At 45.8% G+C, this 273,582-nt stretch overlaps 2 protein-coding genes across 2 annotated transcripts; both read left to right on the top strand.

The window, feature by feature from the left end:
• The first annotated feature begins 43,638 nt into the window (after positions 1–43,638).
• Positions 43,639–190,690, top strand: LOC135316455 (solute carrier family 12 member 2-like). The gene is made up of 27 exons (XM_064469903.1): positions 43,639–44,244; positions 93,503–93,622; positions 97,559–97,634; positions 98,323–98,418; positions 100,348–100,487; positions 101,352–101,462; positions 106,755–106,863; positions 107,357–107,484; positions 107,572–107,656; positions 116,181–116,329; positions 138,251–138,358; positions 139,548–139,671; positions 141,052–141,153; positions 142,469–142,624; positions 143,361–143,460; positions 150,126–150,237; positions 152,838–152,978; positions 153,196–153,302; positions 164,979–165,058; positions 178,643–178,759; positions 179,454–179,495; positions 181,096–181,218; positions 181,401–181,512; positions 183,243–183,329; positions 188,584–188,719; positions 189,600–189,667; positions 190,550–190,690. Exons 1-27 carry the CDS (start codon positions 43,639–43,641, stop codon positions 190,683–190,685), a joined length of 3,471 nt encoding a protein of 1,156 aa, XP_064325973.1. The 3' UTR covers positions 190,686–190,690.
• A 21,882-nt stretch (positions 190,691–212,572) lies between these two features.
• On the top strand, positions 212,573–215,267 carry LOC135316357 (adenosine 5'-monophosphoramidase HINT1-like). Its single transcript, XM_064469558.1, is given in 4 exon segments — positions 212,573–212,883; positions 212,885–212,914; positions 214,015–214,119; positions 214,958–215,267. Coding segments are annotated over 4 exon segments (450 nt in total). The 5' UTR covers positions 212,573–212,733; the 3' UTR covers positions 215,123–215,267.
• Positions 215,268–273,582: the final 58,315 nt, after the last annotated feature.

The raw sequence follows: 273,582 nt of genomic DNA, 5'->3' as shown, positions 1-273,582 counted from the left end.
TACTGAGCCCTGGAGAACACCGCTCATGACCGGCCGCCAAGTGGATTTAGTTCCATTCACCACAACTCTCTGGGCTTGGCCATCCAGCCAGTTTTTTTTACCCAGTGAAGAGTACATCTGTCGAAGCCATGAGCCACCAGCTTCTCTAGGAGGATGCTGTGGGAGACAGTGCCAAAGGCTTTACTAAAGTCCAGGTAGACAACGTCCACAGCCTTTCCCTCATCCAATAGGTGGGTCACCCTGTCATAGAAGGAGATCATGTTGGTCAGGCAGGACCTGCCTTTCATGAACCCATGCTGATCCCCTGGTTGTCCTGCACTTGCCTGGTGAGCTCACTCAAGACGTATCGCTCCATAACCTTCTGTGGTACCGAGGTCAGGCTGACAGGCCTGTAGGTCCCCGGATCCTCCTTCTTGCCCTTCTTGTAGATGGGCGCCACATTGGCAAGCCTCCAGTTGTCCTGTTAACCAGGACTGCTGACAAATGATGGAGAGTGGCTTGGCGAGCTCCTCCACCAGCTCCCTCACTACTCTCGGGTGGATCCCACCTGGCCCCATAGACTTGTGAGCATCCAGGTGGCTCAGCAGGTCATAAACTCCTTCCTCCTGGATTATGGGGGGTTTATTCTGCCATCCATCCCTGCCTTCCAGCTCAGGGGGCTGAATACCCTGGGGATAACTGGTCTGATGGTTAAAGATTGAGGCAAAGAAGGCATTTAGTACCTCAGCATTTTCCTCATCCTCAGTTGCAATGTTCCCCTCTGTGTCCAATAGAGGATGGAGATTCTCTTTGGTTCTCTTTTTGTTGTTGATATATTTGTAAAAACATTTTTTTTTATCCCTTACAACAGTGGCCCGGTTGAGTTCTAGCTGGACTTTTGCTTGCCTAATTTTCTCTCTGCAAGACCTAACAAGATCTCTGTACTCTTCTTGTGTTGCCTGCTCCTTCTTCCTAAAGCGGTAGACTTTCCTTTTTCTCCTGAGTGCCAGCAAAAGCTCCCTGTTCAGCCAGGCTTGTTGTCTTCCCCAGTAGTCCATCTTGTGGCACTTGGGGACAGCCTGCTCCTGCACCTGCAAGGCTCCCTTCTTGAAGAGTGCCCAGCCTTCCTGGACTCCTCTGCCCTTCAGGACTTCCTCCCAAGGGACTCTCCCAAACAGTGCCCTCAACAGGCCAAAGTCTGCCCTCCAGAAGTCCATGGTAGTGGTTCTGCTGACCCCCCTTCTTACTTCACCAAGAACTGAAAACTCAATCATATCATGGTCACTAAGCCCAAGACAGCCTCCGACCACCACATTTCCCACCTGTCCTTCTCTGTCTTTGAACAGCAGGTCAAGCGAGGCACCTCCCCTCATAGGCTCACTTACCAGCTGTGTGAGGAAGTTATCTTCCACACACTCCAGGAACCTCCTAGACTGTTTCTTCTCTGCTGTGTTGCATTTCCAGCAGACATCTGGTAAATTGAAGTCCCCCACTAGAACAAGGGCGCCCAACTGTGATACTTCTGCCACCTGCTTGTAGAACACTTCATCTACCTCCTCATCCTGGTTGGGTGGTCTGTAACAGACTCCCAGCAGGATATCTGCCTTGTTGGCCTTCCCCCTCATCCTTAATCCATAAGCACTTGAACTTATCAGCACAATCGCTAAGCTCTATACAATTGTAGCACTCCCTAACACCCCACTGCCTCTCCTTCCTTGCCTATCCCTTCTGAAGAGCTTATAGCCATCCAGTGCAGCACTCCAGTCATGAAGGTCATCCCACCATGTCTCTGTGATGGCGACTAAGTCATAGCTATCCCTCTGCCCAATGGCTTCGAGCTCCTCCTGTTTGTTGCCCATGCTGCGTGCATTGGTGTAGATGCACTTGAGCTGGGCTATCAGTTTCACCCCCAACCCTGGCACACCACCCCTAGGCTCCTCTTTAGTGGGCCTGGCTATACCCCCTTCCCCCACCCTTCAAACCTAGTTTAAAGCCCTCTCGATGAGCCCTGCCAACTCATGAGAAAGAATCCTTTTCCCCCTTTGAGATAGGTGAACTCCATCTGCCGCCAGCTGGCCTGGTGCCATGTAAATTTCCCCATGATCAAAAAAACCCCAAATTCTACCAATGGCACCAGCCTCTGAGCCATGAGTTAATCAGGTGAATTTTCCTGTTCCTTTCAGTATTCTTCTTCCCTGCCACTGACGGGACTGAGGAAAACACTACCTGTGCTCTCAATTGTTTGACCAGTCACACTGGGGTGACTGGTCAATAGCGGGTAGTAATCAGAGGGTTACCCAGACCCTCTGGACACCCAGAAAGAGGGACAACCAGAAACACACTCCTAGAGAGAAGGACACCCACACACAGACACGCAGGCACCAGAACACCTACACACAGACACACAGAGGGAGGGACACCCACACAGACAGGGAGTCCTGGTTTCAGCTGGGGTAGAGTTAATTTTCTTCATAGTATCTAGTATGGGGCTATGCTTTGGATTTGTGCTGGAAACAGCGGTGATAATGTGGAGGTGTTTTAGTTGTTGCTAAGTAGCACTTACACTGGTCAAGGAATTTTTCAGCTCCCCATGCTCTGCTGGGTGTACAAGAAACTGGGAGGGGGCACAGCCGGGGCAGCTGACCCCAACTGACCAAAGGGATATTCCATACCATATGATGTCATGCTCAGTATATAAAGCTGGGGGAAGAAGAAGGAAGGGGGGACATTTTGAGTAATGGCATTTGTCTTCCCAAGTAACCGTTATGCTTGATGGAGCCCTGCTTTCCTGGAGACGGCTGAACGCCTGCCTGCCCATGGGAAGGAGTGAATGAATTCCTTGTTTTGCTTTGCTTCCACGCGCAGCTTTTGCTTTACCTGTTAAACTGTCTTTATCTCAAACCATGACTTTCCTGACTTTTACTCTTCCGATTCTTTCCCCACCCTACCAGGGGGGAGTGAGCAAGCGGCTGCATGGTGCTTGCTTGCTGACTGGGGCTAAACCATGACAGTCCATTTTTGGCACCCAATGTGGGGCACGAAAGGTTTGAGATAACGACAGATGTGATTGAAATGTGATAGATGGGATTTATAGAGGTTATTGCTGTTTAGCAATAACATGGTTTAGCCCCACTCAGCAAGCAAGCACCATGCAGCTGCTTGCTCACTTCCCCCCTGGTGGGATGGGGAAAGTGGGTTGAGATAAAGACAGTTTAATAGGTTTAATAGAACAGAGGTGTTAAGAGAAGGAGGCAGAAGAACAGGGAGGGGCATGCCCAAGCACAGAGAGAGAGACAGAGGAGGGGGAGGTCCAGGAACAGGGGGGAAGGGAGGAAAGAAGATTGAGGCAAAGAGGAGACCCAAAAAAAGAAGAGAAGGAGGCAGAGGAGAGGAAAGCCTAGAAAAGACAGGGAGGCAGAGAAGGGAAGGCTGAGAAAAAGAGGATGAGGCAAGGGAAGGGGCACACCCAGGAAATGAGAATGAGGAAGAGAACAGTCACGCCCTATATAGGAGGGAAAGTTGAGGCAGAAGAGGAGCATGCTCACAAAAAGAGGACAGGGCAGAGGGAGGGCACACTCAAAAAATGAGGATGAGGCCTAGGAAAGAAAGAGAAGCAAAGGAATGTGAGGCAGAGAAAAGAAAGGCCCAGAAAAAGAGAGGAAGGCAGAGGAGGGGCAAGGCCCAGGAACAGGATGGGGAGGCACATAAGGGCAAGACTCAGAAAAAGAAATCGAGGCAGAGGAGGGAGCATGCCCAAGAAATGAGGATTAGGAAGAGAAGAGGCATGCCCAGGAAAAGAGAATAAGGCAGATGAGGGGGAAGCCCAGGAAAAGAGGGTGAGGTAGAGGAGGGACGAGACGGGTGGGGCTGGGTAAAGAGAGCAAGACAGAGGAGGAGGAGACCAAGGCAAAGAGGGTGAAGATGAGGAGGGCGAGGCCCAGGCAACAAAGATGCAGCCCCCACAAAAAAGACGAAGGCAAAGAGTGGGAAAGTGAGGCAGAAGAGGACGAAGCCCAGGAGAAGAGGAAGAGGCAGAAGAGGAAGAGGCCCAGGTAAGGAGAGAGAGTTAGAGGAGAAGGGGCCCAGGCAAAGAGGGCGAAGCAGAGGAGGCAAAGGCCCAGAGAAAGAGGCAGAGGAGGGGGAGACCCTAGAAAAGAGAGGGGAGCAGAGGAGAGGGAGGCCCAGGAAGAGAAGGCAAGGCAGAGAAGGGGCATGCCCAAGAAAATAAGGGGAGGCAAAGAAGGGGCATACCCAGGAAAAGAGGCCCAGGAAAGGAGGGGCAAGGCCCAGGAGAGGAGGAGGGCAAGGTATGTGAAAAGAGGGCGAGACAGAGGAGAACCTCAGGAAAGGAGGCCAAGACGGGGAAGAGAAGGGCGAGGTGAGGCCCAAGAAAGGAGGGCGAGGCCAAGGCGAGGCAAAGCTCAAGGAAAGGAAGGCGAGGTGGGGTAGAGGCAAGGCCCAAGGACCTGTGAGCAGGGCAAGCTGAGGCCTGAGAGGCTTAGGGCGTGCTGGGAGAGGAGCAAGGCCTGAGGACCTCTAGGGCATGCTGGCGAGGCCTAAAGAGCCAGGGGCAAGGAGCCAGGGGAGGCGAAGCCAAAGCAGCCGGGGGTCAGGCGAAGGCCCAGAGAGCGCGAGATGACAGTGAAGGAACAGGGGAAAAGGTGAGGGTGAGGGCCAAGGAGACTGGGGCAAGGACCAAGCTGGGCAGGGGCCAAGTAAAGGAGGATGATGATGAGGTGAGGCCACAGGAACAAGGGGAAAGGCAAGGCCCAAAGAGTGCAGGACAAGGGCCAAGGAACCGGGTATGGGGTTAGGAGAGAGCCAAGGAGACAGGAGTGGGGAGAGGTGGGGCAAGGAAAGAGCAAGGCACGGCCCAAGGAGCCGGGGGCAAGGCTAGAGTCAGGCAAGGGCACATGAGCTAAGCTAGGGGCATGGCAAGGGCCACGGAGAAGAGGCAGAGGGTGAGGCGAGGCCAGGCCCAAAAGGCCTGGGGGTAAGGTGAGGGCAAGGTGAGGCAAGGGTGAGTCAAGGATGAGCCTTGTCCTGAGGGCGGCGCAGCAAGGAGAGAATGAGGTGAGGAGAGGGCAGGGAGGTGAGAGTGAGGTGAGGGCAACCCTTGGATGGAGGGCAGCGAGGGGAAGGCAAGAAGAGGGCGAGACAAGGGCAAGCCTTGTCCCGTGGGCAGCGGGACGAGGGCGAGCCTTGACCCATGGGCATTGGGGCGAGGGCGAGGCAGGGTGAGCTTCGTTCCATGGGTGGCGGGGCGAGGGCGCGGCAAAGGCGTGCCTCGCCCAAGGGCAGTGGGGCGAGGTGAGGGCAAGCCTCGTCCCGCAGGGGGCGGGGCAAGGGCGAGGTGAGGTCAAGCCCCATCCTGCGGGTGGCAGGGTGAGGGCAAGGCGAGGGCGAGCATCATCCCGCAGGCGGCGAGGAGAGGGTGAGGCAAGGGCGAGCCTCGACCCATGGGCATTGGGGTGAGGGCGAGGCAGGGGCGAGCTTCATTCCACGGATGGCAGGGCAAGGGCGAGGCAAAGGCGAGCCTCGCCCGAGGGCGGCGGGTTGAGGGCGAGCCTCGTCCTGCAGGGGGTGGGGCAAGGGCGAGGTGAGGTCAAGCCCCCTCCTGCGGGCGGCGAGGCGAGGGCAAGCCCCCTCCCGCGGGCAGCATGGCGAGGGCAAGGCGAGGGTGAGCATCATCCCGCGGGCAGTGAGGCGAGGGCGAGGCAAGGGTGAGCCTCGTCCCGAGGGCGGCGGGTTGAGGGTGAGGCGAGGGCGAGCCTCGTCCCGAGGGCGGCAGGGTGAGGGTGAGCCTCGTCCCGTGGGGGGCGAGCCTGGGGCGAGCCTTGGACCGCGGGTGGCGAAGCAAGAGCAAAGCAAGATGGGCAAGGCTGGAGGCCCAAGGAGAGGCAGAACAGGCAAGGCCAAACGGAGATGGGCAAGGGAAGTCCCATGGCCAAAGCAAGGGCAAAGGGCAGACAGGCGAGGTGGCAGGCAAGGCAAGGCCTGAGGTGAGGCCCAGGGGGAGGCCCAAGGCCAAAGTGAGGTGAGACAGGCAAGCCAGCGGGCAAGGCAAGATGGGCATGGCTCGAGGACAGGCAAGGTCTAAGTTGAGGAGGCCGGGGAGAGGCCACTCAATTTATACACCATAATCCAGAACTCGTAACCACAAGACCTAGAAGCCCACTTATGCAGGTAGCTCTAGTGGAGAAAATTTACATCCTTGCAAGTGCACACATAATATGAAGGGACGATAGCCAGCAAGAGTTTCAGTTATTTGGTCTAGCCATTGTAGAGAAAAAGTAAAGCTGCATGAAAACAAACAGTGGCTTCTCTGTCTTAGGGGTTTTTTTTCCTTTGTGGTTTTGTTTTCCGATTTGGGTTTTTAAAATATAATGCATATGGATAATACTGTATTCAACCCCCCCTTCCGTTTTCCAATGTTTTATAGCCTATATCCTTTGCAAGAGGAGTGTTTTAGTAGAACTTTTACACTGTTTCTGGAATTTAGTTTCATGCCACCTCTGACTGTCATCCAAAATTAGATGGTTTCATAAAAAACCATTTTGTATACTTCAAAATAGTTATGTGACCAAATTCTGCATTTATTTTATCCAGTAGTGGAACTCAACTAGAATTAGATAAAAGCTCAGGCTACAGAGCCCAAATAATTTCCTGAAGTTACTCTTTTACCCACTCACAGCCATTGTGACACTGAACAGAGGAATGCCTGAAGCCTGCAAGGACCTGCGCTTCATTTGCAATAACTGCAACAGGAACTAAAGACGGTCTTCCCATGCAAGCCTGCTACCATCCTGCTGAGTGCAATTCTAAACCTTCCGCCCACAGCTCTTCACGTCATCTAAGCTTTCCATAGGTAAACTGTATTATGGATCATCCATTTGTTGTCCAGCAAGTGCATTCAAAACCACATCTGCCTAAGCACTAAATACAAATCAATTCTTTGCTGTAAGAACTGAATGCAACACAAAGTGTACAGGAGTGATAGAATACTACTCACTACTCTTCAATCTTTTTTAAGTATAACATCAGTTCTTATAAAAATCTCACAAAATCCTTACTGTTAAAGATGATACTGTGACCACTATGTAACACCATTTTAAAAAAGCCAATACATTTCCTAGGAAATTTCAAGTTAAAAAAAAAAACAGCCAACAAACCCAAGAAAGAAGTTACTGACAGAGATCTCCTATAATTACTATGCCTCACTATTAAGAATGAATACATCTATCCCTGTCATCCCTGAATGATGACATTCAATTATCTAAACAGAGCAAGCTGCAATACCACCACTAACCTAAGCAGCTTGCTCAGGAGAAGAGTAAATATACCAGCTGCATACAAATACCCAAAGGTGTTTTGCTTTTTTTAAACATAGTTACCTTGCTGTTCTACATACTAGCTTGAGTGTACCCCTGAACTATTCCAGATTAACCTTGTATTTATGGAGATAGACATTTTTAACCAATTTTTTGTTGTTAATATGCATTTCAAAAAAAAAAAAAAAAGCACAAACCCCATTAAATTAATTTAAGAGAACATTTCATACCTGGAAATTGTTCATCAGCCCGTACTGACACCCTGTCTGGCAGGATGAGAAATCATAGTTTAATTTGCAAGCTGCAGTAGTACAGTTTGTCAGCTCAGTGACAATGGTGTTATTAACATTCCCTGTAGCATCTCGAACAACACAGGAACCTAGAGCAGACCCAATCACAAGAATAAGCATTAACAGACTGAACCTGCACTTAGGAAGGACATGTGTCTAGCTTAATTCCCTTTTTAGGTAAGCATATTCTCACAGAGCAACATTACGATAAGGCATTTATGTTTTTAATAAGTTTCAGTCTTAAGCACTTCTTCACCGTGAAGAACAAACACAAGCAAGCTAACTATCTGCTTTCTTGTTTGAGAAGAGCCTAAGTTTTAGAGAAGCCAGAGTCCAATAAATAACAAAAAGGAAAAACCTAGCACAGAGGAAAGCTACAAATCACTTGAACGGCAAAAGTTTAATAGCTCATTTTTAGTTCAATCTTTGAATCATGACTTTCCCATAGCACTTTATTTGAAGTTAGTATTAAGCACCATCACGTGATTGTTAGTGTGGGTGTTGGGCTTGATTTTTAAAAAAAAATTATTTTTTTTTTTTTTTTACTAATTTTTTTGTGCACTTTTCCTAGTGGAGTGCAGTTTTGTAGTGATACGTACATACGTATATAGATAGGTGTACACAATTTTGCAACTGTTTATTTTCCTAGAAGATTAAGTGTGATGATTCCACAGTAAAAAAATTTCCAGGTATAGTGACAAAAAAGGTTTGCCTGACAGATATAAATCAAGCAAGGACGTTAACGTTCCTAGATTATCTAATGAATAGTTTTCCTGGAATTTCCTCCTTTCCCTCTAATAATAGAGATATATAAAATAGAATAGCATAGAACACCATAGAACAGAATAGACTATTTCAGTTGGAAGGGACCTAAAATGATCATCCAGTCCAACTGCCTGACCAAGTCAGGGCTGACCAAAAGTTCAAGCATGTTATTAAGGGCATTGTCCAAATGCCTCTTAAACACTGACAGGCATGGGACATCGGCCACCTCTCTAGGAAGCCTGTTCCAGTGTTTGTCCACCCTCTCGGTAAAGAAGTGCTTCCTAACGTCCAGTCTAAACCTCTCCTGACGCAGCTTTGAACCATTCCCACGCGTCTTGTCACTGGATACCAGGCAGAAGAGATCAGCACCTCCCTCTCCACTTCCCCTCCTCAGGAAGCCGTAGAGAGCAATGAGGTCACCCCTCAGCCTCCTTTTCTCCAAACTGGACAAGCCCAAAGTCCTTAGCCCCGCTCCCCATAGGACATTCCTTCCAGCCCTTCCACTGGCTTTGTTGCCCTCCTCTGGACACATTCAAGGACCTTCACAGCCTTCTTAAATTGTGGGGCCCAGAACTGCACTCAATACTCAAGGTGAGGCCACACCAGCGCTGAATACAGCAGGCTCATCATCTCTTTTGACCAGCTGGTTATATTGTGTTTAATGCACCCCAGGACGCGTTCTGCCCTCTTGGCTGCCAGGGCACACTGCTGACTCCTATCGAGCCTGCTGTCGGCCAGCACCCCCAGATCCCTTTCTGCAGGGCTGCTCTCCAGCCACTCCTCTCCCAAACTATACTTGTGCCCAGTGTTACTCCATCCCAGGTGCAGGATCAGGCATTTGAACTTGTTAAATTTCATCCCATTAATCATTGCCCAATGCTCCAATACATCTAGATCCCTCTGCAAGGCCTCTTGTCCCTCGAGTGAGTCAACAGCACCTCCCAGTTTGGTATCGTCACCAAACTTGCTAATGGTGCATTCGACTCCTGCATTCAGATCGTTGATAAATATATTGAACAGGACTGGCCCTAGAACTGAACCCTGAGGAACGCCGCTGGTGACCGGTCGCCAGCCAGATGTAGCCCCATTCACTACAACCCTTTGAGCTCTGCCCTTCAGCCAGTTCTTCACCCAGCACACCGTGAACCTGCTCATCCCACAGCTGGACAACTTGTCCAGAAGGATGCTGTGAGGGACAGTATCAAAAGCCTTACTAAAATCCAGAAAAACTACATCCACTGCCTTCCCTTCATCCACTAGGTGGGTGACCTTATCATAGAAGGATATCAAATTGGTTAAACAGGACTTTCCCTTTGTGAACCCATGTTGTCTGTGCCTGAGGATCGCATTATTCTTTAAATGCCTTTTTGTAGTACCCAGTATGATCTTCTCCATAGTTTTTCCGGGTACTGAGGTTAGACTAATAGGTCTGTAGTTCCCTGGGTCTTCCCTCTCGCCCTTCTTGTAAATTGGAATAACATTGGCTAGCTTCCAGCCAGCAGGGACCTCCCCAGACTCCCAAGACCTTTGGTAGATGATCGAGAGGGGTCCTGCCATAACATCCACTAGCTGCTTCAGTACTCTGCGATGAATCCCATCAGGCCCCACAGACTTGCGAACATTCAGCTGATACAGCTCGTCCCTTACAATTTCAGAGTCCACAAATGGAAATTCACCGTTCCCACACTCGTGGTCCTCTGACTCAAGGGACCAGGCAGCCCAAGGTCTATCAGTATTATTAAAGACTGAGGCAAAAAATGCAGTGAATGCCTCCACTTTGTCTTCATCCCTATTAGTCAGGTGACCATCTTCAACAAGTATCGGTCCAATGTTTTCTTTAGATCTCTTCTTGCTATTAACATACTTAAAAAGCCCTTGTTATCTGACACAACACCGGCCAGTTTCAACTCTAGTTGAGCTTTGGCCTTTCGTGTCTTCTCCCTGCATATACGAACCACAGCTCTGTAATCTTCCTGCGAAGCCCGACCTTGCTTCCAGAGATCATACCATTTCTTTTTCCTCTTGAGCTCCATGAGGACGTCCCTGTTCAGCCAAGCTGGTCTTCTGCCCCGCTTGCTTGACTTTCGACACAGTGGACTTGCCTGCTTCTAAAAGGTGGTTCTTAAAGACTGACCAGCACTCGTGGACTCTTAAGCCCTCAAAAGCAGATTCCCAGGGGACTCTGCTAAGTAGCTCCTTGAATAGCTTAGAGTTTGCTCTCCTGAAGTCCAGGGTAGCAACTCTGCTGTCCTTTCTTCTCATTATGCTGAAAGTTTCAAACTCAACCATTTCATGATCACTGTGGCCAAGACAGCCACCTACCATCACGTTGTCCAAAAAGCAGATTCGTTGCCCGGTGTGCAATGAGTCAATAATCACACACTCAGGAGAGACATCGCTTATTTATTTCAGGGTTGCGCAAGCCTGGGTGCTCGGTGGTTTCCCACAAATCAAGCACCCCGGGTCAAAATTGCAGTAGGTATTTATACACTTAAATGTGTTAGTAACATGTAATATTCGCACCCCCCAGCTAGTCATTGGTTAGCTTCTTTCTCACTTCATCTTAAAGGTACAGCTCCTTTTAAATTTACTACGCATGCTCAGAGGGTAAGGGGCTTATTTGAGTAGGGGGCTTTCTGACCTATGGGCGTGATTTTTAGTATTATAACGAGGATAGTTCTTACCAAGTTGGCAACATACATAAAACATCCTGATTAGTTGTCCTCCTTAAGGTCTAATTGCCCTGGGATGTCCTTGGTTAAAGGATACTGACTTCGTACTTTATCACCCAGCTGAGGCGGGAGCTTTCCCTTTTATCAGTCTCTCAGTCTCTCAGTCCTTCTCCAAGGATACTGAATGTCTGTTCTTCTAATCAGAGATAATTAAGTGCCCTTTACTTATTAGCTTAACATATACGAAGAACATCTTGGCCTAATACAATGTTAGCTAAGTTTCTTCAACAATCACATCCCCCACGATTCCTTCTCTATTCACAGGTCCCTTCCAACCCCAACCATTCTGTGATTCTGCGAAATAGCAAGTCTAGGAGGGCATCTTTCCTAGTTGGCTCACTGAGTGCCTGTGACAAGAAGTTATCTCCTACAAACTTCAAGAATTTCCAAGACCCGCTCGTCACAGCAGTGTGATATTCCCAGTTGATGTCTGGGAAGTTGAAAGCTCCCATAAGGACAAGGGCTACCAATCCTGAAATTTCTCCTAATTGCCTATAGATTAACTCATCAGCGCTTACATCCTGGCTGGGCGATCGGTAGTAGACGCCCACTACAACACCTCCTTTGTTTTCCGTCCCGCTAATCCCCACCCAGAGGCTCTCAACCACATCATCCCTAACTGTAAGGGCTGTACAGTCAAATCTCTCCCTTACATATAGTGTGGCACCTCCACCTCGCCTGCCCTGTCTATCCCTCCTGAACAGCCTGTAGCCCTCCATCCCAGCACTCCAATCGTGGGGCCCATTCCACCAAGTCTCACTAATACCAATGATATCGTAGCTCTGGGAGCTTCCAGTTCATCCTGTTTGTTTCTCATACTGCGTGCGTTGGTGTACAAGCGTTTCAGATACGCTCCTGAGCCCTCTGTGCTCCCAGGAGCAGTGTAAATGCATTGCCACCCTCAGGTGATGCCATGCCAACTCTTGGCTTACCTACTGTAATCCTGTTGGCATCCCCTTCCCCCGTCGATTCTAGTTTAAAGCTCTCTCGATCAGTCCTGCCAGCTTATGCCCAGAGATGTGTTTTTCCCCATCGGAACAGGTGGATCCCGGCAGGCCCCAGCATACCTTGTGTCTCGATGGCTCTTCCATGGTTTAAAAACCCAAAGTTTTGGCGGAGGCACCAGTCCTGGAGCCAGATATTGATATCCTGCGCTCACCTGCTTCTTCCAAAGTCTCCCCCCATTACTGGGAGGACTGAGGAAAACGCTACCTGTGCTCCCGAATTTTTTAGCATTCTTCCCAGGGCTCTGAAATCTCTTTTGACTGACCTCAGACTTTTTGTTGTGACATCATTTGTACCCACGTGAAAGAGCAGGAATGGACAGTAGTCTGAAGGTTGAACTAGGCTCTTCAGTCTTGTGGTGACGTCCCTAATTCGGGCCCCAGGGAGGCAGTAAACTTCCCTGAAAAGAGGTTCTGGTCTGCAAATGGGTGCTTCCGTTCCGCACAGGAGGGAATCACCAATGACCTTAACTCGCCGTAACATAAGATGACTTATGTTATAAAGCTTCATACACATACTTCAGTTTAGAGTCTACTATTACATATTTCCTGTGTTCACAGAGAACACTTTCACAACTTTTAATCTCAAACTGTATATAAACAGCTTGTACATCTCAGTCAACATGGCTCAGTCATTTAAAAAAAAAACAAACCCAAACCCAAACCAAAAAGCAATCACAAGCAGTTTGTCATGAAAGCCCTGTTGCAAGTCAGTTTCTGACAACCCACCTCCCATGTGATTCTTTGTTGTACTGTAAAATCCCACAGACTCATCACTACTGTTACTTTTCTCCCTTGGGGGGGGGGGGGGGCAGGGGGCAGGGGGCAGGGTGTTAAGTTCTATCACTTGAAAACTGCTGTCTTCAACTACTTTATGAGTAAAATTCCACTGTTCAGGAAAACTGTGAAGACAACATTTCAGCCTCTAAGTACTAAGATTACTGTCACCTGATTAAAAAGACTGCAAAAGGTTTGTGTGGGTTGTTTGGGTGGGTTTTTTTGTTGTTTGGGGCTTGTTTGTTTGTTTTTGTTTTTTAGACAAACTAGAGGAGTCTGAGTATTATTCAACATTCTATGTTTAACAATTGAGGTAGTTAAATTGTGTTTGGACACCAGCCAATGTATCGAGGAAAGGCAATTAAATGAGTGGGGAAGATAAGAGGAAAGTCTGCAGACCACTAAAGGCCAAGAGAATTCCCTTGCTCTGGTCTTTTAGGACCTTAAATGATGAGGAGGTCCTGGGAACGGAAGTATGCGACTATGGATGACTTAAATGACTTGCTTGCAAAATAAGATAAAAGGCACAGATATACTACAAGCATACAAGAATAGGTTTAATTTTCTCAAATGGCAATGCCTGCTATCTATGTAAAATAATTTGTTACTTTTTCCATTGATAAGGAGAATCCCTAAATACATATACCATATTTAGATTGCTTCCTAGCCTTTAGAACTTAAGCAACACCTGGCCCTGATAGGTGGACATTACTTAATACTTCCAATTTTCAGATTTATTTTTCAGTTGCTTACTAGGCCCAATTGGTTAAAATTCAGTAAGAGTTTCCTATACTGATCATCTCTCTTAAGGTTTTCTTCTGGGTGGGGGGGTGTGGTTTCTTGTTTGTTTCATCTTAATTGGGATTAAAAGTTCTGTATGAGGAAAAAAAAAAATATTTCTTCTCTTCCACCATGCAAGTATTTCCCCCGGCCATTGAAGTAGGATATAATGAATGTCACAATATATTTACTTACTGAACTATTTCTAGACAACATCTTGTTGGTAATATGTTGCAGTGGTAGACTCATGTAAGCTGAGAATCCCATTAAATAGCTACAGTGTGGTATCACAACCGTCTCATTCCTTGTTCCCCTGCGTGTGTGTAAGAGCTGCCAGCCAGCTGAATTTGGAGTCAAAGTACAACAGAAAGGGACAATGGCACTATGAACAAATAGTACAAGAGAATACAAAACAGAAGCCAGTTGGTCAAGCTGCATTCTCAATAGAAGATACTTATATCTAAGTAACAGTTCAGTCATTTTATTTAACCTTAATTCAGAAAGGTTTTATTTATAATAGATTCTGGCAACATTTTCCTTAATAATCACTAGGTCCTCTTTTCTGTAAAAATAGGGTTTCACCTTTTTATAGGCATTCAAAAGCATATTCCTGCCAAAGTCAAATGAAGTTTTTCCTGCGCTATAAGCCTCTGATAAGGTTAACAGACCATCTATATCAAGTTCTTTACAAGTACATACAAGCAGCAAGATCTCCAGAGATGCTACCCTGAGTGCTCCAGACTGCAACTGAGAGGGCTTCGCAACTTCTTTGGTGCTACAGTTAGCCTCTCATTAGTCTTACCTCTTTGTGTGGAGAAAGCATGCCTTAACCCTGTTGAGGAGTTTGTTTTTATTGGGGCTTTTCTTGTTTTAAAGCAACTACATTGCAGTCTAAATGTTGTGCTTTTAAATAAGTCTTTCAAGAATTTTGATACAAATGTTTCTTATACAACCTTAATCCTGCCACCCTGCACATCTGCATGAGTCCCTTGCTAAAATATGAACTGCACGCTTTCCCACCACAACTGCTATCTTTTTGAAATAGGGTGCCTAGCTCTGGCTGTATGGCTAGCAATTTTCCCTTTCTAAGCCCTCTTTACTCAGTCTCTTAAACCTCTTATTTACTACATAGCATGCAAATATTGAACTAAGCTGAGAATTTTAATTTTTTTTAAACAACTTTATCAGCACAGTACCCAAATATCTTAAATATGAAGGTATTTTGACAATATTCAGGTACATCAGGGAAAGACCAGTCATAGCTGCATGGATAATGAACCGAGATTTACAGGACCCCTCAAATTGGTGAGCACCTAGAGTTTGTTCTCATCCCCCTCAGACATCACTATTCAGTGACATTTGCTAGCCCCTTCAAAGTTTTAATGACTTGCTCATCACTTCATTAGAAGTACACAGTGGGGAATAGTTGGTGGGGGAAGGGAAAGAGTATTTGCATCTGTCCAGTTCCTGGTCCAATGCCAACAACAACAACAAGAAGCTAAATTTCACTTTGTCTTTCATTTCATAACCTATAACTTCTGATAATAGGAATTTTTAATTAACAGATTTCTAATTGTAAATTGTAAAAATGTTTAAAAGATGACTAAAGTATTCTATTAACAGATTAATATAGATGAATATTAATGAGTATGGGGGTTCAAGTTCTAAAAATATTAATATTTGGTAGCAGAGATCTATGTGGTCAATCTAATTAGAAGACAGGTTTACTGTTAGTCATTATCCTGCATAGAGCACAATCACTAGAGAGAAATTATTTGGCAGCGCTACAATATACTGTTAGCCAACGGCGGCAGACTAGCAAGATTGGTATCTTTAGAAAGGAAGTATAATTAGTGGTAAGATCAATGCAATGGTACTCTTATAAACATGAATTTCATTCAAAAGGCAGCACAACTAAGCTAAAGCAAGGTCTTTCATATAAGAAAACTGACTACTGCCAGAAACTATGTGACACACAAAAACATTTCAGATCATCTCCTCTTCCCCCCAAAAAATAAAAGCTATAGACATTTCTGAACATGACAACACTTCTGAAAGTGGGGTTAGACAGATAAAAGATGTCACTCACTCTCCTCCCTCTACTGGGAATTACTGTTCATGCCACCTTGGCAGAGAGTAGCGTGACCATCCCAAAATTTGCTTCAGGTAGAATAGCTGACTTGCACCATTTTCAATCAGCACAGGTGTTAAGTGAATATTTCCTGAAAATGCACTTTTCTAATACAGAATCCTACTGCCGAATTCTAAACATCTTAACAGAAATGCTACCACAGATTAGGAGATACTAATATGAAATCTTGTGTCATTTAATTGTTGTCTTTAGTCTGAAGCAGTCACCACTAACCTTAGAAAAATATCACTCATTTAAAAAAATTATAAAACACAGCTGAAAACTTGGATCTCCAACAATAAAAATTAGAAAGCTCTGGCTATTACTTTCCTATGCATGAGAGGCAAACTGAATTACATAAGCTATATTAAAACATACCCTCACAAAGAATGTGAAATGATAAAGTAAAAAACGTCCACTATTTACCTACAGATACTGCAATTCCTATGTAAACCAAAGTAGTAATTAAGATGGCCAACAGCGTTCCCTGTTGTGGTTCAGCCACGACATTAAAAAAAGTTCATTTTTGTTTGTGGCATTCATGACACGGACTCATATTCATGCACAAGCAAAGCCCAAAAGCATTTATTCACAAAAGAGCAGCCTTAATATAGTCTGCCTCCTGAGCTAGTATTTTTCCCTTCTCTCCACCTCTGAACGTGTTCTATCACACTAGCTCCATTTATGGTATAGACATAGATAAGCGCGCTCTCCTGCTTCGGTGCTCCAGCTGTGCCCCTGACCTTCTGTCCCGCATATCAAGGCCTCAGTTCTGTGTTTTTCTGTGGGTTGTTTATCTATCCCACGGCTTGCACCCAATAAGGGCGATGAGATCACGGGAGGCCAAATTCACTTATTCCACCATTCCCCCTTCTTTTTCAGCTATCAATATGGTTTTCAGAGATTTATCCATTAAACGTTGTAAGCATTGTAATAAGCATGGGATACAGATAACAATACACAAAAATATTCCAATGCAAAAGATTACATACTTCACAAGGTTTTTTACCCATTCACCCAGGTGTAGCTTACTAATGAGCTGAGCAAGCCAACTCCAATCACAGTCCATTTGCAGTTTCTGCAGGCTTTTTTTCCTCTGGCTGCTGAATACTTTTGTGAATAGATTCAGAACGAAAGTGTCTTGACTTATGGCTTTCGGCAGTGTTACCCAAACATTGTTAGATGATGGCAGCTTGAGTAACCCTGGCCAAGAACATGCCCAGTTACATGAACAGATTATAAATACAATCAACAAACAGAGTGTCTTCATTTTCCTTCAGCAGGGTTTGGTTCTTCCGATGCGGAATTTTCTGTTGAGGGCTGATACTGATACAGCCGGACACAATGGGCGGGGATCCAGCAAGGTCCTGACCCTGTGGGGACACAAGCATAACCTCTTCCCCATGTTATTAGGGGGAAGGGACCCTCCATTATCCCAGATTCTAAATTTTGTACGAGGACCTGCGCCTTTCCTTCAATGCTCTGCTGGTCTGTTGGCAGAGAGATAGTGTCGGCTAATGGGGGGACCTGTATTGGAAAAATTCAAAAAGTTAAGGACATACAGTGCTTTTGCTAAATGCTCTTGTGGAGTTAAGGTTCCAGCTCCCCTGCTTTGTTGTAACAACATGCGTTTTAAGGTGTTATGTGCTTGTTCAATGATGGCTTGCCCTGTGGGGGAGTGAGGGAAATATTCACCTGGTCAGCTTATGCCTACTAAGAAGTATTAATTGCAAGTTTCAAAAGCACTGAAAAGGAAGACATCATCTTCCAAAAAACTTTTAAATACCAAACCCTGCTGAAGGAAAATGAAGACACTCTGTTTGTTGATTGTCTGTATAATCTGTTCATGTAACTGGGCATGTTCTTGGCCAGGGTTACCCAAGCTGCCATCATCTAACAATGTTTGGGTAACACTGCCGAAAGCCATAAGTCAAGACACTTTCGTTCTGAATCTATTCACAAAAGTATTCAGCAGCCAGAGAAAAAAAACCTGCAGAAACTGCAAATGGACTGTGATTGGAGTTGGCTTGCTCAGCTCATTAGTAAGCTACACCTGGGTGAATGGGTAAAAAACCTTGTGAAGTATGTAATCTTTTGCATTGGAATATTTTTGTGTATTGTTATCTGTATCCCATGCTTATTACAATGCTTACAATGTTTAATGGATAAATCTCTGAAATCCATATTGATAGTTGAAAAAGAAGGGGGAATTGTGGAATAAGTGTATGTGGCCTCCCATGACAGCACCGGAGATCTCATCGCCCTTGTTGGACGCAAGCCGTGGGATAAACAACATACAAAAACATGGCACTGAGGCCTTGATATGCGGGACAGAAGGTCAGGGGTGCAGCTGGAGCACCAAAGCAGAGCGCGCTTATCTATGTCTATACCATATATGGAGCTAGTGTGGTAGAACACGTACAGAGGTGGAGAGAAGGGAAAAATACTAGCTCAGGAGGCAGACTATATTAAGGCTGCTCTTTTGTGAATAAACGCTTTTTGGCTTTGCTTGTGCATGAATATGGAGTCCGTTTCGTGAATCGCCACATGTAGTTACCGGGGTCATCCCTTTTGCCCTTCTTGAATACTGGGACTACGTTTGCCAGCTTCCAGTCAGCTGGGACCTCTCCAGATTCTCAAGAGCATTGAAAAATCATTAAGACAGGTCTCACTATGATGTCAGCCAGCTCTTTAAGTACCCTCGGATGAATCCCATCAGGCCCCATTGACTTATAGGGATCTAGCTGGAGCAGCAAGTCCTGCACTAGTTCAGGGTTGGTTGGGAGTTTATCATTCCCATAGTCATGGTTCTCTAGCCCAGGGCTCTGGGACCCCCAGAGCCCACCATCGGTGTTGAAGACTAAGGCAAAGAAAACATTAAACACCTCTGCCTTGTCTATGTCCCTGATTGTGAGGTGACCATGCTTATCAAGTAACAGGCCAATGTTATTTCTGGACTGCCTTTTGCCACTAACATATTTAAAAAAGCCCTTCTTATTGTCCTTCACAGTACTGGCCAGCTTCAACTCTAATTGAGCTTTGGACGCATGTATTTTCTCCCTGCAGTGGGGAACAGCATCTCTGTAGTCCTCCCATGTCACCTGACCTTGCTTCCACTGGCCATATACTTTCTTTTTTCACCTTATTTCTAGAAGGTCCCTGCTCAGCCAAGCTGGCCTTCTTCCTCGCCTGCTTGACTTCCTACATTTTGGAATTGCCTGCTCCTGCGCTCTTAGGAGGTGGTACTTAAATAGTGACCAGCACTGATGGACCCTAGCACCTTCAAAAGCTTTTTCCCAGGGGACCTTACCAAGCAATTCCCTGAGCAACCTGAAGCCTATTCTCCTCATATCCACAGTTGAGGTCTTGCTGGCAGTTTTCCTCCTGTTACCATAGATTTTAAACTTGACTGCTTCATGGTTGCTGTGGCCAAGGCAGCCACCAATCAGCACTTCCCCCGCAAGACCCTCTCTGTTAATAAGCAACAAGTCGAGGAAGGCACCTTTCCTGGTCGGTTCCTTTTAGTACCTGTACCAAGAAGTTATCGTCCAGATGGTTTAGGAATCTTCTGGACCTGTTTGTACCAGCTGTGTGGTATTCCCAGTTGACATCTGGCAAGTTGAAGTCCCCCATAAGGAGAAGGGCAGATGACTTAGAGGCATCCCTTAGTTCCTTAAAGAATAACTCATTGGTGTCATCCTCCTGGCTGGGTGGCCTATAGTAGACTCCCATGACAACATCCACTTTATTTGTCTGTCCCTTAATCCTTACCCAGAGGCTCTCAACTGTGCCATTGCCAACTGCAAGCTCTGCATTCCAGCTCCTCCACTACATACAGTGCCACACCCTCCCCCCACCTTACCTGCCCTGCCTATCCCTCCTGAAGAGCCTGTAACCATTCATCGTGGCACACCAGTCACAGGACTCATCCCACCAGGATTCATTTATGCCAATGATGTCATATCTCTGGGACTGGGCCAAGGCTTCTAGCGCCTCTTGCTTGTTCCTCATGCTGCGTGCATTTGTGTAGAAACACTTCAAGTGTGGTTCATTGTGCCCATCGCCACGTGGAGCAGTCTGAAGAATCTCACTAGCACGCAGCTCCTCGAACTTTGGCGTGCCATCCTGCTGCTCATCACTGACTAGCCTGGTATTGTCCCTTTCCCCCTTCCAATCTAGTTTAAAGCTCTGTCAGTCAGCCCTGCTAACTCCTGAGCAAGAACCCTTTTTCCCTTCTGAAAAAGGTGCGTCCCATCGGATGTCAGTAGACTTGGTGATGAATAGACCATCCCATGATCAAAAAACCCAAAGTTCTGCCGATGACACCAGCCTTGGAACCACGTGTTGATCAGCTGGGTCTGCCTGTTCCATTCAATATTCTTCCCTGCTACTGAAAGGATCGAAGAAAATACTACCTGAGCGCCTGAACCTGCAACCAACCACCCCAAGGCTCTGAAATCCCTTTTGATTACCTTTGGACTTCTCTTTGCTACCTCTTCTCTGCCGACATGAAGAACCAATAGTGGGTAATAGTGTGAGGACCATACCAGACTAGGGAGTTTTCTAGTGACATCTCTTACCCTGGCCCCAGGGAGGCAGCAGACTTCCCTGTGGGTTGGGTCCGGTCAGCATATTGGACCCTCCGTTCCCCTCAGAAAGGAGTCACCTATGACAACTATCCTTCTTTTTTTCTTAACATGAGTGGTTGTGATTGTCGTGGTTCAGCCTCAGCTGGCAACTGAACACCACGCAGCTGCTCGCTCACCCCCCCCACCCCTGTGGGATGGGGAAGAGAATCGGATGAGCAAAAGAACTTGTGGGTTGAGATAAGCACAGTTTAATGATTACAATAAAATGATGATGATAAATGATTATGATAATAATGACAATAATGTTAATATAATAAAAGGGAAAAGGAAGGAAAGGGAAAACAGGGAAAAAAAACGCAGAAACACGAACGATACAACCGCTCACCACCCGCCGACCGATGCTGCCCGTCCCCGAGCCGCGATTGCCCCCTCCCTCCCCCGGCCAGCCCCTCCCAGGTAGCATACTGGGCATGACGTTACATGATATGGAATATCCCTTTGGTCAGTTTGAATCCGCTCTCTTAGCTGTGCCCCCTCCCCTCCCAGCTTCTTGTGCACCCAGCAGAGCCTAAACATCTGTGTGTTATCTCAACAGGTTTTTTTTCCATGCTAATTTCAAAGCACAGCACTATACCAGCTAGAGTGAAGAAAATTAACTCTATCCCAGCTGAAACCATGACAGTATCCACCCCTTATTCCATATCATTGACATCATGCTCAGGTCCCATACTATTCAGTACAAATTCAATAATCCCTATCCATCTTCTCATCCTTTAACAATATATATATATATACAGATTTTCATTTATCATTCCACTAGACTATGGAACACCCCTGTAAAATGCCTGTGAAATGTCCATTGAGTTCATTTAGTCCATGACTTTGGATTTCATCTCTTGTAAGGGTCCTTCAGAGAGGCGGTGTGCGTGGGGTCAGATTGTTGCATGTCAGTCCTTGTTCCATCACCGCTGCACTGGTAGTTCTTGTTCTCTCACTGCTGCACTTTGCTCGGTTCCATTGAAAGTTCATTTGCTATTATTATTAATTGGGAGATTCCCACCATGATAACATTCCATTGATGCAACCATAGTAGTGATGACATACAACATCATATAGCAATTAACAGCATATTATTCAGTTCATTGGCTGTTTTCACCCAAAATTAAATCCCCCTGAGGTACACACCGGATTCCTCCATCCTCCCGCATCACCCACCAAGTGCACCCAGGTCCTCGAGCAAAAGCAATCCCACGAGTGGGTTTGCCTCTGCTGGAAGCAGGAATAACCCAGACTGTCTTGCCCAGCATATTTTTTATGTGCACTACAGGGACTCTATCCCCTTCCACAGTACGTAAGGATTCTGATTGGGCAGGGCCAGCTCGCCTGGCAGATCCCCTTGTGTTGACTAACCAGGTGGCTTTTGCTAAATGTTTATCCCAGTGCTTGAATGTTCCACCCCCCATTGCTCTCAGTGTAGTTTTTAACAGTCCATTGTACCGTTCAATTTTCCCAGAGGCTGGTGCGTGATAGGGGATGTGATACACCCACTCAATGCCATGCTCTTTGGCCCAGGTGTCTATGAGGTTATTTCAGAAATGAGTCCCATTGTCTGACTCAATCCTCTCTGGGGTGCCATGTTGCCACAGGACTTGTTTTTCGAGACCCAGGATAGTGTTCCGGGCAGTGGCATGGGGGACAGGATATGTTTCCAGCCAGCCGGTGGTTGCTTCTACCATGGTGAGAACATGGCGCTTGCCTTGGCGGGTCTGTGGGAGTGTGATATAGTCAATTTGCCAGGCCTCCCCATATTTAGATTTCAGCCATCGTCCCCCATACCACAGAGGCTTTACCCGCTTCGCTTGCTTGATTGCAGCCCATGTGTCACATTTGTGGATAACCTGTGCAATAACATCCATGGTCAAGTCCACCCCTCGATCACGAGCCCACCTGTATGTTGCATCTCTCCCTTGATGGCCTGAGGTGTCATGGGCCCACCGAGCTAGAAATAGTTCACCCTTATGTTGCCAGTCCAGATCCACCTCAGCCACTTCAATCTTGGCAGCCTGATCCACCTGCTGGTTGTTCCGATGTTCTTCAGTGGCCCGACTCTTGGGGACGTGAGCATCCACATGACGTACCTTTACAACCAGGTTCTCTACCCGGGCAGCAATATCTTGCCACAATGTGGCAGCCCAGATGGGTTTGCCTCTGCGCTGCCAGTTGCTTTGCTTCCACTGCTGCAGCCAGCCCCACAGGGCATTTGCCACCATCCAGGAGTCAGTATAGAGATAGAGCACTGGCCACTTTTCCCGTTCAGCAATGTCTAAGGCCAGCTGGATGGCCTTTACCTCTGCAAACTGGCTCGATTCACCTTCTCCTTCAGCAGTTTCTGCTACTTGTCGTGTAGGACTCCATACAGCAGCCTTCCATCTCTGGTGCTTTCCCACAAGGCAACAGGACCCATCAGTGAACAGGGCATACTGCTTCTCACATTCTGGCAGTGTGTTATACAGTGGGGCTTCTTCAGCACGTGTCACCTCCTCCTCTGGTGATATTCCAAAGTCTTTGCCTTCTGGCCAGTCCATGATCACTTCCAAGATTCCTGGGCGACTGGGGTTTCCTACTCGAGCCCGCTGGGTGATCAGTGCAACCCATTTACTCCACGTAGCATCAGTTGCATGGTGTGTGGAGGGGACGTTCCCTCTGAACATCCAGCCCAGCACTGGCAGTCGGGGTGCCAGGAGCAACTGTGCCTCAGTACCAACCACTTCTGAAGCAGCTCGGACCCCTTCATAGGCTGCCAATATCTCTTTTTCAGTTGGAGTATAGCGGGCTTCGGACCCTCTGTATCCCCGACTTCAAAAACCCTAGGGGTCGACCTTGGGTCTCCCCATGTGCTTTCTGCCAGAGGCTCCAGGTAGGGCCATTCTCCCCGGCTGCAGTGTAGAGCACATTTTTTACATCTTGTCCTGCCCGGACTGGCCCATGAGCTACTGCATGAGCTATCTCCTGTTTAATCTGTTCAAAGGCTTGTCGTTGTTCAGGGCCCCATTTGAAATCATTCTTTTTCTGGGTCACTTGATAGAGAGGGCTTACGATCAGACTGTAATGTGGAATATGCATTCTCCAAAAACCCACAACGCCCAAGAAAGCTTGTGTCTCCTTTTTGCTAGTTGGTGGAGACATGGCTGTTATTTTGTTGATCACATCCATTGGAATATGACGACGACCATCTTGCCATTTTATTCCCAAGAACTGGATTTCTCGTGCAGGTCCCTTAACTTTACTTTGTTTTATGGCGAAACCAGCTTTCAGGAGGATTTGAACTATTTCCTTTCCTTTCTCAAAAACTTCTTCTGCTGTATTGCCCCACACAATGATGTCATCAATGTATTGTAGGTGTTCGGGAGCTCTACCTTGTCCAAAGCATTATGGATCAGTCCACGGCAAATGGTAGGACTGTGTTTCCACCCCTGGGGCAGTCGATTCCAGGTGTACTGGACCCCCCTCCAAGTAAAAGCAAACTGTGGCCTGCACTCTGCTGCCAGAGGGATTGAGAAGAATGCATTAGCAATATCAGTTGTGGCATACCACTTGGCTGCCTTGGACTCCACTTCGTGTTGAAGTTCTAGCATGTCTGGCACAGCAGCACTCAGTGGTGGAGTGACTTCATTCAGGCCACGATAGTCTACTGTTAGTCTCCACTCTCCATTAGACTTCCGCACTGGCCATATGGGACTGTTAAAGGGTGAGTGGGTTTTACTGATGACTCCTTGGCTCTCCAGTCGACGAATGAGCCCATGGATGGGGATCAGAGAGTCTCTGTTGGTGCGATATTGCCACCGGTGCACTGTTGTGGTGGCGATTGGCACCTGTTGTTCTTTGACCTTCAGCAACCCTACAACAGAAGGGTCCTTCGAGAGACTGGGCAAGGTAAGCAGCTGTTTAATTTCTGCCGTCTCCAAGGCGGCTACACCAAAAGCCCACTTGTAACCTTTTGGGTCCTTGAAATACCCTCTCCTGAGATAGTCTATGCCAAGGATGCACGGAGCCTCTGGGCCAGTCACAATAGGGTGCTTTTGCCACTCATTCCCAGTGAGGCTCACTTCGGCCTCCAATACAGTTAGCTCTTGGGATCCCCCTGTCACTCCAGCAATGCTGATGGGTTCTGCCCCTATATAGTTTGATGGCATTAAGGTACACTGTGCGCCGGTGTCCACTAAAGCTCTATATTCCTGTGGGTGAGATGTGCCAGGCCATCGGATCCACACAGTCCAGTAAACCCGGTTATTTCTTTCCTACACTTGGCTGGAGGCAGGGCCCCCCTAGTCCTGATCATAGTATTCATCACTCACTTCCGGTAAATATGAATCACGGGTGTCTCTGTTAAGATCAGTCAGGCCATCAGCACTTTTGCTCCTCTGTCTAGAGAATTGCTTACGGGAAACTGGGGCAGCAGCTCTCCTGGAGAAACTCCCCTGAGTAATTGTTCTCCCTTGCAGCTCACGTACCCGTGCCTCTAAGGCTGAGGTAGGTTTTCCATCCCATTTCTTCATGTCCTCTCCGTGATCACGCAGGTAAAACCATAGGGTGCCCCGTCGTGTGTATCCCTTCTCTTGAGCCAAGGGACGATTACTCCTAATGGCTGAGATACTGGTCCGTACTGGTGGGGAGTAGGACATATCTTCTTTGAGTTGCTGGAACTCTCGGGACAGTTTCTCAACAGCAGAGATGAGCGAGGAAGAGAGATTCGCTTCATATTCCCGGAGTCTATCAATCAACTCAGCCACCGTTGGTGTCTCGTCATCTTTCCAGGACATCACTGCCAATGAGTTTGCATGCGAAGATGGTGCGCTCCCTACAAACTTCCGCCACATGGGTCGTGTGCACTCAGCTTCATCTGGATCTTTGGAGGACCGTTGATCGTCCAGGTCACCATAAACCACCTCAAGCACAGCTAATTCCCTTAGATGCTGAATGCCTTTCTCCATGGTCGTCCATTTTCCTAGGCGAAATACAATATCTTCTTTGAAGGGATACCTCTCTCTCACCGTGGACAGGAGCCGCCTCCAGAGGCTGAGGGCTTGTGTTCCTTTTCCAATTGCTTTATCAATGCCCCCTTCCCTAGAGAGGGATCCCAGTTGTTTGGCTTCCTTCCCCTCTAATTCCAAACTACTGGCCCCATTATCCCAGCATCGGAGCAGCCAGGTGATAACGTGCTCACCTGAATGACGCCCGAAATCTTTCCGTATATCCCGCAACTCACTCAAGGATAGAGATCGGGTAGTTTCCGTTTCTTGTACACATTCTTCCTCTTCCTCCTCTTCTCGTGATGGCCCTGGTTCATCGTAATCTCTTTCTAAACGAGTTGACCTTCTCTTCCATGATTTCTTTTTGCGTATAGGGGCGACTGATACTGGCACAGGTTGGTCCTCTGGTTTAGCTGCAATGCTTGGCACTGGGGTTTGAGTAGCTGCAGTGCCTGTCGTGGGGGTTTGAGTGGCCGCCGTGCTCGTCACTGGGGTTGGAGTATCTGCAGTATCTGTCGTGGCGGGTTGGGTGGCCGCAGTGCTTGTCACTGGGGTTGGAGTAGCTGCAGTATCTGTCATAGGGGGTTGGGTGGCCACAGTGCTTGTCACTGGGGTTGGAGTAGCTGCAGTGTCTATCGTGGGGGTTTGAGTGGCCGCAGTGCTTGTCACGGGGGTTGGAGTAGCTCCCTTCTCTTTCCCTTGGGGGTACTGAATAGTGTTAAATAGGGCTTGACAGGCATAAGCCAGACCCCAGCACATGGCAGTGATTTGTATCTCTCTAGAATTGCCAGGGTGACAACATACTTCCTCCAAATGTTCTACTAATTTTTCAGGATTCTGCACTTGTTCAGGGGTGAAGTCCCACACCACGAGGGGTGCCCACCGTCTTAGGCATTTGCCCATACTTTCCCACATACCCTGCCACGCATAGCTATCGAGCCTTGGGACAGATCTCTGGATTATATTCTTAACTTGCTTACTAACCTTAGACAGATCTGATACCACCTGCCAAAGCAATATCAACAGATGTATCTTAACTACACAAGGATGTTCAAGATACTGAAAAGTTGTTGTAATGAAGGAGGAGACATTACATAAGATAGTAGCTATGGTGCCATTCTGTATTTCCTCCATAAAAAACTCCTCAGAGGAGGAGGTATAATTGCTAATTGCCTCCATGAGGTGGTAGCTGTAGTACAGTAATGGCTTCCATGCAAAACCTAAATAACCGATAACAGTCAAGGCCAGTGTTTTAATAACAAGTCTCCTAGGCAAAATATCTCTAATCACTGCAGAGCACAGCAAACTGACAAAACCAACAGCAAGTTTTAACATGCACTTTACAATCAGCATGGTAAAGACTGGACAAACTAATACTGAGAGCAGATGAATCAATGCTGTGACCAGCAACTGTTATTATCTCAAACCCTTCGTGCCCCACGTTGGGCGCCAAAAATAGACTGTCGTGGTTCAGCCTCAGCTGGCAACTGAACACCACGCAGCCGCTCGCTCACCCCCCCCACCCCTGTGGGATGGGGAAGAGAATCGGACGAGCAAAAGAACTTGTGGGTTGAGATAAGCACAGTTTAATGATTACAATAAAATGATGATGATAAATGATTATGATAATAATGACAATAATGTTAATATAATAAAAGGGAAAAGGAAGGAAAGGGAAAACAGGGAACAAAAACACAGAAACACGAACGATACAACCGCTCACCACCCGCCGACCGACGCTGCCCGTCCCCGAGCCGCGATTGCCCCCTCCCTCCCCCGGCCAGCCCCTCCCAGGTAGCATACTGGGCATGACGTTACATGATATGGAATATCCCTTTGGTCAGTTTGAATCCGCTCTCTTAGCTGTGCCCCCTCCCCTCCCAGCTTCTTGTGCACCCAGCAGAGCCTAAACATCTGTGTGTTATCTCAACAGGTTTTTTTTCCATGCTAATTTCAAAGCACAGCACTATACCAGCTAGAGTGAAGAAAATTAACTCTATCCCAGCTGAAACCATGACGGGGGTAGGCTGCCTAGATGACCCTTCCATCCCAGAAGGACCTTTGTCCACATCATCAGTTGCCTGCCCGCCCAATTTCAGGACCTCATACCTGTTGTGTACGGGCACCTGGGAAAGTGAGGCAGGCTGAGAGTGGATTTGCCTTCTGCCCCGAGCAGTAACCTGCTTCCATTCTCCCCTGTCTCCTGGGTCTCCTCCTTCTGCCTGGTGGTGAGGGGGTAGGGGCTCCTTTGTCTCTTGTGCCATGGTTGGCTGGTGCATCTTTCTCAGGGATGGTAGAGTACCATTCTACCAGCCAGTCTCCTCTGACTCCCTGATACTCCTCAGCCTGGACACCTCTTCCTGAAGCTCTGTCATCAGGCTGAGCAACTCCTATATTGGGGTGCAACTCCCACAGGTGAGTTCACTGCTGCCATCAGATACTGACCTGAAACTCAGGCAGGCCCTGCAGCCCAGGACCTGGATGGCTGCATGTTCCCTTGAAAGTTGGCTAAATAGGAACAGGTTTGAAGGCTAGAAAATAAACCACAACTTTATACTCTTCCATTTGCTCTAAGGAAGGCATCAGGGCACACAACCACTAAACAATGTTGTTTAAACTTTTTTATTTTAAAGAAATGGCTTTCTAGTTGAGGGAAATATTTCAGTAGCATCATCCAGTACATTCTTTTGGGATGACTTGTCATTCACGTGGCAGTACGTGGGATGGATATCATCCTACATTCTGAACTTTCTGTCTCTGATATCTGAGTGTCTGTGAGACTCCTGCTAAGATCAAGTGGGAAAGGCTGATTTCTAGCTGGAAACTTCAGGTGAATGAAGAATGGTGGGAATACTAAGGAAACCTTTGAGGATGGATTAGTTGGTAAGAAATTAACAGAGTCAACAAATAATTGCTAGGATAATTTTTACCTTTCAAAGAGAGAACAAGAACACTGAGACAAAGGACTTTTTTATATAAGGTATCCTACCAGATTTTCCAGGTAGGATTAATCAAAAAACACCCACATTTGTTCCAGACCAGTGTTCTTACTTCCAAGCTTTACTGGTGTAGTGGTAATAGAGTAGTTGGTGTACTGTAGAAAGGTTGGTTAGTTTTCCCCCATATAGAGAAGCTTGCATGCTGCAGTGAGCAACTGCTTTTAAGGCCTCTTCTTTAACAGTAATATAGATGCAGTTGGACATCTTTATTTCTGTTCTAGCCGGTCAAATTATAGCTCCACAATTCATGAACCTGTTCAACTAAACTGAAGAGTCTTTCTCTTAGCCCCAAGACAGAACACATCCACACCTCTAAAGCATTATTCTTTATAAAGCAAGCTCTTTCAGAAGTTGATGATTCCCTGACCTTTCCATTCTCCAGGAGAGCTAGAGGAAGACAGCATTACTTACTAGACAGTAAGTTCATTCACACAGATTGAGAAAGGATTGAAATGTATTTGGGAAAAGAGCCTGTCAATTGAATCTCATATTTAGAGGCTCCCCCTCAGTACTTATAACTTATTTTTATTGTAGTCTTCAAGCGTACATACCTCAGTAGTAAAAGCAGTCAGTCCAAAGGGCAGCCTGGGCTTTAAAGAACAATGCATGCCTCTATGCTAAGAGAATGTATACACAGATTGGTAGTAATAATAATTTTAAAAAGCTTTTAAAGCATGGGTCTACTCTTAAGGGAAGTTACTGCTGCTGGGGGTGGTGGTATGGGAGGGTGGAATACACCCATAAGCTGCATCAATGATGGAGTTGCATGCATATTTAAATCCAGAGCTGCTCTTGCCTAAAACTGTCTCCTACTTTGATTATGACAGAACTAAAGTAACTGCTTTGCCATAGTGTGATGGCCCAAGATTATAATTTGGCAAAACAATTCTGTAGTCTAGATTAAGTTTCAGTCATTATAAAACTGAAGAACAGTCTTTTAGGTATAACCTGCACTCAGTCTGTGTCCCCTTCAAATATCATTCATTGAGCTGATCTAAGTACTTATTTTCACTCTCATAGAGTACACAGAAATAGATGATGATAATCAAATTAATATCTAGCTAGTATGCTATCCTATTATTTGTTATGAGGCCTTGTATATAAAATACTGCTTATCTTAGAAATTATATGTTACGTACAAAAAGATTAATTTCCTCCTAGAATTTTCTGTAATAGTCTCATGATTTTAGGCCAGTATTTCTTTTAAAGTGATTTAATCACCTGCCAATGTTCAGTGTCTAACTGCTCTTGCAAGTTTCTAAAGTGACTACTTCCTCTTTGGGTACTTAATACCATTAATGATGTATCTCTTGGTTGTTTATAAGTGTTGTTTTGATAACAACCTGGGAACAGTCATGGCAGTAAAGAGAAGTCCTCAGTGACTGGAAAAAGGGAAACATCACACCTGTTTTTAAAAAGGGTAATAAGGAGGACCCTGGAATGACAGACCAGTCAGCCTCACCTCTGTGCCTGGTATAATCATGGAGCAGATTCTCCTGGAAGCTGTGTCGAAGTATAGGGAAGACAGCAAGGTGATTGCAGAAAGCCACCATGGCTTCACCAAGGGTAAATCGCGCCTGGCTACTCTAGTGGCCTTCTGCGATGGAGTGACTGCATCAGTGGACAAGGGAAGAGCAACTGATGCCCTCTACCTGGACTTCTGTAAGGCCTTTGACACGGTCCCCCACAACGTTCTTGCCTCTGAATTGGAGAGAGATGGATTTGATGGCAGGACTGTTCAGTGGATAAGGAATTAGTCGGATGGCTGCATCCAAAGAGTTACAGTCAACGGTTCAATGTCCAAATGGAAAGCAGTAATGAGTGGTGTCTCACAAGGGTCCGTACTGGGACTGATGCTGTTTAATACCTTCACTAATGACATAGCTAGTGGGATTGAGTGCGGATGCCACCAAGCTGAGTGTTGCAGTTGATACTCCTGAGGGAAGGGATGCCATCCAGAGGGACCTTGGCAGGCTGGAGAAGTGGGCCCGTGTGATCCTCATGCAGTTCCACAAGGCCGAGGGCAAGGTCCTGCACCTGGGTCGGGGCAGTCCCCAATATCAGTACAGACTGGATGATGAATGGATTGAGAGCAGTCCTGCAGACAAGAACTTGGAGATACTGGTGGATGAAAAATTGGACGTGAGCCAGAAGCGTGCACTTGCAGCCCAGAAAGCCAATCATATCTTGGGTTTCATAAAATAAGTGTAGTCAGCAGGTCAAGGGGGGTGATTCTCCCCCTCTAATCTGCTCTCATGATGCTGCACGTGGAGTACTGCGTCCAGTTCTGGGGTCCCCAGTACAAGAAAGACGTGGACCTGTTAGAGTGGGTCCAGAGGAGGGCAGTGAAAATGGTCAGAGGGATGGAACACCTCTCCTATGAAGAAAGGCTGAGAGTGTTTGGGTTGTTCAGCCTGGAGCAGAGAATGCTCCAGGGAGACCTTATTGCAGCCTTTCAATATATAAAGGGGACTTATAAGAAAGATGGAGAGAGATTTTTTTACCAGGGCCTGTAGGGACTGGACAAGGGGTAACGGCTTTAAACTGAAAGAGGGTTTGCTGGCTTTGGCTGAGAAAGAGTTAATTCTCGTCACTGTAGTGCCTATAGCAGTCAGGGACCCCACTCCCCCCCCCCCCCAGGTTTTGAGCCTCTCTCATTGTTTTCCTTTCCATTGCATTATTGTTGCTGTTGTTGTTGTTATTATTGTTTTATTTTAATTATTAAACTGTTCTTATCTCAACCCATGAGCTTTACCCTTCTGATTCTCTCCCCCATCCTGCTGGTGGGGGAGTAAGTGAGAGGCTGTGTGGGGCTGAGTTGCTGGCTAAGTCACAACAGAAGGGTAGATTTAGATTGGACATAAGGAAGAAAATCATTACTACGAGGTTGGTAAAATACTGGAAAAGGTTGCCCAGAGAAGTTGTGGATGCCCCATCCCTGGAAGTGTTTGAGGTCACGTTGGACGGGGCTTTGAGCAACCTGAGCAAGTGAAAGATGTCCCTGCCCATGGCAGGGGGGTTGGAACTAGATGATCTTTAAAAGGTCCCTTCCTACCCAAACCATTCTATATTTCTAAGTTAGGTGGTAGTTTTCATATGGAGGAAAGCATTAAACCCAGAACTCATTAAAACGTGACAGCTTTGTGATAACAAAATAGTAACTCTTTGAGCATGTTTAGCATGTAATAGCCCTTTGAAAAGTTGAACTCCTAATTTCATCTGTAGAAGTCATTGCTCAAGTCTACTGCAAACTCTGTGTGGTTTAAGTTTAGATCCAAGAATATAAGAATTGTATAGTAGATGTCTGGGATAATGTGATTCAGCCAGTATCACATACAATCTTAGAGGGAAGTATAAAATCTAATTATTCAAGATGACGTTCAGTTTCTTTGAATATGAAACTATTTTTTTCCTGGATTTTTTTTTCTTGATATTTTACCTCCCCCTTCCATTATATGCAGAAATTATGCAATAAGATCTTAAAGACTTCTCACAGCTTGAAAGACTAAAACAAGTGATAATAAGGTAATATATATGCTATATTTTCTGCTAAAGAGCTAATTTGTCAAATAAACACTTCAAATGTTGCTGTTCTTATCTTTGGGCAAAACTTGAATCAAGCTATTTGGCAAACTATTCATTATTGGAATGTATTTGAAAACTTTGACAAGCAAATGGACTGCCTATGGCTTACAAGCAATGCATATTTTTATAATTGAGTTTGAATACACTGAAGCATACAACTTTAATCCTATATGATTCCCAAATAATGAAAAGTATTTTATGTATATTTGTATATACAGCTGGACTCCAAAATTATATTGAGCCAAAGTCCTAGTCTCTCGAATACTTTTTGAGGTCAAGTATTTCACAAATTCTGCTGCTAATACACATGTCCTAGATCATGCTATTCTTTCAGCTATGTAGCTGAAATAACAGTAGTCCAATCCATTCATAATTTAATTAACAAGAAGGGGAAAAAGAAATGCATTCAAGAGTTCTGTCATAAGATGTTCTTATCACCATGTGAACTTTCAGGCTACAGGACTGAAACACGATGAGTGAAACTCTCTTCCACAGAGGTTACTTTGCTCTATGAATTCTCATCAGGCAGCCAAATTCAGTTCAAAACTCTCATTTTCAGGTCCATTTGGTCTGATATATACACTTTCTTAACTGTTGACTGGTGATAAGTTAGAGTTTTAGAATAATTTCCTTAAAGCTCCTTTCAAAATGAATAATTTCCATGTGTAACTGTATTTCAGTCTTAACTGCTGTAGGTCTCGGGCTTTTGTTTCTATCTTTGAATCTAGAGCATGTTCCGTTTTACCAGTTTTCTTTAAAAGCCATATCAAAAACTAGGTTGTTTTACAGATAATTACCTCTCATATGAGGTAAACCAGGCAAGTCTGCAGGCTGTGAAAATTAGAAAAAATAGAAAAAGTGAAAATCCCTCTCTGGTCTTGTGTCCATTTCAGGAGAAAATACATCTGGTTATGTGAATTTCTCACAAAATTAAGACAGCAAAATAAATGGAATCCATGACTGACAAAAGATGTAGCTTCAAGTTTTACTGTGCTTTCATCTTCTCTGAGGAGCACAGAGTCCAGCTAGCTAGAAGGCATTGTGCTTTTGGAATTGAGATACTATCGACTTAATGTGTTTATTCCTCTTGATGCACACCCTCCCCCCCCAAATGGGATTTATTAGAAGGGAGTTTGTTTTCAGCAAGTAAGCACTGGTTTAAGCATGCTCTAGGTTATTAGAGCAAATCATATGTTCAGGTTAAAAGTGTTTTGGTTTTGCCTGTAAATAACAAGGCATACATCCAACACAAGGGAACATCGAATTGCATTAATTGAGAATTCACATTTAAAGAAAATGTGTCCTGTTAATTAACTTCTTGGATGGGAATTAGTGGCTTCGTTGATTGGCTGTATCAACTTTCTAAATATCAGTGTTGAGTTTCATTACAGAGAACACAATAGATTGCACATGGCAGAGTAATATATACCTAGGAAGTCAGTCACTTAGAATTGATTCTGCAGAAAGGGAGAGAAGGATGTACTTGAAGGATCTGATTCACAGGTGGCATCAAATCTGACTTGTATTTGAAGTCGTATGAAATGAATGACAGGCTGGGGTTTTGTTTGCTTTTGGAACATGTGCTACTGTGATAAATAGACAAAAATGGGGGGAAAAAATAAGGAGGCATGTCTTTAAGTTATATTGATTTCAGATGGTTTGATCAAAACTTTCCATGGATGAATGTGTTATTTTTTAAAACTAAACTGAAAAAGAGTTGGGTTTATTCTTTTGCATATATATTCCTTTCTTCTTTCTGTCCCATCCCACTATTGTTTGCCCCCACTGAAGAAAATGGAACCTAATATTTAGGGTTTCTCTTTGTATCTTTCAAAGTGAGGAAAATTTTTGCAGAGTTTGAAAGGAAGGTAGATTACATTAATTTTTCATTCATTTTTCATATTTTTGTAACTTGGGAATTAGCTGTTCTGCCACATTGAATGGGAAAAAAAAAACACCAACCCCCAAAAAAACCCCAAAACAATCAAGAACAAAAAAACCCAAACCAAACAAAAACCTGAAGTTGCATGAACATAATAATGATGTTCTGTAATGAAAATAAGATAAAATATTTTTAGTAAAACTTCCTCTTTACTTGTTCCAGTTACAGGAGATGATAGTTTTTAGAATATAATGCAAGTATGAACTATGCAGAATCTTGAGATGCTCAAGCTAAATGGTATCTTCACTTCACAGGAAGTCACTGCTAATCTGTACATGGTGCATTACATTCATGTTTATGTAGACTAAAATTCAACTTGTTACAAATTTGAAGTGAATAAAAAAATATTCTCAAAGTAGTGTCTACTTAATACATCCTAGAACTGCCACTGAGGTGCAGTTGGGCTTGCTTGGCAATTTCCTGTCAGTAACTTCCCATGAAAAGTGGGGAGAGTTACATAGAACCTAGCTGAACTTTAGGAACCCTATGGACATTCAGTATAAAGGACACTTATTTGAACCATGTGTTGGATCACACTGAAAGGCATTTAGTTTTCTGGATGCAAAGATGGAGAACCCTATGCTCTGCTACATCTTCACTGTTCTTGAGAAAAAATGCTTTAGAACAAATTCCAGTTTACTTTTGTAGAATTAAGAATAGATGCTTTATTTGTGTGTGGTTGTCATATTGTGTATGCCGCCCCCCCCATATATATACACCATGGATGATAAATCCTCCATGCAAGATCATCTGATGGTTAGCTGGTCTGTATAGTATTTAAGAGGGTGTGCTGGTTTTGGCTGAGAAAGGGTTAATTCTCTTCATTGTAGTGCCTGTGGTGGTCAGGGACCTTTCCAGCTTCCCATGCTCTGCCATGTGGGCAAGAGGCCGTGAGGGGCAGGGCCACAGCCAAGACAGCTGACCCCGACTGGCCAATGGGATCTTCATTCCATACCATGTGACACCACGACCAGTATATTAACAGGGGCAATTAGCACAGGGGACTTGTTATGGCTCAGGAACTGGCAGTATCTGGTTGGTGGGTGGTTGTGTCATGTGTGGTTTGTTTTGGTGGCTCATTTGCCCTGCCCTGGGTTTTGTGCCTCTCATTGTTTTCCTTTTTATTGCATTATTGTTGTTGGGTTTTTTTTTAATTATTAAACTGTTCTTATCTCAACCCACAAGCTTTACCCTTCTGATTCTCTCCTCTGTCCCACCGGTGGGGGAGTGAGTGAGTGGCTGTGTGGGGCTGAGTTGCTGGCTAAACCACAACAGAGGGCAAGCTTTATAATCGTACCACATATTGCTCCCTCATTGGGAAGTATCAACTGTCAGTCTAGTTTATCAGTAAAGGTATTGAGTTAAGTTTAAAAGTCATAATATTTGGATTTGTTTTCTTGATAACAAGAGGGTACTGTGTGTTCAGGAGAAATAGTGGGACTTTGGTAAAATTGTCACATCAAACGATTAGCCTTATCCTGACTGTACCAGGTTTCACATATTTCAGGGTCTGAACTCTGAATAGAATGGGCTTTTATGGTATCTAACAGACAATGGAGTATCACAGCAGCTTATTAACTGCTGTAATTCTTTTAAAGATCACGCTGGTAAATGCTTTGGTGTGGTAAATACCCTTTTTAGAAACTTGTTTGCCTTCCTTGTAGGATCTCATAATCTCTTTTAATTGCCATATATTGGATTCTGACAAAGCTGCAAAACATGCATCTGCATGCATCCAAGCATATTTAGACAGTGCTTGCCTTAAGCATGATCTGTGCTGTGAAAACAACTCTTATGTAAAAGAGGCAAACCCCCCTGTAAACTGCAAAAGAGATTATGTTCTGTCATCTCTAGAAACACATACTCAGTCAAATGCTAATGCCAAGCATTACATGTCAGCATTCTGGTATTTTTCACAAATGGTTCTTGTAGCTTTGGACTAATGTGACAAGAAAACACAAGACCTCAATCTTCTCCTCAACTCTACCAAAATCATATGCCAGTTGGAACAAACCTATCTTCTGTTTTATAAGCAGGATTAATGTTTGCTCATACTTTAAAATGCTTTGAAATATATATGAAATAGTGCTGCATAAGTGAAAATGTTATTGGAATAGTACCATAATCATACTAGTCTAAAATTATGTATGAAGTAAGGGTAGATATATCTCTTATTTCATTTGGCCAGTTGGAAAAAGATGATAACTTTCTAGACAAAATGTCCCATCATCTAAATAATTGACCTGACTTTTATCTATCATTTTTTCTATGAAAAAAATAATTGGCATTCACATTCCATTTTGATGTAATTAAGTTTGGGACTTGTTTCCTCACTACTCTAACCATACAAGGAATGAAACACCAGTTCTGCCAAGAAAAGATGGAGGGGAGGGAGTATAACAGAAATCTGAATTTTGGCAAAAAGTTGGTGGAAGTCATATTAGTGACTTGAACAAGGAATTAATTAATAAAAAGGTTCAGTGACATGTTTCTCCTCTAACTTAATCATGACAGTGGTATGTCCTAAAGAGAGCACTTCCAATGTGTGAGGGGTGACAATTCTACTTGCAAGATCCATTAAATGACAAGATGAGGAGCTCTGTGACTGGCTACCCAGTAATTTGAACATATGTGCCTTCTTCCCCACATTGTAGCACTGCTGCTTGTTTGAACTTAGCACAGAAAACTAATGCTGTCAGTTACATATAAAAAGGTTAAGAATGCTAATAAGGGTTTATGATCTCTTTGCAATCTTTAGGAAGAATAAGCAGACTGTTCCATGCCAAAACACTCCTAAGCTGCCCTGCAGTGAACAGTGTTACAGGAAAAGTACTAGATGTGGAAATGGGGGAGGGGGAATAGCAAAGGAATAGGGAGAGGTACCTGTCAGCATCTTACCTCCTACATGCGTTCTCCACTCTTAATATACTTCCTCTTGTCTTGCAATAAATGCATTATAAAATTGACTTAATTCAAATTTAGTGTAGTAGTATATCTTCTGCTGCACTTCAGGGCATGGTTTAGGAGACATGGTTAGTGTTGGGTTGACGGTTGGACTTGATGATCTTAGAGGTATTTTCCAACATTAATGATTCTATGGTTCTATGATATAGATGTTTTCTTAGAATAATGAGCTTAATCAGCTTTCTGGTAAAGATTTCTCCTCTCTCAATTTATGTGTTAATGGCTAGGTATCTAGCCTGAGCTAATTTTCTGATGCCTGAGACAATTTTTGTCACATTAGCTACTATCTTGGAGGATAGTACTTATCAAACTGCAATTAAAGATTATAATCTTTCCACGTCTGAAGGTTTGGGAATACAATTTGATTTCTTCTACTATCATTTGGGTAGTAGCCAAAGGAAGAAAAAAAAGGGCTTCTAGAATCACTACAGCCTAATCTCTTCTCAAAAGGTGGTCATGTTATGTCCTGGTTTTGGCTGGGATAGAGTTAATTTTCTTCCTTGTAGCTGGTATAGTGCTGTGTTTTGGACTTAGTATGAGAATAATGTTGATAATACACTGGTCTTGTAGTTGTTGCTAAGTAGTGTTTACACTAGTCAAGGACTTTTCAGCTTCCCATGCTCTGCCAGGTGCACAAGAAGCTGGGAGGGGGCATAGCCAAAACAGCTGATCCAAACTGGCCAAAGGGATATTCCATATCATATGATGTCATGCTCAGTATATTAACTGGGGGGCAGTGATTGCTGCTCAGGGACTGGCTGGGTGTCAGTCAGCAGGTGGTGAGTGGTTGCATCACTTATTTTTCCCTGGGTTTTGTTTATCTCTCTCATTGTTTTCCTTTTCAGTACAATATTATCATCATAATTATAATTATTTTAATTATTAATTATTATGCTGTTCTTATCTCAAACCATGAGTTTTCTTACTTTTGCCCTTCCAGTTCTCTCCCCCATCCCACTGGAGAGAGGGAGGTGTTTGAGCAGCTTTGTGGTGTTTAGCTGCCTGCTGGATTAAACCACAACACTTTGCCTGTCCTTCCTCCTTTTTTGTGTAACTTTTGCACAAATTCAATAGTAAGCAGAGGCCTTTAGATTGCAAACTACTCACAGATTTTGTGAAAGAAGCTGTTGGGGGAAAAAAACCTGCAGCGTGAACTACAAATCTGCACCTGTGACAGACTGTTTATATGCCCCAGCTGTGTGAAGCCTAAAACTGGAATGCATACCTTTTTAAACATCAAAATCAAGCATGTGTTAGATATAAAAATAGAACAAACTATATTTTGTTTTGTTGCTTGCTGAGTGGCTTGCTTTTCTACAGCTGTACTCTGATTGTGACAAAAGTGAGGGTGAGCAGGAAGATTTACAAAAGCTTAAGCTAACCCATATGCGTGTTCTTGTGAATTACATCATTTGGGTTAGTGCTTTAAAAATTATCCAGTCAGTATCAAATCTGCTGCATACTAGTATGTTCAGTAGGGGTCAACACAACCTGGAACATGAACTGCATATTATTTTTCATTGTTTGCAGCCAGGCAATCAATAAACAAAGTGTGCACTATTCAAAACTGCTATACTAATAACGTTATAATGCACCTCCTATATATTGGGCTGAAAACACTTTACCAATATACAAATATGGGTCTGATGAAATTAGAAAAATCTTGTTAATGTTGAAGTAAAATGATAGGAAGATTGGGGCAAACTCTAAATGACTGGGTAAATGACTGAGATCATTCTATCCAACACAGGTGTAAGGTCAGAGTAATCCAAGTAACAGTTTAAAAATGCTCAGCAACACCATGTGTGAAGTGAACCTGTAGATCTACCTTTTTCATATTAATGCTAGATTGATTGTCCTGGGAATGTTCCCTACATTAGGAATAAAAAAAATTGCTTACTTCTGCTCAGGCAAATTTTCAGAATAGTTTCTGCTACTTCCATTTCACCTATTGGTTTGTAGGGCTGTCTTAAGTATTTCAGTGGCTTGGTCTATGCGCACATAGTGAGATTGGACTCTTGGTGCTTGAAAAGCAGAGGTAGTTGCATGGGTGCAGAAATGTTGCTATTGGCAACTGGCTGCAAGGGAACTTTCTGTCCAGGGGTGCAAGGCTCTAAGGCCTTGGCTGGAGCCATGCAGTGGTTGCATTGAAGTAGTACCATTTTATTGTCACCATTGCTATCAAAATATGAGTGTTGTTTCTAACTCAGTCGCTATTGAACATCTTTTGAATGGTTTGGTACCTTCAGTATTACTACACGTACAACTGCAGAGAACTCAGGCTAAGGTACATTCTTTTGTCTCCCTCTGTAAATATTTAGTTACTGATTCCCAGCATAATGTTCAGTTGACACAAGCATGCACAACAATCTCCTTTTGGTTTCTGGTAGTAACTCTCAGTGTCTACATTGCCATTACCTTATAGTCACACAATATGTTATTAATGATGTATTAGAAGATATTTAAACATTTGCATCACAGGAAAATCACTGTGCAGCATATAGGGTATTTTCACAATGATTTGCAAAATTCCACACAATTATCACAATCTTAGTGTCAGATAATTAAAATGGAATTTAATAATACTATAAATGTAATGACATGCACAAGAAATATATTAAAAATAAAACCCTCAAAATTCAGTTATCTACTTTATAGATGTTGGACATACAGAAAAAGATATGCCTGCATTGTAAAATACACCAATATTTATATTTTGGCAAAAATATTTATACTGCATTTATCTTAGACAATGTAACTCTAAACTCTGCTGAAGTATATAAGGCTTTATCAAAACATATCAAGTAAATTGCTTATATTTGGGTAATAACAATATAGCAAATCTAACCCAATGTTCAAAACCCAGCAGAACGGATATAGAATGTTAACAATTCTGCCTGTCAGATACTTATAAGTTATTTGTTTGGATGTGTGCTTGTTCCATTTTTAACATTCCCCAACACTGTGGTAGTGTCTCCAAGTTTTCACTTTCTTCAGTGCCAGGATTTATCATCACCTCACATTACAGTAGATGGGTGCATATCACAAACTCTATCTAAGCACTCTGCGCCTTGTCCTTTTCTTTCACATCCATAAGGGTCTCCCTCATGTGGATTCATGTGTGAATTCTTATATGGATTCATCATCCACCATGATGATGTACTCTTCTCTCTTAGGGTTTTTCTGTGTCCCACCCCTTTTTTGCCTCGGTCTTCACTGCCAAGTGCTCTAGCTGTGCTGCCCAGTTCACAGAATCCAAATCCAGGGACTGGGAGAATGAAGTACTGCTTACTGTAGAAGACCAGGTTCGAGACCATCTAAGGAACCTCAATGTGCACAAGTCCTTGTGACCTGATGAGATGCATCAGAGGGTCCTGAGGGAACTGGCAGATGAAGTTTCTAAGCCACTATCCATCATACTTGAAAAGTTGTGGCAGACTGGTGAAGTTCCCAGTGACTGGAAAAGGGGAAACATAACCCCCATTTTTAAAAAGGTTAAAAAGGAAGACCCAGAGAACTACAGGCCAGTCAGTCTCACCTCTGTGCCTGGTAAGATCATGGAGCAGATCTTCCTGGAAATTATGCTAGGGCACATGGAAAACAGAAGTGATTGGTGACAGCCAACATGGCTTCACTAAGGGCAAAGTGTGCCTGACTGGTGACCTTCTACAATGGGGTTACAGCATTGGTGGCTAAGGGAAGAGAGTGACTGATGTAATCTACCTGGACCTGTGCAAAGCATTTGATACTGTCCCACACAACATCCTTGTCTCTAAAATGGAGAAGCATGGATTTGATGGGTGGACCACTCGGTGGATAAGGAATTGGATGGATGGTTGTGCTCAAAGAGTTGTGATCAATGACTCGATGTCCAGATGGAGACCAGTGATGAGTGGTGTCCCTCAGGGGTCCATATTAGGACCAGTATTATTTAACATCTTTGTCGGGGTCATGGACAGTGGAATTGAGTGCACCCTCAGCAAGTCTGCAGATGATACCAAGCTGAGTGGTGTGGTTGATACTCTATAGGGAATGGATGCCATCCAGAGGGACCTGGACAAGCTTGACAAGTGGGCCCATGTGAACCTCATCAGATTCAACAAGGCCAAGTGCAAGGTCCTGCACCTGGGTCAGGGCAATCCCAAACATGGATACAGGCTGGGCAATGTTGGATTGAGAGCAGCCCTGTAGAGAAGAACTTTGGGATACTGGTGGATGAAAAAATGAATATGAGCCAGCAATGTGTGCTAGCAGCCCAGAAAGCCAGTTGCATTCTGGGCTGTGTAAAAAGAAGAGTGGCCAGGTCGAGGGAGGTGATTCTGCCCCTCTACTCTGCTCTTGAGACCCCACCTGGAGTACTGCATCCAGCTCTGGGGCCCCCAGTACAAGAAAGATATGGACCTGCTTGAGTGGGTCCAGAGGAGGGCTGCAAAGATGATTAGGGGGCTGGAGCACCTCCCCTATGAGGACAGGCTGAGAGAGTTGGGGTTGTTTAGCCCAGAGAAGAGAAGGCTCCAGGGAGACCTTATAGCAGCCTTCCAGTAAAGGGGGCCTAAAGGAAAAATGGGGAGGGACTCTCTATCATGGAGTATAGTGATAGGATGAGGGGTAACAGTTTTAAACTGAAAGAAGGTAGATTTAGGTTGGAAATAAGGAAGAAATTATTTACTGTGAGTATGGTGAGACACTGGAACAGGGTGTAGATGCCCCCTCCCTGGAAGTGTTCAAGGCCAGGTTGGATGAGGCTCCGAGCAACCTGATCTAGTGGAAGGTATCCCTGCCCATGGCAGGGAGGTTGGAACTAGATGATCTTTAAGGTCCCTTCTAACCCAAACCATTTTGTGATTCCCTCTTCTATGTACCAGGAACCCCTTCTTGAAGTTTAAAGTGCAAGAGCTCCATTTGCCTGTTTTGCTTGTACCAGTGTTTTGGCTTTCCTCAGTATGACTGAGGCCTACCTAAACTGATTCTGAGAATATAGAATTGTGGCACAGGTTAAATGTTTGAGTATTGTATTGCACGCATAAACAAAGACAAAAGAGGAACTGACATTAAGCAGACTGTAGGCCTTGCAAACGTAGCCAATATGTATGTAGCTATATATAGAATGCTGATTGATTTTTTTAAATTGCTAAATATCATTAAAGAATTCTATCATTACTGAGTATATGGGATTTTGCAAGTTGCTTCCCTCCTCTTTCATGTTTTTACATAGCTTTATATATTTTATATATTTATACAGGAAATTGACAGAAATTGCTAATAAGCATTTCCAAATCTAGATTGCTTTCAAACACCTTAACATATGACAAATTATATGCAGGTATTGATCATGCCATATTTATGCCTGCTTATACAAAATGTACAGTGGAGGATTTCCTTTCCATATGATCTGCTATTATAGTGCCCTTTGCTTCCAATTCTGAACCAAATTCCTTTATTCTGACTTTCTCTCTATCATTCACTGTTTTTCAAGTTCTTATCCGTTGATCAAACTGAAAATTTTACCATGGTTTAACCTTTTTTTTTTTCTAGCTCACTCATGAATATTCATGTTTTACATTTTGAAATTTTCCTACATCCTGACTTTTCTAATCTGTTACTCTCAGGAGTTTTGGGGTCCATCAAGGAATTTCTCAAATAATTCTAAACTATATGGGTTTTGTTCTTTTGTAGAATAGTGTTTGAATAGGAAGCACTTGTGAAAGGATCAGTGTCCCCATCTTTTGCATCTACTTAAGTGTTCTCATCTCTTATGCACACATACATCCCTAAAATTGAAATACTTCCTCTAACTGTTAAAAAAACCACAAACAAACTTTGTTTTAAAACTCCAGTCCTTTTCTGCTGGATCACGTCACCAAATTTGTTGTGAATTTAAACAAAACACGTACAGATGAGGTGAGCTAGAAAACAGATGTTAGCACTCAGAGTTTGCTAGATAAAGGAGAAGAACCTGAATTAAAAAAAAAAAATAATCACACAATTGGGAAAGACAATTGAATGGAGCCAAGAAGTAGAAACACTGCCCACCCCCACCACGCGCAAGGCTGATGCGCTAGCAGCCATAGTTTCGGCCGTGAGGAGTTGCCGCCGAGCTCAGGAGTAGCTTTTGCCACTGCAGTGAGAAGCGGGCAGAGTCTCGAGAGCAGGCGGCGCTGGTGGCCTCACCAGCTCCCAGCATCTCACCTCCTCCCGAGCAGGGAAGAGGGCTAAGTGAGGCGATACTGGCCGGGTTCGCGGCCAAATTCCTGTCTCTCCGGAGCAGGGATCAGGTGGAACAGCCGGATAGAGTGAGGCATCAGAAACCTTTTCCTTCCCGGCCCGGGGGAACTTTTGTCGCTTCCTGATTTTTAAAGCTCCGCGCGGCGCTGTCAGAGCGGTGGGTGTTGAGTGAGCTGTGGGGACGTGTCCTTGCGTAAGGGGAGGACTCAGGAGGTCAGGTCAGCGCGAGAGAAAGCTGATGAAAAAAGGCCTTGCTGAGGGGAAGCTAGAGTGAGCGAAAAGTAGCTGTAGAGAGGGAGGGGGAGAGAGCGAATGCTACCGCCTTTCTCCAAAGCGGTGGCGGCTGTACCGGCAGCATCATCACTTGGCGCTGAGGCGGGGCCTTGCGTTGTCTCTGATGCAACTTCTGTCCTGGGCGCTGGTTGGCTGTTTAAAGCACTGGAGCTGTCGTCGCGAAGGGGGTTCAGAGCACCAAGGGTTGTTATGTGTTGTCCTTAGTCTCCCGAGGAGGAGACATGGAGGGGAAGCAGTCCGGCTCTGCGGAGCAGAAGACGGTTACTGAGTTTAGGGCCGTGAGTGAAAAGCCGTACTTGGAGGACAAGGATGCGGCAGCAGGCGGTGCAGAACCGGCCGTGGCAGTCGACAGTGTGCTGAGCAGACCGCTGGGTCCCACGCCGAGCCAGAGCCGCTTTCAGGTGGATCTGATCACCGAGAGCTCCGGCTGCCCAGCAGAAGCGGCCGAAAAGGCGGGCAGGGAAGGCAGCGTGCTGGGGAAAAGCAGCGAGGAAGCCAAGGGCAGGTTTCGGGTAAACTTCGTGTTTACCGACCTGTCAGTCGGTGATGAGACCCCAGGGGAGTCTGGCGGCGGCAGTTCGGAGAGCGGCAACGTCAGCTTGCAAAACGGCGGCGACGCAATGCTGAGCGAGGGCAGCCTCCACTCGGAGGGGCGGCACCATCACCACTACTACGATACTCACACTAACACCTACTATCTGCGCACCTTCGGCCACAACACCATGGACGCTGTGCCCCGGATAGACCACTACCGCCACACCGCTGCCGATCTGGGAGAGAAGCTCATCCGGCCTAGTCTGGCCGAACTGCATGATGAGCTGGACAAGGTGAGCGGCTGCGGCATCCCTGCGGCCGGCCGTTCCCCGGCCGTTCCCTGCCCCTCCTCCACCCCTCCGTTCTTGTCGGAGGAAACGGCGGCATACCCAGGACCGTCCTTGCCTACTACAAGGTCTGCCCTCGGCCGGTGTAGGGATATCTTGATGGCACGCTTACTTCTCTGGGCTTGTCTTGTACGTTTGGCTGAAATGCATGTAGGTTTTCATAGGAGGAAAAAACCCATTGTGTTCTTAAAAAGACACAAACAGTGCATTTGAATTGAAACATTTATTTTTACGTATATATATACACATACGTTTTCATGGCACAGTGGGTCTTTTTTCCATATCTCTCTTGGAGATGGACCCCATCATAAGAAGTAGCATATGTAGGGCAAATGTTTTCTCTGGAACTGAGAGAGGTATTGCCAATCAAGTGGTTTTCCATTGGTATCTTGTATTGCCTTCAGCAAATAGGAAACTAAAGGGCTGCAAGGGGTATTAGGTTGGGGAGGGGAATGAAAACGTTTGGAAGAGATGCTTAAAAAAATAGAAGGATGTGTCAGCTTTTAGTAGTGACAAGAGGTTTATCTGCTAACCAGCTGAAAATGCATGCTATCTCTCCTTTCCCTGCACACCCAATCCTCAACCAAACTGTCACCTGGTATGATGCTGAAAACTGCACAGATATATCCGAGGCCCCTTTCTTGTTAAGTAATATCTTCAGTCGTGCTAAATAGCCCAGTGTGTCAAGGCATTGTGATCAAAGCTTCATAATTTTGGGGCTGTGCATGTCAAGCTTTTTCAATTTCGGAGTAGCAAGTATATTACTGGAGACAAGTTACAGTGAAAGCTTATTTGTGTAGTAGGTTCTTTATTAAAAGGCAAACTTTAGCTGAACCTGGAATTAATTTGCTGTAATTTTTAGATTATATTGTAAGGGAAGCCAGATTAAAATATTACAATGCTGTTTTCTTGCAGTCTTTCACTCCTTATAGGTGGAATTCCACACAAAACAACATATGTTCTTTTAAGGCTCTCCTATTTCTTTTAATATCTTGCTGTTTGACATTAGTTTATATAATATATAACAGATAAGACTGCTTTTTAATTTTCTATATAATGTATGCTATAGTTACATAATTCCTAAGACAGGAATAGCCCCCATACACCATATAAACAGACCTTTTAGTAATTCTAGAACTGTAACTTCTGTTAAGAGAATTGGTTGACAAAACAGTTCTTTAGCCTAATGGAAAGGGGCAAGAAAATGGATGTACTTAATCTACATCTCTAATGGTGAGATCCTTGTCCTTTAAAGTCAATGTGATAAACTCATCGGCTTGAATGGAGCTATCCTGAGCATGTTTTTTACCCCCGCCCCCCTCCTCCCCAAGTGTTTGTATGTGTGGCGTGCGTTTGTTTTTTGTTTAGAAACGATGACCCTTCATCTGTTCAGAGTGAAGTAGTTTTTTGAGGTTGCAAGGAAATATCTCAGCAGCACATCTAAGGTTATATATAAAAATAATTACTAACTGTAACAAATTCCTGTTACCTTTCATGTTCCCGTCTAATGGAGTTAACTGACTTTTCTTTAATCTGTTTACAAGTTACTATTGAGAAGGAGTGGTCAGTTATGTTACTGGTTTATTTACAAGCTAACAGTAAGTGAAAACATTGGTGTGTGTGTGTCTCAGTGTTCCCCCCCCCCCCCCCCCCCCCCCCCAACTTCTGATTTGTGCTAGGATTAGAGGATGGAGAAAGGGGCAAGTCCTTAGATATTCTGTTCTGTAAGCAGAAGGTTATTTGAATTTCTGAGCTTGGCAGCCAGGATTTCAATGTTTATATTGTAGCAGTCAAGGAAGCTCTTTATGACACTGTTAAGACACTTCAACACAGGATTTAACTTGTTCTGAAGGTATAGTTTCTAAAAGTATAGTTTCTTCATATTTTATTAGGAAACATAGTAAGGGATTTTCTTGATAGGTTATTGCATACAGGAGCTGTGAGTGACCTAATTATTGTATCACTATCAAACAGTTGCACTGTAAGCATTATTTAACTCTAATTACTAATAGGACATAAATTTGTTTTGTGGTGTGGGTAGGTATCTACATGAAGACTTTTCTTTAAGAAATGGTGTTGTGTGTGTCGTGTGTCTGTCCCGTCCCCCGCCCCCCCCCCCAAAAAAAAAAAAAGGGGGGGGGGAATGGAATCTGCAACGTCTGTTATACTTGATACTGTTGATACTGTACTTCAGTATTAATTCTGAGAACAGTCATGTATAAACTTCAAAAGTGAAGTTGGAGTTCTGTGTACTGACTAACTCAGCTGCTCTGCTGTAGGATGTTTCATTTCCAAAGCAATTGATGTGTTAGCAAGCAATGAGACTTATGTGAAGAAGGGAAGTACTTTTTTCACTTCAGTCTTATAGAAGTAGTTTGTGTGAGATAGCACTGAGAACACAGAAGCTTTAATAAGGGTGTGTCATGCATAATAATGGCATTGGATACCTACTTTTTCCTCATCTCTGGAATATGAAATAACATTCTATCTGTGATTATATACTTGCTTTCTGGCCACAGAGTGCTGCTAACTCTTAACTAGGGATGGTGCCGTATGATGTTCATGAAACTCTACTGTGGTTTTTTTTTGTAGTGTTTCATGGGATCTCTTGTCTCCTTTCCCAAAGTGGCTTCAGTTCCTGCTGATTAATAATCAATGTTGAATAATGCCATGCATTAAAGAGGATATTTCACGGACTTTTACAAACTTGAAAATTTAAACTCCTTCCTTCATCTGTGATTTTTGCCTTAACTTACTTGTACAATATGTATGCCAAAGACTTAATAGGGCAGCTGGTATAAATGCCCTAGTACCATTGAATAAAAATTTCACTAAGTAAAGGTCTGTTGTTATACCTACAAAATGCTTGATTTGCTATGGGAGCTATAATTCATTTCTTTGGTTTCATTTAGCTTCTTGACCTAGTACATCAAAGTTGACAGTTACTTTTTGTCAAGATTGATCAAAAAATCTGTTAACCAGTAATGTGATTCACTGCTTTGCATTTAGCTATTTCATTTTGCAGTTAAAATTTTCCCCATTTCTGTTTTCCTTTTTAAAAGGTAAAATATATGTTGGGACTTGTTACAGTAAAATTAATGCTAGTGCCAGTTAACAGAATTTCTTTTAGTTTTGTTTACAAGATTCATATGTCTGTTTTTCCAATTTCTTTTTACAGAAGAGCACTATTTGAGGAAGATGCATATACATGCACAAGGGGTACCTTTTGTTTTGTTGTGGTGTTTAACCACCTCAAGTGTTGTTTGGTCATTCCAACAGTAATTGTTATAGTAAAAAGGAAAGGTATTTCTCTTGAAACCAGTTGTGGAAACACAACCGGGAGATACTCTGCTCTCATATGGATGAATTGCATACTACTGAACTTCCATGTTCAATTTCAAGTAAGGGGGCTTGTCTTCAGTCACTACTGGCTGTAGAGAGCCAAGGTGACCAGTGCTTACCCAATTAGTATGAATTATCCTTTGTTTCCATTAGAGAGGTTTTTTTAATCATCGTCTTACAGTTTAGGAATATATATTTTTTTTTTGCCTAGGGTTGACTACATCTTTAGGTAAAGCTATAGTCTGTAGAAGAAATTCCATCCTTGCTTTCAAATCTGCCTTAATGTCTTCCTAAATGGAAAAAATACTTTACCCTATTATATACCTTATGGTTCTAGAAGGTGAAGGCTTTTAAAATGTTTGAAAATGGACTGTGTTTTAGTTATCCATTACTATGCATTAATAGAATATATTTTTTTGTATAGCATTGCCTTAATTGGTGAGTTTATTCTTTTGAAAGAATGGGAAACTTTGCACTATGTGAATGATTCTGATTTAATGTCTCTTGGTCACTTATAGCTGTGATAAGTAGATAGTATGTGAACTGAGCCCTCTACTGGTAGCTTTGCTCTTTTTGTTAAATACCTACTGAACATATTAGTTGTTTCCCTTGACAGACTAGAAGGCAGTGATCTCGGAGGAAGATTTTCACTTTCTTCTCTTCTGCTCCCCCCATGACAAACAAGACATTTAAAAACAAACCTGCACTTTGCTTCCTCCCACACAGAGAAATCCGTGCACCTTTCCTCTGAATTTGGAGACAGGAGTAAGGAAAAAAAGGCAACATTATTGGTAGCTTTGAGACAAGATGGATTCTGGGTGGGGTTTTTTTGGGGGGAGATGGAATGGGACAACAAAAACCTAACACACCACAACAAAAAAAAAAGACCCAAACAAAACCCCACAAACTCCACAAGCTGTGTCTAACAATCTGTAAAGAAAGTGGAGTTCAACTAAAGATGCATAAAAGACTGAAAGATGATTCTAGGCTATAGAGTTTGCTGACCATGTAAGGTCTTTCTTTTTAAAACTGGTTCCTCCCCTTTCCCTCTATTAGAAGACTGAGACCCTTCTGCAGATAGAAGTCTTCTTGAAGTACTTAGCTGAATCTTACTTGTGGTCAGTAGGCCTCTTGGTTCTTTAGTCAATGTAATTTAACTCAAATATCTTCTTTCCCTTCTTGTTATTTATGTTTGTAAACAGTACTTGACTTTTCATTCTGAACTTCATCTTACTAAAATAAAACAAGACAAGCTCTCTTAGTCTTGTTCTCTGCATTTGGACATCCTAGAATCACAAAACCATTGAGATTGGAAGTGACCTCTTGAGATCATCTGGTCCAACCCCCCTGCTCAAGCAGGGTCACCTAGAGCAGATTGCCCAGGACCATGTCCTGGTTGGGCTTTGAATATCTCTATGGATGGAGACTCCACAACCTCTCTAGGCAACCTGTGCCAGTGTTTGACCACCCACACAGTAAAACAGTGTTTTATTGTGTTTAGATGGAATTTCATGTGTTTCTATTTGTGACCTTTGTCTCTTGTCCTGTCAGTGGGCACTACTGAGAAGTCTGGCTCCCTCTTCTTCATTCCCTCTCTTCAGGTATTCATATGCATTGATAAGAATCCTCCGAGCCCTCTCTTCTCCAGGCTAAACAGTCCTAGCTCTTTCAGCCTTTCCTTATAGGAGAGATACTCCAGTCCCTTAATCATCTACGTGGCCCTTCACTGGACTCTCTCCAGTATGTCAATGTCTCTCTTGTACTGGGGAGCCCAGAACTGGATACAGTACTCCAGGTGCAGCCTCACCAGTGCCGGGAAGGATGACCTCCCTTGACCTGCTGGCAACACTCCTCCTAATGTGGCCCAGGATACTGTTAGCCGCCTTAGCTACAAGGGCACGTTGCTAGTTCATGTTCAACTTGGTGTCTACCAGGAGCCCCCCAGGTCCTTTTCTGCCAAGCTGCTTTCCAGCTGGTCAGCCCCCAGCATATACTGGTGCCTGGGGCTGTTCCTCCCCAGGTGCAGGACTTGGCACTTCCCCTTTTTGAACTGCATGAGGTTCCTGTCAGCCCGTTTCTCCAGCCTGTCAAGGTCCCTCTGGATGGCAGCACAACCCTTGGGTATGTTATCAGCCACATCTGCAAGCTTGCTGAGGGCACGCTTTGTTCAGTTGCCCAGATTATTAATTAGGATGTTGAACAGGATTGGCCCTAGTATTGACCCCTGGGGTACATGGCTACTTACTGGCCTCCAACTAGACTTTTTACCACTGATCACAGTCCTCTGGGCCTGGCTGTTCAGCCAGTTTTCAGTTCATCTCACTGTCCACTTATCTAACCCATACTTTGTCAGCTTGCTTATGATGCAGAAGTCTTTAATTTGTACCTGTTCCCATTCATCATTCCTGGAAAAACACTGAGGTCTATGCACCTGTACTCAGATGAGGCTTTACTAGCATCAAGTAAAATGGCATCTTAATGCTTTTTTTTAATCTGCAGAAAATCCTCACTTTACTTGTTCTGATACCACACAACTTTTTTTCCATGATGGTGATGGTGACTGCTCTGTTTGCAGTAGTAACTCATATTAGTTCTCCAGGGTTTGTATTTTATAAGGACCATGTTTATTTTGTAATTTTACATTGTCTAAATCTCCTAATCTGATTGTTGTGTTGAGTCTTCAGTCTGAAGGGGAAATTCTAACTGTAACTGCTCAGCAGTAGTAATTTGTGATTGAGGAATGATCTGGCATGGAGGAGGGCCTAACTGAAAGAAGGGGTTAAACTGGCTGGAAGCAGGAGTGCCAGAGATAGAACTACTCCTTGCAAGGGAGTGAAGTTTCCCTGGTGATGAGATAAGAAACAGCCTCAGCATTATCTTGTAGCCATCCTGGAATGCTAGTGCTCAGCTTACCTTTGGGCAGCAGAGCTGGGATTGGGGGATAGACCCAGGGCTGGGCTGAGGTGCCCCGTGTGCAAGTGTATATAAGGAATCTGCTTGTGACACAATTTTGGCCTTAAAATTGTTTGCATTTCAGTATTTTGGAAGTTATCTGGTTCTTGGAACTTGAGCATATGGAACACCTCTGATTTATTTCTCTACTTCAGCATGCTGATTAGACCTGATAAAATGACAATTATTTAAAAACAAACAAACAAACCAACCTAAAATGCATTATCTGTGCCTGATGACTTTAACTGACTTAAGGATATTGGGTGTGGTGGTGGGGGATTCCTATCCAGACTCAGTCTGGAGCCATTTTAACAAGGAAGTTAATCTCTTGCATCTTCATTTTGCCAGTTAACTTTTCTTCACATGAGCTACTTCTTGTTTCAGATTATTCAGTTTTTTTAATGCAAAACCAATAACATCTGTTGCAGCTGTAAAGATAACTGTCAGTACCAGGGTAGTGTTTCAACTTATTCTGAGGGTTTACATGGTACAGAAACCCTGAAGATTGTTGTTGGTAATCTTATTCTTGAGCTGTAGGCAGTTTGGCAACTTCAGCCTGAATGTAATGTTGTGCCAATATAAGTGATGTGTGAATGTACCAGCTCTGCTAGCTCATGGTAATATGCTTTTAGCTGTATCCACCAGTTCGTGGTGTGACTTATTAAAAATTCAGCCAATGCTTAATTCACAGAATCACTTTTGTTTATTTACTTGACTGTATAGTCTATTATTACTATAGTTTAAACTTAATTTTCATGAACCTATTACGCTTAGAAATAGACTTCTAATTAAAAAGGGAAGTTTTATATAAGGTTACTGCTGTCATACTGTGGTATAATTACTCCTCCCTTGACTCTTCAATGGGAAGTGCATAATACTCTGTTTTGCAGATATGGATGAGAATTGAAGGCTTTCAGAGCAAAAAGTCTTCAAGTTAACCTTTTTTTGGGGTGGTGTGTATAAGACTGGGGAATTCCCTGTCTTGAAAACAAGTTACTGAGCAAGGCTGAAACAGGAATTTTTAGTTCTATTTACAGACCAATGTATTTCTTGGACTATACTTATATATGCAAAACTGCTATGCAAGTGGCTTGCTAATAGGGTTTGATTCAGCTCTTAAGCATTTAAATGGTGCATCTGTTTCATTCTGGAGAACAAGAAAACTGTATGACACTTGAAAGGTCTCTAGCTGTTAGAGATGTATTAGGCTTATGTTTTTCAGATAATCGAGTGAAAACTACCTGTGTTCAGAACCTGCATCTGTTGTCCTAAGAAATGTAATTTCTCTCTTCATCTCAATGTGATGCCGTGAAAAGCCAAAATCAGGACTCAGTAGTCTGAACGACTATTAAGCAGGTATTCTTTATTGCAGCGCTGGACGCACAGGGGATCACTCCTCCTAATGTGCGTGCCCGCGCAGGGTTAGTATCTTGGTGGTCTTCAGATGCATCTGGTGGTCGTTTATCTACTCCTCTGCATCACCATGTCCTTTTAGCTTTTACTTCCTTATCTTGCTGACAAAGCTGCAGAACTGGTTCTGCAGCCTTGAGGCATTTAGACATTATCTTCTTTTTATCTCATGACACCCTTACATTCTGTTCTCAAAGATCAGCTTAGAGTTACACAGTTATATATACACTTCACAATACAACTGTTACATAGTTCATTGTTGCTGCTTGTTTAAAAGCTTTAGCTAGTAAATTTCTACTAGGCCCTTGCTTCAAATGGATATTAAAGGGAATATGACAATCAATATACAGTGATGAATAACTATTTTGATCATCACTTGCAGTACAGTGATTTTTCTGGAAAGGATCAAATGCATTGGTGCAATAAGGGAGCTAGTAGTTTGGTTCTGGGGAGGGCAGGGATGGTGTTAAAACTTCGAGTTCTGATGTTCCTCACCCCAGACAGTCCTAATTCTCTTCTGCAGAGACCTGTAAAATCTGAAGGGTAAGACTTGACTTAAATTGGGAGGGACTTACTACAGATGTATATAAAACCAGGAGTGCTTATAGTGAACCATCAGAACCAGGATGCGAGTATTTTAAAGATAATCCTGGCTAGAATGTGTATTTAAGGTGTGAAGTATACTATATGTATTTCTTCCTTTTAAGTTGGATAGATTAGTCGCATCTGTAGTTTGTACAGGAAGTCATGCCTCCTTTTTGTGACTAGATGTTAACGAGACAATTTCCTGTTAACTAGAGTAAGTGGAAACTTGATGAGATGTTTCCTGGCAAAGGAAGATTTGGGTGTGAGTGTGGTGGTGGTGGGTTTAGTTGTGTGGTGGGTGTGGGTGTGTGGTCATGTGGGTTGTTTTGGGTTTTTTGTGGGTTTTTTATTATATTTTTATATTTTGGGGGGGAGTGTTTGGGTTGGCTGGTTTGTCTGGAGTTTGTTTTTAATGGTGCATGCTATTGTCACCAAAATTGGGAATGAACCTTGTAACACCAATGTAGTGTTAAAAGGCAGGCATTCTTTATTTACGGCGCTGGATGCACGGGGGGGGGGGGGGGGGGAATCGATCACTCCTCCTAACGTACATACCATCAGATCTAATTGTGCAGGTTAAGTACATGTTCTATATACATATTCATTAGCTTTCTGATAACAGATAGACATATTCAGATGTCATTTGCGCATGCCTGTTGGTGTTTCTGGGTGGTCGTCAGGGGTCTCTGGATGAAGGACATACTCTTCCTCACTGTGTCCGCTAGTTAACCCTTGTGTTCTTGCAAACTCAGTTCTGAGATTACCCTTGAGGGGTGGTCTGTTCTGGTTTAGTGTCTGCTCTGCAGTTCCTTATCTTTATGGCTCTGTATGTCTGATTTAATTAAGGCCAAATGTCATTGTGACTTTGTTTAGGTACTTCGAATCTTGAGGCCTCTGACACCCTAAAGCAACAAGGTTTTGTCATAGTGCAGGCTGTTCTTGTTTCGGCTGCCTCCTTATCTTGGCTGAGTTTCGGCTCTGGGTCCCAGCCTTAGCTGAGCTACACTAGATTGTATTAGTAACTCCCAACCATTTATACCCTGAATCATTACTACCTAAAAGTGAGGCTTTAATTTGATCCTTAAAACAGAGGTTTGGACCCTAAGCACTAGGAGTGAGGGTTTTGGGATCTAAAAATTAGGCTTTGAGTCTGAAAGGAGTTCTGACAGAAACACATTATCTATTGCATTAATGATTAAAGAATACACTGGTTGTCCCCAGACTTAATGTTCAGTTGGATGATATAGCAGCATCCATGTTTGGTTAACTTCATCACCCTGGTTACACTATGTCGATTTATTACTTGCCAGGAAGGCCTACAGTATTTCTGGGAGTGAGCAACATGAACATTGTGAGTCTGTCATGGGGCAGCCACATTGAATGGCTGCTGAATAGAGGTCTTTACTCTTTTGTCTTTCATTCTCTCATCATCAACTTGCCCAGACAATTCATATCCTCCTATGCTTAAGGAGGATGTGTGAATCTACACTTGAGGATGTAGAGGGGTGTGGTGGTGTGGGTGTATAGTTTGTTGGTTGATTGGTTGTGTATTTTTTGTTTAGTTGTTGGTGTTTTGCTTTTTTTTAACCTTCATGCTGGTGTCAAACACTCTTGTCCTCCAAATAATGTTTTTGGTGCATAGGAAAAAAAAGGCCAAACAAACAATTTATTTCAGATGGGAGACCAGACTCCTGTGTACCTGTGGATGTTGATATCTATCTATAATTCTACAGCTTTCCTTCTGTAAATGTGGCTAGTCTTCATGTGTTTATTGAAGACTGGATCACAAAGCTTCTAGACCTTGACTTCAGTTTTAAAGAAATGCAAAGATTTGAATCTGAATCATAGAATGTCCTGAGTTGGAAGGGACCCACAAGGATCATCAAGTCCAAATGCTGTCCCTGCACAGGACAAACCCAAAATTCACACCATATCTCTGAGGGTGTTGTCCAAGTGCTTCTTGAATATTGTCAGGCTTGGTGCCGTGACTGCCTCCCTGGGGAGCCTGTTCCTTCACCACCCTCTGGATGAAGAACCTTTTCCTAATGTGGTCCCTGGCACATTTTCCTGCCATTCCCTTGGGTCCTGTCATTGGTCACCAGAGAGAAGAGGTCAGCACCTGCCCCTCCTCCTCCCATTGTGAGGAAGCTGTAGATCGCAATGAGGTCTCCCCTCAGTCTCCTCTTCTCCAGGCTGAATAAACCAAGTGACTTTAGCTGCTCCTCATACGGCTTCTCCTCTAAACCCTTCACCAACTTTGTGGCCCTTCTCTGGACACTCACTAGTAGCTTTATATCCTTAATGTACTGTGGCACCCAAAACTGCACACAGTACTCGAGGTGAGGCCGCACCAGGACAGAGCAGAGCAGAACAATCACCTCCCTTGACTGGCTAGCAATACAGTGCTTGATGCACCCCAGGATATGGTTGGCCCTCTTGGCTGCCAAGGCACACTGTTGGCTCATGTTCAACTTGCCATCAATGAGAACCCCCAGATCCCTCTCTGGAGTTGCTCTCCAGCCTCTCATTCCCCAGTCTGTACGTACATCCAGGGTTGCCGTGCCCCAGGTGTAAAATCTGGCACTTGCCCTTGTTAAACTTCATATGGTTGGTGACTGCCCAGCTCTCCAGTCTGTCCAGATCTCTCTGCAGTGCCTCTCTGCCCTCAAGAGTGTCTACAGCTCCTCCCAATTGTGTGTCATCGGCACACTTACTTAATGTTCCTTCCAGTCCTGCATCCAAGTAATTTATGAAGACATTAAAGAGTACCAGCCCCAAGATGGATCCCTGCGGAACCCCACTAGTGACTGGCCACCAGCCCGATGTAACCCCATTTACTATGACCCTTTGAGTTCGACCCATCAGCCAATTGCTCCCCCACTGCATTATGTGTTTATCCAGCTGTATGCTGGACATTTTGTCCAGAAGGATACTGTGAGTGACAGTATTGAAAGCTTTACTGAAATCCAAAAAGATTACATTGACTGCCTTCCCTTGGTCAACTCAGTGGGTGACCTTGTCATAGAAGGGAATTAAGTTTGTGAAACAGGGCTTTCCCCTCATGAACGCATATTGGCTGAGACTAATGACTGTGTTCTTTCAGGTGTTTTTCAGTAACTCCCAGAATAATCTTCTCCATAATTTTGCCAGGCACAGAAGTGAGACTGACAGGCCTGTAGTTACTGGGGTCATCCCTTTTGCCCTTCTTGAATACTGGGACTACGTTTGCCAGCTTCCAGTCAGCTGGGACCTCTCCAGATTCCCAAGAGCATTGAAAAATCATTAAGACAGGTCTTGCTATGACATCAGCCAGCTCTTTAAGTACCCTCGGATGAATCCCATCAGGCCCCATTGACTTATAGGGATCTAGCTGGAGCAGCAAGTCCTGCACTAGTTCAGGGTTGGTTGGGAGTTTCATTCCCATAGTCATGGTTCTCTAGCCCAGGGCTCTGGGACCCCCAGAGTGACGGAAAACCAGCGGGAGACAGGCACCATCCGATGATGATCATCAAGTCTCGTTTATTGGCAATTAGCAAATATCTTTTATACCGTTCGTTAATTAGCTCATACATATTGCAAAAGCACAGCTCATCCTTGGCTGGGAGGTAGATGCCAACTCCTCCCATGCTTATCTCTTGTGTTCAGCCTTGCAATTAGCAGTTACTTGTTTCTCACATTGTTTTACCGATCAGCAACAGCTGGGCCCAAGGTCGCTCCGACCCTGAGCCTGTCCTCCTACTTCAATGCCCTCTTTCTGCTAGCCATTCCCGGGCTAGAGTTTCCCACATTTCCCCCTTTTTCTTTTGTTCCTTGAGAAAGGAACACGGCACTCATACTTCTTTCCATCATTTGTTGCATACATTGCGATATAGAAGGGACATACATTAATATAATAATAAACAGTATAAATATTATTAATCTCATCTGCAAAATACCCTTGATCCAATTGCCAATGCCCCATCCATTAAACAAGCTGTTAAACCAATGCCATGGATCATCCTGTCTTACAGAGTCTACATCTAGTAATAAGTCAGATAATGCCTTTGATGTGGCATTTGTTTGCTTAGCTAGCCAACACCCTAGCTTGTTTAATGTCGTGAGGCTTTGAGCAACACCAACTCCAGGAGCCAAGAAGGAAACAGCTATGATCTTTGTAGGATTCCAAAATTCAGCTGTAGAGTCACAGTTATCCTCAAACTTATGAGTGCTCCTTTCGCTTCTCATCTTTCTATGATGTTGATAAATCATTGAAGTGTTAGGGGTAAGAAACGTTAGGCGACCTATAGAGCAAGGCCCTCCCTTTATATGTGACGGGATGCCAGGCCAAGCCCGATCTCCACAAATTAAAAACAAACCTGCAGGTAGCGCAATAGGCATATTGTTAGAGCGTGATATATTTACAGAGGTATAGTTACACCAAGCAGTAGCATTTTTATATATACTTAGGGTAGCATTCACAGACCAAGAAGGAAACTGGTTCTTTCCCGTGTAATTAAAATATAAACAAGCATCCATTGACAAAGAACCCAATAGCTCAAGCTCTTGTGGCTCAAGATTAGTTTGAGGGCGATGGACTGCCCAACCGTCCCAATTATTCACACAATTCTGGGGAGTATCACAAAGGCTTCCTAAGTGTGGTGTATTTTGTAGTATCACTAGCATCCAATTATCAACTGGCACTCCAACCAAACAGGTGGAGAAGGGATTTCCTGGTGATGACAATGATAGGCAGATGGAATCTTGGCCTATTAGATTTGCCAGGGTAACCCATACATTCTGTTTGGGCTGGGGCGGTATGTATATGCCCTCGGTGATTCTTATCACGATACTTACGATGACTAATGGGAGTACTCTCGTGTACATTTTTTCTTTCTTTTCCCAGTGCCTTGGTGCTACTTCCCATATTTCAGGTGTATCGTCTAGAACCCTCTACCTCGTGGCCTGTGATGATTAAAGCCTTATGTGTCTGTAAGTGGTGATAGTAGCAACTGTCACACCACCTCCTAGCTCGATGGGTTTTTACCCACCTGCGCTATCAACAGTTATGACATTCTCTTAGTGCCCAGGGTCGGCACTTATTGCATTGGGGACACTATCCGTATCCTGTCTACCTCTACCGGTGTAGTCATATGTCTTCACCGTCTACTTCGCAGATTTCGTTCTTCTGTTCACTAGGCATAGCCTTTACCCACCTACTGGGTATCCACCTCAGACCTGTGGGGGTAAGCACACACATGTAACCTCGACCAAAATACTTGACTTCTACAGGCCCTTGCCATAGACCAGTGGAAGGGTCTCGATACTTCACCATTACTGCCTGTCTTGACTCTTTCCTATCGTCATTTCCATGCACCCACGCAGGAGGGTTATCGTGTTCTGCAAATAGGCATAAGTGATTTAATACAAACAAAACTTTTGCACAAACAAAACTTTTGCCATTCCAACACCCTTATCTTCCCCCCCTTTTTCTTTTTGCACTGAGTAAGTGCACCCAAAATGTGAGTAGAACCATGGAGTATGGGGAGATCGGGGTCCAGGCGGTCTACTGCTCTCTGGACGATCTCGGAGCTAAGACGTTGTATCATAGTGTGTTGTTCAGCAGTCGGTCGGACCGGCGCGGCAGGGTCAGTGCCCTTTAACATTGGGCGAAGAATTGAGAGTCACTGATGCGCCACCCAAGGTATTTCCATACCGGTGAACGTTGAACCTTCTCTGCTGCTATTACTAGGTCGTGTAGCTGGAGCTGTTGCTGTAAATATAATTCTTGCTGTGCTGAGAAAGGTTGTACTTGCGCAAACAAGATGTCATCCATGTAATGGTAAATTATAGTGTCCGGCCATTGCTGCCTCACTTCTTTCAATGCAGCATCTACGAAGAGTTGACACAGAGTAGGGCTATTCTGCATGCCTTGTGGCAATACTGTCCACTCGAAGCGTAAGTCAGGACCCTCTCTGTTGATTGCCGGTAATGTAAATGGAAACCGCTGGGTATCCTGAGGATGCAGCTTTGTAGTAAAAAAGCAGTCCTTTAAGTCGATAATTAGTAAATGCCAGTCAGTTGGTAGCATGGCTGGATTTGGAAGGCTAGGCTGTAAAGCCCCCATCGCTTGCATTTGCTGATTTACTGCCCGTAGATCATGTAACAGCCTGTATTTCCCTGACTTTTTCTGGATAACAAAAATAGGGGTGTTCCAGGGGCATGTCGAAGGTCGGAGATGTCCTTGATCTAATTGTTCTTTTATTAATATATGGGCTTGTTGTAGACTTTCCCGTTTGAGTGGTCACTGCCCGACCCATACTAGCTCTTCTGTGAGCCATGTCAGTGGGATTGGGAAAGTCCATGTGGCAGTGACCCTCTTTGGTTACTGTTGAGAGTTTTTGGCTGGACCCAATGGGGCGAGAGCGGCACAAACTTGTTGCTGAACGCGTACCATTCCCTGCCCAACTTCCCTCAATGCTTCAACTAACATAGCTTGGGGGCTGGGAGGTACCCGACTCATGCGTTCAAGCATCACCTCAATGCCTGCGTCTAGGGGAAGTGTAATTAAAATGCTTTTAGTAGCATGGTTGGAGTTTTCCATAACACATTGACGCAGCAATGGGCCCTTCATAAAAATTTTCCAATAAAGAGGATTATGGTGTGCGAATAAATTTTGATTGTTAGCAGGGTCCGGTTGATAGATGACAGGGAAAGCCTGAGCTAACAAATCGGCGGTCTCTAGGTCCCCGTTCTGTAATGCCTCTAACCCGATTTTTCGCCAGTCAACCTGGCTACGCACAGCAGGCACAGAACGGTGACTAGACGTGCTCGGCTTATTTTCCTCCACCGGACAGACTACATCACATAAATTTTCAATATCTTCACCTCCCTTTCCCAAGCTTATTCTTCCTCCGCTAGTTTCTACAGATGTAGATTTATCAGGGGCGGGAGGGGGGGGAATAAGGGGTTTTCGAGGTACGACAACTGGGATCCCCGAGAAGGGAGGAGAGAGATTGTCTAAGCCAATTCCAATCTTTCCAGCATTGGGGTCACAGCTGTCTAGCCGATCAGAGGCGGCTGTTGCTAATCTTTTTTCAGTTTTATATTTTTTCATACAGTTAATCACTTCCCGCCAAGGTTTCATTAACTTTTCCGCTGTCTTATCGTCATCTATCACCAAATCCCACAAACAATCACCATAGGCTCTCCCCTCCTCTACTTCAAAAATCGACTCCGGTTCTTTAAAAAACCCTTTCGCTTTACCCACTGCAACTAATCCTGACAAGTCTTTTAACTGACTTACTCCCCGCTTTTCTAAAAAGCGCTTTAATAATTCGAAAGCTACCTCGACCTCCATCGCCCGATGTGAGGAAAATCAGCGTCTTTGTACGGCTCTCGCTCCCGGGTTAGCTTCAACTGCGGAAAGCGGATCCCCTCTTGAATCCCGAGGTTGGATCCAGGCCGGAGGGTCGGGACGTATCAAAAATGATGCATAAATCGACTCCTCTTTGCCCCCTGGCCGCCGTCTGCCAGTGCATCTCCGTCTCTCGCTGCTGTATCCGAAATAGTCCTTTTCAGGTGTGGGTTACTAAAGTGTCCCTTCTCGCATCCCCAGCTTATGAGCAACGGTAGTTCTTTGCGTAGATCTATACCCTTAATGCTACGCCTTTCTAAGAGGGATGTAAAGAAATCATATGCTGCTTGCCTCTGCGTTGTGCTCGTCGGCACCGTTGCAGCTCCCAAGGTCTCGGCAGCACGTATCGGCTGAGCCCACCTATGTGGTCGCCCAGGGCACGCAGACTGAGCCCACCTATGTGGTCGCCCAGGGTACGCAGACCAGCTGCGCTGTCTGTTTTGCCGTCCCTCTGCTTGCAGGACCCGAACCCTACGCTGGACCGTCCGTGGTATCACGTCGGGGTCACCATTTGACGGAAAACCAGCGGGAGACAGGCACCATCCGATGATGATCATCAAGTCTCGTTTATTGGCAATTAGCAAATATCTTTTATACCGTTCGTTAATTAGCTCATACATATTGCAAAAGCACAGCTCATCCTTGGCTGGGAGGTAGATGCCAACTCCTCCCATGCTTATCTCTTGTGTTCAGCCTTGCAATTAGCAGTTACTTGTTTCTCACATTGTTTTACCGATCAGCAACAGCTGGGCCCAAGGTCGCTCTGACCCTGAGCCTGTCCTTCTACTTCAATGCCCTCTTTCTGCTAGTCATTCCCGGGCTAGAGTTTCCCACACCAGAGCCCACCATCGGTGTTGAAGACCAAGGCAAAGAAAGCATTAAACACCTCTGCCTTGTCTATGTCCCTGATTGTGAGGTGACCATGCTTATCAAGTAACAGGCCAATGTTATTTCTGGACTGCCTTTTGCCACTAACATATTTAAAAAAGCCCTTCTTATTGTCCTTCACAGTACTGGCCAGCTTCAACTCTAATTGAGCTTTGGACGCATGTATTTTCTCCCTGCAGTGGGGAATGGCATCCCTATAGTGCTCCCATGTTGCATGACCTTGCTTCCACTGGCCATATACTTTCTTTTTTCACCTTATTTCAAGAATATCCCTGCCCAGCCAAGCCGGCCTTCTTCCTCGCCTGCTTGACTTTCTACATTTTGGGATTGCCTGTTCCTCTGAACTTCCTATGCTAATGTTATGAAAACTAGATGAAATAATGGTGATGCTGTGTCTGTTTCCAGGTGCATCGACTCGCATTCTACTTTGTGACTTTATATTGACGCAATGCTTAGGAAAGCACTGTTTGTTTGGTGGTGTGTGGCATTTTCATTTTATTTTGTTCCCCCCTCAAGAGCTAAAACCTGAAAATTTCCAGTGATGCATTAGAGGAAGAAGGTAGAGGAAGGGGTGAATCAACCTTGAGATATTGTGCAGTGTTCAAATGGCTGGATTATTTAATGTGACATGACAAGTTAATGGCTGTGGAATATTGCTTTGACTGTTGTCTATGCCTTGAATTTTTCCTTCAGTATGAATTTGTCCTAAAATATCCAGGGAAATAAGAAAAAGGGACTGGTAGAGGTTATCACAAGCTTTGATTAAATTGGTAATTTGGGCAAGTTCATTTCTTCATCCCCCTCAGTCCCTCTTTCCTTACTGCAACGAATTGCTTACAGACCTTTTCTGTCGAGCAAATACACACCAGAGTGCAGCTTCTAGCCTTCTGTAAGGAGATAAGGATTGTAAGCACCTCTTTAAAGAGAAAATCCATTGCCTCAGTGTGGTTAGGTAAGCTATTGTGGTGGGTTAACCTTGCTGTCAGATGCTTACCAAGCCACTCTCTTACTCCCCCCTCCTCAACAGGATGGGGGGGGGAAGATTAAAAAATCTCATAGACAGGGATAAAGACAAGGGACATTACTCACCAATTACTGTCAGAGGCAAACCAGACTTGACTTGGGAGAAATTAATTAAACTTATTGTCAATTAATAACAGAGTGCGATAGTGAGAAACTAAGACAAAACTAAACCCACCTTCCCTGCACACCCCCCCCCCTTTCTTCTCAGACTCAATTTCACTCCTCCATTCCCAACTCTTCTACTTCCTCCCCCCACCCCGGAGCAGCACGGGGGGGGGGGGGGGGGGGGGGGGGGGATGGGGAATGGGGGTTGCAGTCAGTTCAGTCAGAGAACAGTTGTTCTCTGCAGCTCCTTCCTCTTCACTCTCTTCCCCTGCCCCAGCATGGGGTCCCTCCCATGGGATAGTCCTTCATTAGCTGCTTCAACATGGGTCCTTTCCACGGGGTGCAGTCCTTCAGGAACAGACTGCTCTGGTGTGGGTACCCCACAGGGTCGCAGGTCCTGCCAGAAAACCTGCTCCTGTGTGGTCTCCTCTCCACAGGCCACAGTTCCTGCCAGGAGCCAGCTTCAGTGTTGGCTCTCTACAGGCTGCAGCTTCCTTAAGGGCACATCCACCTGCTGCAATGTGGTGTCTTCCACAGGCCGTGTTGTGGATATCTGCTCTGGTATGGTCTTCCATGGGCTGCAAGAGAATCTCTGCTCCCAGTGCCTGAAGCACCTCCTCCCCCTCCTTCTCTGACCTTGGTGTCTGCAGGGCTTTCACATTTTTCTCACTCTTCTCTCTCACAGCTGCTATGCAGTGTCGGGGTTTCTTTTGTTTATTTTCTTTACTCTTAAATATGTTATCATAGAGACACCACCAGCTGCGGTGTCATGAAAATTTTGCAACTGGACCATGTCGACCAAGGAGAGAGGCTAGGATACGAAGTATGCTGAGAGTCCAGATGGTTAGGTATGCTAAAAAAATGTGATGCATAAGTCGATTACAGAGTACCATTTAGCATTTACTAGAATTAATGTAATAATTGTAGAAGGATCTGGTACCACCGGGTGGGGAACTATGACCCACTCATTTATTGCCCTAAGATCTTTCACAAACTGGTTAACTTGTTTGCTATCTCGTCCCAGTTTAGTTTTCCAATCAGTAGGATAGGAGTCAGCAAGGGGACTGACATTCTACTAATATTCCCTTTTTCATATCAGTGGCATAATGCCTGCTATAACTTTGGTAGATAACAGCTATTGTTGGGTTGAGGGTGGGTTACCACCTTTAGTTTGACTATATACTGGTGCGGCTGTTTTGACTAAGCTCACGTTCATGGGGTTCTATCCCAGCAATGAAATTGGTATACCATTTAATTCCTTGGGCAAAGATCCTAATTGATTGTGTCACCGAAATTGGGAATAAAACTCCTTAACACCAATGTAGTATTAAGAAGCAGGCATTCTTTATTACGGTGCAGGATGCACGGGGGATAATTCCTCCTAGCGTGCATACCGCAAGTCATGATAGAGCTTATATTGCTCAGTTATATAGTTATACATATTGAAAAATAATCTATCTTATCATTCCCCAACTTCAAGGTAACCAGGGGTTCTGTTGGAGAGACTTTTGATTCAATATGAGAAAAAACTTCTTTACTGTGAGGGTGACAGAGCAGTGGAACAGGCTGCCTAGGGAGGTTGTAGAGTCTCCTTCCCTGGAGACATTCAAAACCCGCCTGGATGTGGTCCTGTGTCCCTGCTCAAGTAGGGGGGGGTTGGACAAGATGCTCTCCAGAGGTCCCTTCCAACCCCTACCATTCTGTGATTTGTGCCCTGGTCCCCATCAATCTGAATCTTGACCCAAAGTAAGCAGCTCTTCCACCCTGGGATTTTCCTGTTTTCTTGGAAAACATTTGAGGGCATTCCCTTTCCCACTGCCCCTTTTGTTTACAAAAAAGTACTGATCATTATTCAAAGATTTACTCTCCCCAGGTCTAAATGGGGGTCCTCATACTTCTTCCCATAGGAGGCCAATCTAACCTATGCCCATTATCTTGCGTTTTACTATTTCGGTTGCCTTCTGCTATTGCTGCAGCCAGCAATTGAGCCTTCTGACCCTCTTTCTTAACTTGCTCCTTTTCATAGAATCATAGAATGTCATAGAATGTCCTGAGTTGGAAGATACCCACAAGGATCATCAAGTCCAAATGCTGTCCCTGCACAGGACAACCCCAAATTCGCACCATATCTCTGAGGGCGTTGTCCAAGTGCTTCTTGAATAACGTCAGGCTTGGTGCCGTGACTACCTCCCCGGGGAGCCTGTTCCAGTGCTCCACCACCCTCTGGATGAAGAACCTTTTCCTAATATCCATCCTTTTCCTTTTGCTGCTTCTCCTCCTTCTCTTCCCTATTAATATACACCTTCCACGCCACCTCTAACAACTTATCCATCGATCTTGCCTCTGCAGCTTTCTCCTAATATCAGGATTCGACTGCCCCACAAACAAAGTCACAAACATTAGTGCATCCGTCTCTCTCCGGATCCAAATCCATCCGTTTCCTAGCCACGTCACATAATTGTTCAAAGAAAACTGAGAGTTTCATCTTTCCCTTGTACCACCTGATATAATTTTGACAAGTTTTTTTTGATTTTTGGAATTGCGTTCCTTACACCAAACAGTATCAACCTCTGATATTCAGTTAACAATAACCTTTGTGCCTGATTGTTAGGATCCCAATTCAGATTAGTGGCGGGATGATCCTCTTGTCCTCCTGCCTGTGCATCCTGAGCGTGAACCTTCTCTCCTTCTTCCCTCGCCTTAACCACAACAGCCCTCTGCTCCTCCTATGTCAATAATATATTTAACACCACCTGTATATCCTTCCACTCTGGATCATGATTCTCCACAATAGTTTCCAATACCTTTGTCACCTTTTCCAGGTCTTCCCTATACATTCCAGCCATCTCTTTCCAATCCCTCAAGTCTGCTACCGAGGACAGTACTTTAATCCACACCCCTTTTCCTGCTGGACCCACAGCCTGCCCTAAGGGTGCTTGTAGCACTGTCCCCCTTCTCCTAGTTCTTCCTGCTACTGCACTTTCCCTTTGTGAACCCATGTTGTCTGTGCCTGAGGATCGCATTATTCTTTAAATGCCTTTTTGTAGTACCCAGTATGATCTTCTCCATAGTTTTTCCGGGTACTGAGGTTAGACTAATAGGTCTGTAGTTCCCTGGGTCTTCCCTCTCGCCCTTCTTGTAAATTGGAATAACATTGGCTAGCTTCCAGCCAGCAGGGACCTCCCCAGACTCCCAAGACCTTTGGTAGATGATCGAGAGGGGTCCTGCCATAACATCCACTAGCTGCTTCAGTACTCTGCGATGAATCCCATCAGGCCCCACAGACTTGCGAACATTCAGCTGATACAGCTCGTCCCTTACAATTTCAGAGTCCACAAATGGAAATTCACCGTTCCCACACTCGTGGTCCTCTGACTCAAGGGACCAGGCAGCCCAAGGTCTATCAGTATTATTAAAGACTGAGGCAAAAAATGCAGTGAATGCCTCCACTTTGTCTTCATCCCTATTAGTCAGGTGACCATCTTCAACAAGTATCGGTCCAATGTTTTCTTTAGATCTCTTCTTGCTATTAACATACTTAAAAAGCCCTTGTTATCTGACACAACACCGGCCAGTTTCAACTCTAGTTGAGCTTTGGCCTTTCGTGTCTTCTCCCTGCATATACGAACCACAGCTCTGTAATCTTCCTGCGAAGCCCGACCTTGCTTCCAGAGATCATACCATTTCTTTTTCCTCTTGAGCTCCATGAGGACGTCCCTGTTCAGCCAAGCTGGTCTTCTGCCCCGCTTGCTTGACTTTCGACACAGTGGACTTGCCTGCTTCTAAAAGGTGGTTCTTAAAGACTGACCAGCACTCGTGGACTCTTAAGCCCTCAAAAGCAGATTCCCAGGGGACTCTGCTAAGTAGCTCCTTGAATAGCTTAGAGTTTGCTCTCCTGAAGTCCAGGGTAGCAACTCTGCTGTCCTTTCTTCTCATTATGCTGAAAGTTTCAAACTCAACCATTTCATGATCACTGTGGCCAAGACAGCCACCTACCATCACGTTGTCCAAAAAGCAGATTCGTTGCCCGGTGTGCAATGAGTCAATAATCACACACTCAGGAGAGACATCGCTTATTTATTTCAGGGTTGCGCAAGCCTGGGTGCTCGGTGGTTTCCCACAAATCAAGCACCCCGGGTCAAAATTGCAGTAGGTATTTATACACTTAAATGTGTTAGTAACATGTAATATTCGCACCCCCCAGCTAGTCATTGGTTAGCTTCTTTCTCACTTCATCTTAAAGGTACAGCTCCTTTTAAATTTACTACGCATGCTCAGAGGGTAAGGGGCTTATTTGAGTAGGGGGCTTTCTGACCTATGGGCGTGATTTTTAGTATTATAACGAGGATAGTTCTTACCAAGTTGGCAACATACATAAAACATCCTGATTAGTTGTCCTCCTTAAGGTCTAATTGCCCTGGGATGTCCTTGGTTAAAGGATACTGACTTCGTACTTTATCACCCAGCTGAGGCGGGAGCTTTCCCTTTTATCAGTCTCTCAGTCTCTCAGTCCTTCTCCAAGGATACTGAATGTCTGTTCTTCTAATCAGAGATAATTAAGTGCCCTTTACTTATTAGCTTAACATATACGAAGAACATCTTGGCCTAATACAATGTTAGCTAAGTTTCTTCAACAATCACATCCCCCACGATTCCTTCTCTATTCACAGGTCCCTTCCAACCCCAACCATTCTGTGATTCTGCGAAATAGCAAGTCTAGGAGGGCATCTTTCCTAGTTGGCTCACTGAGTGCCTGTGACAAGAAGTTATCTCCTACAAACTTCAAGAATTTCCAAGACCCGCTCGTCACAGCAGTGTGATATTCCCAGTTGATGTCTGGGAAGTTGAAAGCTCCCATAAGGACAAGGGCTACCAATCCTGAAATTTCTCCTAATTGCCTATAGATTAACTCATCAGCGCTTACATCCTGGCTGGGCGATCGGTAGTAGACGCCCACTACAACACCTCCTTTGTTTTCCGTCCCGCTAATCCCCACCCAGAGGCTCTCAACCACATCATCCCTAACTGTAAGGGCTGTACAGTCAAATCTCTCCCTTACATATAGTGTGGCACCTCCACCTCGCCTGCCCTGTCTATCCCTCCTGAACAGCCTGTAGCCCTCCATCCCAGCACTCCAATCGTGGGGCCCATTCCACCAAGTCTCACTAATACCAATGATATCGTAGCTCTGGGAGCTTCCAGTTCATCCTGTTTGTTTCTCATACTGCGTGCGTTGGTGTACAAGCGTTTCAGATACGCTCCTGAGCCCTCTGTGCTCCCAGGAGCAGTGTAAATGCATTGCCACCCTCAGGTGATGCCATGCCAACTCTTGGCTTACCTACTGTAATCCTGTTGGCATCCCCTTCCCCCGTCGATTCTAGTTTAAAGCTCTCTCGATCAGTCCTGCCAGCTTATGCCCAGAGATGTGTTTTTCCCCATCGGAACAGGTGGATCCCGGCAGGCCCCAGCATACCTTGTGTCTCGATGGCTCTTCCATGGTTTAAAAACCCAAAGTTTTGGCGGAGGCACCAGTCCTGGAGCCAGATATTGATATCCTGCGCTCACCTGCTTCTTCCAAAGTCTCCCCCCATTACTGGGAGGACTGAGGAAAACGCTACCTGTGCTCCCGAATTTTTTAGCATTCTTCCCAGGGCTCTGAAATCTCTTTTGACTGACCTCAGACTTTTTGTTGTGACATCATTTGTACCCACGTGAAAGAGCAGGAATGGACAGTAGTCTGAAGGTTGAACTAGGCTCTTCAGTCTTGTGGTGACGTCCCTAATTCGGGCCCCAGGGAGGCAGTAAACTTCCCTGAAAAGAGGTTCTGGTCTGCAAATGGGTGCTTCCGTTCCGCACAGGAGGGAATCACCAATGACCTTAACTCGCCGTAACATAAGATGACTTATGTTATAAAGCTTCATACACATACTTCAGTTTAGAGTCTACTATTACATATTTCCTGTGTTCACAGAGAACACTTTCACAACTTTTAATCTCAAACTGTATATAAACAGCTTGTACATCTCAGTCAACATGGCTCAGTCATTTAAAAAAAAAACAAACCCAAACCCAAACCAAAAAGCAATCACAAGCAGTTTGTCATGAAAGCCCTGTTGCAAGTCAGTTTCTGACAACCCACCTCCCATGTGATTCTTTGTTGTACTGTAAAATCCCACAGACTCATCACTACTGTTACTTTTCTCCCTTGGGGGGGGGGGGGGGGCAGGGGGCAGGGGGCAGGGTGTTAAGTTCTATCACTTGAAAACTGCTGTCTTCAACTACTTTATGAGTAAAATTCCACTGTTCAGGAAAACTGTGAAGACAACATTTCAGCCTCTAAGTACTAAGATTACTGTCACCTGATTAAAAAGACTGCAAAAGGTTTGTGTGGGTTGTTTGGGTGGGTTTTTTTGTTGTTTGGGGCTTGTTTGTTTGTTTTTGTTTTTTAGACAAACTAGAGGAGTCTGAGTATTATTCAACATTCTATGTTTAACAATTGAGGTAGTTAAATTGTGTTTGGACACCAGCCAATGTATCGAGGAAAGGCAATTAAATGAGTGGGGAAGATAAGAGGAAAGTCTGCAGACCACTAAAGGCCAAGAGAATTCCCTTGCTCTGGTCTTTTAGGACCTTAAATGATGAGGAGGTCCTGGGAACGGAAGTATGCGACTATGGATGACTTAAATGACTTGCTTGCAAAATAAGATAAAAGGCACAGATATACTACAAGCATACAAGAATAGGTTTAATTTTCTCAAATGGCAATGCCTGCTATCTATGTAAAATAATTTGTTACTTTTTCCATTGATAAGGAGAATCCCTAAATACATATACCATATTTAGATTGCTTCCTAGCCTTTAGAACTTAAGCAACACCTGGCCCTGATAGGTGGACATTACTTAATACTTCCAATTTTCAGATTTATTTTTCAGTTGCTTACTAGGCCCAATTGGTTAAAATTCAGTAAGAGTTTCCTATACTGATCATCTCTCTTAAGGTTTTCTTCTGGGTGGGGGGGTGTGGTTTCTTGTTTGTTTCATCTTAATTGGGATTAAAAGTTCTGTATGAGGAAAAAAAAAAATATTTCTTCTCTTCCACCATGCAAGTATTTCCCCCGGCCATTGAAGTAGGATATAATGAATGTCACAATATATTTACTTACTGAACTATTTCTAGACAACATCTTGTTGGTAATATGTTGCAGTGGTAGACTCATGTAAGCTGAGAATCCCATTAAATAGCTACAGTGTGGTATCACAACCGTCTCATTCCTTGTTCCCCTGCGTGTGTGTAAGAGCTGCCAGCCAGCTGAATTTGGAGTCAAAGTACAACAGAAAGGGACAATGGCACTATGAACAAATAGTACAAGAGAATACAAAACAGAAGCCAGTTGGTCAAGCTGCATTCTCAATAGAAGATACTTATATCTAAGTAACAGTTCAGTCATTTTATTTAACCTTAATTCAGAAAGGTTTTATTTATAATAGATTCTGGCAACATTTTCCTTAATAATCACTAGGTCCTCTTTTCTGTAAAAATAGGGTTTCACCTTTTTATAGGCATTCAAAAGCATATTCCTGCCAAAGTCAAATGAAGTTTTTCCTGCGCTATAAGCCTCTGATAAGGTTAACAGACCATCTATATCAAGTTCTTTACAAGTACATACAAGCAGCAAGATCTCCAGAGATGCTACCCTGAGTGCTCCAGACTGCAACTGAGAGGGCTTCGCAACTTCTTTGGTGCTACAGTTAGCCTCTCATTAGTCTTACCTCTTTGTGTGGAGAAAGCATGCCTTAACCCTGTTGAGGAGTTTGTTTTTATTGGGGCTTTTCTTGTTTTAAAGCAACTACATTGCAGTCTAAATGTTGTGCTTTTAAATAAGTCTTTCAAGAATTTTGATACTTCCCTTTCTTCCTGTTTGTTTCTCATACTGTGTGCATTGGTGTACAAGTATTTCAGATATACTCCTGAGGCTCTTGTTACACACTTGAATGCTTGGTTGAATTTTTTGTTGTCATTGTGTCCTGGTTTTGGCTGGCATAGCGAGAACTAACTTTCTAGTAGCTGGTAGAGTTCTGTTTTTTTGATTTAGGATGAGAATAATGTTGATAACACACTGATGTTTTAGTACCTGCTGAGCAGTCATTTACAGATAGTCAAGGCCTTTTCCTCCTTCTTACACCACCCCACCAGCGAGTAGGCTGGGAGTGCACGAGAAGTTGGGAGGGTACACGGCTGGGACAGCTGACCCAAACTGACCAAAGGGATTTCCCATACCATATGAGGTCATGCTTAGTAGATAAACTAGGGGAAAAGCTGGCTGGAGGTCTGCTGCTCAAGAAATGGCTGGGCATTGGTGAGCGGGTGGTGAGCGATTGCATTGTGCATCACTTGTTTTGTATATTCTTTTATCATTATTATTATTTTCCCTTTCTTTTCTGTCCTATTAAATTGTCTTTATCTCAACCCATGAGTTTTACTCTTCTTTTTTTTTTTAATTCTCCTCCCCATCCCACCAGTGGGAGTGAGCGAATGGCTGTGTGGTGTTTCATGGCTGCCTGTCGGGTTAAATCACAACAAATTGTTGTAAACATGTTTATTAAATTAGCTTTAGGACTTAATTTGCTTCCTGGGCTCTGTGCTTGAGAGTATTTAAGGCGATTTTGGGATTATTTGGTGTTCTTGGCTGCTTGAATTAGCAACATAGAACACAATGGGAAAGTAAATTTTAGCATGGAAAGTCTACAGAGAGCTTAAATTGCATACACTGACAAATTTCCATGTCTCATGTTAAATGTTCCCATGATAAAGCAGCATAGTATAGTAATAGAAGTGGATTATATCAAATAGGGAGCGCCCTGCTCTTGCTTTTGCAATTAGTTTTGCCTCATGGAATGAGATTAGTTTGAGCCTCAATAAAAGCATGAGTTTCTTCTGTGTGGAGTTCAGAGATATCAGAGACAGACTTTTGTATTCATAGAAATCACAAGTTAGATCTTTCTAGATATTTTTTGTTTGTTTGAAAATGAGTGTATTTTACTTTTTCCAAGGGAGTGGAAAGGTCCTTATCTGTAAAGTCTGTTGATACACTAGGTCTGATTACTAGCACTAGGGATAGCTCAAAGAGAATTCTTCAGTTAGTAAGCAAACCGGTGGCAATGGGAATGTCAGGCCATTCCATCCCCACAGCTGTGGAAGGCTATCTTATTCCCTTTAATTGCCTTCAAAGGTGTTTGTGGCTGTGAAAACTCAACTATCAAAGAAACATTCTTCATTTCAGAAGAGCCTGGGTTATAAATTTCTAATTATGTGCCTAATCTGTCCTTTGTTTTAAAGTATCTTTTTTCCTACATTTTTTTGGCAGTGGGTGGAGGAAGAAGGGGAGGGAAGCTTCTGGTAAGTTTTGTTGAAAGCAGCAGTGTCTGATAAGGTGTGCTGGTTTTGGCTGAGAAAGAGTTAATTCTAGTCACTGTAGCACCTGTAGTAGCCAGGGACCTTTCCAGCTTCCCATGCTCTGCCATGTGGGCAAGAGGCCGGGAGGGGCAGGACCACAGCTGAGACAGCTGACCCCAACTGGCCAATGGGATGTTCATTCCATACAATGTGACACCATGACCAGTATATTAACCAGGGCAGTTGGCGCACAGGGGGGTGGTTGTGGCTTGGGGACTGGCTGTGTTGGGTCGGTGGGCAGTGAACGGCTGTGTCATGTGAGGTTTGTTTTGGTTGTTCATTCCCCCTTTTCCAATTGCTTTGTCAACGCCCCCTTCCCCGACAAGGGATCCCAGTTGTTTGGCTAGTTTTCCCTCTACTTCTAGGCTACTGGCCCCATTATCCCAGCATCGGAGCAGCCAGGTGTCAATGTGCTCACCTGAACAATGGCTGAAACCTTTTCGCATATCTCACAACTCACTCAAGGACAGGGATCGGGTGGTCTCTATTTCATTTATGACTACTCCCTCCTCTTCTCCTCATGATGGCCCTGCTTCTTCATCATCCCTTTCTAAACAAGTTGACTTCTGCTTCCAAGATTTCTTCTTGTGTATGGGGCGACTGATACTGGCATGGGTTGAGTCTCTGATTCAGTTCCAGTGCCTGTTTGGGGGGTTTGAGTAGCCACCATGCTTGTTCTAGGGGTTGGAGTGGCCGCAGTGCCTATCGTCAGGGTTGGAGTGACCACAGTGCCTGTCACTTTGCCTTTCAATCCAGAGACCTTCTTTTCCTCTTGGGAGCACTGAATACTGTTGAGCAGGGCTCGGTACGCATGGGCCAGACCCCAGCACGTTGCAGTGATCTGTGTCTCTCTAGAGTTCCCAGCTGTCGTGGTTTAGCGGCAGCTCAGCCCCACACAGCCGCTCGCTCACTCCCCACCGGTAGATGGGGGAGAGAAACAGGAGGGTAACGCTCGTGGGTTGGGATAAGAACAGTTTAATAATTAAAATTAAAAGAAAACAACAGTAGAAATGCAATGTAAAGGGGAACAACGAGAATTAAAAGAAAACAACAGTAGAAATGCAATGTAAAGGGGAACAACGAGAATTAAAAGAAAACAACAGTAGAAATGCAATGTAAAGGGGAACAACGAGAATTAAAAGAAAACAACAGTAGAAATGCAATGTAAAGGAGAACAACGAGAGGCGCAAAGCCCCGGGGGGGGGGGTAGGGGGAAGGGAGGGGAGAGGGGGAACGAACCGCCGGAACAAACTGCCCGTGCCGCAGCCGCGCGCCGCCCGCCGACCCGACGCCGCGCCGCCTCCGCGCTCCCTGCAACTGCCCCCACCTCAATATATTGGTCATGGTGTCACATGGTATGGAATGAACCTGCCATTGGCCAGTCGGGGTCAGCCGCCCCCACCATGGCCCTGCCCCTCCCAGCCCCCCCCCCGCCACGCGGCAGAGCGCGGGAAGCTGGAAAGGTAGCCGACCCCCACAGTGAGGAGAATTAACCCCTTCTCAGCCAAAACCAGCACATTCTCCACCCCTTATTCCATACCATTTACACCATGCCCAGGTCCCATATGATGGAATACAACCATACCAACCACCACCCCTCCCCTTCCCATCCTTTAACATAATACACAGACATCATTCCCTTAGTTCATGGACCTTCCCTGTACAATGTCCATTAAAAATGTCCATTGAGTTCATCCAGTCCATGACTCTGGGCTCCATCTGTTGTATCAGTCTTTCCGGGTGGGAGAGATGGTGTGTGGCGTTGGGTCGCTGCATACCGAGTCAGTCATCGTTCCATCACTGCTGCACGGCTTGTTTCATAGTTGATCTTCCATAGGTTGGGAGGCTCGTACTCTGATATCATTGGTACAACACAGAGGTGACACACAGTATTATATAGCAGTTCACATTGTGCCATTCAGTTCATTGACTGTTTTCACCCAAAATCAAATCCCCTTGAGGCACACATCGGATTTCTCCATCCTCCCGCATCACCCACCAAGTGCACCCAGGTCCTCGAGCAAAAGCAATCCCACGAATGGGTTTGCCTTTGCCGGAGGCAGGAAGAACCCAGACTGTTTTGCCCAGCATACTTTTTGTGTGCACTACAGGGACTCTATCCCCTTCCACAGTACGTAAGGATTCTGACTGGGCAGGGCCAGCTCGGTTGGCAGATCCCCTCGTGTTGACTAACCACGTGGCTTTTGCTAAATGTGTATCCCAGTGCTTGAATGTTCCACCCCCCATTGCTCTCAGTGTAGTTTTTAACAGTCCATTGTACCGTTCAATTTTCCCAGAGGCTGGTGCGTGATAGGGGATGTGATACACCCACTCAATGCCATGCTCTTTGGCCCAGATGTCTATGAGGCTATTTCGGAAATGAGTCCCGTTGTCTGACTCAATTCTCTCTGGGGTGCCATGTTGCCACAGGACTTGTTTCTCAAGGCCCAGGATAGTGTTCCGGGCAGTGGCGTGGGGGACAGGATATGTTTCCAGCCAGCCAGTCGTTGTTTCTACCATTGTAAGCACATGGCGCTTGCCTTGGCGGGTCTGTGGGAGTGTGATATAGTCAATTTGCCAGGCCTCCCCATATTTATATTTCAGCCATCGTCCCCCATACCACAGAGGCTTTACCCGCTTCGCTTGCTTGATTGCAGCGCATGTGTCACATTCGTGGATAACCTGTGCAATAATATCCATGGTCAAGTCCACCCCTCGATCACGAGCCCACCTGTATGTTGCATCTCTCCCTTGATGACCTGAGGTGTCATGGGCCCACCGAGCTAGAAATAGTTCACCCTTATGCTGCCAGTCCAGATCCACCTCAGCCACTTCAATCTTGGCAGCCTGATCTACCTGCTGGTTGTTCCGATGTTCTTCAGTGGCCCGACTCTTGGGAACGTGAGCATCCACATGACGTACCTTTACAACCAGGTTCTCTACCCGGGCAGCAATATCTTGCCACAGTGCGGCAGCCCAGATGGGTTTGCCTCTGCGCTGCCAGTTGCTTTGCTTCCATTGCTGCAGCCAGCCCCACAAGGCATTTGCCACCATCCAGGAGTCAGTATAGAGATAGAGCACTGGCCACTTTTCCCGTTCAGCGATGTCTAAGGCCAGCTGGATGGCCTTTACCTCTGCAAACTGGCTCGATTCACCTTCTCCTTCAGCAGTTTCTGCTACTTGTCGTGTAGGACTCCATACAGCAGCCTTCCATCTCCGGTGCTTTCCCACAAGGCGACAGGACCCATCAGTGAACAGGGCGTATTGCTTCTCATTTTCTGGCAGTTGGTTATACAGTGGGGCTTCTTCAGCACGTGTCACCTCCTCCTCTGGTGATAATCCAAAATCTTTGCCTTCTGGCCAGTCCATAATCACTTCCAAGATTCCTGGGCGACTGGGGTTTCCTACTCGAGCCCGCTGGGTAATCAGTGCAACCCATTTACTCCATGTAGCATCAGTTGCATGGTGTGTAGAGGGGATGTTTCCTTTGAACATCCAGCCCAGCACTGGCAGTCGGGGTGCCAGGAGCAACTGTGCCTCAGTACCAACCACTTCTGAAGCAGCTCGAACCCCTTCATATGCTGCCAATATCTCTTTTTCAGTTGGAGTATAGCGGGCTTCGGACCCTCTGTATCCCCGACTCCAAAACCCTAGGGGTCGACCCCGGGTCTCCCCTGGTGCTTTCTGCCAGAGGCTCCAGGTAGGGCCATTCTCCCCGGCTGCAGTGTAGAGCACATTTTTTACATCTTGTCCTGCCCGGACTGGCCCAAGAGCTACTGCATGGACTATTTCTCGTTTAATCTGTTCAAAGGCTTGTCGTTGCTCAGGGCCCCATTTGAAATCATTCTTTTTCCGGGTCACTTGATAGAGAGGGCTTACAATCAGACTGTAATTTGGAATATGCATTCTCCAAAAACCCACAACGCCCAAGAAAGCTTGTGTTTCCTTTTTGCTAGTTGGTGGAGACATGGCTGCTATTTTGTTGATCACATCCATTGGAATATGACGACGACCATCTTGCCATTTGATTCCTAAGAACTGGATTTCTCGTGCAGGTCCCTTCACCTTACTTTGTTTTATGGCAAAACCAGCTTTCAGAAGGATTTGGACTATTTTCTCTCCTTTCTCAAAAACTTCTTCCGCTGTGCTGCCCCACACAATGATGTCATCAATGTACTGAAGGTGTTCTGGAGCTTCTCCCTGTTCCAGTACAGTCTGAATCAGTCCATGGCAAATGGTAGGGCTGTGTTTCCACCCCTGGGGCAGTCGATTCCAGGTGTACTGGACGCCCCTCCATGTGAAAGCAAACTGTGGCCTACACTCTGCTGCCAGAGGGATTGAGAAGAATGCATTAGCAATATCAATTGTGGCATACCACTTGGCCGCCTTTGACTCCAGTTCGTATTGAAGTTCTAGCATGTCTGGCACAGCAGCACTCAACGGTGGAGTGACTTCATTCAGGCCACGATAGTCTACTGTTAGTCTCCACTCTCCATTAGACTTCCGGACTGGCCATATGGGACTGTTAAAGGGTGAGTGGGTCTTACTGATGACTCCTTGGCTCCTCAGTTGGTGAATGAGCCCATGGATGGGGATCAGAGAGTCTCTGTTGGTGCGATATTGCCGCCGGTGCACTGTTGTGGTGGCGATTGGCACCTGTTGTTCTTTGACCTTCAGCAACCCCACCACAGAAGGGTCCTTTGAGAGACCGGGCAAGGTAGACAGCTGTTCAGTTTCCTCCGTCTCCAAGGCAGCTACACCAAAAGCCCACTTGTAACCTTTTGGGTCCTTGAAATACCCTCTCCTGAGGTAGTCTATGCCAAGGATGCACGGAGCCTCTGGGCCAGTCACAATGGGGTGCTTCTGCCACTCATTGCCAGTTAGGCTCACTTCGGCCTCCAATACAGTTAGCTCTTGGGATCCCCCTGTCACTCCAGCAATGCTGATGGGTTCTGCCCCTATATAGTTCGATGGCATTAAGGTGCACTGTGCGCCGGTGTCCACTAAAGCTTTATACTCCTGTGGGTCGGACGTGCCAGGCCATCGGATCCACACAGTCCAGTAAGCCCGGTTATCCCTTTCCTCCACCCGGCTGGAGGCAGGGCCCCTCTAGTCCTGATCATGGCAGTCACAACTCACTTCCTGCAAATGTGAATCAGGAGTCCCTCTATTACACTTAGAAATAAAATCTGCGCTTCTACTCCTCTGTCTGGGGACTTGTTCACTGGAAATTGGAGCAGCAGCTTTCCTGGAAGAGCCCCCCTGAGTGACTGTTCTTCCTTGCAGTTCATGCACTCGTGCCTGTAGGGTCGAGGTAGGCTTGCCATCCCACCTCATCATGTCCTCTCCGTGGTCACGCAGGTAGAACCATAGGGTGGCCCGTGGTGTGTATCCCCTTCTTTGAGCCAAAGGACGCTTATTCCTAACAGCTGAGACACTGCTCTGTCGAGGTGGGGAGTAGGACAGATCTTCTTTGAGTTGCTGGACCTCTTGGGATAGTTTCTCCACAGCAGAGACAAGCGAGGAAGAGATATTTGTGTCGTAATCTCGGAGTCTATCTATCACCTCTGCCACCGTTGGTGTCTCGTCATCTTTCCAGGACATCACTGCCAATGAGTTTGCATGCGAAGATGGTGCGCTCCGTACAAACTTCCGCCACATGGGTCGTGTGCACTCGGCTTCATCTGGATCTTTGGATGACCGTTGATCATCCAGGTCACCATAAATCACCTCAAACACAGCTAATTCCCTTAGATACTGGATGCCTTTCTCCATAGTTGTCCATTTTCCTGGGCGATATGTAACATCTTCTTTAAAGGGATACCTTTCCTTCACTCCAGACAGGAGTCGCCTCCAGAGGCTGAGGGCTTGTGGCTTTTTTCCTATTGCTTTGTCAACGCCCCCTTCCCCAGAAAGGGATCCCAATTGTTTGGCTTCTTTTCCCTCTAGTTCCAGGCTACTGGCCCCATTATCCCAGCATCGGAGCAGCCAGGTGACAATGTGCTCACCTGAACGACGGCTATAATCTTTTCGCATATCTCGCAACTCGCTTAAGGACAGGGATCGGGTGGTCTCTATTTCATTTATTACTTCTCCCTCCTCTCCCCGCGATGGCCCTGGTTCTTCATCATCCCGTTCTAAACGAGTTGATGTCCGCTTCCAATATTTTGTCTTGTGTATGGGGGCAACTGATACTGGTACGGGTTTATTTTCTGAGCTAGCTCTGGTACTTGTTGTGGGGGTTTGAGTGGCTGCAGTGCCTGTCGTCCGGGCTGGATTGTCTACAGTGCCAGTCACTTTGCATTTCAGTCCAGAGACATTCTCTTCCCCCTGGGGGCATTGAATGCTGTTGAGCAGGGCTCGGTATGCATGGGCCAGACCCCAGCATGTTGCAGTTATCTGTGTCTCTCTGGAGTTCCCAGCGTAACAACATACTTTCTCCAAATATTCTACTAGTTTTTTAGGATTCTGCACTTGTTCGGGGGTGAAACTCCAAAACACTGGGGGTGCCCACTGCCCTAGGTATTTGCCCATGCTATCCCACATGCCCTGCCACTCGTAACTATCAAGCCTCGGGGCAGATTTCTGGGTGATATTCTTAAGTTGCTTAGTCAAAACCAAAACAACCTGCCCAAAAACTAACAATAAGTGCACCTTAACCACCCAAGGATGTTCAAGATACAAAGACGTTGTTGTAACAAAGGCACAGACATCATAGAACAAAGTTGCAAAGGTATTATTCTGTATTTCCTCCATATAAAATCTCTCAGAGGAGGAGGTATAATTGCTAATTGCCTCAACAAGGTGGTATCCAAAGTACAGTAACGGTTTCAGCAAAAACCCCAAATACCAGATAAAGCTGAAAACGAGTGTTTGTATAACAAATCTTGTAGGCAAAACATTACTAATCACAGCAGAACACAGCAGACTCAACAAACCAACACCAATCTGTAACACCAACTGCAAAAAGGACAACATGGTGCTGTGACCAGCAGCTGTTATTATCTCCAACCCTTGGGCCCCACGTTGGGCGCCAAAAAGACTGTCGTGGTTTAGCGGCAGCTCAGCCCCACACAGTCGCTTGCTCACTCCCCACCGGTAGATGGGGGAGAGAATCAGGAGGGTAACGCTCGTGGGTTGGGATAAGAACAGTTTAATAATTAAAATTAAAAGAAAACAACAGTAGAAATGCAATGTAAAGGGGAACAACGAGAATTAAAGGAAAACAACAGTAGAAATGCAATGTAAAGGAGAACAACGAGAGGCGCAAAGCCCCGGGCGGGGGGGGTAGGGGGAAGGGAGGGGAGAGGGGGAACGAACCGCCGGAACAAACTGCCCGCGCCGCAGCCGCGCGCCGCCCGCCGACCCGACGCCGCGCCGCCTCCGCGCTCCCTGCAACTGCCCCCACCTCAATATATTGGTCATGGTGTCACATGGTATGGAATGAACCTGCCATTGGCCAGTCGGGGTCAGCCGCCCCCACCATGGCCCTGCCCCTCCCAGCCCCCCCCCCGCCACGCGGCAGAGCGCGGGAAGCTGGAAAGGTAGCCGACCCCCACAGTGAGGAGAATTAACCCCTTCTCAGCCAAAACCAGCACACCAGCATAACAACATACTTTCTCCAAATATTCTACTAGTTTTTCAGGACTCTGCACTTGTTCGGGGGTGAAACTCCAAAACACTGGGGGTGCCCACTGCCCTAGGTATTTGCCCATGCTATCCCACATGCCCTGCCACTCGTAACTATCAAGCCTCGGGGCAGATCTCTGGGTGATATTCTTAAATTGCTTTCTAACCTTAGTCAAAACCAAAACAACATGCCCAAAAACTAACAACTGTTTCAGCAAAAACCCTAAATACCTGATAAAGCTGAAAAGCAGTGTTTGCATAACAAATCTTTTAGGCAAAACATCACTAATCACAGCAGAACACAGCAGACTAAAAAAACCAACTGCAAAAAGGACAACATGGTGCTGTGACCAGCAGCTGTTATAAACTCAAACTCTCTGAACCCCACGTTGGGCGCCAAATGAGACTGTTGTGGTTTAGCCGGCAGCTCAGCCCCACACAGCCGCTTGCTCACTCCCCCATCAGACAAGGTGATAAAGTATTAATAATGCCTTTAATAAGACATTAAAAGTAAGTCAGGAGTAAGTCAGGCCAAGCAGTGTGGTGATAAAGGTTCCTTAGCTGTATCCCAAGAGGTGAAACAGAAGAGTAATCACCTCAAGTGTATGTATACAAATGCACACAGTCTAGGTAACAAACAGGAGGAATTGGAGCTCTGTGCCCACTCAAAAGGGTATGACATCATAGGAGTAACTGAAACATGGTGGGACAACTCAAATGACTGGGGGATCGCAATGGACGGTTACAGGCTCTTTTGTAAGGACAGGCAAAGTAGAAGAGGTGGAGGAGTTGCACTCTACATTAAGGAACACCTTGAATGTATCAAAGTCAACTATGGTGATTGCGACTGCTCCATCAAATGTCTCTGGGTTAAAGTCAAAGGGGTCATCTCCAAGCAGGACCTCACAGTGGGCTTCTGCTATTGACCTCCTAACCACGGTGACGAAGCCGACGAAGCAATATTTGGGGCACTAAAGCAAGCTTCTGGCCAACAGAACCTGGTCCTGATGGGTGACTTGAACTACCCAGACATCTGCTGGAAGAACAATACGGCAGCTTGCATGTCATCCACATCCACCAAGTTCCTGGAATGTATAGAGGACTGTTTCCTGATACAAATGTTAGATGTGCCAACCAGGAAGGAGGCGCTGCTGGACTTGCTATTCACAAACTGAGAAAGCCTGCTTTGTAATATCTCAGTGATAGCCTTGGCTGCAGTGACCACAATGTTGTGGAGTTCAGGATCCTGCTGAGTGCGCTGAAGGTCAGCTCTAAGACAAGGGTTCTGAATTTTAGAAGAGCAAACCTCAGTGCGCTCAGGGCTCAGTTGGGAGGGATTTGATGGGAAGCTTCCATGGAAGACATAGGAGCTAGTGAGAGTTGGGAATTCTTCAAGAACTCTCTATTGGAAGCACAAAGCCAATTTATCCCCTACAAAGGAAAGGGAAGTAAGCAGAGCAAGAGGCCCCCATGGCTCAACCATGACCTCCTGGGTCTACTCAAATCCAAAAGGGAAGCACACCAGAGATGGAGAAGTGGAGGATTATCTATCGAGAGCTACAAGGGCATTGCCAGAGTGTGCAGAGATGCAGTTAGAAAAGCAAAAGCCCAACTCAAATTGAAACTGGTCATAGATGTCAAAAATAACAAGAAAGGTTTCTTCAGACATGTCAACCATAAGCAGAAAAAGAAGGAAAACATAGGCCCACTGCTAAACAGAAAAGGAGAGTCAATCACCAACGATGCAGAAAAGGCAGAGGTCCTCAACACCTTCTTCACCTCTGTCTTTACCAACACTGTTGGGTCCCAGGCTTTGGGAACGAAATTGCCGGTTGATCCAAACACCGACCCACCATCAGTGAAGGAAGAGTTAGTACATGAATTACTACAGGTGCTTGACCCCTACAAATCAATGGGCCCTGATGCCATCCACCCGAGGGTGTTGGGAGAGATGGCTGACATCATCGCAAGGCCACTCTCTATAATCTTCGAGAAGTCATGGAGAACGGGGGATGTCCCAGAGGACTGGAGGAAGGCAAATGTTACCCCTATCTACAAGAAAGGCTCGAGGGAGGATCCGGGTAACTATAGGCCCATCAGCCTTACTTCAATCCCTGGGAAAGTTATGGAACGAATCCTCCTGGGGGCCATCATAAGTCAATTGAAGCACGTGATTGGGAAAAGCCAACATGGCTTCACTAAAGGCAGATCGTGCTTGACAAACCTGGTGGCCTTCTATGACAAAGTGACTTGCCTGGTTGACATGGGGCGGGCAGTGGATATTGTCTACATGGACGTCTCCAAGGCCTTTGATACGGTCCCCCACAGTCTCCTCCTGGAGAAATTGATGCATTATGGCCTAGACAAGTGGTCTGTGCAGTGGGTGGGGAACTGGCTGACAGGCCGCACCCAAAGGGTGATGATAAATAGCTCCTTTTCCAAGTGGCAACCTGTCACTAGTGGAGTCCCCCAGGGATCGCTATCAGGCCCAATGTTATTCAATATCTTTATAAGTGATCTGGATAACGGCATCAAGTGTAGCCTGATGAAGTTTGCGGATGACACCAAGTTGAGTGGGGAAGTAGACACTTCAGAAGGGAGAGCTGCTCTGCAGGGAGATCTGGATAGACTGGAAGAATGGGCCAGGAAGAACCTTATGAAGTGTGATGGTTTTGGCTGAGAAGGGGTTAATTCTCCTCACCGTGGGGGGTCGGCTACCTTTGCAGCTTCCCGAGCTCTGCCTCGTGGTGGGGGGCTGGGAGGGGCAGGGCCACGGTGGGGGCGGCTGACCCCGACTGGCCAATGGCATGTTCATTCCATACCATGTGACACCATGACCAGTATATTAAGGGGGGGCAGTTTGCGGCTCGGGGGCGGCATGGCGTCAGGTTGGCGGGCGGTGAGCGACTGCATCGCATGCGGTTTGTTTCGGTGGTTCATTCCCCTCCCCTCTCCCTTCCCCGCCCCTCCTCCCGGGTTACGTGCCTCTCGTTCTCCTTTACATTGCATTTTTGTTCTTGTTTCTTTTAATTTTAATTATTAAGCTGTTCTTATCTCAACCCACAAGAATTACCCTTCTGAGTCTCTCCCCATCTACTGGTGGGAGAGTGAGCGAGCGACTATGTGGGGCTGAGCTGCCGGCTAAACCACAACAGTATATTTGGTGCCCAACGTTGGGCTCAAGGGTTGGAGATAATAACAGCTGCTGGTCACAGCACCATGTTGTCCTTTTTGCAGTTGGTGTTACAGATTGGTGTTGGTTTGTTTAGTCTGCTGTGATTAGTAATGGTTTGCCGAGGAGATTTGTTATACAAAAATTTGTTTTCAGCTTTATCAGGTATTTGGGGGTTTTGCTGAAACCGTTGCTGTACTTTGGATACCACCTTGTTGAGGCAATTAGCAATTATACCTCCTCCTCTGAGAGATTTTATACGGAGGAAATACAGAATAGTATCTTTGCAACTTTGTTCTGTGATGTCTCTGCCTCTATTACAATCACCTTTTTGTACCTTGAACATCCGTGGGTGGTTAAGGTGCACTTATTGTTAGTTTTTGGGCATGTTGTTTTGGTTTTGACTAAGCAACTTAAGAATATTACCCAGAGATCTGCCCCAAGGCTTGATAGTTATGAGTGGCAGGGCATGTGGGATAGCATGGGCAAATATCTAGGGCAGTGGGCACCCCCAGTGTTTTGGAGTTTCACCCCCGAACAAGTGCAGAGTCCTGAAAAACTAGTAGAATATTTGGAGAAAGTATGTTGTTACGCTGGGAACTCCAGAGAGACACAGATAACCACAACGCGCTGGGGCCTGGCCCATGCATACCGAGCCCTGCTCAACAGTATTCAGTGCTCCCAAGGGGAAGAAAAGGTCTCTGGATTGAAATGCAAAGTGACTGGCAATGTAGCCACTCAAACCCCCAGGACAAGTACTGGAGCTGGCTCAGAGAATGAACCCGTACCACTATCAGTCGCCCCCATACACAAGATGAAATATTGGAAGCGGACGTCAACTCGTTTAGAACGGGATGATGAAGAACCAGGGCCGTCACAAGGAGAGGAGGAAGAAGTCATAAATGATATAGAGACCACCTGATCCCTGTCCTTAAGCGAGTTGTGAGATATGCGAAAAGATTTCAGCCATCGTTCAGGTGAGCACATTGTCACCTGGCTGCTCCGATGCTGGGATAACGGGGACAGTAGCCTGGAACTAGAGGGAAAAGAAGCCAAACAAGTGGGTTCCCTTTCTGGGGAAGGGGGCGTTGACAAAGCAATAGGAAAAAAAAACCACAAGCCCTCAGCCTCTGGAGGCGACTCCTGTCCGGAGTGAACGAAGGTATCCCTTTAAAGATGTTACATATCGCCCAGGAAAATGGACAACCATGGAGAAAGGCATCCAGTATCTAAGGGAATTAGCTGTGCTTGAGGTGATTTATAGTGACCTGGACGACCAACGGTCATCCAAAGATCCAGATGAGGCTGAGTGCACACGACCCATGTGGTGGAAGTTTGTACGGAGCGCACCATCTTCGCATGCAAACTCATTGGCAGTGATGTCCTGGAAAGGTGACGAGACTCCAGTGGTGGCGGAGGTGATTGATAGACTCCGGGATTATGAAACAAATATCTCTTCCTCGCTCGTCTCTGCTGTGGAGAAACTATCCCAAGAGGTCCAGCAACTCAAAGAAGATATGTCCTACTCCCCACCTCTACAGAGTAGTGTCTCAGCTGTTAGGTATAAGCGTCCTTTGGCTCAAAGGAGGGGATACACATCACGGGCCACCCTATGGTTCTACCTGTGTGACCACGGAGAGGACATGAGGAGGTGGGATGGCAAGCCTACTTCGACCCTACAGGCACGAGTACATGAACTGCAAGGAAGAACAGTCACTCAGGGAGGCTCCTCCAGGAAAGCTGCTGCTCCAGTTTCCAGTGAGCAAGTCCCCAGACAGAGGAGTAGAAGCGCAGATTTTATTTCTAAGTGTAATAGAGGGACTCTTGATTCACATTTACAGGAAGTGAGTTGTGACTGCCATGATCAAGACTAGAGGGGCCCTGCCTCTAGCCAGGTGGAGGAAAGGGATAACCGGGCTTACTGGACTGTGTGGATCCGATGGCCTGGCACGTCCGACCCACAGGAGTATAAAGCTTTAGTGGACACCGGCGCACAGTGCACCTTAATACCATCAAACTATATAGGGGCAGAACCCATCAGTATTGCTGGAGTGACAGGGGCATCCCAAGAGCTAACTGTATTGGAGGCCGAAGTGAGCCTAACTGGGAATGAGTGGCAAAAGCACCCCACTGTGACTGGCCCAGAGGCTCCGTGCATCCTTGGCATAGACTACCTCAGGTGAGAGTATTTCAAGGACCCAAAAGGGTACAGGTGGGCTTTTGGTGTAGCTGCCTTGGAGATGGAGGAAACTAAACAGCTGTCTACCTTGCCTGGCCTCTCAAAGGACCCTTCTGTGGTGGGGTTGCTGAAGGTCGAAGAACAACAGGTGCCAATCGCCACCACAACAGTGCACCGGCGGCAATATCGCACCAACAGAGACTCTCTGATCCCCATCCATGGGCTCATTCACCAACTGAGGAGCCAAGGAGTCATCAGTAAGACCCACTCACCCTTTAACAGTCCCATATGGCCAGCGCAGAAGTCTAATGGAGAGTGGAGGCTAACAGTAGACTATCGTGGCCTGAATGAAGTCACTCCACCATTGAGTGCTGCTGTGCCAGACGTGCTAGAACTTCAATACGAACTGGAGCCCAAGGCAGCCAAGTGGTATGCCACAACTGATATTGCTAATGCATTCTTCTCAATCCCTCTGGCAGCAGAGTGCAGGCCACAGTTTGCTTTTACTTGGAGGGGGGTCCAGTACACCTGGAATCGACTGCCCCAGGGGTGGAAACACAGTCCTACCATTTGCCATGGACTGATTCAGACTGTACTGGAAGAGGGAGAAGCTCCAGAACACCTTCAATACATTGATGACATCATTGTGTGGGGCAACACAGCGGAAGAAGTTTTTGAGAAAGGAGAGAAAATAGTCCAAATCCTTCTGAAAGCTGGTTTTGCCATAAAACAAAGTAAGGTGAAGGGACCTGCACAAGAGATCCAGTTCTTGGGAATCAAATGGCAAGATGGACGTCGTCAGATCCCAATGGATGTGATCAACAAAATAGCAGCCATGTCTCCACCAACTAGCAAAAAGGAAACACAAGCTTTCTTGGGCGTTGTGGGTTTTTGGAGAATGCATATTCCAAATGACAGTCTGATCGTAAGCCCTCTCTATCAAGTGACCTGGAAGAAGAATGATTTCAAATGGGGCCCTGAGCAAAGACAAGCCTTTGAACAGATTAAACAGGAGATAGTTCATGCAGTAGCTCTTGGGCCAGTCCGGGCAGGACAAGATGTAAAAAATGTGCTCTACACTGCAGCTGGGGAGAATGGCCCTACCTGGAGCCTCTGGCAGAAAGCACATGGGGAGACCTGGGGTCGACCCCTAGGGTTTTGGAGTCGGGGATGCAGAGGGTCCGAAGCCCGCTCTACTCCAACTGAAAAAGAGATATTGGCAGCATATGAAGGGGTCTGAGCTGCTTCAGAAGTGGTTGGTACTGAGGCACAGTTGCTCCTGGCACCCCGACTGCCAGTGCTGGGCTGGATGTTCAAAGGAAAGGTCCCCTCTACACACCATGCAACTGATGCTATTTGGAGTAAATGGGTTGCACTGATCACCCAGCAGGCTTGAGTGGGAAACCCCAGTCGCCCAGGAATCTTGGAAGTGATTATGGACTGGCCAGAAGGCAAAGATTTTGGATTATCACCAGAGGAGGAGGTGACACGTGCTGAAGAAGCCCGAATCTATAACAAACTGTCAGAAGATGAGAAGCAGTATGCCCTGTTTACTGATGGGTCCTGTCGCCTTGTGGGAAAGCACCGGAGATGGAAGGCTGCTGTATGGAGTCCTACACGACAAGTAGCAGAAACTGCTGAAGGAGAAGGTGAATCGAGCCAGTTTGCAGAGGTAAAGGCCATCCAGCTGGCCTTAGACATTGCTGAACGGGAAAAGTGGCCAGTGCTCTATCTCTGTACTGACTCCTGGATGGTGTCAAATGCCCTGTGGGGCTGGTTACAGCAGTGGAAGCAAAGCAACTGGCAGCGCAGAGGCAAAGCCATCTGGGCTGCCACATTGTGGCAAGATATTGCTGCCCGGGTAGAGAACCTGGTTGTAAAGGTACGTCATGTGGATGCTCACGTCCCCAAGAGTCGGGCCACTGAAGAACATCGAAACAACCAGCAGGTAGATCAGGCTGCCAAGATTGAAGTGGCTGAGGTGGATCTGGACTGGCAGCATAAGGGTGAACTATTTCTAGCTCGGTGGGCCCATGACACCTCAGGCCATCAAGGGAGAGATGCAACATACAGGTGGGCTCGTGATCGAGGGGTGGACTTGACCATGGACGTTATTGCACAGGTTATCCACGAATGTGACACATGTGCTGCAATCAAGCAAGCGAAGCGGGTAAAGCCTCTGTGGTATGGGGGACGATGGCTGAAATATAAATATGGGGAGGCCTGGCAAATTGACTATATCACACTCCCACAGACCCATCAAGGCAAGCACCATGTGCTTACAATGGTAGAAACAACGACTGGCTGGCTGGAAACATATCCCGTGCGCCACTGCCCAGAACACTATTCTGGGTCTTGAGAAACAAGTCCTGTGGCGACATGGCACCCCCGAGAGGACTGAGTCAGACAACGGGACTCATTTCCGAAATAACCTCATAGACAGCTGGGCCAAAGAGCATGGCATTGAGTGGGTGTATCACATCCCCTATCAGGCACCAGCCTCTGGGAAAATCGAAAGATACAATGGACTGTTAAAGACTACACTGAGAGCCATGGCGGGTAGGTGGGACATATAAACAATGGGATACACATTTAGCAAAAGCCACGTGGTTAGTCAACACAAGGGGATCTGCCAACCGAGCTGGCCCTGCCCAGTCAGAAATCCTACGTACTGTGGAAGCGGACAGAGTCCCTGTAGTGCACACAAAAAGCATGCTGGGCAAAACAGTCTGGGTTCTTCCTGCCTCAGGCAAAGGCAAACCCATTCGTGGGATTGCTTTTGCTCGAGGACCTGGGTGCACTTGGTGGAGGATGGAGAATTCCGATGTGTGCCTCAAGGGGATTTGATTTTTGGCTAAAACAACCAATGAACTGAATGGCACAATGCGAACTGCTATATAATATTGTGTGTCACCTCTGTGTTGTATCAATGATATCAGAGTACGAGCCTCCCAACCCATGGAAGATAGACTGTGAAACAAGCAAAGTGCAGCAGGGATGGAACGATGACTGACTCGGTGTGCAGCAACCCAACGCCACACGCACCATTTCTCCCACCCTGACAGACTTATATGGCAGATGGAGCCCAGAGTCATGGACTGGGTGAACTCAATGGAAACTTTAATGGACGTTTATAGGGAAGGTCCATGTACTAAGGGAACGATGTCTGTGTATTATGTTAAATGATGGGAAGGGGAGGGGTGGTGGTTGGTAAGGTTGTATTGGATTGTATGGGACCTGGGCATGGCATAAATGGTATGGATTAAAGGGTGGAGAATGTGCTGGTTTTGGCTGAGAAGGGGTTAATTCTCCTCACTGTGGGGGTCGGCTACCTTTCCAGCTTCCCGCGCTCTGCTGCGTGGCGGGGGGGGCTGCGAGGGGCAGGGCCACGGCGGGGGCGGCTGACCCTGACTGGCCAATGGCATGTTCATTCCATACCATGTGACACCATGACCAGTATATTGGGGGGGAGGCAGTTTGCGGCTCGGGCGAGGTGCATTGTCGAGTCGGCGGGCGGTGAGCAGCTGCATCGCATACGGTTTGTTTCGGCGGTTCATTCTCTTCCCCCCTCCCCCGGGGCTTTGCGCCTCTTGTTGTTCTCCTTTACATTGCATTTCTGTTGTTGTTTCTTTTAATTTTAATTATTAAACTGTTCTTATCCCAACCCACGAGCGTGACCCTTCTGATTCTCTCACCCATCTACCGGTGGGAGAGTGAGCGAGCGACTGTGTGGGGCTGAGCTGACGGCTAAACCATGACAGAAGTTTAATAAGGAGAAACATAAGATCATGCTCCTGGGAAAACATAATCCAGGAGTGCGGTACAGAGTGGGATCCACCTGGCTGGAGAGCAGCTCTGTGGAAAGGGACCTGGGGCTGCTGGTGGACAGAAAGCTCAACATGAGTCAGCAGTGTGCTGCTGTCGCCAAGAAGGCCAACTGATGCTGGGTTGCATCAAAAAGGGCATCGCCAGCAGAGAGAAAGAAGTCATCATCCCGCTCTACTCAGCGCTTGTCAGGCCACATCTGGAGCACTGTGTACAGTTCTGGTCCCCTCTATACAAAAAGGATGTGGACAGGCTGGAAGGGGTCCAGAGAAGGGCCACCAAGATGATCAGAGGACTGGGAAGCCTACCATATGAGGGCAGGCTGGGAGAACTGGGTTTGTTCAGCCTTGAGAAAAGGAGGCTCAGAGCAAATCTTATCACCATGTACCAGTACTTAAGGGGCAGCTACAAAGAAGAGGGAGACTCCCTTTTTACAAGGAGTCACATGGAGAGGACAAGGGGGAATGAACACAAGTTGATCTTGGGGAGATTCCAATTGGACAGCAGAGGGAAATTTTTCACACTGAGGACAGTCACCATTGGAATAATCTCCCCAGGGAAGTGGTTGACTCGGCCACGTTGGACACCTTCAAGAGTCGTCTGGACAGGATGCTGGGCCATCTTGTCTGGACTGTGCTCTTCCTAGAAAGGTTGGAGTAGATGATCCTTGAGGTCCCTTCCAACCTGTGATTCTGTGATTCTGTGAAAACTTCGAAGGAGTTTTGGTAGTTGCATCTTCCTGCATTTGGAGGAAAGGTTATCCATCTGAAGGAAGAGTAATCAAGGTTATCAGAGCAGGGCAATATGTAGACTCGTTTTTTTCTGTCATGAACTTTAAATGTGTCTCAGTTGGGTAAGAAGCCTTAATAGGAGGTTTTCAATCTCTTCAGTTCTGATTTAGGCAGGTCAATGTAGGCTCGGCTAGCAAGCAACTTGTATCTGTATATATTAAAGAAAAGTTAGTTAATTTTTCTTCTTGACATATGAATGATAGAGTTAATTCTGGGTAAAAATCTTAAATGTAGCAGCATTTCAGTTCTCTTCTTGGTCCTTACTGTTTTCCCCACTGTTGTGGTTTTGGCTGGGATAGAGTTAATTTTCTTCACTGTAGCTGGTATAGTGCTGCATTTTGGATTTGAGAATATATGTTGATAACACACTGATACTTTCGTTGTTGCTAAGCAGTGCTTATACTAGTCAAGGACTTTTCCAGCCTCCCATGCTCTTCTAGGTGCACAAGAAGCCAGGAGGGGAGGGGGCAAAGCCAAGACAGCTGATCCAAACTAGCCAAAGATTTATTCCATATCATATGACATCATACTCAGTATATTAACTGGGGGGAGTTAGCTGGAGACGGGGAGCAATGATCACTGCTCAGGGACTGGTGGCGTCAGTCGGAAGGTTGTGAGCAATTGCATCACTTGGTTTTTTTCCCCCTGGCTTTCGCCTCTCTCTCTTGTTTTTTTTTCCTTTTCATTATATTATTACTATTACTAATTTTTGTTGTAATTATTAAACTTTTGTTATCTCAGCTCATGAGTTTTCTTACCTTTGCTCTTCCGATTCTGTTTCCCACCTCATTGGGGTTGGGGGAGTGAGTGAGTGGTTCTGTGGTGCTTAGTTGCTAACTGGTGCTAAACCACGACAGCCCCTCTAAATGGATCATACAGTATTTCTTACTTGATTTGAGTCAAGTTTGGGTATTTAGATGCAGATAATCAGCAAATAAATTCAGCTGGTGAAAGGCTGTTGAAAATGCCCAAGAAGTTACAGAATCACAGAATCACAGAATGGTAGGGGTTGGAAGGGACCTCTGGAGATCATCTTGTCCAACCCCCCTGCTTGAGCAGGTACACCTAGAGCAGGGTGCACAGAAACGTGTCCAGGCGGGTTTTGAATGTCTCCAGAGAAGGAGACTCCACAACCTCTCTGGGCAGCCTGTTCCACTGCTCTGTCACCCTCACAGTAAAGAAGTTTTTTCTCATATTTAAGTGGAACTTCCTGTGTTCCAACTTGTGCCCATTGCCCCTTGTCCTGTCACTGGGCACCATTGAAAAGAGTCTAGACCCATCATTCTGACACCCTCCCTTTAGATATTTATAGGCATTGATGGAATCCCCCCTCTTTCTTCTCCAGGCTGAACAAACCCAGGTCTCTCAGCCTTTCCTCATATGGGAGATGCTCCAGTTCCCTGATCATCTTGGTAGCTCTCCGCTGGACTCTCTCCAATAGCTCCCTGTCTTTCTTGAACTGGGGGACCCAAAAATGGACACAGTACTCCAAATGTGGCCTCACTAGGGCAGAGTAGAGGGGGAGGATAACCTCACTCGACCTGCTGGCCTCATTCCTTTTAATGCACCCCAGGATACCATTGGCCGCCTTGGCCACAAGGGCACAGTGCTGGCTCATGGTCAGCACTCCCAGGTCCTTCTCAGTGGAGCTGCTTTCCAGCAGGTCAACTCCCAACCTGTACTAGTGCATATGGTTGTTCCTCCCCAGGTGCAGGACCTTGCCCTTCCTCTTGATGAATTTCATGAGGTTCCCCTTGGCCCAGCTCTCCAGCCTGTCCAGGTCTCATTGGGTGGCAGCACAGCCTTCCGGTGTATCAGCCGCTCCTCCCAGCTTGGTATCATCAGCAAACTTGCTGAGGTTACACTCTATCCCTTTGTCCAGGTCACTGATGAATATGTTGAACAGGACTGGAGCCAGCACAGACCCCTGGGGAACACCGCTAGTTATAGGCCTCCATACAGACTCTGCTCCATTGATCACGACCCTCTGAATTCTGTTATTGAGCCAGTTCTCAATCCACCTCACTGTCCAGTCATCCAACCCACACTTCCTTAGCTTGTCTGTGAGGAGGCTATGGGAGACAGTGTCGAATGCCTTACTGAAGTCGAGATAAACAACATCCACTGCTCTCCCTTCATCTACCCAGCCAGTCATGTCATCTTAGAAGGCTATCGGGTTGGTCAAGCATGATTTTCCCTTGGTGAATCCATGTTGACTACTTCTGACAACCTTCTTGTCCTCTACATGTCTGGAGATGACCTCCAGGACGAACTGTGCCATCACCTTTCTGGGGATGGAGGTGAGGCTGACTGGCCTATAGTTTCCTGGGTCCTCCTTCTTGCCCTTTTTGAAGACTGGAGTGACGTTTGCTTTCCTCCAGTTCTTCAGGCACCTCTCCTGTCCTCCGTGACCTTTCAGTGATGATGGAGAGTGGCTTGGCAAACACATCTGCCAGCTCCCTCAGCACTCATGGGTGCATCCCATTGGGGCCCATGGATTTGCGAGGATCCAGATTGACTAGGTGATCTCTAACCCAATCCTCCTCAACCAAGGTAAAGTCCTCCTTTCTCCAGATTTCCTCTCTCACCTCAGGGGCTGAGATGCCTGAGGGCCAGCTTTAGCAGTAAAGACTGAAGCAAAGATGGCATTCAGTAACTCTGCCTTCTCTGCATCCTGCGTTACCAGGGCCCCTTCCTTGTTCAGCAGTGGGCCCACAGTTTCCCCAGTCTTCCTTTTACTGCTGATGTAGTTAAAGAAGCCCTTCTTGTTATCCTTGACATTCCTTGCCAGATTTAGTTCCGAGTGGGCCTTGGCCTTCCTCATTGCATCTCTGCGTACCCTGACAACGTTCCTATATTCCTCCCAAGTGGCCAGTCCCTTTTCCCACATACTGTGAACCTCCCTCTTCCATTTGAGTTTCTCTAGAAGCTCTTTTGGTCTTTACAGCCATTAGTTCTCTCCTATTCAGAAGACTTAGAGTTCAGCAAACTGGGTAATTTCCAGTGATGTTTCTTTTGGTCCTCTGAGGTATATAGCCTGTTCATCTTCTCCCTCCTGGATACAAGATGACCTACCATTTAAGAAAGTTATCTCATAAAGGTAAAGATGTGTGAACTGATGGTGATTATGCCTGGTGGTGGAAAGCTTATGCCACACAGTATCTCTAGATGTGTTGCAGGTATATATTTTTGACAACTTCATAACACAGGGTACATGTGAGAAACACTGATGTGAATCTGCGCTAGTGACCTTTGGATAATGGTGACATGATCTGATTTTTTTAAATATAAATTATTTGTTTGTATATTTGCTTCTAATTGTGAGGAAATACAGATGTCACCTTCCATAACTAATAGATCTATAAATATTTCCTCTGGACTCTGTGCTCTTTGGGATTCCTCTTTGGGGTTGAGCCTCTAATAGCTTATTTTTTAAGCCCCCGGGATGCAAGCAGCTTCATAAATACTGCTTGAGCTGGTTTGTTGAATAGTATTCTCTAAATAGTATTCAGGGTCTCTTCTAGTGTATTCATTCTTTATACTTGTTGCCTTGGATAACTAATGTACTTTGCCTAGAGTGCTTCCTGAAGATTTCTTATAGCAAGTGTAGGAAATGCATAAGGGGGAATAAAACCCCAGCCCAACAAAAAAAAAAACCAAAAACCCAAACCCGAAACGTTGCATGCTTGCTTGCTCTTCAAGAGGCAGTTTTGTTTTGCTGAGCTTTTAAGTATGTCAGACAGTCAAGACTTCTGCATTGTAAAGCTAAGAGTTGAATCATAATGGAATGTCACATGTTGGTCTTTTTGGGTGAGACCGATGTTTTCTGTATCCTTCACCCTTACCTTCTAAACAGGGAATAACTTTTGGGAAGAGATTGTCTTCCTTCCTTCTCCCTGAAATGCCACTTTCCCACCCTCCTTTCTAGCAGCATTGTCTTGTAATGAATAGTATAGTAGTCTATAGTGAAGTGAATACACTATTTCCTGAAAAAATTATCAAATAACAGCCAAGCCTGGACTACAGGAAATGCTGTAGCTGAGATCAATAGTTTGTGTTACAACAGTGTATGCTTTCAGATTACAAAATAAAGCTTTCTTTACTGTTGAAAGTCACTGCATGTGAAATCTTGTAACTTTTTTTTTAAAAGGCTAGATGTTTGTTAGGGCTTTAGGACTGACTCGTAAAAATATTTATTACTCTGACTGTTATCTGTTTGAATTAACTGAAGTGGAAAACCTAAGTTGTCCTTGTAAATTTTGTTCACATTGCTTGAAATTTGTGAGTTGTCTCTCATGCAAGGAACATGAAGGAAAGCCGTGGCAACTTCTGCCTTGCCATCCTTTTTTTTTTCTTCTCTGTTTGAACAAGCAGAAGGTTTCTTGCAATCGGAGTATCAAATTCCCTCTATATTCAATTAAGCTCATAAAAAATAAACATTTTCCCTTCTTCCTAGGAGCCCTTTGAAGAAGGCTATGCAAATAGAGAGGAAGGAATGCCAACTGGGGAAGCAATTGCCACTTATATACCAGATAGCAAAGGAGCAGTCAAGTTTGGCTGGATAAAAGGTGTATTGGTAAGTTGATGTATTGTACTTCAGTTGCTTAAAAAGATATGATCTTTCTAATAGCCTTATCTTCTTGAGAAAGACTGTGTTGGCTCTGTATAAAGAAAAGATTACATGTATGAGAATTGTGGAAAAATGCCATAAGTTCAGTAAGGATCACTTCATTCTTATCCTTGTACTGAATTTTAAGGAAGAAATAGTTCCATAGTATGTGTCTTAGAAATTATGCAACTTCAAAGCTCTAAGATTGTATCTTTTTTACAACATAAGTAGCGATGCAGGCAACTGGAGAAAATATGCTTTTGTGCATTCACTTTGGATCGGTAAAGTTTTGGACTGAAGCGACAGAAAACTTGGGGGTTTTAGAGCAGCAAAAAATACTGTGATGAGGAGAGTACCTGCATATGGCAAAACTTGACTTGGATTAAGTACTCAAGTCTTGTTGAAGCTGGTTATTTTAGGTTTTGGGTTTTTTTTTAAATCCTCTTCCTATAAGCTGTGGAAGTCTAACACTAAATATAATATAATCATGGTGGAAAAAACCTCTGGGAGTGGGTCCCCGTTTGGATTAATGAAAATTTGAGATGGAGGACTTTGTTAAAAGTACGCATTAACTTATGGTTTCTCTCTGCCAAAATACTAAAAATAAATATGTACTCTGCAAATGCAATGTTTGGTTAATGCATACTGAATTCAAGCATTCAGACTACCCAATTTTAGTTCAGCAAGGCTCCGCTACATATTAACAACTTCCTCATAAGTCTTGAAGTAGCTATATTCTTTCCCTTATGAGGAGGAGAGTGTCTGTGGTAGTTGTGAAACATATTTTGGCCTCCTCTTGATCTATCTCAAACAAGGACCGAATTTTTCATTTTTAAAATGGGTACAAAGCTGGCTTTGAATTACTCAAAAAACAATTTCAGTATCAAACCATTTTTATAAGCAACAAATTTAAGTACTGAAAAGTTAGGAGCTTGTGGGGGGAGAGGGGAATACTGATAGGAGGTATGCTGTAGACTTGACTTCAAACTGATACTAGACACCATAGGGTAAATGTTGCTGCCCTTTCTCTTCTGAAGTGTATTTAAAAGTTTTTTGGAAGATGATGTCTTCCTTTTCAGTGCTTTTGAAACTTGCAATTAATACTTCTTAGTAGGCATAAGCTGACCAGGTGAATATTTCCAGTTCGGGGGGTGTGTGTGGGGGTAGTTTGGGGGTTTTTTTTGTGTGTGGTGGGGGGTTGTGGTTTGGTTTTTTTTTTTTTTTTTTATTTGTAGTCCAGTTTTGCTTAAAAAGACTTCTTGAACTTCTGAATTTTCCACTTTTATCGTTTGGAGAGATACTTGTCTCCCTTCTAGCCCTAATGACTGGCTACAGCTTTTGCAGGATTGTATTGGGTTTATGTGGCAAGGTTTTGGTGGGAGGGTTGCAGGGGTAGCCTCTGTGAGGAGAGTCCAGGTGCTGTCCTGTGCCAGACACAGGCAGTTCTGGCTGGCTCCGCAATGGACCCACTGCAGGCCAAAGCTGAGGCAATCGGTGAAGCTGGTGGTGCCTCTGAAAACATATTTAAGAAAGGGCAAAATGCTGAACAGTGGGGGAGGGGAAGGGTAAGAAATAATCATGTGAATGTCAAAGTCAGAGGAGAGGGAGGAGGTGCTCCAGGTGCCAGAGCAGGTATTTCCCTGCAGCCCATGGAAAGGACCAAGCCAGAACAGGTAGATGTTCCCTGAAGGAGCTGTGGCCTGTGGAGACCCCACACAGGACCAGGTTCTCCTGACAGGAACTGTAGCCTGTGGAGGACCCATGCTGAAGCAGATTTTTCCCAAAGGACTGCAGCCTGTGAAGAGGCCCCATGCTGGAGCAGGGAAAAAGTATGAGGGGGAAGGAGTGGCAGAGATGAATTGTTACAAACTGACTGTAATCTCCAGTTCCCCATCCCACATGTGCTGCTTGGTGGGGGCAGGAGGTAGGAGAGTTAGGAATGGAGTGAAGCTGGGCCTGGGAAGAAGGGGGGTGGGGGGAAGGTGGTTTTAGTTTTGTCTTTGTTTCACATCATTCTACTCTATTTTAATTGGCAATAAATTAAATTAATCTTCCCCAAGCTGAGCCTGTTTTGCCTGTGATAGTAATTGGTAAGTGATATCTCTGTCTCTATCTAAACCCATGAGCTTTTCCATCTTATTTTCTCCCTGCCTCCTGTTGAGGATGGGGAATGAGTGAGTAGCAGCTGGGCGGGTGTCTGGCAGCTTGCTAAGGTCAACCCACTACAAGGTTTGATACCATACTCTCTAGGTTATACTGAAACCAGCTGCTAATCTTTTGTCTAAACTTTGTACAGTGCAAACTCTTATCTTGTTGAGGATTAAGAACTTAAATTACAAGGATAAGCAGCATAAATAACATTCTCCCCCCCCCAATGCAGCTGTATTATAAGATGCACAAGTTTCAGGAACAGGAAGCAGTGGATTATTTTTGTGTGGTTTGTTTGTTGGGTTTTTTTTGTGGGGGTGGGTGGGGTTTTGTTTCTTGTTTGGGGTTTTTGGGGTGGTGGGTTGTGTGTGGGGGTTTTATTTGTGGCGGGTTTTTTGTTTGTTTGTGGATTTTTTAATACATATATTTAGGAGGGTATCGCTTTAGTGCTTGGAAGAGAAATAGTGGAAGATCTGAATTGGGGTTCTAAGACTGTTGGAGATCTCACAGTCTTATTTTTAGTGATGTATTCTTGTGGTGAGTTGACCTTGGCTGGATGCCAAGTGCCCACCAAGCCACTCTCTCACTCCCCCTCCTCAACTGGACAGGGGGAGAAAAAATATGACAAAAGGCTTGTGGGTTGAGATAACGACAGGGAGATCACTCACCAATTAACATCACGAGCAAAAAACCAGACTCGACTTGGGGAAATGAATTTAATTTATTGCCAATCAAAACTCAGAGTAGGATAATGATAAACAAAACTAAATCTTAAAACACCTTTAACTTTGCTGCCGATTTCTCTACCTCCTCCCCCCCGAGTGGCGCGGGGGGACAGGGAATGGGGGTTGCAGTCAGTTCATCACACGTTGTCTCTGATGCTCCTTCCTCCTCACTCTCTTCCCCTGCTCCAGCATGGGGTCCCTCCCACGGGAGACAGTCCTCCACAAACTTCTCCAGCACGGGTTCTCTCCACAGGGTGCAGTCCTTCAGGAACAGACTGCTCCAGTGAGGTCACAAGTCCTGCCAACAAACCTGCTCCAGCGTGGACTCCTCTTGCTATGGGTCCTCCACAGGCTACAGTTCCTGCCAGGAGCCTGCTCCAGTGTGGGCTCTCCACAGGGTCACAGCCTCCTTAGGGTGCATCCACCTGCTGTGGCGTGGGGTCCTCCACAGGCTGCAGGTGGGTATCTGCTCCACCGTGGCCCTCTATGGGCTGCAGGGTGACAACCTGCCTCACCATGGTCTTTACCATGGGTTGCAGGGGAATCTCTGCTCGGGTGCCTGGAGCACCTCCTCCCCCCTCCCCTCCTTCTTCACTGACCTTGGTGTCTGCAGAGTTGTTTCTCTCACATATTCTCATGCCTCTCTTCTGATTTCTGCTGTTGTTGCACAGGTTTTCCCCCCCTTCTTAAATATGTTATCACAGAGGTGCTACCACTGTCGCTGATGGGCTCGGCCTTGGCCAGCAGCGGGTCCATCTTGGAGCCAGCTGGCATTGGCTGTATCAGATGTAGGGGAAGCTTCTAGCAGCTTCTCACAGAAGCCACCCCTGTACTCCCCTGGCTACCAAAACCTTGCCACGCAAACACAATACATTTAATCAAACTTAAACTAAAAAAATCTGTTCTTGAGGAAATGATTTGAGAAGCTATGAGGAAATACTGTCTGAATTATCAGACAGTACTAAAAAGTGAAATGGAGAATTAATGGAAATGACTGCAGATATGTAAACCGTCTGTTTTATTGTCTTAGGTACGATGCATGTTAAATATTTGGGGTGTGATGCTCTTCATCAGACTGTCATGGATTGTAGGACAAGCTGGGATAGGTATGTGTACTAATACTATAATTTTATTTCAGGACTGAATATGTGATCTGAAAGAGGTGTTGATCCTGAGCTTGTTGTTAGCCAGGGGCAGAAAACGACCTTAATGTTTCTGATTACGGCTAGACTCAATTATTTCTGACTACGGTTGGACTCGATGATCTTAAATGTCTTTTCCGACCTATGCGATTCTGTGATATTTCACCCTTATAAAAACTTTAAGCAGTATGGATTTGCTTAGACTTTTTAATTTAGCTACAAGATCTATAATTTAAAATTGACATATGTAGGCCTTCAATAAACTGTACAGATAAACTTTATGATCTGCAGTTATTAAAATCTGCATATAGACTGTGTAGTATATAAATAATTTTCTTCAAAGGTGTAACTTAGCACTGGACTGCAAAAAATCTCTCATCTGCAAAGGGCATATGTTCCGTTGAAAGTGTTAGGATGCAGGTTTTACCTTGCTGATTAAAGATTATGCCTATCCAGTCTGCTAAGTTTTTTTTATATCTAGGAGACTTTAGTGTACTAAAGAGGAGCAAAGCAGCCTTTTGCTTGAACGTGCAGGGCTGCATACAGTAAAACTGTGTCAAATTTGCAAGACTTTCTTTAAAGAAAAATAAGTTGAAGGTTTGTATGTCTTAATACTGCTGGACTTATGCTTTTTTTTCCTCTCTTTCAAAAGGTCTGTCTGTCGTAGTTATTGCAATGGCCACTGTTGTGACAGCTATTACAGGACTGTCTACTTCAGCAATAGCTACAAATGGGTTTGTAAGAGGAGGTAAAGCTGCTTTCATAAACCTTTTAAAGTATTTTGTCATTGCTCTGAAATGTACACTTCAGATGGAGCCTCTAATTTCTTTTCTGTTTCCTTTTAGCATGGGGGGAAGAAAAATCAATGGCAATATGGATAAAGAGTAGGGAAGAGTTAGTTTTCTGAGGAGCAAATTCTTCCTAATTTTCTGTATTTAACTAAACAGTAATGTAACTAATGAAAAACCAATCGTTTCTCTGTTTATTTGATTTGGCTACTGGCTTGCTTCTCCATTGTGGGAGAAGCATTATCTATTTTGAATTTTTGGAATATAAACCCTTTCAGAGTGATCTGTCCAGGAATGAATAGGGTCTTGATATTCTCCTGCATCTGCACTGGTTGGGTAAGAGCATGTGTGTGTGCTCTTATGCGTTTGTGTCCTGTGAAGTAAAACTTACTAATTAAGGAATACATCCTGTAATAAGACAAGCTATATCTATATGAGAATATACAAAAAGACACATTCTAGTTCTATTGTGAAGATTTTGTAAAAATCTGCTTTGAAAAGAGATTCTCCAAACTCTTGATTATCTCCAAGTTTTCTGGCTTTTACTCGCTTTTGTGGTTTATGTGCTGTTGTCAGCGATTTTTGTACCTACTTCTGTAAATGGCCAGTGCCTGTAACATGCTCAAACTGCTTCATGACATTATAAGACAGCTATGAGTAGATATTGTGGCAGGGTTAAAATAGAAGCAGTTAATTTTTTTTGAGCTTATCCAATGCTCTTGATGAAGAATAAAGACTAAGAGATGCAACAGGAAGGATCGGTTATGAATCTTAGTACTATGTCAAGTAGATCTCAAGTGATAGTTCTATATTTGTGATTGCATTGGGATTACACTTCTGATCTTCCTGTTCTTGTGGGATAAAGGATTTTTTATTATGTTGGGGTTTTTACAATCAGTTTTTCAAAGTAGTGCCTTATTCAAAACTTTTAAGCGCTTAATGGGAAGAACTGGGGAATAAATTCCCAATTCTTTCTATGAAAATTTTCTGTTACGTACTTTAAAGAAAAAAAAAGTTTATATTCTTGTGTGCAATGTATGTCAGTTGGGTACCTACAAACATTGCACAAAAACTGTAATGTAGTGGAATTAAGGATTTCCTGCTTCTTTTTAACATGTCACTCAATTATCTCAGTCTGGAACTGAAGGATTTCCTTGTTTCTAGAAATCTTAGCCTTAAATGGAAATGTGCCTTTGCTAATTTTTTATTTTTAATTTAAGCTTCTCTAAAGCTGTAAATACTCAGTTTTCAGTTTATCATATGTTGGGTTTGAGATGGTGTATTTTTCAAGTCTAAATATGAAGAATAGGTTCTGAAAAATAGAGCTGTCATGACTATTATGACAGCCTCATCTCAGGGTAGAAAATTCCTTTGACAACAGAGCTTTAAGGTTCAAATCATGTAGATTTGGAACTTGAGGGGGCTTATTACAGTATCTTTTGCCAGTTTATTGAACTATAGCTAATTAAAATGTGCAACAGCAAAATTATGCACAATTGCTTTGAATAGTTGAAAATAAAAGAAGCCAGTAGTACTGCTCTCTGTATTTTACAATTTGTTTTTTAACTTTGAATCTGGTTGGCTAGCTGAATAATATGATGTGGTGCAGGAGTCAGGTGATTGCTTCCAACTGGTGTCTTTTCTAAGAAACTTGAAATAGATTCCTGAAACTTCAACATGCCTATATCTAACATATTGAATTTTGGAGGTTTGGGTTCTCTCTTTTTTCTTTTTTTTCTTTTTTTTTTTAATATGAGGAAAGATGCAAGACTAAACACTGTCGTGTTCATGTAAATTTTAAGTTGATGATGCCTATTCAGTCTTCATAAGATTTTCATCTAGTCTTAAACTCCCTTCCCCCTCCTTTTTTTTTTTTTAATTTTTATTAGGAGGAGCATATTACTTAATTTCCAGAAGTTTGGGACCAGAATTTGGTGGTGCCATAGGTCTAATTTTTGCATTTGCCAATGCTGTTGCAGTAGCAATGTATGTTGTTGGTTTTGCAGAGACAGTTGTGGAGCTGCTCAAGGTAAATGAACCATATCGATTGTATTGAATACCCTGTCCTTTATGCCAATGTGAGCTATCATTTAATGGCACTGTGCATTATAGTTTAAAGGAGTGGAATAAGGTACAAAGTTACTACTGTTATATTGGTGAACTACTGCTGTAATTCAGTAGATTTTTGATATAAAACATACTATCACTGGTATGGAACTGAAACTTCTTACACTGTTCATCTCCCTGAAGAGATAAAATGAAAAATCTATGGTAAAGTCCAAGCTGGAAATGGAGATGGAGAGTTGAAGGATAGATGTACTATGTAAAATCATGAGTTCTTAATGCTAAGATTCTTACTAGTGAGCTATTTTTTGGTAATACTAGTTTATGTTAAAGCCCTTTTCAAAGGGGTTCTGCTTATTAAAAATAATTCCTTAAAATAAACACAACCAACTATTGTTTGTCTGCTAGAATTTTTTAAAATTAAATGTAACACTGAGAACTTGATCATTCTCTTCTTAGACTGGGAAGAAGCCTGGAATGCATTAAAATAATTGAGAGTAATGGTGAACAACGAGGAAAATTATATGTATAGATGTATCATGGTAGCTGTTTCCTTGCTGATTAATTTAATTATCTGACAGTTGAAGATGACAAGCCATCCTCTCTGAGGATGGGTTATGAGGAAAAATGATCGTTTCCATTTAGAATGATTTAGTGACTTAAAACAATGCAAAACCTGAAGTATTTGTACCCATAGAGGGAACTTAACCTATATACCACAAACTTGCTTAATTTAACTTTGTTAACAAATTTTAGGCAATAAAATTCTATTCTGCAGCAGGGGAAATAAATACTTGACAAAGTATATGACACTGTACTCATTTGTTAGGAAAATGGAACAATGATGGTCGATGAAATGAATGACATCAGAATCATAGGAGCTATCACAGTAGTTCTATTGCTGGGTATTTCCGTTGCAGGAATGGAATGGGAAGCCAAAGTAAGCAACTATCATTTTTCTTTTATTCCCTGGTTCATATTTTTTGTCTGTATTCTCTACCTCAGCTGGTTGATTTATGATTTATGATCAATTTAAAAAGGATGTTAAGGTACTTGAATGTGTCCAGAGGAGAGCAACAAAGCTGGTGGAAGGGCCAGAAGGCATAGAATCATAGAATCGTTAAGGTTGGAAAGGACCCTTAAGATCATCGAGTCCAACCGCTAACCTATCACTGCCAGGTCCACCACTTAACCATATCCTCAAGCATCACGTCTACCCTTCTTTTAAATACCTCCAGGGATGGAGACTCCTATGAGGAGCAGCTAAGGACTCTGGGTTTGTCTAGTTTGGAAAAAAGGAGGCTGAGGGGTGACCTCATTGCTCTCTACGGCTTCCTGAGGAGGGGAAGTGGAGAGGGAGGTGCTGATCTCTTCTCCCTGGTATCCAGTGACAAGACGCGTGGGAATGGTTCAAAGCTGCGTCAGGGGAGTTTTAGACTGGACGTTAGGAAGCGCTTCTTTACCGAGAGGGTGGACAAACACTGGAACAGGCTTCCTAGAGAGGTGGCCGATGTCCCATGCCTGTCAGTGTTTAAGAGGCATTTGGACAATGCCCTTAATAACATGCTTGAACTTTTGGTCAGCCCTGACTTGGTCAGGCAGTTGGACTGGATGATCATTTTAGGTCCCTTCCAACTGATCTATTCTGGTTTTAATGTAGTTATATTTAGTGCACTCAGTGTTGCATACATGGTATGTTAGCAGTCAAGTAGTGGACAATTTTTATATAATAACTCCTTGTCTAGCCACTAGCATGTGTAGGTCTGGACAAGTCTTAGATAGCTTTGTTGCACTGGAAGCTTTAAGGTCTCTAATACCCTTAGAAAACAGCATAATCCACTGTGGATGGTAGTGTGTCAAGAAGGTTAACAGTATTATGTTCTTTGAAGATAAAGGGAAGCGTTTTCACATGGGAATTTTCTGACTGGGAGCTTCAAATGAGCTCTGTGATTGGAAAATACATGGCTGCTGATGAAGCCAATCTGAAGTTATGTAGCTACTGTTCAAAAAACATGTAGACGTGGCACTTAAGGACATGGTTTAGGAGGCATGGTGGTGTTGGGTTGACGGTTGGACTTGATGATCTTAGAGGTCTTTTCCAATTTTAATGATTCTATAATTTTATGATTCTATACTGCTAACTGAAAAACAGTATTCTTACCTTTCTTTGCACTCTTGTGTTTTTACTTTCATTTGGAACAGCCAGTGCTATACCCAGCATTGAAGAGGGTTGTGAACATGTGGTGGTGAAAGCAGTGATGTGTAGGAAGGAGAACCTACTTTCCCCATCTTGCTGTGGCTACGTGGTCTTAGATCAACTCTGTTTGTGGAAACAAATACATACAGATTGTAGGATACATCAGTGTAGAAGATGTCAGTCTTCTGCTCTTTATTATTGGGCAGTCTAGCTTGCTCACTGGTAGACTTTTTCTGTATACCCTTCCGTAGTGTGTTCACATGCTGCTTTTATTTTCAAATAGTTAAGGGCCTCACATGATCTCCCTTCCCATTTGATATTTGGGTCACAACTGCTGCTTTCTGCAGTGAGAGGTAACTGAAGGATGCTTCTTAATGTACACATTATAACTGTTTCTTATGCTTCTGCCCCAAGATGATGATCTTCATAATTCACACTAAAGGGGTTTTGTATGGGGGGAGGTGGTGTTGGTGTTGCTTACAGCCCTAGGAATAGGGATTGTAGAAAAAGGAAGTGAAGATAAATGCATTACTTGAATTTACAACCAAGGAGGAAAAAATCTACAGAAATTAACTTTGGCATATACTTTTAAATTGAACAGCATGCTTCTGTAAAATTATTTACCTTTCTCAGGTAGTCCTTTGCTGTCTGTAACTTCATTTTGTAATGGTATCTGTATGCACCCAACTCTGGACAGTGTTGTGCTCCTTAATTTTAACCACTTAATTTTTGCTTTGAAGGAATTAGTTGTTAGGGACCCTCTGGCCACTGTAATTTAAAATCTCTAGAAATATCTTGGTTTTGCAAGAACAGTTCCATAACAATAGCTTACATCGAAATATCCCTATTGTTTAATGTCTCTGTATCAAACCTGAACTTTGGTATCACTGCAGCCTCTTCCTTATTATGAAATTTGTAACTTTTTTTTGGCTTAATGTAAGCATCAAGTCACAGAAACCTAGCCAACAAGCCATGGAAGAAGGCAGGTAGGAGCTACAGTAAACAACTGAACCTGTCAAACAAGCACTTTGTGTGGGTTAACATGCAGTTTAGCATAGCAAAACTATTATCAAGAGGAAAGTATGTTTTATCTATAATGTTCTCCTAAGCCTTCCCCAAGACCTGGAGAATGCCTTGGAAAACCGGACAAGGGGAACCTATAATAATGCCTCTTAAGTAGACCTAAGAGCTTATAAGTAAATATTTGTTTTCCAGGGAAGTGTGCAAGCATTCAAAAATTACTTTTCAGAGTTTCTGTTTTCTTACCACTCATCTCTGTGTTGAAGTCTTAGGAGCCCATTCTTTCTAATGTCTGAAACTTTCCACTGTAAGGAAGAGATTTAGAAAACACTTGCCTCGTGGAGAAGCCTAGGACCATTACTGAATAAATCTATCTGGGACAATTGTTCTGTGGTAACTTCATGTTGAGCTCTATCTTTTTGGACTTACTGAAGACTTCTGTCAGAACCCAGCTGCATCCTTGTACCTCTCACCTCTTCTACTGTAGGTTTGGCAAAGGAGAGATCTCAACGTGATGCACAAACTGGTTTCTTCAGGTGGTCTTCTAACTCTACTATTGGCTGTCATGTTCTGTTTATCTCTGTACTGCCTCATTTTACATGTGAGGCTCTGTAAACCGAAAAGTTTCCAGCTCATTTTGTAATAATCAGCAATGCTACAGTGCTATTGTATATAAAGTTCTGATTCTAGGCCTGAAAAGGTCAGGTTACAAATAGTTTTACCTGAGACTTTGGCATGTGCCTCTATGGGAAATAAAATAACTCAGAAGATAACAGGACAGTGTGGTTGCTCATTTAAATATAAAACCTAAACAATCTTGATCATAGAATCATAAAATGGTTTGGGTAGGAAGAGATCTTTAAAGGTCATCTAGTCCACCCCCTCTGCCATGGGCAGGGACATCTTTCACTTGATCAAGTTGCTCAAAGCCCCATCCAACCTGACCTCGAACACTTCCAGCAATGGGGTATCCACAACTTCCCTGGGCAACCTGTTCCAGTGTCTTACCACCCTCACTGTAAATAATTTCTTCCTTATTTCCAATCTAAACCTACCCCCTCTCAGTATAAAACTGTTACCTCTTGTTCTGTTGCTACCGGTCCTGGTAAAAAGTCTCCACCTTTCCTATAAGCCCCCTTTAAGTATTGAAAGGCTGCAATAAGGTCTCCCTGGAGCCTCCTCTACTCCAGGCTGAAAACCCCCAGCTCTCTCAGCCTTTCTTCATAGAAGTGTTCCAGCCCTCTGACCATTTTCGTGGCCCTCCTCTGGACCCACTCTAACAGGTCCACGTCTTTCTTGTACTGGGGACCCCAGAGCTGGACGCAATACTCCAGGTGGTACTCATGAGAGAGGAGTAGAGGGGGAGAATCACCTCCTTCGACCTGCTGGCCATGCTTCTTTTTACATGGCCCAGAATTCAACTGGCTTTCTGGGCTGCAAGCGTACACTGATGGCTCATGTCCAGTTTTTTGTCCACCACTATCCCCAAGTCCTCCTCTGCAGGACTGCTCTCAATCCACTCGTCACCCAGTCTGTACTGATATTGGGGACTGCCCCGACCCAGGTGCAGGACCTTGCCCTTGGCCTTGTGGAACTGCATGAGGATCACACAGGCCCACCTCTCCAGCCTGCCAAGGTCCCTCTGGATGGCATCCCTTCCCTCAGGCATGTCAACTGCACTACTCAGCTTGGTGTCATCCGCAACCTTGCTCTTGCTGAGGGTGCACTCAATCCCACTAGCTATGTCGTTAGTGAAGATATTAAATAGCATCGGTCCCAGTATGGACCCTTGAGGGACACCACTCGTTACTGCTTTCCATTTGGACATTGAGCCGTTGACTGTAACTCTTTGGATGCAGCCATCTGGCCAATTCCTTATCCATCTAACAGTCCAGCCATCAAATCCATCTCTCTCCAATTTAGAGGCAAGACTGTTGTGGGGGACCGTGTCAAAGGCCTTACAGAAGTCCAGGTAGAGTGCATCAGTTGCTCTTCCTTTGTCCACTGATGCAGTCACTCCATCGCAGAAGGCCACTAGAGTAGCCAGGCACAATTTGCCCTTGGTGAAGCCATGTTGGCTTTCTGCAATCCCCTCGCTGTCTTCCCTAGGCTTCGACATAGCTTCCAGGAGGATCTGCTCCATGATTACACAGGGCACAGAGGTGAGGCTGACTGGTCAGTCGTTCCCAGGGACCTCCTTTTTACCCTTTTTACAAATGGGTGTGATATTCCCTTTTCTCCAGTCACTGGGGATTTCACCTGACTGCCATGACTCCTCCTCAATGCCTAGATTTATCATTATTCACACTTTTGAGGTCTTGGATAGTTTAAAATACGTCATTTTGTTGGTACTATAGTATTTGTGATGGTTTTGTCCAACTTCAGCTAAAAACCTAGTTTGCATTGAAAAAAGTTTGAAAGCTGGAAGTAAACAGAAATTTGTGGTGGTCTTTGCAATTTAATTTTGTAAACAATGTTTGAGAGCATGGCAGTTGAACAGAATAAACTAGTCCATTGTATAAAGTAGCAAATAAATGCTATTTGATTTCCGACATAGTAGAACTTTTAGTAAACACATACTTAAGTAGAAGGCAAAGTATTATAATCGTAGTTAATAATGCTATACTCTTAGCTTTTGTGTGCATTCAGCTCCCCCCCCCCCCCCCGTAAGTTTCTCTCATCTACTCAAATCCTTTCCTTCTGGAAGGCTTATGGACAAAATAACTTTTAGGTACTTCGTCTTTAGAGAAATCAGTTGGGGGGGTATAGTAATAATAAATTCCATTTTGAATAAATGTTCAACTTTCAAATTATTCATATTTTTCTCTTAAATCCTGGTATGTGTTCTATCCAGCATACCTTATTTGCAGAGAACAAATATTATAAGACTTAGCTGAATTTGTAATGGAGTAATTTTAGAATGCATTTACATTTTAGAATACATTCTTAGCTTTGAGACTTAGAGCTGTGCAAAATGGCAAATCCTTCTGTCTGACTGTAATAATTTTATTTCAGGCACAGATAGTTTTATTGGTGATCCTCATACTTGCTATTGGAGACTTTGTCATAGGGACATTTATTCCTTTGGACAATAAGAAGCCTAAAGGTTTCTTTGGTTATAAAGGTAAGTTGGAACAGTTAGTATCTTAAATAACACCTTTGCAGAGAAGAGACGTGCTGTCATAATTGATTAAAACATCTAAAATAGCTTATAGTCGCTTCCTATTTAACTACAGAGATTGCTTTTCCCAGTTCTTTCAAGCTTGTGTTGTTTTATTCCTTAATCTTAAAATTTTTGAGGCTGAAAACTGGTCCTGCTTGCTTAATATCAATTATACTAACTTTAAAAAGGCTGGATCATATTATACATACTTGTTCTGTTTTTAAAGACTTTTAAAGTTTACTGTGTTCACTTTTAATTTTGAGCTGAAGTGATGAATTAGGGCTTACCTATGTTAAAATGCTCTACACTTGGGTAGGGCATGCTGCTGTGTGTGGGCATGGGATTTTTTTTTTTCTTCAGCTTTTCCATTAGGGTAATATTGGCTGGAATTGGCTAATACTGTAGGCTATATATGAATAATGGCAGACTTAAATGAAAAAATCTTTCTCTACAGCTGAAATATTTGCGGAGAATTTTGGACCAGATTTCCGAAATGAGGAAACTTTCTTTTCTGTATTTGCTATTTTCTTCCCTGCTGCAACCGGCATACTTGCTGGTGCAAATATCTCAGGTGATCTTGCGGTGAGTAGTGAATTAGCAAATTCTGACCACAAATGTAGAGTTAATGTTTATCTGTATCATGACTGCCCACTGAAATTTTTCTTTCAGGATCCACAGTCAGCCATACCTAAGGGAATGCTGTTGGCCATCTTAATTACTACTTTGGTTTACATAGGAATTGCAGTATCTGTAGGTAAATAGTGGACGTTTTTTACTTTATCATTTCACATTCTTTGTGAGGGTATGTTTTAATATAGCTTATGTAATTCAGTTTGCCTCTCATGCATAGGAAAGTAATAGCCAGAGCTTTCTAATTTTTATTGTTGGAGATCCAAGTTTTCAGCTGTGTTTTATAATTTTTTTAAATGAGTGATATTTTTCTAAGGTTAGTGGTGACTGCTTCAGACTAAAGACAACAATTAAATGACACAAGATTTCATATTAGTATCTCCTAATCTGTGGTAGCATTTCTGTTAAGATGTTTAGAATTCGGCAGTAGGATTCTGTATTAGAAAAGTGCATTTTCAGGAAATATTCACTTAACACCTGTGCTGATTGAAAATGGTGCAAGTCAGCTATTCTACCTGAAGCAAATTTTGGGATGGTCACGCTACTCTCTGCCAAGGTGGCATGAACAGTAATTCCCAGTAGAGGGAGGAGAGTGAGTGACATCTTTTATCTGTCTAACCCCACTTTCAGAAGTGTTGTCATGTTCAGAAATGTCTATAGCTTTTATTTTTTGGGGGGAAGAGGAGATGATCTGAAATGTTTTTGTGTGTCACATAGTTTCTGGCAGTAGTCAGTTTTCTTATATGAAAGACCTTGCTTTAGCTTAGTTGTGCTGCCTTTTGAATGAAATTCATGTTTATAAGAGTACCATTGCATTGATCTTACCACTAATTATACTTCCTTTCTAAAGATACCAATCTTGCTAGTCTGCCGCCGTTGGCTAACAGTATATTGTAGCGCTGCCAAATAATTTCTCTCTAGTGATTGTGCTCTATGCAGGATAATGACTAACAGTAAACCTGTCTTCTAATTAGATTGACCACATAGATCTCTGCTACCAAATATTAATATTTTTAGAACTTGAACCCCCATACTCATTAATATTCATCTATATTAATCTGTTAATAGAATACTTTAGTCATCTTTTAAACATTTTTACAATTTACAATTAGAAATCTGTTAATTAAAAATTCCTATTATCAGAAGTTATAGGTTATGAAATGAAAGACAAAGTGAAATTTAGCTTCTTGTTGTTGTTGTTGGCATTGGACCAGGAACTGGACAGATGCAAATACTCTTTCCCTTCCCCCACCAACTATTCCCCACTGTGTACTTCTAATGAAGTGATGAGCAAGTCATTAAAACTTTGAAGGGGCTAGCAAATGTCACTGAATAGTGATGTCTGAGGGGGATGAGAACAAACTCTAGGTGCTCACCAATTTGAGGGGTCCTGTAAATCTCGGTTCATTATCCATGCAGCTATGACTGGTCTTTCCCTGATGTACCTGAATATTGTCAAAATACCTTCATATTTAAGATATTTGGGTACTGTGCTGATAAAGTTGTTTAAAAAAAATTAAAATTCTCAGCTTAGTTCAATATTTGCATGCTATGTAGTAAATAAGAGGTTTAAGAGACTGAGTAAAGAGGGCTTAGAAAGGGAAAATTGCTAGCCATACAGCCAGAGCTAGGCACCCTATTTCAAAAAGATAGCAGTTGTGGTGGGAAAGCGTGCAGTTCATATTTTAGCAAGGGACTCATGCAGATGTGCAGGGTGGCAGGATTAAGGTTGTATAAGAAACATTTGTATCAAAATTCTTGAAAGACTTATTTAAAAGCACAACATTTAGACTGCAATGTAGTTGCTTTAAAACAAGAAAAGCCCCAATAAAAACAAACTCCTCAACAGGGTTAAGGCATGCTTTCTCCACACAAAGAGGTAAGACTAATGAGAGGCTAACTGTAGCACCAAAGAAGTTGCGAAGCCCTCTCAGTTGCAGTCTGGAGCACTCAGGGTAGCATCTCTGGAGATCTTGCTGCTTGTATGTACTTGTAAAGAACTTGATATAGATGGTCTGTTAACCTTATCAGAGGCTTATAGCGCAGGAAAAACTTCATTTGACTTTGGCAGGAATATGCTTTTGAATGCCTATAAAAAGGTGAAACCCTATTTTTACAGAAAAGAGGACCTAGTGATTATTAAGGAAAATGTTGCCAGAATCTATTATAAATAAAACCTTTCTGAATTAAGGTTAAATAAAATGACTGAACTGTTACTTAGATATAAGTATCTTCTATTGAGAATGCAGCTTGACCAACTGGCTTCTGTTTTGTATTCTCTTGTACTATTTGTTCATAGTGCCATTGTCCCTTTCTGTTGTACTTTGACTCCAAATTCAGCTGGCTGGCAGCTCTTACACACACGCAGGGGAACAAGGAATGAGACGGTTGTGATACCACACTGTAGCTATTTAATGGGATTCTCAGCTTACATGAGTCTACCACTGCAACATATTACCAACAAGATGTTGTCTAGAAATAGTTCAGTAAGTAAATATATTGTGACATTCATTATATCCTACTTCAATGGCCGGGGGAAATACTTGCATGGTGGAAGAGAAGAAATATTTTTTTTTTTCCTCATACAGAACTTTTAATCCCAATTAAGATGAAACAAACAAGAAACCACACCCCCCCACCCAGAAGAAAACCTTAAGAGAGATGATCAGTATAGGAAACTCTTACTGAATTTTAACCAATTGGGCCTAGTAAGCAACTGAAAAATAAATCTGAAAATTGGAAGTATTAAGTAATGTCCACCTATCAGGGCCAGGTGTTGCTTAAGTTCTAAAGGCTAGGAAGCAATCTAAATATGGTATATGTATTTAGGGATTCTCCTTATCAATGGAAAAAGTAACAAATTATTTTACATAGATAGCAGGCATTGCCATTTGAGAAAATTAAACCTATTCTTGTATGCTTGTAGTATATCTGTGCCTTTTATCTTATTTTGCAAGCAAGTCATTTAAGTCATCCATAGTCGCATACTTCCGTTCCCAGGACCTCCTCATCATTTAAGGTCCTAAAAGACCAGAGCAAGGGAATTCTCTTGGCCTTTAGTGGTCTGCAGACTTTCCTCTTATCTTCCCCACTCATTTAATTGCCTTTCCTCGATACATTGGCTGGTGTCCAAACACAATTTAACTACCTCAATTGTTAAACATAGAATGTTGAATAATACTCAGACTCCTCTAGTTTGTCTAAAAAACAAAAACAAACAAACAAGCCCCAAACAACAAAAAAACCCACCCAAACAACCCACACAAACCTTTTGCAGTCTTTTTAATCAGGTGACAGTAATCTTAGTACTTAGAGGCTGAAATGTTGTCTTCACAGTTTTCCTGAACAGTGGAATTTTACTCATAAAGTAGTTGAAGACAGCAGTTTTCAAGTGATAGAACTTAACACCCTGCCCCCTGCCCCCTGCCCCCCCCCCCCCCAAGGGAGAAAAGTAACAGTAGTGATGAGTCTGTGGGATTTTACAGTACAACAAAGAATCACATGGGAGGTGGGTTGTCAGAAACTGACTTGCAACAGGGCTTTCATGACAAACTGCTTGTGATTGCTTTTTGGTTTGGGTTTGGGTTTGTTTTTTTTTTAAATGACTGAGCCATGTTGACTGAGATGTACAAGCTGTTTATATACAGTTTGAGATTAAAAGTTGTGAAAGTGTTCTCTGTGAACACAGGAAATATGTAATAGTAGACTCTAAACTGAAGTATGTGTATGAAGCTTTATAACATAAGTCATCTTATGTTACGGCGAGTTAAGGTCATTGGTGATTCCCTCCTGTGCGGAACGGAAGCACCCATTTGCAGACCAGAACCTCTTTTCAGGGAAGTTTACTGCCTCCCTGGGGCCCGAATTAGGGACGTCACCACAAGACTGAAGAGCCTAGTTCAACCTTCAGACTACTGTCCATTCCTGCTCTTTCACGTGGGTACAAATGATGTCACAACAAAAAGTCTGAGGTCAGTCAAAAGAGATTTCAGAGCCCTGGGAAGAATGCTAAAAAATTCGGGAGCACAGGTAGCGTTTTCCTCAGTCCTCCCAGTAATGGGGGGAGACTTTGGAAGAAGCAGGTGAGCGCAGGATATCAATATCTGGCTCCAGGACTGGTGCCTCCGCCAAAACTTTGGGTTTTTAAACCATGGAAGAGCCATCGAGACACAAGGTATGCTGGGGCCTGCCGGGATCCACCTGTTCCGATGGGGAAAAACACATCTCTGGGCATAAGCTGGCAGGACTGATCGAGAGAGCTTTAAACTAGAATCGACGGGGGAAGGGGATGCCAACAGGATTACAGTAGGTAAGCCAAGAGTTGGCATGGCATCACCTGAGGGTGGCAATGCATTTACACTGCTCCTGGGAGCACAGAGGGCTCAGGAGCGTATCTGAAACGCTTGTACACCAACGCACGCAGTATGAGAAACAAACAGGATGAACTGGAAGCTCCCAGAGCTACGATATCATTGGTATTAGTGAGACTTGGTGGAATGGGCCCCACGATTGGAGTGCTGGGATGGAGGGCTACAGGCTGTTCAGGAGGGATAGACAGGGCAGGCGAGGTGGAGGTGCCACACTATATGTAAGGGAGAGATTTGACTGTACAGCCCTTACAGTTAGGGATGATGTGGTTGAGAGCCTCTGGGTGGGGATTAGCGGGACGGAAAACAAAGGAGGTGTTGTAGTGGGCGTCTACTACCGATCGCCCAGCCAGGATGTAAGCGCTGATGAGTTAATCTATAGGCAATTAGGAGAAATTTCAGGATTGGTAGCCCTTGTCCTTATGGGAGCTTTCAACTTCCCAGACATCAACTGGGAATATCACACTGCTGTGACGAGCGGGTCTTGGAAATTCTTGAAGTTTGTAGGAGATAACTTCTTGTCACAGGCACTCAGTGAGCCAACTAGGAAAGATGCCCTCCTAGACTTGCTATTTCGCAGAATCACAGAATGGTTGGGGTTGGAAGGGACCTGTGAATAGAGAAGGAATCGTGGGGGATGTGATTGTTGAAGAAACTTAGCTAACATTGTATTAGGCCAAGATGTTCTTCGTATATGTTAAGCTAATAAGTAAAGGGCACTTAATTATCTCTGATTAGAAGAACAGACATTCGGTATCCTTGGAGAAGGACTGAGAGACTGAGAGACTGATAAAAGGGAAAGCTCCCGCCTCAGCTGGGTGATAAAGTACGAAGTCAGTATCCTTTAACCAAGGACATCCCAGGGCAATTAGACCTTAAGGAGGACAACTAATCAGGATGTTTTATGTATGTTGCCAACTTGGTAAGAACTATCCTCGTTATAATACTAAAAATCACGCCCATAGGTCAGAAAGCCCCCTACTCAAATAAGCCCCTTACCCTCTGAGCATGCGTAGTAAATTTAAAAGGAGCTGTACCTTTAAGATGAAGTGAGAAAGAAGCTAACCAATGACTAGCTGGGGGGTGCGAATATTACATGTTACTAACACATTTAAGTGTATAAATACCTACTGCAATTTTGACCCGGGGTGCTTGATTTGTGGGAAACCACCGAGCACCCAGGCTTGCGCAACCCTGAAATAAATAAGCGATGTCTCTCCTGAGTGTGTGATTATTGACTCATTGCACACCGGGCAACGAATCTGCTTTTTGGACAACGTGATGGTAGGTGGCTGTCTTGGCCACAGTGATCATGAAATGGTTGAGTTTGAAACTTTCAGCATAATGAGAAGAAAGGACAGCAGAGTTGCTACCCTGGACTTCAGGAGAGCAAACTCTAAGCTATTCAAGGAGCTACTTAGCAGAGTCCCCTGGGAATCTGCTTTTGAGGGCTTAAGAGTCCACGAGTGCTGGTCAGTCTTTAAGAACCACCTTTTAGAAGCAGGCAAGTCCACTGTGTCGAAAGTCAAGCAAGCGGGGCAGAAGACCAGCTTGGCTGAACAGGGACGTCCTCATGGAGCTCAAGAGGAAAAAGAAATGGTATGATCTCTGGAAGCAAGGTCGGGCTTCGCAGGAAGATTACAGAGCTGTGGTTCGTATATGCAGGGAGAAGACACGAAAGGCCAAAGCTCAACTAGAGTTGAAACTGGCCGGTGTTGTGTCAGATAACAAGGGCTTTTTAAGTATGTTAATAGCAAGAAGAGATCTAAAGAAAACATTGGACCGATACTTGTTGAAGATGGTCACCTGACTAATAGGGATGAAGACAAAGTGGAGGCATTCACTGCATTTTTTGCCTCAGTCTTTAATAATACTGATAGACCTTGGGCTGCCTGGTCCCTTGAGTCAGAGGACCACGAGTGTGGGAACGGTGAATTTCCATTTGTGGACTCTGAAATTGTAAGGGACGAGCTGTATCAGCTGAATGTTCGCAAGTCTGTGGGGCCTGATGGGATTCATCGCAGAGTACTGAAGCAGCTAGTGGATGTTATGGCAGGACCCCTCTCGATCATCTACCAAAGGTCTTGGGAGTCTGGGGAGGTCCCTGCTGGCTGGAAGCTAGCCAATGTTATTCCAATTTACAAGAAGGGCGAGAGGGAAGACCCAGGGAACTACAGACCTATTAGTCTAACCTCAGTACCCGGAAAAACTATGGAGAAGATCATACTGGGTACTACAAAAAGGCATTTAAAGAATAATGCGATCCTCAGGCACAGACAACATGGGTTCACAAAGGGAAAGTCCTGTTTAACCAATTTGATATCCTTCTATGATAAGGTCACCCACCTAGTGGATGAAGGGAAGGCAGTGGATGTAGTTTTTCTGGATTTTAGTAAGGCTTTTGATACTGTCCCTCACAGCATCCTTCTGGACAAGTTGTCCAGCTGTGGGATGAGCAGGTTCACGGTGTGCTGGGTGAAGAACTGGCTGAAGGGCAGAGCTCAAAGGGTTGTAGTGAATGGGGCTACATCTGGCTGGCGACCGGTCACCAGCGGCGTTCCTCAGGGTTCAGTTCTAGGGCCAGTCCTGTTCAATATATTTATCAACGATCTGAATGCAGGAGTCGAATGCACCATTAGCAAGTTTGGTGACGATACCAAACTGGGAGGTGCTGTTGACTCACTCGAGGGACAAGAGGCCTTGCAGAGGGATCTAGATGTATTGGAGCATTGGGCAATGATTAATGGGATGAAATTTAACAAGTTCAAATGCCTGATCCTGCACCTGGGATGGAGTAACACTGGGCACAAGTATAGTTTGGGAGAGGAGTGGCTGGAGAGCAGCCCTGCAGAAAGGGATCTGGGGGTGCTGGCCGACAGCAGGCTCGATAGGAGTCAGCAGTGTGCCCTGGCAGCCAAGAGGGCAGAACGCGTCCTGGGGTGCATTAAACACAATATAACCAGCTGGTCAAAAGAGATGATGAGCCTGCTGTATTCAGCGCTGGTGTGGCCTCACCTTGAGTATTGAGTGCAGTTCTGGGCCCCACAATTTAAGAAGGCTGTGAAGGTCCTTGAATGTGTCCAGAGGAGGGCAACAAAGCCAGTGGAAGGGCTGGAAGGAATGTCCTATGGGGAGCGGGGCTAAGGACTTTGGGCTTGTCCAGTTTGGAGAAAAGGAGGCTGAGGGGTGACCTCATTGCTCTCTACGGCTTCCTGAGGAGGGGAAGTGGAGAGGGAGGTGCTGATCTCTTCTGCCTGGTATCCAGTGACAAGACGCGTGGGAATGGTTCAAAGCTGCGTCAGGAGAGGTTTAGACTGGACGTTAGGAAGCACTTCTTTACCGAGAGGGTGGACAAACACTGGAACAGGCTTCCTAGAGAGGTGGCCGATGTCCCATGCCTGTCAGTGTTTAAGAGGCATTTGGACAATGCCCTTAATAACATGCTTGAACTTTTGGTCAGCCCTGACTTGGTCAGGCAGTTGGACTGGATGATCATTTTAGGTCCCTTCCAACTGAAATAGTCTATTCTGTTCTATGGTGTTCTATGCTATTCTATTTTATATATCTCTATTATTAGAGGGAAAGGAGGAAATTCCAGGAAAACTATTCATTAGATAATCTAGGAACGTTAACGTCCTTGCTTGATTTATATCTGTCAGGCAAACCTTTTTTGTCACTATACCTGGAAATTTTTTTACTGTGGAATCATCACACTTAATCTTCTAGGAAAATAAACAGTTGCAAAATTGTGTACACCTATCTATATACGTATGTACGTATCACTACAAAACTGCACTCCACTAGGAAAAGTGCACAAAAAAATTAGTAAAAAAAAAAATAAATAATTTTTTTTAAAAAATCAAGCCCAACACCCACACTAACAATCACGTGATGGTGCTTAATACTAACTTCAAATAAAGTGCTATGGGAAAGTCATGATTCAAAGATTGAACTAAAAATGAGCTATTAAACTTTTGCCGTTCAAGTGATTTGTAGCTTTCCTCTGTGCTAGGTTTTTCCTTTTTGTTATTTATTGGACTCTGGCTTCTCTAAAACTTAGGCTCTTCTCAAACAAGAAAGCAGATAGTTAGCTTGCTTGTGTTTGTTCTTCACGGTGAAGAAGTGCTTAAGACTGAAACTTATTAAAAACATAAATGCCTTATCGTAATGTTGCTCTGTGAGAATATGCTTACCTAAAAAGGGAATTAAGCTAGACACATGTCCTTCCTAAGTGCAGGTTCAGTCTGTTAATGCTTATTCTTGTGATTGGGTCTGCTCTAGGTTCCTGTGTTGTTCGAGATGCTACAGGGAATGTTAATAACACCATTGTCACTGAGCTGACAAACTGTACTACTGCAGCTTGCAAATTAAACTATGATTTCTCATCCTGCCAGACAGGGTGTCAGTACGGGCTGATGAACAATTTCCAGGTATGAAATGTTCTCTTAAATTAATTTAATGGGGTTTGTGCTTTTTTTTTTTTTTTTGAAATGCATATTAACAACAAAAAATTGGTTAAAAATGTCTATCTCCATAAATACAAGGTTAATCTGGAATAGTTCAGGGGTACACTCAAGCTAGTATGTAGAACAGCAAGGTAACTATGTTTAAAAAAAGCAAAACACCTTTGGGTATTTGTATGCAGCTGGTATATTTACTCTTCTCCTGAGCAAGCTGCTTAGGTTAGTGGTGGTATTGCAGCTTGCTCTGTTTAGATAATTGAATGTCATCATTCAGGGATGACAGGGATAGATGTATTCATTCTTAATAGTGAGGCATAGTAATTATAGGAGATCTCTGTCAGTAACTTCTTTCTTGGGTTTGTTGGCTGTTTTTTTTTTAACTTGAAATTTCCTAGGAAATGTATTGGCTTTTTTAAAATGGTGTTACATAGTGGTCACAGTATCATCTTTAACAGTAAGGATTTTGTGAGATTTTTATAAGAACTGATGTTATACTTAAAAAAGATTGAAGAGTAGTGAGTAGTATTCTATCACTCCTGTACACTTTGTGTTGCATTCAGTTCTTACAGCAAAGAATTGATTTGTATTTAGTGCTTAGGCAGATGTGGTTTTGAATGCACTTGCTGGACAACAAATGGATGATCCATAATACAGTTTACCTATGGAAAGCTTAGATGACGTGAAGAGCTGTGGGCGGAAGGTTTAGAATTGCACTCAGCAGGATGGTAGCAGGCTTGCATGGGAAGACCGTCTTTAGTTCCTGTTGCAGTTATTGCAAATGAAGCGCAGGTCCTTGCAGGCTTCAGGCATTCCTCTGTTCAGTGTCACAATGGCTGTGAGTGGGTAAAAGAGTAACTTCAGGAAATTATTTGGGCTCTGTAGCCTGAGCTTTTATCTAATTCTAGTTGAGTTCCACTACTGGATAAAATAAATGCAGAATTTGGTCACATAACTATTTTGAAGTATACAAAATGGTTTTTTATGAAACCATCTAATTTTGGATGACAGTCAGAGGTGGCATGAAACTAAATTCCAGAAACAGTGTAAAAGTTCTACTAAAACACTCCTCTTGCAAAGGATATAGGCTATAAAACATTGGAAAACGGAAGGGGGGGTTGAATACAGTATTATCCATATGCATTATATTTTAAAAACCCAAATCGGAAAACAAAACCACAAAGGAAAAAAAACCCCTAAGACAGAGAAGCCACTGTTTGTTTTCATGCAGCTTTACTTTTTCTCTACAATGGCTAGACCAAATAACTGAAACTCTTGCTGGCTATCGTCCCTTCATATTATGTGTGCACTTGCAAGGATGTAAATTTTCTCCACTAGAGCTACCTGCATAAGTGGGCTTCTAGGTCTTGTGGTTACGAGTTCTGGATTATGGTGTATAAATTGAGTGGCCTCTCCCCGGCCTCCTCAACTTAGACCTTGCCTGTCCTCGAGCCATGCCCATCTTGCCTTGCCCACTGGCTTGCCTGTCTCACCTCACTTTGGCCTTGGGCCTCCCCCTGGGCCTCACCTCAGGCCTTGCCTTGCCTGCCACCTCGCCTGTCTGCCCTTTGCCCTTGCTTTGGCCATGGGACTTCCCTTGCCCATCTCCGTTTGGCCTTGCCTGTTCTGCCTCTCCTTGGGCCTCCAGCCTTGCCCATCTTGCTTTGCTCTTGCTTCGCCACCCGCGGTCCAAGGCTCGCCCCAGGCTCGCCCCCCACGGGACGAGGCTCACCCTCACCCTGCCGCCCTCGGGACGAGGCTCGCCCTCGCCTCGCCCTCAACCCGCTGCCCTCGGGACGAGGCTCACCCTTGCCTCGCCCTCGCCTCGCCCTCGCCTCACTGCCCGCGGGATGATGCTCACCCTCGCCTTGCCCTCGCCATGCTGCCCGTGGGAGGGGGGCTTGCCCTCGCCTCGCCGCCCGCAGGAGGGGGCTTGACCTCACCTCGCCCTTGCCCCACCCCCTGCAGGACGAGGCTCGCCCTCAACCCGCCGCCCTCGGGCGAGGCTCGCCTTTGCCTCGCCCTTGCCCTGCCATCCGTGGAATGAAGCTCGCCCCTGCCTCGCCCTCACCCCAATGCCCATGGGTCGAGGCTCGCCCTTGCCTCACCCTCTCCTCGCCGCCTGCGGGATGATGCTCGCCCTCGCCTTGCCCTCACCCTGCCACCCGCAGGATGGGGCTTGACCTCACCTCGCCCTTGCCCCGCCCCCTGCGGGACGAGGCTTGCCCTCACCTCGCCCCACTGCCCTTGGGCGAGGCACGCCTTTGCCGCGCCCTCGCCCCGCCACCCATGGAACGAAGCTCACCCTGCCTCGCCCTCGCCCCAATGCCCATGGGTCAAGGCTCGCCCTCGTCCCGCTGCCCACGGGACAAGGCTTGCCCTTGTCTCGCCCTCTTCTTGCCTTCCCCTCGCTGCCCTCCATCCAAGGGTTGCCCTCACCTCACTCTCACCTCCCTGCCCTCTCCTCACCTCATTCTCTCCTTGCTGCGCCGCCCTCAGGACAAGGCTCATCCTTGACTCACCCTTGCCTCACCTTGCCCTCACCTTACCCCCAGGCCTTTTGGGCCTGGCCTCGCCTCACCCTCTGCCTCTTCTCCGTGGCCCTTGCCATGCCCCTAGCTTAGCTCATGTGCCCTTGCCTGACTCTAGCCTTGCCCCCGGCTCCTTGGGCCGTGCCTTGCTCTTTCCTTGCCCCACCTCTCCCCACTCCTGTCTCCTTGGCTCTCTCCTAACCCCATACCCGGTTCCTTGGCCCTTGTCCTGCACTCTTTGGGCCTTGCCTTTCCCCTTGTTCCTGTGGCCTCACCTCATCATCATCCTCCTTTACTTGGCCCCTGCCCAGCTTGGTCCTTGCCCCAGTCTCCTTGGCCCTCACCCTCACCTTTTCCCCTGTTCCTTCACTGTCATCTCGCGCTCTCTGGGCCTTCGCCTGACCCCCGGCTGCTTTGGCTTCGCCTCCCCTGGCTCCTTGCCCCTGGCTCTTTAGGCCTCGCCAGCATGCCCTAGAGGTCCTCAGGCCTTGCTCCTCTCCCAGCACGCCCTAAGCCTCTCAGGCCTCAGCTTGCCCTGCTCACAGGTCCTTGGGCCTTGCCTCTACCCCACCTCGCCTTCCTTTCCTTGAGCTTTGCCTCGCCTTGGCCTCGCCCTCCTTTCTTGGGCCTCACCTCGCCCTTCTCTTCCCCGTCTTGGCCTCCTTTCCTGAGGTTCTCCTCTGTCTCGCCCTCTTTTCACATACCTTGCCCTCCTCCTCTCCTGGGCCTTGCCCCTCCTTTCCTGGGCCTCTTTTCCTGGGTATGCCCCTTCTTTGCCTCCCCTTATTTTCTTGGGCATGCCCCTTCTCTGCCTTGCCTTCTCTTCCTGGGCCTCCCTCTCCTCTGCTCCCCTCTCTTTTCTAGGGTCTCCCCCTCCTCTGCCTCTTTCTCTGGGCCTTTGCCTCCTCTGCTTCGCCCTCTTTGCCTGGGCCCCTTCTCCTCTAACTCTCTCTCCTTACCTGGGCCTCTTCCTCTTCTGCCTCTTCCTCTTCTCCTGGGCTTCGTCCTCTTCTGCCTCACTTTCCCACTCTTTGCCTTCGTCTTTTTTGTGGGGGCTGCATCTTTGTTGCCTGGGCCTCGCCCTCCTCATCTTCACCCTCTTTGCCTTGGTCTCCTCCTCCTCTGTCTTGCTCTCTTTACCCAGCCCCACCCGTCTCGTCCCTCCTCTACCTCACCCTCTTTTCCTGGGCTTCCCCCTCATCTGCCTTATTCTCTTTTCCTGGGCATGCCTCTTCTCTTCCTAATCCTCATTTCTTGGGCATGCTCCCTCCTCTGCCTCGATTTCTTTTTCTGAGTCTTGCCCTTATGTGCCTCCCCATCCTGTTCCTGGGCCTTGCCCCTCCTCTGCCTTCCTCTCTTTTTCTGGGCCTTTCTTTTCTCTGCCTCACATTCCTTTGCTTCTCTTTCTTTCCTAGGCCTCATCCTCATTTTTTGAGTGTGCCCTCCCTCTGCCCTGTCCTCTTTTTGTGAGCATGCTCCTCTTCTGCCTCAACTTTCCCTCCTATATAGGGCGTGACTGTTCTCTTCCTCATTCTCATTTCCTGGGTGTGCCCCTTCCCTTGCCTCATCCTCTTTTTCTCAGCCTTCCCTTCTCTGCCTCCCTGTCTTTTCTAGGCTTTCCTCTCCTCTGCCTCCTTCTCTTCTTTTTTTGGGTCTCCTCTTTGCCTCAATCTTCTTTCCTCCCTTCCCCCCTGTTCCTGGACCTCCCCCTCCTCTGTCTCTCTCTCTGTGCTTGGGCATGCCCCTCCCTGTTCTTCTGCCTCCTTCTCTTAACACCTCTGTCCCTGTTCCTGGACATTCTGTTCCTCTGCCTCTGACCCGGTTCCTTTGCTTTCCTCCTCCCTGTTCCCTTCTCTGCTTCCCTTTCTTTGTTCTTGGGTTTGTCTCTCTGCCCCTCTTTGTGGGTGTGCCTTTCTCTGGGTGACCCTGTGTCCTGGTTTCAGCTGGGATGGAGTTAATTTTCTTCATAGTAGCTAGTATGGGGCTATGTTTTGGATTTGTGCTGGAAACAGCGGTGATAATGTGGAGACGTTTTAGTTGTTGCTAAGTAGCGCTTACACTAGTCAAGGACGTTTTCAGCTTCCCATGCTCTGCCGGGTGCACAAGAAGTTGGGAGGGGGCACAGCCGGGACAGCTGACCCCAACTGACCAAAGGGATATTCCATACCATATGATGTCATGCTCAGTATATAAAGCTGGGGGAAGAAGAAGGAAGGGGGGACATTCGGAGTGATGGCATTTGTCTTCCCAAGTAACCATTACGCTTGATGGAGCCCTGCTTTCCTGGAGATGGCTGAACGCCTGCCTGCCCATGGGAAGTGGTGAATTAATTCCTTGTTTTGATTTGTTTCTGCATGTGGCTTTTGCTCTACCTATTAAACTGTCTTTATCTCAACCCAGGAGTTTCCTCACTTTTACTCTTCTGATTCTTTCCCCATCCCACCAGGGGGGAAATGAGCGAGCAGCTGTGTGGTGCTTGGTTGCTGACTGGGGCAACGAAGCTCGCCCTCGCCTCACCCTTGCCTCTCCACCCACGGGACAAGGCCTTCAAGCAAGGCTCGCCCTTGCCTCGTCCTTGCCTCACCCCTCATGGGACAAGGCTAGCCCTCGCCTTGCCCTTGCCCTGCCGCCCTTGGGACGAGGCTCACCTTTGCTTCGCACTCACCACCGATGGGCTGAGGCCAATTGTATGAGGTTTAATAAGGCCAAGTGCCAGGTCTTGCACTTTGGTCACAACAACCCCATGCAATGCTACAGGCTTGGGGAAGAGTGGCTGGAAAGGTTCCTGGTGGAGAAGGACCTGGGGGTGTTGGTTGACAGCCGGCTGAACATGAGCCAGCAGTGTGCCCAGGTGGCCAAGAAGGCCAAAAGCATCCTGGCTTGTATCAGGAATAGTGTGGCCAGCAGTAGGAGGGGAGTAATCATGCCCCTGTACTCCGCCCTGGTGAGGCCACACCTTGAATATTGTGTTCAGTTTTGGGCCCCTCACTACAAGAAGGACATCGAGTTGCTGGAGTGTGGCCAAAGAAGGGCAACGAAGCTGGTGAAGGGACTAGAGAGCAGGTCTTATGAGGAAAGGTTGAGGGAACTGGGGTTGTTTAGCCTGGAGAAGAGGAGACTGAGGGGAGACCTTATTGCTCTCTACAACTACCTGAAAGGAGGTTGTAGCGAGGTGGGTGTTGGTCTCTTCTCCCAGGTCGCTAGTGCTAGAACGAGAGGAAATGGCTTCAAGCTGCATCAGGGGATGTTTAGATTGGATATTTGGAAAAATTTCTTTACTGAGAGAGTGGTCAGACATTGGAACAGGCTGCCCAGAGAGGTGGTAGAGTCGCCATCCCTGGAGGTATTTAAAAGACGTGTAGACGTGGCACTTGAGGGCATGGTTTAGGAGACATGGTATTGTTGGGTTGACTGTTGGACTCGATGATCCTAGAGGTCTTTTCCAACCTTAATGATTCTATGATTCTATGACGTCATATGGTATGGAATATCACTTTGGTCAGTTTGCTTCAGCTGTCCCAGCTGTGTCCTCTCCCAAATTCTTGTGCACCCCTATCCTAGTTGCTGCTGGGGTGGGGTGAGGAGCAGAAAAGGCCTTGAGTCTGTGTAAGCTCTGCTCAGCAGGAACTAAAACATCCCTGTATTATCAACACTGTTTTAATCAGAAATCCAAAACATAGCCCCATAAAAGCTACTATGAACAAAATTATATCTATGCCATCTAAAACCAGCTCTTTCTCCACCCCTTATTCCATACCATTTATGTCATGCTCAGGTCCTGCACTACCAAAATACATTCTCATTACCCACCACCCCACTTCCCATCCTTTTTTGATAAATATACACAGATATCGTCCCCTTAATCTATGGGCCATTCCTCTAAAATGACCAGAAATGCCAGAAAAAGTCCACTCAGTTCATTTCAATCTATGACTTTGGGCTCCATCGCTCAGGACAGGAGAGGTGGTGTGCTGCGTGGAGTTATTGGGCACCAAAGCCATCTCAGTTCAGGTCACTGCTGCACTTGCACTGCTTCTTTTAAGGTTCATCCTCCATTGGTTCAGGTGGTTCCTGCTACAGTACTTCCTATAACATGCAACTGAAATAATGGATTACAACAATTTAAAGGTATATCCATTACAATCTCCACCCTGGTCCCTTTGGGCCGCGTTCTAGGGTTTAACATTGCAATGTTCCTGCTATAGTAATTCCTGTAACATGCAACTCAAATCCCTCTGTGTCTGTATGTTGGTTTTTCTGTGGGTGTTGCTCTGGTTCTCTGTCAATGTCACTCAGGGTGTGTTTGTGAGCGTTTCTTTGGCTGTGGGTGTCTCTGGCTCTCTGTGTGTGTATTGCACTATCACTGTCTCTCTCTGTGTGTTGCTCTGCAGGTGTCTGTGCGTGCTGTTGTGTGTCTCTTGGTTTCTGTGTATGGGTGTATCCCTGGGTGTCTTTGTGGAGGGTTGTCTCTCCCTCATGGTATCTGCATATGGGAAGTGTCTCTCTCTCTCTCTGGGTGCCTGTGTATACTGGGGGGGTATCTCTATCTGTGGGTTTCTTTGTGTGTGGTGTGTGTCTCTCTCTGGGTGTCTGTGTCTGGGATGGCTCTTGCTGGATGTCTCTATGGGTGCGTATGCATGTGTGTGTCTCTGGGTATCTCAACATGAGTCTCTCCCACCCTCTGGGTGTCTTTCTGTGGGGGTGCTTCTCTTTCTGGTTGTCTCTGAGTTGCTCTGTGTGTGTGGTTTTGTGTGTCTGTGTGTGTCAGTTCCTCTCTCTGTGGGTGCCTGTTGGGGATGACCTCCCTCTCACTCTGGATGTCTCTGTGGGTGGCTGTCCCTCTCTGTGGGGGTACCTGTCTCTGAGTTCTTTGTGTGCGGGTGGCTTGTCCTCTGAGTGCCTCTGTGTGTGTGTGTGCATGTGCGCGTGTGTGTCCCTCTCTCTGGATATCCTGGTGGATGGATGTCTCTCTGGGTGTCCATGTGTGGGTGGTGTCTCTCGCTCTGGGTGCCTGTGTGTGTGTATTTGGTTTGCATAGCAAGGAGGGGCTACAGGGGTGGCTTCTTTGAGAAGATACTAGAAGCTTCCCCCATGTCCAATAGAGACAGTGCCAGCCAGCTCCAAGACCCACCGCTGGCCAAAGCTGAGCCAGCGAACGTGGTGGCACCTCTGTGAAAACATATTTAAGAAAGGGTAAAAATGCCACACAGGCGGAGGAGGAGGGGGAAGAGAGATGCAGCAGTGTGAACACCAAGGTCAGTGAAGAAGGAGGGGGAGGAGATACTCCAGGCACCAGAGTAGATATTCCCCTGCAGCCCATGGAGGACCCCACATCGGAGGAGTTGGGTATATCCTGAAGGAACTGAGGCTTATGGAAATCCCACTGTATTGGTTTTGCATGGCAAGGTTTTGGTACTGGGGGGGCTACAGGGGTGGCTTCTGTGAGAAGCTGCTAGAAGGGGGAAGGTCCTATGTCCGATAGATCCAATGCCAGCTGGCTCCAAGACAGACCTGCTGCTGGCCAAGGCTGAGCCCATCAGCCTTGGTGGTAGCACCTGTGAGATAACTGTGCTGGTTTTAGCTGAGAAGGGGTTAATTCTCCTCACTGTGGGGGGTTGGCTACCTTTCCAGCTTCCCGAGCTCTGCTGCGGGGGGGGGGGGGGGGGCTGGGAGGGGCAGGGCCATCGTGGGGGCGGCTGACCCCGACTGGCCAATGGCAGGTTCATTCCATACCATGTCACACCATGACCAGTATATTGAGGGGGGGCAATTTGCGGCTCGGGGGAGGCGTGGTGTCGGGTTGGCGGGTGGCTGCATCGCATGCGGTTTGTTTCAGCGCTTCATTCCCCTCCCACCTCCTGGGTTTCGTGCCTCTCATTGTTCTCCTTTCCATTGCATTTTTGTTGTGTTTTTTTTTTTTTAATTATTTTTAATTATTAAACTGTTCTTATCTCAACCCATGAGCGTTACCCTTCTGATTCTCTCCCCCATCTACCGGTGGGGGAGTGAGCGAGCGACTGTGTGGGGCTGAGTTGTCGGATAAACCAAGACAATAACATAGTTTAAAAAGGGGAAAAACTGCTGTGCAAAAGCAGCCAGAAGAGAGGAGTGAGAATATGTGAGAGAAACAACCCTGCAGACACCAAGGTCAGTGAAGGATGGGGAGGATGTGCTCCAGGCGCCAGAGCAGAGATTGCCCTGCAGCCCATGGTAAAGATGCAGAGCAGATATCCACCTGCAGCCTGTGGAGGACCCCACATTGGAGCAGGCGGATGTGCCTGAAGGAGGCTGTGACCCTGTGGAGAGCCCGCACTGGAGTAGGCTCCTGGCAGGACCTGCGACCCCGTGGAGAGAGTAGCCCACACTGGAGCAGGTTTTCAGGCAGGACTTGTGGCCCCATGGGGGACCCACACTGGAGCAGTTCGTGAAGAACTGCAGTCCATGGGAAGGATGTACATTGGAGAAGTTTGTGGAGGACTGTCTCCCATGGGAGGGACCCCATGCTGGAACAGGGGGAGAGTGTGAGGAGGAAGGAGCATCAGAGACAACATGTGATGAACTGACTGCAACCCCTATCCCTCGTCCCTCTGTACTGCTCAGGGGGAGGAGGTAGAGAAGCTGGGAGTGAAGTTGAGCCTGGGAAGAAGGGAGAGGTGAGGGGAAGGTGTTTTAATTTTAAGATTTGGTTTTATATCTCATTATCCTACTCTGATTTTGATTGGCAATAAATTTAATTAATTTTTCCAAGTTGAGTCTGTTTTGCCTGTGATGGTAATTGGTGAGTGATCTCCCTGTCCTTATCTTGGCCCATGAGCCTTTTGTCTCATTTTTTCTCTCCATCTGTCCAGCTGAGGAGGGGTAGTGACAGAGCAGCTTGGTGGGTACCTGGCTTCCAGCCAAGGTCAACCCACCACAGTGTGTTGGGGGTGCCTCTCTCCCCCTGGGTGTCTATGTGGGGAGGTGCCTCTGCCCTGGGTGTCTGGGGTGTGTGGTGTGCCTCTTTCTGTGGGCTTCTGTGTGTGCATGTGGTCCCTCCCTCTGGGTGTCTGCCTTTGGGGGGGTGCCTCTCCCTCTGGGTGTGTTTCTGAGTTTCTGTGTGTGTGTGCTTCTCTGTGGGTTTCTGTGTAGTGGGGGTGCTTCTCTCTTTCAGAAAGATAGGAAGGGAAGAAGAGGAAGTTGCATTTTATGTAAAAGAAATTTGAGTGTATGGAGGGGAGCTATGGAGACCACGAAAGTTCTGTTGAATGCCTTTGGATCAAGATTAGAGGGATTGTCACCAAGGGGGAGCTTATGTTAGGTACCTGTTACTGATCTCCCAATCAGGATGACGAGGCTGACAAAACCTTAATTTGGCTGCTCAAGGAAGTCTCAGGCCAACAGAACCTGGTCCTCATGGGTGACTTCAGTTATTCAGACATTTGTTGGGAAAACAACACAGCAGTGCACAAGTTGTCCATCAGGTTCCTGGAATGCATTGAGGACTGCTTCCTGCTACAGATGCTGGACATGCTGACTAGGAACAGAGTATTGCTAGATTTACTGCTCACAAACAAAGAATACTTACTTGACAACATAACTGCTGATGGAGTTTAAGATCCTGCTGAGCACACTGAAGACGACCAGTAGTAGGACAAAGACCCTGAGCTTCAGAAGAGCCGCCTTCGAGATGCTCAGAGCCCATCTGCGAGGGATTCCATAGGAAGCATCCATGGAGGGCAAAGGAGCTTGTGAGCACTGGGAGTTATTCAAGAACAGCCTCCTGGAAGCACAGGAACTGTCCATCCCCTACAAACAGAAAGGAAGAAGACAGAACAAGAGACCACCCTGACTTAACAATGAGCTGTTGTGTGTGCTTGAAAGAAAAAAAAGAAGCATTCTGGATATGGAAAGGTGGCCAAATACCCATCAAGGACTACAAGAACCTTGTTAGGGCATGCAGAGATGCAGTCAGGAAGGCTAAGGCTCAGCTAGAACTGAAATTGGCCGGAGATGTCAAGAACAACAAGAAAGGGTTCTTCAGGTACGTGAGTAGTAAGCAGAAACACAGGGAAGACATAGGCCCATTGCTAAACAGGGCAGGGAAACTAGTCACTAATAATGCTGACAATGCAGAGGTTCTCAATACCTTCTTTGCCTGTCTTTACCAGTGTAGCTGGACCCCAGATCACAGGCTCAAGTAGCTATGCCAACACATGTGTTGACCCACCGGTAGGGGAGGAAGGGCTGGTCTGCAACCTCTTGCAAGGGCTCAACCCACATAAATCTGTGGGTCCAGATGGAATCCACCCCAGGGTGTTAAGAGAAGTGGCTGATGTTGTAAGGCCACTGTCTATAACCTTTGAAAAGTCCTGGAGATCAGGGGATATCCCTGATGACTGAAAGAGGGACAATGTCACACTCATCTACAAGAAGGGCCAAAAAGAGGACCCAGGAAACTACAGGCTCATTAGTCTTAATTCAGTCCCTGGGAAAGTAATGGAATGAGTCCTGCTAGAAACTATTACAAATCAAATGATTGGGAAAAGCCAACATGGATTTGCCAAAGACAAATCATGCCTGACTAACCTGATCTCTTTCTGCAACAAAATAACATTTTCTGTTGACATGTGGAGACCAGTGGATGTAGAGTATCAGTCCAATACTCTCTGACCAGGTTCTTGTAGATATTCCATGTGTGGCGGGTGTGATGCTGTCAAAAGCCAAAATCAGGACTCAATAGTCTGAACAACTATTAAGCAGGTATTCTTTAGTGCAGCGCTGGACGCACAGGGGATCACTCCTCCTAATGTGCGTGCCTGCACAGGGTTAGTTGCATAACTTATACAAGATTTACATGCATATTCATTGGTTTTCCAATAAAATATATGCATATTCATTAATTTTCCAATAGCTCATTAACATATGCAAATGTCATTTGCGCATGCCTGTTGGTGTCTCTGGGTAGTCATCAGGGGTCTCTGGATGAAGGATATACTCTTCCTCACTGTGTCCACTAGTTAACTTTTGCTTTTGTGCAAACTCAGTTCTGAGATCACGTATATACTGTCTTTGAGGGATAGTCTGTTCTGGTTTAGTGTTTGCTCTGCAGTTTCTTATCTTTATGGCTCTGTACATCTGCTTTTTCTAAGGACAAATTTCATCATCGTAAATTTGTTTAGGCACTTCTTGTCTTGAAGCCTTTCTGACTCCCCCAAAGCAACAAGTTTTAGTCACAACAGTTCTAACTCTATCAGGTGTAATGTTTAATATTGAATTTACTTATTTGAAGATAGTTGCTGTTACATAGGATTTCTGATTTAGCAGTGTGATACATAATATATTGCATAACACAATACAAACATAAGTTACACTTAGCAAAATATATAGCAATTGCAATACACAGTTCAGTCACAATGCCAGTGTGATCCCCATTACTAATCTCTATAATATGCTCACCATCATGATGCTGGGCATCCCTAGTTGCTGAGAAGGAATATGTGGGTTGAAGCCAGCTCAAGCCCATTGCTCTCTTAAAATTTCTTTTGTAAGTTGTCTAGTTATTATACTCTACGTTGGGCTGAGCCACGCATTCACTCCCCCCATGCTGGTTTGGCTAACTCAGGGAGACATTCACCCTCTTCTAATGAACTCGGGGAGAAACATTTATATCACCTCAACTGATCCACTCAACTGTTGATAGTTGTTTATCTAAATTGAGGCCACCCTCAGTTGGTCCCCTTTGTGTTGAGATAAAGCCAGCTTTCTTTGCAATAGCTGTGGTCAGTCACACCGTACATTATTCCCTGAGCTTCATGGGCACATCACCCTTGCCCATCTACTTTGAGACTTCTTCCATTGTAGGGGCTTATTGGTCAGTCACAACCTGGACTTCAGCAAAGCATTTGACACTGTTTCTGAACAGTCACTGGAACAACCTCTCCAGGGACCTGGTAAAGTCCCTATCACTAGAGATTTTCAAAATGTGATTACACAGGGTGATAGATAATGCCATCTAGGCTCCCTTTTCCACAAAAGGTTGGACCAGATGATCCTTTCAGGTCCCTTCCCACCTGGGCTGTTCTATGATTCTCTCTGTGGGTGGCTGTCCCTCTCTCTGGGTGTCTCCTGTGGAGATGCCTTGCTCTCTGTTGGTGTGTTTGTGGGTGTCTCTCTCTGTGGATTCCTCTCTCTATGGGTGTCATGCTGTCGTGGTTTAGCCAACAGCTCAGCCCCACACAGTAACTCGCTCACTCCCCCACCAGTAGATGGGGGAGAGAATCAGAAGGGTAACGCTCGTGGGTTGGGATAAGAACAGTTTAATAATTAAAATTAAAAGAAACAACAACAGAAATGCAATGTGAAGGAGAACAATGAGAGGCACAAAACCCCAGAAGAGGGGGGAAGGGAGGGGGGAGGGGAACAAACCGCAGGAACAAACTGCACATGCTGCAGCCGCTCACCACCCACCGACCCGACACTGCGATGCTCCCGAGCCACAAACTGTCCCCCCTCAATATACTGGTCATGGTGTCACATGGTATGGAATGAACATCCCATTGGCCAGTCGGGGTCAGCTGCCCCGGCTGTGGCCCCGCCCCTCCCAGCTTCCCGCCCGACGCGGCACGCCCGTAAAGCTGGAAAGGGCCCCAACCCCCACAGGCACCACAGTGAGGAGAATTAACCCCTTCTCAGCCAAAACCAGCACATTCTCCACCCCTTAATCCATACCATTTACACCATGCCCAGGTCCCATACCATCCAATACAACCTTACCAACCACCACCCCTCCCCTTCCCATCCATTAACACAATACACAGACATCGTTCCCTTAGTCTATGGACCTTCCCTGTAAAACGTCCATTAAAATGTCCATTGAGTTCACCCAGTCCATGACTCTGGGCTCCATCTGTCGCATCAGTCTTTCAGGGTGGGAGAGATGGTGCGTGTGGTGTTGGGTTGCTGCATACCGAGTCAGTCATCATTCCATCACTGCTGCACCTTGCTTGTTTCACAGTCGATCGTCCATGGGTTGGGAGGCTCGTACTCTGATATCATTGATACAACACAGAGGTGACACACAACATTATATAGCAGTTCACATTGTGCCATTCAGTTCATTGGTTGTTTTCGCCCAAAATCAAATCCCCTTGAGGCACACATGGGATTTCTCCATCCTCCCGCATCACCCACCAAGTGCAACCAGGTCCTCGAGCAAAAGCAATCCCACGAATGGGTTTGCCTTTGCCTGAGGCAGGAAGAACCCAGACTGTTTTGCCCAGCATACTTTTTGTGTGCACTACAGGGACTCTATCCCCTTCCACAGTACGTAGGATTTCTGACTGGGCAGGGCCAGCTCGGTTGGCAGATCCCCTTGTGTTGACTAACCACGTGGCTTTTGCTAAATGTGTATCCCAGTGCTTGAATGTTCCACCCCCCATTGCTCTCACTGTAGTTTTTAACAGTCCATTGCACCGTTCAATTTTCCCAGAGGCTGGTGCCTGATAGGGGATGTGATACACCCCACTCAATGCCATGCTCTTTGGCCCAGGTGTCTATGAGGTTATTTCAGAAATGAATCCCGTTGTCTGACTCAGTCCTCTCTGGGGTGCCATGTTGCCACAGGACTTGTTTCTCAAGACCCAGAATAGTGTTCTGGGCAGTGGCATGGGGCAAAGGATATGTTTCCAGCCAGCCAGTCGTTTCTACCATTGTAAGCACATGGCGCTTGCCTTGGCGGGTCTGTGGGAGTGTGATATAGTCAATTTGCCAGGCCTCCCCATATTTATATTTCAGCCATCGTCCCCCATACCACAGAGGCTTTACCCACTTCGCTTGCTTGATTGCAGCGCATGTGTCACATTCGTGGATAGCCTGCGCAATAACGTCCATGGTCAAGTCCACCCCTCGATCACAAGCCCACCTGTATGTTGCATCTCTCCCTTGATGGCCTGAGGTGTCATGGGCCCACCGAGCTAGAAATAGTTCACCCTTATGCTGCCAGTCCAGATCCACCTCAGCCACTTCAATCTTGGCAGCCTGATCTACCTGCTGGTTGTTCCAATGTTCTTCAGTGGCCCGACTCTTGGGGACGTGAGCAGCCACATGACGTACCTTTACAACCAGGTTCTCTACCCGGGCAGCAATATCTTGCCACAGTGTGGCAGCCCAGATGGATTTGCCTCTGCGCTGCCAGTTGCTTTGCTTCCACTGCTGCAGCCAGCCCCACAGGGCATTTGCCACCATCCAGGAGTCAGTATAGAGATAGAGCACTGGCCACTTTTCCCATTCAGCAATGTCTAAGGCCAGCTGGATGGCCTTTACCTCTGCAAACTGGCTCGATTCACCTTCTCCTTCAGCAGTTTCTGCTACTTGTCTTGTAGGACTCCATACAGCAGCCTTCCATCTCCGGTGCTTTCCCACAAGGCGACAGGACCCATCAGTGAACAGGGCATACTGCTTCTCATCTTCTGACAGTTTGTTATAGAGTGGGGCTTCTTCAGCACGTGTCACCTCCTCCTCTGGTGATAATCCAAAATCTTTGCCTTCTGGCCAGTCCATAATCACTTCCAAGATTCCTGGGCGACTGGGGTTTCCTACTTGAGCCCGCTGGGTGATCAGTGCAACCCATTTACTCCAAATAGCATCAGTTGCATGGTGTGTAGAGGGGACCTTTCCTTTGAACATCCAGCCCAGCACTGGCAGTCGGGGTGCCAGGAGCAACTGTGCCTCAGTACCAACCACTTCTGAAGCAGCTCGAACCCCTTCATATGCTGCCAATATCTCTTTTTCAGTTGGAGTATAGCGGGCTTCGGACCCTCTGTATCCCCGACTCCAAAACCCTAGGGGTCGACCCCGGGTCTCCCCATGTGCTTTCTGCCAGAGGCTCCAGGTAGGGCCATTCTCCCCGGCTGCAGTGTAGAGCACATGTTTTACATCTTGTCCTGCCCGGACTGGCCCAAGAGCTACTGCATGAACTATCTCCTGTTTAATCTGTTCAAAGGCTTGTCTTTGCTCAGGGCCCCATTTGAAATCATTCTTCTTCCGGGTCACTTGATAGAGAGGGCTTACGATCAGACTGTAATTTGGAATATGCATTCTCCAAAAACCCACAACGCCCAAGAAAGCTTGTGTTTCCTTTTTGCTAGTTGGTGGATACATGGCTGCTATTTTGTTGATCACATCCATTGGGATATGACGACGACCATCTTGCCATTTGATTCCTAAGAACTGGATTTCTCGTGCAGGTCCCTTCACCTTACTTGGTTTTATGGCAAAACCAGCTTTCAGAAGGATTTGGACTATTTTCTCTCCTTTCTAAAAAACTTCTTCTGCTGTGTTGCCCCACACGATGATGTCATCAATGTATTGAAGGTGTTCTGGAGCTTCTCCCTCTTCCAGTACAGTCTGAATCAGTCCATGGCAAATGGTAGGACTGTGTTTCCACCCCTGGGGCAGTCGATTCCAGGTGTACTGGACCCCCCTCCAAGTAAAAGCAAACTGTGGCCTGCACTCTGCTGCCAGAGGGATTGAGAAGAATGCATTAGCGATATCAGTTGTGGCATACCACTTGGCTGCCTTGGGCTCCAGTTCGTATTGAAGTTCTAGCATGAATGGCACAGCAGCACTCAACGGTGGAGTGACTTCATTCAGGCCACAATAGTCTACTGTTAGCCTCCACTCTCCATTAGACTTCCGCACTGGCCATATGGGACTGTTAAAGGGTGAGTGGGTCTTACTGATGGCTCCTTGGCTCCTCAGTTGGTGAATGAGCCCATGGATGGGGATCAGAGAGTCTCTGTTGGTGCAATATTGCCGCCGGTGCACTGTTGTGGTGGCGATTGGCACCTGTTGTTCTTTGACCTTCAGCAACCCCACAACAGAAGGGACCTTCGAGAGGCCAGGCAAGGTAGACAGCTGTTCAGTTTCCTCCGTCTCCAAGGCAGCTACACCAAAAGCCCACTTGTAACCTTTTGGGTCCTTGAAATACCCTCACCTGAGGTAGTCTATGCCAAGGATGCACGGAGCCTCTGGGCCAGTCACAATGGGGTGCTTTTGCCGCTCATTGCCGGTTAGGCTCACTTTGGCCTCCAATACAGTTAGCTCTTGGGATCCCCCTGTCACTCCAGCAATGCTGATGGGTTCTGCCCCTATATAGTTTGATGGCATTAAGGTGCACTGTGCGCCGGTGTCCACTAAAGCTTTATACTCCTGTGGGTCGGACATGCCAGGCCATCGGATCCACACAGTCCAGTAAGCCTGGTTATCCCTTTCCTCCACCTGGCTGGACACAGGGCCCCTCTAGTCCTGATCATGGCAGTCACAACTCACTTCCTGTAAATGTGAATCAGGAGTCCCTCTATTACACTTAGAAATAAAATCAGCGCTACTACTCCTCTGTCTGGGGACCTGCTCACTGGAAACTGGAGCAGCAGCTTTCCTGGAAGAGCCTCCCTGAGTGACTGTTCTTCCTTGCAGTTCATGTACTTGTGCCTGTAGGGTCGAGGTAGGCTTGCCATCCCACCTCCTCATGTCCTCTCTGTGGTCACACAGGTAGAACCATAGGGTGGCCCGTGGTGTATATCCTCTCATTTGAGCAAAAGGACGCTTATTCCTAACAGCTGAGACACTGCTCTGTCGAGGTGGGGAGTAGGACATATCTTCTTTGAGTTGCTGGACCTCTTGGGATAGTTTCTCCACAGCAGAGACGAGCGAGGAAGAGATATTTGTTTCATAATCCCGGAGTCTATCAATCACCTCCGCCACCATTGGTGTTTCATCATCTTTCCAGGACATTACTGCCAATGACTTTGCATGCGAAGATGGTGCGCTCCGTACAAACTTCCACCACATGGGTCGTGTGCACTCGGCTTCATCTGGATGTTTGGATGACCGTTGATCGTCCAGGTCACCATAAATCACCTCAAGCACAGCTAATTCCCTTAGATACTTTAGTCAACGACCCCTTCCCCAGAAAGGGATCCCACTTGTTTGGCTTCTTTTCCCTCTAGTTCCAGGCTACTGGCCCCATTATCCCAGCATCGGAGCAGCCAGGTGACAATGTGCTCACCTGAACGAGGGCTATAATCTTTTCGCATATCTCACAACTCGCTCAAAACTCGCTCAAGGACAGGGATCGGGTGGTCTCTATTTCATTTATGACTTCTTCCTCCTCTCCCCATGACAGCCCTGCTTTTTCATCATCCCATTCTACACACGTTGACATCCGCTTCCAATATTTCATCTTGTGTATGGGGGCGACTGATAGTGGTACGGGTTCATTCTCTGAGCCAGCTCCAGTACTTGTCATGGGGGTTTGAGTGGCTGCAGTGCCTGTCCTCAGGGCTGGAGTGACTACGGTGCCAGTCACTTTGCATTTCAATCCAGAGACCTTCTCTTCCCCTTGGGAGCACTAAATACTGTTGAGCAGGGCTTGGTATGCTTGGGCCAGGCGCTAGCACGTTGCTGTTATCTGTGTCTGTCTGCGGTTCCCAGCGTAACATTATACTTTCTCCAAATATTCTACTAGTTTTTTAGGATTCTGCACTTTTTCGGGGGTGAAACTCCAAAACACTGGGGGTGCCCACTGCCCTAGGTATTTGCCCATGCTATCCCACATGCCCTGCCACTCGTAACTATCAAGCCTTGGGGCAGGTTTCAGTGTAATATTCTTAAGTTGCTTAGTCAAAACCAAAACAACATGCCCAAAAACTAACAATAAGTGCACCTTAACCACCCAAGGATGCTCAAGATACAGAAAGGTTGTTGTAACAAAGGCACAGACATCATAGAACAAAGTTGCAAAGGTACTATTCTGTATTTCCTCCATATAAAATCTCTCAGAGGAGGAGGTATAATTGCTAATTGCCTCAACAAGGTGGTATCCAAAGTACAGTAAGGGTTTCAGCAAAAACCCCAAATACTAGATAAAGCTGAAAACAAGTGTTTGTATAACAAATCTTGTAGGCAAAGCATTACTAATCACAGCAGACTAAACCAACAGCAATCCTTAACACCAACTGCAAAAAGGACAACATGGTGCTGTGACCAGCAGCTGTTATTATCTCCAACCCTGGAGCCCCACATTGGGTGCCAAAAAGACTGTCATGATTTAGCCGGCAGCTCAGCCCCACACAGTTGCTCGCTCACTGCCCCACCGGTAGATGGGGGAGAGAATCAGAAGGGTAACGCTCATGGGTTGGGATAAGAGCAGTTTAATAATTAAAATTAAAAGAAACAACAACAGCAATGCAACATAAAGAAGAACAATGAGAGGCACAAAGCCCCGAGGGAAGGGTGGAGGGAAAGGGAATAAACCACCCAAAAAGTCACTCACCCACAGCACTCCCAAGCCAAGCCACAAACTGCCCCCCTTAATATACTGGTCATGGTGTCACATGGTATGACATGAACATGCCATTGGCCAGTCGGGGTCAGCCGCCCCCACCATGGCCCCGCCCCTCCCAGCCCCCCCCCCCCCCCCCCCCCGGCCCTGCGGCAGAGCTCGGGAAGCTAGAAAGGTAGCCGACCCCCACAGTGAGGAGAATTAACTCCTTCTCAGCCAAAACCAGCACATGTGCTCTGTGGGTGTCTCTTTCCACCTCTGTGTTTGTTTCCAGGTATGTGTGTGTTTCCAAGTACGTGTGTTTCTACAGGTGGTGTGCTCTGGCAGTCATGGTCTGGTCCCATGTTTCTCTCTGGTGGTGTCTCTGGCTGTCTGTGTGTGTATGCCTCTCTCTGGCTGTGTGTCTCTCTGGTAGTGTTTATCTGACTCTGCATTTGTGTCTCTTTCGTTTTGACTCTGGCTGTGTGTTTTTGTTTCTGTGTGTGTGTGTCACTGTCTTTCTCTGCAGGTATCTGTCTTGCTCTGCGTGTGTCTCTGGGTGTGGCTGTCAGTGCCACTGGCTGTCTGTTGCTCTGGGTTTCTCTGTGTGGGTGTGTCTCTCTGGTGGTCTCTGGGTGCGTTGGTGGGTGTCTCTCTGCCTGGGTTACTCTCTGGGTGTCTCTCTCTCTTTCTGGGTGTCTGTGTGGTCAGGTGTCATTGCCTGGGGGCGGGGTGTGGTGGTGTCTGTGTGTCTGTCTGTCTCCCTGCCTCTGTCATCCTCCATCTCTGCCTGCCTCTCTCTGCCTCAGCCCCCCTCCCTGCCTCTGCCTGTGTGTCTGCGTGTTTGTCGCTCGCTCGCTGGCTGGCTGGCTGTGTTCCTTCCCCCCCCCCCCCCCACCCCCCGCTTTGGAAGAAGCTTCCTAATGCCTTTTACAGCAGTAACTTGAGTTGTAACTTACTAGCTTTTATAATGAACAAATGCTGTCTGCATACATCTTAGAGTTTTTTCTCAAATTTATAAAAACAAATTTAATATAAAAAATTAATAGTATAAATAAATGGAGCAATGAACAGAACCTGTAAAGAGAACGTAACATCTGAGTAGATTATAAGAACTAAATTGCAAGGAGTCAATGCAGATGCAGTATAGTATGGGCCTTGAAATATCGGTGTTTTAAATTGGATAGGAAGAAAAGCAAGGGAATAGATTTCTAAACAGATTCTGTCCATAAGAAGTCCTTCTTGATCAAGCCATTTTCACAGAAAAAATATTTTCATACTGTTTCTACTAAGGTTGTTCTATGTTTGTTTATTATGTTCTTAAAGCATAGCTCTTTTGGGGAACATTTATATCCTTAATTTCTCTTCCAGAAATATATGAAATTGAGTCTGGCATTTACAGCTGTAACACTTTCTGTAGAGTATGAATCTATATCTAACCAAGTATGAAAGTATTCAAAGCACTGAGATAATACGAGGGGAAAGGTTAATGAAGTGTTAGTAGCATGAAAACATTCGTGGTATCTTTAACTAATGAGCATGTCTCATTTGTATAAATAAATGCCTGTCCTACCATAACCTTTTTTAGTGAAATTAAAATATACTCCAGGAAACCCTGTACTTCATTTCTTAAGCTACTAACTATAATAACTACTTCATCACTCTCATCTTATGCATCCACAGATCTTTCATTTCTTTTTAGGCAAGGAATGCTAAACTGCAGTTCAACTGCCCAGTGAAACATAATGTAACCTAGAGATTCAGTTTCCTATCTGAGAGGCCCAGCAGTCTTGACTGTCTGACCTGGAGAAAAATGCCAAATTTTGCCATTAGTTTAGCCCTAGGAATACAAATAGAATTTCCTCAGCCATCTGTATATTGTTTTTGGGAGCATGCCCTACTTGATAAGATTGCTTGGAACAGCTGGATTTTACAATTTCAAGTGGCAGTAACTTAAAAACTAGACCCTTCTACATTCTTCTTCTCCCTTTCCTTCAGTCCCCATTCTGCTATCCTAGATGAAGTTTCTAGGATGAAAGATGTATATATTCAGCACAAATGATGCAGAACCTCATTCTGACATTTATATTCTGCTTGAAAGGCAGGCATCATGCTGGGTTTGGTCCACTGACTAAAAATATCAGCTTTTCAAGTTTTTAGAAATTATTTAACACTGTCTTCAAACAGCCTAGGCTTTTTCTTCCATAAAGAAAATTAATCTAAGTATTGAACCATGGCTGTTCTTAAATACACAGTTCCATATCTTAATTCACTTGACACATGCAAAGCTGTATGCAGCTATGGTAAGGGAGCAGAGCAGTATAATGGTAGAATAAGGTCTTCAGATGGAAGCTGTTTTGTGGTTTTTTTTTATTTTGGGGTTTTTGTCTTATCAACATTGTTCCTTTACACTAAGCCTACTGAGCATTTGTCACTTTGTTAGTCATCTAGTTTACCAAAAGTTGCATATTATATTTCACTCACTGGAGTTACAAAGACATCCTAGGATGTGACCCTGGGGACATAAGAAGCAAACTTATCCTGTCCTTGTGATTTTGAATAGAAAACAATTTTAATTTCCAGTGATAGAGATATTGAGAAACAGATCCATAGACAAGACAAACTTTCCCAAGATGTTCCCTGACTTCAGCGTCTTTGTCACTTGGGTTTCCTGAGACCATGTTATTCAGCGGTAGGTTAGCCAAAATATGTAACAGCTTCCAATGCATTTTTCTTCCATAACTTCTTTTCCAATCCTTTTATGAGCCTATGGAGACTAATGCCATAGATTCACGTGACTGGAGAATTACATGGTTGGGCTATGCATTGTGTGAAAAGCCACCTTCTCTTGTTCTGAAACTTGGATCTGCTTATCTCACCTCATTTGCCACTTTGTTCTTGTATTGGAAGAGGTACTGATATGAATGCATGATATTCAAACAGCTTTTAGCTGGAGGGTACACAGTATTTTATTTTTCTGTTTGTGTAGTTAATGTTGACATCCATCTGTATAGTATACTTTGTCATGTGCTTTTAAAAAAATTTATGTCTTGCTTTCAGGTGATGAGCATGGTATCAGGATTTGCACCATTGATTTCTGCAGGTATTTTTTCAGCCACCCTTTCTTCTGCATTGGCATCTCTTGTGAGTGCACCTAACATATTCCAAGTAAGTATGGAAGCAAAATCATAATCTTTTAAAGAATAATTCTAATTAAGTTTTGAATCAGAATTTTGGAAGAGAACTCTGGTATACTGCTATCTTGATTTGTACCAGTCTAGACCAGTAAATTGATCTAATATTTACCTGTTGCTTAGAATTGGAAAGTAGTGTGTTACTGTTTTTAAATATAGCTAGAATATAGTTCATCCCAAATCTTGTGTTTTCAGTTAGTTTGTTAGAGGTAATTTGTGGCATAACTAATGTTACAGGAGTCTACAAACTCCTTTAGATGGCTTTTGTTAGAACTGAGACCAAGGATCGAATTAGCTGAAATGGTGGTTACTTTTGTCCTATTGGCCATATGTCCTGGGACATTTATATGTAGTAGTCCATCTCTGCTGCTGTCCTTGTTTCTACTCTGAAGAGCAAGGAAAATATAGTCTCTAGATATTCAGATAATTGTTTTCTCTCAGCACTAAGAAATGTTTAAATTTAATGTCAATGGAACACATACAAAGATTATATATCACATTAGTTCTTTTCTAGAAGTAATCATAGAAGGAAACAGCATTAAGTAAAACTTGTAGCTGTTGAATCTTAATCATCAGATAATACATTATGAAAATAACTCAGTATAACTCTGTACCAGTTCTTGTATAAGTCACTTTACATTGATTTTGCTGGTGTCCCTGAAAGTATTTTGGTTTACCTTCTTTTTAACCCTTTAATTTCATTTTGGTTTATGAGTTCTCCTTCATTCAGTAAAACTTTAGTATCCTCTAACAATCTTCTTCCCCAAAAGTTCAGTAAGGAGTCAAACATGGAAGGGGTTTTGTTGCAGAATATAAACGCAAGTGTTGAAGCAGAGAATTAATTTTACATTGGGCAAACTTTCCAATTTCGGAGGAGACACTGTTTTGTCTCTAAAGATTGTTTGTTATTGTAAGATGCCAGTAAAGTATGATAGTCTACCACTTGCAAAAAAGTGAAGCTTGTCCATATAGGTAGAAATTACTGAAGGATAGAATGTAAGAAATGCAAAATGCAAAGACAATTGCAAATAGAACGTGTTGGCTATAAACCTTCTTCTTTTTAGAAGATAATGTATGTAGTGAAAGACCACGTTAGTAAGCATTAATAAGGATACATTTTTGAACAAAATGCATGTTAACTTTTAAATCTATTTTTTTCTTAGGCTTTGTGCAAGGACAACATTTATCCAGGATTTCTGATGTTTGCTAAAGGCTATGGGAAGAACAACGAACCCCTGAGAGGATATCTTCTAACATTCTTAATTGCTCTTGGATTCATATTAATTGGTCAGTTTTAAATTATAATAAATCTCAATATCCTTTTGTCCTTATGAAGCATACTATTTCATCTCATGAGTTGATAACAATGTCCTCGAAGTTTAATGCTCAGTTTGATTTTAAGCCCACATTCTAAACCTGTTTCATTTGAGGACTCCTTTCTCCTGTCTTCTAGATAGAACTCTATCTAGAATTAGAATAAATCTGAACTGTAGTAATACTGCATTTTACTTAATCATCTCAGATATCTGGTCTTAGATACTGTCAATCAATGAAAATATAGCTTTAGCTTGAGGTAGAGAAATATTATACGATGTAAATGTGAAAGTTTATTTCAGATTTTTAATAATTATAAACATAACTCTGCTAAATGGCAAACTTGCATGAACAGGATTTTTAAAAGTATGGTGTTCTGTTAAGCTATGAACAATAGAGATGACAGTTGATGTCGCTGTTGCCAAAGGCTAGTCTAGATAGGAGTACAGGTCTTTTGAATAGATGGCAAAATATTTGTGTTGTGTTCACCCATGTGTCCTTATGCTAGTGCTATTAAACTTCTTTTGCCCTATTTGCTCATTCATCCTTCTCCTATCTCTGTTTAAGATAGGTATAGCTGTGCTGTCTCTACTGCAACATGCTGATTGGAAGCTTGGTTATAAGAAATAGAAATTTGTAGACTAACATGGCACATTCTGCAATTTGGTCACTGTTCTTTGTGATGGTGGGAGTACAAAAACAAATATTTCGTACCATACTGTCTCAAGGAAAGAGAGCATCAAGCTCTTTCATCTCTCACTAAAGAGGGAGTAGTGGTCTATAACAGTATGTTAACATTAGTACTGTTGATTCAACTCTTCATTTAAAATAAAAATGGATGAAGGTGTTAGACAAATTGCTCACACAAACTTTGTCTGCTGTTACCATTCACCATACTTGATTGTCTCTTAATCTTATTAGTCTCTTATTCTGTGCTGTTTGAGAATTGAGACTTTAGCTAGAGACATACTGCATATATATTAATGCTCTGTCCACTGCTTCTGAGGTTCTTCAGAACTCAGTATGTTGTGCACTATTTGATCAAGCCACACAGGGAAAGAAATCTCCTGAATTAATTATTTTGAGAAAGTTTGTAGCACTTCAAAACAGTTGATAGCATGGAAAAACATATATTTTTTAAAACTAAAAGTTACACTTCCTGTCTATTAGAAGGTAACTCACAGTCAGTAAATAAGAGGCTATTAATAGCTCTGTTGAACAGAAAGGACAAACTACTACTCCGTAAAGATCATAATAAAATAAGGTTGTCTGTAGCATATTTTTTACTCTGGAATCTATGAAGCCATTTGATGGTATATTTCATAACAGCTTGCTTTGTTTTTGGTTTTACAGCTGAACTGAACACCATTGCTCCAATTATCTCTAATTTCTTCTTGGCTTCATATGCCTTGATTAACTTCTCTGTATTCCATGCTTCTTTAGCAAAATCTCCAGGTAGGAACCATATTTTTGGGGTGAAAGTTTGATCTGCAATTTCTAGATGCAGAAATACATTTTATAAGGCAGTAAGTTAAATGTCTAGTTTAATTTAGTTATTAAATGTCTATTTGAATTTCATGGTGCATCTGAATTACAGCCTTAATATGGTGTATGCTTGGGACTTCTGAAATTTTGAGGACTAAGTGATCCATGCCCAATAAAGCTTGGGAGCTACTGCTTTTGGTCATCTTTGCTGAGAGAACACAAGATTATTCACTGTTTATTCAGAAACTCTCAAATGGATCTCTGATATCTGCCATTGTTGTATCTCCTTTCTGTGATTAAGTTCCTTTAAGGACTATCACTTGAAGAATGCTTTCTTGCTAGTCCAGTACCTGGAGTTCAAGACCCGCCCTTTTCTCTTCTCTGGATTTATTTCTTAATATGTTTAGCCTTCCAGTGCAGAAGAAACTGGAATTGCAAGGTAGTATTGCCATATTTTTATAGCCTTTGTTTGGCATGGGAGGCTAGTTAGAATAAAGGAAGAAGCCAAATGACAATACTTGTAGAACCAATGGATCTCATGCTCAATCCTCTATTGGTTCATGATGAAATAATGTCACTGAAACGTTCTTATCTACTGAACTGGTAAATATAATTATTTTTTCAGAGCATTTGCATAACTCAGTGTCTACATAACAGGTGTATATGTCTAATACAATTGTTAATCTTGTGTATGTTGGGGGGGGTGGTCTTGGGGTTGTGTATTTACCTGATCTTGGATAAACTTATGACAAATAAGGATGTAAAATGGTGGCAATCCAGTACTTTGACATATTTGCATTCTGCTAGGATATGTCTGTTCTGTTTCTTTTAATGTGAAAATTTCTGGTCATGTGGAAATGTTAGAAATATACAATTAGAACCAGTTAGTATGTGATAGAGACACTTGATGATAATTCCTGTTATACTACCTTCAAAAGAAAAAAATCAATTGTGTAAAAGCTATTGCCAAAGGTTCTAGTAGCCTGTTTTAATAGATATACTGGCACAAGCATCTTCAAATTCTCCTCAAGACATGCTTTTAGACATGGAAATGTTCCTAATTTTGCCCTCTGTTTAAAAAAGGTGCAATTTAATTTCAAATGTGTTGGAAAATTAAAAGCATAAACATGTCAAAGTCCTTATTTTGTACATTACTGAAACTGATGCACATTATTATGACATGTGATGCAGAGCACTGAAGAAGAAAGATGAACAGCTCTTACTTTCCCTTGGAGCAGTGATTAAATAGTCTTCCCCCTTCCCTCCCCTATCCTATTTTGACTAGGTTGGCGTCCTGCTTTCAAATACTACAATATGTGGATTTCTCTTGTTGGAGCTATTCTGTGCTGCATTGTGATGTTTGTCATTAATTGGTGGGCAGCACTTCTAACATATGTCATAGTCCTTGGACTCTATGTTTATGTCACTTACAAGAAACCAGGTATGCATAGGGATTTCTTCTGGGTTTGGTGTAGGGAAGAGGGAGGTAGAGGAAGGAAAAGGTCATGTTGTTTAGAGAAAAATGAAAACTTAACTCTATTTGGATGGCTAGTTCACACTTCTGTTTCAGACTTTCCAGTTGTAATGAAATGTAATTATGCCTGTATAATCATTGCTGTTGTCTTCCCCCACGCCCCGAGTATATCAAGATCCATTCAAATCAAACATGTTTGCCTTTAGACATAAACATCTGAATGAAAGTTAGAGGGAAAGGTGCATATGAGAAAAGCTTGGGTTGCAGTGCTGAAGACACCAGAAAAGCATATTTTGACAGGAAATGAAAGGGGATGTTCCTGTAGCCTTCTGAATTGGAAAGGGATTTGTGTCATGTTTCTGGTTTTTCCAGTAAACCATTCCTGTAGCTATGAACAACAATTTATACACTTTCTTCATTCCCTTTAAGAACACTATATGATTATAAGTGCAACATGGAGCAGGATTGAGCCAAAAAGTGTTCCTGAAGTTGACAATGAAGAAAAAGCAAAATCCTGTGCTGTGAAGATTATAAAGTACTTACATGATAAATTAATGGTAATTAGCAAAATAACTTTAAATAGAATTGCCTATTTAGTTGTAGGGTCTTTTAGCCAGTTGCTGTTCAACATTTATTTTGCGATCACGTAGTCTTATGTTGAACTACTTTAAATAAAATATTGATACTTCAAATCTTCCCACAGATGTGAACTGGGGATCCTCAACGCAAGCTTTGACTTATTTGAATGCACTACAACATTCTATTCGTCTCTCAGGAGTGGAAGATCATGTGAAAAACTTCAGGTGACAGTTAATGATAGTATTAAGGACATAGGAAATGAATTCTGCTATGTAGCCAGTAGGGTATGGTTGTGATGTTTCCTACCATCGTTTCCATTAGATTGCTTGTTCACCTCCTATGGATTGTAATAACTTTGAATTGCACTATCTTAGCCTCTGGGCATATCTACATTAGCATTTTATTTCTGATCAGGAGTGCACTTCAGAAGCAAGTCTGTTGATGATGCTTGTTTACTGCACTTCAGTTTTGTCATGGTTTAACCCCAGCTGGCAACTAAGCACCACACAGCCGCTTGTTCACTCACTGCCGGTGGGATGTGGAAGAGAATCAGAAGAGAAAAAGTGAGAAAACTCATGGGTTGAGATAAAGACGGTTTAGGTAAAGCAAAAGCCACACATGCACACAAAGCAAAACAAGGAATTAATTCACTGCTTCCCATGGGCAGGCAGGTGTTCAGCCATCTCCAAGAAAAAGCAGGGCTCCATCATGTGTAATAGTTACTTGGGAAGACAAAATGCCATTGCTCCGAACGTGCCCCTCCTTCCTCCTTCTTCCCCAGCTTTATGTTGCTGAGCATGATGTCATATTGTATGGACTATCCCTTTGGTCAGTTGGGGGTCAGCTGTCCCAGCTGTGTCCCCTCCCAAATTCTTGTGCACCCCCAGCCTACTCACTGGTGGGGTGGTGAGAGAAGCAGACTTACTCCTGTGTAAATCAATCAAATTAAATCAAAGTAATTGTAGCAGAGCTGAAGGAGGAAGTGGAAAGGTTAAGGAGCATCAGGGAGTGTGAGAGGGAGACTGATTGGTGGAGCCGCACCCTATCATCCCCAGGGCCAAGGCAGCGGATGGAGGCTCCACAAGAAGCTCCACAAGAACCAGAGAATCCCCTACCCTCTTGCCACCTAGCAGGAGAGAGCCTAAGAGATGGGACGAATGGGAACAGGTCCCTGCTTGGGGCAGCAGGTGAATTCCCTCCCGGCCTCCCTCACCTTCCCAGCTGCCCTTACACAACAGATATGGGGCACTGGAACTTGAGGGCCAGGCAAATAAGGATGTAGGTGAAGGTCCATCCGGAGGGTTGCCTAGGGAGAGTCGGTCAGCCCCACACAATATGAATGCCTCTGTTAAGAAGAAAAGGAGGGTAATTGTTGTAGGTGATTTCCTTCTGAGGGGGACAGAGGGCCCAATATGCCGACCAGACCCATCCCATAGGGAAGTCTGCTGCATCCCTGGGGCTCAGGTCAGAGATGTTACTAGGAAACTCCTTGGTCTGGTACAGCCCTCTGATTATTACCTGCTATTGGTCGTGCAGATGGGCAGTGATGAGGTTGTGGAGAAAAGCCCAAGAGCAATCAAAAGGGATTTTAGGGCACTGAGGCAACTGGTCGAAGGATTGGGAATACAAGTAGTGTTTTCCTCAATCCCATCAGTGGCAGGGAAGAAGAATACTGAAAGGAACAGGAAAATTCACCTGATTAACACATGGCTCAGAGGCTGGTGCCATTGGTGGAATTTTGGGTTTTTTTGATCATGGGGAAATTTACACAGCACCAGGCCTGCTGGCGGCAGATGGAGTTCACCTCTATCAAAGCGGGAAAAGGATTCTTGCACATGAGTTGGCGGGGCTCATCGAGAGGGCTTTAAACTAGGTTCGAAGGGGGAAAGGAATATAACCAGGCCCACTAGAGAGGAGCCTAGGGGTGGCGTGCCAGGGCTGGGGGTGAAACCAATAGCCCAGCTCAAGTGCATCTACACCAATGCGTGCAGCATGGGCAACAAACAGGAGGAGCTCGAAGCCATTGGGCAGAGGGATAGCTATGACTTAGTCGCCATCACAGAGACATGGTGGGATGACCTTCATGACTGGAGTGCTGCACTGGATGGCTATAAGCTCTTCAGAAGGGATAGGCAAGGAAGGAGAGGTGGTGTGGTGACTATATGTTAGGGAGTGTTTTGATTGTATAGAGCTTAGTGATTGTGCTGATAAGGTCAAGTGCTTATGGGTTAAGGATGAGGGGGAAGGCCAACAAGGCAGATATCCTGCTGGGAGTCTGTTATAGACCACCCAACCAGGATGAGGAGGTAGATGAAGTGTTCTACAAGCAGGTGGCAGAAGTATCACAGTTGGGCGCCCTTGTTCTAGTGGGGGACTTCAATTTACCAGATGTCTGCTGGAAATACAACACAGCAGAGAAGAAACAGTCTAGGAGGTTCCTGGAGTGTGTGGAAGATAACTTCCTCACACAGCTGGTAAGTGAGCCTATGAGGGGAGGTGCCTCGCTTGACCTGCTGTTCAAAGACAGAGAAAGACAGGTGGGAGATCTGGTGGTCAGAGACCATCTGGGGATTAGCGACCATGCTATGATTGAGTTTTCAGTTCTTGGTGAAGTAAGAAGGGGGGTCAGCAGAACCACTACCATGGACTTCTGGAGGGCAGACTTTGGCCTGTTGAGGGCACTGTTTGGGAGAGTCCCTTGGGAGGCAGTCCTGAAGGGCAGAGGAGTCCTGGAAGGCTAAGCATTCTTCAAGAAGGAAGTCTTGCAGGCACAAGAGCAGGCCATCCCCAAGTGCCGCAAGATGAACCAGCAGGGAAGACGACCAGCCTGGCTGAACAGGGAGCTTCTGCTGTCATTCAGGAAAAAAGGAGAGTCTACCGCTTTTGGAAGAAGGGGCAGGTGACTCAAGAAGAGTACAGAGACGTCATTAGGTCTTGCAGAGAGAAAATTAGGCAAGCAAAACCCCAGCTAGAACTCAACCTGGCCACTGCTGTAAGTGATAACAAACAATGTTTTTACAAATACATTAACAACAAAAAGAGAACCAAAGAAAATCTCCATCCTCTATTGGATGCAGAGGGGAACATTGCCACCAAGGATGAGGAAAAGGCTGAGGTACTAAATGCTTTCTTTGCCTCAGTCTTAAACCACAAGACCAGTTATCCCCATGGTATTCAGCCCTCTGAGCTGGAAGGCAGGGTTGGGGAGCGGAACAAACCCCCCACAATCCAGGAGGAAGCCGTTTACGTCCTGCTGAGCCACTTGGAGACTCACAAATCTATGCGGCCAGATGCGATTCATAGAATCATAGAATCGTTAAGGTTGGAAAAGACCCTTAAGATCATCAAGTCCAACCGATAGCCTATTACTGCCAAGTCCACCACTAAACCATATCCTCAAGTACCACATATACCCTTCTTTTAAATACCTCCGGGGATGGAGATTCAGCCACTTCCCTGGGCAGCCTGTTCCAATGCTTGACAACCCTTTCGGTGAAGAAGTTTTTTCTGATGTCCAACCTAAACTTCCCCTGGCACAGCTTGAGGCCATTTCCTCTTGTCCTATCACTTGCTACTAGGGAGAAGAGACCGACCCCTGCCTTGCTACAACCTCCTTCCAGGTAGTTGTAGAGAGCAATAAGGTCTCCCCTCAGCCTCATCTTCTCCAGTCTAAACAACCCCAGCTCCCTCAGCCGCTCCTCATAAGACTTGTTCTCTAGACCCTTCACCAGCTTTGTTGCCCTTCTTTGGACATGCTCCAGCACCTCGATCTCCTTCTTGTAGTGAGGGCCCCATAACTGCACACAGTACTCGAGGTGCAGCCTCACCAGTGCCGAGTACAGGGGCACGATCACCTCCCTGCTCCAGCCTGTCCAGGTCCCTCTGTAGGGCCTTCCTACCCTCCAGCAGATCAACACTTCCACCCAGCTTGGTGTCACCTGCAAACTTACTGAGGGTGCACTCAATCCCCTCATCCAGATCATCAATGAAGATATTGAACAGGTCCGGCTTCAACACTGAGCCCTGGGGAACACTGCTCGTGACTGGCCGCCAACTGGATTTGACTCCATTCACCACCACTCTCTGGGCTCAGCCATCCAGCGAGATTTTTACCCAGTGCAGAGTGCACTCGTCCAAGCCATGAGCCACCAGCTTCTCTAGGAGAATGCTGTGGGAGACAGTGTCAAAGGCCTTACTAAAGTCCAAGTAGACAACGTCCACAGCCTTCCCCTCATCCACTAAGCAGGTCACCTTATCATAGAAGGAGACCAGGTTAGTGAGGCAGGACCTCCCTTTCATAAACCCATGCTGGCTGAGCCTGATCCCCTGGTTGTCCCGCATGCGCTGCGTAATGGCATTCAAGATGATCTGCTCCATGACCTTTCCTGGCACCGAGGTCAGTCTGACAGGCCTGTAGTTCCCCGGATCCTCCTTCCGACCCTTCTTGTAGAGCGGTGTCACATTCACTAGCTTCCAGTCATCTGGGACCTCCCCGGTTGACCAGGACTGCTGATAAATGATGGAGAGTGGCTTGGCGAGCTCCTCTGCCAGCTCCCACAGTATCCTTGGGTGGATCCCATCTGGCCCCATGGACTTGTGAACATCCAGGTGAAGGAGCGGGTCGGTGACTGCCACCTCTTCAACAACTGGGACTTCATTCTGCATACTATCTCCATCTCCCAGCACAGGGGCCTGACAACCCTGAGGATGACCAGTCTGACTATTAAAGACTGAGGCAAAGAAAGCATTAAGTACCTCAGTCTTCTCATCTTGTGTGGCAAAGTTCACCCGAGAGTACTGAGGGAGCTGGCAGAGGAGTTCACCAACTCACTCTCCATCATTTATCAGCAGTCCTGGTTAACAGGGGAGGTCACGTATGACTGGAGGCTTGCCAATGTGGCGCCCATCTACAAGAAGGCCCAGAAGGAGGATCCGGGGAACTACAGGCCTGTCAGCCTGACCTCAGTACCAGGGAAGATTATGGAGCGATACATCTTGAGTGAGCTCACTAGGCAGGTGCAGGACAACCAGGGGATCGGGCCCAGCCTGACTTCAGTAAAGCCTTTTACACTGTCTCCCACAGCATCCTCCTAGAGAAGCTGGCGGCTCATGGCTTGGATGGGTGTACGCTTTGCTGGGTAAAAGCTGGCTGGATGGACAAGCCCAGAGAGTTGTGGTGAGCGGAGCTAAATCCAGTTGGGGGCTGGTCACGAGTGGGGTTCCCCAGGGCTCAGTATTGGGGCCAGTCTTGTTTAATATCTTTGTCAATGATCTGGATGAGGGGATTGAAGGCACCCTCAGTATGTTCGCAGACGACACCAAGTTGGGTGGGAGTGTTGATCTGCTTGAGAGTAGGAAGGGTCTACAGAGGGACCTGGACAGGCTGGATTGAAGGGCTGAGGCCAATTGTATGAGGTTTAATAAGGCCAAGTGCCAGGTCTTGCACTTTGGTCACAACAACCCCATGCAATGCTACAGGCTTGGGGAAGAGTGGCTGGAAAGCTGCCTGGTGGAGAAGGACCTGGGGGTGTTGGTTGACAGCCGGCTGAATACGACCCAGCAATGTGCCCAGGTGGCCAAGAAGGCCAACAGCATCCTGGCTTGTATCAGGAACAGTGTGGCCAGCAGTAGGAGGGGAGTAATCATGCCCCTGTACTCCGCCCTGGTGAGGCCACACCTTGAATATTGTGTTCAGTTTTGGGCCCCTCACTACAAGAAGGACATCGAGTTGCTGGAGTGTGGCCAAAGAAGGGCAACGAAGCTGGTGAAGGGACTAGAGAGCAGGTCTTATGAGGAAAAGTTGAGGGAACTGGGGTTGTTTAGCCTGGAGAAGAGGAGACTGAGGGGAGACCTTATTGCTCTCTACAACTACCTGAAAGGAGGTTGTAGTGAGGTGGGTGTTGGTCTCTTCTCCCAGGTCGCTAGTGCTAGAACGAGAGGAAATGGCTTCAAGCTGCATCAGGGGATGTTTAGATTGGATATTAGGAAAAATTTCTTTACTGAGAGAGTGGTCAGGCATTGGAACAGGCTGCCCAGAGAGGTGGTAGAGTCGCCATCCCTGGAGGTATTTAAAAGACGTGAAGACATGGCACTTGAGGGCATGGTTTAGGAGACATGGTATTGTTGGGTTGACTGTTGGACTCGATGATCCTAGAGGTCTTTTCCAACATTAATGATTCTATAATCAAGCAGACTTGGCTCTGTGTAAACACTGCTCAGCTATAATGGAAACATCCCTGTATTATCAACACTCTTTTCAGCACAAATCCAAAACATAGCCCCATATATTATAGGGATTGAGACAGATGGACAAATGACATTTAGTGATTCTTATGGTTTCAAAAAAAGTAAAAATCTTCTGAAATGAATGAAACTTCAACATTTAAAATTTATTATAAAGATCACTTAACATTCATTAATGGATGAATAATTAATTAATAACTTATTTCACTTACAATTGTTTGGCTGTGCCTTTTGAATGATAGTGATAAAAGCTTATGATTCAAATTCTTCTGTTGGACAGACAAGAATCTAAGCCAGAACATGTAAAAGGATGTGACTTAAAAGATGGGGGAAGAAATTTATCCCTCTGATTTAGTCTTGTCTAAATTCTGTTTCTGATATTTTAAAATGTGTAAATATTCAGACTTAGTGAGATTATTGAGTTTGGAACCAATTAATTAATAATAAGTATGCTGACAATTGTGAAAGAATGTTCTTTTCCTAATTTAACATAATCTTCTAAAAGCAGATTAGGATATTATCTCTCCTATGAGCATTACGGTCTCATGGCCAATATTTTGGAGAGACCTCTCTTTGTAAAAAGTAAGTAAACAAAACTCCAGAGGAAATTACTTCTAACCCTTTTTCATCCTCTCCACAATTCTAGACCTCAGTGCTTAATTATGACAGGTGCTCCAAACTCACGTCCAGCTTTGCTTCACCTTGTCCATGCTTTCACTAAAAATGTGGGCTTGATGATCTGTGGCCATGTACATATGGTAAGTGTATTCGCTCTTTTTACTTTAAAGTTACCTTGACTTTTTTACAAAACTGTCGTTTTCTTCAAGTGAAAGATGTTTCCTGAGAAGTGTAAAAATTGAGATCTACTGGTGGGATCCACTCATGTAGGTGTCACCACCTTTGCAGTTAGGTATGCTACAACTTTAGGGAAGCTAATATGGCAGTTAACATAAACATCAGGATATTGTGCTTTGCATCACTTTTTATCCACTTTTAAAGGAAAGCCTTGCAATAGGAGTTGTGTTTTTAGTATATGCATGATATGTATGGGATAGGAGGAAACTTAGCAAAATTAGTATCTTTGATCATTTGATACTTAAATGCTTTGGAAGATTTGTAGGAGTAAAGTGAATACTGGAATATAGTCTGGGCTTTTCTCTGTCCTTGTGTCATTCGGTCTTCTCTCTCATACTTTGGACAGAGCAGTCAGTCAAAATGACAGCAGTATACAGCTAGCTGTCTAAGTTAGTGCTGTCTTCTCTGAAAGAAAACACATTTTTCTTTCTGCAGTAGATGGAATTGCATTCCTGTCTCAGACAAGTTACCACAAAAGCTGGGATTTGTCATAAGCGAATATATGGAGACTTGATTAGCTTTGTATGAATGAGGAAAGTTGGACTCTCAAAAATCACAGCAGAAACTTCTAAATTGTGGCTTTTTTCCTTCAATTTAAATACGAGTCAAATCTTAAAGGTAGCTTTCTCCAAAGCTGTAAGACTCATGGCAATACATGGAGACACAGAATGGTTGAAACTAGAATATGAAACAGACTAGAAGCAGAAATATTTGGGACTGGTCTTAATCAAGCTGCAGATCTCGATATATCTCATCTAGATATTTTCCCAAATCAGAAAATGGTAAAACACTGTAAAAATAAATAGTAATATAAAGTGGTAATGCAATTTAAAATCTTGGTAATTTCAGGGGGTTTGAAAGCTGTCTGGAAGCTAGCAGTCCAGGAAAGACATGTAGGTAACTAAGTCAAATTACCAGTTTTGTAAGAAACATAAGAGACTGAGACAGTTCTGAATCTCCCTTGATGGTAAATAGAACACAATGGTAGTCTTAATGTCTCGGGCAGTTGTTGCTTTTTGTTCCTCTGACTCGCTTCCATAGTCTGATCTTGGAATAGCAATGCAGATGTCATGTTGTGCTTCTATATCACAGAATCACAGAATCACAGAATGGTAGGGGTTGGAAGGGACCTCTGGAGATCATCTTGTTCAACCCTCCTGCTTGAGCAGGTACACCTAGAGCAGGGGACACAGGAACGTGTCCTGGCAGGTTTTTAATGTCTCCAGGGAAGGAGACTCCACAACCTCCCTGGGCAGCCTGTTCCACTGCTCTGTCACCCTCACAGTAAAGAAGTTTTTTCTCATATTTAAGTGGAACTTCCTGTGTTCCAACTTCTGCACATTGCCCCTTGTCCTGTCGTTGGGCACCACTGAAAAGAATCTGGCCCAATCCTCTTGACACCCTCCCTTTAGATATTTATAGGCATTGATGGAATCCCCCCTCAGTCTTCTGTTCTCCAGGCTGAACAAACCCAGGTCTCTCAGCCTTTCCTCATAAGAGAGATGCTCCAGTCCCCTGATCGTCTTGGTAGCTCTCCGCTGGACTTGCTCAAGCAGATCCCTGTCTTTCCTGAACTGGGGGGCCCAGAACTGGGAGGCAGTACTCCAAATGTGGCCTCACTAGGGCAGAGTAGAGGGGGAGGATAACCTCCCTCGCCCTGCTGGCCACACTCCTTTTAATGCAGCCCAGGATATTGTTGGCCGCCTTGGCCACAAGGGCACATTGTTGGCTCATGGTCAGCTTGTTGTCCACCAGCACTCCAGGGTCCTTCTCAGTGGAGCTGCTTTCCAGTAGGTCAACCCCCAACCTCTACTGGTATATGGGGTTTTTCCTCCCCAGGTGCAGGACCTTACACTTGCTCTTGTTGAATTTCATCAGGTTCCTCTTGGCCCAGCCTGTCCAGATCTTGTTGGATGGCAGCACAGCCTTCCGGTGTATCAACCACTCCTCCCAGCTTGGTATCATCAGTGAACTTGCTATATGTTGTACTGAATTTTACAAGAAACAGTTTTCATAGAACTCCAGATACTACTGTGATGAAGGCTTTCTGAAATAGCAGTAGGAGGGAACAGTAGTAGGATTATGTATAAATGTAGGCAAACTCAATTTTAGTACAGCTCGAGACAAATAGTCCCATAAAACCTAATATTAAGTCATCTTATATCCATGAATGCTTTGTTACAGAGCCCTTTTCTTTTAAAATTATGTTATGCTTTGGTGGACAAGCTTATGCCACAAGCTGGTTAAGTGGTTGTACTCTGCAGGAACAAGAATGTTTAAGGTTGAGGAATCCTCATCCTAAAAATGAGAATGTGGTCCACTCTTTACTGCTATTGATAGTGATATTTCGTTGGTTTGGGGGTTTTTTTGATAGTGGAGAAGCATGTTTTGAGGTTCTTCAAGTATGATTTGGATTCTAGCAGTGAAAAAAAAATTGTGCTTTATTACTGCTGATACTCATATTTCTTGTTCCCTCTTCCCCTTAATTTCCTTCTTTTGAAAGGGTTCTCAGAGGCAAGCAGTGAAGGAACGGTTAACTGATCTGGCCAAATATCAGCGATGGCTTATTAAAAACAAGATGAAGGCCTTCTATGCACCAGTGCATGCAGAAGACTTGAGGGATGGAGGACAGTATTTAATGCAGGTACACCTGTCTCCTCTATTTTGTTTTTTTAACGGAAGTGGTGAGGATGAACATTAAAAAATTAAGCTTTTATACTTTGCGCGTTGAAGTATTTTCATTATGCAAAGTTATCTAAAAACTTTGAAAAATACTTGTATGCTTAAAAAAAAAAAAAAAAGGAAAACCCTTTAGCTATTTCAGTAACTTAGTTTTACAAAATAATTTCTCTTCTCCTTAGGCTGCTGGTCTGGGTAGAATGAGACCTAACACCCTTGTTCTTGGATTTAAGAGAAACTGGAGACAAGCTGACATTAGTGATGTTGAGACCTATATAAATTTACTCCAGTAAGTAGAAAATGCAGAAATGTGGATAACTCTTACTACCAAATGAACTGAAATGAAACACAAGCCAAAGAATTTTTACCTTAAGAAGATTTGTTACACAGGCTTTCTTCTAAGTGCTTTCAGATGCTTTCCAATTTTCCACACTGCTGATCCAACAATCTTCAATATAGTATTTTTTTCTGATATGGAAATTAATAAGCAGCTGTTTTACAGTTTGAACAGATTAAATTTCTATTTAATAACCCTTTCTGCATCTAGAGAGTATTGTGGCAGTGGTCTGAGATTTAAGAGTTGCAGTCTTTGGAGATTAAGTCTAGAAAAATGAATCAACTCTTATGCTAAATATTCATATTCCAGTTAAAGCTTCTGCTATAATAAGTAAAATATTTATTATAAAAGATACACAGCACTGGACACCTAAAGTAATATAGTAGACAACAAGCAGATGGAAAAGGAATTTCCACTGTCATTTGCCAGCTGTGAAGGTGCAACCAGTTCTGGCTGAAAAAAAAAAAAACAGAATAACTTTTACTACTAACATATTTAAGAAAAAAGAAACTTGCTTCTCACACTTGCGATTATACAGAGATTTTGTTGTTATTGTTGTTATATGCTACTTAATCTGTTTTCACAGAATCACAGAATGGTAGGGGTTGGAAGGGACCTCTGGAGATCATCTTGTTCAACCCTCCTGCTTGAGCAGGTACACCTAGAGCAGGGGGCACAGGAACGTGTCCTGGCAGGTTTTTAATGTCTCCAGGGAAGGAGACTCCACAACCTCCCTGGGCAGCCTGTTCCACTGCTCTGTCACCCTCACAGTAAAGAAGTTTTTTCTCATATTTAAGTGGAACTTCCTGTGTTCCAACTTCTGCACATTGCCCCTTGTCCTGTCGTTGGGCACCACTGAAAAGAATCTGGCCCAATCCTCTTGACACCCTCCCTTTAGATATTTATAGGCATTGATGGAATCCCCCCTCAGTCTTCTGTTCTCCAGGCTGAACAAACCCAGGTCTCTCAGCCTTTCCTCATAAGAGAGATGCTCCAGTCCCCTGATCGTCTTGGTAGCTCTCCGCTGGACTTGCTCAAGCAGATCCCTGTCTTTCCTGAACTGGGGGGCCCAGAACTGGGAGGCAGTACTCCAAATGTGGCCTCACTAGGGCAGAGTAGAGGGGGAGGATAACCTCCCTCGCCCTGCTGGCCACACTCCTTTTAATGCAGCCCAGGATATTGTTGGCCGCCTTGGCCACAAGGGCACATTGTTGGCTCATGGTCAGCTTGTTGTCCACCAGCACTCCAGGGTCCTTCTCAGTGGAGCTGCTTTCCAGTAGGTCAACCCCCAACCTCTACTGGTATATGGGGTTTTTCCTCCCCAGGTGCAGGACCTTACACTTGCTCTTGTTGAATTTCATCAGGTTCCTCTTGGCCCAGCCTGTCCAGATCTTGTTGGATGGCAGCACAGCCTTCCGGTGTATCAACCACTCCTCCCAGCTTGGTATCGTCAGCAAACTTGCTGAGGTTACACTCTATCCCTTTGTCCAGGTCATTGATGAATATGTTGAACATGACTGGAGCCAGCACAGACCCCTGGGGAACACTGCTAGTTACAGGCCACCAACCAGACTCTTCCCTTTTCATCGCAACCCTCTGAGCTCTGTTGTTCAGCCAGTTCTCTATCCACCTCAGTGTCCACTCATCTAACTCACACTTCCTTAGCTTGTCTATGAGGATGTTATGGGAGACAGCGTCAAATGCCTTACTGAAGTCGAGATAAACAACATCCACTGCTCTCCCTTCATCTACCCAGCCAGTCATGCCATCATAGAAGGCTATCAAGTTGGTCAAGCATGATTTTCTCTTGGTGAATCCATGTTGACTACTTCTGACAACCTTCTTTTCCTCTACATGTCTGGAGATGACCTCCAGGACGAACTGCGCCATCACCTTTCTGGGGATGGAGGTGAGACTGACTGGCCTATAGTTTCCTGGGTCCTCCTTCTTGCCCTTTTTGAAGACTGGAGTGACATTGGCTACCCTCCAGTCCTTGGGCACCTCTCCTGTCCTCCATGATCTTTCAAAGATGATGGAGAGTGGCTTAGTGACAGCAGCTGCCAGCTCCCTCAGCACTCATGGGTGCATCCCATTGGGGCCCATGGATTTGCGAGGATCCAGATTGACTAGGTGATCTCTAACCCAATCCTCCTCAACCAAGGTAAAGTCCTCCTTTCTCCAGATTTCCTCTCTCACCTCAGGGGCTGAGATGCCTGAGGGCCAGCTTTAGCAGTAAAGACTGAAGCAAAGATGGCATTCAGTAACTCTGCCTTCTCTGCATCCTGCGTTACCAGGGCCCCTTCCTTGTTCAGCAGTGGGCCCACAGTTTCCCCAGTCTTCCTTTTACTGCTGATGTAGTTAAAGAAGCCCTTCTTGTTATCCTTGACGTTCCTTGCCAGATTTAGTTCCGAGTGGGCCTTGGCCTTCCTCATTGCATCTCTGCATACCCCGACAACATTCCTATATTCCTCCCAAGTGGCCAGTCCCTTTTCCCACATACTGTGAACCTCCCTCTTCCATTTTAATTTCTCTAGAAGCTCTTTGCTCCTCCATGCAGGTCTCCTGGCTCCTTAGCTTGACTTCTTCCTCCTAGGGATGTACCGATCTTGAGCTCGGAGGAAGTGGTCCTTGAATATTGACCTGCTCTCTTGGACCCCCCTGCCTTCTAGAGCCCTAGCCCAGGGGATTCCTCCAAGCAGTTCTTTGAAGAGGCCAAAGTTGGCTCTCTTGAAGTCCAGGGTTGTAATCCTACTTGTTGCCCTGCTTCTACCACGCAGGTTTCTGAACTCCACCATCTCATGGTCACTGCAGCCAAGGCTACCCCCAGCTCTCACATCCTCAACCAGCCCTTCCTTGTTTGTTAGTGTAAGGTCCAGCAGCACATCTTGCCTCATTGGCTCCTCCACCACCTGCATCAAAAAGTTATCCTCGATGCTCTGCAGGAACCTCCTGGATCGTGCATGCCTTGCTGTGTTGCTTTTCTAGCAAATATCAGGGTGGTTGAAGTCCCCCTTGATTGTGAGGCTACTTCCAGCTGTCTGTAGAAGGCCTTGTCGACTTCCTCTTCCTTATCTGGTAGCCTGTAGTAAACACCTACAACAGTGTTGCCCATATTTGTCTGCTCCTTAATTTTTACAAGCTCTCGACTTGTTCTTCCTCCACTCCTAGGCATAGCTCAATGCATTCCAGTTGCTCCCTCACATAAAGAGCAACTCCCCCACCTCACCTTGTTGGCCTGTCTTTCCTGAAAAGCCTCTAGCCATCCATGACCACATTCCAGTCATGTGAGCTATCCCACCATGTCTCTGTAATTGCAATCAGATCATGGCCCTGCAACCACACACAGACCTCTCTTTCCTCCTGTTTATTCCCCATGCTGCATGCATGGTGATGCATTGGTGTACAGGCGTTTCAGAAAGGTACTTGAGCACGCAGGTTTCCCTGGAGGGGTGCACAGGGGTCCACTATAGCCATGCACACCTTTGTTACTGCTCTGGTTGGCCTGGCTTATTCCCTGTTGGATGTGATGGCATTAGCATTGCCACTGTGGACCCCGCCCCCCAATCCTTCAGTTTGAAGCCCGCCTCACCAAGTTGGCTAGCCTGCTGCCAAAGATTCCCTTGCCCCTTCTCAACAGGTAGATTCTACCCCTCCCTAGGAAACTATGGTTGCTGGGGAAAGTCCTTCTCGTCATAAAAGCCAAAACCCTCACATCGGCACCAGCATGTAGCCAAGAGTTGACTTGCATTATTTGCCTGTTTCTGGTTGCCCATTGTTTACTTGTGCTTTACAGTGGTGTTGTTGGTTACTGTGCCTTTAAAAGAAAGAAGGGAAGTAGGACTACAGGTAGCGAGTTAAAAAAAGGGGTGGAGGGGAGAAAAAAAAAAACAACCATAATCTCTCCCACCACCACTACCACCACCCCAGGTCCTTAACAGAAATGCAAAATCACCAAAGGCAGTGAAAAATAAGGGGAAAAGTTGGTTGATTTTTCTTTGTGATGTGGGTTCCACATGCGCACACACACACGCATATTGATTTGGAATGGCTTGTGCTGGAAGAACTCTTCGGGCCAAAAAGTCATGTGGCTCTCCACATCCACAACAGAAAGACCTCAGGAAGTAGTGTGCTGGTTTTGGCTGTGAAGGGGTTAATTCTCTTCACTGTGGTGGTTGGGGCCCTTTCCAGCTTCCCCCGCTCTGCCAGGTCAGGCGGGAGGCTGGGAGGGGCAGGGCCACGGCCAGGGCAGCTGACCCCGACTGGCCAATGGGATGTTCATTCCATACCATGTGACACCATGACCAGTATATTAAGGGGGGCAGTTTGTGGCTGGGGGAGGTGCAGCATCGGGTTGGCGGGCGGTGAGCAGCTGCGTCGCGTGCGGTTTGTTTCCACGGTTCATTCCCCTCCCCCCCCCCCCAGGTTTTGCGCCTCTCGTTGCTTTCCTTTCCATTGCATTTTTGTTGTTGTTTTTTTTTTAATTTTAATTATTAAACTGTTCTTATCCCAACCCACGAGCGTTACCCTTCTGATTCTCTCCCCCATCCCACCAGTGGGGGAGAGAGCGAGCGACTGTGTGGGGCTGAGCTGCCGGCTAAACCACGACAGTCTTTTTGGCGCCCAATGTGGGGCTCAAGGGTTAGAGATAATAACAGCTGCTGGTCACAGCACCATGTTGTCCTTTTTGCAGTTGGTGTTAAAGATTGGTGTTGGTTTGTTTAGTCTGCTGTGTTCTGCTGTGATTAGTAACGTTTTGCCTATGGGATTTGTTATGCAAACACTGCTTTTCAGCTTTATCAGGTATTTGGGGTTTTTGCTGAAACCTTAACTGTACTTTGGATACCACCTTGTTGAGGCAATTAGCAATTATACCTCCTCCTCTGAGAGATTTTATATGGAGGAAATACAGAATGGTATCTTTGCAACTTTGTTCTGTGATGTCTCAGCCTCTATTACAACAACCTTTCTGTATCTTGAACATCCGTGGGTGGTTAAGGTGCACTTATTGTTAGTTTCTGGGCATGTTGTTTTGGTTTTGACTAAGCAATTTAAGAATATCACCCAGAGATCTGCCCCAAGGCTTGATAGTTACGAGTGGCAGGGCATTTGGGATAGCATGGGCAAATACCTAGGGCAGTGGGCACCCCCAGTGTTTTGGAGTTTCACCCCTGAAGAAGTGCAGAGTCTTGAAAAACTAGTAGAATATTTGGAGAAAGTATGTTGCTACGCTGGGAACCGCAGACAGACACAGATAACTATATGATGGGGCCTGGCCCATGCATACCGAGCCCTGCTCAACAGTATTTAGTGCTCTCAAGGGGAAGAGAAGGTCTCTGGATTGAAAGGCAAAGTGACAGGCACTGTGGCCACTCAAACCCCCAGGACAAGCATTGTGACTACTCAAACCCCCATGACAAGTACTGGAGCTGACTCAGAGAATCAAACCATGCAAGTATCAGTCGCCCCGATACACAAGACAAAATATTGGAAGCGGATGTCAACTCATGTAGAACGGGATGATGAAAAAGCAGGGCCGTCACGGGGAGAGGAGGAAGAAGTCATAAATGAAATAGAGACCACCTGATCCCTGTCCTTGAGCGAGTTGCAAGATATGCAGAAAGATTTCAGCCGTCATTCAGGTGAGCACATTGTCATCTGGATGCTCTGATGCTGGGATAATCGGGCCAGTAGCCTGGAACTAGAGGGAAAAGAAGCCAAACAACTGGGATCCCTTTCTGGGGAAGGGGGCGTTGACAAAGCAATTGGAAAAAGAACACAAGCCCTCAGCCTCTGGAGGCGACTACTGTCTGGAGTGAACGAAGGTATCCCTTAAAAGAAGATGTTACATATCGCCCAGGAAAATGGACAACCATGGAGAAAGGCATCCAGTATCTAAGGGAATTAGCTGTGCTTGAGGTGATTTATGGTGACCTGGACGATCAACGGTCATCCAAAGATCCAGATGAAGCCGAGTGCACACGACCCATGTGGTGGAAGTTTGTACGGAGCACACCATCTTCGCATGCAAAGTCATTGGCAGTAATGTCCTGGAAAGATGATGAAACACCAATGGTGGTGGAGGTGATTGATAGACTCCGGGATTATGAAACAAATATCTCTTCCTCGCTTGTCTCTGCTGTTGAGAAACTATCCCAAGAGGTCCAGCAACTCAAAGAAGATATGTCCTACTCCCCACCTCGACAGAGTAGTATCTCAGCTGTTAGGAATAAGCGTCGATTGGCTCAAAGGAGAGGATACGCACCACGGGCCACCCTATGGTTCTACCTGCGTGACCACAGAGAGGACATGATGAGGTGGGATGGCAAGCCTACTTCGACCCTACAGGCACAAGTACATGAACTGCAAGGAAGAACAGTCACTCAGGGAGGCTCTTCCAGGAAAGCTGCTGCTCCAGTTTCCAGTGAGCAAGCCCCCAGACAGAGGAGTAGAAGCGCTGATTTTATTTCTACGTTTACTAGAGGGACTCCTGATTCACATTTACAGGAAGTGAGTTGTGACTGCCATGATCAGGACTAGAGGGGCCCTGCCTCCAGCCGGGTGGAGGAAAGGGATAACCGGGCTTACTGGACTGTGTGGATCCGATGGCCTGGCACGTCCGACCCACAGGAGTATAAAGCTTTAGTGGACACCGGCGCACAGTGCACCTTAATGCCATCAAAGTATATAGGGGCAGAACCCATCAGCATTGCTGGAGTGACAGGGGGATCCCAAGAGCTAACTGTATTGGAGGCCGAAGTGAGCCTAACTGGGAATGAGTGGCAGAAGCACCCCATTGTGACTGGCCCAGAGGCTCCGTGCATCCTTGGCATAGACTACCTCAGGTGAGAGTATTTCAAGGACCCAAAAGGGTACAGGTGGGCTTTTGGCGTAGCTGCCTTGGAGACGGAGGAAACTGAACAGCTGTCTACCTTGCCCGGTCTCTCGAAGGACCCTTCTGTTGTGGGGTTGTTGAAGGTCGAGGAACAACAGGTGCCAATCGCCACCACAACAGTGCACCGGCGGCAATATCGCACCTACCAAGACTCTCTGATCCCCATCCATGAGCTCATTCACCAACTGAGGAGCCAAGGAGTCATCAGTAAGACCCACTCACCCTTTAACAGTCCCATATGGCCAGTCTGGAAGTCTAATGGAGAGTGGAGGCTAACAGTAGACTATTGTGGCCTGAATGAAGTCACTCCACCGTTGAGTGCTGCTGTGCCATTCATGCTAGAACTTCAATACGAACTGGAGTCAAAGGCAGCCAAGTGGTATGCCACAACTGATACTGCTAATGCATTCTTCTCAGTCCCTCTGGCAGCAGAGTGCAGGCCACAGTTTGCTTTCACATGGAGGAGCGTCCAGTACACCTGGAATCAACTGCCCCAGGGGTGGAAACACAGTCCTACCATTTGCCATGGACTGATTCAGACTGTACTAGAACAGGGAGAAGCTCCAGAACACCTTCAATACATTGATGACATCATTGTGTGGGGCAACACAGCAGAAGAAGTTTTTTAGAAAGGAGAGAAAATAGTCCCAATCCTTTCTGAAGGCTGGTTTTGCCATAAAACAAAGTAAGGTGAAGGGACCCGCACAAGAGATCCAGTTCTTGGGAATCAAATGGCAAGATGGACGTCGTCAGATCCCAATGGATGTGATCAACAAAATAGCAGCCATGTATCCACCAACTAGCAAAAAAGAAACACAAGCTCTCTTGGGCGTTGTGGATATTTGGAGAATGCATATTCCAAATTACAGTCTGATCGTAAGCCCTCTCTATCAAGTGACCTGGAAAAAGAATGATTTCAAATGGGGCCCTGAGCAACGACAAGCCTTTGAACAGATTAAACAGGAGATAGTTCATGCAGTAGCTCTTGGGCCAGTCCAGGCAGGACAAGATATAAAAAATATGCTCTACACTACAGCCGGGGAGAATGCTCCTACGTGGAGCCTCTGGCAGAAAGCACCAGGGGAGACCCGGGGTCGACCCCTAGGGTTTTGGAGTCGGGGGTACAGAGGGTCCGAAGCCCGCTCTACTCCAACTGAAAAAGAGATATTGGCAGCATATGAAGGGGTCCGAGCTGCTTCAGAAGTGGTTGGTACTGAGGCACAGTTGCTCCTGGCACCCCGACTGCCAGTGCTGGGCTGGATGTTCAAAGGAAAGGTCCCCTCTACACACCATGCAACTGATGCTATTTGGAGTAAATGGGTTGCACTGATCACCCAGCGGCCTCGAGTAGGAAACCCCAGTCGCCCAGGAATCTTGGAAGTGATTATGGACTGGCCAGAAGGCAAAGATTTTGGATTATCACCAGAGGAGGAGGTGACACGTGCTGAAGAAGCCCCACTTTATAACAAACTGCCAGAAGATGAAAAGCAGTATGCCCTGTTCACTGATGGGTCCTGTCGCCTTGTGGGAAAGCACCGGAGATGGAAGGCTGCTGTATGGAGTCCTACACGACAAGTAGCAGAAACTGCTGAAGGAGAAGGTGAATCGAGCCAGTTTGCAGAGGTAAAGGCCATCCAGCTGGCCTTAGACATTGCTGAATGGGAAAAGTGGCCAGTGCTCTATCTCTATACTGACTCCTGGATGGTGGCAAATGCCCTGTGGGGCTGGCTGCAGCAGTGGAAGCAAAGCAACTGGCAATGCAGAGGCAAACCCATCTGGGCTGTCACATTGTGGCAAGATATTGCTGCCCAGGTAGAGAAACTGGTTGTGAAAGTACATCATGTGGCTGCTCACGTCCCCAAGAGTCGGGCCACTGAAGAACATCGGAACAACCAGCAGGTGGATCAGGCTGCTGAGATTGAAGTGGCTGAGGTGGATCTGGACTGGCAGCATAAGGGTGAACTATTTCTAGCTCGATGGGCCCATGACACCTCAGGCCATCAAGGAAGAGATGCAACATACAGGTGGGCTTGTGATCGAGGGGTGGACTTGACCATGGACGCTAGTGCACAGGCTATCCACGAATGAGAAATGTGTGCTGCAATCAAGCAAGTGATGCGAGTAAAGCCTCTGTGGTATGGGGGACGATGGCTGAAAGATAAATATGGGGAGGCCTGGCAAATTGACTATATCACACTCCCATAAACCTGTCAAGGCAAGTACCATGTGATTACAATGGTAGAAACAACGACTGGCTCGCTGGAAACATATCCTTTGCCCCATGCCACTGCCCAGAACACTATCCTGGGTCTCAAAAAACAAGTTCTGTGGCAACATGGCACCCCAGAGAGAATTGAGTCAGACAACGGGACTCATTTCCGAAATAACCTCATAGACAGCTGGGCCAAAGAGCATGGCATTGAGTGGGTGTATCACATCCCCTATCAGGCACCAGCCTCTGGGAAAATTGAACGGTACAATGGACTGTTAACAATGGGGGGTGGGACATTCAGGCACTGGGATACACATTTAGCAAAAGCCACGTGGTTAGTCAACACGAGGGGATCTGCTAATCGAGCTGGCCCTGCCCAGTCAGAAATCCTACATACTGTGGAAGGGGATAGAGTCCCTGTAGTGCACACAAAAAGTATGCTGGGCAAAACAGTCTGGGTTCTTCCTGCCTCAGGCAAAGGCAAACCCATTCATGGGATTGCTTTTGCTCGAGGACCTGGGTGCACTTGGTGGGTGATGCGGGAGGATGGAGAAATCCGATGTGTGCCTCAAGGGGATTTGATTTTGGGCGAAAACAGTCAATGAACTGAATGGCACAATGAGAACTGCTATATAACATTGTGTGTCACCTCTGTGTTGTATCAATGATATCAGAGTACGAGCCTCCCAACCCATGGACGATCGACTGTGAAACAAGCAAGGTGCAGCAGTGATGGAACGATGACTGACTCGGTATGCAGCAACCCAACGCCACACACACCATCTCTCCCACCCTGAAAGACTGATGCGACAGATGGAGCCCAGAGCCATGGACTGGGTGAACTCAATGGACATTTTAATGGACATTTTACGAGGAAGGTCCATGTACTAAGGGAACGATGTCTGTGTATTATGTTAAATGATGGGAAGGGGAGGGGTGGTGGTTGGTACGGTTGTATTGCATCATATGTGACCTGGGCATGGTGTAAATGGTATGGATTAAGGGGTGGAGAATGTGCTGGTTTTGGCTGAGAAGGGGTTAATTCTCCTCACTGTGGTGCCTGTGGGGGTTGAGGCCCTTTCCAGCTTTACGGGCGTGCCACGTCGGGCGGGAAGCTGGGAGGGGCGGGGCCATGGTGGGGGCAGCTGACCCCGACTGGCCAATGGGATGGCCATTCCATACCATGTGACACCATGACTAGTATATTAAGGGGGGCAGTTTGTGGCTTGGGGAGGTGCAACATCGGGTCAGTGGGTGGTGAGCGGCTGTGTTGTGTGCAGTTTGTTTCGGTGGTTCGTCCCCCTCCCCCCTCCCCCCCCCCCGTTTTTCGCGCCTGTCGTTGTTCTACTTTCCATTGCATTTTTGTTGTTTTTTATTTCTTTATTTTAATTATTAAACTGTTCTTATCTCAACCCATGAGTTTTACCCTTCTGATTCTCTCCCCATCCCACCAGTAGGGGAGTGAGTGAGTGACTGTGTAGGGCTGAGTTGCTGGCTAAACCACGACCGGTAGTAACTGTAGGTCAAGCATATTTTTGAAGTTTGAATTTTTGAAAATTTCTGAAGTGCACAATAGAAGCACATCTCATCTGTAGAGGTTTAACAAATTAAATAATGTATGGAAAATGTCCACCAATGGGCAAAACATTTTTTTCTTACACCATACTCAATTTTTATTGCATTCATTATAGACTATGTTGATATTTTGAACATTTCTCATCAAGTCTTACTACTTTTAAAGAGAAGCATTTAATGAGTGAAATCTTGTGGGATTTCTGTCTGGGGACATGGGATTTCTCTGAATTATAGTTGTTTGTAATGAGGTATGTATCTTTAAAGTGTTGATGATTAATGGTTAATGCAAACTGTATGATATGATTAAGTTCTTATTTTTCTCTTTTAAATCCTGAGGTTTCTGTCCTTCATTTACTCAGACTTTTACTCAGTCATTTATGCAGGCTTATTGCTTGTTTCTACAATAATGAACTTTCTCTTAATTTCTTTTTTTAAAGGAGTGAGTTCCTTCCTCCATCAGATATAATGGAAATAAGCACATTAAACTTTTATCAAATTGTATTCTGAACTAAGATTTCATATCTATTTTTAATCCCTGAATGTTTTGGAACACTTAAGAAATTTGTAGTCTGCAGGTCAATGATATGTACTTGAAATAAATCCCATTTCTGATGGGAGGAATCAAAATTTAGATTTCCCAGTGTATCTTGTCATCATCTCTGCAGAACTCGACTGACTTGTTCATGTTTCTTTTGTTTAATCACCATTTTATATAGGAGAGAGAGAAAAGGGAACAGATAACCTTTATGTATGTTGCTTTTTAGGACATGGTGTTCAGTTCACTAATGCAGCTTATAGTTTGGAACTGAAACAAGTTGTAACACAAACTTATGACTTGGAAGTTTTAAACGGAGTTTAGTCTCTCAAATTTGTTCGAAGGGTGCATAAAATAGGCTTCTGGGGAAAGAAAAGGTTATTAAAGTGTTTTATTTCTGTTTCTTTCATGTAGTGATGCCTTTGACATCCAGTATGGTGTAGTTGTCATCCGCCTAAAAGAGGGCTTAGACATATCTCACCTTCAGGGACAAGGTAAGATCTATTTTGCTTCCTCTGGCAAATAGCTGTTCTTTAAACACCACTTTCTGAAGATGTTAAATGAAATGGCTTCAAGCTTCATCAGGGGAGGTTTAGACTGGGTATTAAGATTAATTTCTTTACTGAGAGACTGGTCAGACACTGGAACAAGCTGCCCAGAGAGATGGTAGAGTCGCCATCCCTGGAGGTATTTAAAAGACACATAGACGTGGCAATTCAGGGCATGGTTTAGGTGACATGGTAGTGTTAGGTTGACGATTGGACTTGATGATCCTAGAGGTCTTTTCCAACCTTAATGATTCTATGATTCTAACAAAAACCCAAAACCACTCTTTTCATAGGAAAAAAATCAATGAAATTAATAAGCCTGTGTGGTGGGTTGACCTTGGCTAGCTGCCAGGTGCCCAACAAGGTGCTCTTTAACTCTCCCTCCTCAACAGGACAGGGGGAGAAAATACAAAGAAAAGCTTGTGGGCTGAGATAAAGACAGGTAGCTCACTCAGCAATTATTGTCATGGGCAAAACAGACTCGACTTGGGGAAGATTAATTTAATTTATTACCAAGTAATAACAGAGTAGGATAACATTAAATGAGAACAAATCTACGAACACCTTCCCCCCGCTCCTACCTTCTTCCCAGGCTCAACTTCACTCCCAAATCTTCTACCTCCTTCCCCCAAGGGGCACATGGGGGATGGGGAATGGGGGTTGCAGTCAGTTCCTAACTCTTTGCAACTGACGCTCCTTCTTCCTCATACTCTTCCCCTGCTCCAGCGTGGGGTCCCTCCCATGGGATACAGTCCTTCATGAACTACTCCAATGTACGTCCTTCCCATGAGCTGCAGTTCTTCACAAACTGATGCAGCATGGGTCCTTTCCGCAGGGTGCAGTCCTTCAGGAATGGACTGCTCCAGCGTGGGTCCCCCATGGGGCCACAGGCCCTGCCTGAAAGTGTGCTCCTGCATGGGCTCCTTTCCACAGGCTGCAGTTCCTGCTAGGAGCCTGCTCCAGCATGGGCTCTCCACAGGCTGCAGCTTCCTTCAGAGCACATCCACCTGCTCTGGTGTGGGGTCCTCCACAGGCTGCAGGTGGACACCTGCTCCACCATTAACCTCCATGGACTGCAGGGGGACAGCCTGCTCCACCATGGTCTTCACCACAGGCTGCAGGAAAATCTCTGCTCTGGTGCCTGGACCTCCTCCTCCTCCTCCTTCTTCACTGACCTTGGTGTCTGCATAGTTGTGTCTCTCACATATTCTTATTTCTCTCCCTCAGCTGCTTTTTCACAGCATTTTTTACCCTTTCTTAAATATGTTATCACAGAGGCTCTACCACCATCTCTGACTGGCTCAGCTTCGGCCATTGGCTGGTCCGACTTGGAGCTGGCTGGAACTGGCTCTGTCTGACATGGGGGCAGCTTCTGGTGTCTTCTATCAGAAGCCACCATTGCAGCCTCCCTGCTACCAAAAACCTTGCCACAGAAACACAATACAGCCTGACATCCATAAGACGTATACCCTATGATGTTCAGCAACAGAACTTGGTTTTATATATATACAACTATCTGTATTTGTAAGCTGTATGTACTTGCTTTCAAAGACTTAATATGTTACTGAAACAAAGTAAAGAGGCTACCAAATTGATATCAAGTACTTAAGACCCAAGTCTATAAATTAAAAAAAAAAATTTAGCAAAAGTTGCATGATCCAATAACACTATGTTAGGAGCTGAGAACAGCAGGAGCCATGGTATCCACCCAGCAAAAAGCTGTGCCCTCAGTATCCCTCGCGGCCCCTCCAACTGCAAGAACTGATGCAGCCACCCAAACAGAGCTTTCAAGGGAACATGCAGCCATCCAGGTCCTGGGCTGCAGGGCATGCCTGAGTTTCAGGTCAGTATCTGATGGCAGCAGTGAACTCACCTGTGGGAGTTGCACCCCAATATAGGAGTTGCTCAGCCTGATGACAGAGCTTCAGGAAGAGGTGTCCAGGCTGAGGAGTATCAGGGAGTCAGAGGAGACTGGCTGGTAGAATGGTACTCTACCATCCCTGAGAAAGATGCACCAGCCAACCATGGCACAAGAGACAAAGGAGCCCCTACCCCCTCACCACCAGGCAGAAGGAGGAGACCCAGGAGACAGGGGAGAATGGAAGCAGGTTACTGCTCGGGGCAGCAGGCAAATCCACTCTCAGCCTGCCTCACTTTCCCAGGTGCCCGTACACAACAGGTATGAGGCCCTGGAATTGGGTGGGCAGGCAACTGATGATGTGGACAAAGGTCCTTCTGGGATGGAAGGGTCATCTAGGCAGCCTACCCCCTGCATCACAACCACTCATGTTAAGAAAAAAAGGATAGTTGTCATAGGTGACTCCTTTCTGAGGGGAACGGAGGGTCCGATATGCTGACCGGACCCAACCCACAGGGAAGTCTGCTGCCTCCCTGGGGGCCAGGGTAAGAGATGTCACTAGAAAACTCCCTAGTCTGGTATGGTCCTCACACTATTACCCACTATTGGTTCTTCATGTCGGCAGAGAAGAGGTAGCAAAGAGAAGTCCAAAGGTAATCAAAAGGGATTTCAGAGCCTTGGGGTGGTTGGTTGCAGGTTCAGGCACTCAGGTAGTATTTTCTTCGATCCTTTCAGTAGCAGGGAAGAATATTGAATGGAACAGGCAGACCCAGCTGATCAACACGTGGCTCCAAGGCTGGTGTCATCGGCAGAACTTTGGGTTTTTTGATCATGGGATGGTCTATTCATCACCAAGTCTACTGACATCCGATGGGACGCACCTTTTTCAGAAGGGAAAAAGGGTTCTTGCTCAGGAGTTAGCAGGGCTGACTGACAGAGCTTTAAACTAGATTGGAAGGGGGAAAGGGACAATACCAGGCTAGTCAGTGATGAGCAGCAGGATGGCACGCCAAAGTTCGAGGAGCTGCGTGCTAGTGAGATTCTTCAGACTGCTCCACGTGGCGATGGGCACAATGAACCACACTTGAAGTGTTTCTACACAAATGCACGCAGCATGAGGAACAAGCAAGAGGCGCTAGAAGCCTTGGCCCAGTCCCAGAGATATGACATCATTGGCATAAGTGAATCCTGGTGGGATGAGTCCTGTGACTGGTGTGCCACGATGAATGGTTACAGGCTCTTCAGGAGGGATAGGCAGGGCAGGTAAGGTGGGGGGAGGGTGTGGCACTGTATGTAGTGGGGGAGCTGGAATGCAGAGCTTGCAGTTGGCAATGGCACAGTTGAGAGCCTCTGGGTAAGGATTAAGGGACAGACAAATAAAGTGGATGTTGTCATGGGAGTCTACTATAGGCCACCCAGCCAGGAGGATGACACCAATGAGTTATTCTTTAAGGAACTAAGGGATGCCTCTAAGTCATCTGCCCTTCTCCTTATGGGGGACTTCAACTTGCCAGATGTCAACTGGGAATACCACACAGCTGGTACAAACAGGTCCAGAAGATTCCTAAACCATCTGGACAATAACTTCTTGGTACAGGTACTAAAAGGAACCGACCAGGAAAGGTGCCTTCCTCGACTTGTTGCTTATTAACAGAGAGGGTCTTGCGGGGGAAGTGCCGATTGGTGGCTGCCTTGGCCACAGCAACCATGAAGCAGTCAAGTTTAAAATCTATGGTAACAGGAGGAAAACTGCCAGCAAGACCTCAACTGTGGATATGAGGAGAATAGGCTTCAGGTTGCTCAGGGAATTGCTTGGTAAGGTCCCCTGGGAAAAAGCTTTTGAAGGTGCTAGGGTCCATCAGTGCTGGTCACTATTTAAGTACCACCTCCTAAGAGCGCAGGAGCAGGCAATTCCAAAATGTAGGAAGTCAAGCAGGCGAGGAAGAAGGCCAGCTTGGCTGAGCAGGGACCTTCTAGAAATAAGGTGAAAAAAGAAAGTATATGGCCAGTGGAAGCAACGTCAGGTGACATGGGAGGACTACAGAGATGCTGTTCCCCACTGCAGGGAGAAAATACATGCGTCCAAAGCTCAGTTAGAGTTGAAGCTGGCCAGTACTGTGAAGGACAATAAGAAGGGCTTTTTAAAATATGTTAGTGGCAAAAGGCAGTCCAGAAATAACATTGGCCTGTTACTTGATAAGCATGGTCACCTCACAATCAGGGACATAGACAAGGCAGAGGTGTTTAATGTTTTCTTTGCCTTAGTCTTCAACACCGATGGTGGGCTCTGGGGGTCCCAGAGCCCTGGGCTAGAGAACCATGACTATGGGAATGATAAACTCCCAACCAACCCTGAACTAGTGCAGGACTTGCTGCTCCAGCTAGATCCCTATAAGTCAATGGGGCCTGATGGGATTCATCTGAGGGTACTTAAAGAGCTGGCTGACATCATAGTGAGACCTGTCTTAATGATTTTTCAATGCTTTTGGGAATCTGGAGAGGTCCCAGCTGACTGGAAGCTGGCAAACATAGTCCCAGTCTTCAAGAAGGGCAAAAAGGATGACCCTGTGTCATGGTTTAGCTGGCAGCTCAACCCCACACAGTCACTCGCTCACTCCCCCACCGGTAGATGGGGGAGAGAATCAGAAGGGTAACGCTCGTGGGTTGGGATAAGAACAGTTTAATAATTAAAATTAAAAGAAACAACAACAGAAATGCAATGTAAAGGAGAACAATGAGAGGCGCAAAGCCCCGGGGGAGGGGGGAAGGGAGGGGAGAGGGGGAACGAACTGCCGAAACGAACCGCATGCACCGCAGCTGCCCGCCGCCCGCCGACCCAACGATGCGCGCTCCCGAGCTGCCACTGCCCCCCCTCAATATACTGGTCATGGTGTGACATGGTATGGAATGAACCTGCCATTGGCCAGTCGGGGTCAGCCGCCCCCACCATGGCCCTGCCCCTCCCAGCCCCCCTCCCGCCACGCGGCAGAGCGTGGGAAGCTGGAAAGGTAGCCGACCCCCACAGTGAGGAGAATTAACCCCTTCTCAGCCAAAACCAGCACACCCCGGTAACTACAGGCCTGTCAGTCTCACTTCTGTGCCTGGCAAAATTATGGAGAAGATTATTCTGGGAGTTATTGAAAAACACCTGAAAGACAACGCAGTGATTAGTCCCAGCCATTATGCGTTCATGAGGGGAAAGCTCTGTTTCACAAACTTAATTCCCTTCTATGACAAGGTCACCCACTGAGTTGACCAAGGAAATGCAGTCAACATGATCTTTTTGGATTTCAGTAAAGCTTTCAATACTGTCACTCACAGTAGCCTCCCAGACAAAATGTCCAGCATACAGCTGGATAAACACATAATGCAGTGGGGGAGCAATTGGCTGATGGGTCGAACTCAAAGGGTCATAGTAAATGGGGTTACATCGGGCTGGTGGCCAGTCACTAGTGGGGTTCCGCAGGGATCCATCTTGGGGCTGGTACTCTTTAATGTCTTCATAAATTACTTGGATGCAGGACTGGAAGGAACATTAAGTAAGTGTGCCGATGACACAAAATTGGGAGGAGCTGTTGACACTCTTGAGGGCAGAGAGGCCCTGCAGAGGGATCTGGACGGACTGGAGAGTTGGGCAGTCACCAACCATATGAAGTTTAACAAGGGCAAGTGCCAGATTTTACACCTGGGGCACGGCAACCCTGGATGTACGTACAGACTGGGGAATGAGAGGCTGGAGAGCAGCTCTGCAGAGAGGGACCTGGGGGTTCTCATTGATGGCAAGTTGAACATGAGCCAACAGTGTGCCCTGGCAGCCAAGAGGCCTAACCATGCCCTGGGGTGCATCAAGCACTGTATTGCTAGCCGGTCAAGGGAGGTGATTGTTCTGCTCTGTCCTGGTGCGGCCTCACCTCGAGTACTGTGTGCAGTTTTGGGTGCCACAGTACATTAAGGATATAAAGCTACTAGTGAGTGTCCAGAGGAGGGCTATGAATTTAGTGAAGGATTTAGAGGGGAAGCCGTATGAGGAGCAGCTAAAGTCACTTGGTTTATTCAGCCTGGAGAAGAGGAGACTGAGGGGAGACTTTACTGAGGTCTACAGCTTCCTGACAAGGGGGGGAGGAGGAGGGGCAGGTGCTGACCTCTTCTCTGTGGTGACCAATGACAGGACCAAAGGGAATGTCAGGAAGGTGTGCCAGAGGAGGTTTAAGTTGAACATTAGGAAAAGGTTCTTCACCCAGAGGGTGGTGGAGCACTGGAACAGGCTCCCCGGGGAGGTAGTCACGGCACCAAGCCTGACAATATTCAAGAAGCACTTGGACAATGCCCTCAGAGATATGGTGTAAATTTGGGTTTGTCCTGTGCAGGGACAGAAGTTGGACTTGATGATCCTTGTGGGTCCCTTCCAACTCAGGACATTCTATGATTCTGTGATTCTCTGTTATGTATTTTCCCCCCTCACCTCAGCAGCTTAGAGACCTCAACAGCAGTCTGTCGTAAATTTGGAAAGAGTTTGTATTTTCAACGGAGAAGATTTGTTTTTACTTTCTAGGTAGTTGTCTTAAGCCAACTACCATAATTTTAGGTTAATTTTGAGCAGAATCATGAAGGAAGCCTGTGAACTTTGTTGGCAACTGTCTACTGAATTGATAATGTCTAATTTGTTTGTAGCCTGCTCCATGCACTGTGGCTACAATGAGGAAGACTGATTGTGACATGCAACTCATGCTTTGTAGGTGGAAAGAGGAGATGGCTCTTCCTTTACTGGAAATATACAAGGGTGTTATGAAATAGAGGGAGGCAGAGAACTTGTTGCTGTGTGCAAGAGGTCAAAGCAGTATGAGAAAACCAGCAAGGTGTGGCCTGTTGTTCACACAGGACACTGCTGAGAAGACTGGGAAAGCATAACTCCAAGGTGTCAGGAAAGTCTTAATAGTATCCACTGAGGTCTGTGTTGAGTTTGCTTCAACTCAACCATCAAGTAGTCCAACTGAGGCCAAGCCTGGAATAAAACTTGGTGGTCTGGGCCATGGCTGGGGCCTTGTCTAAGGATCATCTTCCACTTGGGTTTAAGGTTTATATTTTTTCTCCTTTTGCATGGAAAATGTTGCACCAATCCAACCCACCAGATATTTTTAAACAAAAAACAGGGTCTTAATGTCAGATAGAATTAGTACTGTGACTCTGTTAATATAATAGCAGAGAATGTGAAACCTTTACCATACATTTAATACTTAAAGCATCTTGTCAGCAGTAGGGTTCCATTAGCAACTGTGCTGGTTTTGGCTGGGATAGACTTAATTCTCGTCACTGTAGCGCCTGTAGTAGTCAGGGACCTTTCCAGCTTCCCAAGCTCTGCCATGTGGGCAAGAGGCCAGGAGGGGCGGGGCCACAGCCAAGCAGCTGACCCAAACCGGCTAATAGGGTATTCATTCCATACCATGTGATGCCATGACCAGTATATTAACTGGGGCAGTTGGCATGCAGGGGAGGTGGTGGTGGCTTGGGGACTGGTGGCGGCGGCTTGGCAGATGGCTGTGTCATGTGCTGTTTTGGTTGTTCATTAACCCTTCCACCCTGCTGCGGGTTTTGTGCCTCTCTCGTTATTCTCCTTTTCATTGCATTATCATTGTTGTTGTTGTTATTCTTATATTTTAATTATTAAAGTGTTTTATCTCAACCCACAAGCTTTACCCTTCTGATTCTCTGCCCCATCCTGCTGGTGGGGGAGTGAGCGAGCGGCTGTGTGGGGCTGAGTTGCAGGCTAAACCACAATGGTTTCTTTTGGTGCCCAACGTGGGGCTCAGAGGGTTTGAGAAAATAACAGCTGCTAGTCACAGCACCGTGTTCTCGTTTTGCAGTACGTGTTAAAGATTGGTGTTGGTTTGTTTAGTCTGCTGTGATTAATGATGTTTTGCCTATGAGATTTGTTATGCAAGCACTGGTTTTCAGCTTTATCTGGTATTTGAGATTTGTGCTGGAGCCTTTACTGTACTTTGGATCCCACCTCACTGACGAAATTAGCAATTATACCTCCTCCTCTGAGAGTTTTTATATGGAGGAAATACAGAATAGTATCTTTGCAACTTTGTTCTATGATGTCTCCTCCTTTATTGCAACAACCTTTTTGTATCTTGAAAATCCTTAGGTAGTTAAGATATACTTATTGTTAGTTTTTGGGCATATTGTTTTGGTTTTGGCTAAGGTTAGAAAGCAACTTAAGAATATCACCCAGAGATCTGTCCCAAGGCTTGATAGTTACGAGTGGCAGGGCATGTGGGATAGCATGGGCAAATACCTAGGGCAGTGGGCATCCCCAGTGTTTTGGAGTTTCACCCCTGAACAAGTGCAGAGTCCTGAAAAACTAGTAGAATATTTGGAGGATGTTGTTACCCTCAGAACTCCAGAGAGACACAGATCACTGCAACATGCTGGGGCCTGGCCCATGCATACCGAGCCCTGCTCAACAGTATTCAGTGCTCCCAAGGGGAAGAGAAGGTCTCTCAAACCCCCGTGACAAGCACTGCAGCTACTCCAACCTCGGCGACAAGCACTGCGGCTACTCCAAACTCAGTGACAAGCGTTGCAGCTGAACCAGAGAATCACCCATGCTAGAATCAGTCGCCCCCATACAGAAGAAGAAAACCTGAAAGCAGAAGTCAACTCGTTTAGAAAGGGATGATGAAGACGCAGGGCCATCACAAGGAGAGGAGGAGGAAGAAGTTATAAATGAAATGGAGACTACCTGATCCCTGTCCGTGAGTGAGTTGTGAGATATGCGAAAAGATTTCAGCCGTGGTCTAGGGGAGCAAATTGCCACCTGCCTGCTCCGATGCTGGCATAATGGGGCCAGTAGCCTGGAATTAGAGGGTAAGGAAGCCAAACAAGTGGGATCCCTTTCTGGGGAAGGAGGCATTAACAAAGCAATTGGAAAAGGGAAACAAGCCCTCAGCCTCTGGAGGCGACTCCTGTCCGGAGTGAAGGAAGGTATCCCTTTAAAGAAGATGTTACATATCGCCCAGGAAAATGGACAACTATGGAGAAAGGCATCCAGTATCTAAGGGAATTAGCTGTGCTTGAAGTGATTTATGGAGACCTGGATGATCAACGGTCATCCAAAGACCCAGATGAAGCCGAGTGCACACGACCCATGTGGTGGAAGTTTGTACGGAGCACACCATCTTCGCATGCAATCTCATTGGTAGTGATGTCCTGGAAAGATGACGAGAAACCAACGGTGGCAGAGGTGATTGATAGAATCCGGGATTACGAAACAAATATCTCCTCCTCGCTCGTCTCTGCTGTGGAGAAACTATCTCAAGAGGTCCAGCAACTCAAAGAAGATATGTCCTGCTCCCTACCTCTACAGAGTAGTGTCTCAGCTGTTAGGAATAAGTGTCCTTTGGCTCAAAGCAGGGGATACACACCACGGGCCACCCTATGGTTCTACCTGCATGACCACAGAGAGGACATGATGAGGTGGGATGGCAAGCCTACCTCGACCCTACAGGCACGAGTACGTGAGCTGCAAGGAAGAACAATCACTCAGGGAGGATTTTCCAGGAAAGCTGCTGCTCCAGTTTCCAGTGAGCAAGTACCCAGACAGAGGAGTAGAAGTGCTGATTTTATTTCTGAGCCTAATAGAGACACTTGTGATTCATCTTTATAAGAAGTGAGTGACGAATACTAGGATCAGGACTAGAGGGGCCCTTCCTCCAGCCAGGTGGAGGAAAGGGATAACCAGGCTTACTGGACTGTGTGGATCCGATGGCCTGGCACGTCCGACCCACAGGAGTATAAAGCTTTAGTGGACACTGGTGCACAGTGCACCCTAATGCCATCAAACAGTCCCATATGGCCAGTGCAGAAGTCTAATGGAGAGTGGAGGCTAACAGTAGACTATCGTGGCCTGAATGAAGTTACTGCACTGTTTAGTGCAGCCGTGCCGGACATTGTAGAACTTCAGTATGAACTGGAGTCAAAGGCAGCCAAGCAGTATGCCACAATTGATATCGCTAATGCATTCTTCTCAATCCCTCTGGCAGCAGAGTGCAGGCCACAGTTTGCTTTCACATGGAGGGGCGTCCAGTACACCTGGAATCGACTGCCCCAGGGGTGGAAACACAGTCCTACCATTTGCCATGGACTGATTCAGACTGTACTGGAACAGGGAGAAGCTCCAGAACACCTTCAATACATTGATGACATCATTGTGTGGGGCAACACAGCGGGAGAAGTTTTTGAGAAAGGAGAGAAAATAGTCCCAATCCTTTCTGAAGGCTGGTTTTGCCATAAAACAAAGTAAGGTGAAGGGACCCGCACAAGAGATCCAGTTCTTAGGAATCAAATGGCAAGATGGATGTCGTCCGATCCCAATGGATGTGATCAACAAAATAGCAGCCATGTCTCCACCAACTAGCAAAAAGGAAACACAAGCTTTCTTGGGCATTGTGGGTTTTTGGAGAATGCATATTCCACATTACAGTCTGATCGTAAGCCCTCTCTATCAAGTGACCCGGAAGAAGAATGATTTCAAATGGGGCCCTGAGCAACGACAAGCCTTTGAAGAGATTAAACAGGAGATAGTTCATGCAGTAGGACTTGGGCCAGTCTGGGCAGGATAAGATGTAAAAAATGTGCTCTACACTGCAGCTGGGGAGAATGGCCCTACCTGGAGCCTCTGGCAGAAAGCACCAGGGGAGACTCGAGGTCGACCCCTAGGGTTTTGGAGTCGGGGATGCAGTGGGTCCGAAGCTCGCTCTACTCCAACTGAAAAAGAGATATTGGCAGCGTATGAAGTGGTGCGAGCTGCTTCAGAAGTGGTTGGTACTGAAGCACAGTTGCTCCTGGCACCCCGACTGCCAGTGCTGGGCTGGATGTTCAAAGGAAAGGTCCCCTCTACACACCATGCAACTGATGCTATTTGGAGTAAATGGGTTGCACTGATCACCCAGCAGCCTCGAGTAGGAAACCCCAGTCGCTCAGGAATCTTGGAAGTGATCATGGACTGGCCAGAAGGCAAAGATTTTGGATTATCACCAGAGGAGGAGGTGACACGTGCTGAAGAAGCCCGAATCTATAACAAACTGCCAGAAGATGAGAAGCAGTATGCCCTGTTCACTGATGGGTCCTGTCGCCTTGTGGGAAAGCACCGGAGATGGAAGGCTGCTGTATGGAGTCCTACACGACAAGTAGCAGAAACTGCTGAAGGAGAAGGTGAATCGAGCCAGTTTGCAGAGGTAAAGGCCATCCAGCTGGCCTTAGACATTGCTGAATGGGAAAAGTGGCCAGTGCTCTATCTCTATACTGACTCCTGGATGGTGGCAAATGCCCTGTGGGGCTGGCTACAGCAGTGGAAGCAGAGCAACTGGCAGCGCAGAGGAAAACCCGTCTGGGATGCTGCATTGTGGCAAGATATTGCTGCCCGGGTAGAGAACCTGGTTGTAAAGGTACGTCATGTGGCTGCTCACGTCCCCAAGAGTCGGGCCACTGAAGAACATCGGAACAACCAGCAGGTGGATCAGGCTGCTGAGATTGAAGTGGCTCAGGTAGATATGGACTGGTAACATAAGGCTGAATTGAGAAATTGACTATATCACACTCCCACAAACTCGCCACGGCAAGCGCAATGTGCTTACAATGGTGGAAGCAACTACCGGCTAGCTGAAAACATATCCTGTCTCCCACACCACTGACCGGAACACTAACCTGGGTCTCGAAAAACAAGTCCTGTGGCGACATGGCACCCCAGAGAGAATTGTGTCAGACAACAGGACTCATTTCCGAAATAACCTCATAGACACATAGACACATGGGCCATTGAGTGGGTGTATCACATCCCCTATCACACACCAGCCTCTGGGAAAACTGAACGGTACAATGGACTGTTAAAAACTACACTGAGAGCAATGGGGGGTGGAACATTTAAGCACTGGGATACACATTTAGCAAAAGCCACCTGGCTAGTCAAAAAAAGGGGATCTGCCAATCATGCTGGCCCTGCCCAATTGGAGCTTTTGTGTACTGTGGAAGGGGATAGAGTCCCTGTAGTGCACACAAAAAGTATTCGGGGCAAAACAGTCTGGGTTCTTCCTGCTTCAGGCAAAGGCAAACCCATTCGTGGGATTGCTTTTGCTCGAGGACCTGGGTGCACTTGGTGGGTGATGCGGGAGGATGGAGAATTCCGATGTGTGCCTCAAGGGGATTTGATTTTGGGCTTAAACAACCAATGAACTGGATGGCACAATTTGAACTTCTATATAATATTGTATTTCATCTCTTCTGTGGTTGCTATATGCCATATCAATGATATCATAGTACAAATCTCCCAATTCATGGATGATGAACTTTGATGAAACAAGCAAAGTGCAGCAGTGATGGAACGATGACTGACTTGGTATGCAGCAACCCAACACCACACACACCATCTCTCCCACCCTGAAACACTGATATGCCAGATACGATAGATGCAGCCCGGAGTCATGGACTGGGTGAACTCAATGGACATTTTTATGGATATTTTACGGGGAAGGTCCATAAACTAAGGGAATGATGTCTGTGTATTGTGTTAAAGGATGGGAAGGGGAGGGGTGGTGGTTGATATGGTTGTATTGGATGGTATGAGACCTGGGCATGGTACAAATGGTATGGAATAAGGGGTGGAGAATGTGCTGATTTTGGCTGGGATAGAGTTAATTCTCTTCACTGTAGCACCTGTGGTGGTCAGGGACCTTTCCAGCTTCCCATGCTCTGCCACATGGGCAAGAGGCCAGGAGGGGCGGGGTCATAGCCAAGACAGCTAACCCAAACTGGCCAATGGGATATTCATTCCATACTATGTGGTATTAACCAGGGGAGTTGGTATGTGGTGGGTGGTTATGTCAGGTGTTTTCTGTTTTGGTTGGTCATTCCCCTTTTGTCCTGGGGTTTGTGCCTCTCTTGTTATTTTCCTTTTCATTGCATAATTGTTGTTATTGTTTTGTTTTAATTATTAAACTGTTTTATGTCAACTCACAAGCTTTACCCTTCTGATTCACTCCCCCATCTTGCAGGTGGGGGAGTGAGCGAGTGGCTGTGTGGGGCTGAGTTGCTGGGTAAATCATGACAGCAACACCTGAAAAATTTTTTTCTCTATACAGATGCTTAGTTAACATTATTTTGGTATTAGTAGTTCTTTTTTGTACTTAGTGTTTCTTCTATTAAAATAATTTTTTTTTCTTCAGAGGCTTTTCCTTTTGATCAAAGGAGGGAATTTCTGCTAACATGAGAAACATTTCTAGCCAATGTTTCTGTTTAGTTCTTAATTTCTTCAAATGCTAGAGGTACTGTGTTTTTATATTTTTACATTTTTAGAAGATGCACATAATACAAACACGAAGACATGAAGTTTGTACTTTCTCAGTAGTAGCTAGCTCTGTTTTATATTTAGCCTATAGTAATGCAATAGACCCCAAAAGTCTGGGAAGGAAGTAGCAGGAATTTAAAGCTTTTTTCAAAGGAGCTTCTTTGTACTTTGAATCAGTTGATATAAATTTTTGTTCTTTTCTATAGCATGATAGTTGTAGTATAGTTTAAACTACTGTGAACATTGCCGGTATAGTTATGTATCTCTCTCTGATACCATTTGGCACAAATATAAGTGGTTTATAATGTGTTTCTTTGCTTCTTCAAAGAAGAGATACTGTCATTGCAAGAAAAATCTCTATGTTACAAGGATGTCATAGTAAAAGTGGGTTATAGCAAGAAGGCTGAGACAGATGCTTTTTCTATAGGTTTTGTTCCATCATCTAGTAAAAATACTGTTCTACATAAAGCTAACTTTCTAGTTAGCAATGAAACTTGAATTCCTACTGTTTCTCTCTCTGGTTCTGTTTTCATTCCCTCCTCCACCTTCTCCCAAGGAACTAGATAGGGTTGGGGTTTTTTTTGTCTGGGGAACAGAAGTATCTCGTGCTTTTCTAGCCATTGATGTCTAATCATTTAAGTATCTTGTTCTAGAATTTACCAGTACATAAAATAAATCTTTGAGCCTTAGGCCTCTAAATAAAATAGTTGGTAGACTACAAACTACAATAGATTTTTTTTTTGTTTGTTTTAAGTAGTTAATGAGATTGAGTGAGAAGCAGGCCACAAAGCTATATATTGAAAGTGCTGCTAAATTTATGAAGGGTTCCTTACCTCAGACTAGAATATTTTATTGCATGCATATTAACAGGCACAAATAATTCAGGATACTTTGACATTAACTGACTTTCATCTTTTTAAGGAAAAAGATTAAAGTGACTTCATAGTTAAGTGAGAAATGTTTGGATTTGGGTTTTGGGTTTGTCTCTCTTTAAGTCATTATTAGGACACTCTTTTCATATGAAAAACTATTTCATTCTACACCTTTATTTTCTATGTTTTTTTTAATATAAAATAGTTGTGTTTTAACATCACAAAGGAAATGAACCTCTTCCTTTTCTATGTTTAAACATATTCCAGAGGAGGATGGAGAGACTCCAATGCAATCACTGTTGAAAAAAAGGCAGGCATTTTTCACCATTTTGTGTTAAATAATTCTTTCACATTGTTAATTTCGATTTTCCTTTCACACTCCTTTTTGTGTATGCATGTACCAGAGAGAGAAAATATCAACCATACAATGTTAATTTGCTTCTTTATACTTGAGTTGGAATATGGTTGGTTTATCTTCAAGGATTAGGTTGTGGTAAAATGAAAGTTTGTGCAAGTTCCCAGAACAGGTTGTTACCGAGAAAGGATTCTGTATGCATCCAAAATGTGAATGTGGGGTGGGTTTGGGTTTTTCACTTGTTTGTTTTTTAGGTGTTTGGGTTTTTAACTTTGTTCTTTATAATTGATATTGAAATGTATTCAGGAGCTTGCTTAGTTTCTGGGTCTCAGATATTTTATTGGATTACTACTTGATTTAGCAGTAAGGGAAGGATTATCCAGTGGTATACTCTCAAGTGTTGTATCACACTATTCAATAGATCTTCTGAAGTCATAGTTGTTGCTATAGTATTTGGAACTGTTAAACAGCTTACAGAGCTTATAGCCAATCAGTGAGATTAATGGCTGAAATAAGGTGAAGTAGTCAAATAGTATGGATAGAGATTAATTAAGCAGTTCTTGGTTTATTTTAGGCTTTTTTGAGAGTTAAGCAAATACTTTTGCCTCAACTAAAATACATCCAACTCTTTTGACATTTACTTCATAGTTTTAAGAGCTAGAAGTTGTTATTTTTTAATAATGGAAAGTGAGATTTCAGCTTGAAGTTTGGAAGAAATTCTAGTATGCAGTATAGTAGTGTAGTAATTTAAATCAGTCACAGATGTACTCTGAATTTAAAAATTCCTAATAAGGTAAGGACTGAGATGAATATCAAACTCTTGTTTCTTGTTCAAATTCAGATTTAAGCTAAGGGAAATGAGTTAGGTTTTTTCCTATAGTACTTTTATATATTTGTATGTATTAAACCAATTGACGACGCCATTGTAGTCTTGTTCTAATAAGTATCTATACAGTAGATGCAGTAGCTGTCTTGGTTACATAAAGCTAGTCTATATTGTGCTTCAGAGCCTTGCACATGCAAAACACTACTTTCTACAAAAAGATAGAATTCTAACAGCTAGAGCTAGCTTTTCTTCTGACCACATGCTTAAAGAAAAATGGATTTAAGGAATGAAGAACAGTGCTTAAGAGGCAGTTCTTACTTATAAATTAGAGTCTACATGTTTTTCAGGGGAGTAAGATTTTTGTCATGCAAGAGGTAGCAACAGCACATGATCTAATGCTCTGAAGTATGTATGTGATATTAGTTCAATTGTTCAGGCAAGTGACTATGTAAAGATCTAACAAATCATTTATTTGTCAAACATCTGCTAGATGACTTGGAGGTTTAAATCTGTAGCTGCTAAACGTGTGAGTTTGCGAACTCCCTAAATATAGCTTAGTATATATCTATTAAATCAAAATTTGGAGTCTAGAAAAAGATAATTTCAAAACTACTTCTATTTCAACTTACAGCTATCACAAAACATTTATATTAAGATATTGCATTTGGATTTGGGGGTTATTAAGCAAAACAGTTCAAAAATAATCTGCCATTATATATTTTTTCCAGACTCAAAAGGCCCATTTTCTCCTTTAAATTTGGCTGACCAAAGACTTCTTGATGCTAGTACCCAGTTTCTGAAGAAGCAAGGCAAAAGCAATATTGATGTCTGGTGGCTCTTTGATGATGGAGGTAATATAATTTGTACTTTATCAGCAAGTATTTGGAAAACAATATTGAAGTGATTTTGAATTAGTTGTTGACAGATATCTTTCAGTCAGTTCATATATAGATTATAAAGTTTTACTATTAAAACCTTTTCTTGGAAGATGCCATGTTTTCTGATATGTTCCTGAACTCTGGTCAAAATACAGGGTTGACACTGTTGATTCCTTATCTTCTTACAACCAAGAAAAAGTGGAAAGACTGTAAGATCAGAGTGTTCACTGGTGGAAAAATAAACAGGATTGATCATGACAGAAGAGCGTAAGTTTAGCTTTAAAAATTTCATTTCAAATGCTAATGGAAAATGGTATACAGTAGATCACTTTCTCTTCCTAGTAGCCTTCTTTCAGTTGTTCTTTAGCAGAGGTTTAATCATACTCTGTTCTCCCTCCACCAGAACAGAATGATAGAATCATAGAATGTCCTGAGTTGGAAGGGACCCGCAAGGATCATCAAGTCCAACTTCTGTCCCTGCACAGGACAAACCCAAATTTACACCATATCTCTGAGGGCGTTGTCCAAGTGCTTCTTGAATATTGTCAGGCTTGGTGCCGTGACTACCTCCCCGGGGAGCCTGTTCCAGTGCTCCACCACCCTCTGGGTGAAGAACCTTTTCCTAATATTCAACTTAAACCTCCTCTGGCACACCTTCCTGACATTCCCTTTGGTCCTGTCATTGGTCACCACAGAGAAGAGGTCAGCACCTGCCCCTCCTCCTCCCCCCCTTGTCAGGAAGCTGTAGACCTCAATAAAGTCTCCCCTCAGTCTCTTCTTCTCCAGGCTGAATAAACCAAGTGACTTTAGCTGCTCCTCATACGGCTTCCCCTCTAAATCCTTCACTAAATTCATAGCCCTCCTCTGGACACTCACTAGTAGCTTTATATCCTTAATGTACTGTGGCACCCAAAACTGCACACAGTACTCGAGGTGAGGCCGCACCAGGACAGAGCAGAACAATCACCTCCCTTGACCGGCTAGCAATACAGTGCTTGATGCACCCCAGGGCATGGTTAGGCCTCTTGGCTGCCAGGGCACACTGTTGGCTCATGTTCAACTTGCCATCAATGAGAACCCCCAGGTCCCTCTCTGCAGAGCTGCTCTCCAGCCTCTCATTCCCCAGTCTGTACGTACATCCAGGGTTGCCGTGCCCCAGGTGTAAAATCTGGCACTTGCCCTTGTTAAACTTCATATGGTTGGTGACTGCCCAACTCTCCAGTCCGTCCAGATCCCTCTGCAGGGCCTCTCTGCCCTCAAGAGTGTCAACAGCTCCTCCCAATTTTGTGTCATCAGCAAACATAATTAATGTTCCTTCCAGTCCTGCATCCAAGTAATTTATGAAGACATTAAAGAGTACCGGCCCCAAGATGGATCCCTGCAGAACCCCACTAGTGACTGGCCACCAGCCTGATGTAACCCCATTTACTATGACCCTTTGAGCCTGACCCATCAGCCAATTGCTCCCCCACTGCATTATGTGTTTATCCAGCTATATGCTGGACATTTTGTCTGGGAGGCTACTGTGAGTGACAGTATTGAAAGCTTTACTGAAATCCAAAAAGATCATGTTGACTGCATTTCCTTGGTCAACTCGGTGGGTGACCTTGTCATAGAAGGAAACCAAATTTGTTAGGCATCGTTCCATTCCCCCAAATTATGTTGAATGAGATACCTCAGGTTACACTAATTTTTCTGTAATGTTTTCTCTGTTCCTCAAGTATTTTCTGGGGTTGGCTTTAAGGGAGGGGTCTTATTTTATGCTTTTTAAAATGTATTTGCCAAAGTATATTGATCTATAGCAGTATGCCAGTTTTGTATAATAGTTCTGTTCAAACAGGGATTTTTTTTCCCCTCTACCCCTATCACACTTGGAGGGCGGACATGTTTGCTTTTGTTTTCGAACTAGTGTTTTTAGTACCAAGTTCCTGACTATTTACCCTGTAAATTATAAAAGATGCGCTCACTGTATAAAGGCTTGTTTTTTTCTGATGCAGGATGGCTACTTTGCTCAGCAGATTTCGGATAGATTTCTCAGACATCATGGTCCTTGGAGATATTAATACTAAGCCAAAGGTAGAAAAGTAAGTCTCAACACACACCCACCCCTACACACCCCCACCCCTACCCCTACACACACACCCCCCTACAGACACACACGCACCCTCCCAAAAAAACCCACCTGGTTGTTAGGTAAAGTCTTAATTTCTTTTATTAATTTAGAGTATTTTGTTCTTAAGAATTTTTATGAATTAGGTCCTATAACATACAGAGCCTATGTATTAACCTCTGGTCCTTAGACTATGTGGTGGGTTAACTTTGGACTGCAGCCAAACCCTCACCAAGCTGCACTCTCACTCCCCCTTCTCAACAGGACAGAGGGAGAAAGTAAGATGAAAAAGCCCATGGGTTGATATAAGGACAGGAAGATCATTTACCAATTACTGTCACAGGCAAAAACAGACTTGGGGAAAATGGATTTAAGTTACTGACAATTAGAAGAGATTTGGATAGTGAGAAACAAAAGCAAAAACTAAAACACCACGTTCCCCATCCCCTTTTTTCCCCAGGCTCACCTTCACTCCCAACTCCTCTATACCCCCATGCCCCCTCCCCTCCTCCCCTGAAGGTGCAGGAGAAATGGTGAAAGGGGAATTAGGGTCAATCCATAACAGTTCCTCTCTGATGTTCCTTCCTCTTCCCACTTTTCCCCTGCTTCAGAGTAGGTCCTCCACAGGCTGCAGTTCCTGTCAGGAGAACCTACTCCTACATGGACTTTGCAGGGGCCTGCAATTCCTGCAGGAAATAGCCACTTACTCCTGCATAGGATCCTCCACAGGCTGCAGCGTGGACATCTGCTCTGGCTTGGTCCTCTCCATGGGCTGCAGGGAATACCTGCTCCACTGTGGTCTCTTCCATGGGCTGCAGGGAAATATCTGGTGCCTGAAGCACCTCACCTCCTCCCCTTCCTTCTCTGACCTTGGTGTTCACAGGCTTGTTTTTTTTTCACTTTTTTTCCCCCTCACACTGTTATGTGGTGTTTGCCCTTTTCTTAAATATGTTATCACAGAGATGCCACCATGTTTTCTGACTGGTTCAACTTTTGCCAGAGTGGTGGGTCCATTGTGGAGCTGGCTGGAACTGGGTGTGTCCAGCACAGGGCAACCTCTGGCCTCTTTTCACAGGGGCCACCCCTTCACCCCTCCCTCCAGTACCAAAACCTTGCTATGTGCACCCAATTCATAGAGGCAAGGGGTGGAATGTAACATATACTTTAGAATTTTCATTAAAATATACATTCATAATATACTCTTCACAAACTTTGCTTACATCAACAAAAAACAATTCCCCATACCAAAATCAAAGTAATATCTTCATAACACTGATAAAGGTGGATAATTTATACACACAATAAAACTCCACCTCTCATCCCTTTGCCACTTTTCACCAACAAAAAATTCCCCACAGTTTTTTGATTCCCTGGCAATGTCTAGTCCAAGTTTTTCCTGTTACCTCTCCCAATTACTGTGGTTATCTAGAATTCCTAGAGTCCCCATCTTGGGTGCCAAGAAAGGACTGGTGGGTAGACCCCAACCAGTGGCCAAACACCCACCTTGCCTGTCACTCACTCCCCTCTTTTGTGAAACAAGGTGTTGTGGTTTAGCCTCAGTCAGCAACTAAGCACCACATAGCTGCTCGCTCACTCTCCCCACCCTAGTGGGATAGGGGAGAGAATCAGAAGAGCAAAAGTAAGAAAACTTGTGGGTTAAGAACAGTTTAATAATTAAAATAAACCAGTAATTATTAATAATACAAACAACTATAATAATATCATGAAAAGGAAAACACCACAACCAGTGGAGGAAGAGAATAAAACAAAAAAAAACAAGTGATGCAAGTGCTCACCACCTGCCTACTGATGCCACCAGTCCCCAAGCCATGATTGCTCCTTCCCCTGGCCAACTCCCCCCAATTAATATACAAAGCATGATGTCATATGATATGGATTATCCCCCCCTGGCCAGCCCAGATCAGCTGTCCCTGCCATGCCTCCTCCCCTCCCCATGTCCCTGGCAGAGCATGGGAAGCTGGAAAAGTCCTTGACCAGTATAAGCACCACCTAGCAATGCTTAGTGCCTACGTAGCAACAATTAAAACATCAGTGTGCCATCAACGCCATTCCCACACTAAATCTAAAACATACCACACCAGCTACAGTGAAGAAAACTAACTCCATCCCAGCCAAAACCATGACACAAGGAGTAAATAGAAGGGTAAGAGAGTCATGGATCAAGATAATGACAGTTTAATAAGGAAAACAAAGGCTGCATGTGCAAGCAAAGCAAAAAGAGGAATTCATTCACTACTTCCCATTGGCAGGCAAACGTCCAGCCAATGCAGGACCTCAACATACATAACCATTGCTTGGGAAGACAAGCACCATAATCATGAGCATCCCCCTCCTCCTTTCCTCGAGCTTTTATTGCTGAGTGTGATGTCATGTGGTATAGCATATCCCTTTGGTCAGTTTTAGTCAGCTGCCCTGGGTATGTCCCCTCCCAAAACCTCCTGCCCACCCCCCAGGCTATTCAGGCTACTGGATTTTGTGGGGGGCTTGACACTGGAAGCACTTTCAGCTGTTGCCAAAACATTGGTGTGCTATCAACAGTTTTGGTCACAAATGCAGAGCACAGCACCATACAGGCTGCTATGAAGTAAGTTAACTCCATCCTATCCAGACCCAAATGTTAGATTTAGAAAACATCCAGTTAGAAAAATGCAATTTGTCTGGAGCAATCTTCTCTGTAAAGAAGAGGAATGCTCACAATAGTTTTAAGTGGTCTTAATCTTACTTGGATGTTTAGCTTAAGGTAATGAAGTTTTGTCTTTAAGTAGCCTGTTGTACTGTGCGGGGTGTTGTTCTTGTGAGGGGTTTTTTTTGCTTTTTAAATTAGCTTGGACTTTTAAGTTGCAACTTTTAAGATGTGTGGGAATTGTCATACAGGTGATATTTCTGGGTTATTTTTTTTTCAAGTTTAAACAATAGTAATCGTAGACAGCTTTCAGTACTGGTTGGGGTTTTTTTTTTCATAGTAGAATGTGTCTATAAGATTTAAAAATATCAAGAGATGCCTAAAGATCACCTTTCTCCTTCGGGTCATCTTTAGTGTGTTGAAGTGAAAATATTGATCTGAATACTTTGAATTGTCATGCAAATTATGAAATACCTGTTTACAACTTATATAAATGCAATATGTATTCTTTTACATCCTACTTTTTACTCACCTTTTCTTAAACATCCAGAATATATCAAGTAACTAAAATGGTAGAGTACTTCTGACACTCTGGTACTTTTTGGATGCCTTTGCTCCTGTGATAGGGGACTGCTACTGTAAAATACCTAAAATCATAGGTAGCGCTCATTTGCATGCATTAAAAAGTTGAGATTGTAGAATTACATGGGTCACATTTAATTGAAGTGATCAATGAGTTATTTCTTCTGAACATTTTTTACAATCTCTGTGGCATAATTCTCCAAAATGTATCCAAAACCTTTTTAAGAAATCTAGTTAGAGTTAGCAATAGCTGTAAATTAGGTGGATAAGATTAGGTAGATGCTTTGCTGTATAATAGACTATTGTTAACACTTCTTTTTCTTCTGTCAAAAAACAGCAACAGATTACATTTGGTATTTTTCACTCTTGATGAAAATGAATTCATTGTATCAACTAACTTCAGTAAAAAACACTGTTAAGGCTAAGGGTAGGGGAAATAAAAGCATATTCTTTATATAATGTGGAGGTTTCCTAGAGGAACAAGAATGCCTCAGTTTGAAAATGGGCACGGGGGAAGAGTTTAACTACGTGGAAGGTAACATGTTACATATACTGATATTGCAATTTACAGTAAGATGATTTACTTTTTTAAAAAAACACAAAACCTTCCATAGCGTGTAATTTGAAACCACAAAAGATTGGCAATACTTTGCATTCTTTATAAAAATATTTAAATGCCATCAAAATCTAATTATTTCATTGGAAATTTCAGTCTGTTCCACTACAATCTTAACATTGATTACTTTTTCACCTCTCACATGTCTTGCATATTGGGGCAATTCAAAGACAAGTTACCTTTCCTAATCCATGGCAGCCTTTATTTGCTATTTGAATATCATAACATGGATTGAAAAATTAGCATGAGATCAGTTTTTCTTAGAAAGATAAATTAATGCCTCTTTATCCTTCTATTTTTTCTTTCAAAGTCATTGCTGTAACATTCAAGTAACTTGAGAATACACTTGACATCCTAAAGAATGCAACAGGAAGACTGTAGACAAGATGGCTCTAGCTATTTGGATTTGAACATGTTTCTTAGACTGTACTGGAAAAATTAAAAAGAAAAAAAATATATCAAAGCCAAAATCTTAACAGCACTAACATGAGTCCTTGATAGCTAGTTTTTTGGTGGAGGGTTTGGTTTTGGTTTTTTATGTGGCATGTTAAACTTCTCTTTCAAACTTAATTCTGAATAAATCATTGTTAGTTGCTATATACTTTCTAAGCTAGTACTCTTCAACTTTCAAGTGTGGTGGGTTGGTATTGTCTGTCCTCCAGGTGCCCACTAAGCTGCTCTATCACTCCCCCTCCTTTCTTAGGGGGAGAAAATACAACGAAATGCTCATGAGTTGAGATAAGGACAGGGAGATCACTCACCAGTTATCATCATAGGCAAACCAGACTCAACTTGGGGAAGATTAATTTATTTCCAATTAATAACAGAGTAGAATAGCGAGAAATGAGAACAAATCTACAAACACCTTCCCCCCACTCCTACCTTCTTCCCAGGCTCAACTTCACTCCTGACTCTTCTACCTCCTCCCCCCAAGTGGCACTGGGGAATGGGGGTTGCAGTCAGTTCATAATATTTTGTCTCTGCTGCTCCTTCCTCCTCATGCTCTTCCCCTGCTCCAGCATGGGGTCCCACCTATGGGCTGCAGTTCTTTCCACTGGGTGAGGTCCTTCAGGAACAGACTGTTCCAGTGTGGGTTCTCCATGGGCTGCAGCTTCCTTCAGGGCACATCTACCGGCTCTGGTGTGGGGTCCTCCATGGGCTGCAGGGAGGCAACCTGCAATACCATGGTCTTCACAATGGGCTGCAGGGGAATCTGCTCTGGCACCTGGAGCACCTCCTCCCTCTCCTCCTTTGCTGACCTTGGTGTCCGCAGAGTTGTTTCTCTCGCATATTCTCACTCCTCTCTCCTATAGCATGAAAGTCATTGCTGATGTACAGACTAGTACCATATCTGTTTTAATATGGCTCTTCTCTTAATTGTTCCAGTATTGCAGCTTTTGAAGAAATGATAGAGCCATTCAGACTTCATGAAGATGACAAAGAACAAGAAGTTGCAGATAAAATGAAGGAAAGTGAACCTTGGAGGATAACAGATAATGAACTTGAGCTTTGCAGAACAAAGGTGCTGTATTCTTTAAACAGTTATGTTAAATGTTGTTAATTTTCCCCCCCTCCTTCTACTGGCATTTGTGGATATAATTAATGAGCTGATTCTTGTTATTCTCTTCCATAGATGCTTTTATGAATAATTGGTGGAAAGCAGCATCTTAATAATCTAGTTAATGAACTAGTTAATTCCTCGCTGTTACCGATGTTCACAAACAACCCCAAAACTTTTCAGTGAGATACTTGCAGTAATTCATTCTCTTGTCTGCTGATAGCTTGTTTCTGTAGACACTAGACTTCAGCTGAGAACAGAACTATAAGAAATGGCTAACTCCAAATGTTTGCTGCAACAAGCACTATAGCTGATGTGAAAGAGAAAACTGAAAATGACTGTATGAATACAAATTTAAGAAAGAAGTCATCAGTAGTAGAATGGTGGGGAGCTGCTTAAGATGCTAAGCAAGGATACAGTAGTATAAAAAGGAGGTCCATTATGGAGAGAGGCTTGCCAAACAAAGGTGGGGCTTCTGTAACACTGGCTCACTAGTAGCTTACAGGAAATAGTTAAACAAACCTTGGAGAGAGTTTAGGGGGCTCTTGCTTCCAGCAGCTGTGAAGGATGATATCATTAGTAGAGGGACTATCTTAATATTAGCTTTTGCAGTACTTGGCTTATTTGCATGTTTCTAAGCTTACCAATATTTTTCTCTCGTGGCCTTGGAACAATAGGTATCTCAGACAAATGAACAAGTTACCAAACTGAGGGGGAAGTATATGCTTTCTATAAATGATACATACCAATTGATCACAACTGGGCTTTGTTTTTTGATTAAATTTTTTTCTAGTTTATATATAAAAATAAAAGATCTTCCTAACAAATTTCATTTTAAATACAGACTTATCGTCAGATTAGGCTAAATGAGTTGCTGAAAGAACATTCAAGTGCAGCTAACATAATTGTTATGTGAGTAAATAATTTTTATGGTTATTCTAATTGATATACTACTGTAATTTGAACTATAAATATATATAAATACAGGTTAGGAAGAAGACTGCCTTGACATTAAAGCATAGAAATACTCAAGCAAGTTTCAGTACTGGAAGTAATTACTGATGCATAAAAAAATGGCCTATGTAGTTTCATGCTTTTGATATGTTACTTCAGATGACTACCTCCACATCTGCAGTGCATCTTGAGATTCTCGCATTCATTCCCCTCTTGCATGCCAACTATTCCCTTCTCTTTCGCATTCTTCTTTTCAACTCTTTTTTTTTTTCTGGGAAATCTCTCTAGATAAAGGTACTTTTGATTAACGTTATTTGCTGATGCATTTCCATGGCATTACTTTTGTTGTAAACAATCAGAATGCAGATTGTAGTTTCTTCACCATGTTTTTCTTTAGTAGCCTGCTTCAGAGCTCCATGAAGTAGTACCACAAATGGAGTTTGAGCAGTGCAAGTAGACTTCCAGTAGTTTTTCAAAAGACAACAATATGGTGTGTTTTGGAAGAATTCTGGAAAGAAAAATAGACTTAGCACCATAAGTAAAAGTTCTATTTTAAAGACTTGAAGAGTCTTTAAAGAAACTTTCTCCAGCTGAGGAGAACTCATTGTGAAGCTGCCTGAATATAAAATGGTGATAAAAGACCTGTGGTACTTAAAATATGAACTCTTTACTTTTTCTCAGAATTTAACTGAGTTGAACCTGAAAAGTATAGGAAATTGGACTTAATATCTCTCTGCAGAATTATATTTTCATTTTTATAGGATATGACTTGTACTCCACAAGTTTTTTCTAACTGTTCATTGCTTTTTTCTTCTTCTTCTTCTTTCTTGTGACTTGTAGGAGTTTGCCAGTTGCAAGAAAAGGTGCAGTTTCCAGTGCACTATACATGGCCTGGTTAGAAGCTCTTTCTGAAGATCTACCACCAATTCTCCTTGTTCGTGGGAATCATCAGAGTGTTCTTACCTTCTATTCTTAAGAGTACTGCACATGGGAGAGCTACTTCAGTACCCAGAGGAAAGTGACTGAGATGGTCTGTAGATTATTAACATCACAGAGGCAAAAAGTGACGCTTTCACTATTTCACTGGTTTGAAACCACACAAGGAAAGCCACTGTATTTATAAAGTTGTGACATCTTCAGTTTTATTCTATATTTTCTCTAAATTAATCTTGCTTAATGGGGGAGGATGCCTTGTTAGACTGAGGAACAAAACAAGCTTTTTCTTTGTGATTTGAATAGCAGCAATAAAACGGATTTATTTTTTAAAGGATTATAAATTTATGAAAGCCTTTTAGCCTTGAGGTGCCTTCTGAAATTAACCAAATCTCATCCATATATTCTATTTTAATTTTTTATAGAATGTCAAAATCTGCCTTCAACTAAGTTTAGATCAGACTTCCTTTAGTTTCTAGTATCTTCTATATTACAATAAAAATGAATGCTGCTTTTCAGTCTTCTGTTGAGCTATTAGTTCTTAGTACTGTATGTTTTCTATTGTTCAGAAAGTTTGTGGGCTTTTTTTTTTTAGTTATCCATTAGATTTAAAATAAAGGTGAGAACTGGGGCAGGTCAGTTGGAGTAAGACATATGCCTGATGTTATTGTCAAGACTTTGTACTACTAAATTTTGTAACAGTTAAAATAAAACTAATTGTACTAGCTGAGAGGATCCTTTTCAAAAATTTGACATTGTGTACTACTTTGCCATTAGTTTGAGATACATGGATAACATTAACTACTTTTGGTGGTTTTAGGTCAGTTCATCCAGTTGTCAAAAAATATATTTAGTCTAATTAAATAATACTCAGATTTGATTATCTAGCAATTTAGATTTATTCCCTACATCCTACTTTATAGGTTTTCTATGTTTAATAAAGAAACTGCCAATTTTGTGTCTTTTCATTGTATGTTTTGACACCTTCATAGAATAGTTTGGGTTGGAAGGGACCTTTAAAGGTCATCTATTCCAACCCCTCTGGACATCTTCAACTAGATCAGGTTGCTCAGAGCCCCATGCAACCTAACCTTGAAAGTTTCCAGGGATGGGGCATCTAGCACCTCTCTGGGCAACCTGATAATTTAGTCTACTATGAACACCTATACAAAAAATTTCACTTGAGCCTTTATATGAAGATTAATAATGTGAAATGTTTTTTAAATTCACATTTTGGATAAAAAGTATTGCCTAAAAAAATTTCACAGCCATTTGATATTAGTATTGGACGTGTTACTGGATCAGTTTAACAGTGCTTCAGTGACTTTCATTTAAGCATGCACAGAAAAGGTACATTTTTATGCTAAATCCAAGATCAAACTGAAATGTAACAGTTCCTTTTGAAGAACAAAGCAATTAGTCATTGCGTGGCACAGTATAGCTTCAAATCATTATGATTCAAGATAAAAATATTTTACACGGTACAATAGACACTAGTCAGGTTGTTGGTAAACTGCATTCTTTAGATAGATATGTAATTTGTTTGCCTCTTACTGAAGGACTGACTAACACCTCTTCCCCTCAAGCTTGTAGCCCATTGGGATACAAGGAAATATATTGGGAAAATAAATTTCAGACCTTCGATGTCAAAGCCGCTAGTAAGCAAGGCAAATTCAGCCTTAACTTCCTTCCTTAACTAGTTGAAGCATTTAAGAAATGGCAAGTTGTCTTCTCGTATAAAATGATACTTGAAATCACTTGAGAACTTCTTATATCAATTTTGGTGTTTCCTAGTATGGCTGGATGAGAGAATTTTTATTTGAAAATTAATCCCTGATAACTTTAGAACTCATCTATGTCCTTAATAAATACTTCTCAAATAAGTGTTTCCATGTATTTAAATTTAGGATTTGACAAAGTGAGATTTGGAGGCTAATGGAAATGGAATACTTGTTAAAAGCACACTGCAAATTTCTGTGTCTTTGGCTCTTATCTGGTTTTAGTGTGTAAAGGGATAGGAAGAGGTATGTAATGTTTTTTTCTAGATCCTTATATTTGCTAGAGAACCTGTTGATCTAAATAGTCATACAGTTCTGATACTGTAAGTTGGAAAATATAAGAACCCTCTAAACTTCAACTTATAGTTTTAGAAAGCAGGCATTCTTTATTGCAGTGCTGGGCACACAGGGGATTGTTCCACCTAGTGTGTGCACCGAGTTGCTCTTCTACAGGGGTTATATGCAATCAAAATATACATATTCATTAGATTTCTAGGAAATTATTATCATATTCATACTATTCTTGGAACTCATTAATTTATGCAAATGTCCTTAACACATGTGCATTCATGTTCATTGGTGGTCTTCTAGGGGCCTCTGGTGGTCGTCGATAGTCTTCCTCACCATGTCCGCTGGTTGAACTTAGTCTCTGGGCATGCTCAGTGCATTTTTGGCTTGGTTACACAATTCTTACTGATACTAAACTAGCTTATTCTAGTACATTTCCTTTATTTATTCTACTCAAGGATACAGTCTCTCCAGACTCCCTTCTAGCTAATCACATATAGCAAGTTCTAAGACTCTCTTATTTGTAAAGTATTCCAAACTTAGCTACATTGCTTCAATTAGAAGGGGCCGTATGTTCTTTTGAAGCCAGTATTAGTTCCATTAGCTTAATTCACAAATAATTTATTTCCCTTCACATATACTTTCCAAGCTAAAAAAAATGGAAACTGGATGAAGATTATTATTATCAATTTACATTGTCAAGGGTTTGTTGAATTTAATTTTTTTTAATTACCACCCCCACCTCAAAGAGCCCCTGACAGCACTCTGCCAAGCCAGATCAGGTGCAGTCTGCTAATACCCCACATACTACCTCACAGCAGCCCCACACTCATGTCAGCTGCAGGCATCTCATATCCATATTAGCTGTTGTGGAGAGGTTATTCTGTCATGTCCTTTGGCTGTTAAATTGTTGGCCTAGGTGGGGTGGGGATAAGCAGTGGCCCAGCAGAACATTTCTTAGGCGTACTGTATTCCTGGGGGGGTGGTGCTCAACAGTGGCTCAGTAGCACCTGTGCTTCCTCAGCCTGCCACTTTCCCCTGCACTGGGGTTAAGCACACTAGGAACTGGGAAGCAGCAGAGGTAAGGAGAGCTGGGGTTAGAGTTGGGGCTTCTTTCATGTGCTTTTCTCTGGGGTGGGTTGGGGGAAAATGAGAGTAGTGAGGGGTACCCCTGCAACACAGGCCACAGGGGCAAGTGGGGTGGGGGCTGGGGGAGTCTTGTGCTCATTTTGGCTGGGATAGAGTTAACTTTCATAATAGTAGCTTTTATGGGGCTATGTTTTGGAGTTGTGCTGAAAATAGTGTTGATACTACAGGGATGTTTTTGTTATTGCTGAGCAGTGCTTACACAGAGTAGAGGCCTTTTCTGCTTCTCACCCCACCCCAAGGGATATTCCAGACTGTATGATGTAATGCTCAGCAATAAAACAGGGGGTGGAGGTTGGTGGTGGCTGCTGTTGCTTGAGGACTGGCTGGGCTGGGTCGGTTGGTGATGAGTAACTGTTTTCTTTTGCATCATTTGTTTTTCTTGAGTTTTATTTTCTTCTCTCTTTGTTTTTTTTTTCTTACAATTTATTATTATTATTAAACTGTCTTTATCTCAATCCATGAGTTTTCTCACTTTTGCCCTTCCAGTTCTCCCCCCATCCCACTGTGGGAGAGTGAGTGAGCAGCTGTGTGATGTTTAATTGCTGGCTGGGGTTAAATCATGACAATTAACTTTTAGAACTGTATTTTTTAAATATACATGAAGCAGGGAAGAGGTTGTATGTACAAAGGAATGTGCCTGATAATCTAGTGTTAACCTATGAGTTTTAAAAATATGTTGGTCTTTTTAATGTAACTCATCTCTGATGAGCAGTGGGGGTAAGGAAAAAATCAAACCATAGATGTAAAGTGCATAAATATAAGCATAAAAATAAAGCATTGTTGCCTGTAGTAAAACATAGTAATTTAAGCACCAATAATCTAGAAAGCATACCAGGCCAAAACATAGTTCCTTCTAACAGAAGCCTGCACTTCAAAGGAAATTACTTTTTTTTTTTTTTTTCATTTGAGTCAACCAACAACAGCTGTTCACAGTAATAACATATGAACTCAAGGCTAACCTCAAACTCAAGTGTGAACTTTGCCATGGGATTTTGACTAACCGTGTCTAGAATTACATTTTATTTTTAATTGCACAATTTAATTGTGTTAATTTTAAGTCTTTATTCTTATTAAAATCTTTGTGTATCCTTCAACTAGCAATAGTAATATTTCAGATATGGTAGGGTTTATTAGGGAAAAAAAATTTGGCTGATACATGCCAAACCCTTCTAAGCACTCTTTATCTGTGGTATCTTTAAGTTTAATTGGATTGCAAGGTCTCGGGGTAGCTACTTTCTTGCCATGTATGTAGCACCTAGCAAAATGAGGCTTGGCTTGATTTTAATTTTTTTCCCTTTAATAAGAGAGCTGAGATCTTAAAGAATAAATGGTATGTGCATTGTTTGTCCTTGCATTTTTTAAAATAATGAACTGTTTATAAACAAAGCTCTATGTTCTCTTCCAGGAGTAAGTGACATGTAAAAGGTTTTAAGATACCCGAGTCATCTTTTTTGTGAGTTTTCAGACTTGTAGAATAAATTGGTTTGGAAGATGTTTTGCACCAGGAGGTGCTGGTCCATTATGATCCCAGTAAGAAAGGCACTCAGACTGTGTAAGGTATCATTCAAAATGCTGTTTATTAGACCTAACATGATAAGAAGAGAATAATATAAATAATCTTACATTGCTTTAGATGGTGGGAGCCCCAGGTGGTATGGCATCCAGTGGGCCTCTGATCCACATGTAGGACTCTGGGAAGACCTCATCCATAGAAGAGGTTCTCCCATTTCAGCCATTCAAGCTATTAGAGGATTTTTCTTACATGGAAACAACTCTATTCATAATTTTTACTGTCAAACAGAAATTATGTTCTCATGAGAACTTCTTGCTGCGCTTCTAGATAAAGGCAAGGCTACATGGGTGGCTAATCACCAAGTTACACCTCTGTTACAATGAACTGGCTGATTTTATCCTGCAATCAAAGGATTTATGCAGCACAACACAGGCCTGAAGGCTTAAGCTATATGTGCAGCACAGGCTTGGGCCTGTTATGTGGATCTCTAACTCCAAAATGTATAATGGTCTTCCTGTCAGGATCACTACAGAAGATACCTGTGGAGGTCATTGTGGTGGGTTGACCTTGGCTGGTCACCAGGTGCCCACCAAGCCACTCTCTCATTCTTCCTCCTTAGCAGGATGGGGGGAGAAAATAAGATTAAAATCTTGTGGGTCGAGATAAAGGCAATTTAATGAAGAAAAGCAAAGGCTGGAAGCGGGGTGTAATGGTTGCTTCAGATGACAAACACCTTAGTAATGAATGCCCCCCTTTCTCTTAGATTTATTGCTGAGCACAGCATCATATGGTATGGAATATCCTTTTGGTCAGTTTGGGTCAGCTGTCCCAACTATGTCCCAGCTTGTCTGTCCCCAGCCTACTGGCCTTTGGGGGTGAGAGGGGGGAATGTTGGAGAGACAGCCTTGATGCTGTGCGCAGTAGCCAAAACATTGGTGTGTTATCAACACCTTTCTAACTACAAAGCATAGCAATATATGGGCTGCTATGGGGAAAGTTAACTCCATCCCAGCCAGACCCAATACAGTAATGTAGTTCAACCCTCTGCTCAAAGCAGGTCTGGGTAGATCAGATTGTGCAGGGCCTTTTTGAGTTGAGTTTCAAATCTCTTGAATGTAGATTCAGCAGTCTCTGGGTTTCTGTTCTAGTGTATGACTACCCTTATGAAAACTTCTAATTCTAATCAGATTTTCCCATGTTGCAATTTGTCTGTTGCCTCTCATCCTATCATGTACCTCCAGGAAGAACACACTCCTGTTAGGTTATTAAAGACAGGAAAAAGATCTCCTCATGGCCTTTTCTTCTTAAAGGTTGAACAAACCCGTTCTCTAAACCTCTTCTTTTAGTCTCTGTGTTCCAGCCCTCTAGTTATCGTGGTGACTCTCTGCTAGACTTATTTCCTTACTCCTTTGCTGCAAGTGTACTTAAGCCCATTTTATTATTCTTCACATCCCTCACTAGTTTTAATTCCAACTGAGCTTTGGCTTTCCTAACTTCATTGTTGTACACTTGGTCAATGTACTGGTATTCCTCTGGAGTAGCCTGTCCTGCATCTACCTCCTGTGTCCTTGTATTTGATTTCATCCAGGAGTTCCTTGTTCACCCATGCTGGCCTTCTGCCATGCTTGCTCAACTTGGTGGTTGTTGTTGATCAACTGTCTTTTCAGGGTCCCTTTGCTCTGTAGGGCAGTTTCCCATGGAAACCTGCCAAACAGAGCTTCAAAGAAGCCAAAGTTTGCTCTCCTGAAGACCATGACTGTAATTTGACCATTTGTCTTGCTTACTTCTCTCAGGATTTTAAACATTACTCCATATCGTAGTCATTGCAGCCAAGACTGCTTTCGGCCTTTGTGTCCCGAGCCAATTCTTTCTTGTGAGAAACAGGTCCAGCAGAGAGTCTGTCCTAGTTGGCTTTTTGACTAACTACATCAGGAAATTTCTTGGATTGCTTTTGCCCGGCCATATTGCCCCTCCAACAGATATTGCTGTATTTAAAATACCCTGCAAGTACCAGGGCCTGTGATCATGTGGCTTCTTCCAGTTGTCTATTTTATTTTCAAGTATGTTTTGAGATGTGTGTGTATATATATATCCTTCTAGGAGAGCAGAAAGGAATATAAGGTCACCTGCAAAAATGTTAGAGGCATTCCATGTCTGAACTTCAGAAAAGAAAGGCAAATTTAGATCAGTCTGCCACTTCAGTAGCTGTGAAATAATGTATTAAAGCTGACTGGTGGGAGATGGATGCCTGTAAATGAGAACTGGTGGTTCTGAGTTCTGTTTTGAAGAAGACATCATAAGCTTTGGCTAAAATAGTTTTAGGTGACTGCAAAGATGACAGGGAGTTTTAAGAGGATAGGAATCTAGATGGAAACTATTAAATGGCACATTCAGTTCACCTAAGGATGAAAAGAAGATGGAACAGGGGTTAGAAAGATCAGTGGAGTGCATGTGTTTTGGGTGTGAGAAGAAAACTGAGAAGTCAGAGGTTAAGGGAAAAAACCCAAGGAAGAGACTGAGAAGATGCATGGAACATGGAATGGAATTGGGGTAAACAGATGAATAATGCAGATGAAATAAGGAACTTCTGCACCTGTGAAGAGGAGGAAGGCCATGCCTTTGTCATCTATTTTGTCAATTTCCACCTACACCCCCCACCCCACACCCCCACCCTGCCCCTTTAGAGAGAAATTAGGGTTGGAAAGATAAGTGGACATAAGAAGGCATTTGAGGAGTCAAAGACTATAGAATATCTGGAAGTGCAGATGTGGAATCTTATTAAAATGAAGGTGCATCAGAAGGAACAAAATTCATAGTGGAGGTTATCAGCCTCACATTCTGAATTATTTTTCTTGCTATTTCCCTTTTTCTACCAGAGCTGATATGTGGAGAGTACAAACACACTCTGTGCATGCTAAAGTGTTTTGGAAAAGTGCAGTACATTAGGGAAGCTTGGTCACTTGAAAATATTTGTTCTTGGTTATTTTCATTATCAGCTTTCCTCCATGTATGCTTGTTTGATGTAGAGTCCATTTTACATCTGAGTGCATAGTTCTTTGATATGCTACTAGAGTAGCATCTGGCAGCGTCTCTATGTATTTATGAGATTGGGTGATGGGTGAAATGCTTTTGGAGATGAAAATTCTGGATATTATGGGGGAAAAGTCCTGACACTAGGAAACCGAGAGACTTTTTTTTAAAACTTGATAGCTGAAAACATAACACCATTCTGTGATCTCTTAACTCTGATCTTTTGGTAAAATATTGTTATTACTGTGACCTGATGCAAGTTTTCTGAATTAGAATATGTAAATAAGATGCTATGCTAGTTTTAAATGATGGTATTTTAATTTTAACTTCTGTATTATAGTTGTAACAATGTTTAGAAAATTCTGATCAATTCAAATAGTTTACATATACTTTGTGTTTATATCATCCTAATTTTAGGATGTTTTCCCTGTTAGAAATGGGAAACAGTGGAAGATTTTCTACAGGTTAACAAAGCAGTAGACTTCTGGTTTTCAGTTGCATATAAGAGTTTTTATTCTGGAGCTTGAGGAGAGCATCAGGAGAAAGGAAGATCACTTGGCAATTATCATGGGCAAAAAAGACTCAACCTGGGGAAGATTAATTTAATTTATTGTCAATTAATAACAGAGTAGGATAATGAGAAATGAGAACAAAGCTACAAACGCCTTCACCCCATCCCTCCCTTCTTCCCAGGCTCAATTTCACTCCTGAATTCTCTATCTCCTCCCCGTGAGCAGCGGAGGGGGACGGGGAATACTCTTCATTGCTGCTGCTCCTTCTTCCTCATACTCTTCCCCTGCTCCAGTGTGGGTTTCCTCCCACAGGATACAGTCCTTCACAAACTTCTCCAGCGTGTGTCTTTTCCACGGGGTGCAATTCTTCAGGAAGGGACTGCTCCAGTGGGTCACAGGTCCTGCCTGAAAACTAAGAGGGGCAGATGGAGCTGACCAATAACAGAAAGAGAGGGTGTCCCTCCCTGCATGAACTGCTATGCCCTTTTTGTACACCCTGATCGCAGTGCTCCTCCCTAGGGCTGTCTTTTATACTGTGGGGGTTGGCTGCGGTTGCTCTGTCCCCGCCCAGGTCTCCTCAGCCTTGCTCTCGAGAGCTGGCAGCTGTTGGCTGGTCGTTCCACTCACCTGGCATTTCCCTGGCTGAGGAACCTGCTCTGTATGCTGCGATCAGCTGCACTGCTGTGGACCGAATTGGCACTGGAGCAGATTGCCTCAGTGAGTGTCCTGGTTTCAGCTGGGATAGAGTTAATTTTCGTCCTAGTAGCTGGTATAGTGCTGTATTTTGGATTTAGTATGAGAATAATGGTGATAACACATGGATGTTTTACTTGTTGCTAAGTAGTGCTTACACCAGTCAAGGACTTTTCCAGCTTCCCATGCTCTGCTGGGTGCACAAGAAGCTGGGAGGGGAGGGGGCACAGACAGGACAGCTGACCCAAACTGGCCAAAGGGATATTCCATACCATATGACATCATGCTCACCAACTGTGGTGAGTTCGCCGGGGGCAGCGATTGCTGCTCAGGAACTGGCTAGGTGTCAGTTAGCAGGTGGTGAGCGCTTGCATCACTTGTTTTTCCTGGGGTTTGTTTTTCTCTCTCTCTCTCATAGTTTTCCTTTTCATCACAAATTATTATTGTTGTTGTTTTTATTATTATAATTATTAATCTGTTCTTATCTTAACCGCTGCCTGAGCAGGTGCACAGTACTGCATCCAGGTGGGTTTTGAATATTTCCAGAGAAGGAGACTCTGCAAACTCTCTGGGCAGCCTGTTCCACTGCTCTGTCACCCTCACAGTAAAGAAGTTTTTTTCTCATATTCAGGTGGAACTTCCTGTGTTCCAACTTCTGCACATTGCCCCTTGTCCTGTCGTTGGGCACCACTGAAAAGAATCTAGCCCAATCCTCTTGACACCCTCCCTTTAGATATTTATAGGCATTGATGGAATCCCCCCTCAGTCTTCTGTTCTCCAGGCTGAACAAACCCAGGTCTCTCAGCCTTTCCTCATAAGAGAGATGCTCCAGTCCCCTGATCGTCTTGGTAGCTCTCCGCTGGACTTGCTCAAGCAGATCCCTGTCTTTCCTGAACTGGGGGGCCCAGAACTGGGAGGCAGTACTCCAAATGTGGCCTCACTAGGGCAGAGTAGAGGGGGAGGATAACCTCCCTCGCCCTGCTGGCCACACTCCTTTTAATGCAGCCCAGGATATTGTTGGCCGCCTTGGCCACAAGGGCACATTGTTGGCTCATGGTCAGCTTGTTGTCCACCAGCACTCCAGGGTCCTTCTCAGTGGAGCTGCTTTCCAGTAGGTCAACCCCCAACCTCTACTGGTATATGGGGTTTTTCCTCCCCAGGTGCAGGACCTTACACTTGCTCTTGTTGAATTTCATCAGGTTCCTCTTGGCCCAGCCTGTCCAGATCTTGTTGGATGGCAGCACAGCCTTCCGGTGTATCAACCACTCCTCCCAGCTTGGTATCGTCAGCAAACTTGCTGAGGTTACACTCTATCCCTTTGTCCAGGTCATTGATGAATATGTTGAACATGACTGGAGCCAGCACAGACCCCTGGGGAACACTGCTAGTTACAGGCCACCAACCAGACTCTTCCCTTTTCATCGCAACCCTCTGAGCTCTGTTGTTCAGCCAGTTCTCTATCCACCTCAGTGTCCACTCATCTAACTCACACTTCCTTAGCTTGTCTATGAGGATGTTATGGGAGACAGCGTCAAATGCCTTACTGAAGTTGAGATAAACAACATCCACTGCTCTCCCTTCATCTACCCAGCCAGTCATGCCATCATAGAAGGCTATCAAGTTGGTCAAGCATGATTTTCTCTTGGTGAATCCATGTTGACTACTTCTGACAACCTTCTTTTCCTCTACATGTCTGGAGATGACCTCCAGGACGAACTGCGCCATCACCTTTCTGGGGATGGAGGTGAGACTGACTGGCCTATAGTTTCCTGGGTCCTCCTTCTTGCCCTTTTTGAAGACTGGAGTGACATTGGCTACCCTCCAGTCCTTGGGCACCTCTCCTGTCCTCCATGATCTTTCAAAGATGATGGAGAGTGGCTTAGTGACAGCAGCTGCCAGCTCCCTCAGCACTCATGGGTGCATCCCATTGGGGCCCATGGATTTGCGAGGATCCAGATTGACTAGGTGATCTCTAACCCAATCCTCCTCAACCAAGGTAAAGTCCTCCTTTCTCCAGATTTCCTCTCTCACCTCAGGGGCTGAGATGCCTGAGGGCCAGCTTTAGCAGTAAAGACTGAAGCAAAGATGGCATTCAGTAACTCTGCCTTCTCTGCATCCTGCGTTACCAGGGCCCCTTCCTTGTTCAGCAGTGGGCCCACAGTTTCCCCAGTCTTCCTTTTACTGCTGATGTAGTTAAAGAAGCCCTTCTTGTTATCCTTGACGTTCCTTGCCAGATTTAGTTCCGAGTGGGCCTTGGCCTTCCTCATTGCATCTCTGCATACCCCGACAACATTCCTATATTCCTCCCAAGTGGCCAGTCCCTTTTCCCACATACTGTGAACCTCCCTCTTCCATTTTAATTTCTCTAGAAGCTCTTTGCTCCTCCATGCAGGTCTCCTGGCTCCTTAGCTTGACTTCTTCCTCCTAGGGATGTACCGATCTTGAGCTCGGAGGAAGTGGTCCTTGAATATTGACCTGCTCTCTTGGACCCCCCTGCCTTCTAGAGCCCTAGCCCAGGGGATTCCTCCAAGCAGTTCTTTGAAGAGGCCAAAGTTGGCTCTCTTGAAGTCCAGGGTTGTAATCCTACTTGTTGCCCTGCTTCTACCACGCAGGTTTCTGAACTCCACCATCTCATGGTCACTGCAGCCAAGGCTACCCCCAGCTCTCACATCCTCAACCAGCCCTTCCTTGTTTGTTAGTGTAAGGTCCAGCAGCACATCTTGCCTCATTGGCTCCTCCACCACCTGCATCAAAAAGTTATCCTCGATGCTCTGCAGGAACCTCCTGGATCGTGCATGCCTTGCTGTGTTGCTTTTCTAGCAAATATCAGGGTGGTTGAAGTCCCCCTTGATTGTGAGGCTACTTCCAGCTGTCTGTAGAAGGCCTTGTCGACTTCCTCTTCCTTATCTGGTAGCCTGTAGTAAACACCTACAACAGTGTTGCCCATATTTGTCTGCTCCTTAATTTTTACAAGCTCTCGACTTGTTCTTCCTCCACTCCTAGGCATAGCTCAATGCATTCCAGTTGCTCCCTCACATAAAGAGCAACTCCCCCACCTCACCTTGTTGGCCTGTCTTTCCTGAAAAGCCTCTAGCCATCCATGACCACATTCCAGTCATGTGAGCTATCCCACCATGTCTCTGTAATTGCAATCAGATCATGGCCCTGCAACCACACACAGACCTCTCTTTCCTCCTGTTTATTCCCCATGCTGCATGCATGGTGATGCATTGGTGTACAGGCGTTTCAGAAAGGTACTTGAGCACGCAGGTTTCCCTGGAGGGGTGCACAGGGGTCCACTATAGCCATGCACACCTTTGTTACTGCTCTGGTTGGCCTGGCTTATTCCCTGTTGGATGTGATGGCATTAGCATTGCCACTGTGGACCCCGCCCCCCAATCCTTCAGTTTGAAGCCCGCCTCACCAAGTTGGCTAGCCTGCTGCCAAAGATTCCCTTGCCCCTTCTCAACAGGTAGATTCTACCCCTCCCTAGGAAACTATGGTTGCTGGGGAAAGTCCTTCTCGTCATAAAAGCCAAAACCCTCACATCGGCACCAGCATGTAGCCAAGAGTTGACTTGCATTATTTGCCTGTTTCTGGTTGCCCATTGTTTACTTGTGCTTTACAGTGGTGTTGTTGGTTACTGTGCCTTTAAAAGAAAGAAGGGAAGTAGGACTACAGGTAGCGAGTTAAAAAAAGGGGTGGAGGGGAGAAAAAAAAAAACAACCATAATCTCTCCCACCACCACTACCACCACCCCAGGTCCTTAACAGAAATGCAAAATCACCAAAGGCAGTGAAAAATAAGGGGAAAAGTTGGTTGATTTTTCTTTGTGATGTGGGTTCCACACGCGCACACACACACGCATATTGATTTGGAATGGCTTGTGCTGGAAGAACTCTTCGGGCCAAAAAGTCATGTGGCTCTCCACATCCACAACAGAAAGACCTCAGGAAGTAGTGTGCTGGTTTTGGCTGTGAAGGGGTTAATTCTCTTCACTGTGGTGGTTGGGGCCCTTTCCAGCTTCCCCCGCTCTGCCAGGTCAGGCGGGAGGCTGGGAGGGGCAGGGCCACGGCCAGGGCAGCTGACCCCGACTGGCCAATGGGATGTTCATTCCATACCATGTGACACCATGACCAGTATATTAAGGGGGGCAGTTTGTGGCTGGGGGAGGTGCAGCATCGGGTTGGCGGGCGGTGAGCAGCTGCGTCGCGTGCGGTTTGTTTCCACGGTTCATTCCCCTCCCCCCCCCCCCAGGTTTTGCGCCTCTCGTTGCTTTCCTTTCCATTGCATTTTTGTTGTTGTTTTTTTTTTAATTTTAATTATTAAACTGTTCTTATCCCAACCCACGAGCGTTACCCTTCTGATTCTCTCCCCCATCCCACCAGTGGGGGAGAGAGCGAGCGACTGTGTGGGGCTGAGCTGCCGGCTAAACCACGACAGTCTTTTTGGCGCCCAATGTGGGGCTCAAGGGTTAGAGATAATAACAGCTGCTGGTCACAGCACCATGTTGTCCTTTTTGCAGTTGGTGTTAAAGATTGGTGTTGGTTTGTTTAGTCTGCTGTGTTCTGCTGTGATTAGTAACGTTTTGCCTATGGGATTTGTTATGCAAACACTGCTTTTCAGCTTTATCAGGTATTTGGGGTTTTTGCTGAAACCTTAACTGTACTTTGGATACCACCTTGTTGAGGCAATTAGCAATTATACCTCCTCCTCTGAGAGATTTTATATGGAGGAAATACAGAATGGTATCTTTGCAACTTTGTTCTGTGATGTCTCAGCCTCTATTACAACAACCTTTCTGTATCTTGAACATCCGTGGGTGGTTAAGGTGCACTTATTGTTAGTTTCTGGGCATGTTGTTTTGGTTTTGACTAAGCAATTTAAGAATATCACCCAGAGATCTGCCCCAAGGCTTGATAGTTACGAGTGGCAGGGCATTTGGGATAGCATGGGCAAATACCTAGGGCAGTGGGCACCCCCAGTGTTTTGGAGTTTCACCCCTGAAGAAGTGCAGAGTCTTGAAAAACTAGTAGAATATTTGGAGAAAGTATGTTGCTACGCTGGGAACCGCAGACAGACACAGATAACTATATGATGGGGCCTGGCCCATGCATACCGAGCCCTGCTCAACAGTATTTAGTGCTCTCAAGGGGAAGAGAAGGTCTCTGGATTGAAAGGCAAAGTGACAGGCACTGTGGCCACTCAAACCCCCAGGACAAGCATTGTGACTACTCAAACCCCCATGACAAGTACTGGAGCTGACTCAGAGAATCAAACCATGCAAGTATCAGTCGCCCCGATACACAAGACAAAATATTGGAAGCGGATGTCAACTCATGTAGAACGGGATGATGAAAAAGCAGGGCCGTCACGGGGAGAGGAGGAAGAAGTCATAAATGAAATAGAGACCACCTGATCCCTGTCCTTGAGCGAGTTGCAAGATATGCAGAAAGATTTCAGCCGTCATTCAGGTGAGCACATTGTCATCTGGATGCTCTGATGCTGGGATAATCGAGCCAGTAGCCTGGAACTAGAGGGAAAAGAAGCCAAACAACTGGGATCCCTTTCTGGGGAAGGGGGCGTTGACAAAGCAATTGGAAAAAGAACACAAGCCCTCAGCCTCTGGAGGCGACTACTGTCTGGAGTGAACGAAGGTATCCCTTAAAAGAAGATGTTACATATTGCCCAGGAAAATGGACAACCATGGAGAAAGGCATCCAGTATCTAAGGGAATTAGCTGTGCTTGAGGTGATTTATGGTGACCTGGACGATCAACGGTCATCCAAAGATCCAGATGAAGCCGAGTGCACACGACCCATGTGGTGGAAGTTTGTACGGAGCACACCATCTTCGCATGCAAAGTCATTGGCAGTAATGTCCTGGAAAGATGATGAAACACCAATGGTGGTGGAGGTGATTGATAGACTCCGGGATTATGAAACAAATATCTCTTCCTCGCTTGTCTCTGCTGTTGAGAAACTATCCCAAGAGGTCCAGCAACTCAAAGAAGATATGTCCTACTCCCCACCTCGACAGAGTAGTGTCTCAGCTGTTAGGAATAAGCGTCGATTGGCTCAAAGGAGAGGATACGCACCACGGGCCACCCTATGGTTCTACCTGCGTGACCACAGAGAGGACATGATGAGGTGGGATGGCAAGCCTACTTCGACCCTACAGGCACAAGTACATGAACTGCAAGGAAGAACAGTCACTCAGGGAGGCTCTTCCAGGAAAGCTGCTGCTCCAGTTTCCAGTGAGCAAGCCCCCAGACAGAGGAGTAGAAGCGCTGATTTTATTTCTACGTTTACTAGAGGGACTCCTGATTCACATTTACAGGAAGTGAGTTGTGACTGCCATGATCAGGACTAGAGGGGCCCTGCCTCCAGCCGGGTGGAGGAAAGGGATAACCGGGCTTACTGGACTGTGTGGATCCGATGGCCTGGCACGTCCGACCCACAGGAGTATAAAGCTTTAGTGGACACCGGCGCACAGTGCACCTTAATGCCATCAAAGTATATAGGGGCAGAACCCATCAGCATTGCTGGAGTGACAGGGGGATCCCAAGAGCTAACTGTATTGGAGGCCGAAGTGAGCCTAACTGGGAATGAGTGGCAGAAGCACCCCATTGTGACTGGCCCAGAGGCTCCGTGCATCCTTGGCATAGACTACCTCAGGTGAGAGTATTTCAAGGACCCAAAAGGGTACAGGTGGGCTTTTGGCGTAGCTGCCTTGGAGACGGAGGAAACTGAACAGCTGTCTACCTTGCCCGGTCTCTCGAAGGACCCTTCTGTTGTGGGGTTGTTGAAGGTCGAGGAACAACAGGTGCCAATCGCCACCACAACAGTGCACCGGCGGCAATATCGCACCTACCAAGACTCTCTGATCCCCATCCATGAGCTCATTCACCAACTGAGGAGCCAAGGAGTCATCAGTAAGACCCACTCACCCTTTAACAGTCCCATATGGCCAGTCTGGAAGTCTAATGGAGAGTGGAGGCTAACAGTAGACTATTGTGGCCTGAATGAAGTCACTCCACCGTTGAGTGCTGCTGTGCCATTCATGCTAGAACTTCAATACGAACTGGAGTCAAAGGCAGCCAAGTGGTATGCCACAACTGATACTGCTAATGCATTCTTCTCAGTCCCTCTGGCAGCAGAGTGCAGGCCACAGTTTGCTTTCACATGGAGGAGCGTCCAGTACACCTGGAATCAACTGCCCCAGGGGTGGAAACACAGTCCTACCATTTGCCATGGACTGATTCAGACTGTACTGGAAGAGGGAGAAGCTCCAGAACACCTTCAATACATTGATGACATCATTGTGTGGGGCAACACAGCAGAAGAAGTTTTTTAGAAAGGAGAGAAAATAGTCCCAATCCTTTCTGAAGGCTGGTTTTGCCATAAAACAAAGTAAGGTGAAGGGACCCGCACAAGAGATCCAGTTCTTGGGAATCAAATGGCAAGATGGACGTCGTCAGATCCCAATGGATGTGATCAACAAAATAGCAGCCATGTATCCACCAACTAGCAAAAAAGAAACACAAGCTCTCTTGGGCGTTGTGGATATTTGGAGAATGCATATTCCAAATTACAGTCTGATCGTAAGCCCTCTCTATCAAGTGACCTGGAAAAAGAATGATTTCAAATGGGGCCCTGAGCAACGACAAGCCTTTGAACAGATTAAACAGGAGATAGCTCATGCAGTAGCTCTTGGGCCAGTCCAGGCAGGACAAGATATAAAAAATATGCTCTACACTACAGCCGGGGAGAATGCTCCTACGTGGAGCCTCTGGCAGAAAGCACCAGGAGAGACCCGGGGTCGACCCCTAGGGTTTTGGAGTCGGGGGTACAGAGGGTCCGAAGCCCGCTCTACTCCAACTGAAAAAGAGATATTGGCAGCATATGAAGGGGTCCGAGCTGCTTCAGAAGTGGTTGGTACTGAGGCACAGTTGCTCCTGGCACCCCGACTGCCAGTGCTGGGCTGGATGTTCAAAGGAAAGGTCCCCTCTACACACCATGCAACTGAGATCTGCCCCAAGGCTTGATAGTTACGAGTGGCAGGGCATGTGGGATAGCATGGGCAAATACCTAGGTGTAGGGGAATAGACAGGGATCGGCGACCAGAAGATTACGGGATGTGACGGAAAGATAGACTCCTCCCATAGGATTGGCAGGAACAGGAAGCGCAAGAGCTATATAAGCGTGTGACGCAGCTAAATAAACGGACATTTTGTATCCATCATATTGATGTCTGTGCATCACTGTCCCCAGGGTGGGTAGAGCCCTGTGTCCCGGAGATATGCGGCCCAAGATAAGTTCTCCCGTAGAAGCGTACAGCTACAGCTAGGGCAGTGGGCACCCCAGTGTTTTGGAGTTTCACCCCTGAACAAGTGCAGAGTCCTGAAAAACTAGTAGAATATTTGGAGAAAGTATGTTGTTATGCTGGGAACTGCAGACAGACACAGATAACTGCAACATGATGGGGCCTGGCCATGCCAGGTGTACCTGCTCAAGCGGGGTGGTTGGACAAGATGATCTTCAGAGGTCCCTTCCAAACTCTACGTTTCTGTGGATCTGTAACTTACTAGCATATGAAAGATATGTGTTTTAAAAAAATGGCATTTTGAGGGGTCCTATGTAAAACAAGTGTATTGGGTTTGCGTGGCAAGGTTTTGGTAGTGGGGGGAGCTACAGGGGTGGATTCTGTGAGAAGCTCCTAGAAGCTTCCCCTGTGTCTGGTAAAGCCAGTACCAGCCAGCTCCAAGATGGACCCGCCACTGGCCAAGGCTGAGCCAATGTTGGTGGTGCCTCTGTGATAACATATTTGAGAAGGGGGAAACAAAAGAAACCTGCGCAATTGCAGCTGGAGATTAGAGTAAGGATATATGAGAGGAACAACTATGCAGATGCTAAGGTCAGTGAAGGAGCAGAAGGAGGTGCTCCAGGTGCTGGGGCACAGATTCCCCTGCAGCCTGTGGTGAAGACCGTGGTGAGGCAGGTTGTCCTCCTGCAGCCCATGGAGGTTATTGGTGGAGCAGATATCCACCTGCCATGGAGGACCCCACTCCAGAACAGGTGGATGTGCCTGAAGGAATCTGACCCCATGGGAAGCCCACACTGGAGCAGGTTTGCTGGCAGGACTTGTGACCCCACAGGGATTCACGCTGAAGCAGTCTGTTCCTGAAGGACTGAACTCCATGGAAAGGACCCATGCTGGAGCAGTTCGTGGAGGACTGTCTCCCATGGGAGGGACCCAGCACTGGAGCAGGGGAAGAGTGTGAGGAGTCCCTCCCCCTGAGGAGGAAGGAGTGGCATAGATAATGTGTACTGAACTGACTGCAACCCCTGTTCCCTGTCCCCCTGTGCCACTCGGGGAGGTGGTAGAGAAAATTGGGAGTAAAGTTAAGCCCGGGAAGAAGGGAGGGGTGGGGGGAAAGAGTGTTTTAAGATTTGGTTTTATTTCCCATACCCCTACTCTGATTTGATTGTTAATAAATTAAGCTAATTTCCCCAAGTCGAGTCTGTTTTTTTCCCATGATGGTAATCAGTGAATGATCTCTCCCCATCCTTATCTCATCCCATGACACTTTTGTTTTATTTTCTCTCCCCTGTAGAGTTGAGGAGGGGGAGTGATAGAGTGGCTTTGGTGGACAGCTGGTGTCCAGCCAGGATCAACCCACCACAACAAGAAAAAGATTGCCTCTGCTGTGGAGAACTTAAAATTGATACAACTGATAAAATTGATACCTTCCTCGTTGGTTTTACAATTCCACTAACATGCCTCGCAGTCACATGACACCTCATCTTTATAATTGTCAATACCTCTGGCATTATGCTTTATGCCTATATTTGCTTGTCCTGGTTTCAGCTGGGGTAGAGTTCATTTTCTTCATAATAGCCTGTATGTTTTGCATTTGTGCTGGAAACAGTGGTGATAATGTGGAGATGTTTTAGTTGTTGCTAAGTAGTGCTTACACTAGTCAAGGACTTTTTTCAGGTCCCCGTGCTCTGCTGGGTGCACAAGAAGCTGGGAGGGGACACAGCCAAGACAGCTGACCCAAACTGATCAACGAGATATTCCATGCCATATGACGTCATGCTCAGTATATAAAGCTGGGGGAAGAAGAAGGAAGGGGGGACAGTGGGAGTGATGGTGTTTGTCTTCCCAAGTAACCATTACACATGATGGAGCCCTGCTTTCCTGGAGATGGCTGAACACCTGCCTGCCCATGGGAAGTAGTGAATTAATTCCCTGTTTTGCTTTGCTTCCGTGCGCAGCTTTTGCTTTGCCTATTAAACTGTCTTTATCTCAAACCATGAGTTGCCTCACTTTTACTCTTCCGATTCTCTCCCCCGTCCCACCAGGGGGGAGTGGGCGAGTGGCTGCGTGGTGCTTGGTTGCTGACTGGGGCTAAACCACAACACTGCTTTATAATTTTCAATTACCAGAGGAATTTCTTTATTTCGTTAGAGAGCATACATTCCAAATCTGTTTTTACAAAAAATGTACATACTTTGGTTTTCTTGATTATAATGTATAGAAAATGTAGTCAATATTTTCTAAATGAAATGAAAAATGTAGTCAAGATTTTCTAAAAATTATAACTAGAAATGATTTATATTTAATATAAAATTACTGTACTAGCAATTTGTTCCACTTGATTTAATGTGCAACATACTTAATTGAATGCAGTGTGCTATATTAAATGCATACATGCATTTTTATATCTACAAAATTGTGCAATATTAAAAGCTTTTTCTGTAGTTTGCTAAATACAAAATCATGCCTGCTTTCTAAGAATGGTTGTCACTTGTAGACCTTGAAGTATTTCTCTTGAGATTAGTAAATGATGATAGCAAGTTTAGAAGTCTTTCTGAATAATGTTAGAAATTCTATTGTTCTAAATATCAGAAGACAAATAAGTAATAGCACTTCAAACGCCTCACAGAGAGATACTTGAAGCATTCATATATTCATACACTGTATGAATGCTCCAAATGATATTTTATGTGAACTGTCAGTTCTATTAAGATAAAAATAAACGATATGCAAATATTTTCTGGTTGGCATACGTGCAGGTGAATAAGCTATTGATTTCTAATTATGTGACCATGTTATTTGCAGAAATGTTGTCTTCATTATTTCTTACTTTTCTGAAGAATGAATGTAGGGAAGGAACTGAATGTAGAGGATAAAATGATCAGGAAGGAAGGAAGAAATAACAGACAGAAAACCAGTGTTAAATCACCATCTTCTGCAGTAAAAATAAAGTTAGGCAGATGACCAAAGTTTTGTTAGGCTTTTTGGAGCTCTCTAAATATCATGTACTGCCAACTTAGCTGTGTGTATTGCTGTCGTGGTTCAGCCCCAGTCAGCAACTAAGCACCACACAACCACTTGCTCACTTCCCCCTACCCCTGTGGGACAGGGGAGAGAATCGGAAGAGCAAAAGCAAAAAAAACCCAAACTTGTGGGTTGAGAGAAGAAGAGTTTAATAACTAAATTAAAATAATAATGACAATAATGATTATTATGATAAAAATAATAATGACAATATAATAAATAAGAAAGGGGAAAAGATAAAAACCAAAACCACAAATGATACAACCACTCACCACCCGCTGTCTGATGCTGCCGGTTCCCAAGCCGTGATAGCTGCCTCCCTCCCCCAGCCAGCTCCTCCCAGTTAACATACTGGGCATGACATTACATGATAGGGAATATCCCTTTGGCCAGTTTGAATCTGCTCTCTTAGCTGTGCCCCCTCCCCTCCTGGCTTCTTGGGCACCTGGCAGAGCATGGGAAGCTAGAAAACTCCTTCACTAGTGAAAACACTACCTACCAACAAGTAAAACATCGGTGTGTTATCAACATTGTTTTCATACTAAGTCCAAAACATACCACTATGCCAGCTGCAGTGAAGAAAATTAACTCTATCGCAGCTAGAACCATTACAGTATCCACCCATTATTCCATACCATTTACGTCATGCTCAGGTCCCATACTATTCAATACAATTTCAATAATCGCTACCCACCTTCTCATCCTTTAATAGAATATAAAGATGTCATTCATCATTCCCCTAGTCTATGGACTGCCCCTGTAAAATGTCTGTGTAATGTCCATTTTGTTCATTGGCTGTTTTCACCCAAAATCAAATCTCCTTGAGGTACACGCTGGACACCTTCATCTTCCCACATAACCCACCAAGTGCACCCAGGTCCTCAAGCAAAAGCAATCCTATGAATGGGTTTGCTTTTGCCTGAGGCAGGAATAACCCAGACTCTTTTCCCCAACATATTTTTCACATGCAGTACAGGGACTCTATCCCCTTCCACAGTACGTAAGGGTTCTGATTGGGCAGGGCCAGCTCGATTGGCAGATCCCCTCGTGTTGACTAACCACGTGGCTTTTGCTAAATGTGTGTCCCAATGTTGAAATGTTCCACCCCCCCATTGCTCTCAGTGTAGTTTTTAAGAGTCCATTGTATATTTCGATTTTCCCAGATGCTAGTGCATGATAGGGGATGTGATACACCCACTCAATGCTGAGATCTTTGGCCCAGGTGTCTATGAGGTTATTTCAGAAATGAATCCCGTAGTCTGACTCAATTTTCTCTGGGGTGCCATGTCGCCACAGGACTTGTTTTTCCAAGCCCAGGATAGTGTTCCGGGCAGTGGCGTGGGGGACAGGATATGTTTCCAGCCAGCCAATAGTAGTTTTTGACATTGTAAGCACATGGCGCTTGCCTTGGCGGGTTTGTGGGAGTGTTGACTGGAGGGAGCAGCACCAAAAAGCCACAAGCACGTTTGGGGTGGACTTGATGCGGTAATAAATAACAATAAATAGCGCTTCTGGCTACGACAGCCTCTTCTGAGACCTCGTTGCCCGCCCACAGGGTCAGAGCACCACACGACACAGACCCCTCCGCGGACTCGCCCAGCGCCTTCTCCCTTCACCCCCAGGTCGGATCCCTCCGCGCCCCGAGGGCACGCAAACTCCCTGAGCCCCGGTAAGCACCAGGTCGACGAGGGCGGACTCGCCAAGGGGGCGGGGACAAGTGAAATCGACAGACGAGACAGCCAATCGAGACGCGGGATCGGCCGGCGGCGATCCGGCGGCCCAATGGGCGCCGCGGAGGGAGGGCCTGGCCGAGTGGAGGAAGAGCGGGGGCGACAACGGGCGTTGTCGTGGCCGACGAGATCGTTTGGGGCGCGGGCTGCCCGGCCTGGTGGCGCCACTACTGTCTTCGGAAAGGTCGTCGGCAAGGCGCTTCCCCGCCAACGTCATCTACGAGGACGAGGAGGTAGCCGCGGCTTTGCTCTGTGCGCGGTTCCTCTTCCCTTCCCTTCCCCCGCTCCCCTCCCTTTCCCCCCGCGCTCGCAGGCACCCTGAGCCGAGGACCCGTTGCGCGGTGCCCGTGAGCGCGGCAGGGCGGGTGGCGGCGTTGCTGCGGGTGGGTGGGGGAGCGGGGACGGACGGGGCCTCTGTGGGTTGTGGCGCTCTCTACTGCACCACCCCTAAAACATCGCGCTTCTTCGGTGCCCCACCCCCATGCCCCTCGGCTGCCGCGGCCCGCGCTGGGTTCCTGGTGCTTTCCGGCTCGCCTCGGTTCGCAGCCCTACCGTGTCGTGCGCGCGCGCGTAGAGGGGGGCCTCTGGCGGTGACGCACTTGGCGGCAGGCGCAGGCGTTTGCCGCGTCATATCCCTTTGGCACTGCAAGTCGTGCAAAGTTTGCTGCCGAGGGATGGGAGTGATCCTACCTCGTGTAGGATGGCGGTCTGGAAGCCTTAGATTAAGCACACGCAGTCGGTCTCCTCGGGGATTCCAGATCTGTCTCTGTGTGTGTATGTAAAGAGTGAACGTCTGAGTAGTGACCGTAATGAGTTAGTTCTGCATAGGAGAAATGCAGGTCTCGATGTGCCTTGTAATAGCATTTTAGCGCTTTCACACCTCTGCTGTGCTAGGCTTTAGTTCTGAGCCCCCACACTGGATTATGAAAGCAAGGAGTTACAGGTCCCTTTATGTTTCTTAAAAAAACCACCCAAAACCAAAACCAAAACAAACCCCAAGGTACGTCTAGAGACTGGTCCCCCTGCAGGCTGGAGAAGCTTCCCAGGCCTTGTTTCTGTGGTGACGTGGGACTGTGATAACAGCATGCTTGCAAGGTTCACGGATGCTGGTACAGCACAACGTGCTAAGAACTAGGTCGAGCTCCTTGGACCGTGGGGAAAAATGCAGCCGTTGCCTGTGCGACGTTAACTTGAAGTTAGTATCCCGTATAATGTTTTTATTAAAATGCTGGAGAGTAACAGCTAGGGATGTCTTCTGCTTTTGAAGGTAGGTTTCTCTGAAGGTACCTTTCTCTGAAGCCAATTACGTTTTAACTGTCTACTCTTCCTCCAGTGCCTTGCGTTCCATGATCTTTCACCCCACGCTACAACGCTTTTCCTAGTCGTGCCTAAGGAGCCAATCGTCATGTTATCTGAAGTAGAAGATTCTGGTGAATCTGTAAGTACCGTGGAAGCTTGCTGTGCGCTAAACCGTACCTGTAATTAGTTCCTAGTCTAGTAGTCTTTCCCATCCCCTCTTTTCCGCTTGATAGGGCACAGTAGGCTACTTTGGCTTTTCTGGTGCTATAATCCTTTGCCTCTAGCTTGTAATGGAATTGAGCCTTTTGACTGAAAGTAGTGATCTAAAGCAATGCTCGTCCCTGGGTATGTACTTCTGGTGCAAAACACAGTGTTGTTTTGGAGCGCAGTCTGATGCCTACTGTTGTGGTTTAGAGTAAGGGTAGTAGTACTTCTTCTAATACAGAGAAAGAGGGCTTGGGGATTTTGGCAGGTCAGGGGTGAGGAGGGGCAAAGCTGTTTAAGAGGTGCTGGGTGGTTCACTTTTAGCTATAAAAGTCAAGTTCAAAGACTTTGTAAACCCACGCAAAAGGCAGGCTAAAGCTTATTTTCCACCAGGATGGCTTATGTTGCCTGAAGATATAATGGGGGCTTTAACCCGGAAACAAACTTGGCTTTTGTGGCTGTTTTGTAGTCTGTTACTGTCTAGCTTGAAAAAAATTGCATAGCTGGGGTGGTTTTTTTTTGTTTGTTTTATTCCCTCCCCCCCCCCCCCCCTTATAGCATGCATAATTGGTCTTTGTAGCTTTGCTTGGAAAATGTTGGTTGCAGGCAGACAGACAGTAACTTGAAGCGCAGTGGTCGAATTGCTAGGAATTGGCTGACTGGTTTCTCTGGGTGGTGGTTCTCTGCTCTCATTCCTTCCCTAACTGCCCTCTCCCCTCTTTGTGTGTGGCTTTTTATTTTGTTTATTTATGGTTTTGTGCTTCCTTCTCCAGCGCCTTGGGCATTTAATGATTGTTGGCAAGAAGCGTGCTGCTCACCTGGGCCTGACCAACGGATTCCGGACAGTTGTGGATGAAGGGCGTGAGGGTGGGCGGTCTGTCTGTCACGTACATCTACGTATTCTGGGTGGCTGTCAGTTGGGCTGGCCGCCTGGCTAAGATTTTTGCACCACAAGAGTTGCTGCGTGTGTTCAAATCGCCACTGATGTCTGTTGATGTCTAATTTTTTGTGACGTGTGTCTGTGGAAGATAACGGAAGCTTTGAGCAGCAGTTGCACAATAAAGATTTAGCATGGGGATATCACCTCTGTCTTGTGCGTCTTACTGAGGGAAACAGTTCTGCAAGTTAAAATGGCGTCTCGCCGGAGTGTATGTATGTGGAATGTTTCAGTCTGTTAACAGTGTTCTATAGGCAGACAGTGATTTGCCCAGTCACATGAAGCGTGATGCTGGAACCGCTTAGCAGTCTCCTGCGTCTTGTAGTGATAGAGTTAGAACTGTTGTGACTAAAACTTGTTGCTTTGGGGGAGTCAGAAAGGCTTCAAGACAAGAAGCACCTAAACAAATTTACGATGACGACATTTGACCTTAGAAAAAAGCAGATGTAGAGAACCATATATATAAGGAACTGCAGAGGAAACACTAAACCAGGACAGACTATCCCTCAAGGACAGTATATACGTGATCTCAGAACTGAGTTTGCGCAAAAGCAGAAGTTAGCTAGCAGACACGGTGAGGAGGAGTACTTTGCACATGCCTGATGGTGTCTCCGGAGGAAGGATATACATTTGTATATGATAATGAGTTATTGGGATATTAATGAATATGTATACCTTCTTGGAAAACTAATTGATATGTATGTAAAGCTTGTATAAGTTACGCAACTAACCCTGCGCGGGCACGCACATTAGGAGGAGTGATCCTCTGTGCATCCAGCGCTGCAATAAAGAGTACCTGCATCAATTTGGCGACCCAGATGGGACCCTCTGCTTGGTTGCAGGATCTGCTGAGAAAGGGGACTCCTTAGGGTACCCCCGGGATCTTTCCGGAGGGACTCCTTGCTTCATCCGAATCACTGTGGGAACAGACAAGGACCATCTTCTGGAAAGGTGGTATCGAAACATTTTTTACAGGGTAAGGCTAGCCAAGGGTAAAGACCCGTAAATCATGTAGAGACATCTCACGCGGGGCGGCAGTACAGGGTTACTAGTGCCTACGTGCCTCGGGGTAGGTGAGCCCAGAAGTAAGCTTGAGCCCCAAAAGCTGTACTGACCCGGTGGTAAGTCAGTGCCTGGTGATATATTTAGTACGTGGGTACGGGCGTGGGTTAGGCTTCGTACTTTTGCAGTAAAGTGCTTTCTGGTATTGGTACGCTTATGTAACCTGCATAAGTTTTGTACTTCTGGTGGTACGGATTTATTGATGCTGAACTTGGATACTGGCTTGTTGACATCGAATTTGGATATACCCGTCAGACATTGTGACGTTTCTAACTAAGTATGAATGAGCCGAGTTAACTCTGGTGTGCCTGGTGAATGAATGAGTGACTGAGACGCAGCATAGCTGCAAAGCGAGCGTGGAGTTCTGACCCTTGGCTCCGCTATCCCGTGAGGGGTATGACCGGAACGAGGTGATTGTTAAATTTATTATGGACCAATATTGTGCTATCTATGTACACATTGAAATCTTGTGTGCCTCGTAAAAAAGAAAACTGAATGGGGGAGAATCAGAGCAGTGAAATTCCAAAGAAAAGCCCCCTAGGATGTATCCTAGCACGTTGGAAAGAGATGGGGGGACCCCCCAGGAGGGGTCGTGAACAGGAAAACTTTAATAAAATATTGCAGTCAGTGGTGGCCACTGTATAAATTGGATGATGAGGAAAAGTGGCCTTTTAACAGAACTTTAAATTATAACACCTTGTTACAGTTAATGTTATTTTTAAGGAGAGGGGGGAAAATGGGATGAGGTAATGTATGCAGACATGCTCTTTGAATTAAGAGACCACCCTGAGTGGCAGAAGGAGTGTGGTTTAAATATTCCCCCGTGGGATCCTTTGGTGTTGGCATTAGAGAAGGAGCAGATAAATAATAAAAGGGAACATGGAAAGTTTAGAGGGATTGGGAGAATGTGGAGAGAGGAAAATTGACGAAAGCGACGGCAACAGCTACGGTGGCAGCCTTGGAACAGAGAGGAACGGTAAACAGAGGAGGATTTGGAGGACGAGGAAGGGGAAGGCCCTTTGGAAATAGAGGGGGACTGGGAAAGAATGAGTGTGTGTATTGTCAGGAGGAAGGACATTGGAAAAAAGAAGTTAGAAGACCGGAAGGGAATAGAAGGACCAATTATTAATTTTTTACAGCACTGGCTATTAATAGAATGTGAATCAGAATATAATACCCCTATATTACCAGTAAAAAAAAGCCAGATGGAACTTACCCGGTAGTACAAGATTTAAGAGAAGTGAACAAAATTATTAAGGACCTACACCCTATGGTAGCTAATCCTTATACCTTAATTACTAAATTACGGGATAATCAAGTATGGTTTACAGTATTAGATTTAAAAGACGCATTCTTCTGTTTGCCTTTAGCCAAAGAAAGGAAAAATTTATTTGCATTTGAATGGGAAAGTCCTACCACTGGTAGGAAAACCCAGCTTACCTGGACAGTGTTACCCCAAGGTTTTAAAAAATAGTCCAACAATCTTTGGAAAACAATTAGCACGAGAGCTTGAAATGTGGGATCCTCCCTCCCTGGAGAGAGTCCTTTTACAGTATGTGGATGACTTATTAATAGCAACTGAAACAAAACCTGATTGTATACAACGGACTATCAGTTTGTTGAACTTTTTGGGACTAAATGGGTATCGAGTCTCTCAACAGAAAGCTCAGATGGTGCGGCAACAAGTAACCTACCTTGTATATGAAATATCTGAGGGACAACGGGAATTAGGAACAGAACGAAAAGAAGCCATCTGCAGAACCCCCTCCCTCAGACGGTAAAAGAACTCAGGACCTTTTTGGGAATGACAGACCAGATTTGAAAGAACCACCTCTGGAAGATGCACAAGATTCCTGGTTCACGGACAGAAGCAGCTTTGTCCGACAAGGTAATCCACTGGGAGAGAAGCGGAATGGACCTTACCAGGTGTTGCTGACCACCTTCACTGCAGTCAAGATTCAAGACTATAAAGAATTCACAAACGGAGGTGTGTCACTGTCATGGTTTCAGCTGGGATAGAGTTAATTTTCTTCACTCTAGCTGGTATAGTGCTATGCTTTGAAATTAGCATGGAAAAAAACCTGTTGAGATAACACACAGATGTTTAGGCTGTTGCTGGGCAGCGCTGATACTAGTCAAGGACATGTCTAGCCTCCCATGCTCTGCTGGGTGCACAAGAAGCCGGGAGGGGAGGGGGCACAGCTAAGAGAGTGGATTCAAACTGACCAAAGGGATATTCCATATCATGTAACGTCATGCCCAGTATGTTACCTGGGAGGGGCTGGCCGGGAGAGGGAGGGAGCAATCGCGGCTCGGGGACGGGCAGCGTCGGTCGGCGGGTGGTGAGCGGTTGTATCGTTCGTGTTTCTGCGTTTTTGTTCCCTGTTTTCCCTTTCCTTCCTTCCCCCTTTTATTATATTAACATTACTGTCATTATTATCATAATCATTTATCATCATCATTCTGTTGTAGTTATTAAACTGTGCTTATCTCAACCCACAAGTTCTTTTGCTCGTCCGATTCTCTTCCCCATCCCACAGGGGTGGGGGGGGGGTGTGTGAGCGAGCGGCTGCGTGGTGTTCAGTTGCCAGCTGAGGCTGAACCACGACAGTCTATTTTTGGCGCCCAACGTGGGGCGAGAAGGGTTTGAGATAATAACAGTTGCTGGTCACAGCATTGATTAATCTGCTTGCAGTATTAGCTTCTCCAGTCTTTACCATGCTGATTGTAAAGTACATGTTAAAACTTGCTGTTGGTTCTGTCAGCTGGCTGTGCTCTGCAGTGATTAGAGATATTTTGCCTAGGAGACTTGTTATTAAAACACTGGCCTTGACTGTTATCAGTTATTTAGGTTTTGCATGGAAGCCGTTACTGTACTACAGCTACCACCTCATGGAGGCAATTAGCAATTATACCTCCTCCTCTGAGGAGTTTTTTATGGAGGAAATACAGAATGGCACCGTAGCTAATATCTTATGTAATGTCTCCTCCCTCATTACAACAACTTTTCAGTATCTTGAACATCCTTGTGTAGTTAAGATACATCTGTTGATATTGCTTTGGCAAGTGGTATCAGATCTGTCTAAGGTTAGTAAGCAAGTTAAGAATATAATCCAGAGATCTGTCCCAAGGCTTGATAGCTATGCGTGGCAGGGTATGTGGGAAAGTATGGGCAAATGCCTAAGACGGTGGGCACCCCCTGTGGTGTGGGACTTCACCCCTGAACAAGTGCAGAATCCTGAAAAATTAGTAGAACATTTGGAGGAAATATGTTGTCACCCTGGCAATTCCAGAGACATACAGATCACTGCCATGTGCTGGGGTCTGGCTTATGCCTATCGAGCCCTATTTAACACTATTCAGTACCCCCAAGGGAAAGAGAAGGGAACTACTCCAACCCCAGCGACAAGCACTGCGGCCACCCAAACCGCCGTGACAGAGACTGCAGCTACTCCAACCCCGGTGATGAGCACTGCGGCCACCCAACCCGCCGCGACAGAGACTGCAGTTACTCCAACCCCGGTGACAAACACTGCGGCCACCCAACCCGCCGCGACAGACACTGCAGCTACTCCAACCCCGGTGACAAACACTGCGGCCACCCAACCCGCCGCGACAGATACTGCAGCTACTCCAACCCCGGTGACAAACACTGCGGCCACCCAACCCGCCGCGACAGAGACTGCAGCTACTCCAACCCCGGTGACAAGCACTGCGGCCACCCAACCCGTTGCGACAGATACTGCAGCTGCTCCAACCCCGGTGATGAGCACGGCGGCCACTCAAACCCCCACGACAGGCACTGCAGCTACTCAAACCCCAGTGCCAAGCGTTGCAGCTGAACCAGAGGACCAACCTGTGCCAGTATCAGTCGCCCCTATACGCAAGAAGAAATCATGGAAGAGAAAGTCAACTCGTTTAGAAAGAGATTACGATGAACCAGGGCCATCACGAGAAGAGGAGGAGGAGGAGGAACCATGTGTACAAGAAACGGAAACTACCCGATCTCTATCCTTGAGTGAGTTGCGGGATATACGGAAAGATTTCGGGCGTCATTCAGGTGAGCACGTTATCACCTGGCTGCTCCGATGCTGGGATAATGGGGCCAGTAGTTTGGAATTAGAGGGGAAGGAAGCCAAACAACTGGGATCCCTCTCTAGGGAAGGGGGCATTGATAAAGCAATTGGAAAAGGAACACAAGCCCTCAGCCTCTGGAGGCGGCTCCTGGCCGCGGTGAGAGAGAGGTATCCCTTCAAAGAAGATATTGTATTTCGCCTAGGAAAATGGACGACCATGGAGAAAGGCGTTCAGCATCTAAGGGAATTAGCCGTGCTTGAGGTGGTTTATGGTGACCTGGACGATCAACGGTCCTCCAAAGATCCAGATGAAGCTGAGTGCACACGACCCATGTGGCGGAAGTTTGTACGGAGCGCACCATCCTCGTATGCAAACTCATTGGCAGTGATGTCCTGGAAAGATGACGAGACACCAACGGTGGCTGAGTTGATTGATAGACTCCGGGAATATGAAGCGAATCTCTCTTCCTCGCTCGTCTCTGCTGTTGAGAAACTGTCCCGAGAGTTCCAGCAACTCAAAGAAGATATGTCCTACTCCCCACCAGTACGGACCAGTATCTCAGCCATTAGGAGTAATCGTCCCTTGGCTCAAGAGAAGGGATACACACGACGGGGCACCCTATGGTTTTACCTGCGTGATCACGGAGAGGACATGAAGAAGTGGGATGGAAAACCTACCTCAGCCTTAGAGGCGCGGGTACGTGAGCTGCAAGGGAGAACAATTACTCAGGGAAGTTTCTCCAGGAGAGCTGCTGCCCCAGTTTCCCGTAAGCAATTCTCCAGACAGAGGAGCAGAAGTGCTGATGGCCTGACTGATCTTAACAGAGACACCCGTGATTCATATCTACCGGAAGTGAGTGATGAATACTACGATCAGGACTAGGGGGGCCCTGCCTCCAGCCAGGTGGAGGAAAGGGATAACCGGGTTTACTGGACTGTGTGGATCCGATGGCCTGGCACGTCCGACCCACAGGAATATAGAGCTTTAGTGGACACCGGTGCACAGTGTACCTTAATGCCATCAAACTATATAGGGGCAGAACCCATCAGCATTGCTGGAGTGACGGGGGGATCCCAAGAGCTAACTGTATTGGAGGCTGAAGTGAGCCTAACTGGCAATGAGTGGCAGAAGCACCCCATTGTGACTGGCCCCGAGGCTCCGTGCATCCTTGGCATAGACTATCTCAGGAGAGGGTATTTCAAGGACCCAAAAGGTTACAAGTGGGCTTTTGGTGTAGCCGCCTTGGAGACGGCGGAAATTAAACAGCTGGCTACTTTGCCTGGCCTCTCGAAGGACCCTTCTGTTGTGGGGTTGCTGAAGGTCAAAGAACAACAGGTGCCGATCGCCACCACAACAGTGCACCGACGGCAATATCGCACTAACAGAGACTCTCTGATCCCTATCCACGGGCTCATTCGTCGACTGGAGAGCCAAGGAGTCATCAGTAAAACCCACTCACCCTTTAACAGTCCCATATGGCCAGTCCGGAAGTCTAATGGAGAGTGGAGGCTAACGGTAGACTATTGTGGCCTGAATGAAGTCACTCCACCGTTGAGTGCTGCTGTGCCAGACATGCTAGAACTTCAATATGAACTGGAGTCCAAGGCAGCCAAGTGGTATGCCACAATTGATACTGCTAATGCATTCTTCTCAGTCCCTCTGGCAGCAGAGTGCAGGCCACAGTTTGCTTTTACTTGGAGGGGGGTCCAGTACACCTGGAATCGACTGCCCCAGGGGTGGAAACACAGCCCTACCATTTGCCATGGACTGATCCATAATGCTTTGGAACAAGGTGGAGCTCCCGAACACCTACAATACATTGATGACATCATCGTGTGGGGCAATACAGCAGAAGAAGTTTTTGAGAAAGGGAAGGAAATAGTTCAAATCCTCCTGAAAGCTGGTTTCGCCATAAAACAAAGTAAAGTTAAGGGACCTGCACGAGAAATCCAGTTCTTGGGAATAAAATGGCAAGATGGTCGTCGTCAGATCCCCATGGATGTGATCAACAAAATAACAGCCATGTCTCCACCAACCAGCAAAAAGGAAACACAAGCTTTCTTGGGCGTTGTGGGTTTTTGGAGAATGCATATTCCACACTACAGCCTGATCGTAAGCCCCCTCCATCAAGTGACCCGGAAAAAGAATGATTTCAAATGGGGCCCTGAGCAACGACAAGCCTTTGAACAGATTAAACGGGAAATAGTTCATGCAGTAGCTCTTGGGCCAGTCCGGGCAGGACAAGATATTAAAAATGTGCTCTACACCGCAGCTGGGGAGAATGGCCCTACCTGGAGCCTCTGGCAGAAGGCACCAGGGGAGACCCGAGGTCGACCCCTAGGGTTTTGGAGTCGGGGATACAGAGGGTCCGAAGCCCGCTATACTCCAACTGAAAAAGAGATATTGGCAGCATATGAAGGGGTCCGAGCTGCTTCAGAAGTGGTTGGTACTGAAGCACAGTTGCTCCTGGCACCCCGACTGCCAGTGCTGGGCTGGATGTTCAAAGGAAACATCCCCTCTACACACCATGCAACTGATGCTACGTGGAGTAAATGGGTTGCACTGATCACCCAGCGGGCTCGAGTAGGAAACCCCAGTCGCCCAGGAATCTTGGAAGTGATTATGGACTGGCCAGAAGGCAAAGACTTTGGATTATCACCAGAGGAGGAGGTGACACGTGCTGAAGAAGCCCCACTGTATAACACACTGCCAGAAGATGAGAAGCAATATGCCCTGTTTACTGATGGGTCCTGTCGCCTTGTGGGAAAGCACCGGAGATGGAAGGCTGCTGTATGGAGTCCTACACGACAAGTAGCAGAAACTGCTGAAGGAGAAGGTGAATCGAGCCAGTTTGCAGAAGTAAAGGCCATCCAGCTGGCCTTAGACATCGCTGAACGGGAAAAGTGGCCAGTGCTCTATCTCTATACTGACTCCTGGATGGTGGCAAATGCCTTGTGGGGCTGGCTGCAGCAGTGGAAGCAAAGCAACTGGCAGCGCAGAGGCAAACCCATCTGGGCTGCCACATTGTGGCAAGATATTGCTGCCCGGGTAGAGAACCTGGTTGTAAAGGTACGGCATGTGGATGCTCACGTCCCTAAGAGTCGGGCCACTGAAGAACATCGAAACAACCAGCAGGTAGATCAGGCTGCCAAGATTGAAGTGGCTGAGGTGGATCTGGACTGGCAACATAAGGGTGAACTATTTCTAGCTCGGTGGGCCCATGACACCTCAGGCCATCAAGGGAGAGATGCAACATACAGGTGGGCTCGTGATCGAGGGGTGGACTTGACCATGGATGTTATTGCGCAGGTTATCCACGAATGTGAAACATGTGCCGCAATCAAGCAAGCGAAGCGGGTAAAGCCTCTGTGGTATGGGGGACGATGGCTGAAATCTAAATATGGGGAGGCCTGGCAAATTGACTATATCACACTCCCACAGACCCGCCAAGGCAAGCGCCATGTTCTCACCATGGTAGAAGCAACCACCGGCTGGCTGGAAACATATCCTGTCCCCCACGCCACTGCCCGGAACACTATCCTGGGTCTCGAAAAACAAGTCCTGTGGCGGCATGGCACCCCAGAGAGAATTGAGTCAGATAATGGGACTCATTTCCGAAATAACCTTATAGACACCTGGGCCAAAGAGCATGGCATTGAGTGGGTGTATCACATCCCCTATCATGCACCAGCCTCTGGGAAAATTTAAAGATACAATGGACTATTAAAGATGACACTGAGAGCAATGGGGGGTGGAACATTTAAACACTGGGATACACATTTAGCAAAAGCCATGTGGTTAGTCAACACAAGAGGATCTGCCAGGCGAGCTGGCCCTGCCCAGTCAGGATCCTTACGTACTGTGGAAGGGGATAGAGTCCCTGTAGTGCACATAAAAAATATGCTGGGCAAGACAGTCTGGGTTATTCCTGCTTCCAGCAGAGGCAAACCCACTCTTGGGATTGCGTTTGCTCGAGGACCTGGGTGCACTTGGTGGGTGATGCGGGAGGATGGAGGAGTTCGGTGTGTACCCCAGGGGGATTTAATTTTGGGTGAAAACAGCCAATGAACTGAATAATATGCTGTTAATTGTAATATGATGTTGTATGTCATCACTACTATGGTTGCATCAGTGGAATGTTATCATGGTGGGAATCTCCCAATTAATGATAATAGCAAATGAACTTTCAATGGAACCGAGCAAAGTGCAGCAGTGAGAGAACACGAACTACCAGTGCAGCGGTGATGGAACAAGGACTGACATGCAACAACCTGACCCCACGCACACCGCCGCACCGAAGGACCCTTACAAGTGATGAAATCCAAAGTCATGGACTAAATGAACTCAATGGACATTTCACAGGCATTCTACAGGGGTGTTCCATAAACTAGTGGAATGATAAATTAAAATCTGTATCTATATCTATATATATATATATTGTTAAAGGATAAGAAGATGGATAAGGATTATTGAAGTTGTACTGAATAGTATGGGACCTGAGCATGATGTCAATGATATGGAATAAGGGGTGGATACTGTCATGGTTTCAGCTGGGATAGAGTTAATTTTCTTCACTCTAGCTGGTATAGTGCTATGCTTTGAAATTAGCATGGAAAAAAACCTGTTGAGATAACACACAGATGTTTAGGCTGTTGCTGGGCAGCGCTGATACTAGTCAAGGACATGTCTAGCCTCCCATGCTCTGCTGGGTGCACAAGAAGCCGGGAGGGGAGGGGGCACAGCTAAGAGAGTGGATTCAAACTGACCAAAGGGATATTCCATATCATGTAACGTCATGCCCAGTATGTTACCTGGGAGGGGCTGGCCGGGAGAGGGAGGGAGCAATCGCGGCTCGGGGACGGGCAGCGTCGGTCGGCGGGTGGTGAGCGGTTGTATCGTTCGTGTTTCTGCGTTTTTGTTCCCTGTTTTCCCTTTCCTTCCTTCCCCCTTTTATTATATTAACATTACTGTCATTATTATCATAATCATTTATCATCATCATTCTATTGTAGTTATTAAACTGTGCTTATCTCAACCCACAAGTTCTTTTGCTCGTCCGATTCTCTTCCCCATCCCACAGGGGTGGGGGGGGGGGGTGTGAGCGAGCGGCTGCGTGGTGTTCAGTTGCCAGCTGAGGCTGAACCACGACAGTCACGATCCACTGTTGGGTTGAACAATTTGGCAGAGGTTAAACCCCCTTGCTTTCCAACTGACCTCAGATAATTCTGGGAGGTTGGGGGCGGCTGGGCTTAACTTCTGATTAACTGCAATGTTTCATCGTGACTAAGTTCCTTTTACGTTCTCGGAAACAGAATTAAGACTCAGAACGGAGTCAAGTGCCAAGTCACTTTATTTGGCCAACAACAAATACACGAGAGAAAAGCAGAGAAAGAGAAAAAGCGAGAAAGGGAAAGAGAGAGCATGAGAGAGCGAGAGTGTTGCAATAGCTGCCACCACAGATCTGCGGCGGTCGATCCGTCCGATATATCTTCGAATCTGATGGAGGGTGAATGTTCCAGAACGCTCTTCGTGCTGTCTGCTGGTTTCCGCTTTTTATAGGGTTGTCCTCTTGCATAGTCCATACTTGTAGGGGAATAGACAGGGATCGGCGACCGGAAGATCACGGGCTGTGATGGAAAGATAGACTCTTTCCATCCCCGTAGGAGTGGCAGGAACAGGAAGCGCAAGAGCTATATAAGCGCGTGACGCAGTTAAATAAACGGACATTTTGTATCCATCATATTGATGTCTGTGCGTCACTGTCCCCAGGGTGGGTAGAGCCCTGTGTCCCGGAGATATGCGGCCCAAGATAAGTTCTCCCATAGAAGCATACAGCAACAAGTGGTGACCCCGATGTGATCGGTGGGGGCGACATGGCAAGTTCGCCGGGAGGAAAAGATAGCTTGAGGCACGCAGGGGTGGGACGGGGAGCTGCAGGACGGCGGGCGCGCCATGGAATCAGTCGTAAAGGTACTGAAGGGATTGGGGAAGGAATATGGAACTTCGATTTCGAAGGTGCCTACCTCAAAGGCCATCCAATGGATGATTACGCAGGGGCTCATACGGAGTCCTGCAGACATATTTAATAAAGATAATTGGGTGAGAATTAAAGAGGAGTTAGCCGAAAGGGCTATGATGAGAAAACCCCAGTATATACAGCTCTGGGGAAAGATACACCGATTACTATTGAAAGCTCGGGATGATCAGATGGGGTAGCAGGCGTGGCTGTGCCTGCACGGTGCCACAGTCAACAGTAGCCCAGAAATAGACCCAGGATGGGCAGTGGGGACGCAGACAGGGGCAAGCATCACGGGGGATGGGGAAGAAGCGGAGAGTTCGGACGGAGTAGCCTGGCCAACTACTCAGTCTGAGGCTCCCAAAGAGGCGGATCGGGAAGCGGCGGTGTTCCCTGTTGAGCCAGCAGGACCTTTGGAATGCCCCCCTGCATACCCCGGGACGATTTGGCGCAGGCGTGGGTACTTGCGCGCAGGGAGGGGGACGTGGCGGCGGACGCAGCGGGAGTGACGGAGCGGAAGGAGAAGGATGAGTGGCGCCGGCAGCGGCACAGCCCTCTGCCCGACCCTTGAGACTGGCTCCCGGGGCAACCCTTGAGATGGGAGTCGGACGAGGAGGGGGATTGGGGTGCCTGGAGGGGAGGACAGGGTGGGTATAGATCAAGCTCGAGTAGCAGCGAATCAGACGCTGGAGGAGAAACAGATGTCCACATGTGGGAAGATGGGGCAGATTGCCTGCAGCGCGCAAAAAAGAGGCATAAGGCAGTAGGGACTCGGAGGACCAATCAGAGGGAGGGAAGAGAGGGACTGCCAAAAGGGGAGGTCCGGAGCACTGCAGCTCCGGAGGGGTCCGTGGAGGACGTGCTGCGGCAGCTGCAGCAGGTTATGCGCGCACTAGGGGAAGTAACTCGGAGGCAGACAGGACTCTCAACGAAGGGTGCGCCCCAGCGACAGTCAGTCGAGTTACCTAACTGGCGGCTGATAGCCAGAGATTGTAGCCTCGATGGAGTAAGGGTAGAGATGCCTGGGATATTCCCTGTCCGGATAGCTCCTGGAGGAGGGGCAGGGAGCTGCAAGTGGTGATGGAGAGTTCCCGTAGAGTGTATAGCGAAGTGGGCAGGTATTAAAAAAAAAAAAAAAAAAAAAAAAAAAAGTGGAACCTTGGCAAAAGATACAGCAAGGACTAGCAGAGCCATTTACGTTTTGTGACAGGTTGCAGAAGGCTATTATAGAATCAGAATTGCCGGCGGCGGCCAAGGATGCAGTCCTTATGGATTGCCTCCGAAGTCAAGCAAATCCGCAAACACAAGATGATGTCCTCCGCACCCTGGCGGCAGGGGCATCATTGGGTCAAACCATCAGGCATGTCTTGCGCCAGGAGGCGTTGAATCAGCATGGAGGTGTGGGAGCGCACATCTGCCAGAACCCTGACTGTGGAAGCGAAGAAAGGGTGATGGTGCAAGCGGCCGGGGCGGGGCTGAGATGTCATTTGTGTGGACGGCTAGGGCACTTTAAAGCTGGGTGCCCGCTAGGGGAAAGGGGAGGACGTAATGGAGGAGGAGCGCGCCCAGTAGGGAGGTGCTGGGTGTGTGGGAAGCCAGGACACCTGGCAAGAGATTGTCCAGCCACAAAGCCGGGAAACGGCCAAAGGAGGGTGAAGCGAGGGGGATTCGTGCCTCCTGTGAGTCAAATGACCCCCATCATGGTGCCAGCGCCAGGAGCTTGGCCCACCGTAGCGGGCCAAGGGGGAGTGAACCTTCAGGCAGGGGAGCAGAACCAGCAAGATTTGCAGATTACGGCCCCCGCGTGGCCTTGGTCATAGGCTGTAACAAGAGACCCATGGCGGCGGTGATGATTACCCCACAAGAGCCGAGTTGCCCGGTACGGATATGCCTGGGAATGTTAGTGGATACCGGGGCGGATGTCACAGTGATGCCACTCGAACGGTGGCCACCAACTTGGCCCCTCGCCATGGGAAAACGTATAATAGGGGTAGGAGGAGAACAACAGACGAGGACTAGTACTTGCCCTGTGAAACTCGAAGACATGGACGAGGAGGCAGGGAAGCTCCTCACGGCCGTAGTGACCATACTAGTAGCAGATGCGGTAGCAAGCCCCTTGCTGGGGTGGGATGCCCTTGCCCATATGGGGTTTGGGTTGAAAAATTTAGCATAAGGGCCACTGCCTCAGAGGGGCTTCGTCAGCACAAGTTGGTGTGGAAAACCGAACAGCCCGTCTGGGTGGAGCAGTGGCCCCTGACAACAGAGAAAACAGAGGCTGTAAGAGCTATAGTAAAATGAGAGCACGAAGCGGGGCACCTAGAGCCCTCGATGAGCCCCTGGAACACCCCTGTATTTGCTATAAAAAAGAAAGATAAAAACCAATGGAGGATGCTGCATGACCTTAGAGCAGTAAATCAGCAAATGGAGGACATGGGGCCTCTCCAACCCGGCCTACCAGATCTGAGTGCTGTCCCGAAAGGATGGCGAGTCATTGTTTTAGATATCAAAGACTGCTTCTTCAGTATTCCGCTACATCCAGATGATAGAAAGAGATTTGCCTTTACTCTGCCCGCAGTGAACCGCGCAGAACCAGGTAGTAGATGGCAGTGGACAGTACTTCCGCAGGGGATGAAAAATTCTCCAGCGATCTGCCAGAGGTATGTGGCTTCTGCATTGCAGCGAGTAAGGCAACAGTATCAGGAGAGAATCTACATGATCCACTACATGGATGACATCCTCATAGCTGCGCCCACCCAGGCGTTATGTGAACAAGTCTTTTCAGACACCCAAAGGGGCCTTGAGGGACAGGGCCTCAAGGTAGCTGAGGCAAAGGTACAGCGAGGACCAGTGTGTGGATTTCTGGGTGCTAGAATAGAAGGGGATTGCACACAAGCTCAGCCTATTAAACTTACACCTAAGGTTAAAAATTTGCATGATGTACAGAAGCTGGTAAGAGCACTGCAGTGGTTGCGGACGTTCGTGCGCGTCACCGGTGAGGAGATGCAACCTTTCTATGCGTTGCTGAAAGGGACCGACCCATGGGAGCCCAGGAGTTTAGATGCCGGGGCAGTCGAGCAGTTGCAGATGATAGAACGTCGAATGCAAAAGGAAGGAGTATGGCAGTGGGGCCCTCAGGAGGAATTAATCGCAGGTTGGATTCTGACCGCCGGTGGAGGATTAGGATTGCTATATCAAATACGGGCGGGGGAAGAAAAACCACTGCGATGGGTATATCAGAAGGCTCCCAAGGATGCATTCTCCACAAAAGTCAAGGTAGCCGGGGGAATGATTTGGCGTCTGCGACGGGAAAGCAAGGGAGTCTTTGGGAAGGAGCCAGATAAGCTGACAGTGCCGTGGAATGGGGAGAAATGGCGGAAGGTGGTAGAGAGTGAAGAGGATATACAATTGGCGGTATACTCGTACCCAGGAAAAATCATCACAGGCACGGTACAGAGGTGGGCCAAGACAGCCAAAGTGGTGGATTTAAGTGTGTGTCATGGTTCAGCCTCAGCTGGCAACTGAACACCACGCAGCCGCTCGCTCACCCCCCCACCCCTGTGGGATGGGGAAGAGAATCGGACGAGCAAAAGAACTTGTGGGTTGAGATAAGCACAGTTTAATGATTACAATAAAATGATAATGGTAAATGATTATGATAATAATGACAATAATGTTAATATAATAAAAGGGAAAAGGAAGGGAAAGGGAAAAAAAAGGAAAAAAACATGGAAACACAAACGATATAACTGCTCACCACCCGCCGACCGATGCTGCCCGTCCCCGAGCCGCGATTGCTCCCCTCTCCCCCGGCCAGCCCCTCCCAGGTAACATACTGGGCATGACGTTACATGATATGGAATATCCCTTTGGTCAGTTTGAATCTGCTCTCTTAGCTGTGCCCCCTCCCCTCCCAGCTTCTTGTGCACTCAGCAGAGCATGAGAGGCTAGACATGTCCTTGACTAGTGTAAGCGCTACCCAGCTGTAGGGGAATAGACAGGGATCGGCGACCGGAAGATTACGGGATGTGACGGAAAGATAGACTCCTCCCCATAGGAGTGGCAGGAACAGGAAGCGCAAGAGCTATATAAGCGTGTGACGCAGCTAAATAGACGGACATTTTGCATCCATCATATTGATGTCTGTGCATCACTGTCCCCAGGGTGGGTAGAGCCCTGTGTCCCGGAGGTATGCGGCCCAAGATAAGTTCTCCCGTAGAAGCGTACAGCTACAAGTGGTGACCCCGACGTGATTAGCGGGGAGGCTTGGCAGGTTCGCCGGCGGGAAAAGAGAGCTTGGGGCAGGCAGGGGCGGGACGGGGAGCCGCAGGTCGGCGGGCGCGCCATGGATTCAGTCGTAAAGGTACTGAAGGGATTGGGGAAGGAATATGTTACTTCGATATCGAAGACGCCTACCTCAAAGGCCATCCGATGGATGATTACGCAGGGGCTCATACGAAGTCCCGCAGACATATTTAATAAGGATAAGTGGGTGAGGATTAAAGAGGAGTTAGCCGAAAGGGCTATGATGGGAAAAACCCAGTACATATAGCTCTGGGGAAAGATACACCGATTACTATTGAAAGCTCAGGATGATCAGGAGACATGGCGGCAGGCGCGGCGGTGCCTGCACGGTGCTACAGGCGACAGTAGCCCGGAAATAGACCCAGGAGGGGCAGTGGGGACGCAGACAGGGGCAAGCATCGCGGGGGATGGGAAAGAAGGGGAGAGTTCGGACGGAGTAGCCTGGCCAGCGACTCAGTCTGAGGCTCCCAAAGAGGTGGATCGGGAAGCGGCGGTGTTCCCTGTTGAGCCAGCAGGACCTTTAGAGTGCCCCCCCCGCATACCCCTGGGATGATTTGGCACAGGCGCGGGTACCTGCGCGCGGGGAGAGTGACGTGGCAGCGGACGCAGCGGGAGTGACGGAGCCGAAGGAGAAAGATGACCAGCGCCGGAAGCAGCGCCGGCAGCGGCACAGCCCTCTGCCCGACCCTCGAGACTGGCTCCCGGGGCAACCCCTGAGATGGGAGTCGGACGAGGAGGGGGATTGGGGTGCCTGGAGGGGAGGACAGGGGGAGTATAGAACAACTTCGAGTAGCAGCGAATCAGAAATTGGGGGAGAAACCGATGCCCATATGTGGGAAGAGAGAGCAGCTTGCCTGCGCCGCGCAAAAAAGAGGCACAAAACAGCAGAGACTCGGAGGACCAATCAGAAGGAGGGAGGAAAGGGACCGTCAAAAGGGGAGGTCCAGGGCGCTGCAGCTCCGGAGGGGTCTCCGGAGGAAGTGCTGCGGCAGCTGCAGCAGGTTATGCGCGCACTAGGGGAAGTAACTCGGCAGCAGACAGGACTTTTAACGAAGGGTGCACCCCAGCGACAGTCAGCTGAGTTACCTAACTGGCGGCTGATAGCTAGAGATTGTAGCCTCGATGGAGTAAGGATAGAGATGCCCGGGATCTTCCCTGTCCGATTAGCTCCAGGAGGAGGAGTGGAGTGGACGCCGATAGATGCCAAGCTAGTGCGAAGTTTATGGCGAGAAATTAGAGAAAAGGGGCTCGAAGTACCCAAGAATGGCGTAAAGCTTGGAATATTGTATTAAAACACGGCATTGCTTACAATAGCACAGGGCAGGCAGTAGAGGAACGCGCTCATTGCACCTTGAAAGCAAAAATAATACAGCTTGGGGAGGGGGAGGGGTATAAGGGAACTATACCCGTAGCAGCTCAGCAAACTATTTTAATGCGTGCATTATATTCGCTTAATCATTTTATACGCGGGCAGGAGCAAGTTACAGCAGTGGAGAAGCACTTTGGCAAAGCTCAAGCAGGCAAGTGCTATCCGCAGGTACGAGTAAGGTTCCCAGGCAGTGAGCAATGGGAGAGGATGGAAACTGAGATGCCTGGGGAGGGGCTACGCTGCGGTTGAGAATGAAGGGCGCATAGAATGGGTGCCTGCAAAGTGTGTGAAAGCAGAACTGTGCAAGGATGTACAATGAATAATCCCTTTCTGAGTTGTCTCTTTGCAGGGTCTGCTGACATGGATCCTCATGCTAGCCGTACCATTGGGAAAAGAAATGAGCTCCTTGACAAGATCACAAGCAATATTGCAACGAGAGCGACGCTGGGAAAGGGCGGCAAAAGAGAGATATAAACTGGAACTGGATAGTAATAATTGGGGGGATCTTGTTGTGTGTAGTAATCATGGTTACTTGTGGGCTACCATTGTTATGCTGTGTTATAAGACAAATCAAAGAGCGCCTGCGAGAGTTACATGAATATAGACCTGACTGCAATATGTATTCGCTTACGCAAGTAGCTTTGTAGAATTTTAGTAGCATGGGGAGGGGGAGATGTAGGGGAATAGACAGGGATCGGCGACCGGAAGATTACGGGATGTGACGGAAAGATAGACTCCTCCCCATAGGAGTGGCAGGAACAGGAAGCGCAAGAGCTATATAAGCGTGTGACGCAGCTAAATAGACGGACATTTTGCATCCATCATATTGATGTCTGTGCATCACTGTCCCCAGGGTGGGTAGAGCCCTGTGTCCCGGAGGTATGCGGCCCAAGATAAGTTCTCCCGTAGAAGCGTACAGCTACACCCAGCAACAGCCTAAACATCTGTGTGTTATCTCAACAGGTTGTTTTTTTTTCCATGCTAATTTCAAAGCACAGCACTATACCAGCTAGAGTGAAGAAAATTAACTCTATCCCAGCTAAAACCATGACAGTGTGGATAGTAGAGTTTTGGATACCCCTCACCCAGGACCAACATATTTCACAGACGCTTCCTCGAAGACGAACAGAGCGGCGGTAGTGTGGAAAGAAGAGAATAGTTGGATGCGCCAGACGTATGAGGAGCAGGGTAAAAGTGTGCAGTGGCTAGAAGCGAAAGCGCTAGAGATGGCCCTGCGAAAGGATATAGATCGGCATATAAATGTGTGCACGGACTCTTTATAACGTGTATAAATTAGTCACGTCCATGAAACGAGAGGGTGTACCACACACGGAAATTGCCTTGATGCTAGAGGTTGCTTTATCGCAGCGAGGAGCAACTGTGACAGTAATTCACATTCGCAGTCATCAGACGGGGCCTGGACCACTGATTGAGGGGAATCGCATGGCTGATGAGGCAGCCGCGGGAGTCTGGACATTGGCGGAGGCAAAGCAACTGCATGAACAACTGCACCTGGGTGCTAAAGCCTTGGCAAAGGAGTGTGGCATCTCAATAAGAGCAGCAAGAGAAGTAGTAGCCACCTGTCCTTACTGTCAGCACTCGCCATTGTGGGAGGCAGGAGTCAACCCTCGAGGACTGGAAGCAAATGCTATCTGGCAGACTGACTTTACTGAATGCCCACAGTTGGCCCCCGGACGGCACCTGGCAATTACAATTGATACATATAGTGGAGTCATCATGGCTACTCAACATCGGAAACAGACCGCAATGCAGTTGACTGCGCATTGGACCACGGTGATGGCGTGGCTTGGAAAGCCCACCGAGATAAAAACAGGCAATGGACCATGCTTTCGGGCTTGAAGTACCAAAGAATGGTGTAAAGCTTGGAATATTGTATTAAAACACGGCATTGCTTACAATAGCACGGAGCAGGCAATAGTTGAACGCGCTCATCGCACCTTGAAAGCAAAGATAATACAGCTTGGGGAGGGGGAGGGGTATAAGGGAGCTATACCCGTAGCAGCTCAGCAAACTATTTTAATGCGTGCACTATATTCGCTTAATCATTTTATATGCGGGCAGGAGCAAGTTACAGCAGTGGAGAAGCACTTTGGCAAAGCTCAAGCAGGCGAGTGCTATCCGCAGGTACGAGTAAGGTTCCCAGGCAGTGAGCAATGGGAGAGAGGATGGAAACTGAGATGCCTGGGGAGGGGCTACGCCGCGGTTGAGAATGAAGGGCGCATAGAATGGGTGCCTGCAAAGTGTGTGAAAGCAGAACTGTGCAAGGATGTACAATGAATAATCCCTTTCTGAGTTGTCTCTTTGCAGGGTCTGCTGACATGGATCCTCATGCTAGCCGTGCCATTGGGAAAAGAAATGAGCTCCTTGACAAGATCGCAAGCAATATTGCAATGAGAGCGACACTGGGAAAGGGCGACAAAAGAGAAATATGAACTGGGATTGGATAGTAATAATTGGGGGGATCTTGTTGTGCGTAGTAATCATGGTTACTTGTGGGCTGCCATTGTTATGCTGTGTTATAAGACAAATCAGGGAGCACCTGCAAGAGTTACATGAATATAGACCTGACCGCAATATGTATCTGCTTACGCAAGTAGCTTTGTAGAACTTTTAGCAGCATGGGGAGGGGGAGATGTAGGGAAATAGACAGGGATCGGTGACCGGAAGATCACGGGCTGTGACAGAAAGATAGACTCCTCCCCATAGGAGTGGCAGGAACAGGAAGCACAAGAGCTATATAAGTGTGTGACACAGTTAAATAAACGGACATTTTGTATCCATCATATTGATGTCTGTGCATCACTGTCCCCAGGGTGGGTAGAGCCCTGTGTCCCGGAGATATGCGGCCCAAGATAAGTTCTCCCATAGAAGCGTACAGCAACACATACTATTTTGCATACCCACGCCTCCCACTTGGCGGCGGGGCACATGCCCAGTACCATCGCTGGAAGGTGCTTGAAAGTTCTAGAGGGTCTGAGCCCCCCCATATGTTGTCAGTCGACCCTGGGCCCGGGCGCATGGGCAGAGGACGTGTACTCCGAGACAACAGGACACGCATTCCTGTCCGGTAGAACTCAATGGGCTGCCTTGGTGATTAAACTGTCCCACTCAGTTGCCGTGGTGATCAGGCTTCCGTAGTGAAACTTGCCTGCCAACAATGTTGAGACAAGTTTCTAGTCCCTTACAAGGTGTCATCCCTTAGTAAAGTTGTGTTGCAAAATCGAATGGCATTACGTTTATTGACTGCCAAAGAAGGGGGCGTATGCATGATCATGAATACCAGCTGCTGTGCACATATTAATAAAGATAAGCAGATCTGAATGCACTTTGGAAAAAACCCACAAATATTCCATGACGTATCTCTAGATGACACTTCTTTAGGGTTTTGAGATTTGTGAGATAAATTGACATCTTGGCTTCCTCATCTAAGATGGTTAAAACAATTATTCGTTGGATTGGTTACGCTAACGGTTTTAGGAATGTTTGTTTGTGTGTCTCGGGTGCTTTCTTTGGTGTTGTCCAAATTCAGCTGAGACATAGGGTGATTGGAAAAGAAACAAGAATGGACACCAAGTGGAAACCGGGAAATATTTTACTCGGGCCCTTGAGAAGGATGAATTATTATGAAATTTACAAACAAACATAAAACGCTTCTATAATAGTCTCCGTTTGAGACTTAGTAAATTCTTACATTGAGAACTGTAGCAGGTAAGCTACAAGTCCTCAAAAAGAAAAGGAGGGATAGATAAAGTTAGAACTGTTGTGACTAAAACTTGTTGCTTTGGGGGAGCCAGAAAGGCTTCAAGACAAGAAGCTCCTAAACAAATTTACGATGACGACATTTGACCTTAGAAAAGCAGATGTAGATAACCATAAATATAAGGAACTGCAGAGGAAACACTAAACCAGGACAGACTATCCCTCGAGGACTGTATATATGTGATCTCAGAACTGAGTTTGCACAAAAGCAAAAGTTAGCTAGTGGACGCAGTGAGGAGGAGTATATCCTTCATCCAGAGACCCCTGACGACCACCCGGAGACACCAACGGGCATGCGCAAAGTACATTTGCATATGATAATGAGCTCTCGGGAATTAATGAATATATACATATTTTATTGGAAAACTAATGAATATGTATGTAAAGCTTGTACAAGTTATGCAACTAACCCTGCGCGGGCACGCACAGTAGGAGGAGCGATCTTCTGTGCGTCCAGCGCTGCAATAAAGAATACTTGCTTAATAGTCGTTCAGACTACTGAGCCCTGATTTTGGCTTTTCACGGCATCAGTAGGAAGCAAACTCTTAGCTTTTTGGAAGTGGTACGCAAATGTACATAAAGCCAGTGTGGGCTGCTGCGAAAACTTTAGAAAATACTGTATGTGACGCTACAGGCATGCCATACAGGGGTGGTTTTGGCACAGTGCAATGTATTGGGGGCGTCCAACTCCTGCTGGAGCACTTTATCAATGGCCGTGTGATAAGGCCCTGTTGATATCCCTTTTCTGGCGAGGAGGGCTATGGCAGGAGCAAACAATTGGTCTGAATGGCAGCTGTGGTGCTTCCATAGCACGGTGGAAGATCTCTCTTTTTTTGGGGGTCAGCTGTCCTGGCTCTGTCCCCTCCCAGCCTCTTGCCCACCCGCAGCTTACTGGACTTTTGGGGTGGGGTGGTTGGAGAGACAGCCTCCGTGCTGTGGGAGCACTGCTCAGCGGTAGCTAAAGCGCTGGTGTGTTATCAACACCAGAGAAAAAAGTAAAAAGCAAAAGCAGAGAAAGAGAGAAAAAGTGAGAAAGGGAAAAAGAGAGAAAGCGTGAGAGTGTTGCAATAGCTACCACCAAGCAGGTGGAAACTGACCTATGATGTTTCCTTGAAACTACGCTGGTACAGTGTTTGCGTACTGAATGATTGAGCTAGGCAACATCTATTGTTCTGTCTGTGTAAACTCCCTAAGGGATCTAGAAGGTGTTCCCGCTTCTGGGGGTGGGGGAATTTTGAAGCAGCTAGGTATGGCTTATGCGTTCAGAGAGACTGGGCGATTACCATAGGTTTTGGAAGTCTGTGACACCCGGTGGAATTTACGTCTTGCCGATGCTTTCCTCCAAACCAGAGAGAGCAAAGGGTTATTAAACAGTGACCCACTGAAGAATCGTAGAATCCTAGAGCAGCCCAGGTGGGAAGGGACCTCGAAAGATCGTCTGGTCCAACATTTTGTGGGAAAGGGAGCCTAGATGAGATCATCTAGCACCCTGTCCAATCGCATCTTGGAAACCTCCAGCGATGGGGACTCTACCACATCCTTGGGGAGGCTGTTTCCAGTGGATGATTGTTCTTACTGCGGGGGGGGGGAACAAAAACCCCAAAAAACCAAACCAAAACACAAACAAACAAACAAAATACAAAAAAAAACCCAACCCAGAAATACCCCAGTCTGTCTTGTATCAAGATGAAACCTCTCTCCTGGTGTAACTTGCACCCATTGCCCCTTGTCTTCTTCATGTGGCCCCTTGTGAAGAGGGAGCCTCTGTCCTCTTTGTAGCCACCCTTTAAGTACTGGGATACTGTGATGAGGTTCCCCCTGAGCCTTCTCTTCTCCAAGGTAGAAAAGATCCAACTCCTTCGGTCTTTCCTCATAGGGCAGGTTCTCCAGCTGGTGGCGCCCCTGTGAAAACATATTTAAGAAAGGGCAAAACCCTGTGTGGGGCAGGTATTTCCCTGCTGCCCATGGATCCAGCAGGTGGGTAGTTCCTGGAAGAACTTCTTCATCCCGTTTTCTCCCTCTGTCCTGTTGAGGAGGGGCAGTGAGAGAGCAGCTGGGTGGACCCCTGGCAGCTGGCCAAGGTCAACCCATCACAAAGCCTAAAAGGCAGATTCCTCCATGTAGAAGCTGAAGGGGGGTGGTCGTTTCAAGACTGATAGTTACTGGGGTAGGAACAAGATGTTTTGGAGATAGGAAAGTCAGGATATATCTGGGGATCCAGTCACTCTGAGGGGGGGAAATTTCAAGAGAAAAAGCCTTCTTTCTGAGCAATAAAAGGTTATTGTGAGAAAAAGGATCTAGACTCCAATTTTTTTCCCACTTGGCAATAGAAGTGACAAAGAACTGTAACTCCTGCATGCAAAGGGATGAAAATGTATGGAGCCTGTTGGATGCGCTTTGTGCATGTATTGGAAACCGAGGAACAGCTATAAAGAGGTCATGGCGTAGATGCGAGCTTGGTTAACTTGGTCTTGCTAAACCTGATTAAAACAGAGCCTTAGAGAAGGCGATGCCTTGAGGATGTGAAGGGTAAAAGGACAATAAGTAAGGCTGGAGATGTAGTTCCTGACCCTTTTGTCGGGAAGGGTTAGGGCTGAATGTTGATTTGCCTGAAGTGCAGGTACCAATCCGTCTTCTCTGAAATTTCAGTAGCAAAGGAGACCCAAAGTTGAGAATTGGGCACCGATGATGCTTTTGATACTGTCCAGGTGTCGCAGGAGGAGAGTCAGAGATCACTCAGATGTGGTCTAGTAGTTAGTTTACTGAGTTCTAATCAGTAAATTTAGGTATGTAAAATATTTAATAAGTGCAGATGGGTTGGCAGTCAAAACTCTGCTATTTACTACACTACAAGTTAGTATGGGAGACAAAGATTATCGCGTAAGCTTACTATACGTATCTTAAATGTTACATGCGTGCAAAAAAAAAAAAAAAAGTCACTTACCAACCCACCGATGCCTGGTGTCAGGTAAGGGATCTCTTGGCCTCGAGGGGTAACCTTGAGAGGCATCCCTGCTCAAGGGGAGGTCACCGCCGTGCAGCCAGCTGCTATGGAGGGAGAGCTCAACGGACCCTGATGGCTGCATATATGTAGAGTGTAAAGCGGTTGACTCGTAGTCAGATTTTCCGCTGTGTTCATGCAGTTTTGGCTGCTTATGAGCCCAGTCTCTAGCCAAACTGGTTTGTTCGCTTTGGTGCTGGGTTCTGGCTGATAGCGTCACACAATAGGTTTAACTTTGGTTAGGCCTACTTGTTGAGCATCTGCCTGGACCCAAGTTCAGTTAGTTCAAACAGGAGGAGTGCATCCATCACACCAGGTTTCCCCTAGTGATGACTCCAGAGCCCTGAGGATGGTGGTCAAGGGCATGGGGGTCCGGATGGTGTTCTCCTCAGTCCTGCCGGTGAGGGGAAAGGGTGGGAGGAGGGGGGCACTGATAATGCGGGTCAATAATTGGCTGTGGAGCTGGTGCTGGCGACAGGGTTTTGGGTTCTATGACCATGGGACCCTGGTAAAAAGGGTAAAAAGCAAGAGGGTAAAAAGCAAGCTCACAACCCTGGACTTGAGGAGAGCCGACTCTGGCCTCTTCAGGGATCTGCTTGGAAGCGTCCCGTGGGATAAGGCCCTGGAGGGAAGAGGGGCCAAAGAAAGCTGGTGTGGAATAATCACTAGAGGTGATTTAGAAATTAAACTTATATTTTTAGAAAAGGTACAGCACTGAAGAAGCTGTCAGGGTGGAGTGCAGCTGATATGTGAGGAATCCATTCCATGGAAGTTCCCTAGTAACCTTAGATGTTGGCAATGCCAGGAGAACTTCATGTACTGTCTCTAAGAGGAGTTGTCTGGAGGGTGGAGCGGTGTGGAGGCATCGCGGCCGGGCTCTGTGATAAATGGGAACTCGAGGCACCATGGAGCTGGTACGCTGCCTATTTGCTACCCTGGGCCAACAGTCCGTCATACTTTTGACAAAATGCTGTCCTTTTGGTGAACTTGGCTCATTATAATATCATTATAATACCAAAACACACCTCCATCCCAAAAGTTACCCGCCTCTAAGGTGTGACCACCCCTCACTGGGTATGCGCTTTGAATTTTTCTAGTCTACACCTTTAGAAGCAAAGCAAGGAAATTTTACACCAATCATAATAAAGGTATGTATGACTAGAGTCACTCAAGCTCCACCTGAAAGATAAAAAGTAGTATAAAATGTGTGAAGAGAAAGAGGGTGTTAGGGAAGATACCATCATGTACCACTCTGACTTCTGGGACCAGTCGACAGGCTGAGCCTCTCTTCCCCCCACTGGGACGCCTTTGGGTAAGAATGGAAACCTCTATAGAGTCACTTTAAATCTCTAACGTATTAGAGTCGCTCCATATTCGTTTTGCATAAATCTCTAAGGCATTGGAGTCGCCGCGTAAATCTCCATTGCATAGAGTTGCCTCATATTACTTTAGCATACTTGTAGCCCAGCAGTGTACTCATATCTTTGGTATTTATGTATGTCTTGTAACCAGCAATCTTATCACCGGTAATCCGAAGAACCTATGTATCTGTTGCTTTAATAAATTGCACTATTTGTTAATGTAGCCGTGATCGTTCTCATTGAACGTGACCGGCCTGGGCATCTGCCAAATTAGTTACTAACAACAAATACTCTGCTGAGTGGTTACTTCTACAACCCTTAGAAAATAAACCGTTGACCAAGTCTGAGACGAAGACTGGGCTTAGCTGCACCTAGACTCCTCTCAGAGAAGGAGTTTAGAAAGCAAGGGGGTCCTGTCTGAATCTCATGACTCAATGGTAGGGTCTCCCCCTAGCTACTCCTCAGACTCCTACTATTAACGCAACAGAAAATTGTCGTAGTCGGCAGGTTTACCATGGATAAATTGCTGCAAAAACACAAATGTGCCCCTTCCCAGGCTGGGAAGGACTGGGCTCAAAAATTTTGGAAGGATGACGAGAAAGTGGTAGAACGCATTGAGCAGTGTCAGGCTGCGCAAAGGCTGAGAGCAAACAGTAAAGGTGTAATTTGTGCAGTGTTAGGAGCCTGTTTGCCTTGTGCTCAGCAAGAAGCGGAGAAATCCCCTGCTCCCCAACAAATTTCAAATGCGGAATATACAGCTTTAAAATCAGAAAATGGAGTATTAAAATTATCATTGACCTTTGAGAGGGAGACAGGCACCCGAATTGATATACTTGTGAGTGAAAATAATCAACTTGCGAGCGAAAATAATTATCTTAAACAACATTTGAAAAGGTTGAATTGGCTGATAGATAAAGTGCAACCTTCCACCCCAATTAAGCAGATTCGCAGATTAATGCCCTGTACAGACCTTGAGACGGGGATATTTTGCTTGATAGCGATTATGAGATTGCAGAAACCCCCGATCCGGAACCAGAACCAGTTCCTTTATGACCCTTGGTTAAAACTGAGACAGCTGTCGATGACAGTGAGGAGATCTGCACTACTGTGTGCACAGTTCCCTGGTTTCCTGCAGAATTGGCAAGCATCCAGGAGAAATATTCAAGGTGGGTAGGCAAATCTGAAGTTGAGAACATGCGGCGAGTTTCTCTGACAAGGGGAGACCGAATTATGTTAGATGAGGAAGAAGCAGGATGCTATTGGGGGCCAGGAGTATTCTTAACCTCCACGCCAGGAAATCATAGCTATTCCTTAACTGCATGGGTTGCATACTGGGCAGGTGGTATAGATCCTCAGGAGAGAAGAGAACTGCTGGAGGTTAAAACTACTGGCTTCTTCAATCTGGCTGCATCAGTACAGAAAGCAGCCTGCATACAGGCAATGTACAAAAGAGGCAAGTTCAGGTAATCCCTGATGCTAGCTCCCATCGACCTGGCACGATTGACCCCTCTTATTCGCGGTCTTCCTGATAGTCTCAAACCATTTGCAGCAAACACCCAAGATCGCATACAACCTGGCCAGCGCAGGGTTACGTTCACTGGAATCGATGGTGTGGAAAAGGAATGTGCTACCGGGAAAGTTTTACTCTGGCTGCCAGGAGAACAAAGACTAACCAAGGCAACGATACTAGTTGGTGCAGCGCTCACTAACATTCTAGGATTTGAGATACTGCATTGGCGGATGTGGAAACTCACAGATAGAACTGTGTGGAGTTTTGTAAGAAATGAGGAATCAGGCATAGCGAAATTGAGTCTGTTAGCAACATCTGTACCCTTACCCGCCTCTCGTACCACCAATGTCCGGCAATACCCGTTACCAGCAGCAGCAATTACGGGGACTGACGGGGTGGTAACAAAACTAGAGGAAAGAGACATCATCAAAAGGACTCATTCATCTCATAATTCACCAGTGTGGCCAGTAAAGAAACCAACTGGGCAATGGCATTTCACAGTGGATTACCGACAGTTAAATGCTAATACCGCACCTTTAACTGCCGCAGTTCCAAACATTGCCAAGATTGTGACACTGCTACAGGGAGCTGCCCAGCCTTGGAGATGGCTGCCCCAAAATGAAAGCCTCTTGTGTATCTGCTAATATCATCACCCCAAAGGTTCGCACTGAGCCGAGAGAATATCCTACAGGATTTTACACTGGAAAACAAGATAATAATAACCCTGTCAGTTGTATACTCAACCGAGCATGCTTCCTTTCTTTTTATATTTACAGGAATCACCCTTTGTTATGGCATAACCTGTCTGGGAAAGACTCCACTGGGACCGGTTTCCTTCTAATTGAAATTAGTACATTCCTTCTGGTCCAGACACACAGTCTTTGGGACCATGCACTTCTAAATTATAGTGAAAGTGTCGGATCACTAAAAAATCAGGCAGGCCTCAATCTCGCTATTCTGATCATGCATGAGAATGAGGCATACCTGAAAGATGAATGGAGATGGGAGACATTGCAAACCCATGGAATCAAAATATCCCACAACAAACACGGTGGTCACCAAATTTTGTCCCTGCAGGCCACACCAGGAGAAGAAATACAGATAGGGTGTTGAACAATCAATGAGTCTACCCATGGCAAACCCTCTGAAATCTGTCTCTGGGGCAAACGTGGCATAGAATTATTATTTGACTTTATGATTACTGAGCATAACATGTGGAATCCATGTGTGACGGGGTGGCCATGGGTTGAAGCATATGTGCTTTTTCTCTAGCTTGGGTTTTCACTTCAAAATTGACAATATCCACACACCTGACCTCCTATTGAATTGTCTCCTCACATGAGTAACATTGGTCCCTACGTAATTAAAAGCATAGTGCAACAGCGAGTACTCTTCAATTCGTCCTGGTCCCTCAAACGAGTGGAATTGACAATGCAGGTCAATATCTCTGCAATTAAACCTACCTGTTCACCATTCCTGGATACATCCTATACAGGATGGTCAGCACGGTTGCACGGCCAGACCCTCACCTCTCAAAAACGATCAGAGATGTGACTGGTGCCTTAGGAACCGGATTGGGAATCTTAAACAGCATGGATGCTGAAGTACTTGCTAATAAATTAGCAACAGTAACCAGTGACTTAAATGCATTAAAACACCCTTTACAATCTTCTCTTTCAGCTCTGGGAAACAACCAATGGCTTTTGTCAGATATATTGCCTCAGTGGGGAAAGGTAAATGAGGAAGACCACCAGTTGATTACAGATGCACTTGGTGCCGCCCAAAATAATGCTTCTCTAGCTCTTAGTTGCATCCAAGCTCAACTGTGGGTACAATCTATAGTTGCTGCAGTTGTACAAGAAGGTGAGGGAGGCACCCTGCCCGCTGAAATTCGAAAGATAATTTGGGATAATGCAACTAAATTTGAGAAAGAATTCCAGTCCTGGTGGTATCCAGTTAATTTCACCTACAACCCTACTGATGGCAAAGCCACAGCTTTTGTGTTGACAATACACAATGCTTAGGTATATACCATATACCCAATCATTGCGCTGGGATTAAATCACAATGGGGCCGTACTCTATCCATTGGAACATTGAGCATGGGCCCTACGAAGAGAGGACAAATGGGAAACCCTTGATGTTGCCGCATGTGTTGTGTGGGAGCAACAAGGATTTATTTGTGAGAGCAACACCATCAAAGCCCAAGACATTTGTCTCGACACTGAACAAAATGTTTGTCGTTTTGAAATACATCCCAATGAAACTCCTGAAACGGTACTTGTACATATTGGGAAAGGATGCGCTTGCACGAGACCCCCTTTGTAATTTTATACTTGTAGACAGCACCACTGTAAATACTTATAATCACTCTAATATTTGTGTTTGTAACTTTACTAACATAATGGGATGTGACTGTAATTATTCGGCTCCTGTCACATCCTACCAATTGCTACAATCTAGCTACGTATCATATCAAGGCTTGCTACCTACCCCCATTGGAATGAATCTCACATTGGTGAGAAAACTGTTGCAACATGATGATCTGAACCAGTTGCTGGAAAGAATTTGGAACAACAGAAAAGGAACTCTAATTACTGTCCATCACGATGCAGAGGAGATACACCGTGTCTTAGAAAGAGTGAAGAAGGATGGAGAACACCACTGGTGGGACACTTTATTTGGATGGTCACCGACCGCAACAGGAATCTTCAACAAGATGCTTCACCCTGTCGTAGTTTTACTAATACTTACCATATCGTGTTGTATTTTAACAGTTACCTTGTATGTTAAACTTTGGATTATGATGAAACGTAACGGTACGCAATGGTAGGATCTCCCCCAGGCCACTCCTCAGACTCCTACTATTAACACAACAGCTGGTTAATATTGGAGGGTCACCTCCTCCAAGCTCAAGAGCGGTCCATCCCAACGGGCAGGAAGTTGGGCAAAAGTGCCAGGAGGCCTGCGTGGCTGAGCAAGGAGCTCCTGGCCAAACTCAAGCACAGAAAGGAAGCCTGCAGAGGGTGGAAGCAAGGATGGGTAACCTGGGAGGAATACGGAGACATTGTCCGAGCATGCAGGGCTGAGGTTAGGAAAACTGGAATTCCCAACTGGAACTGAATCTGGCACGGGATGTCAAAGAGAAGAAGAAGGGCTTCTATAAGTATATAGGTGACAAAAGGCAGGCTATGGAAAATGGGGGCCCTCTGCTGAATGAAGCGGGGGGACCTGGTGACACAGGACATGGAAGAGGCTGTGGGACTGCAAGCGGCCCCTCCTGTAACAGGTTCGCAGGATTCCTATGCAAAAAGTTCACCCAACACGCAATATTTAAAAAGCACAACAGTATTTATTGCTCTATTATAGCCTGGCAGAAGCAGTTACTAGCATATTGTTTTCCCTTTGTGAGTCTTACCAACCTGACTACGCCCGAGACACCGCTGAGCAGGAGGGTGACCGTTAGCGGGGTCATCACGGAGAAGGGAGGTAGGCGCGGCACCTTCAGGGCGTCCCCTGTGGTTTGTAGAGCGTGCTCTGTGTCCTCTCTCCTCCCTCCGCTTTGAGCTGCGCTTTCTTATGCCCTCAGCAGCTTCAGTAGAAAAGTACTGACTAGACGTTGTCGCATGTGTGGCCTTACATTCTATGTAAGGCTTGCAAAAAGGAGTGGGGGGCCTAAGCGTTCAATTGCACCTTACAAACTTTATCTGAACACTCGGCAGTCTTTCTGTACCCCCAGATCCTAATGCCTAGCTTTGAAATACAGTGTGCCACATCAGAATTAAGTCCTCCATCAGTCTTTCAACATCTGAGTCCATGCAATCCACCAGAGGAAACACACAGCATGTGGCAGAAGCCCGGATTCCAACAAGAAGGTTGGGACTGGAAAGCAGCTAGTGGTACATTTTGGCTAGTGTCTTTTTGGCGCGCTGCCGACGGTGGCCTCCGCTCTGCCCCTCCCCGGTACCGGTTGGACAAGTAAAACATCTTTATTTAGGTAACATAAGCCTTGGATAGATTTAAGGGCAGCCTATTGAACACAAATAATGAAAAAGGAAATGAGAGAGAGAAGCAAAACCCATCACTTTTTTAAAGCGATGCAACCACTCACCACCTGCTGACTGACGCCCCGCCAGTCCGCAAGCCGTGATCGCTGACCTCCTGGCCAACTCCCCACAGTTAATATACTGAGCATGATGCCATATGGTATAGAATACCCCTTTGGCCAGTTTGGGTCAGCTGCCCTGGCTGTGCCCCCTCCCAGCTTGTGCACCTGGCAGAGCATGGGAGGCTGGAAAAGTCCTTGACTAGCGTAAGCACTACTTAGCAACAGCTAAAACATCAGTGTGTTATTGATAGTATTCTCATCCTAAATCCAAAACACAGCACTATACCAGTTACAGTGAAGAAAATTAACTCTATCCTAGACAAAACCGGGACAGCACACAACCGGGGATGCAGGCACTGTGGAGCTTAGTCCATGCTAGAGGATCAACGAAACTGCTCTTTTTGCCTGTTTATAAGGATTCACGCAGGCATAGCTTACCGCTGTGCTTTGCTCTTTCCCACAGCATGGCAGAAATCTCAAGCATGTTCAATAGGGTGCCTCCAAGTCTATCACAGGCCTGTGTTATCTAAACACAGATGTTCTTGTCCAACACTGTGTGAGGGATTTTAGATGATGGTCTGTGTAGGGCCATGACGGAAAAATTACAAGCTGAACACAGCTGTGAGAACGTGACCTTGAAGAAGGGAACTGGGAGGATTGTTATTGAACAATATGTTGTTGCAATCCGGGAGCTGCTGTTAGCGGGCAGAGCACGCACCTGGCAGGCCTTGTTGCATGCGCTGGCCACGCGTGCGGCAACGCCTAGTCAGTACTTTTCCACTGAATCTGCTGAGGGTATAAAAAAGCGCTGCTCAAAGTGGAGAGAGGAGAGAAGACAGAGCACTCTCTATGAACCACAGGGGATGCCCTGAAGGTGCCGCGCCTACCTCCCTTCTCCGTGATGACCCCGCTAACGGTCACCCTCCTGCTCAGCGGTGTCTCGGGCGTAGTCAGGTTGGTAAGACTCACAAAGGGAAAACAATACGCTAGTAACTGCTTCTGCCAGGCTATAATAGAGCAATAAATACTGTTGTGCTTTTTAAATATCGTGTGTTGGGTGAACTTTGTGCATAGGAGTCCTACAAACCTGTTACAAACACACACGGCCAAACAACAATTTGTATGATATATGTGTTTTTCAACACCCCAGCTGCAAGTCACTTGGGCGTGTTTACAATTATCCTTGCCAATCTTCCATTATTTTCCCACAGCAGTGCCAATAGGAGCTGTGCTTCTGTACCAACTACTTGTGAAGTGGCTCAAGCACTCTCATATGCTGCTAGTATCGCTTTGGTGATGGGCAAAAACTTGCTCGCTTCACATGTAAATTATTGCGCAGACTCAGTTGTCCTTTCCCATTGTTCTCTTTTGGGTAGGTGGTATTGCTTGGGTAGGTGGTCCATGAGTCGGTGGTCACGATCTCCCCCTGCCGGAATTACCTTTTACCTACTTGGTTCTTAATCTTGGCAGTCCTGGCCAGTTTTCTCAGTCCGCTACACGAAACCACATTTTGTCATCCTCTTCTGACAGAAACACATTGTCTATTGTTTCATTCACATTCATGATTACCTAGAGACTAAAATACAGATCAACAAGTACACTGATTTGTATACTCCATGTCCCCAGACTTAATGTCCAGTTGGACAGGGCTGTACAAGGAGTATAGCAACATCCCTAGTTGGTTAATTACATCACCCTGGTTATACCCCCGGCTCAAAACCCCTAGAGGTCAACCTTGGGATTCTCTGCGTGCTTTCTGCCAGAGGCTCCAGGTGAGGCCATGCTCCCTGGCTCCGGTGTAGAGCATGTTTCTCACAGCTGGTCCTGTACGGATGGACCCAAGGGCTACTGCATGAACTGTCTCCTGTTTGATCTGTTCAAGGACTTGTCGTTGCTCAGGGCTCCACTCAAATTAGTTCTTCTTTTGGATCACTCAATAGAGAGGGCTCATAAACTGACTATAACCTGGAATATGCATTCTCCAGAAACCTACAATGACTAGTACAGCTTGTGTTTATTTTTTGTTAGCTGGTAAGGTAAGGTGTCCACCAAAGCCTTATACTCCTTTGGGCCTGATGTGCCAGGCCATCGAATCCACACAGTCCAGTAAATCCGGTGTCATGGTTTTAGCTGGGATAGAGTTAATTTTCTTCACTGCAGCTGGCATAGTGCTCTGCTTTGAACTTAGCATGAAAACAATGTTAACACACAGGTGTTTTGATTGTTGCTGGGTAGTGCTTGTACTAGTCAAGGACTTTTCTAGCTTCCCATGCTCTGCCGGGTGCACAAGTAGCTGGGAGGGGAGGGGGCACAGCTAAGAGAGCGGATTCAAACTGGCCAAAGGGATATTCCCTATCATGTAACGTCATGCCCAGTATGTTAACTGGGAGGGGCTGGCCGGGGGAGGGGGGGAAGCAATTGCGGCTCGGGGACCGGCAGCGGCGGGTGGTGAGCGGTTGTATCATTTGTGTTTCTGGTTTTTTCCTTTTCCATTTTATTATATTATCATTATTGTCGTTATTATCATAATCATTATTATTATAATTATTATTTTTATTGTAATTATTAAACTGTGCTTATCTCAACCCACAAGTTCTTTTGCTCTTCCGATTCTCTCCCCCATCCCACAGGGGTGGGGGGAAGTGAGTGAGGGGCTGCGTGGTGTTTAGTTGCCGACTGAGGCTGAACCACAACACCCGGTCATCCCTTTCCTCCACCTGGCTGGAGGCACGGCCCCTCTGTTCCTGGCTGGAGTACTCACTATCTGACCCCTGCAGCATCAGACCAGAAGTCCCTTCACCAAAATCAAGAGGAGAGGTTTTCTCAGCCATTCTTCTTCATTTGTGGGATTGACAGCAAGGGGAGCAACAGTCGTCTTGGATGGCCCCTTCTTAGCAGCTATCTTCTCCCACAGTTCATGTATGTGGGCTTCTAGCTTTGAGGCAGTGTCATGGATTCTTTCAGAGAGGTGGGGTGTGTAGTGTTGGATTGTTGCACACTGAAGTCAGTCCACGTTCCTTCACTGCTGCACTCTTAGTCCTTGTTCTATCACTGCTAAACTTTGCTTGGTTCAATGAAAGTTCATTTTTTAAATTAATTTGGGAGATACCCACCATGATACCAATGATAAGGCATATAGCAACCATAGTAGTGATGACATACAACATTATATAGCAATTAACAGCATACCATTCAGTTCATTGGCTGTTTTCACCCAAAATCAAATCCCCTTGAGGCACACATCGGATTTCTCCATCCTCCCGCATCACCCACCAAGTGCACCCAGGTCCTCGAGCAAACGCAGTCCCACGAGTGGGTTTGCCTTTGCCTGAGGCAGGAAGAACCCAGACTGTTTTCCCCAACATATTTTTCACGTGCAATACAGGGACTCTATCCCCTTCCACAGTACGTAAGGGTTCTGATTGGGCAGGGCCAGCTCGGTTGGCAGATCCCCTCGTGTTGACTAACCACGTGGCTTTTGCTAAACGTGTATCCCAGTGCTTGAATGTCCCACCCCCCCCCATTGCTCTCAGTGTACTTTTTAACAGTCCATTGTATATTTCGATTTTCCCAGATGCTAGTGCATGATAGGGGATGTGATACACCCACTCAATGCCATGCTCTTTGGCCCTGGTGTCTATGAGGTGGTTTCAGAAATGAGTCCCGTTGTCTGACTCAATTCTCTCTGGGGTGCCATGTCAGCACAGGACTTGTTTTTCAAGACCCAGGATAGTGTTCTGGGCAGTGGCGTGGGGGACAGGATATGTTTCCAGCCAGCCTGTTATTTTTTCTACCATTGTAAGCACATGGTGCTTGCCTTGGCAGGTCTGTGGGAGTGTGATATAGTCAATTTGCCAGGCCTCCCCATATTTAGATTTCAGCCATCGTCCCCCATACCACAGAGGCTTTACCCGCTTTGCTTGCTTGATTGCAGCGCATGTGTCACATTCGTGGATAACCTGTGCAATAACGTCCATGGTCAAGTCCACCCCTCGATCACGAGCCCACCTGTATATTGCATCTCTCCCTTGATGGCCTGAGGTGTCATGGGCCCATCGAGCTAGAAATAGTTCACCCTTATGCTCCCTGTCCAGATCCACCTCAGCCACTTCAATCTTGGTAGCCTGATCTACCTGCTGGTTGTTCCAATGTTCTTCAGTGGCCCGACTCTTGGGGACGTGAGCATCCACATGACGTACCTTTACAACCAGGTTCTCTACTCGGGCAGCAATATCTTGCCACAATGTGGCAGCCCAGGTGGGTTTGCCTCTGCGCTGCCAGTTGCTTTGCTTCCACTGCTGCAGCCAGCCCTACAAGGCATTTGCCACCATCCAGGAGTCAGTATAAAGATAGAGTACTGGCCACTTTTCCCGTTCCGCAATGTCTAAGGCCAGCTGGATGGCCTTTACCTCTGCAAACTGGCTCGATTCACCTTCTCCTTCAGCAGTTTCTGCGACTTGTCGTGTAGGACTCCATACAGCAGCCTTCCATCTCCGGTGCTTTCCCACAAGGCGACAGGACCCATCAGTGAACAGGGCATATTGCTTTTCATCTTCTGGCAGTTTGTTATAGAGTGGGGCTTCTTCAGCACGTGTCACCTCCTCCTCTGATGATATTCCAAAGTCTTTGCCTTCTGGCCAGTCCATAATCACTTCCAAGATTCCTGGGCGACTGGGGTTTCCTACTCGAGCCTGCTGGGTGATCAGTGCAACCCATTTACTCCAAATAGCATCAGTTGCATGGTGTGTAGAGGGGACGTTTCCTTTGAACATCCAGCCCAGCACTGGCAGTCGGGGTGCCAGGAGCAACTGTGCCTCAGTACCAACCACTTCTGAAGCAGCTCGGACCCCTTCATATGCTGCCAATATCTCTTTTTCAGTTGGAGTATAGCGGGCTTCGGACCCTCTGTATCCCCGACTCCAAAACCCTAGGGGTCGACCCCGGGTCTCCCCATGTGCTTTCTGACAGAGGCTCCAGGTAGGGCCATTCTCCCCGGCTGCAGTGTAGAGCACATTTTTTACATCTTGTCCTGCCCGGACTGGCCCAAGGCCTACTGCATGAACTATTTCTCGTTTAATCTGTTCAAAGGCTTGTTGTTGCTCAGGGCCCCATTTGAAATCATTCTTTTTCCAGGTCACTTGATAGAGAGGGCTTACCATCAGACTGTCATTTGGAATATGCATTCTCCAAAAACCCGCAACGCCCAAGAAAGCTTGTGTTTCCTTTTTGCTAGTTGGTGGAGACATGGCTGCTATTTTGTTGATCACATCCATTGGAATCTGACAACGTCCATCTTGCCATTTGATTCTTAAGAACTGGATTTCTCGTGCTAGTCCCTTCACCTTACTTTGTTTTATGGCAAAACCAGCCTTCAGAAGGATTTGGACTATTTTCTCTCCTTTCTCAACAACTTCTTCTGCTGTGTTGCCCCACACAATGATGTCATCAATGTATTGAAGGTGTTCTGGAGCTTCTCCCTCTTCCAGTACAGTCTGAATCAGTCCATGGCAAATGGTAGGGCTGTGTTTCCACCCCTGGGGCAGTCGATTCCAGGTGTACTGGATGCCCCTCCATGTGAAAGCAAACTGTGGCCTGCACTCTGCTGCCAGAGGGATTGAGAAGAATGCATTAGCGATATCAATTGTGGCATACCACTTGGCTGCCTTGGACTCCAGTTCGTATTGAAGTTCTAGCATGAATGGCACAGCAGCACTCAACGGTGGAGTGACTTCGTTCAGGCCACGATAGTCTACTGTTAGTCTCCACTCTCCATTAGACTTCCGCACTGGCCATATGGGACTGTTAAAGGGTGAGTGGGTCTTACTGATGACTCCTTGGCTCCTCAGTTGGTGAATGAGCCCATGGATGGGGATCAGAGAGTCTCTGTTGGTGCGATATTGCCGCCGGTGCACTGTTGTGGTGGCGAATGGCACCTGTTGTTCCTCGACCTTCAACAACCCCACAACAGAAGGGTCCTTCGAGAGACCGGGCAAGGTAGACAGCTGTTTAATTTCCGACGTCTCCAAGGTGGCTACACCAAAAGCCCACTTGTAACCTTTTGGGTCCTTGAAATACCCTCTCCTGAGGTAGTCTATGCCAAGGATGCACGGAGCCTCTGGGCCAGTTACAATGGGGTGCTTCTGCCACTCATTCCCAGTGAGGCTCACTTCGGCCTCCAATACAGTTAGCTCTTGGGATCCCCCTGTCACTCCAGCAATGCTGATGGGTTCTGCCCCTATATACTTTGATGGCATTAAGGTGCACTGTGCGCCGGTGTCCACTAAAGCTTTATACTCCTGTGGGTCGGACGTGCCAGGCCATTGGATCCACACAGTCCAGTAAGCCCGGTTATCCCTTTCCTCCACCTGGCTGGAGGCAGGGCCCCTCTAGTCCTGATCATGGCAGTCACAACTCACTTCCTGTAAATGTGAATCAGGAGTCCTCTATTACACTTAGAAATAAAATCTGCGCTTCTACTCCTCTGTCTGGGGACTTGCTCGCTGGAAACTGGAGCAGCAGCTTTCCTGGAAGAGCCTCCCTGAGTGACTGTTCTTCCTTGCAGTTCATGTACTCGTGCCTGTAGGGTCGAAGTAGGCTTGCCATCCCACCTCATCATGTCCTCTCCGTGGTCACGCAGGTAGAACCATAGGGTGGCCTGTGGTGTGTATCCCCTTCTTTGAGCCAAAGGACACTTATTCCTAACACCTGAGACACTGCTCTGTTGAGGTGGGAAGTAGGACATATCTTCTTTGAGTTGCTGGACCTCTTGGGATAGTTTCTCCACAGCAGAGACGAGCGAGGAAGAGATATTTGTTTCATAATCCCGGAGTCTATCAATCACCTCTGCCACCGTTGGTGTCTCGTCATCTTTCCAGGACATCACTGCCAATGAGTTTGCATGCAAAGATGGCACGCTCCGTACAAACTTCCGCCACATGGGTCGTGTGCACTCGGCTTCATCTGGATCTTTGGATGACCGTTGATCATCCAGGTCACCATAAATCGCCTCAAACACAGCTAATTCCCTTAGATACTAGATGCCTTTCTCCATAGTTGTCCATTTTCCTGGGCGATATGTAACATCTTCTTTAAAGGGATACCTTTCCTTCACTCCAGACAGGCGTCGCCTCCAGAGGCTGAGGGCTTGTGGTTTTTTCCCCAATTGCTTTGTCAACGCCCCCTTCCCCAGAAAGGGATCCCAATTGTTTGGCTTCTTTTCCCTCTAGTTCCAGGCTACTGGCCCCATTATCCCAGCATCAGAGCAGCCAGGTGGCAATGTGCTCACCTGAACGAGGGCTATAATCTTTTCGCATATCTCGCAACTCGCTTAAGGACAGGGATCGGGTGGTCTCTATTTCATTTATTATTTCTCCCTCCTCTCCCCGCGATGGCCCTGGTTCTTCATCATCCCGTTCTAAACGAGTTGATGTCCGCTTCCAATATTTCGTCTTGTGTATGGGGGCAACTGATACTGGTACGGGTTTATTTTCTGAGCTAGCTCCAGTACTTGTGGTGGTTTGAGTGGCTGCAGTGCCTGTCCTCAGGGCTGGATTGTCTACAGTGCCAGTCACTTTGCATTTCAGTCCAGAGACATTCTCTTCCCCCTGGGGGCACTGAATACTGTTGAGCAGGGCTCCGTATGCATGGGCCAGACCCCAGCATGTTGCAGTTATCTGTGTCTCTCTGGAGTTCCCAGCGTAACAACATACTTTCTCCAAATATTCTACTAGTTTTTTAGGATTCTGCACTTGTTTGGGGGTGAAATTCCAAAACACTGGGGGTGCCCACTGCCCTAGGTATTTGCCCATGCTATCCCACATGCCCTGCCACTCGTAACTATCAAGCCTCGGGGCAGATTTCTGGGTGATATTCTTAAGTTGCTTAGTCAAAACCAAAACAACATGCCCAAAAACTAACAATAAGTGCACCTTAACCACCCAAGGATGTTCAAGATACAAAAACGTTGTTGTAACAAAGGCACAGACATCATAGAACAAAGTTGCAAAGGTACTATTCTGTATTTCCTCCATATAAAATCTCTCAGAGGAGGAGGTATAATTGCTAATTGTCTCAACAAGGTGGTATCCGAAGTACAGTAACGGTTTCAGCAAAAACCCCAAATCCCAGATATAGCTGAAAACGAGTGTTTGTATAACAAATCTTGTAGGCAAAACATTACTAACCACAGCAGAACACAGCAGACTCAACAAACCAACACCGATTTTTAACACCAACTGCAAAAAGGACAACATGGTGCTGTGACCAGCAGCTGTTGTTATCTCCAACCCTTGAGCCCCATGTTGGGCGCCAAAAAGACTGTCGCGGTTTAGCCGGCAGCTCAGCCCCACACAGTCGCTCGCTCACTGCCCCACCGGTAGATGGGGGAGAGAATCAGAAGGGTAACGCTCCTGGGTTGGGATAAGAACAGTTTAATAATTAAAATTAAAAGAAACAACAATAGAAATGCAATGTAAAGGAGAACAACGAGAGGCGCAAAGCCCCGGGGGAGGGGGGAAGGGAGGGGAGAGGGGGAACGAACCACCGAAACGAACCGCACGCGCCGCAGCCACTTACCGCCCGCCGACCCGACGCCGCGCCGCCTCCGCGCTGCCACTGCCCCCCCTCAATATATTGGTCATGGTGTCACATGGTATGGAATGAACCTGCCATTGGCCAGTCGGGGTCAGCCGCCCCCACCATGGCCCTGCCCCTCCCAGCCCCCCTTCCCCGCCACGTGGCAGAGTGGGGGAAGCTGGAAAGGTAGCCGACCCCCACAGTGAGGAGAATTAACCCCTTCTCAGCCAAAACCAGCACAGCAGGACAGACATCGAGATGGGTATTTAAATAAATGGCACCATCTTTGCCACCCCCCCACCCCCCCCATTCCTAATAACTATTAGGAAACCAACAGTATTTTTATGAACTGCTCTTGGCTCAAAGCAGACACACCTCTGACATATTGACTGTACAGTAACATGGAAGTAGGAAGAAAATGCCATTAGTCTAGGAGGTTCACTGTTGAAAAGCCGTATACACACACACACCCCACACACCCCAAAATGATTGCTTTATGTGGAGGAAAAAATTTATTACCCCTTAACCTGACCCAAGTTTATCTAGCACCAACTGTAAGGTACTATCCCCATCACCAATCTCAGGAAGCTACTGAGCTATGGCAAATAAAGGTGGAAATCAATGCTGTTTGATGCACGTGGGGGAATGGTGTGGTGCTCCAACCAGGTGAGGGCAGGGTGCGCCTGGCATAACATAGATGGGCACAGCAGAAGTGGAGGGAGCTGATAGGCACAGACACAAATGATCTTGGAATATGCTTTGCAGTTAGCAGAGGCCGAAAGCACTGCTTAAAGGTACATCATCATCAAGGGATGGACTGGCAAGATCCATGTTACCTCATCAAAGGATAAGTGGATAACACCTAATGTCTTTGAGATACTGAACAATAGGCCTGGCAAGGGTTTGGCCCTGAGGGATACAGTAAAAAGCCATTCCTCACAGCTGTGCCTTTCACCAGAATTTTCTCTAGTACTTCCCTCCAGAGCTCCTGGCCCAAAACTGAGCCATCAATATAATGCCAAATGCACAAAGCCAATTAGCTCCCACTTAAAAGGCCAGTTCCCCTGCCTTGCTTGAATGGAGGTACCAGGGATCATACACAGCTTAAGACTGATCAAGGGAGTGATAAAAAAGTCAGTTTAAGAAGTAATCACCAGAAGCATTTTGTGGTAGCCCTGTAACAGAGAGGTAAAACATATAGAAAGCCTTGTAATTCTAGCAATTGCCAGAGTTCAATGCCGAGGACAAATTCTGAAACTATTAATGGGAGATCAGCAGCTCAGAATGCCTTCTCTAGAGATGCTTTTCTGTCCCAGGAAGGCCAACAGGCTTTACAGTTTGGATCAGAGCGGAAAAAATGGAAATAGAGGTTTTAGGAGAGACTGATCCTGACGACTGTGGAAGGTTCGGCATAAAAATTAAAGAGGTGCAAATGGGGAAACCATCCAATATTTTCTCAAAGTTGGTATCCTTGGACTGTAAGACTGTTGCTGCATTCAGAATGTTACCCCAAAAAGCGTAGTAGCTACCTGTTGGAAGGAAAACGCAGAGCTGGATACACGGTGGTAACAAATACCAAGAGAAGCAGTTTTGGGCCCAAGATGCAAACTATAGCGGATATTGTAGTGAAAAAAATGTACTGTCTGTTGTGCTAATAACGCAAAAATGGGGAAAAAGATTATGGGGGAACTTGTAAGCCAAGGAATAACACTTGGGGAATACTGGCAGATAGGCTTTTCAGAGTTACCTAGATGTAATCAGTATAAATATCTATTGGTACTTTATAGATACTTTCTCTGATTGGCCAGAGGCTTTCCCTTGTCGCACCAACAAAGCTAGAGAAGTGATTAGGATTTTACTGAAAGAAATTACTCCTAAATTTGGTATTCCAGAGGAAATTTCCTCTGACAATGGGCCTCATTTTATTGCAGAAGTAGTACAGGGAGTTTCCAAGTTTTTACAGGTTAACCTCGGAGTGTGTGTGCAATCTGATTTAAACTGTTTGCCTGCCTGTCTGTGTATGTGTGTGATTTGATTAAAACATCTGTTTGTACAACCCTGCTGTAAGTTTCTGATGACCCTTGTCATTCTCGAATCTTTAACTAAGTCGCTATTTTGATTGTAACAAATTCCATTGAATCACTCTATTAAATTGGCTGATGCTTAAGTGCTGTTAAGAATTACACAACCTAATTTTGTGACCTATCTCAAAACTATTAATAAATCCTAAATTGCTGCTAAACCATGTAAAAAAAAATCTTATTCCCGACAAGGCAACAATCCACAGACTCTGGAGGCGGCTCCTGTTGAAAGAAAAGGCACGGCATCCCCTCGAGGATGCTCTTGTAAGTTACCGAGGGAAGTGGACTACCCCGGAGTAAAGTGTCTAATATCTGAGACAATTAGTGGTGGTGGAAGCTATCTGCAGTGACCTGGACAACAACCAGGTCCCCAAAGATCCAGATGATGTCCAGTGTATGTGGGCCATGTGGAGGACATTGGTCCGAAATGCACTGGTGTCATATGCCAACACCATAGCAATGATGGGCTGGCCAGACCTCGAGATACCAATTGTGGAGAGATCAGCCCGCCAGCTCTGGTGTTTCAAAGAGACTCTCTCTCCCTCCCCATGTGCATGCTGCATGACACCATCTGGTTTTTCCTGTGTGACCAGGGGGAGGACATGAGGAAGTCGGATGGAGAGCCTGCCGGTCATAGTTTTAGCTGCGATAGAGTTAATTTTCTTCACTGCAGCTGGCATAGTGCTGTGCTTTGGATGTAATACGAAAACAGTGTTGATAACACAAGGATGTTTTGCTTGTTGCTGGGTAGTGCTTGTACTAGTCAAGGACTTTTCTAGCTTCCCCATGCTCTGCCAGGTGCCCAAGAAGCCGGGAGGGGAGGGGGCACATCTAAGAGAGCGGATTCAAACTGGCCAAAGGGATATTCCCTATCATGTAACGTCATGCCCAGTATGTTAACTGGGAGGGGCTGGCCGGGGGAGGGAGGCAGCAATTGCGGTTCGGGGACTGGCAGCATTGGTCGGCAGGTGGTGAGCAGTTGTATCGTTTGTGGGTTTGGGGTTTTTTTTTCCTTTTTTTCCCCCCATTTTATTATATTATCATTATTGTTATTATTATCATAATCATTATAATTATTATTTTTATTGTAATTATTAAACTGTGCTTATCTCAACCCACAAGTTCTTTTGCTCGTCCGATTCTCTTCCCCATCCCACAGGGGCGGGGGGGTGAGCGAGCAGCTGCGTGGTGTTCAGTTGCCAACTGAGGCTGAATCACAACAGTCCATTTTGGCGCCCAACGTGGGGCACGAAGGGTTTGAGATAATAACAGTTGCTGGTCACAGCATTGATTCATCTGTTCTCAGTATTAGTTTGTCCAGTCTATACCATGCTGATTGTAAAGTACATGTTAAAAATTACTGTTAGTTTTTGTAGTTTGCTGTGCTCTGCAGTGATTAGAGATGTTTTGCCTAGGAGACTTGTTATTAAAACACTGTCCTTGAGCATTATCAGTTATTTAGGTCTTGCATGGAAGCCATTACTGTACTTCAGGTACCACCTCATGGAGGCAATTGGCAATTATACTTCCTCCTCTGAGAGGTTTTTTATGGAGGAAATACAGAATGGCACCTTAGCTACCATCTTATATAATGTCTCCGTTCATTACAACAACTTTTCAGTATCTTGAACATCCTTTGGTAGTTAAGATATATCTGCTGGTATTGCTTTGGCAGATGGTGTCAGTTCTGTCTAAGGTTAGTAAGCAAGTTAAGAATATAATCCAGAGATCTGTCCCAAGGCTCGATAGCTATGCGTGGCAGGGTATGTGGGAAAGTATGGGCAAATGCCTAAGATGGTGGGCACCCCCCGTGGTGTGCGACTTCACCCCTGAACAAGTGCAGAATCCTGAAAAATTAGTAGAACATTTGGAGGAAGTATGTTGTCACCCTGGCAATTCCAGAGAGATACAAATCACTGCAATGTGCTGGGGTCTGGCTTATGCCTATCCAGCCCTATTTAACACTATTCAGTACCCCAAAGGTGAAAAGAAGGCCTCTGGATCTAAAAAGACAAAGATAAGGAAAGCAACAAGCACTGCGGCCACTCAAACCTCCATGACAGACACTGCAGCTACTCCAACCCCAGTGACAAGCGTTGCAGCTAAATCCAAGGACCAACCCGTGCCAGTATCAGTCGCCACTATACTCAGAAGAAATCTTGGAAGAGAAGTGTCGTGGTTTAGCCAGCAGCTCAGCCCCACACAGTCGCTCAGCTCACTCCCCCACCGGTAGATGGGGGAGAGAATCAGAAGGGTAACGCTCGTGGGCTGGGATTAGAACAGTTTAATAATTAAAATTAAAAGAAACAACAACAGAAATGCAATGTAAAGGAGAACAATGAGAGGCGCAAAGCCCCGGGGGAGGGGGGAAGGGAGGGGGAACGAACCTCCGAAACAAACTGCACGTGACACAGCTGCTCACCGCCCGCCGACCTGATGCCGTGACGCTCCGGAGCCGCAAACTGCCCCCCCTTAATATACTGGTCATGGTGTCACATGGTATGGAATGAACCTGCCATTGGCCAGTCGGGGTCAGCCGCCCCCACCATGGCCCTGCCCCTCCCAGCCCCCCGCAATGCGGCAGAGCTCAGGAAGCTGGAAAGGTAGCCGACCCCCACAGTGAGGAGAATTAACCCCTTCTCAGCCAAAACCAGCACAAGAAGGTCAACTCATTTAGAAAGAGATGATGAAGAAGCAGGGCCATCACAAGAAGAGGAGGAGGAAGAGGAAGACCGTGTACAAGAAACAGAAACTACCCGATCCCTATCCGTGAGTGAGTTGCGGGATATACAAAAAGATTTTGGCCATCGTTCAGGTGAGCTCATTATCACCCGGTTGCTCCGATGCTGGGATAATAGGGCAAGTAGTCTGTAATTAGAGGGGAAGGAAGCCAAACAACTGGGATCCCTCCCTAGGGAAGGGGCATTGACAAAGCAATTGGAAAAGGAACACAAGCCTTCAGCCTCTGGAGGCAAATCCTGTCAGGTGTGAGAGAAAGGTACCCCTTCGAAGAAGATATTGTATTTCGCCTAGGAAAATGGATGACCATGGAGAAAGGTATCTAGTACCTGAGGGAACTAGCCATGCTTGAGGTGATTTATAGTGCCCTAGACGCTCAAGTGTCATCCAAAGATTCAGATGAAGCCTCCAGGAAAGCTGCTGCTCCAATTTCCAGACAGAGGAGTAGAAGCGCTGATTTTATTTCTTAGTGTAATAGAGTCACTTGTGATTGGTATTTACAGGAAGTGAGTGACGAATACTATAATCAGGAATAGAGGGGCCCTGCCTCCAGCCAGGTGGAGGAAAGGGATAACCGGGTTTACAGGACTGTGTGGAGCTGATGGCCTGGCACATCTGACCCACAGGAGTATAAAGCTTTAGTGGACACAGTGCACCTTAATGCCATCAAAGTATATAGGGGCAGAACCCATCAGCATTGCTGGAGTGACAGGGGGATCCCAAGAGCTAACTGTATTGGAGGCTGAAGTGAGCCTAACTGGGAATGAGTGGCAAAAGCACCCCATTGTGACTGGCCCAGAGGCTCCGTGCATCCTTGGCATAGACTACCTCAGGAGAGGGTATTTCAAGGACCCAAAAGGGTACAGGTGGGCTTTTGGCGTAGCTGCCTTGGAGATGGACGAAATTAAAATGCTGTGTACCTTGCCCAGCCTCTCGAAGGACCCTTCTGTGGTGGGGTTGCTGAAGGTCAAAGAACAACAGGTGCCGATCGCCACCACAACAGTGCACCGGCAGCAATATTGCACCAACCAAGACTCCCTGATTCACATCCATGGGCTCATTCGTTGACTGGAGAGCCAAGGAGTCATCAGTAAGACCTGCTCACCCTTTAACAGTCCCATAAACAAAACAGCCATAAAACAAAGTAAGGTCAAGGGACCTGCACAAGAGATCCAGCTCTTAGTAATCAAATGGCAAGATGAACGTTGTCAGATTCCAATGGATGTGATCAACAAAATAACAGCCATTTCTCCACCAACTAGCATAAAGGAAACACAAGCTTTCTTGGGCGTTGTGGATTTTTGGAGAATGCATATTCCAAATGACAGTCTGATCGTAAGCCCTCTCTATCAAGCGACCCGGAAAAAGAACGATTTCAAATGGGGCCCTGAGCAACAACAAGCCTTTGAACAGATTAAACGAGAAATAGTTCATGCAGTAGCTCTTGGGCCAGTCCGGGCAGGACACGATGTAAAGAATGTGCTCTACACTGCAGCCAGGGAAAATTGCCCAACCTGGAGCCTCTGGCAGAAAGCACATGGGGAGACCCGGGGTCGACCCCTAGGGTTTTGGAGTCGGGGATACAGAGGGTCTGAAGCCCGCTATACTCCAACTGAAAAAGAGATATTGGCAGCATATGAAGGGGTTCGAGCTGCTTCAGAAGTGGTTGGTACTGAAGCACAGCTGCTCCTGCCACCCTGACTGCCAGTGCTAGGCTGGATGTTCAAAGGAAACGTCCCCTCTACACACCATGCAACTGATGCTACATAGAGTAAGTGGGTTGCACTGATCACCCAGCGGGCTCGAGTAGGAAACCCCAGTCGCCCAGGAATCTTGGAAGTGATCATGGACTGGCCAGAAGGCAAAAACTTTGGATTATCACCAGAGGAGGAGGTGACACGTGCTGAAGAAGCCCCACAGTATAACAAGCTGCCAGAAAATGAGAAGCAGCGTGTCCTGTTCACTGATGGGTCCTGTCGCCTTGTGGGAAAGCACCGGAGATGGAAGGCTGCTGTATGGAGTCCTACAAGACAAGTAGCAGAAACTGCTGAAGGAGAAGGTGAATCGAGCCAGTTTGCAGAGGTAAAGGCCATCCAGCTGGCCTTGGACATTGCTGAACAGGAAAAGTGGCCAGTGCTCTATACTGACTCCTGGATGGTGGCGAATGCCCTGTGGGGCTGGTTACAGCAGTGGAAGCAGAGCAACCGGCAGCGCAGAGGCAAACTGATCTGGGCTGCCACATTGTGGCAAGATATTGATGCCCGGGTAGAGAACTTGGATGTGAAAGTACATCATTTGGATGCTCACGTCCCCAAGAGTTGGGCCACTGAAGAACATCGAAACAACCAGCAGGTAGATCAGGCTGCCAAGATTGAAGTGGCTGAGGTGGATCTGGACTGGCAACATAAGGGTGAACTATTTCTAGCTCGGTGGGCCCATGATACCTCAGGCCATCAAGGGAGAGATGCAACATACAGGTGGGCTCAAAATCGAGGGGTGGACTTGACCGTGGACGCTATTGTACAGACTGTCCATGAATGTGAAACATGCGCTGCAATCAAGCGGGTAAAGCCTCTGTGGTATGGGGGACGATGGCTGAAATATAAACATGGGGAAGCCTGGCAAATTGACTATATCACACTCCCACAGACCCGCCAAGGCAAGCGCCATGTGCTTACAATGGTAGAAGCAACCACCATCCCGGTGGAAACATATACCGTGCCCCACGCCACTGCCCGGAACACTATCCTGGGTCTTGAAAAACAAGTCCTGTGCTGACATGGCACCCCAGAGAGAATTGAGTCAGACAACGGGACTCATTTCTGAAACCACCTCATAGACACCAGGGCCAAAGAGCATGGCATTGAGTGGGTGTATCACATCCCCTATCACGCACCAGCCTCTGGGAAAATTTAAAGATACAATGGACTTTTAAAGACTACACTGAGAGCAATGGGGGGTGGAACATTTCAACACTGGGATACACGTTTAGCAAAAGCCATGTGGTTAGTCAACACGAGGGGATCTGCCAACCGAGCTGGCCCTGCCCAATCAGAACCCTTACGTACTGTGGAAGGGGATAGAGTCCCTGTATTGCACGTGAAAATTATGTTGGGGAAAACAGTCTGGGTTCTTCCTGCCTCAGGCAAAGGCAAATCCGTTCATGGGATTGCTTTTGCTCGAGGACCTGGGTGCACTTGGTGGGTGATGCGGGAGGATAGAGAAATCCGATGTGTGCCTCAAGGGGATTTGATTTTGGGTGAAATTTGGGTTATTAGCACAACAGACAGTACATTTTTTTCACTACAATATCCGCTATAGTTTGCATCTTGGGCCCAAAACTGCTTCTCTTGGTATTTGTTACCACCGTGTATCCAGCTCTGCGTTTTCCTTCCAACAGGTAGCTACTACGCTTTTTGGGGTAACATTCTGAATGCAGCAACAGTCTTACAGTCCAAGGATACCAACTTTGAGAAAATATTGGATGGTTTCCCCATTTGCACCTCTTTAATTTTTATGCCGAACCTTCCACAGTCGTCAGGATCAGTCTCTCCTAAAACCTCTATTTCCATTTTTTCCGCTCTGATCCAAACTGTAAAGCCTGTTGGCCTTCCTGGGACAGAAAAGCATCTCTAGAGAAGGCATTCTGAGCTGCTGATCTCCCATTAATAGTTTCAGAATTTGTCCTCGGCATTGAACTCTGGCAATTGCTAGAATTACAAGGCTTTCTATATGTTTTACCTCTCTGTTACAGGGCTACCACAAAATGCTTCTGGTGATTACTTCTTAAACTGACTTTTTTATCACTCCCTTGATCAGTCTTAAGCTGTGTATGATCCCTGGTACCTCCATTCAAGCAAGGCAGGGGAACTGGCCTTTTAAGTGGGAGCTAATTGGCTTTGTGCATTTGGCATTATATTGATGGCTCAGTTTTGGGCCAGGAGCTCTGGAGGGAAGTACTAGAGAAAATTCTGGTGAAAGGCACAGCTGTGAGGAATGGCTTTTTACTGTATCCCTCAGGGCCAAACCCTTGCCAGGCCTATTGTTCAGTATCTCAAAGACATTAGGTGTTATCCACTTATCCTTTGATGAGGTAACATGGATCTTGCCAGTCCATCCCTTGATGATGATGTACCTTTAAGCAGTGCTTTCGGCCTCTGCTAACTGCAAAGCATATTCCAAGATCATTTGTGTCTGTGCCTATCAGCTCCCTCCACTTCTGCTGTGCCCATCTATGTTATGCCAGGCGCACCCTGCCCTCACCTGGTTGGAGCACCACACCATTCCCCCACGTGCATCAAACAGCATTGATTTCCACCTTTATTTGCCATAGCTCAGTAGCTTCCTGAGATTGGTGATGGGGATAGTACCTTACAGTTGGTGCTAGATAAACTTGGGTCAGGTTAAGGGGTAATAAATTTTTTCCTCCACATAAAGCAATCATTTTGGGGTGTGTGGGGTGTGTGTGTGTATACGGCTTTTCAACAGTGAACCTCCTAGACTAATGGCATTTTCTTCCTACTTCCATGTTACTGTACAGTCAATATGTCAGAGGTGTGTCTGCTTTGAGCCAAGAGCAGTTCATAAAAATACTGTTGGTTTCCTAATAGTTATTAGGAATGGGGGGGGTGGGGGGGTGGCAAAGATGGTGCCATTTATTTAAATACCCATCTCGATGTCTGTCCTGCTGTGCTGGTTTTGGCTGAGAAGGGGTTAATTCTCCTCACTGTGGGGGTCGGCTACCTTTCCAGCTTCCCCCACTCTGCCACGTGGCGGGGAAGGGGGGCTGGGAGGGGCAGGGCCATGGTGGGGGCGGCTGACCCCGACTGGCCAATGGCAGGTTCATTCCATACCATGTGACACCATGACCAATATATTGAGGGGGGGCAGTGGCAGCGCGGAGGCGGCGCGGCGTCGGGTCGGCGGGCGGTAAGTGGCTGCGGCGCGTGCGGTTCGTTTCGGTGGTTCGTTCCCCCTCTCCCCTCCCTTCCCCCCTCCCCCGGGGCTTTGCGCCTCTCGTTGTTCTCCTTTACATTGCATTTCTATTGTTGTTTCTTTTAATTTTAATTATTAAACTGTTCTTATCCCAACCCAGGAGCGTTACCCTTCTGATTCTCTCCCCCATCTACCGGTGGGGCAGTGAGCGAGCGACTGTGTGGGGCTGAGCTGCCGGCTAAACCGCGACAGTCTTTTTGGCGCCCAACATGGGGCTCAAGGGTTGGAGATAACAACAGCTGCTGGTCACAGCACCATGTTGTCCTTTTTGCAGTTGGTGTTAAAAATCGGTGTTGGTTTGTTGAGTCTGCTGTGTTCTGCTGTGGTTAGTAATGTTTTGCCTACAAGATTTGTTATACAAACACTCGTTTTCAGCTATATCTGGGATTTGGGGTTTTTGCTGAAACCGTTACTGTACTTCGGATACCACCTTGTTGAGACAATTAGCAATTATACCTCCTCCTCTGAGAGATTTTATATGGAGGAAATACAGAATAGTACCTTTGCAACTTTGTTCTATGATGTCTGTGCCTTTGTTACAACAACGTTTTTGTATCTTGAACATCCTTGGGTGGTTAAGGTGCACTTATTGTTAGTTTTTGGGCATGTTGTTTTGGTTTTGACTAAGCAACTTAAGAATATCACCCAGAAATCTGCCCCGAGGCTTGATAGTTACGAGTGGCAGGGCATGTGGGATAGCATGGGCAAATACCTAGGGCAGTGGGCACCCCCAGTGTTTTGGAATTTCACCCCCAAACAAGTGCAGAATCCTAAAAAACTAGTAGAATATTTGGAGAAAGTATGTTGTTACGCTGGGAACTCCAGAGAGACACAGATAACTGCAACATGCTGGGGTCTGGCCCATGCATACGGAGCCCTGCTCAACAGTATTCAGTGCCCCCAGGGGGAAGAGAATGTCTCTGGATTGAAATGCAAAGTGACTGGCACTGTAGACAATCCAGCCCTGAGGACAGGCACTGCAGCCACTCAAACCACCACAAGTACTGGAGCTAGCTCAGAAAATAAACCCGTACCAGTATCAGTTGCCCCCATACACAAGACGAAATATTGGAAGCGGACATCAACTCGTTTAGAACGGGATGATGAAGAACCAGGGCCATCGCGGGGAGAGGAGGGAGAAATAATAAATGAAATAGAGACCACCCGATCCCTGTCCTTAAGCGAGTTGCGAGATATGCGAAAAGATTATAGCCCTCGTTCAGGTGAGCACATTGCCACCTGGCTGCTCTGATGCTGGGATAATGGGGCCAGTAGCCTGGAACTAGAGGGAAAAGAAGCCAAACAATTGGGATCCCTTTCTGGGGAAGGGGGCGTTGACAAAGCAATTGGGGAAAAAACCACAAGCCCTCAGCCTCTGGAGGCGACGCCTGTCTGGAGTGAAGGAAAGGTATCCCTTTAAAGAAGATGTTACATATCGCCCAGGAAAATGGACAACTATGGAGAAAGGCATCTAGTATCTAAGGGAATTAGCTGTGTTTGAGGCGATTTATGGTGACCTGGATGATCAACGGTCATCCAAAGATCCAGATGAAGCCGAGTGCACACGACCCATGTGGCGGAAGTTTGTACGGAGCGTGCCATCTTTGCATGCAAACTCATTGGCAGTGATGTCCTGGAAAGATGACGAGACACCAACGGTGGCAGAGGTGATTGATAGACTCCGGGATTATGAAACAAATATCTCTTCCTCGCTCGTCTCTGCTGTGGAGAAACTATCCCAAGAGGTCCAGCAACTCAAAGAAGATATGTCCTACTTCCCACCTCAACAGAGCAGTGTCTCAGGTGTTAGGAATAAGTGTCCTTTGGCTCAAAGAAGGGGATACACACCACAGGCCACCCTATGGTTCTACCTGCGTGACCACGGAGAGGACATGATGAGGTGGGATGGCAAGCCTACTTCGACCCTACAGGCACGAGTACATGAACTGCAAGGAAGAACAGTCACTCAGGGAGGCTCTTCCAGGAAAGCTGCTGCTCCAGTTTCCAGCGAGCAAGTCCCCAGACAGAGGAGTAGAAGCGCAGATTTTATTTCTAAGTGTAATAGAGGACTCCTGATTCACATTTACAGGAAGTGAGTTGTGACTGCCATGATCAGGACTAGAGGGGCCCTGCCTCCAGCCAGGTGGAGGAAAGGGATAACCGGGCTTACTGGACTGTGTGGATCCAATGGCCTGGCACGTCCGACCCACAGGAGTATAAAGCTTTAGTGGACACCGGCGCACAGTGCACCTTAATGCCATCAAAGTATATAGGGGCAGAACCCATCAGCATTGCTGGAGTGACAGGGGGATCCCAAGAGCTAACTGTATTGGAGGCCGAAGTGAGCCTCACTGGGAATGAGTGGCAGAAGCACCCCATTGTAACTGGCCCAGAGGCTCCGTGCATCCTTGGCATAGACTACCTCAGGAGAGGGTATTTCAAGGACCCAAAAGGTTACAAGTGGGCTTTTGGTGTAGCCACCTTGGAGACGTCGGAAATTAAACAGCTGTCTACCTTGCCCGGTCTCTCGAAGGACCCTTCTGTTGTGGGGTTGTTGAAGGTCGAGGAACAACAGGTGCCATTCGCCACCACAACAGTGCACCGGCGGCAATATCGCACCAACAGAGACTCTCTGATCCCCATCCATGGGCTCATTCACCAACTGAGGAGCCAAGGAGTCATCAGTAAGACCCACTCACCCTTTAACAGTCCCATATGGCCAGTGCGGAAGTCTAATGGAGAGTGGAGACTAACAGTAGACTATCGTGGCCTGAACGAAGTCACTCCACCGTTGAGTGCTGCTGTGCCATTCATGCTAGAACTTCAATACGAACTGGAGTCCAAGGCAGCCAAGTGGTATGCCACAATTGATATCGCTAATGCATTCTTCTCAATCCCTCTGGCAGCAGAGTGCAGGCCACAGTTTGCTTTCACATGGAGGGGCATCCAGTACACCTGGAATCGACTGCCCCAGGGGTGGAAACACAGTCCTACCATTTGCCATGGACTGATTCAGACTGTACTGGAAGAGGGAGAAGCTCCAGAACACCTTCAATACATTGATGACATCATTGTGTGGGGCAACACAGCAGAAGAAGTTGTTGAGAAAGGAGAGAAAATAGTCCAAATCCTTCTGAAGGCTGGTTTTGCCATAAAACAAAGTAAGGTGAAGGGACTAGCACGAGAAATCCAGTTCTTAAGAATCAAATGGCAAGATGGACGTTGTCAGATTCCAATGGATGTGATCAACAAAATAGCAGCCATGTCTCCACCAACTAGCAAAAAGGAAACACAAGCTTTCTTGGGCGTTGCGGGTTTTTGGAGAATGCATATTCCAAATGACAGTCTGATGGTAAGCCCTCTCTATCAAGTGACCTGGAAAAAGAATGATTTCAAATGGGGCCCTGAGCAACAACAAGCCTTTGAACAGATTAAACGAGAAATAGTTCATGCAGTAGGCCTTGGGCCAGTCCGGGCAGGACAAGATGTAAAAAATGTGCTCTACACTGCAGCCGGGGAGAATGGCCCTACCTGGAGCCTCTGTCAGAAAGCACATGGGGAGACCCGGGGTCGACCCCTAGGGTTTTGGAGTCGGGGATACAGAGGGTCCGAAGCCCGCTATACTCCAACTGAAAAAGAGATATTGGCAGCATATGAAGGGGTCCGAGCTGCTTCAGAAGTGGTTGGTACTGAGGCACAGTTGCTCCTGGCACCCCGACTGCCAGTGCTGGGCTGGATGTTCAAAGGAAACGTCCCCTCTACACACCATGCAACTGATGCTATTTGGAGTAAATGGGTTGCACTGATCACCCAGCAGGCTCGAGTAGGAAACCCCAGTCGCCCAGGAATCTTGGAAGTGATTATGGACTGGCCAGAAGGCAAAGACTTTGGAATATCATCAGAGGAGGAGGTGACACGTGCTGAAGAAGCCCCACTCTATAACAAACTGCCAGAAGATGAAAAGCAATATGCCCTGTTCACTGATGGGTCCTGTCGCCTTGTGGGAAAGCACCGGAGATGGAAGGCTGCTGTATGGAGTCCTACACGACAAGTCGCAGAAACTGCTGAAGGAGAAGGTGAATCGAGCCAGTTTGCAGAGGTAAAGGCCATCCAGCTGGCCTTAGACATTGCGGAACGGGAAAAGTGGCCAGTACTCTATCTTTATACTGACTCCTGGATGGTGGCAAATGCCTTGTAGGGCTGGCTGCAGCAGTGGAAGCAAAGCAACTGGCAGCGCAGAGGCAAACCCACCTGGGCTGCCACATTGTGGCAAGATATTGCTGCCCGAGTAGAGAACCTGGTTGTAAAGGTACGTCATGTGGATGCTCACGTCCCCAAGAGTCGGGCCACTGAAGAACATTGGAACAACCAGCAGGTAGATCAGGCTACCAAGATTGAAGTGGCTGAGGTGGATCTGGACAGGGAGCATAAGGGTGAACTATTTCTAGCTCGATGGGCCCATGACACCTCAGGCCATCAAGGGAGAGATGCAATATACAGGTGGGCTCGTGATCGAGGGGTGGACTTGACCATGGACGTTATTGCACAGGTTATCCACGAATGTGACACATGCGCTGCAATCAAGCAAGCAAAGCGGGTAAAGCCTCTGTGGTATGGGGGACGATGGCTGAAATCTAAATATGGGGAGGCCTGGCAAATTGACTATATCACACTCCCACAGACCTGCCAAGGCAAGCACCATGTGCTTACAATGGTAGAAAAAATAACAGGCTGGCTGGAAACATATCCTGTCCCCCACGCCACTGCCCAGAACACTATCCTGGGTCTTGAAAAACAAGTCCTGTGCTGACATGGCACCCCAGAGAGAATTGAGTCAGACAACGGGACTCATTTCTGAAACCACCTCATAGACACCAGGGCCAAAGAGCATGGCATTGAGTGGGTGTATCACATCCCCTATCATGCACTAGCATCTGGGAAAATCGAAATATACAATGGACTGTTAAAAAGTACACTGAGAGCAATGGGGGGGGGTGGGACATTCAAGCACTGGGATACACGTTTAGCAAAAGCCACGTGGTTAGTCAACACGAGGGGATCTGCCAACCGAGCTGGCCCTGCCCAATCAGAACCCTTACGTACTGTGGAAGGGGATAGAGTCCCTGTATTGCACGTGAAAAATATGTTGGGGAAAACAGTCTGGGTTCTTCCTGCCTCAGGCAAAGGCAAACCCACTCGTGGGACTGCGTTTGCTCGAGGACCTGGGTGCACTTGGTGGGTGATGCGGGAGGATGGAGAAATCCGATGTGTGCCTCAAGGGGATTTGATTTTGGGTGAAAACAGCCAATGAACTGAATGGTATGCTGTTAATTGCTATATAATGTTGTATGTCATCACTACTATGGTTGCTATATGCCTTATCATTGGTATCATGGTGGGTATCTCCCAAATTAATTTAAAAAATGAACTTTCATTGAACCAAGCAAAGTTTAGCAGTGATAGAACAAGGACTAAGAGTGCAGCAGTGAAGGAACGTGGACTGACTTCAGTGTGCAACAATCCAACACTACACACCCCACCTCTCTGAAAGAATCCATGACACTGCCTCAAAGCTAGAAGCCCACATACATGAACTGTGGGAGAAGATAGCTGCTAAGAAGGGGCCATCCAAGACGACTGTTGCTCCCCTTGCTGTCAATCCCACAAATGAAGAAGAATGGCTGAGAAAACCTCTCCTCTTGATTTTGGTGAAGGGACTTCTGGTCTGATGCTGCAGGGGTCAGATAGTGAGTACTCCAGCCAGGAACAGAGGGGCCGTGCCTCCAGCCAGGTGGAGGAAAGGGATGACCGGGTGTTGTGGTTCAGCCTCAGTCGGCAACTAAACACCACGCAGCCCCTCACTCACTTCCCCCCACCCCTGTGGGATGGGGGAGAGAATCGGAAGAGCAAAAGAACTTGTGGGTTGAGATAAGCACAGTTTAATAATTACAATAAAAATAATAATTATAATAATAATGATTATGATAATAACGACAATAATGATAATATAATAAAATGGAAAAGGAAAAAACCAGAAACACAAATGATACAACCGCTCACCACCCGCCGCTGCCGGTCCCCGAGCCGCAATTGCTTCCCCCCCTCCCCCGGCCAGCCCCTCCCAGTTAACATACTGGGCATGACGTTACATGATAGGGAATATCCCTTTGGCCAGTTTGAATCCGCTCTCTTAGCTGTGCCCCCTCCCCTCCCAGCTACTTGTGCACCCGGCAGAGCATGGGAAGCTAGAAAAGTCCTTGACTAGTTTTGGTTGTTGCTGGGTAGTGCTTGTACACCTGTGTGTTAACATTGTTTTCATGCTAAGTTCAAAGCAGAGCACTATGCCAGCTGCAGTGAAGAAAATTAACTCTATCCCAGCTAAAACCATGACACCGGATTTACTGGACTGTGTGGATTCGATGGCCTGGCACATCAGGCCCAAAGGAGTATAAGGCTTTGGTGGACACCTTACCTTACCAGCTAACAAAATTAAACACAAGCTGTACTAGTCATTGTAGGTTTCTGGAGAATGCATATTCCAGGTTATAGTCAGTTTATGAGCCCTCTCTATTGAGTGATCCAAAAGAAGAACTAATTTGAGTGGAGCCCTGAGCAACGACAAGTCCTTGAACAGATCAAACAGGAGACAGTTCATGCAGTAGCCCTTGGGTCCATCCGTACAGGACCAGCTGTGAGAAACATGCTCTACACCGGAGCCAGGGAGCATGGCCTCACCTGGAGCCTCTGGCAGAAAGCACGCAGAGAATCCCAAGGTTGACCTCTAGGGGTTTTGAGCCGGGGGTATAACCAGGGTGATGTAATTAACCAACTAGGGATGTTGCTATACTCCTTGTACAGCCCTGTCCAACTGGACATTAAGTCTGGGGACATGGAGTATACAAATCAGTGTACTTGTTGATCTGTATTTTAGTCTCTAGGTAATCATGAATGTGAATGAAACAATAGACAATGTGTTTCTGTCAGAAGAGGATGACAAAATGTGGTTTCGTGTAGCGGACTGAGAAAACTGGCCAGGACTGCCAAGATTAAGAACCAAGTAGGTAAAAGGTAATTCCGGCAGGGGGAGATCGTGACCACCGACTCATGGACCACCTACCCAAGCAATACCACCTACCCAAAAGAGAACAATGGGAAAGGACAACTGAGTCTGCGCAATAATTTACATGTGAAGCGAGCAAGTTTTTGCCCATCACCAAAGCGATACTAGCAGCATATGAGAGTGCTTGAGCCACTTCACAAGTAGTTGGTACAGAAGCACAGCTCCTATTGGCACTGCTGTGGGAAAATAATGGAAGATTGGCAAGGATAATTGTAAACACGCCCAAGTGACTTGCAGCTGGGGTGTTGAAAAACACATATATCATACAAATTGTTGTTTGGCCGTGTGTGTTTGTAACAGGTTTGTAGGACTCCTATGCACAAAGTTCACCCAACACACGATATTTAAAAAGCACAACAGTATTTATTGCTCTATTATAGCCTGGCAGAAGCAGTTACTAGCGTATTGTTTTCCCTTTGTGAGTCTTACCAACCTGACTACGCCCGAGACACCGCTGAGCAGGAGGGTGACCGTTAGCGGGGTCATCACGGAGAAGGGAGGTAGGCGCGGCACCTTCAGGGCATCCCCTGTGGTTCATAGAGAGTGCTCTGTCTTCTCTCCTCTCTCCACTTTGAGCAGCGCTTTTTTATACCCTCAGCAGATTCAGTGGAAAAGTACTGACTAGGCGTTGCCGCACGCGTGGCCAGCGCATGCAACAAGGCCTGCCAGGTGCGTGCTCTGCCCGCTAACAGCAGCTCCCGGATTGCAACAACATATTGTTCAATAACAATCCTCCCAGTTCCCTTCTTCAAGGTCACGTTCTCACAGCTGTGTTCAGCTTGTAATTTTTCCGTCATGGCCCTACACAGACCATCATCTAAAATCCCTCACACAGTGTTGGACAAGAACATCTGTGTTTAGATAACACAGGCCTGTGATAGACTTGGAGGCACCCTATTGAACATGCTTGAGATTTCTGCCATGCTGTGGGAAAGAGCAAAGCACAGCGGTAAGCTATGCCTGCGTGAATCCTTATAAACAGGCAAAAAGAGCAGTTTCGTTGATCCTCTAGCATGGACTAAGCTCCACAGTGCCTGCATCCCCGGTTGTGTGCTGTCCCGGTTTTGTCTAGGATAGAGTTAATTTTCTTCACTGTAACTGGTATAGTGCTGTGTTTTGGATTTAGGATGAGAATACTATCAATAACACACTGATGTTTTAGCTGTTGCTAAGTAGTGCTTACGCTAGTCAAGGACTTTTCCAGCCTCCCATGCTCTGCCAGGTGCACAAGCTGGGAGGGGGCACAGCCAGGGCAGCTGACCCAAACTGGCCAAAGGGGTATTCTATACCATATGGCATCATGCTCAGTATATTAACTGTGGGGAGTTGGCCAGGAGGTCAGCGATCACGGCTTGCGGACTGGCGGGGCGTCAGTCAGCAGGTGGTGAGTGGTTGCATCGCTTTAAAAAAGTGATGGGTTTTGCTTCTCTCTCTCATTTCCTTTTTCATTATTTGTGTTCAATAGGCTGCCCTTAAATCTATCCAAGGCTTATGTTACCTAAATAAAGATGTTTTACTTGTCCAACCGGTACCGGGGAGGGGCAGAGCGGAGGCCACCGTCGGCAGCGCGCCAAAAAGACACTAGCCAAAATGTACCACTAGCTGCTTTCCAGTCCCAACCTTCTTGTTGGAATCTGGGCTTCTGCCACATGCTGTGTGTTTCCTCTGGTGGATTGCATGGACTCAGATGTTGAAAGACTGATGGAGGACTTAATTCTGATGTGGCACACTGTATTTCAAAGCTAGGCATTAGGATCTGGGGGTACAGAAAGACTGCCGAGTGTTCAGATAAAGTTTGTAAGGTGCAATTGAACGCTTAGGCCCCCCACTCCTTTTTGCAAGCCTTACATAGAATGTAAGGCCACACATGCGACAACGTCTAGTCAGTACTTTTCTACTGAAGCTGCTGAGGGCATAAGAAAGCGCAGCTCAAAGCGGAGGGAGGAGAGAGGACACAGAGCACGCTCTACAAACCACAGGGGACGCCCTGAAGGTGCCGCGCCTACCTCCCTTCTCCGTGATGACCCCGCTAACGGTCACCCTCCTGCTCAGCGGTGTCTCGGGCGTAGTCAGGTTGGTAAGACTCACAAAGGGAAAACAATATGCTAGTAACTGCTTCTGCCAGGCTATAATAGAGCAATAAATACTGTTGTGCTTTTTAAATATTGCGTGTTGGGTGAACTTTTTGCATAGGAATCCTGCGAACCTGTTACAGGAGGGGCCGCTTGCAGTCCCACAGCCTCTTCCATGTCCTGTGTCACCAGGTCCCCCCGCTTCATTCAGCAGAGGGCCCCCATTTTCCATAGCCTGCCTTTTGTCACCTATATACTTATAGAAGCCCTTCTTCTTCTCTTTGACATCCCGTGC

Source organism: Phalacrocorax carbo, chromosome 19, assembly GCF_963921805.1.
Source record: "Phalacrocorax carbo chromosome 19, bPhaCar2.1, whole genome shotgun sequence".
Classification (NCBI taxonomy): Eukaryota; Metazoa; Chordata; class Aves; order Suliformes; family Phalacrocoracidae; genus Phalacrocorax; species Phalacrocorax carbo.
This window is presented reverse-complemented; position numbering and strand designations above follow the sequence as displayed.

Excerpts from the sequence above, each read along its gene's own strand:
- LOC135316455 (XM_064469903.1), top strand. The coding sequence starts at position 43,639 with ATGGAGGGGAAGCAGTCCGGCTCTGCGGAGCAGAAGACGGTTACTGAG. Across the intron at positions 98,419-100,347 it reads AAATGGGTTTGTAAGAGGAG|GAGGAGCATATTACTTAATT; the intron begins GTAAAGCTGCTT and ends AATTTTTATTAG. Across the intron at positions 116,330-138,250 it reads GGCTGATGAACAATTTCCAG|GTGATGAGCATGGTATCAGG; the intron begins GTATGAAATGTT and ends TCTTGCTTTCAG.